This window comes from Cavia porcellus, unplaced genomic scaffold (genome assembly GCF_034190915.1).
Source record: "Cavia porcellus strain 051 isolate PalLab524CR breed Dunkin Hartley unplaced genomic scaffold, mCavPor4.1 scaffold_27, whole genome shotgun sequence".
Taxonomy (NCBI): domain Eukaryota; kingdom Metazoa; phylum Chordata; class Mammalia; order Rodentia; family Caviidae; genus Cavia; species Cavia porcellus.
The window spans coordinates 30,698,707-30,942,499 of NW_026947510.1; the positions used below are offsets into that span (position 1 = coordinate 30,698,707).

The window sequence follows — 243,793 nt, forward strand, 5'->3', positions numbered from 1 at the left end:
GGATAGGAAGTTGATGGAAGAATACTCTTTTACTGGAATGAAGGAGACACATTGGTCAGAAAATGAATGAGACTAAATACAGCCATGACAAGGGTTCAGTTGATCCCACAGTAAAATTTGTCCTGGGATGGTCTTTCATAGTCATCCCAAATGGAGGAAAGACAGGGCCTGTATACAGGTATCCTACAGAGCAATTTGCTAAGGACTGTCTCTAGGGAATAGAGAAACACTGAAACCTATAGCAGATGAGGAGAAGTGCTTTAATCATGAGAAGGTACACTTCAGCTCCCAGAAGAGCCAACTTATATACTGCTGCTTCACTTACTTCATACATTAAGCATGCAGTATGTAACTTGAGTTCTGGGAGCTTATTATTATTGAGTACTTGCATACTTCTTTTTCTGGGTAAACTTCAGAAGTTGGTCTAACAGGACAAACTACAAATCCTAGCACTGCAGTTGTTCTCAAGTCCAAAACTAGGAGTTACCATCTCCCCTCTCTACTGTATTTAAGATTTCCCCCATGTTCTCTGAAGGCCTCTGCTGGTGCTGATGAATTACTTGGTAGGGGAACTCAGATTCTTACACTAAGGAGTGTAAAACCTTGCTAAAAATGTACCTCTCAAGTTATTGGATTGTGTTGTGTATTTGTTATCAAAATGGGGAAACGGTGTCAAAAGATTCCTGGATAGATTACTGAGGTGTCAAATGTGTCTTCACCTGCACTCCTTACATGCCAGATCTCCTCCTGGGATTTATGACTGAATATCAATGTAACAATAATCTTTTCTTCCTTACAGGTAATTCATCAAAAGGATACTGAAATGATTAAGCCCCACCTGTGTTTAGTAAGACATTTAGTGCGCCTTCTGGTGAAAGTCTTTTTTTTTTATATATATATAACTTTAACCTCTAAGTTCACAAAAATTGATGATGGGGAAACAAAATTCCCCAAAGACAACTTTGAAATTGAGGTAGCACAGTTCTTCCTGATTTCATAGGTTCTCAGGACCTTTTGTTGCTACCAATACATTGTACTGTTATATAGCTTGGTTTCAATTTCTTTGGTAATTGAACAAGGTTACAACATATTATAATGTAAAACCTAGATCAACCACTAAAATGCATGTACAGAAAGAGATTTTTAAAACACTATTGGTAAAACAGATAAATTTCTAGAAAATATTCAAGTAATAGGGCAGCTATGAGAAACAGAAGAATAAAAAATAAACAGAAACAATAAAATGTCAGATAAAAGTTTTAATGTATCAATGATGGGACCAACTATAAATGATATACATGGATCAATTTAAAACCTAAATGGGTGGAGTGGATATTTTTCAATGGACTAAAACAATGTTCTGTTTACAAAAGGACATTTCAAATATATCACAGTTGGAAGAAAGTGAAATTATGGAGAAAGATTTAACAATGAAATACTAATCAAATGAAGCAGAAAAGAAGAAAACTCCCCAGATGTATTACATACAAAAAAAAAAAAAAAGAACACAAGATATACCGACCACAAATGTACAAGTCCCAAACAAAATACAAAAAGGAAAAACTCTGAGCTGAAAATATTACAAATAAGTGCTGGATACAGGCGATTTCAACATCGTCTTTTCACCATATAGGAATCAGCATATAGGAAATCATAGAGAGGAATTGAAAAATACCATCCACCAACATAACTGACCTCTACAAGATGCTTTGTCAAAAAGCAGAGTACACACTCCTTTCAAGAATACAAAAAATACTCAACAAATACACTGTATATTGAGTCATAAAACAAATCTGAACAAATTTAAAAGGCAGAAATGATATAGAATATGCTTTTTGACCATATTGGTGTCAAATTGTTTTTCATTTACAGAAAAATAACATAAATTTCCATGTACTTGAGAGTTTCATAAATCACTTTAAAATTATCTACAGTCAAAAAATCTAAAGGAAATAAAAACTATTCTGAAAAGTAAAAATAAGATGAAACATGAAATTTGATATACAGCTAAGAGTGCAGTGAAAAAAGTAAATCACTGTTAGGAATACTTATTAGAAGTCTCTAATAAGTATTCTTAGACTTCTCAAGAAATTAGAAACGGCAGAGAAAAATAAACCTAGATAAAACAGAAAATAGAAAAACATAATGGAAAGCTGGCAAGAGAAAAAGAGCAGAGAAGGGCAAGAAAATAAAATGCTGGTTCTTTTAAGAAAACATTCAAGTAATCAATAAAACTCTACCAAGGTCAGCAAAGAACAAAGGGAAAAGACACAATTTAAAATATCAGCAGTGAAACACAAATTATCAATATAGATTCTACAGATATTAAAAGAAAATCCACCAAGGAATCAATCGACTTTCTTAAATTTAACAAATAAAATGTAAAGATATTCCTCATTAAAAACTGCTTAAATTTATTATGGGCAGACCATATTAATAATCATATAAGTATTAAATAGAATTTATAAACAGAACCCTGTCAGGTTGAATGATTTCTTCCCAGACTGTTCTACAGGACAAACCTACTAATAACTTTTGTTTTTAAAAATTTATTTTTTTATTTAAAAGAAAAAGATACAGAAAAACAAAACAGCCAAAAAGACAAACAACAACAAATCCGATACAATAACAATATAGATTTACAAAACAAGATGATAGAAATTTGACAATGGTTGTAATAATGCATATTATTACCTTCAAAATGGTTGCTAGAATAACAGATATAGGCATGTAAAATTGATCTAGTCATATGAATATAAACGTTCTTTTCCAACAACTAATAAAATTAGTAGTATAGTCATCTTAGCTATCATATGTACATACATACAAATTTATTTATTTTGATTTTTCCCTTCCTTTTTTCTCCTTTCCCCTATTCAAATTACTTTTCCTCTTGGAGCAGCTGCTTACTTTTACACAGTATTTATTGTAGATTTTAGATCATATATACATTTTCAGATTTTTTACATTACAGAGAGACAATATGGTATTTACACATGTGAGTATGATTTATTTTATTTGTGAGTATGATCCAATTTCAAGTCCTGTCCTTTCACTTAAAAAGTCTCAATGCAATCTTTCTTTATATTTGAGTAGTACTCCATTGTATAAAAATGACACCTTTATTTTTATTTATTTATATTAAATTTTTAAAATTTTATTTTAAAGAGATTAAGACAAAAGAGGACAGAGCAAATCGAATCAGAACAGAACATTGCAAGCAACACAGCACTTCACCACAAGAAAACTGGATATTAACAATAGCTACCAAAATCTCTGACTTTTAAATAGTTGAGCATATTTTCACATACTATAGTATCAAACATAACAAAATAGTACAAAACCATTCAAGAGAATTAAAGTATTACCAAGCATTCAGAACCAAATAACAGAAAATAAACAATGACTATTATATTATCTCATTGTCCATAAAAATTTGTTTTTACTATCACATGTATTAAAATCCAATAAGGCACAACATGATAGAACCAGTGGAAATAGAAGAACAAAAGCATGGTTAGATTTCAAAGTAAGATGTTGTCTTGTTTTCTTCAAAATAGCTATTCATACCATCACAAATAATAAAATCAAACAAAACAGAATAAAACCATTCCAACCAATGAATGAATACATTATAAGTCTTCAAAGCAATGTAATGGGGAATCATGATTACCATAAAATCTTAGGTACACTTACCATTTCTTACACTAGAGAGAATATGCAGTATTTATACATGTGAGTCTTTTTATTTTCCCTTTATTTATTTTGCTTATGAGTATGGTCTCAAGTTGTGTTCATTTATTTATAAATATCTCAATGTGATCATTCTTTATAGCTGAGTAGCACTCCATTGTATGAAAATATCACAGCTTTTTTATCCATTCCTCAGTTGATGGGCTTAAGTTGTTTCCAAGATCTGTCTATTACCAATTGTGTTGCTATAAACATAGGTGCAATATATCAGAGTGGTATGATGTTTTCAGTCTTTCTGGGGATATGCCTAGAAGTGGAATAGCTGGGTCAAATGGGACTTCTAATCCCAGCTTTTTGAGGAATCTCCAGACTGACCTCCACAGTGGTTGCACCAGTGTACACTCCCACCAACAGTGCAGAAGTGTTCCTTTTCCCCCACAGCCTCTCCAGCATTTGTTGTTGATATTTTTCTTTATCCTGGCCATTCTTTCTGGAGTGAGATGTAATCTCAGCATTGTTTTAATCTGCATTTCGCCATGACTTGTGATGGTGCACATTTTATCACATATTTATTTTGCCATTTGTATTTTTTCATCTGAGAATTGTGTGTTCATCTCAGATGCCCATTTTTGGGTTGGGTCTTTGAATTTTGGAGGTGTGATTTTTACTTCTTTATATATTTTAGACAGAAGTCCTTTGTTTGAGGGACAGTGAATTAAGAATTTTTTCCCAGTTTGTGGGTTTTCTTTTCACAATGCTGGAGATTTCTTATGATGTGAGGAAACCAATAAGATGCGATCCCGTTATTGATTCTGGGAAATATTTCCCATGTGGTTTGATTCCTATTCATGAATTCTTTACCTACCCCTATGTCTTCAAGTTTTTTGTCTAATTTGTCTTCAAAAGATTTAGTGTTTCAGTTTTAATATTTAGATCTTTGATCCATGTAGATTTTATTTTAGTACGTGGTGACAGGTATGGGTCTAGTTTTAGTTTTGGCATATGGAGAGCCAGTTTTCCCAGCACCATTTATTAAAGAAATTATCATTCTAACAGTGAAAATGTTTGGTTCCTTTATCAAAGATAAGGTGATTCAGTGTGTTTATATTTGTGTTCATATCTTCTAATCTATTTCATTGATATTCAGGTCTGTTTTTATTCCAATACAATGCTTATTTTATTAGAGTAGCTTTGTAGTATAACTTCAAGTCAGATATTCTGATGCCGCCTGCCATGCCTTTGTTGTTTAAATTGCCTTTACTATTCTAGTCTCTTCAGGTTACAGATGAATTTTAGGAGTGATTTCTCTAGATCTAAGAGGTACGTTGATGATATTTTGATTGGCATTGCATTGAATCTATATAATAATTTTGGGAGAATGGCCATTTTCACAATACTTATTCTTCCTATCCATGAATTAGGGATACCTTTCCATATTCTGAGGTATTCTTTGAATTCTTTTTTCAGGGTGTTATATTTTCCCTTGTATAGATCTATTGCTTCTTTTGTGAGATTAATTCCTAAGTATTTCATTTTTTTTTTTTTTTTTGGATCTTAGTGTGAAGGGTCTGGCTTCTCTTATTTCTCTCTCAGTGATTTTTTTGTTAGTGTATGGGAATGCTATTGATTTTTGAGTATTGACTTTGTATCCAGCTATATTGCTGAATTTATTTATTATATCAGGAGTCTTTCAAAGGAGTTTTGGGGGTCTTCTATGTAGAGCATCATATTGTCTGCAAATAATGGCAATTTAACTTCCTCTTTTCCTATCTTTTAAAAAAATTAATTTTAATTTTTTAAAATTTTATTTAAAGAAAAACTAACAAAACAGAAAATAGGTAGAAATAATACATACGTTCAGAGAAAAAATAAACAGTAAGAAATCACTAGTTGATGTTTACATATTGTTGTTTTACAAATAGTTGTTCAACATACAAAAATGGAACATCTAAAGTGGGAATTCAAACAGTGAGACTGCAAACAGTTCTGTTCAACTGTCCAACAAAAAATTAGTAACATGGTTGTAAATCCTATACATTTAAACATGCATGCAGTTATCATTATCTTTATTTATGTTTAGCTTAAACAAACTAAAGCAGGCTAAAATCATTCTGTACAAAGAATAATTATATTGCTGGATTCCACATCATTACACTCCATGATCAGCACTAGGTACTGTAGTTATTTTTTTGAAATTTAATTTAGAGAAAGACAAAAAAAGAAAGAAAACCGGTAGAAATAATAAATACTTTCAAATAAAAAAATAAACAGTAAGAAATCACTAGTTGATGATTACAGATAGTCTTCTTACAAATAGATATTCAAGATACTAAGTGGAGTTCATAAAGTGGGGATTCAAACAGTAAGATTGCAACAAGTTCTGTTAAACTATCCCACAAAAACTTAGAAATATGGTTTTCAATCCTATACACTTAAACATATATGCAGTTATCCATATCTTCAATTATGTTGAGATTGAATAATCCCAAGCAAGCTAATATTCCTCTGAACAAAGTATAATACTATTGCTGGGTTTCACATTATGACACTCCAGGATCAGCACTGGGTATTTTAGTGTCTCTTTTTCTTCAAAGTATCTGTTCATTTCATCATGTGTCATATGATCAGTTCTCATAAACTGTTTATAGATTCTACACATGCATGAGTCTTAACATGTATTTCTATCCTGTCTTTAGTAGAGGGATAAACAAAACAAAGGAAGACAAAACAAAACATATTCTTATAAACACATGAAATGAAATAAACATATAAGATCATTGTACAAAGAGTTCTACCATGGTTCCTGTGTTGTCTCTTGTTATCTCCAATAGAATTGGCTATATCATCACACATATTATAATTGAATATGTCAGTACAAAACAGTATCAATAAAAATACAACTTTGTATATAGTATAGAACTTCAAAAACCAGCAGTTATCAACCCAGAATGTGTAATGTAGAGTCTTGTCATCTTCAGCGGAGTTGCCTATACTATCAGACTTGATACTATCAATCATCTCAGTTTTGAATAAAATCTTCTCTGCCTCATTTCTGTTATGCTATTTTTTGCCATCAGTTGTCTGCTTATCTTCATTCTGTTTTCTGCTCCATTCATTGAGGCTTTTCTGCCACTGTTCCTGGAATCCTAGTACTTTTCTCTCTCTCTAGAATGCCCTGCAGATTTCTCTGTAGAGTTGGATTGGTTGTTGCCAATTTCCCAAGTTCCTCTTTGTCTCAGAAGCATCTTGTTTCTCCATTAATTTCTACAGACAGTTTATCAGGATATATCCATCTAGGATGGAGGTTATTTTCTTTCAGGGCTGGGAATATTTCACTCCAAGCTCTTCTTGACTTGACGGTTTGTGTCGAGAAGACGGCTGATGGGCCTTCCTCTGTAGATTATCTGTTTCTTGTCTCTAACAGCTTTTAATATTCTGTTCTTATATTGAATTTCTGGGATCTTGATTATTATATGCCTGGATGTAGCTCTGATTTGGTTGTAGGTGGCTGGAGTTTTGTATGCCTCATATATCAGGATATTATTTTCTTTTCCTATGTTTGGGACATTTTCCTTAATTATTTCTGTGAATAACCTTTGTAGTTCCTTTGTTTGTATCCAAGCTTCTTCATTTACATTCTTTTTTTTTTCTCAAGTTATAGATCCTTTTGTCATCTTCTAGCCTTTGTATTTACTGCTTGTTTCCTTGTTATTTTTTTTAAAAAAGTTTTCCATTTCATACTTCCACAATGCAAAATTGTCCTTCAGTTTGGATAATCTATCCTTAGTTTTTTTTCAAGCTGATTTTCCATCTTTCCATAGAGTTTTTAATTTCCTGGTAATCTCTTTGAATCTACTTCATGTATTCTATTTTTTTTATATTCTTCAACAAATGGTTCTCTCCTTTGTTTGAGTTCCTCCCTTCTGTGTCTGCTTGAGGTGTGTTTAGTATCTCTTTTATTAATCTTCTTATATCTTGCTTTATTTGGCTAAACATTTTACTTTTGAACTTGTCTATGACGTCTCAAATACATATCTTTATGTCCACTGGTGCTGTGTCTGATATTGCATATTTGCTGTTCTTATTCTCCTTTGTATTTACCTGTCCTGGGTCAATGTTCTCAGGGTTGGGGCCTGGGGACTTTTTGTTGTTGCTTCTTCTTCCCATCTTTTTTGCTTCTTCCAGGAGGCCCTAGTTTCTTTCTTTGTTGGTTACAATTCTTCTGAAGTGTGCTGGCTAGATGATTCTTCACACTGCAGTGTGCTAGTGATTTGCAGAGAGGGAAAGCATATACTGGCCCCTTCCCTCTGGATCAGTAAAGCTGCTGTAGCCTGCACTGTATTACTTTGTGCCACCTCCTCTCTGGGTCAGTCAAGCCACTGTAGCCTGCAATGTAACACTTTGCCCAGCCTCCCCTCTGGGTCAGTCAAACTTCTGAGACTTCACTGGGTTAGTGTGTTTAATGTGCACCACCACTGTAGGGACTTGATTTCAGATAACCTTTTGGGTCTCAGCCATGACATATGACCCAGGCCTAACTCACTCTATCAATCCATTCAGGATGGGAACAACAGATTGAAGTGTTTGAATAAAATCTTCTCTGCCTTCTCTGCCTCAAAACACACTGAATCCCCTTGTACTTGCCAGTCCTGCCCAGTCCCAGAATGTCTTCCGCCAGAGCCCCGCACGAGAGAATTCATCTCCCTCTGTTTGCGGCTCCCCACTCTGTATTATGTAGAATTCTAAATTGACTATCTCAGGGAGTCTTTGTAGCCAGTTGTTATCTGTCTGCCATCCTTGCTCCTCCTCTCTTTTGCAGTTTCTTGTGTCATTAATTTATAATTTCTTGGCACTATGATCTGATAACACATACGGGATAATTTCAATTTTTTTACATTTACTTAAGCATGTTTTGTTGCTAGTATATGGTCTATTTTAGAGAATATCTCATCTGCTGCTGAGAAGAATGTATATTATGATGTTGTTTTGGGGAACACTCTGTATATGCATCTACTAAGTCCATTTGCTCACAGGTGTGATTCAGTTGTGCTATTTCTTTCATTTTTATTTACAAAAAGATTAAGAGAAAAGAGAACATAACAAAACAGGTGAGACATTGTGGATAACCATTGTTGATAACCTTGTACTCTGTTTTACATCATGTGCTATGTCTATCCTTGGTTTTGACTGACAGCTTTGTTTTGCCATATTTGACTTTATTCTCTCCCCCCAAAAAGTAATAAGAACTAAGGAGTAATGAAACCCGAAATGTGTAAATTTTGTTGTAAAAAGGAGGGGAAAAAAAGAGCTTTAAAGGATACAACAGCAAGTGTGTTTAGGGGTGTTAAATAGCTGACCATATTAATGTTTTTGTTTGGATCATTGAACACAACTGTTTTCAGTCTCACTGTTTGAATGTCCACTTTGTATGCTTTGATACTGTGATTTGAGCAACTATCTCTAAGATGACAATATGTAATCTATTAACTGGTGATTTCTTACTGTTTTTTTTTTTTTTTGTAATTCTGTATTACTTGTATCCTTACAATGCTTTGTTTTGTTTTGTTTTTTCTCTTTTTCCTTTTAAATAAATTTTTTTTAAAAAGGTGAGAACAGAACAATTTAAGCAACATAGTGTTTCACCACAAGACAATCCAACATAGCAGTAGCTTCCATAGTGTCTTTTTCCTTGAAATATTTGAGTATACCTTCATATACTATAGTATCAAACATAAGAAGACAGCATAAAACCATTCAACAGAGTGAAAGTATCACAGGGTACTCAGAATCAAATAAGAGAAAATGAACAATGGTTAAAATATTATCTCTTTATCCATAAAATTTTTGTTAATACTATCCTGTATAAAAAAATCCAATAAGATACAATATGATAAAACTGATGGATATAGAAGAACAAAAGCTTGGTAGGACTTCAAAACAAGATGATATTAAACCAGCAATAGCTACTATGATGTCTTGTTTTCTTCAAAATAGCTGTTCATACAATCTCAGGCAATAAAATCAAACAATCCAGAATAATATCATTCTAACTAATGAATGAAAACATTGTAAGGCTTCAAGGCAATATAATGGGGAATCATGATTACCACATAATTTTATGTATTGTTGTCATTTCTTATACTAGGGAGCTATTTGGTATTTATACATGTGACTTTGATTTATTTCACTTATGAATATGATCTCAAGCTGTGCCCATTTATTTATAAATATCTCAATGTGATCATTATTTATAGCTGAGTAGTACTCCTTTGTTTAAAAATAACACAACTTTTTTTTATCCATTTCTCCTTTTTATAAGTGTTGATGGACACTTATGTTGTTTCCAAGATCTGGCTATTACAAATTGTGCTGCTATAAACATGGATCCACGAATGTTACTGTGGTATAATACTTTCAGCTCTTCTGGAAATATGCCTAGAAGTGGAATAACTGGAACAAATGGGACTTCCAATCCCAGCTTTTTGAGAAATCTCCAGATTGACCTCCACAATGGTTGCACCAGTCTACACTCCCACTAACAGTGCAGGAGAATTCCTTTTTCCCCACAGCATCTCCAGCATTTGTTGTTGTTAGTTTTCTTGATCCTGGCCATTCTTTCAGGAGTGAAATGGAATTTCAGTGTGGTTTTAATTTTCATCTCTCTAATGTGTAATGACGAAGAAAAATTTTTACATGTATTTATTTGCCATTTGTATTTCTTCCTTTGAGAAGTGTGTATTCATCTCATATGCCCATTTTTGACTGGATCTTGAATTTTGGGGGTTTGATTTTTAAAAATTCTTTATATGTTTTAGACAGAAGTCCTTTTTCTGAGCAACAGTTCACCAAAATTTTTTCCCAGTTTGTGGGTTTTCTTTTAACTATGCTGGGGATTTCTTTTGACATGGAGAAACTTTTCAATAAAACATGATCCCAGTTATTTTTCTGGGAAGTATTTCCCATGCAGTTTGATTACTGTTCATGACATTTTTATCTACCCCTACGTCTTCAGGGTTTTTATCCAATTTGTCTTCCAATAGATTTGGTTTTTCTGTTTTAATATTCAGATCTTTGATCCATTTGGATTTTAATTTAGCACATGGTGATAGGCATGGGTTTAGTTTTAGTTTTTCACGTATGGAGACCCAGTTTTTCCAACACCATTTATTATAGAGACTGTGTTTCTTCCAGTGTACATGTTTGGCCTCTTTATCAAAGATAAGGTGGTTGAGTGTGTTTGTAGTTGAGGTTGTATCTTTTAATCTGTTCCATTGATGTTTGGCTCTGTTTTGATTCCAGTACCTTGTTGATTTTACTACAGTTGCTTTGCAGTAAAACTTCAAGTCAGGGATTGTGATGCCTCCTGCCTTGCCTTTCCTGCTTATAACTGTCTTTGCTATTCTAGGTCTCTTCTCACTCCAGATGAATTTTACGAGTGATTTCTCAAGATCTCTGAGCTACATTGATGGTATTTTTATTGGGATTGCATTGAATCTATATAACAGTTTTGCAAGAATGGCCATTTTCACAATATATATTCTTCCTATCCATGAGCAAGTGATGTCTTTCCATTTTCTGAGGACCTCCACAATTTCTTTTTTCAATGTATTATAACTTTCCCTGTATAAGTCTTTCACTTCTTTCATAAGAGTAATTCCTAAATATTTCATTTTTTTGGTTGCTAGTGTGTATGGTGTGGCTTCTCTTATTTCTCTGTCAGTGATTTTGTTATTAGCATATAGTAATGCTATTGATTTCTGAGTACTGATTTTTATCAAGCTTCATTGCTTAATTTATTTATGATAGCTAAGAGTCTTTCAATGGAATTTAGAGGTATTCTATGTAGAGTATGCTGTCATCTACAAATAATAATAATTTAACTTCTTCGTTTCCCTACCTTTACTCCTTTATTTCTCTCTCTTGTCTAATTGATCAGGCTAGTACTTCCAGTACTATATTAAATAGGAGTGGTGATTAGGCACATTCTTGTCTTGTGCCTGATTTTAAAGTAAAGGCCTTCAATTTTTGGCCATTTAGTGTGATACTGGCTATTCGTTTGTCAAAGATGGCCTTTATTATATTGAGGTTAAGACCATCTATTCCAATTTTCTGTAAGGTTCTTATCATAAATGAATGTTGGACCTTATCAAAAGTGTTTTGTGCATCTATAGAAATGATCATATGATTCTTAACTTTGGCTTTATTTATAAGGTGGATTACATTTATTGATTAACATATGTTGAACCATCCCTGCATGCCTGGTGTCAATCCTACTTGGTCATGGTGCATAATCTTCTTTATGATTTGCTGCATCCTATTTGACAATATTTTATTGAGGATTTTTGCATCTATGTTCATTAGGGAAATTGGTATGTAGTTCTCTTTTTAGTTGGATCTTTCTCAGGTTTTGGTACAAGTAATATTTGCTTCCAGGAATGAGTTAGGTAGGATTGCTTCCCTTTCGATTTCATTGAAGAGTTTAAGGAGTGTCAGCATATGTCTTCTTTGTACTTTTTTTAGAATTTTGCAGTGAATCCATCTGGGCCTGGGCTCTTCTTTGTAGGTAAGGACTTAATTACATTTTCAATTTCATTAATAGAAATTGGGTTATTCAGCAGTTTTACTTTGGTACTTCATATGTTTCTAGGAATCTGTCTATTTCTTCTGTGTTATCAAATCTGAGAGTAGAGGTTTTTGAAATAGTTGTTGATGATCTTCAGTATTTCTATATTGTTTGTAGTGATTTCACCTTTTTCATTCCTTATTGAATGAATTTGAGCTTTTTCTTCCCTTTTTAAAATAAGGTTGGCTAGGAGCTTATCAGTTTTATTTATTCTTTCAACTAAACAACTCTTTGATTCATTGATACTTTGGATTGTTTTCATAATATCTATTGTATTAATTTCTGCTCCCATTTTTATAATTTCCTATCTTCTTTTGGCTTTGGGCTTGACTTCCTCTTCTTTTTCTAGATGTTTGAGATGTAGCATCAGGTTATTTATCTGTATTAATTCTGTTTTCCTGATGTGGGAACTCAATGCAATATATTTTCCTTTGAGGACACCTTTCATTTCATCTCACAGGTTTTGGTAAGTTGTATTTGTATTTTTTGTTTGCTTGTAGGTATTGTTTTGTTTCTTCTTTAATTTTCTCTGTGACACACTGCATACTCAAGAGTGTGTTATTCAGTGTCCACGTGTTTGTGGGATTTTTCCAGTATCTTTTGTCATTAATTTCTAGTTTCATGGTTCTATGATCCAATCACACCCATGGGATAATTTCAGTTCTTTTGCATTTATTTGAATATGTTTTGTGAGCTAAGATATAGTTGTTTTAGAGAAAGACACACATACTGCTGAGAATAATGTGTTTTATGATATTGGATGGAACACTCGGTAAATGTCTATCAAGTCCATTTGTGCACATGTGTGAGATTCAGTTCTGTTATTTCTTTGCTGATATTCTGTCTTATTGATCTGTCTCTTGGTGTCAATGGGGTGTTAAGGTCTCCTGTTATAATTGTGTTCCTGCAAATTTGGTTTTTCATTTCTGTTAATACTTGTTTTATATAACTGGATGCTCTGGAATTTGGTGCATATATATTTATAATTGTTGTCTTTTCCTCTTGAAGTTTTCCCATAACCAGAATGTAATGACATTCTTTATCTCTTTTGATAATTATTATTTTGAAGTTCATATTGTCTGCAAACAGAATAGCTACCCCCACTGTTTTGGGGTACCTGTTGCATGAAGTATTGTTTTCCATGCTTTGACTTTTAGTCTTTGAGTATCCTATTCGGTTAGATGGGTTTCTTGTAGACAGCATGTGGTTGGATTTTTTTTTTTCTTGATCTATTCTGCCACTCTGTTTCTTTTAATTGGTGCATTGATACCATTTGTATTAATGGTTATCACTGTTATGTACTGGTTTATTATTCACATGTTATCTTTCTGCTGTTGCATCTTAATCCTCTTGTTCTGTTTAATTCTCTGCTTTGCTTAGTGGTTTTTTCCTAAGTGTATCTAAACTGTCTTTCAGTATTATTTCCAGGGTTGGCTTTGTGATTATGAAGTTCTTCAGTTGTTCTTTGTCATGGAAGTATCTTATTTCTCCTCCCATTTTGAAGGACAATTTTGCAAGGTACATCAATCTAGGTTGAAAATCATTTTCCTTTAGTATCTGAAGTATTTCACTCCATGCTCTTCTTGACTTCACTGTTTGGCCTCATAATTCTGTTGTGATTCTGATGGGCTTTCCATTATAGGTGATCTTTCCTCTCTTATATTTTTAGTATTCTATCCTCATGTTAGATTTCTGGGATGGTGATTATTATATGCCTGAGTGTAGCTTTACTTTGGTTATGGCTATTTGGAGTTCTATATATTTCACTAATCTTAATTTCCTTTCTTATGTTTGGGAAATTTTCAGCTATTACTTCTGTGAATAGCCTTTGTATGTCATTTGTGTGTTCCCTTCTTTTTCATTTATCCCTATCAATCTTATGTTGTTTTTCTTTGCATCATCTTGCAGCTGTTGAATTGTTATTTCCTGATTCTGTGTTATTTTTAAAAGATCTTTGCTTTCTGTTCACTAGCTGAAATCTTGTCTTCAAGGTCTGAAATTCTATGTTCGTTTTCATTGGGGAATTTTTGCCAGCTTAATATCATTTGTGTTGTCACCTTCCTTTTCATTTATACCTATCCATGTTATGTTGTTTTTCTTTGGATCATCTTGCTGGTGTTGAATTGTTACTTCTTGCTTCCTTGTTACTTTCAAAAGATCTTTTCTTTCTGTTCACTGGTTGCCATCTTGTCTTCGAGGTATGAAATTCTATCTTCACTTTCATTGATGTGGTTTTGCCAACTTTGAACGGAAGTTTTGATTTCCTGTATATCTCTGATTCTGCTCCATGTATTGTGTTTGTTTCTTATATTTTTCATGCAGAGTTTCCATTATTTTGCATTGTTCCTCTAATTTTTAAAATATGTCTTCAGACGTGTTCATCATTTCTTTCATTACATTTATCATTTGTTCTTTTATCTGGGAGAGTATTTCTGATTTGAGTTTTATTTTATAGCTTTCCAGAGTTTTTCTTTACTTCAGTTGCTATCATTTCAGGAATTTCAGGTGTATGGCTTATATTTTCTTCTGTGTCCATGTGTGCTATGCTTGCTTGGGTTGACCTGGAAGTTGAGATGGCATTTTGCTCTTTTGTTTTGTATTTTCTTATATTTCTGGGTTTCTAATAATGTTTTAATGCTTTCCCTGTGTGCTGGTAATCATCTGGCCCATTTTTGGCTCTCAGGGCAGACTGAAGGCAACTGCTACTGGCTTGGAGTTCACTGAGTGTGGCCTACTTAGGCCCTCAGGGACCTCTCTGTGTGTCTTCAGGTGATTTCAAATATGGAGTGCACTGTTACTGCCTGTGAGCAATGTTTCAAGGCTTCCCTGTGTGCTGAGATTCAGCCCATGCATATTCAGGGCCCAGGACTGAATTCTGTCCCCTTCTAGATGCTTGGAGCTTACTAGGCCTAGCCCAGTTAGACATTTGGCTCACTCTCGTTCATCCTTGGGTGACGTCAGATCCAGGGAATGGTCTTACCACCTGGAGTTGGATGATCCAAGGCTTCCTTTTGCACTGGGATTCAACCCTGTTCTGTTCAGGGCCTGGGCCTGAATTCCAGCCCCTGCTAACTGCTTGTGTTCCCTGGGCATGACTCAGGACTGTGGGGACCTCTCATGTGTCCTCAGGCATTTTCAGATTTGGAGCATGGTCTTACAACCTGGAGTTGGATGTTCCAAGGCTTCCCTTCGTGCTAAGATTCAACCCACATGAGTTCAGTTCCCAGTGCTGGGGCCTAAATTCTGGCCCTGCTAATTGGTTGGAGTTCACCTTGCATGGCCCAGTGAGGCCTCAGAGGATTTCTTGTGTGTTCTTGGGTGATTTCAGATGCAGGGCATGATCTTTCCACCTGGAAGCTTTGTTCCCAGCCTTCCCTCTGCACTGGGATTCAACTGGCACACATTCAGGGCCTGGATAGTAATATTTTCTTTAGATCTGTAAGGTATGTTAATAGCATGTTGATTAGAATTGCATTAAATCCGTAGAACATTTTTGGGAGTATGCCCATTTTTACAATGTTGGTTTTTTCTTAACCAAGAGAAAGGGGTATCCTTCCATTTTCTGACATCTCTTCAATATCTTTTTAAAAGAGTACTATAGATTTCAACATATAGGATTTTTACATCCTTTGTTATATTGATTCCTAAGTATTTCATTGTTTTGGATGCTACTGTGAAAGGTATCATTGCCATGATTTCTCTCTCAGTGTGTTGTTTGAGTAGAAGAATGCTATTGTTTTTGAGTACTGATTTTATATCCAGTTATACTTCTCATTTTTATTATCAACTCTAGTAGTCTTTTGATAGAGTATTTGGGATTTTCCATATAGAGTTTCATATCATCTGCAAATAGTGATAATTTAACTTCTTTCTTTCCTATCTTTATTTCTTTTATTTCTCTCTTTGGTCCAATTGCTCTGGCTAATGTTTCCTGAAATATATTGAATACAAGTGGGGATATTGGACATCCTTGTCTTGTTTCTGAATTTAGAGAGAAAGCTTTCAGTTATTGTTCATGTAATATATTATTGAATGTTTGTCATAGATGGCTTTTATGATTGAGGTAGATACCATCTATTCCAAGTTTCTGTAGACTGTAAATCTGTTCTGTAGATTGTAAAGTCCAACAAGTATTGGATTTTATCAACATATTTTTTATGTGTCTATTGAGATGATCATGTAATTTTTGTCTTTGGCTGTTGATATGATGTATTACATTTATCAATTTGCATATGTTAAAACATGCACACATTCCTGGGTAAATCCTACTTGGTCATGATGTATAATCTTTATGATGATTTGTTGTGTTTTATTTGCCAGTATTTTATTGAGAATTTTTGCATTGTCGTTCATTAGGGACATCGGACTATAGTTCTCCTTTTTGGTTTGATCTTTCTTTGGTTTAGGTATCAGAGTAATACTTGCCTCCAGAAATGAATTAGGAAGAATTGCTGCACTTTCAATTTCATGAAAAGTTTGAGGAGTATTAGTAGTAAATTTTCTCTAGATTTCTTATCAAATTCAGCCATGAATTGATAAGGACCTACTGGTAAGCTTTTACTCACATTTTCAATTTCAGTAGTTGATATCAGATTATTGAAAATTGTTATATCTTCTTGATTCATCTTTGGAAATTAATACCTTTCTAGAAATCTGTCCATTTCTTCTGTGTTTCCATCCTATGAGAGTAAAGATTTTTAAAATGGGGTATTCATGATCTTCTGAATATGCATGGGATCTGTCATAGCTTCTCCCTTTTTATTTCTTTTAGCATGAATTGGAGGTTTTTCTTTTTGTTGATAAGATTGGCTAGAGGTTTATCAATTGTGTTTATTCTCTCAATCAGCTCTTTAATTCATTAGTTCTTTGTATTGTTTATTAATGTGATTTGTGTTAATTTCTGCTCTGATCTTTGTAACTTCTTCTCTTCTATGAGGTTTGTGCTCGATTTGCCAAGGTGTAGCTTTAGACCACTTATTTGTGGTTATTCTGTTTTCCTGATGTGACAATTCATTACTAAAATAGGTGTATTTAATAGGAATTTTTTTGAAAAATAACTACAAAAAGTTAATGAATGTTATAAAGTTTTCATTAATGAATATTGTTGATAGCAGTACATATTTTAATTTTGAACAAAATATTTCAAAGGTGGTAAATATAACAAAATATTGCTTAAAATACTATACAGTTAGGATTGAAATGTGGAAACATTCATTGTGCTGGTATGTAAATGATTAAAATTAGTCATTAGTATTTTAGCCAAAAGAATTACAGTGTTTCACTTGACCCAGGGGAAATTTACAGTAAATATAGACACTTAGAGAGCTTTTACAATTGGGGAATTTAGAGTAATTGGACACCTAAACAAGTACCATAGGGGAAGGGTACAGAAATTAATACAAATGGAAAATAAAATACAAAGAATTAGATGAAAAATAGGAAATGTAATTGTATGGAGAATGAGGATATGTATAGTGACATATAGAGAACAGGAAGCAAGAAGTTTTTTAAAAAGCAAGAGGACAAGGAGATGGAAGGAGAAGGAGGAAAAGGGGAGAGAGGAAATAAAAATTAATTAGGATATATTATGTAATGTACTACTCTTCATGATGAAAGTAATCGTTATGTAATGTGAACATAGATTAATGAAAATAAAAAAAATAATAAAAAGAGAAAGTGAAGGCCATTGCGTAAAATAAATACTTAGATACAAGCAGACTTTAGATTTTATAAAATATGGGTAAAATTATAAGAGCAGTATTCATTCGCCTTCTAGTTAACCAACCCCATTCACTTTGACTTAGACTTCTAAAATATTCTACTTTTTCTTAAAAGATACCAATGTCTTCTTTAGTAAAAGATGAGTGGAATATTTTTGGAATAGTCAGTTTTGGAAATCAGTTTTTGAACATCCTTCTCAATGTAAGAACTGCATTCAGGATGACTTCATGTTTTATGATATTCAAACAAAGTATATTTCTGCACCTAAAAGAAAGTAAGAGTGTTGTTTGTGGGAGAAGATAACATGAATCTTGCAAATGAGACTTTACTCAGTGAAAGGAATGTGTATGATAACTGCATTTTCCAAAGTCATTGGGGATCAATGTACCTCATTCTTAAGAGAGCAACACTGATCAGAGAAGGTTTGAAAATTAATCATGAATAACATCCTTTCATAACATATATATGTGAAAACTTTATAATTACGAAGAAGATAGAACTCTCATTTATTTGAGAGGCAAATCAAAGAGGAGATATTTACAAAGTCGGTTGCTCCAAATAAGGCATTATATGGCATCCAGTTCAGTATCATCATACTCAGTTTCTTTTTGTGTCAGGGCCAGTGAAGATTCTTTTTCTTACATGAAAGACAGAGAGGCATCTTGAAAAGTGAAAGAGAATTATCTGAAATAGTAAAGGAGATTGCTGTTTTGATGAGAGAAAGATAATGTGTGGTGTTCTTGCAGAAAGATCAGTGTAAAAATGGCTGCAAGATATCTGTATAGAAACAGGGCTTGTCTGGAAGGCAAGATGGACCTGCCTCATACTGATCATTGCTTGAGGGGAGTGGTGAGACAGGTTCTTGCTATTAAGTTTAGACAGGCCTAGAACTCACTGTGTAGCTCAGGCTGGTCGCAAACCTGCAGCAATCCTCCTGTTTCTGCCTCCTGAAGACTGGAATTACAGATGTGAATACCACACCCAGGTTCATACTTCATACTGACTCTTTTCATATACAGCTTTGTTTTTATATACAGCTTTGTTTTCATATGAGTCTTAGGAAGCAGAAATGAGAGTAATGGCAAGGCATGATGAAGAGACATCAGTGCTTTTTTACACAACAGGTGGGTATGATTCCTTAAGGAATGGAGACAGGAGATGGTTTCTCATTCCTTAGTACCTCAATAATAGAACACATTTGACTTCAAGATATTCATGAGAACAATTTTAGATCTCATCAAATGCCAAAATGAGCAGTTTGACCTAATCTCCTGGTATCCTGTTCCCCATAGACTACGTGCTCACACATGAGCAGAGTGCCTAAGAACATCAACAGAAATAATGAAGAAATTTGTATCTTTCACCAAGTAAAGAAATTTTACAATCCTCAAATGAAAGCCATTGCACACACTGTATTGTCAACTTCAAAAATTTTGTAATATGATTTCTTGAAAGAAATACTTAGAGCTCATAGATGTAATTTAGTTTACCATTAAAAATTACACATACTGTGTCACAATTGAAAAAGCTACTATCAGTACTGTCATATCAGATATATTGGTTTTAGATGTGAAAAAAATGGGAGCAAAAACACAAAGTTTTTGCAACTCATACTGTCGCAGAAAATTGCCCCCAGCCAGTATACTTCAGTTACCCAGGTAAAAGATCCTGTTGCAGTTCCAGTTGCCTCTGTCTCTTAGAAATGGCTTGTCACTGTGATTTATATTGTAAGAACAATCAAAACCAGCCAAGTACTCTGCTTCTTCCCTGAAACCTCATAAAACCTTCCTCTCTTAGCCTTCAGGGATAATATGTTGGGGATGATCCTTATCAGTTCCTGTTCACATAAATAAATCTGCCTCCAAATCCTGGGTATTATTTCAGTGTTTCTGCTTGCCATTTCGTCTGGTTCATCTGGGAATATGGACTGTGCCTACCTTATTGGTCACCAATTGTGGCTCTCACAGATGGAACAAGGACCTCTCTAGTTCCTGATGAAAAGGTGTACCTTCAAGATTTCCTGAGTCTCCCCAGAGGTCTGGAGGAAAATTCCTGGCTCTCTACTGGAGTGGTTCACAATGGAGCCCAAAGGGAGGAGGATGCCGTCTGTCTTCTTGTCTTCTTGACTCCAGTAAGACTCTCAGGGGACACCCCCAGTTAGTCTCTCTGTCAGTCCTGCTCAGCTAAAGCAGAAAGGGAGCCTGACCAATTCTTGATCTTCAGGAACACCCTCAAGGGAAAGGTATTGGAATGTTTTAACTTCTGTGTGTTTGCTAAATGAATGTGTGGGTGGAACATACAGCTAGAAATTGCCTGTATTTAGCCACACAAGTTCTCCCTCTGTAGGTCAGATGGTATCATGTAGTGCCCACCCAAGATGACTGTCAGCAACTCCTTCTGAGTTCTGCATTTTAACTGAGGAAAAATTGGGCTGTCAGCCCTGATGAATGAGTTGCCATGGCTTTTCCCAAAGGTTATCCCACCTATAAATCTAAAAAGCAGTCAAGAACTTTTCAAAGACATCAAAGAGGGGATATAGAAAGCATATTGTTATGTCAAAAGTTATTACTCTTACTCAGAAACATAATATAAGGACAATGGACACTTAAAAATGCCCCCTCTGTCTGGGAGACACAAAGAAACCTGACTATTCAGGCCCACATCAACCTGAATCTTTCCTCATGCTGTCAGACCTGGGTGGATAGGACAGACTGAGTTCTATCAAACTGGACACCCAAGAGCCTGTGTTCATTGAAAAAGTCTGAGGCAAACTTGTGATTTTCCTGGTAGACAATGTAACAGCCTTCACTGCCTTCAAAAGTCCATTTTGTCAGTAAAGGTTGGGGCCACTGAGACCTTTGCTTTACATCCTTTCTGCAGGCAAAAACTTGCATTCCAAGAGGACATCACTCCATGCCACTTCCAGGAAGAGATTTCCTCTTCAAATTAGAGGCAATTGTCTCCTTTTACCAAGCCAGTCAGTCTCCCTCTCATTTAACCTTGCATTTTCAACTCTGTTTCCCAAGAGGATGATGTCACTTGTATCAGCCAGAGACAAATAACCAAATAATTCTGGAAATTATTCTCCCAGAGGTATGGGTCAAAGACTTGCCTTTGGGCCTGCAGCACCTATTACTGTCAGGCAACCTCCTATATCATGGAAATAATACTCCTTTCATCACAATAAACCATGCCATCAGCAATGCTGTATCACCTTAGACCCTGTGGTTTCCAACCCATACAATCTTCTTGGACTACTCCAGCCCACTTGGACTCAATTGGCACAAAGGTTTGGGAACTCTCCTAGTATTTTCAGGGATGATCTGGCAACAGATTTGGATACGCAACCAACACTTTTTCTCCAAGATAGCCTGTCTCTCTGTCCTGTCCAGGGACATTTCTCTGGGACAATCTGTCTTGCTATCCATCATGGTCCTCTGAGAAAAGAATACTGATTGTGAAACTCCATTCTGGGATATAATAGCTATAACAATGGACAGAGAGGAACTGATGTCCCCTAGATACACAAGTGTATCTCAATTGTTATAACAAAGGAATACATATGATTGATGGTTCTAAACATCTTTCCCATGAATATAATTGGAGCCTTAAGAAGGAGATGTTCAGACATCTGTCTAAAATACCTGAAATCATCTTTCTTCTGGAACAAAGGACTTTGCATTACTCCCAGGTAAAGAAAGAATTTCAGAAACAAGTAATTCTTCAACATCATCATAACCATTTCCTGTGACATCAACATGCTGTTCTGGAGGTTCTAAAAACAGGCAAAGATAAGGTGAAAGAGAAATTTATATATTGGACAAGGTTTTAAGTCTTATCTGATAAAGAGATGATAAGTTAGGCAACATATTCCAAGGTTGCCCCAAAGTTACACAGTTGATTACAATATTCTTAGAAATTCTTGTAAACAAAGTATTAAAATCAGTAATAATTACTAAAATTGACTATCATACTGTGAAACAACAAAAAGTCATTATGCTTTGAGTTCTGTGTGCTACTTTCAGGCACATAGCACATAGCTGAACACAGGATCAGGATGAATCACTGACTAAGGCAGACTGAACTGGGATCAAAAGAATTAAGACTACAATGTTGTCTCTGAGGAAGTGAGAGACACAGACCTGTGAGGCAATGAAAACTTGAGTTTGTGTTACTCACAGACATACAATCCTACCAACTCAGTCCTTGCACGTATGGATTTCGCCATTCCCTAGCACTGTATGGACCTTAGATCCCACATTCTGTCACCTTGGCCCTCCTAGTTACATTCCTTCTCCTAAGATCTGTCCATCTTTACTACTTGGATAATATTCCCAGAGTCTGATTTTTGTTATTAGCATCATGTTCAGACTGATTCTTCCATTCACTTGTGTTTCAAGGCAGTCAACTGTGAAAACACTTTTTAATCTCATTTGTTTCCTGTCGCTTAGGAAACACTACTTGTACTGCGGAAAGGAGAGAAATGCAAAACTTGTAGAATTTTACTTGATGTATGATGCAGCAAAAGCTCAAAATAGCAAAAACTTTCCTAAGATAAATGAACATTTAATATGTTGTTATTGAATCTTTTGTGAAGAGGTTTTAGTTATCACAGTTTAAGAAGCCCCCTAAAATAGATTTCAATTTTGGATTATCACAGTTTATTAGTCTAAGCAACTTCATAAAATATAAATTTTGTTGTTATCTCTAGAGTCCACAAACCATTACATGAATAGCAAGGATAATGATTATGGTTAATGACCAAGTGTGACTTTTTCTCAAATCTCTTCATAATTGTTTATTGTGCATCTCTTACAGTATTTAGTTCATATGCAGATAGCAAACTGCACACTCATTTTCTCTTCTTTAAGGTGACTATTTCTGGTGATTTCTAATTTTGTAGTTTTTGAATGCATGTTCCCAAGTCTCCAAACATTGTGGCATTGTTACATACATGCTCATTAGTTAGTAATTTAAAGTCACTCTGCTAAGAGACAATGTTTTGCATTAATTTAATTATTTGAATAGTTTTGAGCTGACATTATGCAGCAAAATACTATAGGTAAATATTCTACGATCTTTGCTGAGTAGAGTGTTCTAAGTCAGTTTTTTATTCAAATTTGTGGGCTTGATTGGTTTATGTCTATTATACAATATCTATTTGGATTACCTCTATTGAAACAGTAATGTTTAAACTCCATTATTTTGGCAAATTTGCTAATTTCTTGTTTTAATATTATAAAGTACTTTTCTATATTTCAAAATAAGGTTTGACATTTATCCTGGAATTTGGTATCTGCAATATTTTAAGGATTTATCTCATTATAATTCTGAAAATGATTCTTTAATTAATTGGCATTTTTTCCATAAAGTATAATTTTGTAGTATTTATGTGATTATATGGTTTTCCTGTGTTTAGTATTTATGAATATGTATTTCTTTCATCATTTTATTTTCTTTTGTCCTTAGTTATAAGGCAAATATTTTGAAGATGGCATATACAATCAGTTCTCTGATAAAATAGATTGTCCAAGGATTAATATTAAAAATATTAATAAAGTCCAAGGATGATTCTTTGAAAAAATTAATAAAATAGAAAAAATGTCAGGCCTTGCATATATTTTGCACATAAAGATGGCAGGATTTTTTGACAGTTTGTATATAAAAGTGAGAGAAAGAGTCTTGTAATGCCAAGGTTTTGATCTGATCTTATGTTGTTACAAGCAAGTATTTTATGATAGGGGAAAAAGAAACATGATTTCAGTTTTGAATGTGTTAATATGTGATATGTTTCAGGCATCCATGTGGACTAGTACACTGGACAGAGGTTATACAGATTCAGATATTTTGGGAGAGATATGGGCTAGAGATATAAACTTGTGAAGTGACAGCCTATCCAAGAGGTGATAGAAAAATATAGTGACAATTTACACTTAAAATATTTTTATTAAAATAAAATTCAGGTTTTCCCTGACTTTACATATATTTATCCCATTGATATTGCCACTTTCTGAAGCATCTGAGAGTGTTTGAAAGATGTGTGATTAAAAATACTGTGAATGCCATCTAAAGGAAAAGCAGGTTAGTAAAAGCATTATGGTGTGTCATGATCTATCTTATTAAGCAGATTTGGCACCTAGAGACTCCAGACTTTTTCTCCAAGGTCAAAGAGACCACCAAGGGAAAATATTTTCAATTAACTGAGGACATCAAGGCAGCACAACTAAGGAATCTCATAAAAGAGGACTTTTAGAACTGCTTCCTGAATGTAGCAAGAGCAATAGGATGAGTGTGTTCAAAGTGAGGAGGTGTACTTTAAAAGGCTATGTGTCTTACTGTAATAATTTAAAAAATTCAAACAGATTTTATGTTTTGCAAATGACTCATTAAGGAGGTTTAAAACCATGAGATTCCATGTGAATAATAAAGGTGTTGTGATGAAATTAAAGAAAGAAGTATCTGCACTTAGTACATAGGATGCCCCACATTAAGAGTTATAGAAAATTTTTTACCTAGACAACAATAGGATTTAGTGTTCTAGAAAGGTAAATCAAGAGTTTGGCTACTTAGAAATTAGTAAAAGTGGAAAGGAAAGGACTAATTGTGACAAATACTACTGATTCACAAGTTGGAGTGAGGAATAAATAGATTAAAGAAAAGTGTGAACACTGAATGGACAAACTTTTATAAGGTTTGCTGCAAAGGAGAGCAAAGAAAAGGGGGAGTAGATGTTGAGGTAATGACATTCAAGGGAAGTTTATTCATTTTCTCTAAGACTTGAGATAGAACATTTTTACATGCTGGTAAGAAGTAGAAAGTGAAACTTTGGTGATCCACGGGAGATACTGATATGAGAAATGGAGAAGAATTGCTAAAGGTGCGCTTTGCCTAAACATGATGGAGTGGAATTAATGTTGGCATGAATATATTGGCTTCCAAAAAGGGATTTTTAATAGTCCACTGTAGTGGAATGCTCTCAACTATTTTTTTTTTATCACGGCTTTAAAATTGAAAATCTAATTAAGTTAGGTAAGTTATGAATCAATAATAAAGTTAAATACTGATAATCATACAAATTGTATAGAACATATTTTAAGTGAAGGAAAAGTAATTCATTATATAGTTCATTTAAAAATAGATATAAGCAAATACTCAAGAACGTTATGACATGTCTCTGTCTCTGTCTCTGTCTCTGTCTCTGTCTCTCTCTCTCTCTCTGTCTCTGTCTCTCTCTCTCTCTCTGTCTCTCTCTCTCTCTCTCTCTCTCTCTGTGTGTGTGTGTGTGTGTGTGTGTGTGTGTGTGTGTGTGTGTGTGTGTATGGAATGAGATATGCCCACAGTCAAGCATGATTCTAGCTAGGCTCACAAGAAGCATACAGGGAGTAGGCTGATCTCAAGGAACCTTGCAACAAGCAGAAAACTCAGGAAATTTTGAAATCTCTTTGCAACCTTCTTATCAATATTAAAAGTTTGGAAGGTTGTAACAAAACTCAAGTTAATTTAACATAGAGATATGATTCTACAAAGTTATAGTCTATGAAAAAATTATGCTTATTAGAATCAAGTGTCATTTCTTTTTTTTTTTTTTTTTTATTTGGGTCCTGGGGCTCAAACTCATGACCTCACACTTGCCAGGCAGGCACTTATGCAGCTGAGCTAAACACCTGACACTCAAGTATGATTTCTTTTTAGCTTAATGTTAAATCATACGCTCCTGTCATTGTTTGTAAAATAAAAAAGGGCATTGGTATTATATTTTATTTTCATAAGACAGACTTCTCCTACGACTGGGAGCTGAAAACAGCAACTATCCTTGGCTTAGGCCAAAGTCCAAGGATCTGGATGTTTCAAACCATACAATGAATGAGGGAGGAGAATGCCTTTCTCTTGTTTCAAGAACTTCTTTCTTTTGTAGAATTTTCCAAAGAAGAGGGACAGAGACTTTTGGTTGGAGGGTTTAAGGTATAGAGGAAAATGAGGGAAGCAGCAGAGATACAAAGGCTGGTTAAAGCACCCAAGACCATACTATTTAAAATTGACGCTAAGGTTGCCTGATTAGATTATTCTCAGTTCAGGAGCTCAGACCTTAAGTATCTAGAACTCTGCTGAGAAACTGACACAGTGAAGACCAGATTTTATGTAGGATGTGCAGAAAATAAAAAGGAAGAAAACAACCTGAAGAAGTTTCAAAGTTCAGCATTCTTCCAAGCATCAAATCTTTCAGGATGTCACTAAACAAGATTAAGTAACTGAGGAAGAAGAAAATATTTTTTACCAAGAGAGTCCCTGTCCTGGATCCCTCTATCTGTCTTCAGGGCTAATATAAATTCATTTATGAGCGCCATATATCTGGCCTCAGCTTTCTTTGCTGTATATGATGGGCTTAGAGACTAGTCAGCATCTCCTGAGGACTAGCCATGTTGGAACTTAGGGTGCTGAGCAAGAAAGCAACATACCCCACTTACTGGTAAGTGGTCATGGTATACCCAGAAGAGAATCAGTGAGGTGAGAATCAGTGAACTTAAGGTGCTGATCTAGAAAGCAACATGCACCCCTTCAAGATAAGCAACTGTGGTGTGAGTGGCAGGCAAGCCAGGAGGAGAACCAGTCAACATCTCACATGAGCCTACCAGCAAATGGGCTGAGAATTAAACATCCTATCCCCACTCTGTTAGAAACTGAGAGCCAGAGGTCTGAGCATCTCTTGGGAGGTTGACCATATGCAGTATAGCAAAGATGGGAGATTTCTATCTTCTCTTTGAAGGCAAATAGTATTTTCATTGTTTTTCTTGGTTCTGATTAATTGTTTTGCTCTATTCACCATTATGTTTTGATAGGTTTAAGATATTCTGTTTTTGGTTTGATTTTGCTATATCTGATTGAATGAGCAACTATTATGAAGATAACGAGATATACTATTGTACTTATTACTGTTGGTATCCTGCTGTGAAATTCTGTACCAACTTCACTGCATTGTACCAATCGGCTTTGTTCTGTTGTATTTTATTACCTTCAAAATAAAAGTCTTAAAAAAAACCCAGAGATGGTATTGGAGGATAATTGGAGGGTCATGAGCTCAAGAATTAGGAATTAAAACACCACAGGAAACAAGAAACATTTTTTTCAAGTGCCCCAAATCAGGGGAAAGACTACTCAATGCAGAAAATGCCTAGGCAGTGTTTGTGGGGAGGAAAAATAAGCTTAAAACTAGGTTCAGGTACAGAGTTACCTGGCATATAATGCAGTTGGTGCTATGAGGGCTTTCTTTTTGAGCAGTGAGGTTTACTTATCTGCACTCATCATATGTATGCACATTTATACCACCACTAACTTCTGTACTTTCAAGCCAGCAGTTTGGTGTACAGTGATTTCTACTGTCTCCTATCTAAACATTGACTTCCACTAAGCAGGCTTTTTCTGTTCAAACAGTTAAGCATCATATATCTTCAAAATCTCCTCAACCAATTTTCTCTCTTACTCCATATTATTCCTTCTTTTTCAATTTCTTCCTCTCTCCCCTCTTTCTCTCCTCTCCTTCCTTTTCTGGCTCCTCCATCTTTCTATCTCTTCCATTCTCTGTTATGTGAACAAGCAAACAAAATTGCTCAGCAGATAAAACATCAGAAATACCACATTCTTGGGGAGCCATATTAAAGAGTATAATACTAGGTTAGAGAACCATGGTGCTTAGTCACTCAACCTTGAACTGTTATGAGAAAATTTGGAAGTGATAAACTTTCCCTAAGCTTTCAAGTTTTAATGAATAGACTGAAAGATTTTCAGGTCAATCTGAGCAAAAAAAAAGTAATCTTTGGAAAATATCACTGCTGAACCTGAAAAACAAGGACATATTTTTTTTATTTAAAGAAAAAAAAACAGAAAAAAAGGGTAGAAAAAATACAGAATTTCAGAAATCACCAGTCGATAAGTTACATACTATCATCTTAGAAATAGTTGCTCAAGTTAAAAAATTAAAGCATACAAAGTGATACCCAAATGACGCTGCAAACAGTTCTGCTCAACAATCCAACAAGAACTTAATAATATGGTTATCACTCCTACACACTTTTTTTTATCTTAAAGAGAGTAAGAGTAAACATATCAAAACAGACCAAAACAGTTTATAAAGAAACAATTTAAAGAAACAGATTTCAAAGCAAGTCCACTGGAAATCTTTACTGTCTATCTTATTTTCTCTAGTTTTATTCCAAATAGTTGTCCCCATCTTCACACACATTGAATATATATTGAACATTATAGAACTAGTGAAATAATTATAGGATGATGAAAGCTTTTTAGATCTTCTTGTGTTAACTGTGGGTGACCATTATAAAATAATATTATAGACTCCATGTCCTGATTCTAATTGTTCTCCTCATGACTCCTGATTACAACAGTGGGTTAAAACTCTGTAAATAAAACAAATTTTAACAGTTTCAGGGATGAAGTTTGTTTCAGGACCAATGATGTCTCATCAATTCATGAATATTAATACCTTCAAAATATGACTGACTAAAAATAATATCTTTTTAGAGACATAATTAGAATAGGAAGGCATTATAGTCAATAATAAAAAGAAAGTTTTAAATTCATAACTCTGACAGCCTCTCTGAGACTCAGAATTCAGACACTGGAGTACAACTGCGGGGGAAAAAGAAGGAAAGAGGTACATTCCCAGGATGCAGAAAGGTTATGAAGAGAGAATTGGAGCCCACAGGGAAAGTGAAAAGACAGACATAGAAAAAGGAGATGGAAAGTCACACTTTCTTCGAAAGTTGTGGCTCATGACACAAGAAAGGAGGATAGAAACTACAGACACAGTAAATGCATGGGATCCCAGATTTCCATGGAGTAATTCACCAGTGAATGCTGTGAACTAAAATGGTTGTTAACTGACTCCAGTCTAAGCATTTCCTGTATAGGTTGCTTGGTAAGATGACGTTTTAGGGAAAGGCCAGATGAATTTAGGACTCATCTGCCAAGGGTTAGCTTCCTCTCAACTGAACTCTCTGTGACTGGGTGAAGCACAAGCCCAGGAGATAACCAGAGCTAGGGAGCTGTAGTCAGGGTGGCAATAGACACAGACTGTTGGAGGTTGAAAAATTAGTCCCCGACCTTATAACCAGTGGCCAGGATCAGTCTGAATTTTTGTGAAGCTAAAAGCACCAGATTCTGAACCCTATTCCTACTACAGGGTTGCTGTAATCTTCCATCACGGATCTGGACTCTGTTTGGCTCTTTTGGCTGTCAGAGACAGTGAAGACATGCACTAAATTGGAAACTACCACAAAACTGTAGACCCCCGAATATAATCACAGGCTTGAAATACCAGAGAAATCTTTTATTATTATCATATCTAGTAACTTACTGAGGATTTTTACATCTATGTTCATTTGGGAGATTGACCTGTAGGTTTCTTTTTTGGCTGGGTTCTTCTCTGGTTTTGGAATCAGGGTAATACTTGCTTCCAGAAAGGATTTTGAAGTATTGCTTCCCTTTCATGTTCCTTAAAGATTTTCAGCATTAGTAGCATTAGTTCTTCCCTAAACCTCTCATAGAGTTGAACAGTGAATCTATCAGGGCCTGAGATTTTCTTTGTTGGTAAATTTTTAATTGCATTTTCAATTTCATTCTATTATTTAGAAATTTTATATCTTCTTGATTAAGTTTTGGCACTTTATATGTATCTAGGAACCTGTCCATTTGTTCTGTGTTTCCCATCTTCTTAGAGTACAGGTTCTGAAAGTAAGTATTTTTGATCTGGATTTATTTCCAAAAGATCTGTTGTGATTTCACATTTTTCAATTCTAAGTGCATGAATTTGAGTCTTCTCTGTCCTCTTTTCAGTAAGATTGAATAAGGGTTTGTATATTTTATTTGATCTTTCAAAGAACCAACTCACCAATTTGTTGATTCTTTGTATTGTTTTCTTGGTCTTCATTGTATTTATTTCTGCTCTTATCTTTATAATTTTCTCCCTCATTTGAATTTTAGATTTGATTTGTTCTCTTCTAGAATTTTGAGGTTCAGGATTAGGTAATTTATTTGAGCTCATCCTGTTTTCCTGATGTGAGAATTAATCACTATACATTTTCCTCTTAAGACTGCTTTTATTATGTTCTCTAAGTTCCAGTAAATGGTACTGATATTTTCATTTAATTGTAGATACTGTTCAATTTCATCCATGACCCATTAGTTGTTCAGGAAGGTGCTATTTAGTTTCCAAATGTTTATTTATTTAATTTTGGCTTTTTGTTCATTGATTTCCAATTTCTTTGTGGTATGGTCAGATAATATCGATTGATAACATAATTTCAGTCTTTATGTGTTTTAAGTATATTCTTTGTGTTAGTATATGGTCTACTTTGGAGATCTTCCCCTGTGCTGCTGAGAAGAATGAGTAGGCTAATGTTTGTGGGTGAAACACTCTGCATACATCTACTAAATCCATTTGTTCACTGATTTCATTTAGTTCTGATATTTCTTTGTTGATTTTTTTGTCTAGTTGATATATTTGTACCAGAGGGCTATTTAGGTTCCCTCACTGAGATGGTGTTAGTGCGTATTACATTTTTAATTTCTCTTAATATTTATTTTATGTAGTTATATGCAGTGATATTTGGTGCATATGTATTTATGATTGTTATTCCTTGTTCTTTTAGTTTTTCCTTAAGAAGCATGTAGTGCTCTTCTTCACTCTTGATCAACCTTGTCTTGAAATCTATTTTGTCTGCAGAGAATAGGTGTACATGCTTTTTTTTCTGGAATCCTGTCATATGGAGTACTGTTTTCTATCCATTGATTTTTAGTTTATGAATTTCTTTTTGAGTTGTGTGCTTCTTGCATGCATCATGTTGTTGGATTTTGCTTTTTTATTCATTTTGCCAGTCTGTTTCTTTTGATTGGTGAATTCAGAAAATATATGCCAATAGTTATAATAACTGATATATATATATATATATATATATATATATATATATATATATTGGTTTATCCTTGCCATGTTATTTTCCTGTTGTTACTATCATTTCTTTCTCCTCTGTTTAATTGCTTGCCCTTCCTAGACACATCTTTTTGTTGGTGTTCTTGGAATTGTGGTCTTCCTTAACTCTATATCCTTTAGAACATTTTGGAGACGTGGTGTGTTGGTCATCTCTTCTGTTGTTCTTTGTCATGAAAATATTTTACTTCTCCATTAATTCTGAAGATAACTTTGCAGGGGACATCAAGGATTAGAGGGTTTTGGTTTTTGATCTTGAAATACTTCATTCCAAGCTCTCCTTTATTTAAGATTGTGTTGAGATATCTGCTGTGATTCTAATGGGTTTTCCTTTATAGGTAATTTGTTTCTTTTATCAGCTTTTGACATATTCTCTTGTGCTGAATTTCTGGAATATTTATTACTGTATTCCTTGGTATGTATTTATTTTGATTATGGCTAACTGGAATTCTATTTGCCTCACTTGCTTGTGTGTCAAATTCTCTATTCATTTTTGGGAAATTTACCACCTTTACTTCTGTAAAGAGGTTTTTAAAATGACATTTGCAACATCTCCACCTTTCTCATTCACTCTGAAAAATCTTATGTTGTTCTGCTTTGCAGCATCTTGCAGCTATTGGATTAATTTTTCGTGATTATTTATGATTTTTAAGATATCTTTCCTTTTGTGATCATTAATCACAATGCTTTCTTCTCAATCTGGTATTTTACCTTACCTTCACTCAATTTGTTTTGTATATGTTCAATGGAATTTTTCATTTCCGTGGTATCTTTTTGAATTTGTTTGATGCTTTCCATTTCATTCCTATGGTGAGCATTCATGATTTCCATCATTTTCTTAAACTCAATCATTGCTTTTATCTCTGTCTATTCTAGATGCATTGGGCATGTTTCACTTTTCTTTCTTTAAAAACGTTTATTGATTTAGTTAAATGTTTATCATTTTGATCATTATATTTTTTTTACCTGATAGATTTTTTTCTATAGCCTCCACCATTTATTTATTTATTTTTAACTATGGCTGCTATCATTTCAGAAAGTTCCAGTGCTATCATTTCAAAAAGTTCTGACTTCAATCTCATTGTGCTCTGGGCTTGTCCTGAGTGGGTTGGAGATCTGGGACTGCATTTTTTCTCTTGTGTCTTTTCATTTTTAATTTTTTTCTCTTTTTATTTCATTTTTGTTTTCTCTGTTGGTGCTTGTAGATTTCTTATGGCAGATAGCTTTATTACTTGTGTTGTGGCTTCCCTAGGAAATGTCTGATCCTCGGAGATAACTTCTTATGTCTATGCTGAGAACCTACCTTCTCAACTTATTAAGGATGAGAGGTCGTTTCATATTGTCCTTTCATATTGGCTTATAGTGATGATTGTTATCCCAGGCTATCATAGTGTTGTCATTTGTGGGAAAGAAATCAATGACAACATATTTGACATATTTGCTAAAGTAGTATAGTATCAATAACAATAACATACATCACAGTCTAGCAATTGACTAACTGTATTAACTATTAATATTGTGTCTTCAACTATAGGAATTATATGTATGGATATATAATGAAATCTAATGTATACAAGGATTTAATTGTATCACTATAATGAAACTCATTGTATGTAATGAGTTTCCTCTTGGTAGGTCTTTTTTTACTTGCTGGTTCAACGGGTCCCACTGGTAAACAGTGTGCTTTCAATTCCAGGTCACTCCCACTGGTGACCATGGATGTTGCTGGGTCATTATGGGCCATGCTTAGCTAGAGAAGCTCCCACTGGAGCCTTGGGGTATGATGCACCACTCTGGATGGTACTGGGTTGAGGTGACTCCTGCATGTGCTCCAATTGATGCTGGTTCCCACTAGAACCCTTGGTGATGCCGTATCATGCTGGGCCACACTGAGCTTGAAAGTCTCTCACCAGTGCCTAGGTGATGCTATGATTTGTTTTAAAACTGTAAGTTTACACCAGTGGTTTTCAGTGGAAAATTAACAGCCCAGAGTTTGTAATTTTGTAGACTGTATGTGATTCTATTGTTATTACTGACTGTACTACTTTAGCCAATTTGGCACAGTTGTTTTGATCAGTTTTTTTTTTGTATAGAAATATTGAGATTGTCTGTGGTTCATAAGCAACACTGTAGCATAGCATCAAAGAACTGGGTGACAGGCCAAACAGGCAGCAAATTCTCCTTCTTAATAAATTGAAGAGACAAGATCTTGACACTGTCTCAAAAGCCAAAAACCAGCTACACTTAGAAGTCATCTATTAAAAATACGCATTCCTAAGAACTCAGGTGACTGAACCATCTCTTCATTGTAGGACCCAGCAATTGGACAAACATCAACCTTACAGTATGATCCTGATACACACCACCAACAGTTGACACTAGTGGGGTTGAAGGACTAAACATTAAACAAAATGGGAAAAATGACAAAATGGAAAAGCAAATTGCAGTCTCAAACTCCTACTCCATCAGGAGCAAGTACAGGAGACATTGAAATAGAGGAATTCAAAAGTAAAGCAGCATAAATCTCTGAAAAGATAGCAAGTGAAATAAAGGACAAATCCATGAGGCTATAGAGGAAATCAAATTAGAATTTATCTCTTATGGAAAGGCAGAAATAACAAGCTTAGTAAAGGAATTGCTCAGCACAGCTAGAGAAGAAATAGACAAGGAAGTACAGGAGCATTGGAGACAGACTGAAACATTAAATGAACAATATAGGAAACAAGCAGAATTCATAAAACAAGCTCAAAGAGACATCCAAGAAACAAAATTTCTACTGAAAGCTGGCAAAATATGTAAATGAAGCTGAGGATAGAGTTTTGGATATTGAGATCATGATTGCAATAATGATCATGAAAGGATAGAACTTTTAAAAATGACAAAGCAGCATGAAATGACAATCCAGCAGCTTTAAGATGATACTAAAAGAAATAATATAAGACAAGTAGGCATCAGTGAAGATCCAGGAGACAACGCAAATGACATAGGTAAACTGTTCACAGAAGTAACAGCAGAAAATTTCCCAAACATGGAGAAAAATGTTATATAAAAATAAGTGAGACATATAGAATGCCAAACATTACAGGCAAGATAAATCTACACACAGATATATAGTAATTAAGATCCCACACATGCAACATGATAACAGAATACAAAAACTGTTAGATAAAAGACACAACTCACCTATCAAGCAAAGCCCATTACAATCATGGCAGACTTTTCATCACAAACCTTCAAGTTAAGAAAAGCTTGGAGTGAGGTTTTCAAGCGCTTAAAGAAAACTTTCAACCAAGATTGATGTACCTAGGAAAGCTTTCATTCAAATTTCATGGAGAAACAAGATACTTTCATGACAAAGAACAACTGAAGAAATTCATGTCCATCAAACCAAATCTAGAAAGAGGATCAAAAGACATACTTGTTAGAGATAAAAATGACCATAATATTAAGAAGAACAACAGAAGAAACCACCAGGCAGGACAAGCAATTAAACAAGGGGAAAAAGCAGAAAGCAAACAACTGGGACACAATATGGCAAAGTTAAGCCAGTATATTTCAGTTATGTTCATAAATGTAAATGGCCTCAATTCACCTATCAAATGAAGTAGATTGACAGAGTGGTTCAAGAAACATGATACCACAATATTCTACATACAAGAAACACATCTGACCACAAAGGAAACTCAAAGATTAACAGTCAAAGGGTGGAAAACTGTGTTCCATGCAATAGGAACCCAGAAAAAATCAGGGGTAACTATTCTATTTGAAGACAATGTGAACTACAAATCAAGAATGATCCAGAGAGATAAAAAAGGCCACTACACATTCATTAATGGAAAAATTCAAGAGGAAGAACTAGAAATTTCAAACATATATGCACCAAATTCAGGAGCACCCAACTATATAAGACAAATACTAATGGAGGTCATGAAAAACCAAATACACAAGAACACAATTAAAACATGGGACCTTAATTCCTCATTGTTACATAGACATAGATCAACTAGACAAAAAGTCAGCAAAGAAATAAGAGAACTGAATTATACCAGAACAAATTGGATTAGTAGATATTTACAGAGTATCCCACCCAACCACTTCAGAATATACATTCTTCTCAGCTGTGCATGGGGCATTCTCTAAAATAGACCATTTATTATCTCACAAAGCATTCTTAAGTGAATGCAAAGATATTGAAATTATTCCATGCATAATATCTGACCATGCACAGTAAAACTGGAAATTAATGGCAAAGGAAATTGTAAAACATTCATAAACACATGGAACTTTAATAACAACCTTCTGAACATCCAGCGGGCTACAGATGAAATTAAAGAAGAGACAAAGCAATGCCTACAATTCAATGAAAATTCAGAAACAATATGCTGTAATTTGTGGGATGCAATAAAAGCAGTGAAATATATAGCAATAAATTGTCATATCAAGAAACCAGAATGAGCACTAATAAACAACCTAATGCTACATGTCAAGCTTCTAGACAAAGAAGAGCAAATTAAACCCAAAGCTCATAGAAGAGAGGAAATTGTAACAATCAGATCAGAAATTAATGCAATTGAAACTAAAAAAATACAAAGAATTAATGAATCAAGAAAGTATTTTTGGAGAAAATAAACAAAATTGATAAACCTCTAACTAACCTTATCAAGAAAAAGAAAAAAAAAACCCAAATTCATGCAATAAGGACTGAAAAGGGGGAAATTACTACAGATCTCATAGAAATTCAAAAGATCATGAATACCTACTTTGAAAATCTCTACTCACATAGATTGGGAAACACAGAGGAAATGGGCAGATTTCTAGAACAATAGAACAACCAAAGCTCAACCAAGAAGATATAGCAATTTTCAATAACCCAATATCAGCTAGTGAAATTGAAAATGTAATTAAAAACTTAATACGAAAGAGAAGCCCAGGTCCTGATGGATTCATGGCTGAATGTTACAAGTAATTTAGAGAAAATTTGATGCTAATACTCCTTAAACTCTTTAATGAAATTGAAAAGAAAGCAATGATCCCTAACTCATTCCTGCAGGTAAATATTACTCTGATACCAAAACCAATGAAAGACCCAACCAAAAAGGAGAACTATAGGCCAATCTCACTAATTAACATTAATGCAAAGATTCTCAATAAAATACTTGTAAATAGAATGTAGCAAATCATCAAGAACATTATGCATCACGACCAAGTGGGATTCATTCCAGGAATTCAGGGATTGTTTAGCATATGCAGATCAATAAATGTAATGCACCACATCAACAGAGCTAAAAACAAAAACCACATGGTCATCTCAATAGACACAGAAAATCTTTGATAAAGTCCAACACATGTTCATGATAAAAACACGTTAGAACCTCAGAATACACAATATCTACCTCAATCTCGTAAAGACCATCTATGACAAACCAAAAACCAACATTATACTAAGTGAACAAAAACTGAAAGGTTCCACTCTACAACCAGAAACAAGACAGGGATGTTCATTATCACCATTCCTACTCAATGTAGCCTTGGAAATACTAGGCAGGGCAGTCAGACAAGAGAGAGAAATAAAAGGAATAAAGGAATAAAGAGAGAGAAATAAAAGGAATAAAGATAGGAAAGGAAGAAGTTAAATTATCACTATTTACAGATGACGTGATACAGGTGACATTTACAGATGACGTGATATAAAAGACCCAAAAAACTCCATTAAAAGACTACCAGAGGTAGTAAACAAATTCAGCAGTGTAGTTGGATATAAAGTCAATGTTCAAAAATCAATAGCATTCCTGTACAAAAACTCCCTGAGAAAATTATGAAAATATTGTTCTTCAAGCTTCCTGCCATGCTCAGGTGGCTCTGAGGGGGGCGCACTTGCAGCTGCCTGAGCCCTCAGTTCTGGAAACTGGGTGACCAGAGGTCTTGGGCCTGCTTGCCCCAACCCCAGTGACCCTCTCTCAATCCTGGGAACTGGGTGACCAGAAGTGTGTCCACGCACCATCCACAGCCCTGGGAGGTTGGGATCATTGCACTGGTCAAGGAATTTCCCAGCTTCCTTCCACACTCGACCAGCTCTGCAGGTATTGGGCCTGCCTGTGCCAATTTCCCAGCTTCCTGCCATGCTTGGCTGGCTCAGGGATGGGGGACTTGCTCATGTCTCTGCCCTGGAAACTCAGCAGCTGGAGTGAGTGTCCCTGCACCATCCTGAGCCTGGAAGTTTAAGAATATCCCTTCCACTGGCCAAGGAACTCCCAAACTTCCTGTCACACTCAAACAGCTGGGTGGCCAGAGTCCCAGGATCTGAAAGCATGGAAGATGATTTCCAACAGGCCCAAGAGGAAGCCTTGGAATAACACTTGAAACATGGAAATACAGGAAAATGACAAAATCTAAGACCAAAATACAATCTCAAAACTCCAGATCATCTCAAACAACCTTAGGAGCTATGTATGTAGAACATATATACCATACACCTGAGATACCTGAAATAACAGCAATTGAAATAAAGAAGCAACTCTGAGAACCTTTAAAGGAATTAAAACTAGAAATAATCTAAGTAAAAGAAGAAATGATAAAAAGAAATTAAAGAGATACTGAACACATCTAAAGAAGACACAGTTAAAAAATTAGAGGCATAAAACAAAAAGATAGAATCCCTGGGTGAACAATATAAGAAACAAACAGAATACATAAAGCAGATTAAAAGATATATGCAGGAAATCAAAAACTCCATTGAAAGTTGTCAAAACCGCCTTAATGAAAGTGAGGATAGAATTTCAGACCTTGAAGACAAGATTGCAGATAGTGCCCAGGAAAGAAAACATCTTTTAAAAATAACAAATAATCAGGAAATAACAATTCAACAGCTGCAAGATGATGCAAAGAAAAACAAGATAAGATTGATAGGGATAAACGAAAAAGAAGGGGACAAAACAAAGGATGTCAAGAGGATCTTTAGAGAAGTAATAGCTGAAAATTTCCCCAAAATGAGAATTGAAACTGACATCAGGATTAGTGAAGCATATAGAACTCCAAATAGTCATAACGAAAATAAAACTATGCCCAGACCTAACATTATCACCATTCCAGAAATCTAAGATAAGAATATAACATTAAAAGCTGTCAGAGAGAAAAGACAGATTTCTTGTAAAGGAAACGCTATCAGAGTCACAGCAGACTTCTCAGCATAATTAATAAAGTCAAGAAGAGCATGGAGTGAAGTATTTCAGATTCTAAAAGAAAGGATTTCCAACCTAGACTGATGTACCCTGCAAAACTGTCCTTCAAAATTGGTGGAGAAATAAGACACTTCCATGACAAAGAACAACTGAAGAACTTCATAATCAGAAGGCAAAATTTGCAAAAAATAAATGAAAGACAGTTTAGATACACTTAAGAAAAAACCACTAAGCAAAGCAGACAATTAAACAGAATGGAGAGATAAAGATGTAACAGCAGAAGGATAATGTGTCAATAATAAACCAGTATATAACAGTGATAACCATTAATATAAATGGTCTCAATGAACCAATTGAAAGATACAGACTGGCAGAATGGATAAAGAAAAAGAAATCTAACCACATGCTGTCTACAAGAAACCCATCTAACCCAAAAGGATACTAACAGACTGAAAGTCAAAGCATGGAAAACAATACTTCATGTCACGCAACAGGGACCCCAAAAAGTGGGAGTAGCTATTCGGTTTGCAGACAATGTGAACTTCAAAACAATAATGATCAAAAGAGATAAAGAAGGTCATTACATATTGGTTAGGGGAAAACTTCAAGAGGAAGCGATAACAATTTTAAATATATATGCACCAAATTCCAGAGCACCCAGTTATGTAAAACAAGTATTAAAAGAAATGAAAAACCAAATTAGCAGGAACACAATTATAACAGGATATCTTAACACACCATTGACACCAAGGGACAGATCAACCAGACAGAAAACCAGCAAAGAAATTACAGAACTGAATCACACCTGTGAACAAATGCACTTGATAGACATATACAGAGTATTCCATCCAATAGCGTCAGAATACACATTCTTCTAAGCAGTACATGGGTCATTCTCTAAAATATACCATATATTAGCTCACAGAACATATTTATATAAATGCAAAAGTGTTTAAATGTTCCCTTGCATGTTATCGTATCATAGCACCATTAAATTAGAAATTAATGATAAAAGAAACTGGAAAAATCCCACAAACACATGAAAACTGAATAACACACTCTTGAGTAATCAGTGGGTGACAGAGGAAATTAAAGAAGAAATTAAACAATGCAACAAACAAACAAAAATACAAATACAATTTATTGGAATCTGTGGGATGCAATGAATGCCTTCCTCAGAGGAAAATTTATTGCACTGAGTTCTCACATCAGGAAAACAGAATTAATACAAATAAATAATGTGATGTTACACCTCAAACATCTAGAAGAAGAAGAGGAAGTCAAGACCAAAGACACAAGAAGGAAGGACATTATAAAAATCAGAGCAGAAATCAATGCAATAGACTAAGAAAACAATCCAAGGAATCAACGAATCAAAGAGCTCATTCTTTGAAAGAATAAGTAAAATTGATAAGCCCCTAGCCAACCTTATTAAAAGAAGGGAAGAAAAAGCTCAAATTCATGCATTAAGAAATGAAATAGGCAAAATCACTACAGATTCTGTAAAAATAAAGAAGATTAACAACACCTAATTCTAAAAACCTCTACTCTCATAGGTTTGGTAACACAAAAGAAATAGATTCCAAGAAACATATGAAGTACCAAAGCTAGCTCAAGAAGATGCAAAACTGCTGAATAACTCAATCTCTATTAATGCTACTGAAAATGTAATTAAGTCCTTATCTATGAAGAAGAGCCCAGGCACAGACAGATTCACTGCAGAATTCTACATGAAATACAAAAAAGGCTTAATGCCTACAGTCCTCAAATTCTTCAATGAAATCAAAAGATAATCAATCCTTCTTATTTCATTCCTGGAAGTAAATATTACTCTACTACCCACACCAGAGAAAGACCCAACTAAAAAAGAGAACTACAGACCAATCTCCCTAATGAACACAGATGCAAAAATCCTCAATAAAATATTGGCAAACAGGATGCAGCAAATCATCAAGATTATACACCAGGACCAAGTGGGATTCATCCCAGGCATGTAGGGATGTTTCAACATATGTAAATCAATCAGTGTAATCCAACATATCAATAAATGCAAAAGTAAGAATCACATGATCATTGCTATAGAAAAAGCTTTTGATAAGGTCTAACATTCATTCATGATAAGAACCTTACAGATAATTGGAACATAATATCATTACCTCAATATGATAAAGCCATCTATGACAAACCAACAGTCAGTACTACACTAAATGGCCAAAATCTGAAGGCCTTTATCTTTAAATCAGTCACAAGGCAAGGATGTCCCTTATCACCGCTCCTATTTAATATAGTACTGGAAATACTAGCAAGAGCAATTAGATAAGAAAGAATAAATCCTCTCTTGCTAAATAAATTCAGCAATGTAGCTGGATGCAAAATCAATACTCCAAAATCAATAGCATTACTTTACACTAACAACAAGATGACAGACAGAGAAATAAGGGAAGCCACATCCTTCACACTAGCAACCAAAAAAATGAAATATTTAGAAATTATTCTTATGAAAGAAGTGAATGATCTGTATAGGGAAAATTATATACACTGAAAAAAAGAAATTGAAGAAGATCTTACAAAATGGAAAGACATCACTTGCTCATGGATAGGAAGAACAAATATTGTGAAAATGGCTATTCTCTAAACATTTTAAGAAAACAACACATCATAAAAGCTAGTGCTGATTTAATATCATATTGTTTTGAAGTCCCATCAAGCTGGTGTACATCTGTTTCCACTAGTTTTAACATGTTGTATCTTACTATATTTTACTATATGCGATAGTATAAACAAATTTTTTATAGGCAAAGAGATAATATAGAAACCATTGTTCATTTTCTATTAGCTGGTTCTAAATGCCTGGTAATTTTTTCATTCTCTTGAATGGCTTCACACTGTCTTGATATGCTTGATGCTATTGCATACGAAGTTATACTCAAACAATTCAAGGAAAAAGACACTATGGTGACTACTATTGTTTTAGATTATCTGGTGGTGAAACCCAATGATGCTTAAATTGTTCGGTTCTGACCTGCGTTGTTCTGTTACAATGTCGTCTTTTATCTCAATCTGCCTCCTTTTTATATTAAACTATTTTTTCAATTAAGGGAAAACTAAATTAAAAATAGCGGGATATATTATAGTAACATTTTTGTTTTCCTATTAACCTGATTTGAACCCCAGTATTGCTCTCCCCATCTTGTTCTGTCTGATTATATTATATTCTACTGTTTGATAGTATCAAGTTTGTCAACCACTTTGAAGGCAATAAGATATATTATGATGCCCGTTATGGTTTGACTATTATCTTTGTTTGAGGTCCTGTAAGGTCTCCAGTGTAGGTTCTATTGGTCTTGTTCTGTACTGTTTTGATCAATTCTATTATACCTGACGATATAGGCAACTCAATTTAAAAATAGAAAGAGGCACAATGGTAACCATTTTTGATCATCTGGTGTTCTATTTTTGCCTCATGTACTCTGCCCATCCTTTTGTTCTAACTGACTCTGTTTTGCTTAGTCACGTATGGTTTTATTCTCTTCAAAAAAAAATTAATAAGCCCTTTGGGAGTAATGAAGCCCTAAAAGTGTAATTGTTATTGTAAAAAATAGAGGAAAGGAAGGTGGACTAAGGGATATAACCGCATGTATGTTTGAGTGTATAGGATGGAAAAACATATTACTGAGATTTTGTTGCATCATTGAATGTAACACTCTCCAATCTCACTTTATGCATGTTCACTATATACATTAATTTAGTAATTTTGACAACTCTTTTTGAGAAGACAATATGTAACCTATTAACTAGTGATTTCTTACTGTATTTATTTTTCTTGAAATTCTGTATTGTACCCGTTTACTGCTTTGTTTTTCATGTCCTTTCTTTTTCTCTTTAAATAAAAAAGCAAATGGCTATTCTCTCAAAACTGCTACACAGATTCAATGTAATCATAATAAAAATACCATCAGCATACCTCATAGATCTTGAATTCCTAAAATTTATCTGGAACCAGAAGAGACCTAGAATAGCAAGGACAATTCAAAGCAGCAAAGGCAAGGCAGGAGTCATACAATCCCTGAGTTGAAATTATACTACAAAGATACTGTAGTAAAATCAGCATAGTACTGGAATCCAAACAGAGTTGAAGATGAATGGAATAGGTTAGAAGATACAACCACAACTGCAAACATACTCAACCACCTTATCTTTGATAAAGAAGCCAAACATGTTCACTGGAAGAATTACATATTTTTAATAAATGATGCTGGAAAAACTGGCTCTCCATATGCCAAAAACTAAATCTAGACCCACGTCTGTCACCATGTACCAAATTAAAATCTAAATGGATCAAAGATCTGAATATTAAAACAGAAACACTAAATCTATGGAAGATAAATTGGGTAAAAACCTTGAAGACATAGGGTTAGGTAGGAAATTCATGAACAAGAATCAAACTGCACGGAAAATACTTGCCAGAATCAAAAACTGGGATGTTGTCTTATCAAAAAGTTTCTGTACATCAAAATAAATCTCCAGCACAGTGAAAAGAAAGCCCACAAACTGGGAAAAAATCTTAGTGAACTCTCCTTCAGACAGAGGCCCTCTCACTAAAACATATAAAGAATTTAAAGAAATTAGATTCCCCAAATTCAAAGATCCAATCCAAAAATGGGCATCTGAGATGAATACACAGTTTTCAGGTGAAGAAATACAAATGGCAAAGAAATACCTGAAAAAATGTTCATTATTGTTAGTCATTAGAGAAATGCAAATTAAAACCACACTGAGGTTCCATATCACTCCAAAAAGAGTGGCCAGGGTGAAGAAAACTATGAAGTATAAATGCTGAAGAGACGGTGGGGGAAAAGGAACTCTACTGCACTGTTTGTGGGAATGCAGACTGTTGCAACCACTGTGGAGTCAGTCTGGAAATATCTAAAAAGCTGGGATTGAAAGTCTTATTCAACCCAGCTATTATACTTCTTGGTGTATTCCCAGAAGAACTGAAACATTGTACCACAGTGATATTTGTGAATCCACGTTTATAGCAGCACAGTTTGTAATAGCCAGATCTTGGAAGCAACCTAAGTGTCCATCAACTGAGGAATGGATAAAAAGTTGTAGTGTTTTATATAATGGAGTACTAGTCATCTCTAAAGAATTATCCCATTGAGATATTTATTAAAAAATGGCACAGCTTGAGACCATACTCAAGTGATATAAATCAAAGTCACATGTATAAATAAAAAATAGTCTCCCTAGTGTAAGAAATGGTAAGAATACATAAAAGTCTGTTGTAATCATGATCCCCATTACATTTTTTGAAGCCTTATAATGTTTTCCTTCATTAGTTGGAATGCTTTTATTCTGGGTTGTTTGATTTTATTGTCTGAGATGGTATGAACAGGTATATTGAAGAAAAGAAGACATTATAATATCTTATGCTGATATAATATCTTCTTGTTTTGAAGTCCTACCAGAATTTTGTTTTTCTGTCTTCACGAGTTTTATCATGTTGCATCTTATTGGATTTTATTATATGTGATAGTATAAGAACTTTTTATGGACAGAGATAATACAGTAGCTATTGTTAATTTTCTGTTAGTTGGCTCTGAATACCCTTAAGTACTTTCATTCTCTTGAATGGTTTTATACTGTCTTGTTATGTTTGATACTACAGTGTGTGAAGGTATACTCAAATATTTCAAGGAAACAGACACTATCTTAGCTACTGTAAATTATGGGTTGTCTTGTGGTGAAACACTATGTTGCTTTAATTGTACTGTTTTGATCTGTTTTGTTGTGTCCCCTTTTATATTAATCTTTTTTTAAGTAAAAAAATTAAAAAAAGAAAATATTGTCCTTCATAATAGCTTATAAACAAATGAAATACTTAGGAATCAACCTAAGAATGGAAAAAGCCTATATGCTGAAAATTATACTATGCTAAGAAAGGAAATTAAAGAGGATATTAGAAAATGGAAGGATATTTCTTGATGTTGGCTAGGAAGAACCAACATTGTGAAAATGGCCATACTTCCAAAACTGTTATACAGATTCAATGCAATCCCAATCAAAATACCATTAAAATACTTCACATATCAGAGAAAATACTTCTAAAATTCATTTGGAAACAGCAGAAACCTAGAATAGCAAAGGTAATTCTGGGCAACAAAAACAAGACAGGAGGCATTTCAATCCCTGACTTGAAACCATACTACAAAGCCACAGTGATAATTTCAGCATGGTACTGGCAAAGAAATCGACCTCAGGATCAATGGAACAGATTAGAAGATGTAAAAACAACTACAAAGACACTCAGTACCCTGATATTTGACAAAGGGGCTAAGCGTGTTCACTGAAGATGGAAATAATATATGAAAAATTGTTTCTCCACATGCCAAAGACTGAATCTAGACTGATGCCTATCACCATGCACTAAAATAAAGTCAAAATGCATCAAAGATCTAAATACTTAAACAGAAACAATAAATCTACTCTAAGACAATGTAGGTAGAAGACTTGGTGACATAGAGGTAGGCAGAGAATTCATGAACTAATTGCACCCATATGGGAAACACTTCAAAGGGTCAACAACTGGGATCTCATATTATTAAATTTTTTTGCACTTCAAAATAAATAACCAACAAAATGAAAAGAAAACCCATAGAATGGGAAATAAATTTACCCAGCATACCATCAGGCAAAGGACTTACATACAGAACACATAAAGAATTGAAAAACTTCAAGCCCCCAAATTTAAAGACCCTCTCCAAAAATGGGCATCTGAGATGAACACACAATGCTTAAATGAAGTTATACAAATGGCAAATAAATACAGGAAGAAAGGCTCACCATCAGTCAACATTCAAGAAATGAAAATTAAAACAGCATTCAGATTTTATCCCCCTCCGGGAGGAGTAGCTCCCATCAAGAAAACAACTGATAACAAATGTCGGTGAGGCTTTGGGGGAAAAAGGAACACTTCTGCTCTGTTGGTTGAAGTATAAACTGGTGTAGCCACTATAGAAGTCAGTTTGGAAATTTCTCAGAAGTGTAGGATTGGAACGTCCATTCAATTAAGTTATTCCTCTCCTGGAAATTTTCCCAGAAAATCTCAAAAAGTCATGCCACAGTGAAATATTTGTGCCCATGTTCATAGCAGCACAATTTGTAATAGCTAAATATTGGAAACAGCCAAAATGCCCATCAATTGCAGGGTGGATGAAAAAGATGTGGTATCTTCATACAATGAAATATTGCTCATCTATAAAAAGGATGATATTGAGGCCTTCACAGTTAAAAGGAGACTATCCTTATAAGTGAAATAAATAAGAATCATCTTTATAAATATCACATTTAGTCTCTAGTGTAAAAAGTAATAAAAACTGTACAAGTAATAAATACCAAAACATGTGATCACTATTGTAAAAAAAGAGATGGAAAGAAAGTGCTCTAAAGGATATAACTGCATTTATGTTTAAGTGTAAGGTAGATAACTATATTACCAAGTTCTTGGAGGATCATTGAACAGAACTGTTTGCATTCTTATTGTTTGAATGTCTACATTTTACACTTTAATTTTGTAAGCTGAGCAACTATTTCTACGATGGCAGTATGTAATTTATCAACTAGTGATTTCTTAGTGTTTATTTTTTTTGAAATTCTAAATTTTTTCCATTTTGATTTTTTCTTTAAATAAAATTCAAAAATAAGATATTTTCATGATAGTGAACCACTGAAAGAATTCATGACCAAAAATTCAACCCTACAGGGATTGCTGAAAGATATTCTAGTGAAAGCTAAAAATGACCATCTTTCTAGGAAAAGCAGCAGAGGAGGATAATTAAACAGGGTAGGCAATTAAATGCAGGGGAAAGTGGAGGGCCAATAGTAGGAAGATAACATGTCAAAGATGAGCCAATGCATGCTGGTTGTAACCATTAATGCAGAATGTGTCAGTTCAACAATAAAAAGAAACACAGGGAAAGTGAATCAAGAAACAAGATCCATCAATATACTGTATACAAGAAACATTTAACTTGAAAGCAAATAGACTGAAAATTAAAGGAAAGAAAAAAATTATTTCACCTGATGGGAGACCAAAAAACCAATGATAGCTTGCTTTTCAACTGCAGAATAGAAAACAAAGACATGAAATTTTCATACAATGGAAAGCTACCCAGCTATAAAGTAGAATAATCTTAAGATCCTTGAAGTAAATGGATGTAACTGGATATCATGTTCATGGGTAAAATGGCTTCGACTCATAAGAGTGAGCATCAAGCTATCTCTATAGCATTAAAAAAACTGGAGTTAGTGGGTTAGAAAAAGTACAATAGATATTATGAAAGTGGTAGGGGAGGAAATATCTAAAAAGGGAAAATGATAACCATTGTTACTTTCCTATTATCTTGCATTGAATTTTGTATCATGTTCATAATTTTGTTAGGTTTGGCTTAATTCTGTCTTGTTTCACTAGATTGTACTATGTTTGATAGTATGGGCAGCTATTCTGAATATACCAGTATATATTATGGTAACCACTGTTGATTTCCTATTATCTTGTTTTGATATCCTTTAATGCTTTCATTATTTTATTTAGATTAATTTTATTCTGTTTTATTTTACTATGTGTGATAGTATGGACAGCTATTTTGAAGAAAACAAGAGACAATGTTGTATCCATTGTATATTTCCTATTATCTTGTTTTTAAGTCACATTATGCTTCCATTCTTTTGTTTTGATTAGTTTTATTCTGTTTTATTTTGTTCAATTTTATTATGTGTGAAGGTATGGACAGCTATTTTGAAGAAATTAAGAGATATTTTGTAGCCATTGTTGATTTCCTATCATCTTGTTTTGATGTCCTGTAATGTTTTCATTCTTTTGTTTTGATTGGTTCTGTTTTTTTATTTTATTGTGTGAGTGTATGGACAACTATTTTGAAGAAAATGAGAAACATTTTGGTAGCCATTGTTGATTTCCTATTGTATTGCATTGAAGTCCTATGTCAATCACATTGATCTGTTCTGATTTGCTTTATTCTGTTTATTTTTGTTTTATTCTCTTTAAAATAAAAAAAAAGTGAAGCTTAGGAAAATGGTGGAAACCATGAATGTCCACCAAAGGAAAGAAATGGAATCCATGAAATGATTTAAACAGTAAACAAGGATTAAAATTTATGTTGAAAGTAAACACAGCCAAATGAAACAATCTTTCAGTATAGCAGATCTACAAGACAGGTGTGCTATTAATGAATACATAAAGAAAAAAAATCTTAAAAATGGCAAGGGATCATTAACAGTCAATCCAACAGCTGGTAGATGTTGCAAAGAAGAATAACATAAGACTGATAGGAATAAATGAAATGGAAATATAGCCCAGAGCAAATGGCATGGAAAAGAATTTAAAAAAAAAAACCTAGGGAGGCATACAGAACTTCAATTAGCCATTATCAGAAAAAAATATATTATCTTACAGTAGTGAAGATTCCAGAAATTCCGCACAAGAACAAAATATTAAAAGCTGTTAGAGAAAAGAAACAGGTCACTTATGAAGAAATCACATCAGAATTACACCTGATATCTCAACACAATTCCCTCAGTGAAGAAGAGCTAAAAAGTGAAGTATTCCAAGCTCTAAAAGTAAACAACCTCCAACCCAGATTGATGCACCACTCAAAATTATTTTTCAAATTAAACAGATAAATAAAAGTACTTTGTGATAAGAACACTTGAAGAAATTCATGACCATAAAATCAGCACTCTGCAAATTTCTGAAGAATATTCCAGAAAAAGTTATTGTGCACAACAATTCCAACAAACTCTATAGAATGAATCCAACATAGAGATCAAGCAATTAAGCAGAGGAGAAAGAATGGGAACCAACAGGAGGAAATAATGCTACAAGAATAAGTGAAAAACATATCAGTTATAAACATTAATGCAAGTGGTTTCAGTTCACCAATCAAAAAGAAAAAGACTAATAGAACGAATCAGGAAACAAGATCCAACAATATGATACATACCAGAAACATATTTAACTCAGAAATCAGTACACAGACTGAGAGGAGAACAATATTCTATGCTCTAGGAACCTGTAAAGTAGCAAAGGTAACTATTCTGTTTGCAGACAAAATAGATTTCAAGCCCAGACTGATCAGAAGAGGTAAAGAAGGTCACTGCATAATTCTTAAGGAAAAAATTCAAGAGGAAGAAAAGATAATTATAAACATATATGCACCAAATACCAGCACATCCAACTATATAAAACAAACATTAAAGAAGATGAAAAATCAAATAAACATTAATACAATCATAATATGCATTCTTAATACCCCAGTATCACAAAGGGACAGATAGAATACATGAAAAGTTCAACAAGGAAATATCAGAGATGAAAAAAAACTTTAAACAAATAGACTTTTTGTATATATATATATATAATATTTCACAATACAACATAAAAATACATTCTTTTCATCCTCATATGGGATGTTCTCTGAAATACACTACATTAAAGTTCATAGAACGTTATTAAGTAAATGCAAATGAATTGAATTCATGCCATGTATATTCTCAGATCATAGTGCAATAAAATTGAAAATCAAGGGGAAAAGATATCACAAAACTTCATAAACACATGGAAATTAAATAAAATCCTTTTGTACAACCAATAAATTACAGATGAAATCAAAGTATAGACTAGAAAGATTTTACAAGTGAACAGTAAGGTCAATATAAAACACCAGAATTTATAGAATGAAATGAAAGCAGTTTTAAGCTGGAAACTTGTTTCAGGACATTCTTACATCAGAAAAACAGTGCAAACTCAAGTGCATAACACAATGTTGAACTTCAAAGTTTTAGAAAATTAAGGGCCAATTAAATTGAAATTATACACCAGGTAGGAAAATATAAAGGTCAGAGAGAAAAGTAATGCACTTGAGACTAAGAAAGCCATACAAAGACTCAACTAATCAAAGAAGTTGTTCTTTGAAAGATTAGGTAAAATAGACAAATTCCTAACCAACCTTATCAAAAAAGAAAAAATAATCAAAATCATGTAATTAGGACTGGAAAAACAAAATCACAAAGGAAACTGCAGATCCAGTATCAAGAACCTGTACTCCAGTAAAATTAAAAATTCTGAATAGACAGATTCCTTGATACATATGAATTACAAAAGCTGAGTTAAGAAGATATAAAAGTTATAAATACCCCAGTATCAGTCAATTAAATTGAAGAAATAAGTGTAATTCTACCAAAAAAAAAAAAAATACGGCCAGGTCCTGACAGATTCACTGCTCAGTTACACAGGAATTCAGAGAAGATGTAATGCCATTAGTCCTCTGAATCTTTGATGAAATTCAAGGGGTTACAATATTTCTAACACAATTCCTGGAAGCAATTTGGACCTGATACCAAAACCAGAGAAGTATCCAACCAAAAAGAGAACTGCAGGGCAACTTCCTTAATGATTCTGGCAAAAATAATGCAGCAATTCATCACTAAAATTATATACCATGACCAAGTAGGATTCATCCCAGAGATTCAGGGATTGGTCAGTATAAGTAAGTCAGTAAGTGTAATAAATCACAATAACAGAATCGAAGACAAAAACCACACAATTCTCTCTCAGTAGACAGGGAAAAACATTTGACAAGCCCAACACCCATTCATGATAAGATTTCTGCACAAATTGAAACAGTTCGCCTTTATCTCAATATAATAAAAGCTACTTGTGACAAACCTCAAGCTAACATCATAGTAAGAGGTCAAAAATGAAAGAAAATTAATCTAAAATCAGTAATAGAACAAGAGTATCCATCATCACCACTACTATCTAATATGATTCTGGAAGCACTTGGCAGAGGAATTAGACAAGAGACAGAAAAAAGTCATAAGGGGTAGGAATTGAAGAAGGTAAGATATCATCATTTGCATATTATATGATACTTTATACAGAACACCCTAAAAATTTCACCGGAAGTTTCCTAGATTTAATAACCAAATTGAGTAGTATAGCAAAATACATAAAGTCTATATTCAAAAAACAATGGAATTCTTATACACAAACTCACTGTAGGAGAAATTTAGTCTAAAATATCTTTCCTAGTTGCATAAAGAAAAAATGAAATACTTAAGAATTAATCTAATGAAAATTGTAAAATACCTTTACATTGAAGACTACAGTACTTTGAAAAAGGAGATTTATGTGGACACTAGAAAATGGAAAAGTATCCCTTATTCTTGGATAGTCAACATCAATATAGTGAAAACAGTCACGTGTTCAAATCTGTTATACAGATTTAATGCAATCCTGATCAAAACACCAATAGTGTACTATACATTACCCTGATCAGAAATTGACCCATCCATAAAAGGAGAACACTGAATAACCAAATCAGAAAATTTATCCCAAACCTGTATTTGTTCACCAAAATTTTAAGTTCATTGATACATAGACAGTGATCCTGAGTTATATTTTGAGGCATAACTGCCTAAATATGTTTCCATTTTTCATTTTTTTGAAATGTTAAGAAAAATTTATTGAAGATCTGAAAAACAATTCATAAAAGACAGATTTTTCCAGAAAACTGCAGCTACCCAATGCATTGCATCTATCAGGTTAAAATGTGTATTACACACAAATACAAAAACTATGAAACAATTCACCATTCTTCAACAATTTGAGCAAAGAAAATGCCCAAGGAATCACATGGATCACTTGCAAAGGATGGGCTCTTTAAGCACCATTAAAAACAAGAGCACAGATGGATGAGTGTATTCAGTTATATATACTGAATTGGACCTTTGGCACTAGGAATCAGAGCATTTTGCCATATACCATTTAACACACATTATAAAAGTGCATAGTGTCAAAGGAATAGAACCACCAACATTCAAAACCAACTTTGTTAACTAAGCAATAAAACACTCTACACCACCTCTCTGTTGTCCATCACTGAGTACATTGGTAGCAACTTTGAAATGAAAAAAAAAAAGAGAGAAAAGGAGCTGTAAACTCCTTTTATTTTCTCTGTTTAACAATTAAACAAAATGAACATCAACTCTGTCACACACTAACGTCTTCAAAGTATATTATTTATACAAGAGAAAGAGTAGGAACAGAACTGCATAGATAGATATCCAGTCGTGGATGTAAGTGCCTCACACTACGTTCTGATAGTACTGGGGGGGGGGCACTTCATAATAACTTGTGCTAAACAAGGTTGCCAAATTCTTCACCAGATACTTGAGGAAATCATGAAGATAATTCAGTAATAAAGCAAGGCTTTTCTCATCTAGAGGTGTATATACCAACATCGCTCCAATTCATACAAATAATCTCAGTAATTGTGGTGCTCCATATACCTGGGACTTGGGTACTTCAGGGTAATCAGCAAGGATCTCTGCATACTGTGGTCTCTCAAATTTGTAGAGGAGCTAAGTGCCCAGCATCACCTTGAAGTATTCTTTAATCCCAGCTACAACCTCATTAACTGCATACTCATTATTATCCGTGTTTCCACAAGATTTCTCATAAATTGCACAATCCTCTAGAATCGAATACACATTCTTGGCACGAAGATAAAACAGCTGCTTCTGTCTGGTAATGAGGTCCCAGTCATTAACAAGCCATGGTTTTAGATCTTCAGAAACCTGCTTTCACTTGCGTTCTGTTCATAAATGTTTCTTCATTTTCAATAGTAGGATTTACCCGGGCCCTCTTCTTCTGAGGAGTCTGAGGTGTCTCACTTGTACTGCCACCATCTCCATTACCAGGGGTTTTTAGTTTGTTCATTTTAGTTTTCATGTCAACATTTTTCTTTTGCAGATCGCTGTCTTCTTTCCTGGAGCAGTCCCTCTCATCTTTCCCTCTGCACATGCTCCTCATTGGCCTTTTGGAGTTCTCGCAGTTTCTGTAGGTTGGTGTCCACATACTTGAAGACTCTGCTTTCTGGAACCCACTTGTCCCAACTAGAAGTCAGAAGCAGGTGGTGCACTGAGGGAGCTCCTTCAGGAACGGGAAAAAGGGCTACAATATCCTCATGTGTCTTCAAAGTGTTTTCAGAGTGCCTGGGCCTCATAGTACTTTTTAAATTCCAACCACTGTAGTATTTAAAGTACTTTACTTGTTTGTCCTTTATGACAACCTTTACACACTTTGCTTCATAAAGAAGAGGCCCATGAAAGTACAGTACTCATTAACTCTCCTGAAACTTGGGCTCAGTTCCTGTTTGGGCACCATTTATAAGTGATTCACTGCCTCCTTCTCACACAATCCCAAACTACCTGCTCTCACTCTCTACTGCACCCAGGTTTGCATCCTAAATATGTTTTTAAAATATGTTCCCAGGTTTGAGTAGACCAATTATAGGGTGGGAAGGCATGCAAAATTGTATGACATTATAACAATATTTGTAGTCTTGTTGTAGACTTTCAATTAAATCTCAGATTCAAAGAACTGTGGTTGCTAGCATGCTTATTTTAAATTTTTATTTTAAAGAAAGTAAAATTAAGCACAACAAAGCAGACCAAAGCATATCAGAAGGAAACAATGTAAGAGACACGAAAGCAAGACAACAGGAGATCATCACTGTCTCTCATATTGTCTCTTGTTTTCTTCTGAATAGTTGTCCATATCTTCATATATGTTGAAATTAAACAATACAAAACAGACTAAAATCACTCTGAACAAAGAAAATTGTATTGCTGTATTTCACAGCACGACATTATGGAATCAGCACTGGGTACCGTAGTGTTTCTTTTTCCTTGTATTGGTTTTTCTTTATATCTTGTAGAATTTGAATTTCCATAAATTCATAAATGTATATTTGTAAAACTTTTCTTTCATAGTTCTTTTTTTCTCTTACAATTTTATTATTACATAACTATATTCTTATATTTTCTTCTATGATTTCTCTAGTTTTATTTTTCACATTTATCTATGGGATTTGCTTTTCTACATGGTATAAAGCCAGGACTTTTACTGGAGGTTTAGAACTAAAGCCCTAGCTCTGGGGAGCCCAACAGAACAGGGTTGGCCATCCATCCCAAAATGCCACTCAAGGAGTCAACAGTAGTAAAACACATGAAAGGAAAACTACTAATAAAGAGGTTTAAGATTTCTCTTCACAGTACTTACAAGAACATAAAGTTGTACAAAATAAAGGAGGAGTTAAAGTAAAAGATTGGGAATTCCCATGGTTGGGGTGTTTATGTTTAGGATAAACCTGGCAAAATATAGCCTGGTTGATTGTTATCTCAGGAGTAGCTCTTCCAGGTTGCTCCAGAGGAGGCAATCCTGTTTCCCTGTGATGAGTAATTGTGCTTGGAGAAAGATGACCTCATAATGAGTTGGGAATCAATATTTAAGGCATTGACTGGAAACTCCTAAGCATTTCTGTACAGCATCTGGAACACGACTTGTAAAAGTTGGCAATTGAGCATCTCTGTAAATTCTGAAAATGCCTTTAGTTACTCTTGGTGTCCTTAGTCTGAAAGGGGGATGAGATAGGCCAGGTAAATTTTAGGCTAATAAAATTTGTATGATTCAATTTTAGATAGATACTCCTTAAATGATTAAATGCCTACATGTAGAACTGAACAGGGATATGACTCAAACTTCTACAGTAACAAATGTGACAGATTTAAAATATTTTTTTTTATTATTGAGGAATCTCCAGACTGACTTCCACAGTGGTTACACAAGTCTACATTCCCACCAACAGTGTAGAAGTGTTTCTTCTGCCCTGCAGTCTGTCCAGCTTTGTTGTTGGTAGTTTTCTTGATCCTGGCCATTCTTTCTGGATTGAGATGGAAGCTTAGGGTTTTAATTTGCATTTCTCTAATGACTCACGATGGTGAACATTTTTTCATGGATTTATTTCCCATTTTTATTTCTTCATCTGAGAACTGTATATTCATCTCAGACACCCATTTTATGATTGAGTATTTGAATTTTGGGGGTCTGATTTTTAAAAATTCTTTATATGTCTTAGCTAGAAGTCCTTTGTTTGAGGGACAGTTCACTAAATTTTTTTCCCAGTTTGTGGGTTTTCTTTTCATTATCCAGAAGATTTCTTTTGACATGCAGAAACTCTTTAATAAGTCACAATCCCAGTTATTGATTCTGGGAAGTATTTCCCATGTGGTTTGATTCTTGTTCATGAATTCTCTAGGTACCCCTATGTCTTCAATATTTTTATCAACTTTGTCTTCCAACAAATTTAGTGTTTCTGGTTTAATATTTAGATCTTTGACCTATTTAGACTTTAATTTAGTACATGCTAATAGGCCTGGGTTTAATTTTTCAGCATAGGGATAGCCGATTTTTCCAGCACCATTTATTAAAGATACTATCTTTCTTCCAGTGGATGTGTTTGGGCCCTTTATCAAAGATAAGATGGCTGAGTGTGTTTGTAGTTGTAGTTGTATCTTTTAACCTATTGCATTGATCTTCATGTCTGTTTTTATTCCAATACCATGTTGATTTTATTACAGTACATTTGTAGCATAACTTCAAGTAAGGGATTGTGATGCCTCCTGCATTGCCTTTGTTTCTTAAAATTCCCTTTGCTATTCTAAGTCTCTTCTGGTTCCAGATTTTTAAGGTAAAGGTTTTCAGACTTTGTCTATTTAGTATGATGCTGGTTGTTGGTTTGTCATAGATTGCTTTTATCATACTGAGGTAAAGACCATCTGTTCCAATTTTATGTGAGGTTTTTATCATGAATGAGTGTTGGACCTTATCAAAAGCTTTTTCTGCATGTATAGAAATGATCTGTGTTTCGTATTTTTGTCTTTATTTATACAGGGATCACATTTATTGATTTACATATGTTGAACCATACCTGTATTCCTGAGATGAATCCTACTGGGTTGTGGTGTATAATCTTCTTGATGATTTGCTGCATTCTGTTGGTCAATATTTAATTGAGAATTTTTGCATATATGTTCATTAGGGAGATTGGCCTGTAGTTCTCTTTTTTAGTTGGATATTACTCAGACTTTGGTACTAGAGTAATTTTGCTTGCAAGAAATGAGTTAGGGAAAATTGCTTCCTTTTCAATTTCATTGAAGAGTTAGAGGAGTGTCAGCATTAAATCTCCTTTGTATTTCTTGTAGAATTCTGAAGTGAATCCATCTGGGCCAGGGCACTAGTTTGTTGATAAGGACTAAATTACATTTTAAATTTTATTAATAGAAATTGAGTTATTCAGCAGTTTTACATGTGCTTGACCCAGATTTGGTATTTCTTATGTTCTAGGAATCTGTGCACTTTTTTTGTGTTATCAAACCTATGAGAGTAGAAGTTTTGGAATACGTGTTGATGATCTTCTGTATTTCCGCAGTGCCTGTAGTGATTTCACTTTGTTCATTTCTTATTGCATGAAATTGAATATTTCTTTCCTTTTTAAAATAAGTTTAGCTATGGGCTTATCAATTTTATTTATTGTTTCAAGGACCAACTCTTTGATTCATTGATTCCTTGTATTGTTTTCTTAGTCTCTACTGCATTGATTTCTGCTTTGGGCTTTATAATTTCCACCCCTCTTTTGGCTTTGAGCTTTACTTGCTCTTCTTTTTCTAGATGTTTGAGGTGTAGCATCAGGTTGGTTATATGTGTTTGTTGTGTTTTCCTGATGTTGGAATTCACTGCAATAAATTGTCCTCTGAGGAGTGCTTTCATTGCATCACATAGATTCTGGTTGGTTGTATTTATATTTTTGTTTGTTTGTAGATATTGTTTAATTTCATCTTTAATTTTATCTGTGACCCATTGATTTCTAGAGTGTATTATTCAATTTCCAGTGTTTTGTGGTGTTTTTTGCGATTTCTTTTATCATTAATTTCTGGTTTCACGGTTCTATGATGTGATAACATGCATGGGATAATTTCAATTCTTTTGCATTTACATAAGCATTGTCTGTGGGATAGTATATGGTCTGTTTTAGAGAACATTCCATGTACTGCTGAGAAGAATGTTCATTCTGATATTGTTGGGTACAATACTGTGTATATGTACACCATGTTCATTTGTTCATACGTGTTCTGTTCTGTTATTTCTTTTTTTACAGGCATTTTGTTCTGTTATTTCTTTTCTGATTTTCTGCCTAGTTGATGTATCTCTTGTGTTAGTGGCATGTTAAGGTCTCTTGTTATAATTATGTTATTGTTTATTTAATTTTTCATCTCTGTTAATATTTGTTTTGTATAGCTGTGTGCTCCTGAATTTGGTGCGTATATATTTAAGATTGTTATCTTTTCCTCTTGAAGTTTTCCTCTAACTAGCATGTAATGACTTTCTTTATCCCTTCAGATCATTCTTGATTTGCAGTTCACATTATTTGTAAACAAAAAGCTATCCTTGCTTGTTTTTGCGATCCTTTTGCAGGGAGTATTTCCATCTTTTGACTTTCAGTCCATGAGTTTCCTTTTGGATTAGATGGATTTCTTGTAGTCAGCATATGGTTGGATGTTACTTATTGACCCATTCTGCCAGTCTTTTTCTTCTAATTGGTTAATTGAGACCATTTACATTAATGGTTATAACTGTTATATATTGGTTTACTTTAGATATGTGATCTTTTTGCTATTTACCTTTCCACTCTGTTTAATTGTCTGCCTTGCTTAGTGGTTTTTTTCCTGTGTGTATCTAGAATGTCTTTGAGGGTTGGTTTGGTGGTCATGAAGTTCTTCAGCTGTTCTTTGTTATGGAAGTATCTTATTTCTCCACCTATTCTGAAGGACAGTTTTTAGGGTACATTGGTCTGAGTTGGAAGATGTTTTTTTTTTTTTTTTTTTGGATCTGAAATATTTCATTCAATGCTCTTCTTGCCTTCATTGTTTGTGTTGAGAACTCTGCTGTGATTCTGATATGCTTTCCTTTATAGATGATTTGTCTCTTCTGTAACAGCTTTTAGTATTCTGTTCTGATGTTGAATTTCTGGGATATTATTGTCTTGGCATTGTTTTATTTTGTTTATGTTTATTTGGAATTGAATATTTTTCACTGATTTGTATGTTGGTTTCCATTCTCATATTTGGAAAGTTTTCAGCTATTATTCTGTAAGTAGCATCTTGATATCTTTATGCTTTCCCTTTCTTTTTTGTTCATACCTATCAATCTTTTGTTGTTTTTCTTTGCATCATTTTGGAGTGGTTGACCTGTTATTTCCTGATTCCTTGTTATTTAAAAAAGATCTTCCTTTCCTATTTACTAGATGCAATTTTGTCTTCAAGATCTGAAACTCAATTTTTTTAGGCGATTTTGCCAACTTTTGATGGAAATTTTGATTTCTTGTATATCTCTTTGAATCTTCTTCATGCATTCTGTTTGTTTCTTGTCTTGTTCATTTAGGTTTTTCATCTTTTTGCATTGTTCCTCTAATTTTTAAATGATGTCTTCTCTAGATGTTTTCAGCATTTTTCTTCATTACATATATCATTTCTTCTTTTACCCAGGAGATTATTTCTGATCTGAGTTACTTTATAGCTTCTCAGAGGTGTTCTTCACCTCAATTGTTATGATTTCAGAAATTTTATGTGTATGACTCATGTTGTCTTCTGTATCATGTGTCCTAGGCTTGCTTCAATTTGGCTGGAAGTTCAATTTTGAATTTTGCTGTTAACTTTGTTATATCTGTATATTTCTGGGTTTTGAGTGATATTCCAAAACTTCCCTTGTGAGATGGGAATCATCTGGTCCACTTTTGGTTCCCAAGGCTGAGTGTAGGTAATGGCTAGCCACTTGGAGGTCACCTGGTCTGTCCCATTTTGGTCCCTTTGGATGTCCTGTGCATCATCCAGTGACTTGGGATGCTGGGAACGGAATTACCAATTTAGAGCAAAATTAGAAATCTTCCCTGTATGCTGGGATTCAATTTGCACATGTTCAGCTCCCAAAAATGAATTCAGGCCCCTGCTAGCTGCTGAAGGTCACTGGGCTTATTTGTGTCTGTTGCTTGGTATATATCATGTGGTATATTTTCCAAGCCTCACAAGCTATTTTTGTTTAGTTATTCATAACGTGATCCATTTGAATAGAGTAAGCAAGCACAGCACAAGAGACCACCACACTTAGCTTAGCATAATGAAACAGATTATTCCATTAATAATCAGGCCAACCATTCTTGTACTTGTATGTACAGGATGATTAGGGAATGCAAAAGATGTAGCATTGCCATGTGAATCCAAAGCTCAGTTATGATAATTGCTATCCACACTCCTAGTATATATCCTGGGGAATTTAAACTTTTATCAATAGGATTTCCTGGTGGAGTGCAGCAATTTAAGGTACATTTTGTACACGTAAAGGACATTTTGTTCCAGAGTATAGCTCCATAGAGGAAAACATAAGGTTCTAAATGCATATTAAAGTTCTTTACCTACTACGGTGTTTGGCCATGTTATAGCAACAGTGTCCTTTGTGGTATGCATATTAAGAACCATCCATATTTTCCCCTCAAGAGAAGACAGGGAATGTTTCCAACCAATACTTATTGTAGGCCCAGGTTTGCCACTAATCAAAACTCAATTATTTGGAGTGATAAATTCTGCAGCCTTTCAGGTAAGTTTCTCTTAAGGAAAGATCTATGGTTGTCATGCTAACCTATTTCCAACATGACTCATGAAAATCAGAAACGTTTCTAACTTTTCCTTGTTTAGATCCTCAAGGACCCCAATCAACAAAATTATATTGGCCCAAAGATATTTTTTCCCTTTTGTCCATTTCAAAGAACTCAAGAAGGAGTGGCATCGTTTTTATAATTATTTTAATAAGTATGGCTTACACAGAGCGGACACTAAGCGCAAAAGAATCTGTTTTAACATCCATTAAAGGAGAATCTACAAGATAAATTCACACTTTTTTAAAAATTTTGAAGGTAGTGAAATACAACAGAACAAGACAGAAAATATCCAATTGAGCCAATACAGTGAAATTGGTACAGAACATCACAACAGGTTACCAGAATAACAGTAATAGATACCATAGTATATCTCACTATCTTCAAAGTAGTTGTTCTTTCAATCAGGTATAGAAAAATCAAACAAAATACAGAATATTATAGAACTTATCAAAAAAGAATATTGAATAGAGCAATACAATTAATCAGAACAAAGCAAAAGTTTATTGTGATAACAATATTTGTCTTCAAAGAGTTAGACAAAAATACCTTCTATTCGCTATATTTCAAGGTCTACCTCCCAAGAGATGCTCAGACCTCTGGTTCCCATTTGCTAATTGGTGGGGGGGATGAGAAGTTTGATTCTCAGCCCACATTCTGGTAGACTCACACCTGCTTACCAGGGAGGTAGGCTGGTTGCCTGGTTACAACATGGCATGGATCTTGGGAAATGCTGGGTGGTTTCCCCCCTGGAGCAGCCGCCACTTGCCCAAGCAATAGCTGCTTACCAGGGAGGCGGGTTGGTTGCTTTTCAAACTTTTTTTAAAATGTTACAAAATTGAACTGCATTTTCAGGGACATTGAAATTCTCCCTTTTTGTTTTATTAAGTATAATTTTAAGGTTAAATGAGATATTTAATAATTGCTTGACTCTGAGGATTGTAAGGAATTACATTTATGGTGAATTCCCCAATGCTGAAATAATTGTTAGGTCAATCTGCTAATATAAATAAATCCATTGACTTCCTCCTCCACTCCAGAGACCCTGGAGATCGCAGCCTCCAGCCTCCAGGATTGACAGCCTCTCCTTCACCACCCCAGAGAACTTTGCAGCTAGCAAGATTATTGGCAGTCCCTTTCTCTCCACTCTAGAGACTTCCATCTGGTGAGACCATAGACAGCCCTTCCTCCACCCCAGATATCTTGGGGGCAGTGGATTCATTGGTTGCCACCCCTCCTCCACTCTGGAGACATCTGATTGAAGGGAGCATTGGTCTCCACACCCTCTGCAGCGCACACACCATCAATGACCCAATCTGTCACCTTTAGAACCCTGGTTGACTAGTGGAAATTTCAGCTTCCCCTCACTCACAGAGGGCCTCAGCAGACCTGTGACACTGTGGTGAGTTTTACCCTGAAATATGGGAATTCAGTGGGTCAACAGGAGCAGCTATGAACACTCTACTTAAGTTTAGGACATTGGTGAGCCTGACAAGAGTGTGAGTGTGTCCTTCTCCCATACAGAGTACACTGGGTGGGTTGAGGAGAGTACTGACATGGCCTGGATCAATCTTCAGGAACTTGAAAGGGGCTAGGAGACCCCTGGTGAGACTTATGTCCTAGCTGAGGTGTAAAACATATCCAGGTAAATCTGGCAGTCTGGAACCGTCTAAATAGGAGCAAGAGTTGGCTTAAATCAATACTCCTAAGCTAGTCAATCTAATGAGAATGCTCTCACACAATAGGCCCTGCAAGAAGAATTCAGGTTACTGGCCCTCCCCTTCATTGTGGGACGCAGAAATTGGCAAATATCACCCATACAGTAGGATCCTAAGACACAAACAATGATCAATTGAGACTAATGGCATTGAAAACACCAAAATATTAATCCAAGATGTGAATGTGACAAAATTAAAAAGCAAAATGCAATCTCAAATGTCCAATACATCAGGAAAAAGTACACAAGACATTGAAACACAGGACATTAGAAGTTATACACCTGAAATTTCTGAAAAGATTGTGCATGGAAGTTTTAAAGGAATTCAAACTAGAAATAATCTCCCAGGTAAAAGAAGAAATGATAAAAGAAATGAAGATGCTGAACATATCTAAAGAAGATACAGATAAAAAATTGGAGGAACTAAACAAAAAGAATCACTGCATGAAAAATATAAGCAACAAACACCATACATAAGGCAGATGCAAAGAGATATACAGAAAATCAAAAATTCCATTGAAAGCTGTAAAAAACGTATAAATGAAAGCGAAGATAGAATTTAAGATCTCCTAGACAAGATTGCAGCTATTCTTGGAAACAGGAAAGAAAATATATTTTAAAAATAACAAGGAATCAGAAAATACCAATTCAACAACTGCAAGATGAAGAAAAGAAAAACATGAGATTGATAGGGATTAATGAAAAAGAAAGGGACAACATAAAGGATATCAAGAGGATATTTAGCGAAATAATAGTGGAAAATTTCTCAAACGTGAGATTGGAAACCGACATCAGGATCAGTGAAGCATACAGAACTCCAAATAGTTATAACCAAAATAAAACTACACCCAAACTTATAATTATCACCATCCCAGAATTCCAACATAAGAATAGGACATTAAATGCTGTCACAGAGAAAAGACAGATCACTTATAAAGGAAAACCTATCAGAATCTCAGCAGACTGCTCCGCACAAACAACAAAGTCAAGAAGAGCATGGGTTGAAGTATTTCAGATCCTATAGGAAAATGATTTCCAACCTAGACTGATGTATCCTGAAAAACTGCCCTTCAAAATTGATTGAGAAATAAGATACTTCCATGATAAAGAACAGCTGAAAAACTTTATGATCACCAAGCCAACCCTTCAAAGAATATTGAAAGACAGTTTAGATATACTTAGGAATAACCACTAAGCAAAACAGACAATTAAACAGAACAGAAAGATAAAGATGCAACAAAATAAAGATAGTATGTCAACAATAAGCCAACAGATAACAGTTATAACCATTAATGTAAATGGAATTAATGCACCAATTAAAAGAAACAGGCAGAATGGATCAAGAAACAAAATCCAACCATATGTGGTCTAAAAGAAACCCATCTTACCCAAAAGGATACTTACTGTCTGAAAGTCAAAGGATTGAAAACAATACATCATGCAACAAGAACCAAAAAAAAAAAAAAAATGGGAGTAGTTATTCTATTTGCAGACAATGTGAACATTAAACAAGTAATGATCAGAAAAGATAAAGAACATCACTACATACTGGTTAGGGGAAAATTCAAGAGGAAGAGATAACTATCTTAAATACATATGCACCAAATACCACAGCACCCAGTTATATAAAACAAGTATTAACAGAAATTAAAAACTAAATTAGCAGTAACACAATTATAACAGGAAACCTTAACTCACCATTGACACCAAGGGACAGATCAACCAGGCAGAAAATCACTAAAGAAATAACAGAACTGTATCACAGCTGTGAACAAATGGACTTGATAGACATATACAGATTGTTCCATCCAACAACATCAGAATACACATTCTTTTCAAGCAGTACATGGTTCATTCTCTAAAACAGACCATATGTTAGCTCACAGAACATATTTAAATAAATGCAAAAGAGTTGAAATGATTCCTTGCATGTTATCGGATCATAGCACTATGAAATTAGAAATTAATGATAAAAGATAGTGGAAAAATCCCAAAAATATGGAAATTGAATATCAGAGTCCGGAGTAACCAGTGGGTGACAAGGAAAATTAAAGAAAAAATAAACAATACCTACAAAAATACAAATACAACTTACCAGAATCAGTGGGATGCAATGAAAGCTGTCCTCAGAGAAAAATTTATTGAACTGTGTTCCCACATCAGGACAACAGAACGAATACAAATAAATAACCTGATGTTACACTCCAAACATCTAGAAAAAGAGGAACAATTCAAGCCCAAAGCCAAAAGGCGAGAAGAAATTATAAAAATAAGAGCAGAAATCAATGCAATAGACTAAGAAAACAATCCAAGGAATCAATGAATCAAAGAATTGCTTCTTTGAAGGATTAAAAAAATTGATAATCCCCTAGCCAATCTTATTAAAAATGGAATAAAAAGTTCAAATTCATGCAATAAGAAATGAAAAAGGTGAAATCATAACAGACTCTAGAGAAACACAGAAGATCATCAACACCTATTTCAAAACCCTCTACTGCTAAAGGTTTGATAACACAGAAGATATGGACAGATTCCTAGAAACATACGAGGTACCAAAGTTAGGTCAAGAAGATGTAAAACTGCTGAGTAACCCAATATCTATTAATGAAATCCAAAATGTAATTAAGTTCTTACATATAAAAGAGAGCCAAGACCCAGATGGATTCACTGCAGAATTCTACCAGAAATACAAAGAAGACTTAATGCCAACAGTCCTCAAACTCTTCAATGAAATTGAAAGGGAAGCAATCCTTTCTAAGTCATTCCTGTAAGCAAATATTACTCTAGTACCAAAACCTGAGAAAGACCCAACTAAGAAAGAGAACTACAGACCAGTCTCCCTAATTAACACAGATGCAAAAATCCTCAATAAAACATTGGCAAATACGATGCAGCAAATCATCAAGAAGATTATATACATGACCAAGTGGGATTCATCCTAGGCATGTAGGGATGATTCAACATACATAAATCTATAAATGTAATCCATTATATCAATAAATCCAAAAGTAAGAATCACATGATCATTTCTATAGATGCAGAAAAAGCCTTTGATAAGATCCAACACTCATCCAACACTCATTTATGATAAGAACTTTACAGAAAATAGGAATAAATGGTCTCTACCTCAATACAATAAAGGCCATGTATGACAAACCAAGAGCCATTATCATACTAAATGGCACAAAATTGAAGGCCTTTACTTTAAAATCGGGTACAAGACAAAGATGTCCCTTATCACCGTTTCTATTTAATATAGTACAGGAAATACCAGCTGGAACAATTAGACAAGAGAGAGAAATAAAACGGGTAAAGATAGGAAAAGAAAAAGTTAAATTATCACTGTTTGCAGAAGACATGATACTCTACATAGAAGATACCCAAAACTCCTTTGAAAGACTCTTAGATATAATAAATAAATTCAGTAATGTAGCTGGATACAAAATCAATACTTAAAAATCAATAGCATTTGTATACAGTAACAACCAAATCACTGACAGTGAAATAAGAGAAGGCACATCCTTTACCACTATTTTATTTTAAAGAGATTAAGACAAAAGAGGACATAACAAAGGAGATCAGAACAGAACAATGTAAGCAACACAGTATTTCACCACAAGACAACACGTAATTATCAGTAACTACCATAATGTCTCTTTCTTTGAAATAGTTGAGCATAACTTCAAATACAAGTATATCAAACATAACAAAATAGTATAAAATCATTTAAGAGAATGAAAGTATTACAGGGCATTCAGAACCAAATAACAGAAAATGAACAACGGCTACTATATTATCTCATTTTCCATAGAAAGTTTTATTGGTCTTGTTCTCTACTGTTTTGTTCAACTTTATAATATCTAATGAGATAGACAATTCTTTTTAAGAAAACAAGAGACATTGTTGATAACCATTGTTGGTAACCTTGTACTCTGTTTTACATCATGTGCTATGTCCATCCTTGGTTTTGACTGACAGCTTTGTTTTGCCATATTTGACTTTATTCTCTCCCCCCCGCAAAGTAATAAGAACTAAGGAGTAATAAAACCCAAAATGTGTAAATTTTGTTGTAAAAAAGAGAGGAAATAAAGAGCTCTAAAGGATACAACAGCAAGTGTGTTTAGGGGTGTTAAATAGCTGACCATATTAATGTTTTTGGTTGGATCATTGAACACAACTGTTTGCAGTTCACTGTTTGAATGTCCACTTTGTACGATTTGATACTGTGATTTGAGAAACTATCTCTAAGATGATAATATGTAATCTATTAACTGGTGATTCCTTACTATTTTTGTAGTTCTGTATTACTTGTACCCTTACACTACTTTGTTTTGTTTTGTGTTTTTCTCTTTTTCCTTTTAAATAAAATTTTTTTAAAAAAAGAAAATTTGTTTATACTATTACACATAATAAAATCCAACAAGATACAACATTATAAAACCAATGGAAACAGAAGAACAAAATATGGTAGAACTTCAAAGCATGATGATAGTAAATCAGCACTGGCTACTATAATGTCTTGTTTTCTTCAAAATAGCTGATCATACCATCACAGATGATAAAAGCAAGCAAACCAGGATAAAATCATTTTAACTAATGAATGCAAACACTATAAAGTTTCAAAGCAATGTAATGGGGAATCATGATTACCATAAAAACGTATGTACTATTACCATTTCTTACACTAGGGAGACTATACAGTATTTATACATGTGAGTCGATTTATTTTGTTTATGAATATGGTCTCAAGTTGTGCCCACTTATTTATAAATATCTCAGTGTTATCATTCTTTATAGCTGAGTGGTACTCCAGTGTAAAATACCCCAACTTTTTTCCAATCCTCCATTGTTGGACACTTAGGTTCTTTCCTAGACCTGGCTATTGCAAATTGTGATGCTATAAACACAGGTGAACATATATTATTGTGCCATGATGTTTTCAGTTCTTCTGGGAATATGCCGAGAAGTGGAATACCTGGCTCCAATGGGACTTTCAATCCCAGCTATTTTAGAAATCTCCAAACTGACCTCCACAATGGTTGAAACAGCCTACACTCCCACCAACAGTGCAGGATAGTCCTTTTTCCCCACATCCTCTCCAGCATTTGTTGTTGGTGCTTTTCTCATCCTGGTCAATCTTTCTGAAGTGAGATGAAATCTCACTGTTGTTTTAATTTGCATTTCTCTAAGGACTAGTGATGATGAACAATTTTTCATCTATTTATTTACCATTTGTATTTCTTCATTTGAGAACTGTGCATTCATCTCCGATGCCCATTTTTGAATTGGGTTATTGAATTTTAGGGGTCTGATTTTTTTTTTAAATTCTGTATATGTTTTATACAGAACTCCTTTGCCTGAGGGACAGTTCACTAAGATTTTTTTCCCAGGTTGTGGATTTTCTTTTCACTATGCTGAAGATTTAGTTTGACAAGCAGAATCTTTTTAATAAGTTGAGATTCCAGTTATTGGTTCTGGGAAGTATTTCCCATGTGGTTTTACTCTTGTTCATGAATTCTGTGACTACCCCTATATGTCTTCAAGATGTTTGCCTAATTTGTCTTCCAAAAGATTTAGTGTTTTTCTTTTTTATATTCAGATCTTTGATTCATTTAGATTTTAGTTTAATACATGGTGATAGGCATGGATCCAGTTTTAGTTTTTGGCATATGGAATGCTAGTTTTTCCAGCACCATTTATTAAAGATTCTTCCAGTAAGCATGTTGGCCCCTTCTCAAAGATGAGGTTGCTGAGTGTGTTTGTAGTTGGGTTGTATCTTCTAATCTATTCCATTGATCTTCAGATCTGTGTTTATACCAGTACCATGTTGATGTTATTACAGTAGCTTTGTAGTGTAACTTCAAGTCAGGGATTGTGATGCCCCTTGCCTTACATTTGGAACTTAGAATTGTCTTTGCTATTCTAGATCTCTTCTGGTTCCAGATGAATTTTAGGAGCGATTTCTCCAGATCTATGTGGTATATTGATGGTATTTTCATAGGGATTGCATTGAATCTGTATAACATGTTTTGGAGAATGGCCACTTTCACAATATTTATTTTTTCTATCCATGAGCAAGAGATGTCTTTCCATTTTATGAGATCCACTTTGATTTCTTTTTTCAGAGTATTATAACTTGCCTTGTATAGATCTTTTACTTCTTTTGTGAGATTAATTCTTAAGCATTTCATTTTTTGGGATGCTAATGTGAAGGATGTGGCTTCTCTTATTTCTGTCTCTGTGATTTTGTTGTTAGTGTATAGGAATGCTATTTATTTTTCAATATTGATTTTGTATCCAGCTACTTTACTGAATTTATTTATTGTATCTTGGAATCTGTCTTTCAATGGAGTTTTGGGTGTCTTCTATGTAGAGTATCATGTCATCTGCAAATAAAGATAGTATAACTTCATCTTCTCCTATCTTTACCCTTTTTATTTCTCCCACTTGTCTAATTGTTCTGGCTAGTATTTCCAGTACTCTGTTGAATAGGAGCAGTGATAAGGGACATCCTTGTCTTCTGCCTGATTTTAAGGTAAAGACTTTCAGTTTTTGTCCATTTAATATGATGATGTCTGATGGTTTGTCATAGATGGCCTTTATCATGTTGAGGTAAAGGCCATCTATTCTAATTTTCTGTAAGTTTCTTGTCATGAATGAGTGTTAGATTTTACCAAATCTTTTTCTGCATTTATAGAAATGTTCATGTGATTCTTAGTTTTTACTCTATTGATATGATTGATTATATTTATTGATTTACATATGTTGAGCCATCCCTGCATGTCTAGGATCAGTCCCAATTTTTCATGGTGTATAACCTTCTTGATGATTTGCTCCATCCTGTTTGCCAATATTTTATTGAGGATTTTTTCATCTGTGTTCATTAAGGAGATCGGCCTGTAGTTCTCTTTTTTAGTTGTGACTTTTTGAGGTTTTGTTACTAGCATAATATTTGCTTCCAGGAATGACTTAGGAAGAAAGTAAGACACAACTCATTTCTACCATGCCAACCCCAGAAAGAGTACAGAAATACATACTAGATAGAGATATAAATGACTACAAATTCCAGAACTACAACAGAAAAGAACCACCAGACAGGGCAAGTAATTTAACATGGCGGAAAAGCAGGAAACCAGTAACAGGAAACTAACATGACAAAGTCAAGCCAGTACATATCAAATACTCCTTTGATTTCATTGAAGAATTTGAGGAATGTCAGCATTAAGTCTTCTTGTATTTTTTTGTGGAATTCTGCAGTCTGGGCCTGGGCTCTTCTTTGTAGGTAAAACTTAATTACATTTTCAATTTCGTTAATAGAAATTGGGTTATTTAGCAGATTTACATCTTCTTTGGCAGCTTTGGCATATTACATGTTTCTAGGTATCTGTTCATTTCTTTTGTGTTGTCAAACCTATGAGAATAGAGGCTTTTGAAAGAAAGGAAAGAACTTTTAAAAATAACCAAACAGCATGAAGTGACAATTCAACAGCTTCAAGATGAAACAAAGAGAAAGAATATTAAACTGATAGGCATCAATGAAGATGAAGGAGTCAGTGCCAATGACATAAATAACTATCCTTGAAGTAACAGAGCAAAATTTTCAAAACATGAGGAAAGAATCAGATATACAGAGAAGTGGGACACACAGATCACCAAACTGTCACAAACGAAGAAATATACATCCAGACATAATATTTAATATCCCAGAAATACAGCATTTAAACAGAATACTAAAAGCTTTCAGAGAAAAGACACAACTCACTTCTCAAGAAAAGCCCATTAGAAACACAGCAGACATTTCTGCACAACATATTAAGTTACGATGAGCTTGGACTGAAGCATTTCAACCCAGATTCATGTAACTTTCAAAATTTATGGCGAAATAAGATACTTCAGTGACAAAGAACAGAAGACTTTCATTTCTACCATGCCAGCCCCAGAAAGAGTACTGAAAGACACACTAGATAGAGATATAAATGACTACAAATTCCAGAACTACAACAGAAAAGAACCACCAGACAGGGCAAGTAATTTACCATGGCGGAAAAGCAGGAAACCAATAACAGGAAAATAACGTGACAAAGTCAAGCCAGTACATATCAATTATATCTATCAATGTAAATTACCTTAATTCACTAATTAAAAGAAATAGGTTGATATAATGTATCATAAAACAGAGATCCAATGGTATGTTATACATAGGAAAAAAATCCTACTCAAAAGAAACTAAATCTAAAAGTCAAAAGATGAAAAAACAATATTTCATGCAACAGGAATGCCGAAAAAAGTAGGAGTAGTTATTCTATTTGTAGGCAATTTGAACCTGAAACCAAAAATGATCAAAATAGATAAAGAGGGTCACTATGTAATTTTTGGCAGAATAATTCATGAGGATGAGCAAAGAATCATAAATATATATGTGCCAAACACAGAGGTACTCAACCACACAAGAGAAATACAAATAGACATAAAAAAGAAATACACAATAACACAATTGTAACAGAAGATCTTAATACCCCATTGTCACTAAGAGATTGATCAATAGAAAAAAATCAGTAAAGAAACAACAGAACTGAATCAGACCTGTGAACAAATGGACTTAGTAGATGTTTAAAGAGTGTTCCACCCAAGAACATCAGAGCACACATTCTTTTCAGCTGCACATGGGATGTTCTCTAAAATAGACCATATATTAGCTCATAAAACACACTTAAATAAATACAATGATTGAAATTATTCTGTGCATCTTATTTGACCACAGTGCACTAAAACTGGAAATTAACAACAAAAGAAACTGCAAAGCCTACATAAACACATGGAAATTATAACAACGTCTTGAACAAAAAATGGGTCATAAAATGAAATTTAAGAATGAATTAAACAATACCTAAAGTTCAATGAAAATGCAGATACAATATACTGAAACTCGTGAGATGCAATGAAAGTCGTACTAAGAGGGAAATGAGTAGCAATGAATTGCTACATCAGAAAAACAGAATGAGCACAAATAATTTAATGCTACACCTCAAGCCTCTAGATAAAGAATAGCAAGTCAAGATGAAAGTTGGTAGAGAGGAATCATAAAGATCAGAGAAGGAATTAGTGCAACTGAGACTAAGAAAACAATGTAAAGAATTACTGAATCAAAGTGTTGGTTCTTTGAAAGAATAAATACAATCGAGAAACTCCTAGCAAATCTTATCAAAAAAGAGAAAATATCAAATTTGTGCAATAAGGAACTAAAAGGGTGAAATTACTACAGATCTCATGTAAATTAGAATATGTAAACGTACTTTGAAAATCTTTACTTACATGAGGTGAAAAACACAGAGAAAATGTATTTCTAGAACTCCCAAAGCTGAACCAGTAAAATATAACAAATTTGAATAATCCAATATCGGATTTTAAAATTGAAAACATGACTAAAAATCTAGCAACAAAGAAAATCCTAGGTCCTAGTGGATTTATATTTGAATTCTGTAAGAATTTTAGATAACATTTAATGCCAATACTCCTCAAATCCTTTAATTAAATTGAAAGGAAATACTTCTCCCTAACTCATTCCTGGAGGCAGGTATTACTCTGATAATAAAAACAGACAGAGACACATCCATAAAGAAGAATTGTAGCCCCATCTCCCTATTAAAGACAAATGCAAAAATTCTCAATAAAATACTGGTAAATAGAATGTAACAAATCATGAAGTAGATTATGCATCATGACCAAGTGGGATTTATTCTAGGAATGCAAGAATGGTTTTACCTATGTGATATACCACATCAACAGAGCCAAAGACAGAAACCACATGATCATCTAAATAGATGCAGAAAGAGCTTTTATGTGTATGATAAAAACCATATAGAAACTCAAAATAGATGGTATCGTCCTCAATCTGATAAAGACCATCTATGACAAACCAACAGCCAACATGAAACTAAATGGACAAAAACTCAAAAGTTTTCAATCTACAATCAGCAAGAAGAGAATTTATCCACTATCTTCACTCCTATTCAGTATATTTCTAGAAACATTAGCCAGAGCAATCAGACAAGAGAGAGAAATAAAATGAATAAGTATAGTAAAGGATGAAAATTTATCACTAATTACAAATGACATGATACTTTACATAGAATATCCTAAAAACTCTTATCAAAATACTACTTGAGTTAACAAGCAAATTCAGCAATGTAGCTGGATAGACAAGACAACACTCAAAAATCAATATCACTCCAGTACACAAACAAGAACCTCATGAGAGAGAAATTACAGAAATAACACTTTCCACTATAGCATCAAAAAAAAATGAAATAATTACTAATCAACCTAACAAAGGATGGAAAAGAGCTATACTCTGAGAAGGTCTTAGTCTAGATCTATAGTACTTTTTAAAAGGAGACTGAAGAGTATGTCATAAAATGGAATGATAACCCTTATTGTTGGGTAGAAAGAAACAACATTGTCAAAATGGCTATGATCCAAACACTGTTACACATATTTTTTATTTAAAGAAAAAAATGAAACAGAAAAAGGGAAGAAATAATACAGAACTTCAAAAAAATTGATGCTAAGAAATCACTAGTTGATAAATTACACATTGTCATCTTAGAAATCATTCCAGTCACAAAATTAAAGCATAGAAAGTGGATAATCAAATAATGAGAGTGCAAACCATTATGTTCAATGATCCAACAAAAACTTAGTAATATGCTTATCTATGTTATACACTTACACAAACATGCAATCCTATACTTTATTGTACTTTCCATTTCTTTCATACAATATCTATTACATATTTTGGATCTTAATATTCCTACAGTTTTGATTACTTTATATACCAGACAGAAAATGTCATATTTATAAATATAATTCTTAGTTATTTCACTTATGAGAATTATACAGGTAAATAGTTGCCACCACTTACCTGTAAAAGCCTCAAGATCATCCTTTTCAAAAGCTGAGTAATATTCCATTATATAAACATACCATATCTTTTTCATCCATTCTGCAGTTGATTGGCATTTTGGTTGTTTACAAGATTTACCTATTACAATTTGTGCTGCTATAAACATGGGTGCACATAAATCACTGTAGCAAGACCTTTTCAGGTTTTCTGGGAAAATACCCAGGAGTAGAATAGTTGGATTGAATGGAAATTCCAATCCTAGTCTTCTGAGAAATCTCCATAGTGATTTCCATAGTGGCTGCATCAGTTTACATTCACACCAACAATGGAGAAGTGTTCCTTTTCCCCCGACAGCCACTCCAACATTTGTTATCAGTTTTTCTTGATGACAACCATTGTTTCTGGAGTGAGATAAAATCTCAGTGCAGTTTTAATTTGTACTTCTCGAATGACCAGTGAGGATGAGCCTTTCTTCATGTATTTATTTGACATTTGTATATGTTCATCTGAGAACTGTGTGTTCACCTCAAATGCCCATTTTTGGAGAGGGTCTTGGCAGGCTTTATATTTTTCAATTCTTTATACATCCTGGATACAATTCCTTTGTCTGAGGAGGTTCTAGCTAAATTTTTTTCCCATTATGTGAGTTTTCTTTTCACTCTGTTGGTGGTTTCTTTTGAAGTGCAAAAAAATTTAATAATATGAGATCCCAGTTGTTGATACTTTGAAGTGTTTCTCGTGCAGTTTGCATTTTGTTCATGAATTATCTGCCTACCCCTATGTCTCCAATACTTCTGTCTACTTTGTCTTCCAGTCTATTTAGTGTTTCTGTTTTAATTGTTAGATCTTTGACCCATTTAGACTTTAGTTTTGAACATAGTGATAGGCATTCATCGAATTTCAGTCTTTGGCAGGTGGAGAACCAATTTTTTGAACACTATTTACTAAAGAGTCTATCCTTCTTCCAGTGAACATGATTAGCCCTTTTGTCAAATATCAGGTGGGTAAGTGTCTTTGTAGGTATGTCTTCTTCTTGTTCTAATTTGTTGCATTGATCCTCAGGTCTATTTCTTTACCAGTAGGTTGCTGATTTTATCACTGTGGTTTGTAGTATATTTTCAAGTCAGGAATTGGGATGCTTCTTGTCTTGCCTTTGTTGCCTAGAATTATCTTTGCTATTCTAGGTTTCTTCTGTTTCCAAATGACTTTTGGGAGTGCTTTCTCTAGATTTATGAGATATGCCAGTCATATTTTGATTGGGATTACACTGATTCTGTATATCAATTTTGAGAATCTTGTCATTTTCACAATGTTGGTTGATGCTTGACAAGAGCAAGAGATATCGTTCCATTTGTAATATTCTCTTCAATCCCCTTCTTTAGCATAGCATAATTTTAAGCATATATGTCTTTCACATTCTTAATTATGTTGATTCCTAAGTATTTTATTTTTTAAGATGTTGTTGTGAAAGGTGATGTTTCCAAAATTTCTCTCTCAGTGAGATATTTGTTTGTTTACAGGAATTCTATTGATTTTTTTAGCAGTGATTTTTTAATCCAGAAACGATGAATTTATTTGTTGCCTCTAGTAGTCTTTTAATGGAATTTTTTAGGTCTTCTATGACATGATACTCTAGAAGTCATGTCATCTGCAAAGTGATAGTTTAACTTCTCTCTATCCTATCTTTATTCCTTTTATTTCTCTCTCTCTTGTCTGATTGCCTTAACTACTGTTGTCAGAACGATATTGAATAGGAGTGGTGATAGGGGCATCCTTGTCTTGTTCCTGATTTTCAATTTCAGCTTTTTTTCCCCATGTAATATAATGTTGTCTGTTGCTTTCACATAGATAGCCTTTATGAGAGTTAGACAGATACTATGTATTCTGAGTATCTGAAGAGTCTTTTTTTTTTATTATGAACATGTGTTGGACTTTATCAAAATATTTTTCTGCATCTATGGAGATGATCGTATCATTTTGTTTTTGGCTCTGTTGATGTGGTGTGTTACATTTATTGATTTGCCTATGTTAAACCACCCCTGCATTCCTGGAATGAATCTGACTTGGTTGTGATGTATGATCTTCTTGATGATTTGTTGCATTCATTTTCCAGCATTTTGTTGAGAATCTTTGCATCAATGTTCAGTAATGAGATTCGCCTATAGTTCTTCTTTTTGGTTGGGTCTTTCTCTGGTTTTGGATCAAAGCAATACTTACCTGCAAGAATTATTTATGGAGCACTGCTTCCTTTTCAATTTCATTGAAGTGTTTAAGGAGTTTGACATCAAAACTTCTCTAAATTTCTTGAAGAATTCAGCCATGAACCATCAGGACTTGGGCTTTTCTTCATTGGTAAGTTTTTAATTACACTTTCAATTTCAAAAACTGATATTATGTTATTCAAAGTTGCTATATAAGCACTGGGGATTTAGCTCAATGGCATAAGTACATGTCTTGCAAGTTGTGGTCATGAGTTTGATCCAATCCCAACAAAAACTTTTTAAAAGCTGCTATGTCTAGAAACACATTTCATATGTTTCTAGAAATCTGTGCATTTTCTCTGTGTTTTCCACTCTATGTGAGTAGAGGTATTCAAAGTAAGTATTCATGATCTTTTGCATGCCTCTTGCTGTAGTTCCATTGTCCGGCCTTCTTTATGTCTTTTATTCATTTTAGCTTTGAAGTTCACATTGTTTACACACAGGATAGCTACTCCTGCTTTTTCTCAGTTCCTGTTGCATGGAATAATTTTTTCCATATTTTGACTTTTAACTTATGAGTTTCCTTTTGAGTCAGATACGTTTCTTGTATATAGCGTATTGTGAGTTCCAGTTTCTTGATCCATTCTTTCAACTGTTTCTTTTATCAGCAAATTGAGCCTATGTACATTTATGGATATAATGGATATGTAGTGGCTCGTTCTTTGCCATGTTATGTTCCAGTTGTTTGTTTTCTGACTTCCCCCTTTGTTTATTGGCTTGTCCTGCATTGTTGTTTCTTTCTATTGTGGTTTTGGAAACCACTGTCATTATTATGTCTATCTAATATGTCTTTCAATATACTTTCTAAGATTGGTTTGTTGAACATAAATTTCTTCTGTTGTTATTTGTCATGGAATTATGTTGTCCCTCCATTAAATTTGAATGAAAGGTTTTTCTAGGTACATCTGTCTGGGTTCAAATTTGTTTTCTTTCAGGGCTTGAAACACCTCACTCCAACTTCTTCTTTACTTGAGGGTTTGTGCCAAAAAGTCTTCTGTGATTCGAATGGGTTTTCCTCCATAGGTGAGTTGTGTCTTTTCTCTACAGCTTTTAGCATTCTATTATTATGCTACTTGTCTGGGTTCTTAATTATTATATGTCTGGGTGTAGATTTATGTTGGTTGTGATGTTTGGTGTTCTATGTGCCTCACTTATCTACATATCAGGATTCCCCCTCCTCATGTTTGGGAAATTTTCTGCTATTATTACTGTGAATAATTTATTTATTCCATTTGCATTGACCTCTGCATCTTTACTGATGCCTATTAGTCTTACATTTTTTCTCTTGGCACCATCTGGAAGCTGCTGAATTGTCATTTAATGATTCCTTGTTGTTTTAAAAGTTCTAGCCTTTCATGATTGCTAATTGTGATCCTGATATAAAGTTCTGAAATTCTATCCTCAGCTTCATTTAAATGGTTTTGCCAGCTTTCAATAAAAATTTTGCTTTGTTTGATAGATCTTTGACTTTGTTTCATGGATCCTGCTTGTTTTCTATTATTATTCTTTCAGTGTTTTGATCAGAATCCCATGCTCCTGTGCTTTTTTTTTTTTCTATTTCTTCTCTACCTGAACTGTACAACTCCTTTACTAAGATTTTTTTTATCTGTCTTTACATGGGAGATTACTTTTCATTTGATTTCCTCTATAGCCTCATGGATTTGTCTTTTTATTTCACTTTCTATCTTTTTAGAAATTTCTGGTGTATGGCTTTTAAAGTCCTATATTTCAATGTCTCACTTACTTGTTCTTGATGGATTAGATGCTTGAGATCACACTTTGCTTTTTCATTTTGTCATTTTCACCATTTTTGCTAATATTTGGTCTTTCCGTACCATTAGTGTCAACTGTTGGTAGTGTGTATCTTAGGGCCCTACTGTAAGGTTGATGTTAGTCTAGTTGTTGGGTCCCACAATGAAGAGGTGGGCCAGTCACCTGAACTCTCCATGCAGGGCTGTTGGGTGAGTCCTATAGTCTTCCTAGGTTGACAAACCTAAGAATATTTATATAAATTAACCATTAGTTCCTTCTGCTACTATATCCTCAATTTGTTCCACATCACCGTATCTCCCTGGCCATAGTGTTTGTCTCAGCTGGGGCCCTACTGTGTTACTGGGTGTCTCAGAATCTCTTTCAACTTTCTCCACGTTGGAGAAGGCCTTATTGGCACCTTCCTCAACCTATCTGATGCTGTCTGTGTGTAGGAAAGAGTCACCTACACTCTTGCCACGCTCACCAAAGCCCTACTTCTGGAGCGTGCTTTGCTATTGATCCTGTTTATCCACTGAAGGTGAAAAACCATATTCCTATTTTACAGGAACACTCATGTCTCTGATGGAAGCCTGATGAGGTCCTCTGTCTGGATGAAGGGTCACTGAGTCTCTCATTGACAGAGTATGGTGAATCCACTGTTGTCTAACGTTCCAAGTGGAGGTTTGGGAGTTGAAAATCGACAGAAATACTAGGCCCAGGAGGTGGGAGGGTCACAGAGTGGCAGTGGCAGGGCATCAGGAGTGTGCAAGAGACTGGCTCAGCCTGGCCCTGTGTGCTGCTGAAGTTCCTGTGTACTCTGGTGGATGACAGGATGGCAGCAATTGTTATACAAATTTAATGAAATTCTGATAAAATGCCAAAAATAAACCTTAAAGTTCTAAAGAAAACATTCATAAAACTCACTTGGAAACAGAAGAGACCTACTATAGAAACTTGGGAAACAAAGTCAAGGCCACAGTCATCATAAAGCTGCAGTGATTTGAAATTATACTACAAAGCTACAGTGATAAACTTAGCATGGTAATGGCAAAAATGACCTGATGATCAACAGAAGAGATTTGAAGATGCAAACACAGCTATAATGGCACTCAGTTACCTTATATTTGACAAAGTAGCTAAACATGTTCACTGGAATGGTGCTGGCAAAGTTGGCTTTCTGCATTTTGAAGACTGAAACTAGACACAAGTTTATCACTATATCCTAAACTAAAGTCAAAATGGATCAAAGATCTAAATATGAAAATAGAAATACTAAATCTACTGGAAGACAAGGTAGGTAGTAATCTTGGAGATATATGTGTGGACAAAGAGTTCATGAACAAAACACAACCCACACAGGAAATACTTCAATGAATCAACAATTGGAGGAGTCTGGAAGAACATAGTGCATAGATAGCAGCAGGCTTGGGGGCTCTCTGAGAAACTGCACTTGAAATCTAGGAGTGGTGCCGGGCAGGAAGTCCCAGGCAAGGGGGGATATTCTTTGCCGACCCAGGAACGAACTAAATTAAGAGAAACCATTTGGAAACGCAATCCTGGTGATACAGCAGGCACAGATAAGGTCTCAGCATGGAAACCAGACCCACGCCACTGGAAACTGTGATTTGAATTACCTGTAGCTGCTGTTGCATCCTGGTTGGCAGAGCAGGGAGAGAGACCAGAAAGCTCAGAGAGTGGGAAGCATTGAAAGGAGCTGGGAGTGGGACTGGCCGGGTGCCCTAAATCAACCAACCATGAGTGAGTGAATCAGGACCTTCCATAGAGAAGGAGGCTACAGCAGGTACAGAGGTACTCAGACCAGGCAGACTTCCTGGAATGAGAAGCTGCAGTGACTTCAGTCACATATCCCCCTCTCAAGCGGAATTGGTGGTGAATGCCTGGCCTGTGAGTCGCCACTGGCTGAGACCCAATAGGCTAGCCCAACTCAGGCCCCAGCGCCTGGAGGTGCACCCTAGTGGTGAAGCCTGTGGTAGGTTGACCTGGAGGGACAGGCGCAGCATAGGCTCCCCAGGTCTGTGTCTCCCTGGTGCCACTGCAGTGGGCGGGAACACCTTGCTGGCACAATTCAAACAGACTGTGGCCGACAGGGAAGGAAGCTGGGCCTCCTATACATACTCAAATATAAGGAACAAAGAACATGGGAATAGGGATCCCCTCTAGGATCTCCATGGACATACCCGCAGGCCAGGACAAAAATATATATTATTTCTATCCTTTTTTCTGTTATGATTTTTAAAATAAAAATACATTATACGTATTTATGGTCTTAGGAATGCCTCGTATTTAAAGATAAACAATGTTGTTTTATATGATTGTTCTTTTAGTCTTTTGTAACTCAAGAAACAATATTACAGTGGAAGTAGTGAGTTCAATTATTACAATTTTATATGTTTATCAACAATAAATCTAAAACTAGAAGCTTTTAAGAAAAAGTCTATTGTGGTTCTTTTGGTAACTGAATGTGTGTTGAATGTTGACAGATAAGAGTTGTAGTACATAGAGAATACTTTAAATCAAGGGCCATGAATAATATTTTAACATGACCATCATGATGATAGTATTTTTCTTACACCCTCACATCTCCATTGTGGATACCATTTTTAGTCAATGACTTCTATCTAGTACATAAGAGGATCTCACCTAAATTGTGATTTTTTAGTGGGATGTCATTGAAAAAATTGTGGTATTGTTTGGGCTGTTTAATGCCTATGTATCTCTAGGTGTAATAATACAAATATAACAAAAATATCGCAAGAGCCTTTATAAAAAACATTTTTTGCCAAGTAGTCTCATGTTGGTTTAACATATACCTCTTAATACATGTACAAGAGAGACAGGACAAGAAAGACAGATGATCTGAATCTAAAAGAAAAAGCTTTTCAGTATAAAAAAATACCGATTTTAAATTTTAGAATACCTGGAGAGCATGAATACATTTATTTATTTATTTTAATTATTTTGTTTTGTTTTCATATTTTTGTCTTTCAGACATGGTGTCACTAAACAGTTCAGGCTGGCCTTGACCTCACATTGCAGCCCAAGCTGGTCTTGAACTTACAACAATCTGGCTTCTGCTTCCTGATTGTTTTTTATTTAAAAGAAAAAAAACACATAGAAAAGAACAACAAAAAATGAGAGACAAACAAATAATAGCCACAGGAACAACAAATAACCCAAAAGTGAAACAATATACACTTTCAAAATGAGATGATAGGAGTTTACCAGTGGCTGTAATATTGTACACTATTATATTCAAAAGAGTTGCTTGGAAAGGAAAAAGATACAATTTTGTATATATATATATATATATATATATATATATATACACATACATATGTGCACACACCATAGCTAAGATGATTATACTACTAATTCTATTAGTTCTTGGAAAATAACAGTTAATACTCATATGATTAGATCAAGTTGCATGTCTGTATCTGGTAATCTAAGCCTGAATGAATTTACTACATCATGAGAATAGCAATAATGTGTTGTCATGGTCATATGAAAGCCCTTGTTTCTTAATTTACTTTTGTATTGGGAGAATCTTTTAATGATAAAACTTATTTTTTATTTATAGAAAACTTAACATTTGAGGATGGCCAATGCAAATACATCAGAACAACAGTTTTAACAATGTTTATTGGGGTGTCTCCCATAAGACTATGGGATATCTGGGGCTCCCTTAATGAGCAAAGGCTGGAATAAGATCTTTCTAAGCAGCTGCTCCATTATTAACCAAGAAGAGTCTTTTTCAACAAACAGCTCACCCACCCTAAAGAATCTCTATTTAAGTACATTTAACAATTTTTCAATCACCTATGAGACCCATGTCATAACAACTGACACATTTTGTTCAGTTAAAATTCTTAAGTCATCATACACAGACATCAATAATCTTTATATATATATATATATATATATATATATATATATATATATAATCAGTTTAACATCATTTTGACCAGCTGGCAACATGGATAGAAGCAAGCCTTTAATTTTGATGAGATTTATATGTAAGTTGCTTGAAATAAGACAAATGTTTCAAAAATGCAAAAAAGTAGAAAAATGTTTGAGCTCAACTAAAGCAGTTGTTTACAGATCAGACAAAGACATATAAGATGATTTGCTTATAAAGCCAAAGTGTACTCAAATATTTGACCGATTTGAATTTTAATAACTTTTACAGTTTTTAAGTTTGTATCAAATAGATCTCTGAGACATTTTGGATTTTCCATCCAGTCAACTAGGTAAATTTCTTTTATAGAAGTGCTAGCTAGGTTTTATTTAAATCTAATCTGAAAATGTGTATTCCTGGTTATCTGGAATACATGAAGAAAGTCACCAATTAAAGTCTGTACTCATTTCTCATTATAAGTTAATGTTTGATTTAAACATAATATTACATGTCTCTAACCTAGTTTATAGGGGTACATTCTCTGTAGACAAGTATGCTATCATGATCACCTGGAATCTTTCCTGGATCTTTACTTCTTGTAATGGCTATTGTCCTGAGGACATTGAATAAAATCATCTAAGAGACTTTGAATAAAATCTCTGGAGGTTTTAATTATGGTTTTTCTATAAGCTTCATTTTCAGGACCTTCAGGCAAGTAGGGGAAGCCTCAGCTTCAGTAATAGTGGACACTTTAAAGGTCAGAGGCATCTGATTATCCTGTTGTTTACATTTGCATTTGAATACAAATAAGGAATATTTCTTTAGTATAAAAACAATCTGAGCACAAGGAAATTTTGACCAGGTTCCCTCTTTCTTATGGTACAATTTTAGTTGTAAAAGACCACCATAATCATTATCCCCTTTGCATTAATAGTCCTTTTAAAGAAGGAAGAGTTGTTTAACATTAAACCCTTGCTTTCTAGTTCATTGAAACAAGGATTAAATCCATTTGTTATTTATTTTGACATCAATGATTTTAATATTTGTAATTTTTCCTTATTTAGAGGCCATAGATTAACCTATACTGGTTCAGTAACTTCTGTTGGATTTATTTTTGTTTGTTATCCCCTGATATCTCTTACAAGCACTGCAAAACTGAAACTAGGCTTCCAAAATTGTGTTTAAAATTTTTTTGCAATGCATTATATTTGTCAACATTTATTTTTCTCAAGTATTTTGACACTAAATTGTCCGGATAATGCTGGAATTTCACTTGCCAAAATTAAAACTAGATCCATATATTTACTATGCACTAAACTAAAACTGGATCAGATATCTAAATGTTAAACAGAGACACTATATCTGCTGAAAGAGGGAATCAGCAAAACACTGCAAGACGTAGTTGTAGGCAAATATTTCATGAATGAAATTCCAACTGGATGGGAAATAGAATAAAGAATCAATGATTAGTATTTCGTCTTATTTAAAAACTTTTTTTCATAACAAAAGAAATTACCAAGAGAGTGCAACGACAACTTAAGGAGTAGAAAAAAAAAAAAATTAACCACTTGTTCTTTAGACAAAAGATTAGTACCCAAAACACATAAGGAACCAAAAAAATTGTACTTCCAAATTTAAACAACAATTCTAAAAGTGATCATGTGCAACGAATCAATATGTCTCAGAAGAACAAGTGGCAGATAAAAGTATGAAACATGTTTGACAACACTGATCATTGAAAGATGCTGAATAAAACAACACTAAGATTCTATCTCACTCCAGAAAGAATAGTTAAAATCATCAAATTGACTAATAACAAATGCCAATGGGGCTCTGTAGACAAAAGGAATCTTTCTTAACTGTTGGTGGGAGTGTACATTGAGGCAACCACTGTTGAAATAAGTATGGAGATCCCTCAAAGAACTTGAATTAGGAGTTTCATTTGATCCAGTTATTACACTTCTTGATATTTTCTGAAGAGAATTAAAAGCATCACACCACAGCAATATATGGATACCTAAGTTTATAAAAGCACAGCTTGAAATACTAAATCTTAGAAAGAACCCAAATGCCTATCAACCCAGGAATGGATAAAAATACATTTTTATACAGTGGAATAGTACTCCATCATAAAGAAAGATAAACTTGAGACATTTATAGCTAAATGGATCAACTTGGGACCATAACCTTAAGTGAAATATATTTGGCACATATGTGTAAATGTCAAATTATCTCTTTGGTATGAGAAGCTGCAAATGTAAACAGTAAACAAAATGTATAATAGATATTGTGAAATAGAAAGTAATTGTTCAAAAGGGAAGGGAAGAGAGAGTGGAAGGGAAAAGAAAAATATGAGAATAAAAAGGGATAAAATGAGCACAAAGTTGAAAAAAGCAGGAACGAAGTTTTGCAATAGTGAGAGGAAGAGAGGTTGAAGAGAAAGGGAGGGGAATGGGGAAAATAGGAAGCAAGACATGTAAACGTACAAACTCCCTATGATGCATGTGATCATTTTGCATATCTAAATTGTACTAATTAATGTAATTTAAAAATGAGGACTGTAAGAACTGCAAGATAATTGTAAAACAGTAGAACTTCAAATGTGCTGTGTCCATTTGGATGAAATACCAAGTCTAAACTTTCTAGTAAGATGAATTAAGCTGCCAACAGTGTATTTTCAACACATTAAAGTTTATTTGCTCACTGAGGGATAAGATTAAATTTGAATGTGAATACTGTTAATTAACACTTAAGATAATTATGCTTCAACAAAATCAGTTTCTATAGGTTTGTTATAAGCACTGCTCTGTGGTTTCCAAAGGCACAGGTTGTTGATCTGAAGCAAAGCTAGTTTTGTGGTGTAACCTATGAAGCAAATCTCCATGAAGCAAACTGAGTCTTACCAATATGTTTTAAAATACATGTAAGTCCGTTTTGCACCTTTTTTATCTTACCATGTACTAAACTAAAATCAAAGTGGATTAAAGATCTAATTGTTTTTTGTTTGTTTGTTTGTTTTGTTTTGTTTTTTTCCTTTTTATCGGTACCAGGGATCAAACTCACAACCGCCTGCTTGCAAGCCAGGTGCTTTTGTCTCTGAGCTAAAGATCTAATTGTTTAAGCAGAAATACTAAATCTATTGGGAGATAAAATAGGCAGAACTCTTGAAGATAGGTATATGCAAGGACTTTCTGAACAGAACACATATAACACAAAAAATAATTCTGAGAATCAACAAATGGGATAAAATCAATTTAAAAAGCTACCAAACCAAGGAAAACATGAACAGAGTGAAGAGACAACCTATAGAATGAGAAAAAAGTTTTGCAGCTATTCCTGACACAGTGGTCTAACAGTGAAAATATAAAGAACTAAAAATCAGATAAAACACTCAATCAAAAAATGGGCACCTGAAATGAGTAGACATGTTTTAGAAGTACATCAAAGAAATGCCAATGAAAACTGCACTGAGATACTATCATAATCCAGAAAAAAATGTTTATTATCAAAAAGTACCAATGAAGATGTGGGGAAAAGGAACATTTTTATATTGTTTAAGGGAAATGTAAACTAGTACAACCAATATGGACATCAGTGTGCCGATTCCTCAAAAAAAATAAAAGCAAAGTTGTGTTTGACCCAAATATCTCCCTCCTAGGCATCTTTCCAAAAGAGTAAAAAATCATATACCACAGTGATTGATATATACTCATGTTTATTGTAACACATTTTATAATATCTACTCTAGATCTTGTCCATCAACAGATAAATGAATAAGGAAAATGTGATATTTATAGACAATGCAGAAATATTCTGCCATAAAGAAAGATAAACTTGAGGTGCCAAGTTTATAGGTATCACTTGTAGGTAAGTGATAACACAATATTAAGTGAAATAATTCAGATAAAGAAGTTGGAAAAGCTCATTATTTCTCTTATTTGAGGGACATAGAAGACAACATAGAAGACAGATTAAATGGATAATAGGGAAAATTTGAAGTACTTCCCCAAAAGCAAATATCATTTAAATGTTTGAATCTATATACTAATTGATTTTATTTATACATGTAGCTTATCTCAGTATCTTGAAAAGACAGATTTGTGTTTCCTGTTTCTTTTTTGTAAGAATGGTTGGTTTATATTTTGTACTCTGTGTAACTACTTTAAATATGATGGCACATTGTAGTAACCTTTTTATTCTCTCATTATTTAAGAAATTTAAAAAAATTTCATAAGATAAAAAAGGTGCAAAACGGACTTACTTGTATTTTAAAACATTGCAAAGCAATGAAATATGTTCTCCAGAAAGACAAACATAATCATTTTTAAATCATGTATTTTAAGGATTACAAAACAAGTAATATGTAAATGTTTACTAGTAGGATTCTTCCTGATGGTTTGATACATACAATTACCATTTAATCTATTGAATTGATATCTGATGTATATAGGAAAAAATTACTACTCAAATTGGGGAAGATAAGTCAGAAAATTATAAGGAGGGGAGGTCGTAGAGTGCCATTCCATAAGGGTGAAAATGTGTATAAATCACAAGGTTTCAGAAGAGTTTGATGTGTTCAGCCAAACAGAACCAATTGTTATTGCTTATTCCAGTGACCAAAGAACATAGCTAAAGAGGTTGAAAGAAGAAAGTATAGATCCAAACATGGAAACTTCATCAATTAAGGTGAGGCCTTCTAGCTTTCTAATAGAGATTAATACTCTTGAGATTTTTCAGTTAAGGTTTACTTGCAAAGTTTCAAGAAATAACTAAAAATTCTTTTTATGAATTTTTAAAACTTTATCATTATACATGGATAATTTTGGCAGAGATATACATTATATTTTACATGAAATGTTTAAGTTAAAAGGAGAAAATATATAAACATCTTAGCTAAACATACAGTTAGATTGCAGACATGGAAAAGTTCACTATAGGGGCATAAAATAATTCAATTTTGTTGTTACTGCCATAGATAACTAGAACCAGGAATGCCTTTTAGGCAGCAGAATTAGAGTGCTGGTCTTGCCAAATCACAATCTCAGTAATCACATGAATATGGATTTGGATGGAAACAATTCAAAATAATTACAGTCATTTGAAAACTTTTGTTCAGATGAACTTAGAATTGTTGGGTGCCTAAAATACAGAGAGAGGGATGGAGAAGATATACTAGTGGAAAATGATATGAACCATAAAATTTGGTGAGCGATGCAAAGTACAATGCTGTAGAAAGGAAGGAGATTTAGAATTTCCAGGCAGAACAAGAAAAGAGAATAAGTGATTTAGTAACATATAACTGTAGGCAGCGGCAGATTTTAGCTAGTGATGTTATATACAACTTTGACTAAATTAGGGGAGGTGTTATTATTCCTTTTCTACTTTACATACCCCATTCACTTTGAGTAAAGAATGAATAAAGTATTTTAGAATATTCAGTTAGGGGTTTCTGAGTTCCTCCTCCAAAGAGGAACTATTGAGTTTGGGAAAGGTCTTTTAACTGAGAGCCACATAAGGAGAAGAAAATGTTTGAAGATTGTATATTCTAGAGTCAGCAGGCTCAATGTACCTATATTCTTTAAGAAAAAAAAAATTTCCACTGGTTAATAATCACAGAATTTTTTATTATGATATTTCTTTTTCATTATAGACACATATATAAACTTTACAGTTATAAAAATGATAGATACTGATTTATTTGGGAACAGTATTATGGAGGAGTTTTTCACATACTTGGTTGCTCTGAATATGGTTCTACATTGCATTGAGTTCAACATCATCATACCCAGGGTCTTCTTGCCTCAGGAACAGGGAAAATTCCTTCTCTTCTATTCTGTAATTGGCAGCTTCTTTTAGGGCCTGAGGGGGGATGCTTGCAACAGTAAGGAGAGACCTTATTTCTGTGATAGAAAAGAATCAATAGTACTTTTTAAGAAGACTTGAACACAGTGATTACAAAATATTCACAAAGACACAAAGCTTCTCTGAAAGGTGAGATAGGGTTGCCTCATGTGTTTAAAGTCGTGTGTTGTTAACAATGAGAAATGAGATGGTTTCATAATGCAAAAGAGAGAGAAGAAAAAAGGAACTCCCTTTCAGAAACAGCTTAAAAATGAAGGCATCAGCTGACAACTAGATTTTCTGTATATCTTTGTGACAGACCAAACATGACCACCAAGTGCTCATATATTCTCTTTGTCAAAAAAGACAGCAGATCAAATCGCACAAGCTTTTGATATCCATGGGCCACATGTTCATAACAAAGCCTAGTCCTTGGAAATAATGTCATTGTCACTGAAACAAGGAGAAGAAATTTTCTTTTCCTTTTTCAGTGCTAAAAATTCATCGTTCTCTAAGGCCTCTGCATGTTCTGCAGTACGAGTGGGTAATGTCAGCTTCAAACATTTGATTATGTGTTTCCCACAATTTTTTTGGCTCACAGATTTAATTTGTCTTACTATTAAAAATGTTTACAGATTTATTTATATAGTCAGATCACATATGTTGGTATGCATGTGAGGAGGTGGAAACACAAGTACAAAGTATACAACTTATAAGGCATGTTTGTATCCAATGGCAGTGGGTATAGATTAGGAAAACAATATTTTTTTTCTCTCAGAAGAGTTCAGATCATTATAATAAACTTTTAATAGGTAAGAGTTGATATCATCAAGTATATCAGGCTATCTATCTCCTTATAGTACAGAAAAAAATGACAAGTGATAGGTTTACTATCATATTTCCCATAACAACAAGTAATGTGATGGGAGACAGAGCAGCCACGCACCTGATTGAGAATTCCTGGTACCATCTCTATCTTCTGAGGGAAAGTGCATCTCGCTCATCTCAGGGGAAGAAGGAACTTTAGGAGCAGGTAACTCCTCAACATCATCATAGCCATTTCCTGCGACATCAACATGCTGTGCTAGAGGTTCTGGAAACAGACAATGAATAAATTGGAGAGCAAAATATGGGTTGGAGAAGGATAAGTCTCTTCAAATGCAGAGATTCTAAGAATTGAATATAGGCACAATATTCCAAGGTTGCCCAGAGGCAGGTAGATAATATTATTGTAGAAACCATTCCAATACTTTTGTATATTTAATATATTCCAATACTTTTAGGTAAATGGTATTTCATTAAAATGGTCCCTAATACCAAAATACATGAACAAATTTATGTTCTGAGTACCAGGTTCTATATTATGGTTAAAATGCAGATTGTAATATGGAATAGGTACATATGAGTGACTGAAGGAGATGAATCTGGAACAAAAGAATTTAGGCTGTCCAAAGTACGTTCTGCAGCAGTAGGGTATATAGAGTTCCGAGGAGCAGGGGAGCCTTAGTTTCTGTAATACATAGATAGGAGATTAAACCAATACAAATGAGGAGATCTTGGTTTCAACTCCTACTTAGTACTGTCATGACTTTTGGGTTTCATCTCCATAGAGCCCTTCTTGATGAAACTCATCCCAAGAGTTGTCCATTGTCGTCGCTTGGGAAAAGTTCAAGGTATACAAGGCACCACTATGGTCCTTTGTGGAGAAGAGCTCTCGGTGGATGCTAAGTGTGAGTTTCATGGCCTCCATGTAGTTTAATACTTAAGTTACCTGTTTAACAATTTCACATTATTAATATAAACCACAAATGACCGCTATATCTCAGGATAAAAAATATGCTGCTTAATTTTTTTCTCATGATGAATTTTTTAATGTTTTAAATGTGATTATTAAAAAGCTTTTGAATTTATTGTAATAGATTTGCTGTGTATCTGTGACCCAACAGTAGCAGCTGTGGATGTCAAGAAAAGTAAGCATGAATCTTTCCTTTGAGGTCAGTGAGTAGACAGAAAATCATATTCATACAGGGGAGACATGGCGATCCCCATCTGAATCACAGGACAATATTCCCCTCAGATGAGATTTCTTACATCATCTATAAAATGAAGACTTGTCTGTACTACCTGGGGCAGATTTTCCATTCTCCTCATTGTTGTCTGTGTAATAGGGCAGCTTGCTCCCTGAGTCATCTGAAAGATTTTCTGATAGGGAGAAAAACAGACAGGAGAAAGCCCAGTGTTACAGTTCAGTGAAATTTGAGGTTGCAGACTTGTAGAAAGAGGGCTTGAATTGTTATCTTAGGAAGAGGAAGAAGAAGAGGACTATATAATGTTTGATTACTATTTCTATCTGTAGTTGCTAAAGACACCCAAACAATACACCTACATGAACAGAAAGGAAGGTATGGTACACACCTGGGTTGTCAAATAGGACTTCCTTTTGTGGTTTTATGATGTAATTTATCTCCTCATATAAGGCCTCATCCAGAGGGTCTTCAAAAGTGGGTAAGGCTGGAGAAAGCAGAGGGAATTCAGAGAGTGATCCTGGAGGCCTTTATTGACAATGGACAAAAATCAGTTTTTCAGTGCTTATCTTTTGCACGCCCATATGGGATACCATAATTGTGCTCTTTTGAGGCAGAAGCATGTTTCCTGACACTACTTGCATTGTACACTCAGCCAAACTCAAATTATTTATGTCATCACAAATAATTTTTAGAGCCTTCACAATTAATTCATGATCAAGGTTTCAATCTTGAAGGGAACATAGAGAAATATTTTTTGAGATAATGAGATGAAGACTAAAGCATGATCTCTGCCTAAAAATCACAGCTGTCATGATGCCCTCTTTTTTGTGGTTTACATCCAAAATGTCATCTAAAAGTCTGACTTTCTGAGTTGGGGTTTGGTCAGAGGGGTGGTTTACTGAGAATGTGACTTGATATGTGTATGCTTGTCCTCATTGCCTCACTTTCTCTTTTATATCTGGCTGCCACATGGTGAAAAGCTCTCTCATGCCATTTTCCATATGCTTTTTGCCTGGGAGCTAACAAACCATGAACTAAATCCATTGAAACTATGAGCCAAACTAAACCACTGCTCTTTAAGTTGGAGGTCTTTTTATTCCTGGAATGAAAAAGTGTCAGATAATTGGTACAAGCAGTAAGAACATTTCTGTAATTGTACTTGACTGTGTGTTTGAGTAGTTATTGCAAATAGTTTGCTGGAGTAGTTTGTAAGGTTTGGAGATATGAGCTATGGAAATCTTGGAATGCTGTAAGCAGAGTAGTCAGAAATTGATTGGAGATTCTGCTCAGAGTTCAGATCAGAATGCTGCTAGTAATGTGTACAGAAGGCAAGCTCAGAAGATTTCAGTTGGGAATAAGGACACCATTGAAGTGATACTAGAGGTCACATGTGTACAACCATGACAGAAAATTTGTCCTGGTTCTTCCCCATGTCCTGATACTTTGAAGGAGTCTAAGATTATAGGTCATGGACTAATTAATCTGGTAGAGGATGTTTTAAGGGAGTCCAGTATTCCTGCTGTGAGGTAGGCACTCTGGTTCATTTTGCCCAATTTACCATGAGAATCAGGATTTAGAAAAAAGGAAACCTAAGGATTTGAAACATTCACAACTTGGCCTGAAAGATAGCACCTATACAATTAATATCAAGGAGAAGGTATGGTTGCTAAAAATAATAGCATTAAAAGAAATAAATAATTTGCATCAAGATGATAGGCAAATTACTTGAATGCAACAGTAATCAGTAAGACCTCACCTAGCTCAGGCCAAACAATGTGAAGTTTTAAATTTGAGATATAGAGTTCCTGCAGTTTAGAGTTCCTTACACAGAACTGATTCTCTAGAATTTATTTCTCTTTCCTTAGCCATGCAAGCATTTAGTGAAAAGTATATCCATTATTTAGGGGTATAGAGCTAGTGCTCTGGTAATAGTAGATCTTGAAATTATCCACATTTTGCTAGTTTTTTGTGCATGTAGTGTTAGAGTTCTGGGGTCACTGAGACTTCTGCCCGGATTTCAAAGGAAGATCTGCAATATGAATCAAGTTACCATTGGAAAGGCAATGCATAAAGCTGTGAGTGTCAAGCTTAAGGTTCTTTGGAGATCAGAGAAAGCTGAAGATGGCAGGAATGTGAAATATGTGTCAGGGAAAGCCACAAGAAATTAATGTAGCCAACCCAGGAGAGAATGAGAATGAGCTACTGATATCATAGGGGCTAAACAAGCCCTTTGTCGTTCACATCTTACTACAACATGCCCCAGTTGCCATTCACAGTACTACAAGATTTAGTATTTTCCCCGTTTAGTTGTATTCTTGCTTTAGTTTCATTCTTTTATGTACCCCTCTTTCACATTGTAAGAATGAGAATATTTAACCTGTGCCAGTGTATGCTGGATATATGTAATTTTCTTTTTTGGTTTTCACTGAGATTCACAGTTAAAAGTTCTCTTGATTTTCACAGGAGAATTTGGACTTTGACTTATTAACAGTACTGGAAGTCTGGAAGACTTTGGTGACTCTTAGACGAGAACTAAATGAATATTGTGTAAAGAGTTGGACATGAGGCTTCAGATGAAAGAGGGATTGAATGTTCTGGTTTATATCTAAAATGTTTCCCTTAAATTTTATGGGTTTGGATCATGGGGGCACTGTACTCATGAGTGGATTAATCTAACAGAGTTCATAGCTGAATGTGCTGTTTGGAGGTGGAACCTGTTTGGAAGAGTGAAGTCACTGGGACATGGTTTTGGAGGAAATATCTGCTTTCCTAGCTCCTGCCTTCATCTCTGCTTCCTGGCTGCCATTCAGTGAACAACTATCTCTTGTCATGCCACTCTTCCATATTGTCTCTACCCTGGGGGAAAGGGCAACAGCCATGGATTAAAACAACTAAAGGTATGAGCCAAAATCATCGACCCCTTTAAATTATGGGTGACTAAACTCACTCTCCCCACATACTTCTAGGTTGCTTGAAAAATGAAGTTATACCTTGGAGTTCAGCTCTCCATCTGTGCAGCTGAGTCCCCAGGATGACGAGGACCAAGAAGAGGAGGGCTCCCAGGATGATGCAGATGATCACAGGTAAGGAGAAGACACCAGGAGCTGAGACTGAACTGGCATCTAAGGAGGAAAAGAAGCCTTCAATCTTTAGCCTGTCTTGTGGTATAGGCACGAGAGGATTTATGAAACATGAATACCCGTGGGCTTCCTAAAGCTGCTACAAATTAAAATATGGTTGTTTCTAAAACCAGATCACCTGGCATAATATAATAGTGCCAAAAATAAGTAGATTTCATAGTGCAAATCAATGAAAATCTGAGCATCTCCTCTATGACCCATCTAAAAGTAGAACAATCACTTACTTCTACTAGTTGGGGAAACTGTTGTCATTTCACCTGGAAAGAAAAGAAAAACAGGGTTTGTGCACTGTGTTACCTGGACAGTCACATGGTAATATCTACAACTCTGTACCTGGTTCTGTTTTAGGTTCCAGGAGCTGAGTGCATCCTCTGCAAAACCACAGCCCAGGGCAGAAGGCAGCCACACACACACACACACACACACACACACACACACACACACACGCATATGCACATGCACATGCACACACACATACACACACAGTCTTGCAGCCCCAGCCCTTGGCCTTGCCCTGCCCTGTTACTCACCTAAGCACTTCACACCCGCGTCCTCCTCATGCTTGCAGTCACTCTGTCCCCATGGAGCCCTGGCACAGGCCCACAGGGAGGACTCCCTGCCCCTGCATTGCACCTCATCCAGCCAGATGCTTCCATTTCCAGGGCCGAATGCAGCCTTTCCCAGTGCTTCCAGGGCAGGGCCACAGCCCAGCTGCTGACACACCACCTCAGCCTCTGCCAAGTCCCAGGAATCATCACACACAGTGCCCCAGGAGCCTTCGTGCCACACCTCGACGCGCCCTGAGCACTCGCTGTTTCCTCCCACGAGCCGCAGCTTCTGTTTTTCTGCAAAGACAACAACCCCTCTTCTTACTACCCTAGTGGAGGCAAAAACCCCTGGCAGCCATGGGGGAGTGGGGAGTGGCTGAAGTACCTGTGCAAGGCGCAGTAGTTGGACAGCTCTTGAATCTTTGCTCTGCGGAAGGAGACAGTGGGGAAGTGGAAGGTCAGTGGTAACTGGTACTGATCTTGCCCCAAGACAAGGTCCTAAATTCACTCCAAATGACAGAGGTAGAAAGTCACATTCAGGATTAATCTAGGTTGTTTGCTAAAGCATCACTGGCCCATATGCCTTATCACCAGGTGAAATTAATTTTTAATTTCAATTATATAACACTTTACACATTCCCACACCAAACACAAACACAAATGTGTGCAGAGAACCGTCTATATATATAATGAATAAGGGCTTGAAAAGAGTTTATTGAGTGAATGACTACATAAGTTAATTCTGCTAAATTTAATTCATTTTAGTTCTAGAAAATCAGTTAAATAAAAAGGACAATAAAAATTAATGGCATTGATATATAGTAACAACAATTGAGCATTAAAATATAACTGTGCATAATCATGAAATTGATTTTTATTCAAAATTCCATTTAAACTGTAACGAAGTTATGAAACAGTTATAAAGATTAGAAAATATTTAATTCTAAAGTAGAATAGAACCAAGGGTACTAAGAGTAAAACAGGGGCCAGGGATTTAGCTTGATGGTTCAAGCCCTTGCTTGGTAAGTGCAAGGTCATGAGTTCGATCCCCAGTTCAAAAAACAAACAACAAAAAAAGAGTAAAATAGCTAAGTGGACAATAACTAACAGATAAGACAAAAATGTCTCCACAGAACTCGAACTCACTGAGTTAAACTAATACATGGGAGGGTATAGAGATGCAGAACCAAAAAAGTACATATAACAATTGAATCAATAAGAAATTGACATAAATTGAAAAAATATAGTAATTCAGGTATAAACACAACACTTGTCCTGAGTCATCAGAATTGTTCATACTTTCCATATTATTCTATCAAATCTCCTTTCTAGTTAAGGGTACATCTCTGAAAGTGATGATTGGACTTCTACTCAGTGTTGCTTAGTTTCAATACCGAAGTCTTTACTATCACTGGTCCACAAATTTTGAGGAAAATATCAACAACACATGATCTTATAATTTAATAACCTTCAGCTTCCTCAGGAAAAAGAAGTAATGGAGAATTGAAACATTTCCCTTTGACAAATTTATCATTTATTCTGCCCGACTGTGGCCTTCAGGCAACTCCTAGCACATTACTCAAATAAAATGAATGAGGGGCGTTGTGTGTGTGTGTGTGTGTGTGTGTGTGTGTGTGTGTGTGTGTGTGTGTGTGTGACAGAGAGAGAGATGGGGAGTGAGGAATGGAGGGATGAAGTGAGAGAGAGAGAGAGAGAGAGAGAGAGAGAGAGAGAGAGAGAGAGAAGAGGAGAGGAGGAAAAGAAGGAGGAAGAGGAGGAAGAGAAGAACAAGAAGAACAAGAAGAAGAAGAAAACTGAAGAAAGGGAGAGGGCTCTGAAAAAGCCAAACAAGATGAGACAGAAAGAACGAAGAATTGCAATATACTGGACGTTTTTCATTTCAGTTCACTAGATCACTTAATAAATTGTAACACAGCAGCAGTACAGCCTGTTAACTTTTTTTAAACTTCAAATATCTTAGGATGGGATTTGTGGTCTTCATCATTGTGTTGTCTTTTGATATCCTGTATATGCACTTGCTTTGATCTAATAGACATAATGTAAGGAAAAACTCAATGTTTTCTATCTCTATATAAATATGCTTTCTATCTCTATATAAATATGGAAATACTTGCCTTTAAATTGTTAAATAAGAAAAAGATTGTTTAACAGTATTATGTATGATATAATCTCAATATTGTGAAAATAAAAGAATCCATCAAGATAACCTTTTTCTGGATATATGAGTTTAGATATGTCTCTGTAAGGATATCAATGTATATAATCAAGATACTGCCAATGGACAATGATGTGATATGATGAATCCACATTTTTATATATTTCTTGCTTGTAGTGAGTAAATAATATTTTTGAAGTTTAAGTGAATGGAAAATATGATTTCTCTCTAAATCTTAACTAGTGTGATCCCCTAGTACGCCATATATACAAATCCAGCAAAAACAAACGTAGCCAATTCTGTGACGAGAGAGAAAGGCAGGTGCGCAAGGGAAGGGGGGCTGACCATCCCCACCGCAGCACTCATTTACCAGGCAGACAACATTGTTCACTCACTGGGGACCTCACATGGATAGAAGCACTACAGTGCACCCAACCGGTTGTCTATTATCCCCACTCATCAGTGAGCTCCCTATCATCTAGAGGATCTTACAGAGCATCACCCTCCTCTTCTCTAGTAAAATCCTTCAAAGGCTGAGGACAACTTGGCTCGATAGGACCTAGAGCTTCTGCCAAATAAGTTAATAATGGACTCTTCATGACATAGGGTTTATTTTAATATCTGAGAAACACAATGACAGCATCAACTCTGAAGGCAGCTTAACCTACTACATATCTACATATTAATCAACTTGGTAATTGAAATAGATAAAATAGAATGAACACTGAAGAGAAGATCATTGAAGACTGTTGAAATAACTCAAGAACTATAGAGATGGTGAGATTGAAAGAGTAGGAGATTTAAGGAGATATTTGTATATAGAGATGACAGAAATTTTCATTATATTGAAATTGGGAGAAAAGAAAAATGAAGAAATAAAAGTGAATTGGGCCTCACTCAATGGGCATTAATAATATAACTGAAATGAGGAGTTATGTTTGGTAGAAAAAGAGCCCATGTTTGAGTAGGTGAAGTAAAGTATTCTACTTTTCCAATGAAATTCTAGACACTCATGGAGTATTTACATGAGTATACAAATCAGCCATAAAACATGAATTTGTAGCTCAGGGGAGAGATCAAGAGTGAAGGTTTGTATTTGGGAGCTGTCAATGTGATGCCAGCATCTAAGTCGATGGATATCATTTAGAGTAGGAGCACAACTAAGGAAGAATAGAGATTTTTGAAGATAACTGTGAGTGTGTCTAAATTTAGTGCAGAGAAGTTGCAACCCAGTAACACAAAATAAAAAGAGTGATCTATCAGGCAAAAGGGTCATAAGAAAAATATATATAGACATGTATAACTCCTATGAAGATAATAGTACACAATGTATTAATTATTGTCACTCTCCCAGTATACTCATTTGAAAATGTTTTATTTTATTTCTATTTTCTTCTTCTTCCTCTTTAAAGGAAAAAAATGTAAAGGAGAAAAGAAAGTCAATGTAAAGGGGTTTTAAGTTAATGTAAAGGGGAAAAGAAAGTCAATGTGGTGAAGACTGCTGAAAAGTCAAACATAATTAAACGATAGATGATTACTATGTTTTTTCTTTATTTTGAGTAGTGGTAGAATATAAGACATGATTGGAATGGTATTAGGATAATTAGAGACACAAAAATTAGAGACAGTGACAATTCCTTTGGAGTTTTTGGCTGGGATGAAAAGAGAAAAGGTGGAGTAGTAAGTAAATAGGAAAGTAATGTGGAAGAAGAATGTGTATTCATAGATTAAAGAGAAAATTTAATTTATGTGCATATGGGTGTGCTAGAACCAAGAGAGAAAGAAACTGATTGTGAAAAGTAAGATTAGACAACTGAAGAAATGAAATCTGAAATAGTGGATGTGACTAAGATCTATGGTCCAAGGAGAGCTGACCTGAGAGGAAGGCTGAAGTCATTATTCCAGGATGTTCAGCATTGCCACCCTGGTTGGACTTACATTACCACTGTCATTCCTCTTTGATTTTTTCTTTGTGAACCCTGCTAGGGTTTGAGACTAGCATCTTGATTGTGTTAGATGAGTGCTTTCCAGTGAGCAAAGCTGCAGCCCAGTTGTGAAAAGTTGCACCTCAATGCAGACATGTCCAAGCTTTACTTGAGTGTAGATATGATATATGTTTTCATTGCTGGTGTTTTAGTTGTAGTTTTCCTTGTGTTTAATGATGCTGACAACATCAGGAATGAAACAAAGGTGCATCTGGTGAACTTAGTACTGTAGGGTTCTCCAGACCAGTAGGAATGAGCAAGTGGCTAATGACATCAGCAGAAGTAACATGAAGTACCACCACAGGGGTGAATTTCAACTAGATGAACACAGAAAAAAAGGGAAACTATTGGAAATGATAATGGGCAGCAACAGTATATTTAGAGATGCCACAGAGAAAAGTACATTGACAGGGAAATACAGAGTTTCCAAGTCAGAGGATTAACAGTGTTTCCAGAAGTCATTCAGGTTTCTTTCTTTCTTTTTTTTTTAAATCAGAGCACAGAAATGATGGAAACATTAGGGGCATAAAGAAAGCAGAAGATTATGGGTTCTATTTCTGGAAGGCACTATTGAATATTTTAGGTGCTCAGAGGAGGGGATATACTAGTTTTCAGTAATAAAAGGATAAATGTTCAGAGAATGAAGTATTAACCAAGAAGACTCAGATTCTGAAAAGAAGTAAATTCAATCAAGATTATATAAAAGGGTAAGTACTCAGCAAATGAAGTATTAAACAAGAATAATGGGTTTCTTAAAAGAGGTAAATTCATTTAAGATTATACCCTAGGTATGCAATTCTGACAATGTGGGAGCAAAAAAAAGGCCAACGTGGGTGATTTTCAAAGAAGATTTGAGGCTATCTGCTTAAGAAAAGCTTCTTTCTCTGGCTACCACTTCAGGAAATCATTTTTCACTCTCTCTCTCTCTCACCCTCCTGTTTTGGTGAGAATAGCATTTTCTCATCACAACAAGTCCTTTTGGATTTTTTCTACCTCTGTTTTTATACTGACCATGTTCTTTCTCATCTTTCTTCTCTCATTGAAGCCTACTTATCCTTTACATCTAAGATAAGTGTTATTTGTCTTTTTTTCATGTGCACACTTCCACAGCATCTTCTGTCTCTTCAGGACACTCAAACTGCTACACAATGAATGTTGTCAGTACTAGATTATAAACTCCATGAGGGAAATGATGTTTGCTTTATTTTTTGTTCTATGGCTTAAAATTAAGCATTAAGTATGCTTCTACCCACAAGGCAATCAGTTGCTTTGGTCCAAACACTGACTGATGTTGTCTACTTAGTCTTGCTGCATTTAATACCAAAGGGCTGGAAACCTAAGCGATAGACCTATAAAACTGGATCCCTCAAGTTTCCTCACTTCCTGCAAGGTCTTGGGCATTTGAGATCATTACTGCTAGACTTATTTTTGTTGTATGACTTAAATGATAATCACAATTTGTTTCACCAGTTTGTGATAAAGGTTAAGCTTCACTACCTGTAAATACCCACAGAATTTCAGGAAATAGATGTCTTATCATATTCATGGTCTTAGTTTTCATTTTGCTAAGAAATTGTAATTTAACATAATGTAACACTTAGCTGGGCAATTGCTTAGTGAGTTTACAGCAGGGCTTGTTCATGCTTCTGCATACTCAGTTCCCCATTCACCTAGTATTTTTTCACATAAATTTGTGTATGCACAGAATTTCTTATTTCTGTTATTGAAATAAGATAGGGAGATGAATACTAAATAATCTAAAACTCAAAGTTCATCCTGTAGACATATTATAGCCCAGCACTTCAGTATGACAGTTTCCTAACAGCAACCTATAGGAAATTGACAGACATGTAGCAATAGACAGTAGATCACCTGCACATGTGATATAAGCTTCATCTCTTGGAAGACAAGACCTGTGTTTCCAAGCATTAGAAGGACACTGCCAGAGAGAAGTATCTGTCTTTCTACACTTGATCCCATCCACCCATTGAAGTCTGGAGCCTTCCCTGGGAGAAATAAAATAGTTGAGAGTCCCACTGTCCCCACAGCCAAGTTGTGAGCAGATTATAGATAACGTGGTGGCTTCCATGGGACTGCGGCAGATGCTACCCCAGGTCCCATTGTAGAAAACTTCTAACCACCCAGCGCACTCTTGGTCCTTGCTTATCAACCGGAGGGCCAGGAACTCTGAAATACAAGGAGAAAAATAGGACAAAATGAGGAGTCAACTCTTAATGTTCTATTTTTTTTTTATTTATAAGAAGTTAAAACTTACTGCTGACTGTACTCAATACAGGTCTCCCAAGCAGAAAGACTGAGTATTTTTTGCTATTTCTGTTTTATTTTTTTTTTTCAAACCTGAATACTTTTTTTTTTACTGTTTAGCATAATGATACGGAGGAGAGCAGAAGGAAATGCCAGGATGCCTGACGTAGGTGCTCTTCAGCAAGGAAAATCTGAACCATTTTTCCTTACTGAACATCTGAAAGACCATGTGAACAATGGTGGGCAGGGTGAATGGGGAAGCCCTTAATATGTTCATGATCTTTGGCATCTGTGAACATGTTGCCTCATTTAGCAAGGGGTTTTGGCAGATAAGATTCAATAAGGACTATTTCTTGATAAGATTTTTCTGGCTTGTCCTGAGTTAACTAGGTGAACCCAATCTAAATATATCCTTACACCTATATCCTAACTAACAGACAACATTTTATGTGACTTGTTACAGGAAGACATGACTGTGAAGAAAATGAAAAGAAGCCAAGAAGTTCAAAGGCATCTTCTAAAAGCAGGGAAAGAGAAGGATATGAGTCATCCCAAATGTAGGCTGTGGACGCTGTTTTTTCAGCCCAGGCAGACATAGAATGGACTTTTGCCTGCAAAAGTGTAAGATAGTTCATGTATGAAGTTTCTTGTTCTGTGGTCATTTGTTACAGTGGCAATAAGATGATAATACAGTGGACCAAAGCATCTTGAACCCACAGAGAACTAAAGAATAAACCCTGATTTTAGGTATACACTGTAGAAAATCATTGTATCTGGTTACAGAGGTGAGAAGCACCAGAAATGGAGATAATGCAAAAAAATGTGAGCACTTATTATATTGTCTCCTAGAAAGACAGGTAATGGAAAAGGCACCTCTTTCCTTCTGGCCCATTGAGCTATGTGAGAAACTACTCAGACTGCTTCAAAGATCAGGAGCATCTAAGGATACTTGAGGATGCAACCTCACTCATCTAGTGCAGACACATATTGGAATACAGTTATATAACCATGACTTAACACAGGCAAACATTTGTGCATTGGTTGTAGCACTATGTAGGGATGTAAACATGAGTTAACAACCTGTATAAGAATTCATAGTAAATATGCAGGCAGTTCTCTTGCACTTCTGCTCTGCTCTGCTCTATGAAGCCTGCTATTGTTGCTACTGTCTTGCACATATGCATTCTCTAATATTGGGACCTAATCTGTAAAAATATTCCCTGGGCCCCAAAGTGCGCTGAAATGCTACTCTCTTTACTCTAACACTATGGTCAGAAGACAGTCAAGAGAGCCTCACTCCTCCTCCCGGACTGTGGACAGTGAGCACATACCTGAGCAGATGACTCCCACATCTTCCTTGTGCCTGCAGTCATGCTGTCCCCAGCCCTGGGAAGGGCAGTTCCACAAGTGGGATTCATCTCCTGTGCAGTTCAATTCATCTAACCAGATGGGCCCTGATCCCTGCCCAAAGTGAGCAGAGACAGTGGCGTTGAGGGCCACTCCACAGCCGAGCTGTCTGCACACCACATGGGCATCTCTCAGGTCCCAACTGTCATCACAGACGGTGCCCCAGGAGCCATCATGTTGGACCTCCACCCTGCCTGCACAGCGACCACCACCATCCACCAGGCGCAGCTGTCCATTGTCTGAGGAGAGACACAGAGTGAGGCAGTGGTGCTTACATGTATGGGAAGGAGCAGAGATGTCCTGGGGATGTCCTCACCTGAGAAGCTGGAAGCTAGATCCTTTGAAACTGTGGAGCCTGGGTCAGAGAGGAAGTCATTTCCTTGTGGAAGCAGCTGCGTTTGGTTTCCTGCAGAGAAGGTGAGAGAGCAAAAACCCGACTTACACTAATGATAGTCTATTCTATCCTTCAAAGATGGACTCCTTATGAAAGTGCTACATTTGCTACATGCTTAAGAAATCCCGATTGACATTATCTCCTTCACAGAAACAAAGACTAAGACCCTGATTGGTCCAAACTACATCAATCAATGCAACAGTTATTTTTAGAAACAAGCTTACCTCTATTAGTATGAAACTCATGAGGCATTCAAAGTGGGATGCCCTCTATAACATAGTTCACTTTGCTGTTAAGATACGTTTTCCTCTCTCTTGTTGTTTGTGTACAGGTATGCTATTGATTTTTAAGTGTTAACTTTGTATCCAGGTATGCTACTGATTTTGTTTATTAATTCTAGAAAACTATTGGTGGGATTTTGGGGGTCTTATATGTAGAGTATCATGTCATCTGTGAATAAAGATAGTTTAACTGCTTCCTTTTTTATTTTTATTCCTTTTATTTCTCTTTCTTGTTTGATTTCCCTGGCTAATGTTTCCAGAACTGCATTGAAAGGGATTGGAAATAGTGGACATCCTTGTCTTGCTCTTGATTGTAGAGTGAAAGCTTTCAGTTTATGTTCATTTAGTTGTTGGTTGTTGGTTTGTCAGAGACTGCTTTTATCAGATTGTGGTAAATATCATCTAAGGCTATGGGGACAAAGGAACACTTTTCCAATGTTGTTGGCAGTGTAGACTGATGTAACCATTGTGGAAATCAGTATGAAGATTCCTTAATGACCTAGGATTAGAGGTCCCATTTGAACCAGTTATTCCCCTTCTATGCATTTTCTGAGATGAACTGAAAGCTTCATACCATAGCGATATACTCGCACCCATGTTTATTACAGCACAATTTGTAATAGCTAAATCTTGGAAAAAACCCAACTTCTCATCAACCAAGGAGTGGATTAAAAAGATGTAATACTTTTATATAAGGTAATATTATTCAGCTACAAAGAAGGAAAAACTTGTGGAGGTTTTTATAGGTAAATAGATGCAACTAGAGTTGATATTGAGTGAAATAAACCAGACTCATATGTGTAAATATTACACTGTGAAATTAAAAATTAAGTAAGACCCAAAATATACAATAGATATTGTGTGAAAGACACAGCTCGCACCTAAAGAAAAACTAAGATAGGTGAAAAGACAAAAGAAGGAAAGAAAAAGGAAAAAATATATACATATAAAACAGGTAAGATAATGATAGTTCATTGAAGAGAGTGGTTTGTGTTTATATTGTTTGAATAATTATACATGCCAATATCTCATAATCTGAGCAATTAATTTGAAGATAACAATATGCAATATATTAACTATTGTCATTTTCCTATTATATTGTTTTTGAAATTTTGTATCTTTGTTTTTAAACAACGTTTTGTATCTTTTGTATTTTTTTTCTCTTTGAAAGAAAATTAAAAACTAGATTTTCTTCTGCTTTTTCTGTATTGGCTACCCTTTAAATTCACTTTTGCCTCAGCCTTGACTCCCTCATTTTCTGCTAAGAGCCCCAGCTTCTTCATTCTTTACCAAAATGAGGGCAAGGACATGAAGAGTGGTGTAGAGTCATTACAGGGGATCCTTTCCCACTTCCTCTTCAGTGATCACCTTCTGGCTGTGACAAGGGCAACTGAAATTCTGTATCCATGCTCTCATATTGATGTAAAAGGGCCAGGTGAATCTCCTTCTTAAGACGTTATTCATTCAAGAGTATCTACATTCAGTAGAGCATTTTCCAAATTGGCGTTGCTACGGGAATACAAGTATAATTCAAGATTGACAAGAGAGGTACCCCTGTTAATAAGAAAGGGTTAATTAAAGGTGGGCTATTCTTCATAAGCATAAGTGTCCAATTTCTAATCATTTAAATTCTTTTTGTGTAAGATGATTTACTGTTAAATTCATTTCCTGGAAGAAGAAAAGTTACCCCTTTTCTGAATAATTCTATGATTTGTCTTCTAAAATATCTGCCAGTCAAAAAGCTCATGTTAGAAATATTAACTTGAAAGCCAAGAAGAAAAAAAAATTCACCATAAAATAAATTTTCAAATAGTATTCAACTAGTAGAGTAACCATCGAGGGAATTTAAATAACTGCAATAAAATATTCAGGGAATTAAATAATAAGTATATTTTGGAAGTGAAATTATTACAGAAATTCAACCAAACCTAGAGAGTGAGACCATATCTATAATTTAGTCCATATCTAAAATTAAAGTCCATAAATACAATATCTGTGTTTAACAACACAACAGTAGATAACAACAATGTAGAAACATATAGTAAAATGGTGGAATACAAAAAATAGTGTTAGGCACAGGAAGATGAAATAAGAGAAAACCTTAAACACAGTAAGAGAGAGTGAGATGATATAATATTACTATATATTATTTAGGCACTAGTTGTATCTTGCCAAAATTATAGTAGTAAAAGTAGAAATTAGAAGTATACAAGTGGAATATTTAATGTGCTTGAGATTTTGTGAGATTTTTTCCATTAAAATTTGTGATAATGCATTCTTTTTTAATTTTGTTTTACTTTAAAGAGAATAAGACAAAAGAGGAATGAACAAAACAAATCAGAACAGAACAATGTAAGCAACACAGCACTTCACAACAAGACAATCAGATATTAACAATAGCTACCATAATGTCTCTTTCCTTGAAATAGTTGAGCATACTTTCATACACAATAGTATCAAACATAACAAAATAGTATAAAACAATTCAAGAGAATGAAAGTATTACAGGGTATTTAGAATAAAGTAACAGAAAATTAACAATGAGTGCTAAAATATCTCAATTTCCATAAAAATTTTCTTTATACTATCATGTATATTAAAAAACAATAAGACACATCATGATAGAACCAATGGAAATAGAAGACCAAAAGCATGGTAGGACTTCAAAGAAAGATGATATTAAATCAGCAATGGCTGGCATAATGTCCTGTTTCCTTCAAAGTAGCTGTTAATACCATCACATATAATAACATCAAACAAAACAGAGTAACACTATTCCAATGAAAGAATTAAAACATTATAAGGCTTCAAAGCAATGTAATGGGGAACCAAGATTACCATAAAATCTTCTGTACTCTTACCATTTCTTACACTAGGGAGATTGTACAGTATTTATACATGTGAGTTTGATTTATTTCACTTATGAGTATGGTCTCATGTTGCATCAATTTATTTATAGATATCTCAATGTGGTCATTCTTTACAGCTGAGTATTACTACATTGTATAAAAAACTACAACTTTTTAATCCATTCCTCAGTTGATGAACACTTAGTTTGTTCCCAATATCTGGCTATTACAAATTGGGCTGCTATAAACATGGGTGCAAATATATCATAGTGGTATGATGATTTCAGTTCTGGGAATATGCCCAGAAGTGGAATAGATGGGTCAAAAGGGACTTCCAATCCTATTTTTGAGGAATCTCCAGACTGACCTGCACAGTGGTTGCACCAGACTACACTCCCACTAACAGTGCAGAAGAGGTCCTTTTGCCCCACAGCTTCTCCAGCATTTGTTGTTGGTAGTTTTCTTGATCCTGGGTATTGTTTCAGGTGTGAGATGGAATCTCAATGTGATTTTAATTTGCATTTCTCTAATGAGTAATGATGATGAACATTTTTTCATGTATGTATTTGCCATTTGTATTTCTCCATCTGAGAACTGTGCATTCAATGCAGATGCTCATTTTTGGATTTTGTCCTTGAATTTTGGGGGTCTGATTTTAAAAATTCTTTGTTTGTTTTATACAGAAGACCTTTGTCCGAGGGACAGTTTACTAAGATTTTATCCCAATTTTGGGTTTTCTTTTCACTATTCTGGAGATTTCTTTCGACATGCAGAAACTCTGTAATACGATATGATGCAATTATTAACTCTGGGAAGCATTTCCCATGTGATATGATTCTTGTTCATGAATTCTCTACCTACGCCAATGTCTTCAAAGTTTCTACCCAATTTGTCTTCCAATAGATTTAGTGTTTCTATTTTAATATTCAGATTTTTGATCCATTTAGACTTTAGTTTAGTACATGGTGATAGGCACGGGTCTAGTTTTAGTTTTTGGCATATGGAGAGCCAGTTTTTCCAGCACAATTTATTAAAGAGACTTTATTATCATTCTTCCAGTGAACATGTTTGGCCCCTTTATCAAAGATAAGGTGATTGAGTGCTGGTAGATGTGGTTGTATTTTCTAATTTATTCCATTGATCTTCAGATCTGCTTTTATTCCAGTACCATGTTGATCTTATTACAGTAGCTGTGTAGTATAACTTCAAGTCAGGGATTGTGATGCCTCTTGCCTTGTCTTTGCTGCTTAGAATTGCCTTTGCTATTCTAGGTCTCTTTTAGCTCCGGATGAATTTTAGGAGTGGTTTCTCTAGATCTGTGAGGCATGTTAGTGGCATTTTGGTTGGGATTGCATTGAATCTGTATGTCAATTTTGGGAGAATGACCATTTTCACTATATTTATTCTTTTTATCCTTGAGCAAGGTATGTCTTTCCATTTACTGAGGTTCTCTTTGATTTATTTTTTCAGGATATTGTAATTTTCCCAAAATAGATACTTTATTTCTTTTATTAGGTTAATTTTTAAATATTTCATCAACATATTTGGCCCCTTTATCAAAGATAAGTTGATTGAGTGTTTGTAGATATATTGGTAGTGTTGGTAGAAGTATTTCATTTTTTTGGATGTAGTATGAAGGGTGTGGCTTCATTTTATTTCTCTCTCAGTGATTTTGTTGTTAGTGTATAGGAATGCTATTGACTTTTGAGTATTGAATTTGTATCCAGCTACATTGCTGAATTTATTTATTATATCTAGGATTTTTTCAATGGATTTTTGGGGGCTTCTGTATAGATTATCATGTCATCTGTAAATAATGATAATTTAACTTCCTCTTTTCCTATCTTTATTATTTTCATTTCTTTGTCTTGTATAATTGCTCTGGCTAGTATTCTTAGCCAGATAAGAGACATCTTTGTGTTGTGTCTGATTTTAAGATAAATGCCTTCAGTTCTTGGCCATTTAATATGATGCAGGCTGTTGGTTTGTCATAGATGGCCTTTACCATATTGAGGTAAAGACCATCTTCCAATTTTCTGGAAGGTTCTTATCATGTATGAGTGTTGGACCTTATCAAAAGCTTTTTCTGCATCTATAGAAATGATCATGTGAATCTTAACTTTTGGCTTTATTGATATGTGGATTACATTTATTGATTTACATATTTTTAATCTTGTCTGAATGCCTGGGATGAATCTCACTTGGTCATGGTGCATAATCTTGATGATTTGCTGCAACCTTTTAGCAAATATTTTATTGAGGATTTTTGCATCTGTGTTCATTAGGGAGATTGGCCTATAGTTTTCTTTTTTAGTTGGGTCTTTCTCAGGTTTTGGTACTAGAATAATATTTGCTTCCAGGAATGACTTAGGAAGAATTGCTCCCCTTTCAATTTCACTGAAAAGTTTGAGTAGTGTTGGCATTAAGTCTTCTTTGTATTTCTTGTAGAATTCCACAGTGAATCTGTCTGGGTGTAGGCTCTTCTTTATAGGTAAGGGTTTAATTACATTTTCAATTTCATTAATAGAAATTGGGTTATTTAGCAGTTTTACATCTTCTTGACCCAGCTTGGTATTTCATATGCTTCTAGGAATCTGTCCATGTCTTCTGTGTTATCAAACTTATGAGAGTAGAGATTTTCAAAATAGGTGTTGGTGATCCTCTGTGTTTCCACAGTCTGTAGTGATTTCACCTTTTTCATTCCTTATTGCATGAATTTGAGCTTTTCCTTTCCTTTTAAAATAAGGTTGGCGAGAGGCTTTTGTATTTTATTTATTCTTTCTTTCTGATGTTGTTGGATTGAACACTCTGTAATTGTCTATCAAATTCATTTGTTCAGAGATGTGATTCAGTCCTGTTATTTCTTTTGTTGATTTTCTGTCTGGTCAATCAATGTTGTGTTAATTGTGTTTTTGCTTATTTGATTTTCCATTTCTGTTAGTACTTGTTTTGCATAGCTGAGTGCTCTGGAATTTGGTGCATATATATTTAAGACTTATCTATTCTTGAAATTTTCCCCTAAGCAGTGTGTGGTGACCTTGTTTATCTCTTTGGATTATTCTTTGTTTGAAGTTCACATTGTCTGCAAACAGAATATCTACACCACAGTTTTTTTTTTTTTTTTTTTTTTTTTTTTTTTTTTTTTTTGGTTCCTGTTGCATGAAGTATTGTTTTCCTCCTTTGACTTTCAGTCTATGAGTTTCTTTTTGGGTTTGATGTGTTTATTGTAGTCAGTATGTGGTTCAATATCATTTCTTGTTCCATTCTTCCAGTCTGTTTCTTTTAAATGGTGAATTAAACCCATTTACATTAATGATTATAACTGTTCTATTCTTGTTTACTTTTGACATGTTATGTTTCTGCTGTTGTATCTTTATTTTTTCCATCTTGTGCAATTGTCTGCCTTGCTTAGTGTTTTTTTTTCCTATCTAGAATGTCTTTCTGTATTCTTTGCAGGGTTGATTTGATGATCATGTAGTTCTTCAGCTGTCCTTTGTCATGGAAGTATCTTATTTTTCCATCCATTTTTGAAGGGAAGTTTTGTAGGGTACATCAGTGTGGGTTGGAATTGATTTTCCTTTAGGATCTGAAATAGTTCACTCCATTGTCTTCTTGACTTCATTGTTTGTGTTAGAAGTCTGCTGTTATTCTGATAGGTTATCCTTTATAGGTGTCTATCTTTTCTAACAGCTTTTAATATTTTGTTCTTATGTTGAATTTCTGGGATGGTGATTATTGTATGTCTGGTTGTAGTTTTATTTTGGTTATGGCTATTTGGAGTTCTATATGCTTCACTATTCCTAATGTCAGTTTTCATTCTCATGTTTGGGAAATTTTCATTTACTACTTCTGTAAAAACTCTCTTGATATAATTTGTGTTGTCCTCTTCTTTTTCATTTATCTCTATCAATAATATATTGTTTTTCTTTTCGTAATCATACAACTGTTGAGTTTTTATATCCTGATTCCTTGTTATTTAAAAAAAAAGATCTTTCCTTTCCTGTTCACTAGCTGCAGTCTTGTCCTCAAGGTCTGAAATTCTCTCTTGAATCTGGTTACGGTGGTTTTGTCAACTTTGGGTGGAATTTTGGATTTCCTGCATATCTCTTTGAATGTCCTTCCTGCCTTCTGTTTGTTTCTTATACTGTTTATTCAGGGATTCCATCTTTTGGTTATGTTCTTCTAATTTTTTATTGTGTCTCCTTTAGGTGTGCTCAGCCTATCTTTCATTTCTTTTATCATTTCTTCTTTTACCTGGGAGATTATTTCTGATCTGAGTTCTTTTATAGCTTCCAGGAGTTGCTTCTTTATTTCAGTTGCTATCATTTCAGGCATTTCAATGTATGGCTTATACTTTTTCTATATTCATGGCTCCTAGGCTTTCTTGGGATGGCTGGAGGTTTGAGATTGACTTTTGGTGTTTCGTCTTTCCATTTTCCTTTATTTTTGTGTTTTGACCAGTGTTCCAAAGCTTCTCCCAGACATGTTGTAAATCATCTCCTGTACCCTCAGTTCTTAGGACTGAATGGAGATTGCTGAGTGTGGCTCTGTCTGGCCTGCAGGACCTCCTCTGCCACTCTTGGTGTTACAGGAAGCTGGGCTGGCTCATAACCATTCTGGGTGATGGTCCAAAGCTCTCCACTAACTAGTCTTGGTGCCCTGAAATTTACCTCATACAGCTTCAGTTCTCCATATTGAAAGAAGTTCAGTGGGTTTGGTGTCCAGTCAGGCCCATGAAGCCTACCAAGTCTAGTCCAGTATTTCAGGAAGCTGGGTGGGCACATAATCACTGGGATTGCTGATCTTAAACTCTCCCCATGTCAGTTCCAGTGTGCTGTAACTCCCCTCAAGTGGCCTCAGCTCCCTGATTGAAAGCGATACTGCATTCTTTGACAGTTGGGCTCTGATGTTTCTCCTTGACCTTCTGATGACCTTGCTAAGTTGTTTGTAACAGAATATGGTGAAGTCAACATCACTTAGTAGCCCAGCTCAAAATAGTCATGCTTCCTTTTATTGATTCACGAGGAGGTACACTTTAAGGAATGTCTAGTCTTTTGAGACTGTATTATGTGAAAGGCATTTGCAGGTGGTTTAGGTAGCATCCCCAGATGAATTTGCAGTTGTTACCATGGTGCCTGAGCTCTCTTAAATTCCCATCTACAAGACTTCAAGTGACCTGATATCTAAGTGCACCTTCATAGGATACCCAAAATGATAACTGCTACATTTAGTTATCTTAAGTTCCTGGGGTTAGGCAATCATGAGCAAAACAGTATATATTCATTTTCTGATTTTTTTCTTGAGTAAATTTATAATTCAATAATAGTAACTGGGACATTTATGCATCCCATCAGACCCAGAAATACTACACTGTCATGTTTATTGTAGCACTATTCCCAGTAGCCAAGATCCAGAATTTACCTAGATTCTCATCGACAGTTGAATACAAATAAGATTTGGTATATAGACAAAATGGAATATTATACAGCAATGCCTGATAATGAGATATTGTCATTTGCAGCCAGATGGATTGACATTATGATAAATAAAATAAATGAAAACAGAAAAAAAATATTGGCTGTTTCAAAAACTATGTGGAAACTAAAAAATTTGACCCGAATGCATCTGCTTCTAATTACTATAGGCAGTTGGTAGTACTTTATAGATTTAGCTATGTCCACTCTGATATTGACAATTTATGTTGTGAAACAAGATAATGAGACTGGCGTTCCATAATTAGTTTTGCTAATGTTTCTTCTGAATTGCTATTTAGATAGGAGTCAAAATTAATTTACTTTTATGAAGGTCATTCTTAAACATCAATGTACAATGTTCTCAAAGCTTGAAATATGACAGAAAAATAACATATGGGTTTAGATTTGATAAAAATATAGTGAAATACACAGTAATATCATTGTCTCTCAAAATGCATTCCTTTTTTTTCCAGGTCTGGAATTCTTTTTTAGTGATTGTCTAGTTCAACTGTGAGGTTGACTTAAAGTCCTGAATTGATTTAAAAACTTTACCTTAAATAAGAATGATGTTTATAAATATCACATTGTGTCTTTAGCATAAAAAGTAATAACAACTTTAGGAGAAATAAAACCCAAAATGTGTAATTGCTATTGTAAAAAAAAGAGGAAAAGTAAGTGTTCTAAAGGATATAATAGCATGTATGTTTAAATATGCAAGATAGATGAATATATTACTAAATTTTTGTTAGATAACTGAGCAGAACTGTTTGCAGTCTCACTGTTTGAATGCCCACTTTGTGTGCTTTAATTTTTTTTTATTTTAAAGAGATTAAGATAAAGAGAACATAACAAAAGAGATCAGAACAATTTAAGCAACACAGTACACAAGACAACCTGCTATAACAGTAGCTACCATAATGTCTCTTTCCTTGAAATAGTTGAGCATACTTTCATACACAATAGTATCAAACATAACAAAATAGTATAAAATCATTCAAGAGAATGAAAGTATTGCAGGGCATGCAGAATCAAATAACAGAAAATGAACAATAGTTACTATATTATCTCATTGTCCATAAAAATTTGTTTATACTACCACACATTATAAAGTCTAATAAGATACTACATGATAGAACCCATGGAAACAGAAGAACAAAGGTATGGTAGGACTTCAAAACAAGATGACATTAAATCAGCACTGGCCATTATAATGTCTTGTTTTCTTCAAATTAGCTGTTCATATCATCACAGATAATAAAAGCAAACAAGCCAGGATAAAACCATTCCAACTAATGAGTGGAAACATTATAAGGCTTCAAAGCAATTTAATGGGGAATCATAATTACCATAAACTTTTATGTACTCTTTCCGTTTCTTACACTAGGGAGACTATACGGTATTTATAAAAGTGAGTTTGATTTATTTCAACCATGAGTATGGTTTCAAGTTGCATCGATTTATTTATAAATATCTCAGTGTGGTCATTCTTTATAGCTGAGTATTACTACACTGTATAAAAACACCACAAACTTTTTAAATCTGTTCCTCAGTTGATGGACTCTTAGGTTGCTTCCAAGATCTGGCTATTACAAATTGTGCTGCTATAAACATGGGCGTACATGTATCACTATAGTATGATGTTTTCAGTTCTGGGAATATGCCTAGATAATTTTGTAACTTGAACAACTATTTCTAGGATGACAGTATGTAATTTGCCAACTAGTGACTTCTTTGTGCTTATTTTTAAAAATTCTGAATTATTACTATGCTTTTGCTGTTTTGCTTTTTTCCCCTTTAAATAAAATTAAAAAAAAAAAAAAACTTTTACCTTTCATGATCATTTTGACATTGAGAAGGAGTCAGAGTTTGCATGGTACCAGATTCAGTGAATAAGTTGAATGAGTAAACACTGTAATATTTGAGGATTCTGACTTTCTGTTAGTTGTCATTTGACAAAGCATTTGTTGTAGTTTTAATCACACTTCATGAAGATTTTCCACAACTGTCCCAAAAAGTAGTAAGAATGATAAGTGTGCTCAAAATCAATGAAAGTATTTTGAGCAGAATTAAAGCAATTAGTATTTTAGTGTAACTTTTTCAAAGTTCAAATACTGTGTAATTTGGCCTCTGCTGACATCACCATACTTAAAACTGAGAATACTCAACACAATTGGATGTATTTTCAAAAGTATCAGAGTCTTTAAATTCGAAGAAAACTTGTATATTTTCCACATATATTAAAGAAAACTAAACACACATGACAGTAGAATGCAATGCAGTATCTCAAATCTTTTACTAGCAGTTACATATTTGAGAAATTTGGTAAGATAGGGGTGAGCCATAATATAAATAATTGCATTGGAACAAGGTTACAATGTGTCATTTGACAATTGCACTGTGATTAAGGAAATTCTTTAAAGTATTTTAGGGATAAGCCATAATGCACAGACAATTGGGATTGGTCATGAGCTGAAGCACACATGAATCCTCACTGAACCACATGTATATGGGAACTAGGCACCAACATCTCTGCTTGGTTAACTGCTTCCTTAAGAAGCTCGGCCATGTGCTCATCCCCAGACAGAAGGCCGCTGGAGAGCTAAAATGGAAGATGCCATAGTGGATCAAAAAGAGAAGAAATCCAAAGTACAGAAAATACCAAAATACAGACAATAAAAAGAAATGCTGAGGCAGAATTCGAAATTTTGGCAACGAGCCAATGCAGATAAAAGCAAAAACAGTAATACACAACTTTGTTAAAGAACAAGAAAATTATAGTCTGGAATGGAGAGTTGATATTGTTGCATTCCAACCTTCTGTTGGAAGAGATGTAAGTCCAAATCATAATGTTACAGAAGATCAGCCAATGATAAACGGGGCTAAAATCTGAGAGGATGATTTAAATGAGAGCAAAAAAAATGGGCAGATTTACCTCCAATTAAGAGAAAAAACATTTATGTACAGTTGGCAACAACAAAGGGCAATGTCATAAGTGCAAGTAGACAACTGGAGAAGGAAAACATTAATATAACATATGAAAACTTAAAATTTGGCGATGTGTCCTAGTCCCAACCCACCATGTAAATTTGAAGGTGTCTTTGAGTGTTACCCTGAATTGATGGAAAACATTGAAAGGGAAAGTTTTCAAAAGCCAACACCAATTCAGTCACAAACAAGTATGGCCAATATTTCTGCAAGGGATAGATCTTACTGGAGTAACATGAACTGGAACAGGGAAGATGTCGTCCTATTTAATGCCTGGATTTATTCATCTAAATTGTCAACCAGTAGCTAAAGAAAAAAATGAGTGGACAAGGCATGTTAGTCCTTATACCTACTCAGGAATTGGCTTTTGGAGTAGAAGCTGAATGTTCTGAAAATTTATATAAATTTCTAAGAAGTGTCTGTATGCATAGTGATGGAGATAGAAATGGAACAAGACAAGATGTTTCAAGAGGTGTGGACGTCATCATTGCAACTCCTGGAAGACAGAATGACCTGCAAATGAATAACTTTGACTGCTTGAAAAGTGTAACATACTTGGTTTTAGATGAAGCAGATAAGATGTTGGACATCTTCGGGATTTGTCTCAGATAACATAGATTTTGTTAGATGTGCTCCCAGATAGATAGACTATTATGTCATGTGGTACTTGGCCATGGGCTATCTGTTGATTTGCACAATCTTATGGAAAGGCTCAATGATTGTGCATGTTGGTACTTTGGAGCTAGTTACTGTACAGTGAAGTGAGATATCATGATCACCACAGAAGAAGAGAAATGAACTTATATCCAAAACTTCTAGAATATATATCACCTAAAGACAAAGTCAGTATCTTTGTGAGCAGAAAAGCAGTTGCTGATCATTTATCTAATGATCTGATTTTTCGACAGATATCAGTAGAGTCTTTGCATGGCAATAAAGAACAAAGCTATTGAGAAAAAGCATTAGAGAACTTTAAAAAAGGTAAAGGGAAAACTGGCATCTCGAGGTCTAGATGCCCACAGCATTACCATGTTTATAATTATGATTTTTCCCAGAATATTTAAGAATATGTACACAGAGTAGGGCACACTGGAATAGCAGGAATGACTGGTATGACAATTGCGCTTATCACAAGAAATGATTGGAAAATTGGCATTGAATTGATTAACATTCTGGAAAGAGCAAATCAAAATGTTCCAGAGGAGCTTGTCTCAATAGCTGAAAGATACAGAGAAAATAAACTGAATAGTGGAAAAACATAGGGAGACTTCAAAGAAAGCCACAGAAGTTTTATTAGTATTTCATGATGAAAAAGTTATTAGCCAACTAGAGAACTCAAGGATTTTTAGAAGTACATGCTACTCAGGATGGAAGTATTGAAACATACTGATGATATGGGGAGACTTGAACAATAGTGTTTTAAAATGTAGAATTCAATATTTTATACTACTTAAAAGTATTTCAACTTGAGTTGAAATTTTTGGTGGATTTTTAGCACATAGCAGAAGAGCTTCTTTTACTTAAAAGTGTTTTTAATTAAACAAAACCATATCTTTAAAACTGTGGCACAGGCCTGCAGCTCCAGCACTCAAGAGACCGAGGCAGGAGGATCATGAGTTTGAGCCCAGCCTGGACTACATAGGCAGACAAGGCTCAAAAACCAAATAAATGAGAACTCTTCTAAAAAAATCTCCTAGAATATTGTAGTAAAGAGTCTTTAAAAGAATTTAACACTTGTTCAGATGTCATTGCAGCAATAAAAGAGAACTATTAAAAATAAATGTCAACTTCTACAATAAAATACCAGTTGAAAAAAATAGGCATTATGTTAGTCATATAGATTTAGTCATTCCAAAAGGTCTTATATATTCAGGGAGAAAATAGGCTGAAGGTGAGAATAAAGCAGAATACTAATGTTGGAGAATATGCATGAAGATTATCAGGCAATTTTCATACTATTCTCATAGTTTTTATGATAGTGTTGAAATTATGCCTAAGAAATTTCAAAAACTGACAAAGGGGGTTGGGGATTTAGTTCAGTGGCACAAGCACTAGCCTGGTAAGTGCAAGGTCATGAGTTCGATCCCCAGTACCAAAAACAAAAACAAAAACAAACCACAAAGAATGAAGTTGGAACTAAGACAGAGAATACATTCCTAGAATATTTCACTGAAAGAAATATGAATAACATCAAAATCATTAAACATCTAGAAGATAACTCAGTTAAGGATGTCTAAAATTCTGCCAAAAATTAAACAGCTACTATTGAGGACTGTAATGTCTAAATTAATTTGTAGACTCAATGTCGGCGGTATATTATTTCCAGATATTTGTATTCGATAAATGTAATCTCAATCAAAATACCATTAGGCTTTTTGTATTAAATATGAGAACTTGACTCTAAATTTTATATGGATCAAGAATGAACAACACATTTGACAAGAAAAGCAAGAAAATTAAATGTTATTTTAAAATCGCTCCTTTAAGTTATATGAGCATATGTACTATAAAGATTTATTAACTAAAGAGATATGTTATTCATGCAAGGATAGACACATGGATGCACAGCAGAAGAGAGTATAGGAGCAGACTCTGATATTTTACACAGTGTTCAAGAGTCAGGTGGTGATGCAGTTGGCAAGACAGCTCTCTGGGAAGGGGTTTTGAGACTTTGCTCTATGGAATTCACAAACCAATATGAAGATTTCTCTCATATCACAAACAAATATCAATTCCAGAAAGATTAGAAAATATATGCAAAGGAAAAGAATTAAGCTTCTATATTTTTGAAAATCTTTTTATGATCTTAGCATAAGCAACATTCTTTTAGAAACCACACAGGAGACTGTTCTGGGGACAGTTGCATGACTGGAGAGAGGAGTTTGAATTTCACTTTTCCCTTTTTCTGTTGACTCCAGATGCTGCAGCTGGTAAGACAAGTTTGAGATCTGCCCTTCCCTCCCTTTAATGGTGAGACTCAGGGACACCAAACCTGTGGGAAAGCCGGTGGTTAAGGTGCATACAATGGACAGGAAGAACTAAAGCCATGGTAATGTCTCATGCAGTGGTAACAATTCTAGTGAAAAGGTAGCAAGTTAGGAGAATGAGTGCAGTGCTTGAGGACAAAGACACAAGGAATAGAAGTGGATGGGTAGGGCCTCTCCCTTGTCTTTTCCTGTATTTTCTCTCCTTTTCTTTTTTGTTTTTCTTTTTTAAATCACTGGTGATAACTCCAGCCACAGAGATCTAATCCCTTTCCCCAAACCCAGCACGTCTACCTGCAATCTTGGTTACAGTACATGTTTCTGGGATCCGATTTGGACCTACCACAGAACCATTGACACTAGAGGAATTTCACTACTTTCATTTTTCTCTGTCTGATTGGTTTCCCTCTTGGTATTCAGCTGGAATAATATTTTGTTTTGTTTTGCATTTTGTTTGTTTGTTTTTGTTTTCTTTTCTCATTTTCTCTCCTGTTCTGTTCAATTTAGATCTCTAACCTTTATTTTTGTTTTATCCTGCAATCCTTTTATTCTCTTTAGTCTATTTCACTTAATAATACTGTCATGTGAGTAAACATTGCCTCTTTCTGGTTCACTTCAAAATTCCTAGGCCTTACTTCCAGTTCTTCATCCCGTGTTCTACAATTACCTCAAACCTGAGTGATCATCTTGTTTCCTCTAACTTGTTCCCACTGTATTTAACCTCAGTCATCTCTATATCCTACCTTCTATCTTCTTGAGTTCCTCTAATAAGGTAACAAAGGTCTACTAAGTGGAAAATCATTGCATACAAGTTCCTGGTATAAGTCGAATTCTTTTATATTTATGTAAAACTTATTTCTCTGGTAATAGATATCAGGCTAATTGTTATTGGTTTCTCAGTAGCCAAACTGTATTGACTCTATTGTTATTGCCAACTGAACTACTTTAACATGGATGTAATACATGCTATAACCATTCCAATTCTCCTGTATGACAATATTTTGACTCTGGGAATCATAAACATCATAGTAAAATGGTACCAAAGGAATGGGACCTTCATCAAATAGACATCAACTCTTCAGTCTTAACATATTGGGAACATAGGTTCATGGAATAGACATACAGACCAAGAAACATCTACATCTAAAAGACATCCAGAGGAACAGACCTCTCCTAGAAAAGCCTAACCACAAAGATAAAGTTAACTAACATAAGAAATCTACAAGCATCAACACAGAAAACAAGACAAAGCATCAAAATGCAATCCCAAATGCGCAGCCTACCTAGGACAAGTCCAGAGCACAAAGAAATAGAAGAAATCAGAAGGCAATGAATGGAACTCTGAAATAATAGCAGAAACAAAAATCAAAAGAGAAAATGGAAGCGGTATAGAAAAAAAAATTTCTCAGTAGCAAAAAGAAATTACTATCAAAATAAAAGACATGAAAGCAGACAAAGATAAACAAATAGAGGAGCTCAGAAAAATGATGGAAACCATGAATGCCAAATACATACAAGAGATGAATCAATGAAACAGATGCAAACAGATAAGCAGGAGACTATAATATTCACTGAAAGTATATGCAGCAGATTGAATGAAGGTGAGGTTAGACTATCACATCTAGAGGACAGGAATGTGACTGGCAACCAGGAAAGGAAAGATATCTTTTTAAAAAATTATTTAAAAGAAAAAAAACAAGACAAAACAGTGTAAGGGTACAAGTAATACAGGACTAAAAAAAAAAAAAAAAAAAAAAAAAAAAAAAAAAAAAAAAAAAACAGTAAGAAATCACCAGTTAATAGATTAATAGTTGCTCAAGTCATTGGATCAAAGCATACAAAGTGGTCATTCAAACAGTGAGAATGCAAACAGTTGTGTTAAATGATCCAACAAAAACTCCGTAATATGTTCATCTATCCTAACACACTTAAACACACTTGCAGTTGTATCCTTTAGAGCACTTCTATTCCTCTCTTTTTTTTTACAACAAAATTTACACATTTTGGGCTTTATTACTTCCGTAGTTCTTAGTAATTTTGGGGGGGAAGAAAATAAAACCAAATATGACAAAACAAAGCTGTCAGTCAAAATGAAGGATAGACATAGTACATGATGTAAAAACAGAGTTCAAGGTTATCAACAATGATTACCATATTGCCTCTTGCTTCCTTAAAAAGAATTTCCTATACCATTAGCTATAATTAAGTTGAACAAAACAGTTCAGAACAAGGCCAATAAAACCTAAACATTGTAAACATTACAGGATTCAAAAGAAGATAATAGTCAAGCCAGAATGGGCATCATAGTGAATCTTATCAACTTCAAAGTAGTTGCCTATGGCTTCAAACTTGATACTATCAAATAGAGGGGAACAGAGTCTAATCAGTCAAAACTGGGAGTAATACTGGATTTCAAATCCAGTTAATAGGAAATCAAAAAGTTGCTACAATATATCCTGCTAATTTTTTGATTTTCCCCCTTAATTAAAAATGATAAAAAATTAAAAATAAATAAATAAATATTTTTTAATGAATAAGGGGGAGATTGAGATAAAAGAGGACATAGCAACATAACAACACAGATCAAAACATGACAATTTCAGCCACCGAGGGCTTCACCACCAAATAACCCGACTTAATAGTAGTTACCATAGTGTCTTTTTCCTTGAAGTATCTGAATATAACTTCACATACTATAGCATCAGACATATCAAGACAGCTGAAATCATTCAAGTGGATGAAAGTATTACAGTGTATTTAGAACCAGCTAGCAGAAAATGAACAATGGTTTTTGTATTATCTATTTGCCTAAAAAATTTTGTTTATACTATCACATATAATAAAATTCAGTAACATACAACATGATAAAAACCAATGGAGACAGAAGAGCAACAGTTTGGAAGGGCTTCAAAACAAGATAATATTAAATCAGCACTAGCTATTATGGTGTCTTGTTTTCTTCAAAATAGCTCTTCATTTAATCACAGGCAATAATATCAAGCATCCCAGAATAAAGCCATTCCAATTAATTAGTGAAACCTTATCAAGTCTCAAGGCCACATAATGGAGAATCATGATTACCACATACTTTTATATATTTCAATTATTTTTTACACTAGGGAAACTATTCGCTATTCACATATGTGGGTTTGATTTATTTCATTTATTAGTATGGTCTCAAGCTGTTCCCATTTATTTATAAATATCAAAATGTGTTCCTTCTTTATAGCTGAATAGTACTCCATTCTATAAAAGTGCCACAATTTTTTATCCATTCCTCAGTTGAAGGACACTTAGGTTGTTTCCAAGATCTGGGGATTACAAATTGTGCTGCTATAAACATAGATGCACATTTATCACTGGGCTATGATGCTTTTAGTTCTTCTGGGAATATGCCTAGAAGTGGAATAGCTGGAACAAATGGGACTTCCAATCCCAGCTTTGTGAGAAATCTCCAGACAGACCTCCACAAAGGCTGTACCAGTCTACACTCCCACAAAGAGTGCAGGAGAGTTCCTTTCCCCCTACAGCCTCTCCAGCATTTGTTGTTGGTTTTCTTGATCTTGGCTATTCTTTCAGGAGTGAGATGGAATCTAAGTGTGGTTTTAATTTGCATTTCTCTAATGACTATTGATGATGAACCTTTTTTCATGTATTTATTTGCCATTTGTATTTCTTCATCTGAGAAGTGCGTATTCATCTCAGATGCCCATGTTTTTACTGGATCTTTGAATTTAGGTGGCCTGAGTTTTTTTAATTCTTTATATGTTTTAGAAAAAAGTCCCTTGTCTGAGGGTGAGTTCACTAAGATCTTTACCCAGTTTGTGGGTTTTTGATTCACTATGATGGAGATTGTTTTTAAAATGCAGAAACTTTTTAATAAGAGGTTGTCCCAGTTACTGATTCTGGGAAATATTTCCCGTGCGGTTTGAGTCCTGTTCATGAATTCTCTACCTACCCTAATGTCTTCAATGTTTCTACCCAATTTGTCTTCCAATAGATTTAGTGTTTCTGTTTTAATATTCAGATCTTTGATCCATTTAGATTTTAATTTAGTACATGGTGGTAGGCTTGGGTCTAGTTTTATTTTTCAGCATATGGAGAGCCAGTTTTTCCAACACCATTTATTAAAGAGACTGTCGTTCTTCCAGTGAACCTGTTTGGCTCCTTTATGAATGATAAGGTGATTAAGTGTGTTTATAGTTGTGGTTGTATCTTCTAATGTATTCTATTGATCCTCAGCTCTGTTTTGATTCCAGTACCGTGTTGATTTTACTACTGTTGCTTTGTAGTATAACTTCAAGTCAGGGATTGTGATGCTTACTGCCTTGCCTTTGCTGCTTAGAATGGCCTTTGCTATTCTAGGTCTCTTCTGGTTCAGATTAATTTTAGGAGTGATTTCTCAAAATCTGTGAGGTATGTTGATGGTATTTTTATTGGGATTGCATTGAATCTGTATGAGAGTTTTGGGAGAATGGCCATTTTCACAATGTTTATTCTTCCTATCCATGAACAAGGGAAGTCTTTCCATTTTCTGAGATCATCTTTAATTTCTTTTTTCAGTGTATATACATTTCCCTGTATAGGTCTTGCACTTCTTCCACAAGAAATTTCTTTTTTTTTTGGGGGGGGGAGGTGCTAGTGTGAAGTGTGGCTTCCCTTATTTCTTTCTGTGTTCTTCTGTTGTTAGTGTATAAGGATGTTATTGATTTCTGAGTATTGATTTTGTAACCAGCTACATTACTGAATTTATTTATTGTATCTAAGAGTCTTTCACTGGAGTTTAGGGGGTCTTCTATGTAGAGTATTGTGTCATCTGCAAACAATGATAATTTAACTTCTTATTTTCCTACCTTTACCCCTTTTATTTCTCTCTCTTGTCTAGTTGCTCTGGCTAGTATTTCCAGTACTATATTAAATAGAAGTGGTGATAAAGGAAATCCTTGTCTTCTGCCTGATTTTAAAGCAAAGGTCTTCAATTTTTGGCAATTTAGTATGATGTTGACTGTTGGTTTGTCGTAGATGGTCTTTATTATATTGAGATGAAGAACGTCTATTTTAATTTTCTGTAACATTCTTATCATGAATGAATGTTGGGCCTTATCAAAAGCTTCTTCTGCATCTATAGAAATGATCATGTGGTTCGTATTTTTGGCTTTCTTGATATGATGGATTACATTTATTGATTTACATATGTTGAACCATCCCTGCATGCCTGGGATGAATCCCACTTGGTTGTGGTGTATAATCTTCTTGATAATTTGCTGCATACTATTTGCCAATATTTTATTGAGAATTTTTGCATCTGTGTTCATTAGGGAGATTGGTCTGTAGTTCTCTTTTTTAGTTGGGTCTGTCTCAGGTTTTGGTACTAGAGTAATATTTGCTTCCAGGAATGATTTAGGAAGGATTACTTCCGCTTCAGTTTCATTGAACAGTTTGAGGTGTGTTGGCATTAGGTTTTCTTTGTATTTCTTGTAGAATTCTGCAGTGAATCCATCTGGGCCTTGGCTCTTCTTTGTAGGTAAGGACTTAATTACATTTTCAATTTCATTAATAGAGATTGGGTTATTCAGCAGTTTTACATCCTCTTGATCTAGCTTTGGTACTTCATATGTTTCTAGGAAACTGTCTTTTCTCCATGTTATCAAACCTTTGAGAGTAGAGGTTTGCAAAATAGGTGTTGATGATCTTCTGTATTTCTATAGAGTCTGTAGTGTTTTCAACTTTTTCATGTCTTATTACATGAATTTGAACTTTTTCTTCCCTTTTTATAAATAAGGTTGGCTAGGGGCTTCTCAATTTTATTTATTCTTTCAAAGAACCAACTCTTTGATTCCTTAATTCTTTGGATTGTTTTCTTCGTCTCTATTGCATTGATTTCTGCTCTGATTTTTATAATTTCCTCTCTTCTTTTGGATTTGGGCTTGACTTGCTCATCTTTTTGTAGCTGTTTGAGGTGTAGCATCAGGTTATTTATTTGTATTCGTTCTGTTTTACTTATGTGGGAGCTCAGTGCAATAAATTTTCCTCTGAGGATGACTTTCATTTCATCCCACCAATTCTGGTAAGTTGTGTCTGTATTTTCGTTTTCTTATAGGTATTGTTTAATGTCTTCTTTAATTTTCTCTGTGACCCATTGATTACTCAAGAGTGTGTTATTCAGTTTCCATGTGCTTGTGGGATTTTTGCAGTATCTTTTATCATTAATTTCTAATTTCAAAGCACTATGACATGAAAACATTCAAAGGATGATTTCAACTCTTTTGCACTTATTTAAATACATTCTGTGAACTAGTATGTGTCCTATTTTAGAGAATGACTCATGTACTGCTGTGAAGAATGTGTATTCTGATGTTGTTGGGTGGAACACTCTGTATAGTCTATCAAGTGCATTTATTCAGAGGTGTGATTGAGTTCTGTTATTCTTTTGCTGGTTTTCTGTCTGGTGATATGTCCCTTGGTGTCAATGGTGTGTTAAGGTCTCCTGTTTCAATTGTGTTACTGCTAGTTTGATTTTTCATTTCTGTTAGTACTTGTTTTATATAACTGCGTGCTCTGGAATTTGGTGCATATATGTTTAAGATAGTTTTCTCTTCCTCTTGGAGTTTTCCTCTAATGAGTATGTAGTGACCTTCTTTGTGTTTTCTGATCATTGTTGGTTTAAAGTTCACATTGTCTGCAAACAGAATGGTTACTCCTTTTTTTTTTTTTTTTTTTTTTTGGATTCGGGTTGCATGAACTATTGTGTTCCAGCTTTGACTTTGAGTCCGTGAGTATCCTTGTGTGTTAGATGGGTTTCCTGTAAACAGCATATGCTTGGATTTTGTGTCTTTTTTTTTTTTTTTTATCAGTAGTGATCAAACTCACTACTGCCTGATTGCAAGGCAGGCGCTTATGCCGCTGAGCCAAACCCCTAGCCCCTGGATTTTGTTTCTTGATCCATTCTGCCAGTCTGTTTCTTTTAACTGGTGCATTGAGACCATTTACATTAATGGTTATAACTGTTATATGTTAGTTTATTGTTGCCATGTTATCTTTCTGCTGTTGCATTTTTATCTTTCTGTTCTGTTTAATTATCTGCTTTGCTTAGTGGTTTTTTCCTTTGTGTATCTAAACTGTCTTTCAATATTTTTTGCATGGTTGGCTTGGTGGTCATGAAGTTCTTCAGCTGTTCTTTGTCATGGAAGTATCTTATTTCCCCATCGGATTTGAATGATAATTTTGGAGGGAACATCAAGTCTAGGTTTGAAATCATTTTCCTTTAATATCTGGAATACTTCACTCCATGCTCTTCTTGACTTTATTGTTTGTGCTGAGGAGTCTGCTCTGATTCTGATAGGTTTTCCTTTATAAGTGATCTGTCTTTTCTCTCTGACAGGTTTTAATAATGTATTCTTGTGTTGGATTTCTGGGATAGTGAATATTATATGTCTGGGTGTAGTTTTATTTTGGTTATGACTGCTTGGAGTTCTATATGCTTCACTGAACCCTGATCTCATGCTTGGAAAATTTTTAGCTATTACTTCTCTAAATATCCTCTTGACGTCCTTTATGTTGTCCCCTTCTTTTTCATTAATTCTTATCAATTTTATGTTGTTTCTCTTTGCATCACCTTGTAGCTGTTGAATTGTTATTTCCTGATTCTTTGTTATTTTTAAAAGATCTTTCCTTTCCTGTTCACTAGTGCAATCTTGTCTTCAAGGTCTGAAATTCTGTCTTCACTTTCATTGAGGCAGGTTTATAGCTTTCAGTGGAGTTTTTGATTTCCTGTGTATTTCTTTGCATCTGCTTTATGTATTCTGTTTGTTTCTTGTATTGCTCATCTAGGGATTCTATCTTTTTGTTTAGTTCCTCCAATTTTTAAACTGTGTTTTCTTTAGATATGTTCAGCATTCCTTTCATTTCTTTTATCATTTCTTCTTTTACCTGGGAGATTATTTCGAGTTTGAATTCTTTTAAAGCTTCCCAGAGTTGCTTATTTAGTTCAGTAGCTATTTTGCCCAATATTTGAAGTGTATGGCATATATTTTCTTCTACATACATTGCTCCAAGGATTTCTTGAGATGGGCTGGACGTATGAGGTTGTAATTTGGTCTTTTGTTTTGTCATTTTCCTATATTTCTGTGTTTGAAGTGTTATTCGAAAGCTTCTTCAGGATCTGTTGGAAATTCACTTCTATGTTTGCAGCTCCTGGGACTCTGGCACCCAATTCCCCCGGCCGCTGTGTCTCTGGATCCCAAGGAGCTCGCCTGCTTGCTTTGAACTCTGCAGTCCCAAACAAGCTGGGCTCTGGGGACAGTGCATGCCCGCTTGTTTGCTTGTTTGCTTAGAACTCCACAGTTCTCCAAACACAGCCCGAATGGGGAGGTGGATGTAGGCACCTCCAATCTGCCTAGCTCTATCACTGCACCTGGGAGGTTCAAGGTTCCCGAACAAGCTGGGCTCAAGGAGAATGCGTGGGGCACTTACCCCTGGACTCCAGGCCTCTGGAACTGGTGATGCCCGCCTGCCCGCTCAGAAATCCACAGTCCTCCAGACACATGGGGAGGCAGATGCAAGCGCCGCAGACCTGCCCAGATGTTCCACTGCACCCAGATGTTGTGAGGGTTCCAAACAGGCTGGGCTCCTGGGACAATGTATGCCCCCTGCTTGCTTGGAACTCCACCATTTTCCAAGCACAGCCAGAATAGGGAGGCATATGTAGGTGTCTCTGAACCGCCTAGCTCCATCACTGCATCTGGAAGGCTCGAGGGTCCCGAATAAGATGGGCTTGGGGGAGAGTGCACAGGGCACTTATCCTGGGATGCAGGGCCTCTGGAACTGGTGATCCACCTGCACGCTCAGAAATCCAGTCCTCCTGACACACGGGGAGGCAGATGCAGGCGCTCCAGATCCACCCAGCTGATCCACTGCACCCAGATGGTGTGAGAGTTCCAAACAGGCTGGGCTCTGGGGACAGTGTCAGAAAGATGTCTTTTATTTATTCATTTATTTATTTTTTTTTCTGCCCTCAGAACCAGGAATTGAACTCAAGACCTCACACTTGCTTATGTACTGCTGGGCTATAACCCTGCTTCAAGAAAGATATCTTAAAAATAGTAAGAGAGCACAAAAAATCAAATCAACAACTATAGAATGAAGCAAAGAAGAATGACATAAGATTGATGGACTCAGTTAGAAAGCTGGAGACAACATAAAAGCCATTAAAGATGTCTTCACAGAAATAATGACAGAAAACTTCCCAAATGTGGATAAAGAGTTTGATGTACAAATAGATGAAGCACATAGAGTTCTAATTATCCAGGACTAAATCTACATTAAATCGTATAATAATCAAGATTTGTGAAATTTAGTACAAGAACAAAATACTAAAAATAGCTATAGAAAAGAAAATTATCACCTATGAAGTGAAGCCCTTCAGAATCACAGAAGACTTTTCAGCATGACCCTCAAATCAAGGACAGCTTGTAGTAAGGTACAACAACCTTCAACACACATTGATGTGCACTACAAAACTATCTTTCAAAATTAATGGAGATACAAGACACTTTTATGACAAAAAACAACTGAAGAAATTTATAGCCACCAAGCCAGTGCTACGGAATGTTCTTAAGAACATATTAGAAAGAGACCACAAAGACAACAAACACATGAACACCAATAAAAAGAAGTCAGTAGGTGAGGCAAAGAAACAGAGAAGGAAGACAAGGAACAAACATCAGGAAACTGCATAAAAAAGAAAAGCCATTACATATCAGTTGTGACCATCAATATGAATGATCTCAACCAGTCAAAATAAATAGACTGGATTGAGAAGCAAGATCTAACAATATATTGCATTAAAGAAACCAAAAAGATATTCACAGGCTAAAGTGTCAAAGAATGAAAAACAATTGTGCAGGCCACAGGAACCCAGAAAAAAAAAAAAATCAAGGATAGTTATTCTGGTTTCATAAAATGAAAATTTTAAGCCAAAACTCATCAAAAGAGATGAAAAAAGTCACTACATACTTATTAAGGAGAAATTCCAAGAAGAACAGATAACAATCATATATATTTATGTGCCAAACACAAGTTCATCAAATTATATACAACAAATATTAGCAGATATAAAAAACCAAATAGGCACTAACACAATTTAGTGGGAAACCTTAATAGCCCACTCTCATAAATAGGTCAATTAGACAAAAATCAACAAAGAAATACTAGAATTAACCAAGCCTATGAACTGAATGGACTTGACAGATGTTTACAAAGTGTTCCACTTCAAAGCAGCAGAATATGCATTCTTTTCAATTACATATAGGATGTTTCTCAAAATAGGCCATATATTAACTGACAAACATATTTAAGTAAATGTAGAGGAACTGAAATTATTACATGCATATTGTCTGACTATAGCACAATGAAACTGGAAACCAATGACAAAGAAAATCACAAAAACTGCTTAACACATGGAGATTAAACAACACCCTTATGAACTACCAATGGATCACAGAGGAAATTAAAGATGAAATTACATAGCATTTTAATTAAAAGATAATGATAATTCAACATACTGAAACTTATGGAATGCATTGAAAATAGTCTTAGAAGAAAGTTTATAGAGATGAACTCACAAATCAGAAAAACAAAAAGAGCTCAAATAAAAAATTAATGTTGTATCTCAAACTTCTAGAAAACGAATAAACCAAACCCAAATCTTGAATGAAAGAGGAAATTATAAAGAACAGAAATTCATGCAATAAGGAGTAAGAAAGCAATACTAAGAATCAAAGAATTAAAAAGCTGATTTTTTGAAAGAGTGAAGAAAATTGAAAAAAGATTAGCCAACCTCATCAAATAGAAGAAAAAATATAAATTCAGCAATTGGAAAGGAAAAGGGGGAAACTAAACTAGATTCCACAGAAATCCAGGAGATTATTGATACATACTATGAGAAACTATATTCTAACAAGATGGAAAACAGAGAGAAATGGACACATTCCGACAAATAATCCTGTTGCCAAAACTAAATAAAAAAGATATAAAAATTCTAAATAACTCAGTATCAACCAATGAAATTGAAAATGTGATTACAAATTTACCATCAAAAAAAATTCCATACATTGATAGATTCACTGTTGCATTTTATAAGAAATTTAAACAAAAATCAATGCCACTAATATTGAAAGGGAAGCAATACTTCCAAAATATTGTCTAGAAGCAAGCATTACTTTGATTCTAAAACCGGTGGCAAACACAACAGAAAGGAAAATTATGGGCCAATCTCTCTAAGAAACACAGATGCAAAAATCCTTAATCAGATACAGAGTGCAGCAAGTCACCAAGAAGATTGTACATCAGGACCAAGAAGTGTCCATCCCAGCGATGCAGGGATAGTTCAACATATGCAAATCAATAAATATAATACACCATATTAACAGTCAGTGGCAAAAATAACATGATCATCTCAATAGATACAGAAAAAAACATTTGACAAAGTCCAACTGCTATTCATGATACAAAATCCTGCAGAAAATTAGAATAGATGGTCTTTATCTAAATATGATGAAAGGTATCTAAAAGAATCTAACAGGTAATATCATATTAAATATTCATAAACTGAAAGCTTTTACTCTAAGAACAGTAACAAAACAAGGATGTCCATTATCATTAAACCTATTCAAAGAATTCTGGAATAAATAGCCAGGACAATTAATTAGACAAGAGAAAAAAGAAACAAGGCAGGAAAAGAAGTAGTCAAATCATCATTATTTGTAAATGGCATGATGTTCTACATAGAAGACCCCAAGAACTCCACCAAAACACATGAAGATTTAACATTCAAATTCAGCAATATAGTTGGATATAAAGTCAACACTCAAAATCAATAAAATTCCTGCATACAGGCAGTAAACTCACAGTGAGAGAAATTAGGGAAAGTACATCCTTCCCAATAGCATCTACAACAATGAGATTCTTAGGGACCAATTTAATAAAGAATGTAAAAGATCTGCACAGTGAAAGTTATAGTATCCTAAAAAAGGAGATCATAGAAGATACCAGAAAATGGAAAGATACTTTGCTCTTGGTAGGCAGAACCAACAGTGAAAAAGGCCATACTTCAAAAATTGCTATACAGATTTAATGCAATCCCAACCAAAATATCATTAGCATACCTTGTAGATCTAGAGAAAACATTCCTAAAATTCATTCGGAACCAGAAGAGACATAGAATAGCAAAAGCAATTCTCTGTAACAAAGGCATGGCAGGAGGCCTCACACTTCCAGACTTGAAATTATACTACAAAGTTGATGTAGCAAAATCAGCACAGAATTGAAAAAACAAAACAAAACAAAACAAAACAACAACAACAACAAAAAACAGGCTTCAGTGAAACAAAATAAAGCAGGTAGTTGCAACCTTAAAAACACTCAATTACCTTGTCTTTGACAAAGGAGCCAGGCACATGTTCTTTGGAAGAAAAATAGTCTCTAACAAATGGTGCTGGGAAGTGTCTTTCCGTATGCCAAAGACTAAAACTAGATCCATGTCTATCACCATGCCATAAAATAAAGTCAAAACGGATGAAAGACCAAATTATTAAAATAGAAATACTAAATTTACTGATGGAGAAACTGGAGAGACTTCATAAGCAAAACTCAGACTTCAAGGGAAATTCTATAAAGAATCAACAAACTGGATCTTACCTTATTAAAAGTTTTTTCACAAAAAATCATCAACGGAGGTAAAAGACAACTTACAGAATGGAAAAAATTATAGCCAGTTGTCCCTCAGACAAAGGACTTGTATCTGGAGCATATAAAGAACTGAAAAAAAGTAGAGCCCTCCAATTAAAAAAAATAATTAAAAAGTGAGCATCTGAGATGAACATATGTTTCTCAGATGAAGAAATACAAATAAAAAATAAATACATGAAAAATGTTTAACATCATTAGTCATTTAAGAGATGCAAATTAAAACAACACAGGTTCCCTCTCACTTCAGAAAAATGGCTCTCATCAAAAAATCAACGGATAATAAATGCTAGTAGAGCTGTGGGGAAAAAGGAATCTTTCTCCACTGTTGGAGGGAAGGTAGACTGGTGCAACCACTGTTGAAATCAGTGTGGAGATTCTTCAAAAGACTAGGATTAGAGGTCCCATTCTGTCCAGTTATTCTTCTTATGGGTTTCTTTCCAAAAGAATTAAGAATATCACACCACGGCAATATAAACACTTATGTTTATAGCAGCACAATGTGTAATTGTTAAATCTTGGAAATGATCTGAATGCCATCAGTTGAATAATGTGTAAAAAAGCTGTGGATTTTTTAATATAATGAGATACTACACAGCCATAAATTAGGAAAAAATTGAGACTTTTATAGATAAATGGATGCAGCTCAAGATTATATCACAAGTGAAATAAATCAGAGCCATATGTGTAAACATGGCATTATCTCACCAGTGTGAGAAACTGAATGAGTAAATAAAGTCCAATTTATACAATAGATAATGTGAATTGGGAGAAACTCTTCATAAGAAAAGACAAATTGTAATGGCGAAAATGGGAAAAGAAGGAAAGGAAAAAGAAAAAAAAAATATTTATACACAAGATAGTTAAGACAGTTACACAGCTAGTTTCCTTATTCATTGAAAAGTTTGTGCTAATGTTGTTGGATAAGATATCATGCCTATATCTTGTACTCTGAATAACCACTATGAAGACAATGCCAAAGTTTAATTATTGTAATTTTCCTACTATTGTTTTGCTTTTTATTTGTTCTCTTTCAAAAATTTTGAAGTGTTCCTCTTTAAAGTTTAAATAAATAAAAACTTTACAAGAACACTAAGTATACCGGAAAATATTGATAATTTATACTTCAAAAAGAATAAGAACCTCAGTTCGCAAAAAGCACCATACCATTGAGACAGTTAAAGAGTGGCGGTTAAAAATTCAAAATCAGTAAATACATATGGAACCAACAACCAATATTGTGGTAATTTGTAGCATCGTTATTTGCAATCATCAAGAACTGGAAGCTATTTGCCATGTTTTTTTTTTTTTTTTTTTTTTTTTTTTCATTAGACTGATGCATGTTCCTGTAACCATTTAGCAGAACATTCTATTGCAGGGATCCCAAACCCTCATCCCCAGACCAATACTGATCCATAGTCTGTTATTAACTGGTTCATATAAGAAGAGGTGAGAAGCCGGTGAGAAATGAAACCTTACCTATATTTACAGACTTCCTATCACTTGCATTGCTGCTTACACAGTCTTCTGTGAGATCAGTGGCAGCAAAGTACTACTATTGCAACCTACCTATTCAAGATGTTCCTGGTGAACCTTCCTTTGAATCACCCTGGAACCATTCACTGTGCTACACAGACCACGGGAAAATTGTTTTCCATGAAGGTTAAGCACCCAGAAACTATTATTTGGCGGTAGAAGTTAGGAAGAGGAATGAGCACAAGAAGGGTGAAATATGAAAGTCACATCTGTGAGCTGTTCACATTCTTCTCACTGATACAGTTTTAAGTATGATAGAGCTATACACGTATTGTTATACTGCTTCCTGAGAATTGGAATGAAATGATAACATTTATTTTTGAACATTATTCCTTAATATTCTTTGTTCTGATCTGAAAGATGAATGATCTGTAAAAAAATCCCACTTTCCTATGGAATTTTTACTTTTAAAATAAGTTCTCCACACTACTTTCGAGATACGGCACTCCAGAAGGATTCTGAGCACCAGTCATCCTGACTGCTCTCCTACCTGAGCAGACCACTGAAGCTGTGTTCCCATGGGCACAGGCAGGAACACCCAGCGTAGTCACAGGGCACCTCCACAAGAAGGACTCATCCCCTGAGCAGTGGAATCTGTCTTTCCAAATCTCATTCCCTCCTTCCACAAAATATGCTCCTCCTTTTGGGACAGCGATGGCATTTCCACAGCCCAGCTGGCGGCACACGACTTTGGCATTGGCCATACTCCAGTGGGAAGCACAGAGCGCTTTCCAGCCTTCAGAACTGTTCATCTCCACCTGACCTTCACAGTGAGAGGTTCTATTTTTCGTCAGCCGAACTTCAGTGTACTCTGGGAGGACAAGACAAAGTTTCAGCAACATCTTACATTTTGCTTAACTCATCAGACTGTATAGGGAAGTTAAAGTCCTGCTCTGAGTCTCACCTGAACAGACCACTTCCACAGTTACTCCATATTGGCAACTGCCTCCAGGACAAGGTGCTCTGGAGCAGAACCAGAGGTTAGTTTCGTGCCCCTCACACTGGAACTCTTCACCCCACAGCTGGATATTGGCCTTCTTAGACACATTCCCCAAGACAGACACAGGCTTGCCACACCCCAGCTCTGCACAGATGACCTGGGCAGTGGGAAATATGAAATTCACACCAGACACTGGAGTCCACTTTCCTCCAGGATTCACTTCTACTCGTCCTGAGCATTGTCCAAATCCTCCAGCAAGTCGCACAAATCCTAAAGGAGGAAAAAATGAACTCAGTGACTGATCCTTGTAGTGAGTTAGAATTTGAAAGTTACAGGCAATTGTATGGTGTTCTTTTCTTTTTGTAGAGGTGGTGTATCTAGGAAGAGATTAGTGGACAGTTGGTGTGAGAATGGAAATTATATGAGAAAGTATATGAAGACAATTTCAGAATCAAATTTTAGGGCACTTCTCAATAGCTGAATCCAAACAGTATACATCCCATATAGATTTGTGTCTCCTTTCCACATTAACTCAGTGTAGAAAAAGAACTTGCTTTTTACTATCATTTCTTTGTGCTCAGAAACTTTAATATCCATACAATAATGCCCAGTTAATATTTACCTATAATAACTAGTCATTATTTGCAATGAATTAAAACATTTGAGTTTTCATCTAATCTTCTGTGTTTACTTTCAGTTAGACATAAGAAAATGTTTTGTTAAGTAGATACTGAGATAAACATTATGTTATTGTGAATAAAATATTTAAGATTCTGTACCTCATGATTCCTAGTAAAGAAGAAAAATTAGGAATTTAATCAGAATAGATCAAGACACTCAAAGAAACAGTGAGTTGCCTAGTGATGATGACGACAAAGCAGTTTCAAGTATGAGTCGAAAGATGTGGAGGTCTATGATTGGAGATCTGAACTTGCTGTGGAACCATCAATCTGTGTACTAGGGAATTGTAATTGTAAGAAACGGTTGCCTCCTCAGCTACAAAAATAACAATGGAACATTTGATTTGTAAAGTTAGCCATCACAATGGGAGGAATAAAAAGCATATTGATTTAGTTTCATAAAGTAGTGATTTAGTAGACTAAATTACTATAGTCAATTAACTTGTTAACTTCTCTCTGAATCTGATGCATTAAAGTGAAGTTGGATTTCTGTGCTATGAATCTAAAATCACTTGAACATATATCATAGTTTGAAGGAAATGATAATGTTTCTTACATGGAGAGTCAGAATGCAAACAAAGAGTTACAAACTAAAATGTCTAAATGTATTGAGTTTTACATATGTAAAGAGTATGAGACCTTCAAGTTATCATAAAAATCAAGATTTATATTGATGGGTAGGGACTGGTACAATAGGGATAATCCTCCCCAAGCCCAGGCAAAACAGAAACACTGAATGACTGTGAACTCTGTCTGTGTATGCAGTTATATTCCTTTTTCTCAATGTTTTGGTCTCTACTCAGGTCCAGCTTCACATTAGAAGTCACTACAGCACTACCACTGAGAATAACTATTTGTGTCAAACTGAACCAGAGCCATGGGTTAGTTAGCCCTTTGCACTGGTATTTAGTTTATTTTCCTTTTTAGTAGTCTATTTCTAGTTTACAAGAAGTAGGTGAAATGGCTCAATTACTAAGTTTTATCTGGGAGGAATTTAGTGTATCAAATTTTGGTTCCTTTTAATTGCATAGAAATTATGTTATCTGAGTCTTAGACAATGATTTCCTGTACAATATAGAACTCTTGCAATGAGTTTTTTTAATTACCATTGGAAAATTGGAAACATTTCTGAGAAATAAATCACTCAGTGTACCTCACCTGTTTCACAGTTCATAGATCAATGAACTCAATACTTCTCCATCCTAAAGAGTCCAATGCAGGAGTAAAATTTTTAAACTCAATCTTAAGGTTTCAGCTGATTATAAGGCATTATGTTGAACATAAATTTTGAAATGCCTTGAGAAATAGTATTTCTATCACTTGTGCATTTCTTTTAATATTTTTAAAGTATTGAATAATTATTAAGTTCTGGCAATATACAATTCTAGCGTGAGGCAAAACCTACCTCCTGTTCTCAGGAAGTGAGAAATTTTATTGAAAATTGTCGTGCACAGAGTGCACAGTGTAGATGTCATTTAAGTTCAGGTGACCATGGTTCTACAAACCCAGATTACCTGATTCAAAAATATGAGCATTACTATGGTCTGCTGAGACCTTCAATTAAATTGTCCTTTATACTGTAGTGATTTAAAATCCTTCATGATTAATAACCGGAAAATTATAATATTTTTGGAACATGTTAGCAGGAAGTAGCAATCTAGAAAAATAAACAACTCTCTATCTTCTGCATTATCATCTGGCCAAGGTAAATAAAGTCACCAATTAAATATATTTCTTCCTCTGTACTTGTCTTTGCTTATTTAAGAACCCAGAAATTAGGCATCATAGTCTCAATAATTTTCTATATGACAAAGATTTCATATGGTGATTTCCATAGTAGGTTCTCTACAATATTGATAATAACATGCCAAATTATTTGGTCAGAGGAGTCTTCCTACTTACATTCTGGGACCTGGAGTATTCCAAGGATTGAATATGACATAAAAGGAGTGAATTGGTCAGCATTTACCTGACATGACCTTTTTGTAGAGTCTGAAACAATTGGCATGTGTCTTCTTCATGAATTGCAAATATTTAAGTAGCAAATCATTTTTTTGACGATTGAAAAATATTACAAATGACTTATCTGGGCTGGGGATTTAGCTCAGTAGCATAAGTGCCTCCTTGGCAAGTGTGAGGTAGTGAGTTCAATCCCTAGTACCAGGAAACAAAAAACAAAACAAAGTAAAACAAAACAAAACATAAATATCTGAAAGTTTTTGTGAAAAATATAACATTGAATATAAAATTCTGGGTCTTTTAGTGTGAATTCTCATAACAAATGATAGAAACTCAACTCCAATAAGTTTGACATGCAAGGGTAGCAGAGCTCACAGAAAGGGTGGACTTCTAATAAAAATTAAAAACTGTGAAAATAGAGATTAACTGCTAAGAAGGCAGCATGAAGAATGGGGACTAGTTCCAGAGTATTTTGTGTATATACTCTTCATGTACATACTCTTTTCAGGTGTATTTATAAAGACCATTACACATGCCTTTTTTACAGCTGTTACACTGTCATTCCTATGAGAAGGTAAATTCTTGGCAGTTTCCCATTGACTCACCTGTGTTGTGGGCTATCCCTTGATCAAGGTGAATGAAATATTAAGAATGACCATAACATCTGGTTACAGTACATGTCATGGAGATTGATTCCTTTAGGAAATAGACATTTAGTAGAAAGTCAAGATGAAAAAAACATTTGTGATCACAGGCAAGTAAGTATTCTATGAAAGTTTTAAAAATTGTTACATTCTTTATAATCTTAAAGGAAAATTTTTAACTCTAACAAAAGTAGTATTTAATAAAACAAAAGTTAATATCTCTTTTGTTATTATTCCATTTTATTTCCACTGGAATTTTAATGTTCACAAAATGGAAGTGTAAAATTTGGAAAGAAATTTATAAAATGAAAACATGACATAATGTGATAAGCTATATGTAAGATATTAACATAGTTTAAAAAATCATGCTATATATAATAGGATGAGAGTGAACTGGCCAGAAATCTAGACTGTAAGAAACATACTTGTGGAATGTTGTATTTATAAGTTTTCATATACATATGTAGAAGGTTATATTTAAAATAGTAATAACACATCATTGGAAAATATAGAGCTATATTATTAGAAACTCAGGGAAAGATTTAAAATAAATAAAATTATACCCTTATATTTCCCTCCATTACATAAATTTTAAAGTGGTGAAATAAAATTGTATCATTGTGAATCGAAATATCTATTATTTGAAAAACTTCAGGTTTGATTGTAACGAAGATCCATTCTAGAACTATTAACATGAACTCTATGGAATGCCCTCTAACATGGCCATGATTTTTCATACTGATTAGTCTTTCACTTCTGTGGTGTAACAGAAATCTTGTCATTGTTCTATGATTGGGTCAACATTCTCCCCCCTTAAACTAGCTGAATTTCATTATGTCAGATTTCTAAAGGATAAAAATTGGAACTAAAAGTATTAGCAGAGTTTCTTCCTCCTGAAGAGTCCAAGGAAGAATTCTTTTTTGCTTCTCTGGCTTCTGTTCTTTACTAATTATCCTTGTGGTGTCCCTTAGTGTAGATTCATCACTTTACTCTGCCTCTGTGTTCATATAGCCTCCTTCCCTGTACCTATCCTGTATCTCTTTCTCCTCTTCTAAAAACAGTCATACTGGATTAAGTCATACTGGAAAAAGTGAGAGACTTTAAGTAATTATTGAGCAATTAAATGTAGACAGTAGGATAAAATGAACACCATCTCAGTTCTCTGCATTAACTAATTTTTTTAAAACTTCAATGGCAGTTACTGCATCTGATCCATCTCATTAAGAAACCAGAGCCATCTTACAGTCTGATCAACTTTTCCAGGGCAAGGAATTTTATTAGTGGGACATCCTGCTTGTCTTAAAGGATAAAGAAGTGGTTAATAACAGCAAGAAAAAATTTTTTTCCATATTTGTGAATACAAATTGTTTCAATCATGTCAACCAATGGTGACTAGATAACACATGATAAATAATTCTAATACCTGCATAAGACAAGTCCTTTTAGTGAGGAGTGAAGTATTAATAATCTAAACATTGCATAGATGGTGTCATGTGAGATAAACTAGCATTTTGGCTCACTAGAATCAACTGTAGTTTCATTTGAAATATTATATACATTTCTATATGTTTGATATCATTTATTTATTTTTGAGGGTTGATTCAAGTGCCTTAACGCTGACCTACATCATCACTCTCTTTTTATATTTTTTTTCTTTTCAGAGTATTATTAAGTCCATAGATTGCTTAAACTGCCTTCAAACTTTTCATCCTACTATTTTGGTCTCTTAGAACACTAGGATTATAAGAGTATGTTGCATTATCCACTTATATTTACTTTAAGTACTGTTCCTCCACATATGTGAGCTCTACATGGTCATAACTGATGTGGAACCCCTCACTAAACTTATCACTGACACATCAAATGAGAGCAGATGAACTTTCTGTGTGAAGACTGGACTCACAGTAAATGTTACTTTATAGCTGCTCATTGCATTAATGGGTTTAACTTTAAAAATGTCAGGACATGGCATTAGTCAAAGTAAATAGAAGAGCAAAAGCGATTTTACTAGTGACCAATGGAATAAAAATGAATACTTTTAACTTAATTCTTGGAAACTCCAAAAGACCAATACAGAAAAAAATTAGCTTAAAACATCCTAATAGTGGAATTGATGTTTTGAACTTTACTGGACTAGACACATCATCACAGAGATACATCGTTTCTTCAACCAAGAAATTCAAAGGTATCCAGGTCCAAATCAAGTGGACTATGACTATCCTTATTATTTCAGTCACAAGTCACCTATTGGGCTTGGTGATTTGGGACTAAAAATGACTGAAGATCCCTGGTATGTTTGACATATGACAGCAGAAGTCCTCTTTTGTGCCTACTGTTGCATGTGTATAATGATGCACAATTGCTAGGGAAGGCATAAGGAGAAGATTGATTTTATTCTAAGTAAAGATGATACTGTATATATTTGGTATTATTTATCATAAATCTACTGTCAATATTTCTTTTACCTCCTATAACTCTCTCCTAGAGACTCACATTCTAAACATTCTAAGTACAGTCTGTCCATTGTCTCTTGCAGAGATTAGAAGCTGTACATAACACTGGAGGTTGAGTAAGCATGGTGTCCTTATTTTATGACATAAAAATAGACACTGGTGCGGATCATGAGATTGTTTCAGGTTACAGAGTTAGAGAATGCAATTGGCCTCCAGATTTGTCTTCTGTAGTCCCAGCTGCAATTCCACATCTCAGTGACTGCACATGTCCTCTTCCTTTAGGATCAGTGTTAATGCCATATTCACTGTCTTTCATTTTTTTTTCAGTTGTCCCTGATCTTTGTCTCCTATGTAGCCTCCATTTTCAAAACATAGCCCAGGTGGAAGACTGACAGCAGCCTAAGTCCCAGGAGAATTTCATGATATCACACTTTTAAGAAGATACTCCTCCCATAGCTGCTCCAGAGGCTGAGAGATCATCATTTCTCCACATCTCAGTTTCTGCATAGAGATCTTTTAACCAATGAAAATAGCTTTTTAACCTCCTTTTACTATTAGAAATGAAGAACTCAACATTCTAGAGACACAGTTCAGGTGTCATGATCAGGTCTCCATTCAAATCACAACTTCATTTCTTTCCCTCTGATGGGATTCCATCCACTTTTCTGCTCTACCTGTGAGTTATCTTCCTCTAATCAGTCTCACTTTTCATTCTGCCTCCTCATTCTTTTTTTTTTTTTTTTTTTTTTTTTTTTTTGTCTTTTTCGTTTTTATCGGTACCAGGGATCGAACTCACGACTGCCTGCTTGCAAGGCAGGCACTTATGCCGCTGAGCTAAATCCCCAGCCCCACTGCCTCCTCATTCTTAACGCTGGACTTCTGCTATTCATGTGCAACAGTACAGTGTGTTGTTGCAGATGCTGGCAATGTCTCCATACGGTAAAGGTATTTGATAATTCAGGGTTTACAAAGATCAAAGTATTTTTCCTGAAGACCTAGTTTGCCCTTTTACCCTTCTTCCTCTTCATTTTTGAAACCCAGAAATGATCATCATGACTGCTAGAGTTTGGATCTAAAATGTCCTCTGAAGGCCCACATGTAAGTTGGTCCTTAGCCCATGTTGATATCAGGAGGTGGTGGAACCTTTATGAGGCTTATTGAGTGATGTTATGTTATTGGGAAATATATGTGAAGGAGAAATGGACTGTCTCATCATTTCTTCTCTTTCTTTCTCTTTTTTCATTCACAATACACTCTTACCATGATGATCCAAAAGAAATACAGCCCGTGGACCATTTAAACAAAGCTACAAATTATTAGGCAACATAAGATTTCCCTCTTAAAATGCTATCTCAGGTACTTTATTACAGTGATGAAAGTCTGCCTGATAAAACAGTTTTTTTTTTTTTTTTTTTTTTTTTTTTTTTTTTTTTGTTAGTTGCAGCACGGGGAGAGGGATTGGCTGACTGTAGGACTAGGTAGAGCTGAGATGGCCTCTAATTTGTGTATACATAAAGTGGGGGCGCTGAATAGGAGATATCCATAGTCTCTCTGCATATGTCTGAGATTTGTTAGTGCTGTGCCTTAGATAAATGTCCCTCAAATCGACATGTAAAATTATAGTCTCCAGGGTGCCAGTGTTGAGAAGTGCTGTGGGCTTTTTGGAGGGATGCCTAGTGGAAGGTCCTTAAGTCATTTCAAGCTGTGCCTTCAGTGTGGATTGTGGGTCTTGGTCTCTTTCTCCATATCTCTTTCTGCTTCCAGGTGTATGATATGATCTCTTGCTCTATGATATTCTCTTTATATGATATGCCTCATTAGCCAGAGTTTCAAGCCAATCAGACTTCAGAACCAGTAGCAAAAACAAGCTTGTCTTTACTTTAGCCTATGTAAGGAGTTTCCTTTTACAACATACAAAGATGTCTAATACTGGTAGAGAAGATATGTTTGAAAGCAATGTTGAGTTCACGTTCATGCTATTTCATTCACAATTCAGATGTCTTTTCAGATGCCACGTTTCAGGAAATTTGATAAGTGCTCAAATAGAAATCATGAAAGAACAGAGAGCTTGTTCTTTGGAGGCTTTATTTCCAGGAAAAACAGGTAAAGATTTTAAGATATATGAAGAGTTCATGAAAGCTTGCTGGATAAAGAAAGAAACACTGTTCCTGCAGATTACACACTACTATGAATTTATTGTTCTGCAGACAAAATGAAAAACATGCAGCCATATAGGCTTCTGTCAATCATTTATCATACAGACAAATTTATTAAGAAAATTTTGTCACTGAGCCCATTTCTTTCACCATTATGACCCACAAAGAACCTCTACCCTGAGCCTATGAATCCATTCTTCTCCCCTATAACTATCCATACAGAACTCATAAATATATATACACAATATTATTCACCCTATACTAGAGAGTCAGTATTTTTTGAGAATCGGAATGTGCACTTAGCTCTTTTTGCCAACCTCAGCTATTATAATTTTCTTCTACACACTATAAGAATTCCACCTGTCTCTATGCTGTAAATTTCACTAAATGAATCCCACAATGCATCTCTTTTATGCCTATGAAGACTTCAAGTAGAATGTCATCTTTTACCACAACGTGAACACCTTGGGAGTTAATTGTAGCTATCATTGCTGACCTGCTACCACGTGATTAAGTGTTCCTACAAACTTTGAGTGTATTCCAATGAAAGAAAAATGTTGAGAGAAATTATTGTTATTATCATTATAACGATGACAGAGAAATCTAGGATCAAGAGCATTTCATTCACAGTTGTCTTGTCTTTCTCACCAAAGGGCTACGAATACTTACGTTTGAGTCTGGAAAGGAGACTTTCAAATTTTCAGTAATTCAAAGATTACCCAGTGAATTTTTAATCTATCTGCTGTGTCTATAGAGCTATGAAATAGTGTAAAGCATGTGTCATGCTATACATCTAGCAACACTCAGTACTATCACAGAAAGTAGAGCTTCATTCTTGTCCTTCTTTCTGCAAGAAATAATCTATTATCATAGAGATGCTGTGTTAATTCACATATTTTAAATCATAAGCAAATTATAAAAATGAAATAATGAATCTTTACCTATGACATTAGGATAAAAATAAAGTTTACAAATAAGACCACTGGTGAGACAAAGTTCAGTTGAGACTTATAAGAACTAATTAAATGAAATCCATCATCATCTGCTAATTTGATAAGTCAGGTCTATGGGTTGCCCTCTGAGTCTTTTGTTTTTAATCCTCAGTTTTCTCCAGAACCTTTCTATTCTCCTACCTAATAGAAAGTATGCTGACCTACCTGAACAGATGACTCCTGCATCATGCCGATGGCCACAATACTGTACTATATCGGCAAAGTGTCCGCACTTCATCAGCTGGGACTCATCTCCTGTGCATTGGAGGCCACTTCGCCAGATAGGGCCTGATCCCTCACCAAAGAAAGCAGAGTTCTTGGCTTCAACAGCCACTCCACAGCTCAGCTCTCTGCATACCACATGGGCATCTTTTAGGTCCCAGAGGAAATGGCAGATGGTCCCCCAGGATCTCTGCTGCAGGATCTCCACTCTCCCTTCACAGCGATTGTTTCCATTCATCAGGCGTATTTGAGGACTGCCTGAGGTGAGACAAAGGGTGTGTACTTGCATTATATTTTAAACATTTGAAGTTATAAAAGCAGGGGTAGAATGGTGGTTACCAGCAGTAGGGGATGATAAGAGGGATGGGAAAGAGAGGTGTAGTTCAAAGGATACAAAATATCAGTTGAAAAGCTCAGATAAAACAGACTTCAAGTGAAAAAAACTATAGAGTCATATTATATTATATGATAAAACAGTCATGCAGCAGGACATTGTAAAAAAAAAAATATATATATATATATGCACTCGACTTTAAAGAAGCTAAATCAGCAAAGCATAAATTAGGAGACTTAAAGGCACAGACTACAATATTTTAATAGTATTGTCTTTAACACTCACTTTTAGCAACAGATTATTCAGACTGAAAATTAATGAAGAAACATCATATTGAAACTTCAGTTTAGACAAATGAACTAACAATATTTATGCAATTTTCATCCAATAACTGCAGAATGCATAGATTTTCAAGAGCAGATGTAACAGTGAGATAAGCCACAAATCAAGTTTTAAGAAATTAAAAGTACCATGATCATGTCAAGTACCTTTTCTAGTCCAATGGAGTAAGACGAGAAATCAACAAAATTAGGAAACTGCATAAATACCTGGAGTTTAAAAACATACTCCTGTACAACAAATAAGTTAAGAAAGAAATTTAAAGTAAATATGTTTTTTACTTTAAATCTTTATTTGGGAAGCAAGAGAATTTATGTTGAAAAATTGAAATGTAAAAGGGGCTCACCATTGACCACTGTTAAGTCTTCCCATTAAGAAAGAAAAAGAAATGGGGAAGGGATTTCAGCTATAGAAATTGAAGTGTATACAGTTCTAAAGGAAAGATTCAGATTCACCCTTAATTTTTTTTTTTTTTTTAAGATTCTAGAGTCAAGTGAAAATGGAGACATGGTCTAAGAAATCTCATTGGAGTACAACAAAAAGAGCTCTATGATAAACATTATAGCAATAAACACCTTAAATAAATAATGTCACAAGGAATCTCAAGAAATAAACAACAAAGATTTAAAACTAAATAATTAATAAGAATGAACTAAACCTAAAGTTAGTAAAGGAAAGAAGTAATAAAGTTTGAAGCTGAAATAAATGAAATGGAGGGTAAAAGCACAATATAAAAATCAGGGAATCAAGATATGCTTTTGGAAAAGATAAAATTAACAAATCTCTAGCTTAACTAATAAAATTAAAAGGGATCTAGAGAAATAAAATCAGAGATATAAAAGGAAACATTACAACACAGAGATAAAAGCAATCATAAGGGGCTATTAAGAAAAAGTATAACCAGCAATTTGGAAAATATAGAAGGAAAGATTACTTCTGCAAACAAATTGACAAAGGTGAGTTATGTCAGAGATGCAAGGGAGATTCAACCTGGGCAAAGCAAGGAATGTGATACGTCTCATGAACAGAATCAAGAACAAAATCTCTGTAATAATTTCAATAAATTAATGAGAACTATTTGATAAAATTCAACACATATGATAAAAAAACTTTAAATTAATTATCTATGGAAGGAATGAATTTCAGCACAATAAAGATCATATAATGTGTGTTCAAAAAATATGGTGAATGTTGCTACTTCATGCCAGCCAACAGAATGGATTCAAATAAAGAGAAATAAAGCATTGAACCTTAGTAACACTGTGTGACAAGACTCCAGTCAGTCATCTGTGAGCTATGGCTGAAAGTATGTTTTCAAACATGCCTCAATTATGGACCATAAACAATAAATTATATTGGATTTATGCAATATGTCATTCTAGATTGCAGCATTTAAGGAATAGCCTCATGGGAGATAAAACTGGGTCTGTTGTTATAATTCTGAGACTACAGCTCAGAATGTTCAAAGGAAATCACTCAGTTCTCACTGTGCAACATAAGTTTATCAATCAAAATCCAACATCAGTGTGACATTGACTTTGTTTTTGAAATTGATGGAATTTTTCAAGCTGACATTTTTTCCAGGAACATTATAATGAGTTATGCCTATTACTAAGCCTTCCTAGAGCACTTAATAGCCATGTGCATGTTTTCATTTTCAATTATGGTGATTCTTTGAGTAACATAACTTCTGGTATATTAATTTCTGAAAAATCAATTGTACATGTTCTTATCTACATTATTCACATAATTAAGCACCATGTAACATCTGATTTCTCTCCAGAATATAAAAGAAGTTGAAATTTAAACATTTTGAAATGATTTGGGACAGCAAGGGAGTGCAACAAAAAGTGCAATTAAGACCCAAAGGAGGACTTCAAGAATTGCTTCAGAAAGGAGCAAGGAAGATGGGATGAGTAGGCTTGAAGTAAGAGTCAGTATTATGAGGAGGATTAATGACAAATTTATTCTACTGTAATAATTTTAGGTCAAACATACATCTAACATAGTGATGACGACATAACAGAATGCTTTGAAAGATCTAGAACAATATAAGGATGTTCATTTTTAATACTTTTATTCAACACAGCTCTAGAACTTCCTGCCAGAAAAATGAGGCAAGAGAACATAAGAGGCATCTAGATTGTAAGGGGAAAATCAGTCTGTTCCTGCTAGCATGTGATGTACTCAGAGAGATGAAAACTCTGTAAAAAAAAATTAAATGAATAACCAAACTCAGTACTGTTGCTGCATACAAATTCAAGATTCTATAAGATTCTAGAGCTCTGTTGTATAATAATATAAATAATCTGAAAAAGAAATCTAGAAAATCATACATTTTATGTCTCAAAATAAAAATCCTAAGATTAAATTTAATCATGGCAATAAAGTCACTTTACAAGGAAAACTATGTAAAACTCATGGAATAAGTTGAGGAAAAAATAAATTGTTTTCATGGGTCGTAAAATTTAATACAGCTGGAAGCAACAGACAGAACTGCCCTTGCACACACACCAGCAGCTATTGGGGATACTTCCTTCCGGATCCACCCCTGTTAGGGAGAAACAGCAGCCAACTCCACCCTCATACCCATACTGGCTGCCATCAGGGAGCTTCCTGTAGGTAGCCAGCGTGGGCTGGGAAAAGCAGCAGCCAGCCCTGCCCTAGTGAACCCAATGGCCAAATTTGGATATCCATAAACAGCACCAGTCAGAAGAACCAGCCAGTCACACTTTAAAGAAGTTATATCAGTACATGAGGTGTCTAGGATCCCATTATCTACTAATTCAGAAGAACCCAGGAAAATATCAAGATAAAAAAGCAATAGGCAGTCTCTGGCCTCCATCCCATACAGAGCAAGTCCAGAAGATATAAACATGAAAGAGACTGGGAGTTACACACCTGAAGCTTCTGAAGTTAGGGAAACTGAAATAAACAATTTCTTGGGGATATAAAAGAAATTAGAACAGAAATACTATCTCAGGTAAAAGAAGAAATAAAAAAACATGATAAAAGAGTTGCTGAGTATTTCTACAGAAGACATAGATTGAAAGAATGGAGGAGCATAGGAAAATTAAGTGCACTATAAATGAACAATATAAGAAAGATTTAGAATGCATGAAGCAGAATCAAAGAAATATCCAAGAAATTAAGAGTTCCTCTGAAATTTGGCAAAGCTTCTTGAAAGAAGCTAAAGATAAACTTTCTGACTTTGAAGATAGACTCACACCTGGCTATTACAAAAGGAAAGATCTGTTGAAAACAACAAGGAATCAGGAAATAACAATTCATTGGCTTCAGGTTAACACAAAGAAACATAATTTAAGAGTGATAGGTGTCAGTGAAAAAGCAGGAGTCAACACATATGACATAAAAAGTCTATTTATAGAAGTAATAATAGAAAACTTTCCAAGCATGGGAAAAGGAACTGACATATTGAGATCACCTACAAAAGAGAAGTCATCAGAATCATGACAAACTTCTCAACACAAACCATCAAGCAAGAAGAGGTTGGTGTGATACATTTCAAGTCCTGAAAAAAAAACAAACAAAAAAAAAACAAAAACAAAATCAAAAACTTCCAATCCAGACTGTTGTACCCTGAAAACTGTCTTTTTAAAATTAACGAAGAAACAAGATACTTCCATGACAAAGAACAACTGAAAGAATTCATGACCACCAAATGAACCCTACAAATAATATTGAAAGACATTATAGAGATAGATGGACATGAACAGGGATCTAGGAATATTGGCAGAAGGGGATCACCAAGGAAGACAAGCAATAAACATATTAAATATAACTAAAAAAGTATTAGGAAAAATATACACAAAATGGAGGGGAAAAGTAGGCAGCTAATGGCAGGAAAACAGCAAGGAGGAGGCAGGGCAGTGCATGTTGGTCACAGTCATCAATTTAGATGGCCTCAATTCACCAATAGAAAGAAACATAGACAGAGTGGTTCGGGAGACAGGATCCATCTGTGTGCTTTATACAAGAAACACATTTAACTCAAAATAAAATTCATGGACTGAAAGTCAAAGGAGAGAAAACAATGCTCTATGTGACAGGAAACCAGAAAAAAATAAGAGTATTTTGCCCAACAACTGCAGAATGCATAAGAAAGTTAAGACATTTTATACAATGGAAAGCTGCTCATCTATAAAGATAGATAAATATACTAAATAAAACTACAAAAGTATTAGGAAAAATATACACATAATGCTACGTAACATTGTCTCAGCCTGGTATTTTTAGGTCAGACATCAAAATTACAGGCAACCAAAATGATGATAGACAAATGTATTACATCAAACTAAAATATTCCACACAGCAAAAGAAACAATAGAATTAGGAAACAGTTTAAAGAATGGGGTGAAATACTTGCAAATTGCACATAGGACAAGAGGAAACTGTACAGAATTTCTGAAGAACTCAAACAACTGAAAAAATAGCATCAAATAAAACCCAAAAAATTAATTAAAATGGATTAAAGAATTAAATGAATATCTTTCAAAGGAAGACATAAAAATACCAAAATACATATGAAAATGTGCTTTAAGTCACTAAACTTCAGACAAATGCAAATTAAAATCATGATGAAATATTTTCTACTGGAGTTAGAATGGTTATTATCAAAAGATAATAAATAAATGATGGCAAAGATATGGAGAAAAGAGAACATTTAGATACGGTGGATAGACACGTACATTAGTATAACGCTTGTGGAACATTATGGAGATTCCTGAAAAAAAAAATCAAAAATAGAACCACAATATGATTTAACAATCACACTACTGAGTAAATATGCAAAAGAAACAAAATCAACATGTCAAAGAGACACTTGAGCTCCCACGTCTTTTTAAAACACAATTCAAATTGGCAAGAAAAGGAATCAACCTAAATATCCATCCATAAAAGAACAAATACAGAAAATGTTACACAAGAACAATGGAGTCTTTCAGATATTAGAATGAACACCCGAGTGCTGATGTTTGCAGCAGTGTGTATGGACCTAATGGTCATACAATTAATATGATCACAAAATATATAAGGACAGGATCAGTACTTCATGAACTCATTGATATGTGGAATCTAAAAAGAATCTGAATTCATAGAAACAGAAAGTAGAATAATAGTTTCCACATGGCAGGGACTATAGAGAGGATTAAAAAGATTGGTAAACAGGTACAAAGTCACAGCCAGATAGAAGAGATATGTTCTGGTATTCTATCACATACAAGGACATACAAGGGTGGCACAGCAAACAGTACTATTATATGATTAAAAATACTTTTTTTGTGGTACTGGGCATCAAACTCACAGTCTCACACTTAATAAGCAGGCACTTATGCCACTGAGCTAAATCCCCAGCCTCAACTTTTGAAAGAGGACTTTACTTGTTTTCATCACCAAATTTGAAAAGTGTTTCAGATGATTCCTATCTAGAGTTGATCATTACAAAATATACAATTTCACTGAAACAATACACTGTACCACATAGCAATGTACAATTACTATCTATCAATATAAAAATACATTGCATGTTTTTCAAGACTTACAATAAGATATTAATGTTTCCACCTTAAACCACAAAACAGAAAAATGTGTTTTGTTAGGTGCATATGGAATATTCAATAAGATAAATTATTTCCTGTATTATGAAATGAATCTAAATTTAAGAGAATTGAAATTGTATGGAACTTGTCTATATAAATTTAAATTAAATTTAAAAATAAAGTATTTAATGTTTTACATTTTACACTAAAAGCATACAAGTATTTGTTGACCATTATAATTAGAATTTAATAGGCATTAGGTAAATGTCATCACAATCTGTCTACAATGATTCAAACTCAACAGAAGTTCATTCTTGTTCAATGATGAGTCAGGGAAAAATTCCCTTTGATTCACAGTAAACTCCTTAGCTCAGTTCCTGTAAGTAGGAACGGGGTAGTTACACTACCTTTCTGATCACTATTGTGCTACAGTTTAGTAGGATGATTTTATGAATAAGAATAAGATGATTATAATGTCACAGTACATTGTTTGGGACTTTAACAAAAACATCAACACAATAGAAGCCTACCTACTACTACTAAATTAAAAATTCTCTTTTAGTCTGTGAACCAAGTAAAAATCACATGGGAAACTAGAAAATTTGCAACTGAATAATAAAGATGCAGCAATTTACAAATTTCTTAAATGCAGCCAAAACTCTTGCTTAGAGGAACATTTATTCTCATATATTCACATTAAGATAAAAATTGCTAGTATACTCTTACATATTAAATACTTGGAATATTCAAAGACCTAATATGTAACAAGTAAAAGGTAAACATTATAGTAAATAATCAATGAAATAGAAGCAAACAATGGAACGAAGTCATGAAATTAAAATCTGGTTCACTAAGAACCAAGGAGATATGAATGAAACTGACAAGTACCTAGCTAGATATGAACAGGAAAAAATATAAAATGGAGACACAAATTACACTATCAGGGAAGATTTCATTTTTGTTTCATAAAAATAATTAGGAGATTGATAAAAATATTACATTCATCTTCATGCCAATCTTCAAACTGCTAATTTGAAATGGATAACAGCTTTGAGAAAGAAAATTCATCAAAGATGATACAAAAAGTAATTTTAAAACCACACTAATACTACATTTGAAACTGAGTTTACTTTTCATGCTGGCACATGCCTGTAATTCCAACACTTCAGAGGCAGAGGCAGGAGGATAACTGCAAGTTTGAGACTAGCCTGGCCTACAAGGGAGTTTAATTACAGCCCAAACTGCATGGCAAAGTCCTGTCTCAAGAATACAAAATAAATAAATAGATTTCATATTTTAAATTTTTCAAACAAGAAATATCCTGCCTCAGATGTGTTCAGTGACAAATTATGTCACATATTTAAGAAATTTAGCCAATTTCAGACATTTCCTTTAGCAAACAAGACAATAAAAAGCATTTTAAAATTTGTCTTGTAAGGTCAGTATCTTTTAAATCTCAAAGTCAATATATTAAAATAAAATTTAAAAAAAAACACAAGTGAGTATTCTCAAGATTACAAACATCAAATCCGCAAGAAAACATAAGTAAATTATATTCCATACCAGATTTGGGATGTGGCTTATCTCTAGAATGCAATGTTATCATTGAAAAAAATATGAATATTTACTATATTAATTCAGTACTGTTTGTTTTTTTAGATACATGAACGTCTCAGTAGATTGCAGATATGAAAGCTGTCAGGTTCAAAATGAAGATGCATCTGTGTCTAACCATGATAAATGGAAATAGACCATGAAGGATGGGCTGTCATACATGATTATGCTAACAGCAGGAGCTATCAGTTCAAGGATAGCCAGAAGTTCTAGGACAGCTCATATCTTATAAAATAATGGTTGTTAACTCAATGTCCTCATACCAAATCCAATGAAGCAGCTTACTGTGACTATAAGAAGAGTTTTATCTGCTAACTGCAGCCTCTTGCCAAACAGCCCTCGCTGACCTCACCTGATCCCACCAGTGCCAAAAGAGTTTTCTTTGAAAAAATTTACATAGTTTTACTCTTTCCCTAATAAAATCCTAACCTTTGCTTTGTCTTTAGGTATGCTGTAGACTACCACAGCCTCTTCACTGTATCGGTTGTAATCCTATTGTTTGCTTCTTCCTAAATAAAATATCCTTCTTTGGAGTTTTGTTCATAATTTTCGTTTGATTTTGCCACAGACAAAGGATTTCACAAAATTCAATGTCATGATAAAGATCCTAAGGAAACTAGGTATAGAAAAGAAAGTCCTTAACCCACAGTTATACACATTCTTAATTTTTTTTTATCACTTCACTGGAAAACCTAGATAAAGGAAGTAAAAAGTAAGTAAAAGGCACAAAGTTTGTAAAATAAAAGTAAAACTGCTCATAGTTACAACATATATGTCTAAAGATAAGAACATGTAAAATCAATATGAAAAAAGTTACCTTCATATTGTAGCCATAAGTAATTAAGATCTATAAGGGCACATAAAATACTACATTACGGTACTTTTGCTACCTTATTTTAAGGCATCATAAATATGTAGTAGTCAATACAGTACAATATTGGCCTAAGAATAGATATATAGCTTTCTGGGACAGAATGGGGAATCAACAACAGACCTGTATGTTATGCCCAATTTCCCAAATGAACTATCAGTGCACAAAATGATCCTCAATATTGAATACTGTTTGTCATTAGGTTAATGCAAATTAAATTAATGATGAGCTGAACCTGCAGAGGAGAATTGGCAAAATAACAAATTTTAATGTTTCAAGAGTATACACGGTAGCTGAAATTTTCACCTGTTGTTGATGGAGTGCAAAACTGATACTATAACTCAAGCAATGTATTAAAGAATATAAGACATGTGTAAACAATATAATCCAGTTCTGGGAGTTTAGTTCAGTGGCTCAAGCACTTGGTTGGTAAGCACAAGATTGTGAGTTCAATCCCTGGTTCAAAGAAAAAAATATATACTCCCCAAATGCTGGTAATGTTAAGAATCATTGCAAATACATCTCTGAAGAATTTATTGATGAATAGTTTTAGCAAATTTTTCATAAGGCAAGTTAAAGAGACCATATATATACTCTAACACTGCATAGATGAACATAGAGAGGATGTATCCATAGAGAGGAATTTTGTAGTAATAATGAATTATTGATACATGAAATGACATAGGTAAATCTATAAAACATGCCTACAAACTAAATGCAAAAGGTACAAATTGTATACTCACCTCAGCAGCACATATGTTAAAAATACAAACTGTATTATTTCATTGATATGAAATTCTAGAAAGGTAAAATCATTCTGAAGGACAGAAATTGAATCAGAGATGTGTTGGAGCTGACTGCTAATCAAATTAACTTGAAAATATCATGAAGAAAATATTATGGGAGAAATATTAGCTTAAATTTTAGTTTCATCAGTCATGTGCATAAATATTGGTTAAATTGAAACTGTAAATGAGTGTATTTTATTGTTTGTGAATTACTTAAATAAAATAAATTTTAAGTTACAACATTCTTGCACATAAGATGCTACCACTTAAAAATAGCACAAAAATACTCAAATACAGTTTCTTCACTTCATTTATCAATGCTTTCACTTTCTTTTGTTTCAGATATTTATCAACTGCAAGAGAGACAGGAAGAGAGACCATTTATATAATACATATTAATGTAATTTGTTATACTTTTTCTATTATATTATTTGCTATTTTAGTTAATCTTTTACCATGTTTTGTTTATAAGTTAAACCTTATTATAGACAAGCATGTATAAGAATAAACCTAAAATATAGAGTTTAGAACTATCCATTGCTTGACACACTGCACAGTGAATATACATTATGCAAACATGGGATACTATTTTATTTTGGAAAATATCCAAGAAAATAGTGTAAGATTACAAATGATACTGTGAGAAAGGAGAGAAGGTTCTGAAAAAACAGGGGGTGTATATCCATGGATTGAAGATATATCATTATCAAATTATCCCTGTGGTACATTTAAGATAGAATCAATAAAAATCACAGAAAATTTGGGTAAATTATTTGGCTTAGTGTAAAATTCAAATGCAAAGCCAGAAATATTGAAACAATCTTAAAGAATAAGAAAAAAGTTGAATGATATATTTTAAAGGCCAATATTTATTATAAAATCAGAAAGATCAAGGTAGTAGGGTTTGATTCACAAAGAGAGATAATATAATCACATAGAACAGAGAACCTTTGAACAGACTCACAAATATATATACGACTATCTACTTTTGTTTTAATGAAGTTCACTGTGGGAAGAAACAGTCTTTCAAATTAATGGTTCTAGCTTAATTGTAATTCATGTGGAAAAAATTTACCACATGTAGCTCAAATCATAAACAGCAATGAGTGACTACCAATACAAAACATAGCTGGGAGAAAAATTCATAATTCACATTATCCAGCAGCATAAAAATTCCTATAAGTCTATAAGGGAAAGAAAACAAGAGAAAATGGACAAAAGGGATTAAGCACTTCATACAACAGAATCCAAAATATCAATTTACATATTAATAATACAAAAACATTAAAATTAATTCAGGGAAATATTTTAAAATATTTCAGAAAACAGATTTGGTGTAAATAAGTAAATGAATATGCAAATAATGATGTACAGAAAATATAAAAATTGATACAACAGAAAATGTTAGAATACTAATGAAAGAATTTTTTAAAAAATTCATTGCCATGTATAAATTAAATTCCAAAGCAAGGTTTCAATTAGAAACCCAGGAAATTGAAAAAGTATTTAAAAGTTTTGGACATAAGACTGAGAAATGTGAGGACAGAATTTCAGAACTAGAAGACCATTATGACTTCAAAGACCAACTACTCAAAGACAACATAAAAAAAGAAGAAAAAATTGATCTGACAACTGCTAGATGATGCAAAAAGAATAAGAATAATCGCAATATGTAAAAAATCAGGAAAGAACACAACTGGAGTAAAAGATTCGTTGTACATAAACAGTGGCAGAAAACTTCCTAAATGTAGAGAAAAAAATAAGCACATTTATAAATAGAGAACATAGACCATTAAATAGCCATGACCAAAAAAGAACCTTGCCTCACCTCATTATACCCAAAATTTCAGGAGTCTATAACAGGAATAGTATATTAAAAGCTATTAGAGAATGGCAACAAACTATATACAAAGTTAAACCTATTAAAATTACAGTAGACTGGGACACACAAAGCTTAAAGACAAATCATAAAGACTCACGACTGAGTGTTTGAAGTGAAATGTTTTAAAACCAAAAGGATAATACCTTCCAACCCTGCTATGCATCCTATAAAACTTTCCATTTAATGATAAATAAGATATTTCCATGGCAAAGAGCCAAACAAGTCATGACCATCAAACCAACATTTCAAAAAGTTATCAAGAAAATCCTAAAAAAAAAGACAATAAAGCCAACAATGACAATACATCTAATATATCTGACAGGATGAATAAATAAGCAAAAGGGAGAAAAATGAGGAAGTCACCAAAAAATGATGCAACAACAGAAATAAATCAATACCTCTCTGTAATAGTTTTAATGTGAATAGTCTCAGTTTACCATCAGAAGACACAGACTGGCAGAATGGATCAAGAAAAAAAGTCTCACAGTATGAATTATATAAAAAACTCCACAGTTAATTCAAAAAGTTACTTGCAGATTAAAAATCAAAAGATGGAAAACAATATTCTATACAGCAGGAGTCCAGAAAGAAGCAGGACTTGGTATCCTAATGTCAGATAAAGTTGACAATCTAAGACTTATTAGAAGAGACAAAGATGGTCACTATATGTTGGTTAAGGGAACAATCCCATAAGAAGAACTAATTGTAAACATATACCCACTGTATTGGTGCTTATCTGATTTTCATGTCCGTTAATATTTGTTTTATGAAGTTGGGCTCACCATCAAATGTGGATAGGTCAACCAGACAAAAAAATCAATCAAAAAATATCAGAGTTGAAGCAAACCTTGAAACAAATGGACTTAATAGAGACTTAGAGAGATTTCCATCCAACAACAATATACATTCTTCTCAGCAGTACATGTCCACTTTTGTCAAAATAAACCACATTCTATTCAATAAGACAAGCTAAGGAAATGTGTGTATATATATATATATATATATATATATATATATATAGTATAACTATCTATATTGTATCTTGTATGTAGGTATCTATACTACTAATTTCTCTTAGCTCATCAGAAAGAACAGTTTGTTTCAGTGTTTGTTTGATCAGTTTTTCATGCCTATATTTTGTAATCCAAATAAGTACTTTGAAGATAACAATATGTAATATATTAACCAGTGTCAATCTAAAAAAAATCCTTAAGGCAGTAGAAATAGGTGTCTTCCTCAATTTGAAAAAATAGAATGCCACTATATATTGAAAACAGAACAGTTTTCTGCAAGATTATGAAATTAACACTCAAATAATATTATTGAGAATTAAAGTTGTTTAAAAGCATTCTAATGGACAATAAGACAATGTGTATAAGAAATGAGTACAAAATTATAATGGATTTGAAATTAGGCCAATGTAGAAGATCTTAAAAACTTTCTTCATCACAATATTGTAACTGAGTCCGGGAGAACATAGCAGATATATAACAGGAGCTACAGAGGCTCTCTGAGTTAGCCAGCTAAGAATCCAAGAATGGTGCAATGTGAGGAGTCCTAAACAAGGGGAGATATACCCTGCTGACCCAGGAATGAACTAAGCTGAGAAAAACCAACTAGAAATGCAATCCTAGTGCTATAACCAGAAAAGATAAAATCTCAGCGTGGAAGCTTGAAGCCGCAATTTGAATTTCCTGCCACCGCTGCTGAGTCTGAATCGGTACAGGAGGGAGAGAGATGCAGGAAAGCTCTGAGAGCAGGAATTGGCAAATGGAGTTGAAAGTGGGACTGGTGGGGGGGGTGCCCTGCATTGACCTGTGGTGAGTGAAAGAACGGGGATCCTTCCATAGACTAGGAGGTTCCAACAGAGGACATTCTGGGCAGACTAACTGGAACAGGACACTGCAGTGACTTTATTTGCATATTCCCCCTCTCAAGCAGGATTGGTGGGGAGAGCCTGACCTGAGTGACGCCACAGACTAAGACCCAGTAGGCTAGGCCAAAACAGGTCCCAGCACCTGGCAGTGCACCCTAGCAGTGAAGCCTTCAGTAGGTTGATCTGGAGGGGTGGTCCCAGTGGAGGCTGCCCAGGTCTGTGTCTCCCTAGTACACTGCAGTGGGCAGGAACACCTAGCTGGTGGATTCAAACAAACAGTAACTGACAAAGAAAAAAACTGGGTCTCCTATATACACTTGTATGGAAGGAACAATAAGTATGGGAAGAGGGAGCAACAAGAAAGTGTTCTCAGTCCCAATCCTGAGAACACTGATCCAGAAAAGGTAAATGCCAAGAAGGACAGAAAACATGCAATATCAGACACGGCACCAATAGACATAAAGCGATATCTCTGGATCCTCATAGGTGAGTTCAAAATGAATTATTTAATGAAGTAAAGCAAGATATAAGTAGAATAGTTAGAGAAAAGCTAAGCACCACCCAAGGGAAAAAAAAAACAGATGGTGGAATGGAAGAACAGAAAAAAAGGGGAGAAATGTTTGATGGAGAAAATAGAGAAAACATAGAATATGTGAAGCACATGCCAAGAGATTATCAGGAAACAAAAACTCTGTTGAAAGCTGGCATAATAGCTTGAAAGAAACTAAGGATAGATTATCTGAGCTGGAGGACAGATTTGTAATGTGGGTGAATGAAATGAAAAACTTCTTAATAAAATCAAGGAAACAAACAGAAATAATACAAAAGCTAGAAGATGATAAGAGGGTCTATAACTTAAGAATTAAGAACTTAAAAGAAAAAGTAGGGACACAAACAAATGAACTACAAAAGCTTATTCACAGAATAAAGATTATTCACAGAATAAAAATTCAATATTCAAAAGATTATTCACAGAAATAATCCAGGAGAATTTCCCTAATTTAGCAAAAATAAAGATACTCAGATGTATGAGGCATACAAGACCCTAGGCACGTATAACCCAAACAGAGCTACACCAAGGCATATAATAATCAAATTTCCAGAAATACAATATAGGAACAGAATATTAAAAGCCATCAGAGACAAGAAACAGATCACTTACAAGGGAACACCACCAGAATTACAGCAGACTTCTTGGCACAAAACATCAAATCACGAAGAGCATGAGGGAAAATAATTCAAGCTTTGAAAGATAATAACCTTCAGTCAAGATTGATATATCCTTCACAGCTGTCCCTAGAAATTGATGGAAAAACAAGGTGCTTGCAAGATAAAGAGGAGCTAGGAGATTTTGCAACCACAAATTCAATTCTACAGAGACCACTGCAGGATATTCTAAAAAAGAAAAATACCAAGATTCCAGAAATAGTGGCAGAGAGGCCACAATGAATGGAGCAGAAAGCGAAATGAAGAAGACAAACTGACAACTAATGACAGAAAAAGAGCTCAACAGAAATGAGGCAGAGAAGGTTGAAGGTAGGAATAGCTATTTTGAAGAAAACAAGACATCATAATAGCTAGTGCTTATTGAATATAATCTTGTTTTGAAGTCCCATCAAGCTTTTGTTATTCTGTCTCCATCAGTCTTAACATGTTGTATCTTATTGGATTTAATTATATGTGATAATATAAACAAAAACTTTTATAGACAAGGAGATTATACAGAAACCATTGTTCATTTTTTGTTAATTGATTCCAAGTACCCTGTAATACTGTCATTTTCTTGAACAGTTTTACATTGTCTTGATATGTTTGATGCTACAGTATATGATTCTATACTCAAAGATTTCAAGGAAAGAGACACTATGCTAACTACATTTATGTCCTGATATCTTGTGATGAAACACTATTTTGCTTAAATAGTTAGTTTTGACATGCGCTGTTTTGTTGTTATGCCCTCTTTTATCTCAATCTCCTTTTTCATTATTTACTTTTCCATTTTTATCCTTTTAATTAAGGGAAAAAAATAGCAGGATATATTATAGTAACCCACTTTGATTTCCTATTAACTTCATTTGAAACAATGCATTGCTCTCACTATCTTGTTTTGACTGATTTTCCTCAATTCTCTTTTGCTTAATAGCACCAAGTTTGAAGGTTTAGGCAACAACTGTTAAGACAATAAGATTCATTATGACCTCCATTCTGGTTGACTATTATATTCTTTTGAAGTCCTGTAATGTCTCCAATGTTTTGGTTTTATTGGTTTTGTTCTTTACTGTTTTGTTCAATTTTATTGTAACTGATGATATAGGCAATTCTTTTTAAGATAGCAAGAGGCATTATGGTAACCATTGTTGATCACCTTGTATTTTGTTTTTACATTATGTATTATGTCCATCTTTTTGATATGACTGACTCTGTTCTGTTCTGTCACATTGGTTTTATTCTTTTCAAAAAAAGTAATAAGAACTGTGGGAGTAATAAAACCCAAAATACTCTTCCTTATTCATTAAAAATTATTTAGTTTTTTTATGATATTTTTAATTAAGGGGAAAAATAAAAAAAATTAGCAGGATATTAACTTGATTTGAAGTCCTGTAATACTCCCACTATCTTGTTTTGACTGATTAGACTCTATTCCGTTCTGTATGATAGTATCAATTTTGAAGGTATAGGCAACTACTTTGAAGGCAATAAGATTCACTATGATGCCCATTCTGGTATGACTATTGTCTTCTTTTTTTTTTGTTTTTTTTTTTTTGTCTTTTTCATTTTTATCGGTACCAAGGATTGAACTCATGACCACCTGCTTGCAAGGCAGGTGCTTATGCCGCTGAGCTAAATCCCCAGCCCCGACTATTGTCTTCTTTGAAAGTCCTGTAGTGTTTACAAGGTTTAGGTTTTATTGGACTTGTTCTGTACTGTTTTGTTCAACTTTATAATACTTAATGAGATAGACAATTCTTTTTAAGGAAGCAAGAGGCATTATGGTAACCATTGCTGATAACCTTGTACTCTGTTTTTACATCACGTGCTATGTCTATCCTTGGTTTTGACTGACAGCTTTGTTTTGCCATATTTGACTTTATTCTCTTCCAAAAAAAAGTAATAAGAACTAAGGGATAATAAAACCCAAAATGTATAAATTTTGTTGTAAAAAAGAGAGGAAAAAAAAAAGTGCTCTAAAGTATACAACTGCAATTGTGTTTAGGGGTGTTAAATAGATGCCCATATTAATGTTTTTGGTTGGATCATTGAGCACAACTGTTTGCAGTCTCACTGTTTAAATGTCCACTTTGTATGCTTTGATACTGTGACTTGAGCAACTGTTTCTAGGATGATAAATGTAATGTATTAACTGGTGATTTCTTACTTTTTTTTGTAGTTCTGTATTAATTGTACCCTTACATTGCTTTGTTTTGTTTTGTTTTTTCTCTTTTTCCTTTTAAATAAAATAAAATAAAACCCAAAATATGTAATTGTTATGTACAAAAGAGAGGAAAGAAAGTGCTCTAAAGGATATAACTGTATGTATATTTAAGTGTATAAGATAGATAACCATATTACTGAGTTTTGTTGGATCATTGAGCAGAACTGTTTGCAGTCTCATTGTTTGAATGTCAATTTTATATGCTTTAATTTTATAACTTTAACAACTATTTCTAAGATGACAATATGAAATCTATTAAGTAGTGATTTCTCACTGTTTATTTTTTCTGAAATTGTGCATAACTTGTACTTTTTTGTTTTCCTTTTTCTCCTTAAATAAAATTTAAAAAACAAACAATATTGTAACTGAAAATCTAAATACACAACAAATGGGTTATATAAAATAAGTTAGGATTCAACAATATAATGAAGTATGACCACCATGTAATTGATATAGAAAATATTTAATGGTATAAAAAATTAAAAGAATATGGTTGATTTTAAATGGATATAAAGTAATATTTAAGAATTTCATGACTCAATGTTCTGTATTTGTGTGTTTTTGTGTATATGGAATGGGCATATGCATCACTAAGTAGATATTTGTGCTGGAAGACCCCAGAAATTCTTAGGACATTTAACAAGCACAGGAAATTTTTAATTTGTATAATCATCTTACAAAAATTGAAATTTTACATGCACAAGGGGAAATCTCATTATGAATTGAATGCTTTAATATATAAACATATACTTCAATAATGCAATCCTGCAAAACTATACCTTGAGAAAAATTATGCTTTTGCAGGAGAGTTGTAATTTATTTTCTATATTAATAGTAAAATCACTTACTGCTATCTTTGCTGAAAGCCCAAAACAGCATCCGAACATGAAACATATATTCTGTTTTAAGAGTTTAATTTACTTTAAAGAGCTGTCATAGTCTGGAAAACAATAATCCTTGGCATGTGTTCAAAACTCAAGGAACTGGAAGGCCTAAAACATATAAGGAGAGAATTGAGGGGTATATCTTATTCTTGTTATGAGAATAGAATTTTCCAAAGAGAATGATGGAGATTTCTATTGAGAGAATTTTAGTCAGGAAGGAAAACAAGATAGAGACAGAGGAGGAAAGTCCCATTGAAGCATCCAGGAAAAAGCCTGCTCTGAGAACAGCTGATCTCCAGGCATGTGGTTAGGCTGCTCTTATTTCAGGCTCAAAAGATCACTACTCTGCTGAGCCACAGCTTCCATGGATCCAAACTTCAGTAGGGTGTGAGAACTGTATAGGAGCAAACGCAACATGAAGAAGTTCACAAGTGTTTGTCTGGTAGCAAGCCCTTTAGGATGGCAGAGAACAAGGTAAAATAACCCAGGAGAAAGTGAACTTTGACAAGAAGCACACCCTGAATACTAACAGGATTTGTGCTCTGCCTTCAGTGCTAATATGAGTTCATTTAAGATCACCTATCTCTGGCCTAAGTTTTGTCTGCTGCATAATGGGATTGGAGGACCATTCACAGATGATGGAAAAGCAAAACACAGGTTGTAAGAAAAAGTTGTTTTTTAAGATCGCAGAACAGGGAGAAGACTGTAGTAAATGAGAAATTGCCTAAGCAGTGGCTTTGTGAGGAAAAAGATATTAAAAATGTAGCTCAAAGTCCACATTCAAGGTTATCAGTGATGTAATTATAGTTTAGGTTGGGAGAGATTTTGTTATGGCAGCCACCTTAATATGCTTACCCTTATCACAGCATGTACAAATACATGTATTGTCACAACCACTATGGCCTTCACCATCAAGAAGCTTGTCTTATTGTGATTTCTATGGTCTCGGAATTAAAAAATTGATTTCTATTGGGTAGACACACACATTACTGCTCTCATATTTAGCCTTCCATACACTTCAAAATCCCCTTAACCCATTTATTTTGCTTTTCTTTTTGTCTCATCTACATTTTTCTTCCCCTTTATACTTCTTTTACTACTTATTTTTCTCCTCTTTCCTTCTGTTCCTCTCTCCCTCTTTCTCTCTCCATATGTTTCTCTCATTCTTACACACACACACACACACACACACACACACACACACACACACACACGTTTGTTGCCTTTTTGTTGAACAAAAAGGCAAAAATACCAACATTGATGAAGGAGACACATTATAAAGTACAGGAATAATAGATTAGAGACAGCCTGATGTTCCTAGACAGTAAGTGTAGTGGGAAACTTGAGAGGTGTTCAGAAATTGCTAAGTTTTAAGTTTTATCAAAGAGGCCAAAACACAATTTCTGGTGAGTGTAAGAAAAAAGTTTTCATATCTTTGCGATTCTTATTGCTAAGCTTGAAAACCTACAGCTTATAGGAAAAATGTGAGCATTCAGTAACTACGATTTTCATTTGTTCAAATACAAATGATCACGACTGGGTGTTTAAGATTTCAGTCACTGTTCCCCAGAGATATGTAAATAATCTAGTGTGTCTGCAGGTTTTAATGAGTGAGGCTCTGCTTACCTTGAGCACCATGAGATAGTGAAGAGGAGAGAAACAAGTCCTCAGAGAAAGCAGTGCCCAGGCATGGTCGGTTGCTCTGATCCTATGTGTGCAAATCACAGCCTCAGTTTCCTCACATGACATAGGGATCCCTCCCAGCCCTTCATGGAGCTCCTACAGCAGGAAGGGGGTTACATAGTTCTCTCCCTTCACATCATCATGTTCCTGGAGCCAATCGAAATTTTCTTTAACCTCTTCTCTCATCTTTTGCTATCATCAGAGACTATATGAAAAGGAAATTCTCTGAACTTTTGACATGAAATAGAAGCTGCATCTTACATATCTCCTTACATGAGATACTAAGATTTCTGATATCATGTGTTTCTTCCCAAAAGTCTTACAGAGAATACTTAAAAAATATGTGGCTTCCTTTTCATCATGCAGGAATCTGGATCAGGGACTGATTAAAATCATGCTGTGAGATCAAGTCACTATAGCAATGTTTTGGTGTCTCTTCTAGTTTTTGTTTCAAGAAAAATGGCTTTCCTCTACTATAATTAGACTTAGTACAGCAGTGTCAATATCCTGATTGCATGGCAGCAAAGAATCAAGAAATAACTAATGGTAAAGTAGAAAATGAGGTGAGTGGGGAATTACTATTAGAATGAAGAAAACAGTTCAGGTGAATGTAACAAAGTGGGTCAGGCATCAAGGGGCTATGAATATGGACTGTATACCCTTTACTACACTCTGTTCTGATTTTTGAGTGGTAAGTGAACCTCATAGAGATTTAGGGCTGTCTAAAAGTCAGTTTGAATTTATAAAGTCTGTATTCCTTCACTTTCTCACCTCTCAAGCAAAATTTTCTTGAAAGATTGTCATGACCAGTAAAGATAACTCATCTAAAAATCAATTATCCCGGAGACATGATTGGATCACAGACTACTAACTCTTTCTAAGATGATTCCTCATACTTTCGTGCAGCAATCTGCATCTTACACCCAGTGTTCAAGGACTAGAGAGATAAAGCTCACTTGTTCCTGGTCCTCCATTTCAGCATTTCTTTCAGTGTTTACTCTTTTTCTCTCCATTCCTCTTGAAGCAAGTTGGTGCACTTTCATATTTGTTTCCTGGTCTCTACTTAACTTCTAAGTATGATGCCTCTGAGCACAGTGGTCAGAAACACATCACTGGTCAGAAATATATCTGTGTTATTCTTGCTTCCAGTTAAGTTTTCTCTATTTTATCACTTTAAAATGTTAGTCCCTACTTGATGCAGGGAAACAAAGCTTTGGAGTTTCAAAAATCACCCTACATAGACTGTGAATATGAATTAAGAATGAAGTATGTAAGGACTATGCATCATGCTTGATACCTGAGAAGCATTTGATTAATTTTTTCTTATTTTTTTAATTTAGGGAAAGAAAGAAAATTTTAATAAAAGAGAAAAAAGTGAAAAAGTAGAATAATACAGAATTTAAAAAATAACAAAATCTCTAGTTGATACATATTGTCATCTTAAACAAAATCAAAGCATAAAAGTGGCTGGTCACTCAGACATTGATAGTGCAAATCCTTATGTTGTATGATCTAACAGAAATTTAGTAATATGTTCATCTATCTTACACACTATTTATACCATTATATCCTTTAGAGAACTTTCCTTCCCTTTCACTTTTATAATATCTATTATACTTTTTGGATCCCATTATTCTGTCAGTTCTTATTATTTTTTACACTAATGAGACAATGTGATATTTACTAATGTGAGTCTTGTTTATTTCACTAGTGAGGATATCCTCAACTTGCCTCCATTTACCTATAAAGGCCTCAAGAGCATCCTTTTTATACCTGAGTAGTATTCCATTGTATAAAAATACCACATTTTTTATCCAATCAATTAATGTTCATTATTGTATTCCACAAAATTTAAACCAATCTGTTATATATAACTGTTTTGAAAAAAATTTTAGAAACTGGACATAAAATGCTATTAGAAACTCTCTCGGTCCGGCAGCTTAAGTGTATAGACTAAAAGTGTAGTATATAGATAAATATTATATTTAGGTAAGCAAAGATGAAAGACGGGCCATGGAGGAAAGCACAGTGAGAGATAAGCTTTCATAATAAGAGGAAAACAATTCCATATGAAAGAAATGTGTGTGGCAGCAGAAAGAATAGTAGGATATGAGGAACACATTTCATTTGTTTAATCTGAGATTTTTAAGGGTTAGTGGGCACTGATCTCACAGTTTGGAATAGTAGAAAGCATTCTTCATAACACTAGGACACATGGAAACAATCTGAGGGAAGAAAGAGTATTATTTTCATAGGGTTTATTAGAAGTCCAGGGACCTTTGAATAAAGTTTAAAGAGCAAGGTTTTATGTAGCACATAATTTACATGTAAATATGAAGAGAACCTTGCCAGCCATGTTTAACAATGAGAATTACTTTGAAAGAAAGATACTTTATATATAAAGAGACAATTGCATTTGAGTACATTATGCTTGCCCTGTCTATCCAGTGTGTGAAGCAGTGAGACTCAGAATACATTTATGATGTATCTATTTGATTGTAGGAGACACAATGGAAAGTTAGTGCTGTAACTTTCTAGGAGTCTGTCTATCTAGTCTGGCTTTGATCCAGTCCACAAGACTGAATGTCCATTTGCAAAGGAAGTTTTCATTTTTATCTGATGTAGTTTTTTCTTTATAAATTGCAATCATGTCAAGATAGTAGTGTTGTGGATATCTGTAGATCAAGTGACATACTGTTCACTTTGTTAATCAATTGCTAAAATAAGCATATCAATATATCTTATCAAAGATTATTGTTTGGTTTATTCCTCCTCCTAAAAGTGGCTTCAAGATTTATGTTCTATCATTATTTGTGTATTGACAGTTTTGCGATTTCCTTAAAATTATCTCCCTTACCATTATGTAATGTCTGCCTTTATTTTCCTGTCCTTCATCTTGTGATCAACTTTTTGTCAGTAATGTAGTTTCACCAATTTTCTTAAGGTTAATCTTGTATGTTGTAGCATATTTCATTTTTTTTATTTTAAAGAGATTAAGACAAAAGAGGACAAAATAAGGCAGATCAGAACAGATGTAAGCAACATAGTACTTCCAACAGGACAACTGGATATTAACAGTAACTACCATAAAGTTTCATTCTGTGAAATAGCTGAGCATACCAACACATACAATAATATCAAACATAATAAAATAGTATAAAACCATTAAAGAGAATGAAAGTGTTACAGGAGTTTAAGAACCAAATAACAGAAAATAAACAATGACTACTATATTATCTCATTTTTCATAGAAAATTTGTTTATACTTATACACATATTAAAACCCAATAAGACACAACATGATATTACCAATGCAAACAGAAGAACAAAAGCATAGTAGGACTTCAAAGCAAGATGATGTTAACTCATTAATGGCTGCCGTAATGTAATGTTTTCTTTAAAAAGGCTGTTCATAACAACACATAGTATAAAATCAAACAAAATAGAAAAAAAAAAAACATCCGACAAATGAATGAAAACATTATAAGGCTTCAAAGCAATGTAATGGGGAATTGTGATTACCATAAAATATTACATACTCTTACCATTACTTACACTAAGGAGACTGTATGGTATTCATACATGTGAGTTTGATTTATTTCACTTATGAGTATAGTTTCAAGTTGCATCCATTTATTTATAAATATCTCAATGTGATCATTCTTTATAGCTGAGTAGTACTCCATTGCGTAAAAACACCACAACTTTTCTATCCATTCCTCAGTTGATGGAACTGAGATTGTTTCCAAGATCTGGCTATTACAAATTCTGCTGCTATAAACATGCATGCACATATATCAATGTGGTATGATGTTTTCAGTTCTGGGAATATGCCTACAGGTGGAATAGCTGGGTCAAATGGGACTCCCAAACCTAGATTTTTGAGGAATCTTCAGGTTGACCTCAACAGAGGTCTAAACACCCACCAACAGTGCAGGAGAGTTCCTTTTTCCCCACAGCCTATCCAGCACTTGTTGTTGGTAGTTTTCTCAATCCTGGACATTCTTTCTGGAGTAAGATGGAATCTCAGTGTGGTTTTAATTAGCATTTCTCTAATGACTACTGGTGCTGAACATTTTTTTTCATATATTTATTTGCCACTTGGATTTATTTATCTGAGAACTGTGTATTCATCTTGGATGCCCATTTTTGTATTGGGTCTTTGAATTTTGGGGGTCTGATTTTTTAAATTCTTTATATGTTTTGGACAGAAGTCCTTTGTCTGAGGGACAGTTCACTAAGATTTATTTCCTGTTTGTAGGTTTTCTTTCCACTACACTGGACATTTCTTTTGACATGCAGAAAGTGTTTAATAATATGTGATCCTAGTTATTGATTCTGGGAAGTATTTACCATGTGGTTTGATTCCTGTTCATGAATTCTCTACCTACCCCTATGTCTTAAAGATTTTTATCTACTTTTTCTTCCAACATATTTAGGGTTTGTGCTTTAATATTTAAATCTTTGATCCATTTAGAGTTTAGTTTAGTACACGGTGATAAGCATGAGTCTAGTTTAGGTTTTGGCATGTGGCGAGCTAGTTTTACCAGCACCATTTATTAAAAAGACTATTATTCTTCTAGTAAACATGTTTGGCCCCTTTATAAAACATAAGGTGGTTGAGTACGTTGGTAGTTATGATTGTATGTTCTAATCTATTCCATTGATCTTCAGAACTGTTTTTATTCCAGTACCATGTTGATTTTATTACAGTAGCTTTTTAGTATAACTTCAAGTCAGGGATTGTGATGCCTTCTGCCTTGCTTTGCTGTTTATAATTGCCTTTGCTATTCTTGGTCTTTTCTCGTTCCAGGTGAACTTTAGGAGTGATTTCTCTAGATCTATGAAGTATGTTAGTGATGTTTTCTTTGGGATTGCATTAAATCTGTATAACAGTTTTTGGAGAATGGCCATTTTATTCTTCCTATCCATAAACAAAGGATGTCTTTCAATTTCCTGAGATCCTCTTTGATTTATTTTTTCAGAGTATTATAATTTTATCAAAATAGTATTTTACTTCTTTCATTAGTTATTTCTTAAGTATTTCATTTTTCTGGATTCTTGTATCAAGGGTGTGTATTCTTTTATTTCTTGCTCAGTGATTTTGTTGTTAGTTTGTAAGAATGCTATTGATTTTTGAGTGTTGACTTTATATCCTGCTACATTACTGAATTTATTCATTATATCTAGCAGTTTTTCAATGGGGTTTTGGGGAATATTCTATGTAGAGTATCATGTTGTCTGCAAATAATGACAAGTTAACTTCCTCTTTTCCAGTCTTTACTCCTTTATTTCTCTCTCTTGTCTAATTGCTCTGGATGGTATTTCCGGTACTATGTTGAATATTCGTGGTGATGAGTGACATCCTTGTCTTGTGCCTGATTTTAAGGTAAAGACTTACAGTTTTTGTCAGTTTAACATGATGCTGGATGTTGGTTTTCTGAGATGGCATTTAACAGATTGAGTTAAAGACCATCTATTCCAATTTTCTGTAAGTTTTTTTTTATCATAAATGAATGTTGGACCTTATCAAAAGATTTTTCTGCATCAATAGAAATGATCATGTGATTCTTACTTTTGGGTCTAATGACATAGTGGATTACATTTTGTGATTTACGTATGTTAAACTGTTCCTGAACACCAGGGATGAATCCCACTTGTTCATGGTGTATAATCTTCTTGATGACTTGCTACATCCTGTTTTCCAATATTTTATTGAGAATTTTTGCATCTATGTTCATTAGGCTGATTGGCCCGTAGTTCTTATTTTTAGCTGGGTCTTTCTCAGGTTTTGGTACTACAGTAATATTTGCTTCCAGAAATGACTTAGGAAGAATTGCTTCTCTTTCTGTTTCACTGAAGAGCTTGAGGAGTGTTGACATTAAGTCTTTGTATTTCTTGTAGTATTCTTCAGTGAATCCATCTGGGCCAGGGCTCTTCTTTGTAAGTAAGGACTTAATTACATTTTCAATTACATTTATAGATATTGGGTTATTCAGCAATTTTACATCTTCTTGACCCAGCTTTGGTAGTTCATAAGTTTCTAGGAATCTGTCCATTTCTTCTGTGCTATTGAACCGATGAGAGTAGAGGTTTTTGACATAGGTGTTTTTGATCTTCTGTATTTCCTAGAGTCTGTAGTGATTTCACCTGTTTCATTTCTTATTGCATGAATTTGAGTTTTTTCTTTCCTTTTTAAAATAGGGTTGGGTAGAGGCTTATCAATTTTATTCATCTTTTTAAAGAATCTACTCTTTATTCATTGAGTCTTTGGATTGTTTTCTTAGTCTCTATTGCATTAATTTCTGTTCTGACTTTTATAATTTCCCCCCGCCTTTTGGTTTTGGGCTTGACTTGGTCTTCTTGTTTCAAGATGTTTGAGGTGTAGCATCATATTGTTTTTTTGTATTCATTTTGTTTTCCTCATGTGTGAACTCAGTGCAATAAATTTTCCTCTGAGGACCACTTTCATTGCATCCCATTTATTCCAGTAAGTTTTATTTCTATTTACATTTGCCTGTAGGTATTTTAAAATCTCTTTTCAAATATCCTTTTGTAACCCACTGATTGCTCATGTGTATTATTCAATTTCCATGTGTTTGTGGGATTTTTGCAGTTTCTTGGTTTCTAGTTTCATGGTTGTATGATCTGATAACATGCATGGGGTAATTTCAATTCTTTTGCATTTATTTAAGCATGTTCTGTGAGCTAGCATATGGTCTATTTTAGAGAATGTCAAATGTACTGCTGAGAGGAATGTATATTCTGATGTTGTTGGATGGAACACTCTGTATAAATCTATGAAGTACATTTGTTCACAGGTGTGATTTAGTTATGTTAATTTTTGCTGATTTTCTGTCTTGTTGATCTGTCCCTTGTGTCAATGGTGTGTTCAGTTCTCTTGTGATAATTGTGCTATTGCCTATGTGATTTTTTCATTTCTGTTAACACTTGCTTTGTATAGCTTAGTTCTGGAATTTGGTGCATATATATTTAAGATTGTTATCTCATTCTGTTAAAGTTTTCCCCTAACTAGTATGTAGTGACCTTCTTTAACTTTTTGAATCATTCTTGGCTTGAAGTTTATATTGTCTGCAAACAGAACAGCTACCTCCTCTTTTTACTGAGTTCCTGTTGCATGAAGTATTGTTTTCCATCCTTTGACTTTAAGTCTATGAGTTTCCTTTTGGGTTAGATGGATTTCTTGTAGACAGCATATAGTTGGATGTTGTTTCTTGATCCATTCTGCCAGTCTTTTTCTTTTAATTGGCAAACTGAAACGATTTACATTGTTATATGTCTGTGTATTTTTGACATGTCATCTTTCTGCTGTTGAATCTTTATCTTTCCATCCTGTTTAACTGTCTGTCTGGCTTAGTGGTTTTTTGCTACATGTGTCTAGAATGTCTTTCAGTATTCTTTGAGGGTTGGTTTGATGGTCATGAAGTTCTTCAGCTGTTCTTTGTTATGGAAGTATCTTCTTTCTCTATCCATTTTGAAGAACAATTTTCCAGGTTATATCAGTGTGTGTCAGAAGTCATTTTCCTTTAGGATCTGAAATACTTCACTCTCTGTTCTTCTCAACTTCATTGTTTGTGTTGAGAAGTCTGCTATGATTATTATAGATTTTCCTTTATAGGTGATCTGTCTTTTCTCTCTAATAGCTTTTAATATTCTGTTCTTATGTTGAGTTTCTGGGATGTCAATTATTATACGTCTTGGTGTAGTTAATTTTTGTTATGGTTCTTTGAAGTTCAGTATGTTTCACCAATCCATATGTCAGTTTCCATTCTCATGTTTGGGAATTTTTCAGCTATTACTTGTGTCCCAGAGTTGCTTCTTTATTTCAGTTGCTGTCATTTCAGACATTTCAGCTGTACGGCTTATATTTTCTTAATGTACATGGCTCCTAGGCTTTCTTGGTATGGGCTGCAGATTTGAGATTGCATTTTGGTCTTTCATATTGTCATTTTCCTACATTTTTGTGTTTTGAGTGATGTTCCAAAGCTTTCCTTGGGCATGTTGGAAATCACCTACTATGCCCTCAGCTCCTGGGATTGAATGGAGGTTGCTGAGGATGACCCAGTCAGGCCTCCAGGATGTCCCATGCCATGTCCAGTGTACCAGGAACATGGATGGGTTCCTAACCACTGTGGGTGATGGTCCAATGCTCTCCTTGGGATAGTGCTAATGCACTGTAACTCGCCTTGTGATGCCCTCAGCTCCCTGGATTGAACAAAGGTTGCTGATTGTGGTTTATTCTGGCCAGCAAAACCTCCACAGCCTAGTCCAGAGTTTCAGGAGGCTGGTGGCCACTTAACTACTGTGAGTGATGATCTTAAATTCTTCCTGGGCCAGTGCTGGTGCACTGGAACACACCTAATGAAGCCTCGGCTCCCTGGGTTTAAAGAAGGTTGCTGGATGTGGTCCAGCAAGGCCCACAAAATCTCCTGAGCCTAGTCCAGTGTGGCTGGAAGCTGGGCAGGTTCTTAACTGCTAGGAGGGATGATCTTAGATTCTCCCGAGGCCTGCCCCAATGTGCTGGAACTCATCTAGTGTGGCCTGGGTTGAAAGAATGTCACTGGTGATGGTCCAGTTGTTCAAATATTATAAAATTTAAGTGGAATAGAAAGAGGAAATTTAAAAGTGTTTTGTGCATATGATGATTATGTTTTGAATGATATGGAGTTGAGAATTGTCCATAGAGTAGATATAGATATTCTCATAAAAAGTTTAAGGATATAAGGGAAAGTTAGTATTAATTATCTCAATGTGTGTGTGTATCCCAAAGTAAATTATTTTACATCCAAATTTAAAAATAATTAATTAACTTGAAAATAAATACATAAAAGGTGTAAATAAGAAGGAAACTCTGCAATGTGCAAAAACTTGAATGAACTTGTGGAAAGATATTTGAAATAAGCCAGTCTAAGAGGGCCAAATTGTTCATAATTACATTTACACCTTGTGTCTAATGTAGTGAATCTCATGCATATCAAACAAGAGAGTATCAAACAGGAGCTAGGAGGAGAACAAAACGAGGAATTGTTAATAAGTGGCTATCAATTTTCAGGAATGTAAGCTGAATAATTTCTAAACATGCATTAGGTAAAGTTTGCAGCTAAAAAGCAATATTACATTGTGTACTTAAAAAAGTTCTTACCACAGCAGTTTTTTATGTACCTAAAGTCCATTGAATTTTGCACATTCAATGGTTAATTTTACTTTTTATCTTGATCAAAGTGTTACCAAAAAGTTCTCTATGAATTCAATTCTCCCTGTTCTCATTCCTGGCACAAGTAAGTTGAATTTCCTTATGTTTCTGATTGATTGCACTTGAAATGTAACAATGTTATCAACATTTTGAACTAACAGAAGTTGGAGCTTTTTTTCTCTCTTATAGTTTGTCTTCCTTTTAGTTTTTGTTCTATTTTTTATTTTAATTTATTATCACATTCAGGTTTTATGTGCTCTTCTATTTTATTAAATGCACTAATTCAATTTTACAATTTCATCTTTTTATTCTAACACATGGATTGTGGTTATCAATTTGTATAGGCATGGTTTTATAAAATTAGAGAAATTTAATTTCATCACAACATTATTGTTATTTCCCAATGTTTACATTTTTATTCATTTATCTCCATATATTTGAATGAAAGTTACTTAATTTCTCCATATTTGGACACTACTGGATTGATTCTTATGATTTACTGATTTAAATTAACTGTGGTGAGTGAAAATATTCTTCATGAATTCAGTCATGTGAAGGGTTTACTATTATTATATGACAAAAAGTCATGGACAGATATTCCATGTGAATTTACATGAATATGAATTCTTTCACTATTTAGTTCAATACAATAATACAGATATTCAGTTAAATTCAGTTTGAATTGGTCCATGTCTATTACATACTTTCCATAGTTTGCCTGCTTTTGAAGAGCAATGTCATAATTTTACCACTCTGATACTGTGTTCGCTTAATGTCATGCAAATGTTTTACTTTGTGAGATATTATTCTGTATTTCACATTATGTTTTGTCATTTTTAATAATTTGATGTATATTACAAATCATAATTATTTATCTTGCTATATTGCTGAAAAATCCTGTCAAAATTTGTTAGTACATCATGTAAAACCTAATTTTTGTGATATTTATATGATTAAACCATTTTTTCTACATTTACCATTTGAAGTGAATATTTATTTCATAATTTAATTTTTCCCTTCATCTTCTGTATAAGGTGATTATCTTACACATGACTTAGAGAATTTTGAACTTGACCAACTGAAGCTTGAAAATACAAAAAATTTTCTCTCTTTTGTTAGCAAATGGTAGAAGGGGAAAATTCAGACTTCAACTCCCCACAGAAAAATTAACTAGACACTATTGAAAACATCTTGGTGAAAACTCAAAAATATGGGAACAATGATGTGTTCTGTGAATCTGAGTATAAATTCACATTTAAAGTATAAGTGACTGAATCATCTCACTTGGATCACAATTCTCTTTTACTTCACTGAGTTGCCACCAGAAAACAAACAGAAAATCTTAGGTCTAAGGGCTCCCAAAAGGAAAGGAGACCAGAATGACAGAAATAAGCCAGGAAATAGAATTCATACAGGCTGACCTATCAATTTTAGTAAAATTAATGATACTTGCTAGCAATTGCAGATGTTCAGAGATATCCTGTGATAGCACAACCTACCCACAAAGCTAAACTGGTTGTTCCTAGAAGAGGGAGGTGCATTACCTAACACAAATTTCTAGATAGCTAACCTCTAGTCACAACCTCAGTTATATACCCTAAATCCCATTCAGGGAGAGAGAGTATGTCCAGAACTGAAACAAAATTCAAGCATTAATTGTGCCACTTGAAAGATTAAACAGTGACCTGTGCTTTCAAATCAATTTTGCATCTTGCCAAGAGAAGGGTAAAAACAACAGTAGAAACCAGTCCTGGAAGCCTAAACTGTAATTTTCAGCCACAAAGCCCAAAAAAGATACAACTTCCACAGCAAGGGATGACAAAAACAGGTGTGTAATACTTATTGAATATAATCAATATTTGGTTAATACTGAAAACTCACCTGCAGAACCTCCTTAAGGAAGAAAGCCCATCTCAATCACACACATCTCCTAAGCACAGATAAAATGTATTTATCCTTACTGATTGGCATGACTGTGGGATTAATCTTTCAACACTCTCTTACTGTTGAAATCAAATTGTGGAACAAATACTTTCTATGAACAAGAAAGTTTGATGATTATTGCAATATCTACACACAAAAAAATGCCTAATTGCAGAGCTCAACAAATGGTCCTCCTGGGTAGAATGAGCTGACCAATATTTCCACCTGAATAAATGAAACATGTGCTCAGCTCTCTCATCCAGAATAATATTGAGGATAAACAGTGAACTTCTACTTCTACTAAAGAACACATGTAAAGGCTGAAATGGATGGATATCCTTACAAAGACTTAAAAATCAATGCAATGGCAGGGCCCACCCTTCGACCATGAACACCTGGCCCACCCTTGCAGACCTGGGTCACCTAGGACTGCCACTGCTGGGCCTGCCCCTTGGCTCTGAACACCTGGGATGCCCTGGCAAGACCTATGGGCCTTGGATTGTCTTCCCTGGGCCCTCCCCTCTATAGGAACACCTGGGACAATGGGGGCATGAGTAAGCCACCTGAGACTGCTGCCATGGCCCATCCCTTGGGAAACTCACCCACCTCCTGGACCTAGTGCTGCAGTTGATCTTTGGATCCAACCCCTTCTCCCACAATTTTGGACTACAGTGAATTACCATTCTGGATAGACGGGCGACTCAGAAACCCCTCACCCAAACACAAGACCTCAGCACGATCCAGTCAGTGTGGTGAGTTTGCCCCTAAAATAGAGGTCTTCATAGAGTAAATAGAAGTGAAAGTGAAGCTCCCTGCAACTGAAATAACTGACAAGAGAGTGGGTGATCCTTCCCTCCAAACAGAGAACATCAGATATGTTGAGGAGTGTGCCAATAAAACCTTGGCCAACTTAGAGAAAATTAAAAGAGATTTTGAGACCCCTAGTGACACAGTAAGGCCTCAGCTGACACAAACACTACAGACAGAGAAATCTAGTGAGCTGCAACAATCTGAAGACATAGCAACAGCATCAACTAAGAGTAGACCTACATCAATACTTCTAGGCTAGTTATCCCAGAAAGAATATAGGACTTACCCAACGGTCCCTGTAGGAGAAATTCAGGTGACTGGCTCTCCTCTACATTGTGGTACCCAGCAATTGGACATCAACCACACAGTAGGATCCTAAAATTCACACTACAGCCAGTTGAGACTGTTGGAATTGAAAGACCAAATATTTACTCAAAAGGTGAAAATGACAAAACAAAAAGGCAAAATGCCGTCTCAAACATCTAGTCCTGCAGGAGCAAGTACAGGCAATATTGAAAGAGAGGACTTTAAAAGTCATATACCAGGAATCCATGAAAATATAGAACATGCAGTAAAGGAAAAAAAATCCTTGAGGCTACAGAGAAAATCAAGTTAGTAATAATGTCTTATGTAAAGACAGAAATAACAACCTTAGTAAATAAGTTGTTCAACATAGCTAGAGAAGAAGTAGATAAAAAATTACAGGAGCGTAGGAAATTGATTGAAACTTTGAATGAACAATGCAGAAAACAAGAAGAATCCATGAAACAAATTCAGAGAGATAACATAAAACAAAAACTCAATTGAAGCTGGCAAAGCCATTTAAATGAAGCTGAGGATATAATTTCAGACTTTGAAGACGGGTTCGCAGATAGCATTCTTATAAGGATAGAACTTATAAAAATGACAAAGCAGCATGAGATGACAATCAAGAAAATGCCAAGAGAAACAATATAAGATTAATAGACATCAGTGAAGAGGCATGAGTAATGCAAATGATGTAACTAAACTATTCACAGAAGTAATAGCAGAAAATTTCCCACACACATCCAAAAAATTTGATATGGAAACAAGTGAGGCATACAGAGCACTAAATAGTCACAATCAACATAAATCTACACCCAGACATATAGCAATTAAGATCCCAGACATATAGCATAAAAACAGAATACTAAAATCTGTTAGAAAAAAGACACAGCTCACATATCAGGAAAGCCTATTAGAGTCACAGTAGACTTTTCAGCACAAACCCTTTAGTTAAGACAAGCTTGGAGTGAAATACGTCAAGTCCTAAAAGAATACAGCTTTCAACCTATACTGATGTTCCCAGAAAAACTTTCAAATTTAATGGAGTAACAAGATACTTCTATGATAGAAAACAACTAAAGGAATTTATGTTCACCAAACCAACCCTAGAAAGAGTATGAAAGACCTGGTGTATTGAGATAAAAATCACCACAATCTCCAGAACAACAACAGAAAGAAACCCCCAGGCTGGACAAGAAAATAAGCAAAGAAGAAAAGCAGGAAACCAACAACAGGAACAAAACATGGCAAAGTCAAGGCAGTGCATATCAGTGATATTCATAAATGTAAATGCATTCAATTTTCTAATCAAAAGAAACAAGCTGACAGAGTGGATCAAGATATGTGATCTCACAATTTGCTGTGTACAAGAAACACATATGACTCAAAAAGAAACTGATAGATTAAAAGTTAAATGGTGGAAAACAGTATTTCATGCAACAGGAACCCAGAAAATAGCAGGAGTAACTATTCTGTTTGCAGACAATGTGAACTTCAAACCCAAAAAGGACGAAAAGAGTTAAAGAAGGCCACTACCTACTTGTAAATGGAAAACTACAAGAGAATAAATTAACAATTATAAATATATATGTACCAAATACAGGAGCATCCCACTATATAAGACAAATACTAAAGGACATGAAAAACCCAATACAGAAGAACAAATTTGTAATAGGAGACCCACTGTCACAAAGAGATAGATCACTTAGAAAAACGTCAGCAAAGAAATAACAGAACTGAATCATACCTGTGAATAAATAGACTTAGTGGAGTGTTCCACCCAACCACATCAGAATATACATTATTCTCAGCTGCATATGGGACAGTCTCCAAAGTAGACCATATATTAACCCATAAAGCATTCTTAGCTAAATGCAAAGGGAGCAAGTTATCCCATGAATAGTATTTCATCATAGCACACTAAAATTAGAAATCAATGGCAAAACTCCCTGCAAAACATGCATAAATACATGGAAATTAAATAACAATCTTCTGAATAACCAGAGCATTACAGATGAATTTAAAGAAGAAATAAAACAATACCTATAATGCAATGAAAATGCACATACAACATACTGTAACCAATGGGATGCAGTGAAAGCAGTCCTAAGAGGCAAATATTTAGCAATAAATAGTCAGATAAAGAAAATGGAATGTGCACAAATAAATAACCTAATGCTACATCTCAAGCTTCAGGAAGAGCAAGTCAAATCCATTGCTCATGTGCAACATGAAAACATTTCATGTGTAACATGAAAACATTTCAAGAAATATATATGATACATAGATATACACACACACACAAGACAATCTAAGAAGTGTGCAAACAACCTCAGAATATTTTAATAGCATAATTTTTAAAGGTAATCGCATATCATAAGGAAGAAGATTCCAAGATAAAACACATAAAAATAATATATGCAATAATTTATTAAGGAATATTCAAAATAAAAATGACAAATGGTTAAATTAACATTACCAAAGTGTATATTACCCAAAAAATACTTACTTCATTTTTAAGGATAAATTGGGCCTGAAAGTGAATAAATGAAAAAAAAAAAGATATTCCATGTAAACAGAAACTTAAAAAAAAGAACAAGAGTAACCCATTTATTCTAAATAAAATAGATTTAATGTGAAAAATTATAAAGAGAGCCATACAACATGGTCATATAATCATAATAAGGTCACTACAGCAAGACAAACATTCATAAACCTAAAGGGATATATGAACTATTGTGCGATATAACAGGGATTTCAACATCCACTTTCAGTAATAGGCAGATCATCTGGGCAAAAAATCAGCAAAGGAAAAATAGATTTAACCTGTATGCTATGTAAACTGGACTTGACTCAGATACATAGAATCTTCCATACAAGAACAGAATACATAACTCAGTTGCATATGAGCATCCTTTAAGACAGATATATATTATGCCACAAACTAAGACTTAATGTATTCAAAAAATATCATAGTAATATCATGTATCTTTTCTGATCCAGTGATTAAAATCTAGAAATAAACAAATGAAAGAAATTTGGAAATAGCATAAATATACAGAGACTGAACAATGTGCTTCTACTTGATGTAGCAGACATATCCCACATCTGAGATGTGGAGGCAGGAAGATTGTACTGTTTAAGGTCAGCCTCGGTTCCATGGTGAATTCAGTGCCAGGCTAAATTACATTGTGAGATCTTATTTCAAAACAAGATGAGACAAAAGAAGGCAAAACAAAACAAAACAAAAGAAACAACCATAAAAATCTAAAATATTTTCCTATCCAATCTAATAGATCTGATAGAAAGTTAAGGGAAACAGGGTTGCATAGATGAAACCTTTGAAAAGAGAGCATTTTAGTTGGAGGACTTCTAGATGAAAAGAGCAGAACACTAACAAAGAATAAGAAAACCATGTTCAGAGGGAATAGGAGAAAACAGGAAAGGGGCTTCAAATGTAGGAACTCAAGGAGAAAATTATTCAATTCATTCAAAGACTTTTTTATTTTAAATTCTTGAAACACATTAAAGAGAAGCATAATTTAAAACTTACAGGATGTAGTATGTGTATTTCTGTAAGTGAAGTTTATAGGTTTAAGCATCTTCAGTTAAAAAAGAAATACCTTAAAATAAGCTACCAAAGCATTCCAAAACACAAACAGAACAACTAAAGGAACATCTAAAACAAGGACAAAGTGAACAGAAAATTATTAGTTTGCAAAAAATATAAAAGATCAGACTGCAAATGAATAAAATAAACAAATAAAAGAACAAAGAGGTGCCTTTTTGAAAGATAAAATCAGCAAAGTTTTAGCGGAGCTAAAAAAGTGTTTTCTCATTTGATAGTGACTACTTGACCCAGCCTGCGAGGAAGTCCACAGAGACCCTAGAGGGGGAGTGGGGATGAAAAGGAAACAAGAAACACAAAGAGCGGAGACAAGCTGAGGAAGTCCAATCAAGTCTCTCTTTATTCAAGGAATCAGTATCAAATATATATAGGGTATTAAGGAGGAGGGAGCTGGGTGCTGAGACATCAGCAGGTAATGTAGCAACCATTGCAAGGCGGAGGTTTTATAGGTCAGTTCAAATTTTCCGCAAAAGGGCTCAATATGAATAATCCATGAATAATGGGACAGGCTAAACAAGTTATGCAAGGTGCTGCTTAATTACCAAACTTAACTCCTAAAGGGAATTAAGGTGGTGCGGCCTGCAGATATAAGGTGGCAGCCAATTACAGGGCTCCCCACACGTCCCCTTGTACTTTAAAATATAAGAGGCATACCATAGGCTGCATCTTTGAGGAGACTGTGCCTGTCTTGGGTCAGGGCGCTTCCACAGCGGGGGGCAACCTAGTCTTACCGGTCATTGGAAGGCAGGGCAGAGAGAGGCCCTGGTCTTGCTTAGGTGGAGGTTGGCATCCCATGTGAGGCCCATTTGCCCATCTCTGGCTATCCAGTCTATCACACCAAGGCAAGAGAAATGGAGCTTGCAGCATGCTTTCACAAAGCATTATCATAATACAGTTTTGCAGGCTCCACATAATTTTCTCTATCAGCCATTCCAGGCCTGTGGTAATGGACCTGTATAGGTTGCATTTTTTGTAGCATCCACCAGTTGTTTCACAAAAGCCATCAACTTAGTCATCATAATTGCAAGAGACAGGATCCAGGCTGTTGGTTCCATCAACTGAAAAACAAAAGCTGCGAAAAAATTCTCTCTGGGGTCATTTTTCGTCCCTGGAGTCATCTGTAACATTATCCTCTATTTGTTGTATTTGATCTATTGGATTAACCAATTGTTCTGGCAGCCATCTTGCAGATTTCATCTCTTTACTGATCATTGTTCCCAGATAAGGACTGGGTCTTGACCATGCCATGAGTTAGGGAATCTGTCCATAGTACAGAAGCAAATTGCTTTTGTGTTTCAGTATGCCCAAAACACATGGCTGCTGACTGTCCAGCAGCATCCAAATTTAAAAAAAAATTAAGGATGAATAAGGCATGAGATAGAATATTTTTAGGTGTCCCCCTTGTGGGGCACCATTCCCCTTTTTTATTTTATCAACATTGAGTTTTAGGGAGAGATGTGCCCTTTCAACTATGCCTTGACCTTGAGGTGTATAAGGTATGCCTTTTATATGATGAATATTAAGATGTTGACAGAAATGAGCAAAGGCAGAACTAGCATAGCCTGGACCATTATCAGTCTTTAATTGTTGTGGGCATCCCAAAACTTGTAGTTAACATATGGCTAATAACATGTTTGATAGATTTGCCAGTCTGGAGAGAGACATAAATGAAACCACTAAAGTATCTACAGTAACATGAACATATTTAAGATCGCCAAACTCAGGCATATGGGTGACATCCATTTGCCATAGTGCATTGGGGATAAGTCCTCTAGGATTAACGCCAAAGTGTGGAACTGGGAGGTGCATGGCACAAGAAGGGCAATTTTACTATCTGTCTGGCTTGCTATCTAGTGATCTTGTGCATGACGGAGGGTTTGGGCATTGAGATGGTGTAATTGATGACTATTTGTGCTGAAGTAACATTGTCATCATGATCACTGGAGCTAACATTAGCAAAGGACAAAGGAGAGCTTGCCGTCAAGTGGCCAGGTCTGCTGTATGATTACCATTGTCCAGAGGTCCTGGTAACCCAGAGTGAGCACACAGATATCCAATAATAAAAGGGCAAGTTAATTTTATAATAAGCACCTGTATTTGCCTAAACATTTCTCCAGTGCTGGAGGCACTTTTGATTTGGCCAGCTGTTTCTAGCAGGGGCACAGAGTGTGCAATATAAGTACTGTCAGTTTATAAATTCATGGGCTTATTGGGAAATGCTGAAAGGGCTACAGTGACAGCATGCAACTCTGTGGTCTGGGCTGATGTACTGTTTGTTTGGAAAGATACAGTTTTACCAGGTGAATATCCACTGTTTAACATTTGAGCAGTGACAATGGTATTTGAGCTACCCATGAATAATCCCATTTGTGGCAGTAGATCTCTACCCCAAAGATTTATTGGTAATCCAGCGATGACATATGGCTGTATTGTGCCTTGATTGCCCTCTCTGTCCTTCCAGGTCAGAAGTTTTGAACTTGTTTCTGGGTTTTGGCTTTGACCTATGCCTTTTAAATGAGTCAAAGTAATTGACATTGGAATCTCTATCTCTGGAGTCTTTTTTGCAATTCTTTGCAAAATGACAAGTCTCTCCACAGGTAAAACACTTTTTTTTTTTTTTTTTTTAAATCAGTGCCAGGGATCAAACTCACAACTGCCTGCATGCAAGGCAGGCGTTTATGCTGCTGAGCTAAATCCCCAGCCCCTGCTTAATGCTCCTGAGAGAGGAACTCATATAGCCCATAAATTGCTTTTGGGCCTCTCTGTTGGCATAGGCATTCTCCCCTATTAACATATCAAGGTCCCACCCATTGCTGGCTTACATATTGTGCCTGGCAGTCTCCTTGCAATTTTTTATATATTCTGATTTTCACAAAAGATAATCCCCAACCAAAAAGTTGCTTGGGTCAATCCTTGCCAATCTATAGGTGTGAGCCAGCCATCAGCCAAAGAATCCAAGACAGCAAGAGTATACGTGGCTGTCTTTCTACTGTGTAATCACTGTTTTTAATTCTCTATTCAGTTTAAATTGAAACCAGAGTAGTCTCGAATAACTCCACCTTCTGTGTCCTTCATTTCTGTCACAAGGAAAGCCTCCATATCATCTAGCTTTAATATCGGATCAGGCCAGAGGGGTAAATTAAGAATTCATGCCTCTCAGTGGGGGTCGCTGAGCGGGAGAGGCTCTAGAGGAAATTTCAGGATTAGTTTCATTTTTCATTTTAAATTTAGCTGTTCTTAGTTTTTCTAATTGATCTATCAAATCCTGATGTTCTTTTTCTAGTTCAATCTGTTGTTTTAAATGTTCAATTTGGTTTCTTAATTCCTTCCTAGTATTGAAAGTTAAACACGCTAAAGCCGGAACTATATGGCCATTAGAGTATGGGGAACGGATGCTTGGCTACAGGGTTGCTTTGCTCCCGAGTTAAAGTTTAGCCCTAATGGACAATTGCTTAATTTTTTTTTCCCTCTTTACCCTTCCTGTCTTTAAAGCCTTTTTAAAACTTTTAACAAAAATCTCACGTTGACTCATTTCTTGTCCTAGTGGACACAACTGCTAATTTTTTTTTCCCTTACACTTTGTGTCTTTAAAGCTTTTCTATGCTTTCAAAAAAAGTCTCATGCTGGCTAATTTCTTGTCCCATAATCGCTGTTCACTTACTGAGGTTCAAAGGCAAGGCAGGCTCCCACGTCGGTCCTCTATTTTCTTTTTCTTTTTCTACTTTGGGCCCATGGACAGCGTCCCTCACTAAGTGCCCTGTTCTTGAGTCCCAAGTTGGGGCGCCACTTGACCCAGCCTGTGGGTAAGTCCACAGAGACCCTAGAGAGGGAGTGGAGATGAAAAGGAAACAAGAGACAAAAGAGCGGAGACAAGTTGAGGAAGTCCAATCAAGTCTCTCTTTATTCAAGGAATGCATATCAAATATATAGGGTATCGAGAAGGGAGTTGGGTGCTGAGATATCAGCAAGTAACATAGCAACAATGGCAAGGCTGAGGTTTTATAGGTCAGTTCAGATTTCCCGCAAAGTACTCAATATGCATAATCCATGAAAAATGAGACAGGCTAAACAAGTTATGCAAGGTGCTGCTTAATTAACAAACTTAACTCCTAAAGGGGATTAAGGTGGTGCACCCTGCAGTTACAAATTGGAAGCCAATTACAGGGCTTCCCACATATACTTGTTTTCATCTTATTGGCTGACCATAGTTTAGTCCGATCTCACAACCATCTATGATTTTCCACTGGAACAATATTTTCTAAACAACTTGAAGAACATCCCAAGGACAGAACACCTAAGGAATGGCCTGGGGAAATGGAGAGAAAAGAAGAGCAGACGTTCCAGCCCAGGGTGAAACAAGCAAGCTAACTTAACAAATGGGCATTGTATTACATATGTACAATAAACTCAAATTGACGTTGATAGTTTCTGCCTCCCATCCAGAGGAAGGGTTAAACCTGAACTCAGCTTTCTGTCTTTATCTTTATATTCTTCATCCTCCTATCCTCCCCATTTGCTGATCTGGAACCTTAGTTCTCATGAATGTAACACTAAGACAAATACAAAATTTCACAATAAGAATAATGAAAATCAAAAAGTGTAAGAGAAAACTGGGAAATATAAAGTTGTCTTAAGCAATATTAGTCATTTTAGACAGTAATCAGGAAACAGAGGAGGAGGAGAAAACAGAGCAATGGACAAGGAAAAGAAGGATGAAAGGGGGAATATGGGAAGAACTGGTCAAAATCAAGAAGAAGAGTATGATGAAAAAGAAGAGAAAAGAGAGGAAGAAGAAGAGGAAGAAGAGGAAGAGAAACAAGAAAAAGATGAAGATGAAGACAAGAAGAGCAAGAAAAAGAAGAAGAAGATAAAATACGCTAGATATGACATTTGAATACTATGCAGAGTGGCTAAAGTTCTGCTGTCCATGAGTCTCACCTGCACAGATAACTTCAACACCTCCACCATGGTGGCAGCTGCTTCCAGGACAGGGCACTCTAGGGCACAACCAGACCTCAGGCTCCTGGCCCTCACACTGGAACTCTTCACTCCACACCTGTTCACTGGCATTTCTGGACAAGTTTCCAAGAACAGACAAAGCCTTGCCACACCCCAGCTCTGCACAGATGACCTGGGAAGTGGGGAATGTGAAGTTCACATCAGACACCAGAATCCAGCCTCTTCCAGAGTTCACTTCCACTCTTCCAGAGCAGAGTCCAAAACTTCCACCCAGACGCACAAATCCTGAGGAAGATAAAAACATAAGTGTTCTTGATCCAGGCTTAGAAAATGTGAATGATATGTTGGCAGTTCTATTGTTAAAGCTTTTCTTTTCATACGATTGGTTTATATAGGAAGTGGATGGAACCTTGATGTTAAAATTAGAGCCACAAGAGAAAGTGTTTCATCATAAATTCAAGAATTTTCAGCCAGTTTCATGATTTTCCATCCTGTAAGAGGAACATCAGAATTCTAATCTTGATACCAATGCTTCTATTGATCTACCATTCATCTATGCACCTATCTATAAATTATTTTCTTTTTTTCTAAGATCTACATTCATCCATTGAATTTGACTTCATGCAACAACAACAACAACAAAAAGATTAGGCTTGGTTTTCATTATTCCATCATTAGGATATATCTGTCCCTGCCTAATATTGTCCACAATGAACAGTTGACAAAGAATGAAATCTTTTCAGCATTTATTTAAACCTCACAATTTATGTTATTTTACCTATTAAAAATGAGAGTGAGGCCTACAATTTAGAGAGCAAATGAAGCAGAAACCACGTTTTGACACTAATATATCCAAATGGTGCGCATTAAATTTCTCATCCAGAACACAGAAAGAATTTTGAGAAACTGCATCAGAAATGAATAATCCCTTGTGCCTTCATCTTTTTTGTGGTTGATAGTTTAGTGTAAGTAAATTGTAACTCATAAGTCAAATTAAAAAAAAAAATCAGGAAACACTTAGGGAAGTTGCTTAGGAAGAAATTTTAAGATTGACTTCAGGATCCAAGGGGATATTTGACTACAAACATGAAATTTTAAGTAACAAACATTATTAATAATTAAAAGCAATATTATCTTTCTCAAGTGCAAATTATTCAATAATGTTTTGTTCTCCAATAAGTAATTTGAAAAGAAAAGTAAAAGTGTTGGTGTATTTTATTAATATACAGCATTCTAACTGAATATTTCTTATTTCTGGTGGTTGCACAAGAAAACAAAAGTCCAGATTCTAAAGTAACTCTATAAGGTCATTTAAATGATATTATAGGAAACTTTGCATTGACTTTTGACCAAGGTGGTGGCTTCAATATTATATTATAATAAACACTATTTAAACAGTGTATCATAATATGAATAGAATGTTGTTAAAATACATTCTTGGTAGGGGTTGGGGATTTAGCTCAGCGGCATAAGTGCCTGCCTTGCAAGCAGGCAGTCCTGAGTTCAATCCCTGGTACCGATAAAAACAAAAAAAGCCAAAAAAAATACATTCTTGGACATAAAAATACAACTACACAATGTACACAAGTTTTTACAGTCTTATAGACTTGAAAATCATGAGACCTGCACTGTGGGTTGAAACTTCACTACTGACATTGTTTGACAGGGACAAGTGTACTAATGAGTAAAATGCCCACTACCAGGCAGAGAAGAATTCTGAATGGAAGTCAGCTTTGCCTGTGAATGCTACCATAGCTTCCCTGGCTGCTCTGATTTCTACCCAGGTGCAGGTGCACATTAGGGGTCCCTATTTTGTCACGATCCAAGATCACCAACCATGCAGGACCTGACTTCAGTCTAACCATTTCTATTTCATATTTTCATTGCACGTGGTTTTCTAGCTTACAAAATGAGTGATAGATTGAATAAATTCAGATAGAATGCCATTTTATTTTTCTTTGTTTTCATGTTGTTTTTCTTCATCTTTTTTCTTTCATATTGGTAATTGAATCAGAGCCTTCCTATTGAGTAACATTCCTGGCTCTATAGTTTTGGTTATTTACCTAGAGACTGCATATTGCTATGTTACCCAGGTTAAACTCAAATTTGAGAATGTACTGGGACTTCCAGTCACTGGCAATATTTTTAAAATTTCTTTATTAACACAGATTTAGAGGCTGTTTTTTCACTCACTCTTCACTTGAGTTCTCAGATCTCCAGTGGATGACTAAAACAGAAACCTTCACATCTTTGCTTTATTTGTATCTGTCTCTTTTTCTACCTTAATCTTGAGGCTGATTCCTGGTTAACCCTATCAGAATTCCAACAGATGGTCCTAGGAGTCTACTGTCCTGCTGTAAACATGAATGAATTCAAACAATCTTGCCCTTCGAATTGTAATTTTCTGAGTCATTCTCCCATATTTTATCCTTGTTTCAGAAATAACAAATGTAAACCATATACACATCTTGTGAGAAGGGTCAAAACTAACACAATGGGTCCAACAGTTATAAACCTGTTGTCAAAGCTCTGCATGATAGATCCTTGACTTTGATCAATTAGACAATAACTGACGATGAATTTCCCATTCATTGGGCTTTGTTTCTCTGCTTTTGTTGTTTCCTGTACAATCATAAAATTCTTGTTATCTCCCTGATCTAAGGTTAAAGATGCTCGCACTTGAGTCTTTTTCACAGTATAACCATTGTGAAGAAATTGTTTCCTGAATTCGCTGACACTTTTTATCCTAATTTTCAGGTCAAAATGAACTCACACTGATGGCTTCCAGCTAGTTCCTTGCTCTTTCAAAAGCAATCAGTCTTCCTAATCTAATATGAAATTTCTCTCTCTCTCTCTCTCTCTCTCTCTCTCTCTCTCTCTCTCTCTCTCTTTCTGCCATATATATAATTTTAGGAACAACTACTGATTATAGAATAGCATGACTACATTTAATCAAATTCCACAGGTACTCCAATGGATTCATATAGCAAAAGTTAAATGTGAAACACAAAATTCTAAATATTGAAATCTCTGAGAAATAAAGTGATATCTTTACATGATGACTGACCTCAGTGTTACTTCAGACAAGGAGGAAAAGCATGTCCACAGACCCAGAACATCAGGGAAACGTCTTTGATCTGTTGGCCTAAGGATCTTGGTTCTTGTAATTAAAACCTGTAGGTGTCTCATGTGAGTTTGGCACATATGAACAGAAGCCTTCTATGCTATGTACCCTTAAAGTCACAGAAATGCACATGGATTCCAGGAAATGTGTAAAAGGAGTATTTCTTTTTAAAAACATGATTTACACTGCCTTTAACTTTGTGAAAAACCAATATGTGTTTTCCCTTCTCTTCCTAGAACTCTTTGTTACTGTATTTCTTTTGTACTCTTGTCAATGTCTTTTATGGTGTCTTTCAGGCATAACATATAAGATCCACGTGTGTTCCTAAGGATCAAAGTTACGTATACTCTTGTGCTTCTGTCACTTTTGAAAGCTCAGTGGACATAGTGTCCTTCTCAATAAGGCACAGCAAGAAGAAAACAGGATGGTTGCTGAAGGCTCAGAGATTGTTGAAGATAATGGCAGATTTGGAAGTGATGAAGTGTGGGCCAGAGAGGGCTTCACAGAAGGCAGATCTGAGCTTTTTGAACAGAGTTTATATTTGTTTAGGAGACAGGTGTGTGAAGACCATATTGAAAACCATTTCCATAGTATATTTTCAAAATATGAGCATTATTTCAAGTTTTATAACACCCCAGAAACTTCCATAGGTGCTGCGTAACCAGGTAAAAACACTGATAATTTTTCAGTGGGAAATTTTAAGTCTTGTAGGAGAAAAGCATAGATCTTCTTAAGACATAAGCTCCCAAATGCATTTCTCTTATTACGGTGAAGCCATTAGAAATAAGCTATACTTGATTTTAGGCAAAATGTAAAGAAGTGGTATTATCAAAGATAATATTTTATCTCTCTGCTTATATAGGTACTGAGAATTCCATTGTATCCAGCGTTGCTTTGTTTGGCAGCAGGTACTAAGTTTCTTTACAACTCAGACTTTACTCATTCTTTTAGAAGAAAAATGTACAGCGAAACATTTCTCATGTTGATTCAGGAAGAATTTATGATTCAGGCCTTTCATTCACAGATCTTTACCATTGTAACTAATGTCTCAATCCAAGAAAAAGAGACTTAGAAATACACAATAATTTAAAAATTTTCCTGTGCTTGTCTAACCCTGCTACTATCATTCAGCACCTTGTTAGTTTTAAACATTGTTTCCTTCTATAATACAGAAACATGCAATGCAAATGGGTCATGTACAGGCTTCTCATCAGACCTTCCTTTAACAATTTGATCATATACATGTTAATTTACTGACGTTAGGAATTGTAGGTAAATTACAGAAACAAAATTATGAAGGTTGATTCTAATCAGCAAGACACCAAAATGAACTATCTTGCTAGATAAATCCACCTAAGTGGGAAATAACATTCAAGCCTTAATGACAGTGAAGCCAGTGAGGCCCATCACCTTCAGCTACGTAAGTATTCATGCTTTATGGATGGACCTCTCAGTCCTAAAATCACCACACATTTTCTATTACAAGATCAGACATGTACATTCCTGGCACTCTCCATCTCTCCTCCCCTTGGATTAAATACAGACCATACCTGAGCAGATGACTCCTACAGCTGGCCATCGCGTACAGCTGTGCTGATCCCAGCTCCAGGAGGGGCAATGCCACAAATGGGTCTCATCTCCTGTGCAGCCTGGGGCATTCAGATGGATAGAGTCTGGTCTCGACCCAAAGTAATCATTGAGTGTGGCAGAGGTAGCTACTCCACAGCCAATCTGTCTGCACACCACGTGGGTTTCACTCGTGCTCCAGCTGTCATCGCAGATGGTGGCCCATGAGCCTTGGTGAAGAATCTCCACTCTTCCTACACAGCGATGGGCCCCCTCTGCCAGATGAAGCTGTGGGATCCCTAAGGAGAGAGCATCATGACAATGGTCACATTTGTAAAGAAAATTAGGTTGCCTTGTTGTTTATTGGAGGTCACTCAACCAAGCAATGGATACACTACACATTCATTCTGTGGAGGCTGCTGGGTAAGATAAAGAGCCTCTGATCCAGGCCATCAGATGGTCTGGATTCCCACAGAAATAAAAGTGACCATAGAGGATTTGCGTCATTGAAAATTAAGAAATCAAACTAAACTGAATATAATCTGGTGAATAGCCTCAAGGAAAAGTTCTGAACAGAGTTAAACTTTCACTTAAAGAATTCTGTAGACGATGTGAGAAAAATACCGGGAAAATGTCAGAATCCCTGTCTTGAGCAGAATGTCATTCAATAAAAGAGGTCTTAGACACATTTGAATAGGTCAGCACCTGAAATGATTTCTTAAAAAACACACACACTCTAATGCCACTGACCCAAATGTTAGGAGAGAAATAAAGTTTAGAAACTTAGGAGAGATAATCAGAGGCTTACCAGAGCAATTCAGAATTAGTCTTGTTTGTACATTCATACAAAGCTGAAAAACTATTTGATGTGAGATAGCCCATGACTTACCCACAAACATTATACCTAGTAGTCTAGCTTTCAATTTCCACTTATGGATACCTACTTTCAATGTATATTTCCCTTCTTGGAGCAGATCCAGCAATCACAGATAAGAGACAAATGTTAAATGTTATTGAGACTGGCCATATTTCATGAAAAATCATAGGAAGTTGATTGTTTCCTTAAACACATCTACTGATTCCTTGGGCTTTCGGTCAGGACTTGTTATTGCTCAAGGATTGGAGTTCCTTATTCTTCGTTGCTAAGTTATGTGTTTTAAATTCTATATCAGAATAGATATGTGTTAGGTTTCCAATATGAGCACACATAAGATTTGAATATAACCATTTTAACATTAGTCTGTTTTCCATGGATGGCTGTCTCTTGGTGACATAATCAAGCTCCTTTACACTGAACTACATTCTTAGTGATTTTTACTTTATTTTGAAACAGTGTCTCACTAAATTGCTAAATTTAACATTCTAAATCCCAATTTGAGATCCTTATGCCTTAGGTTTTCAAATGGCTGGGATGATAGGTGTGCACCATTTTCCTATGAATAGTCTTTTGTTTTCATACATGAACAAAGCCACTGAAGGAAAGTTTAAATAATGCCAATCTGCATGATTCAAACAAATGGTAAAGGCAGAGCATAAAACATAGATCTCTGTTACGATGGAAAATGAAGGAGTTTAAAGCAGTTCACAATGCTTTCACTGAGTACAACTAAAGACACTGTAAACGTAAAACTATTAAAGGTATTAAGTTTTGTAGACGATGTGAGAAAAATACACATATATGCTAAAATTTCAAAGAATGGGATCATTTTCAGTTATTAGCCAAGGCTTTTCATGTTATTTTTCTCTAAGAGAAATCCTTGATTCAACTCATGGATTAATGGCTCTCAATCTGGTTTGTCAAGCTAAGGACTGCTTTTGGGACATGACAGCCAGCTTCATTATGTTTAGTTGCACTAAAGTAAGGTTAAATTTGAGTGTAGAAAGATTTTCTCTGTTCACAGCAGTGCTTCAATACCTCGTTCTATGGTGTAATTGTCAGGATGTCTGCCTGAGAATCTTAATATGAGCAGAACTCTTTCTAAGTCTGACCACTCTCAAGGATATTCCCTCTCTGAAATGCTTATCTAAATGCAACAGATGTCTGCAGCTTTCAGGTACTGGACAGCTCCAAAAAGCTTCAAATTCTCGATTGCTGGTTATATTATTTGAATTTCTATACAGCCTAAAATTTCATTCTTTTGGGTATAGACATACAATCTTATCAGCTTCATCTGTTGAAGGGATATCGTCATTTCACTCATGTGAGTCATTCACCCCAATGTTCATACATGTTTTGGTTGTTTCACTGCTAGTTACAGCATGACCCCAGAAGTCCCTGAGATTATGCAGGTATTTGTGCTTGTGGATGTCCAGTCTTCATGCCTAAGTGGCTGTGTTCATCATCTGCACCACGACTTCACACAGCTGAGTATGGAGCAAGATTATTTGTTGGTTATTAAGCACATAAATTGGTCTTGGAACTATGTGCTATACTGGATAAATATAATTCTGCACAGTTCTTCATGTTGCTTAGTGCAGTTTATATGGATTAACCTTATGGAAAAGAGCTGGTGTAAGGTAGAGACGCATCTCCCTAGTGCATTGGAATTTTATTCTAACTTACATCACCTGTAGCTTCTTTGCAACAAGTTTGCACCATGAATTTGCTCAGTAGAATCATGTATTAACAATGGAGACCCTATTACACTACCAGTGCTCCACTGGCCTTTGTAAACTGCAGATTCCAGGTGCAACATAACATTACAGCATCAGTAGATACTGAACTGCCCATTCTATTCTTCTATTACTTTGGGGCTTCTCAACAGGGAAAGAATAATTATCTTCTTGGAGAGGAAAAGGAAAGTAGACATCAATCTCTGGCAAGGAGCCTATGATTGGTCACTTTCAGTGACATTGCCCAGATCTAACAAATTTTTTCCCTGTGCCTGATCATACTGAGACTAAGGCAACCAGACCTACCTCACTCCAAGGAGAGGCTTGTGGGGATGGACTACTCTTTCTAGGTAATATTATTGTTCTTACTAAACAGCACAGCATCTGTGAATTTGGGTAGTTTATCCCTTGTATTGTCTTCTAGTAATTAAATTGTAGCAATACACTGATAATACTCTCAAAGTAAACTTAGACTTAAAGCACTGTCTAGTAGAAAAATAGAAGTGTCTGCAGGCTAAATGTAAATTCTCAATGCAATTACATGTGGGAAAGAAAGGAGCAAAAACCCAAGTAAGGTGGTGGATAAAAGTAGGATGATTGCAATTAATGTAAACTATGTATTTGTATGGAGTCATCATAAAAATAAATGTGATCAATGAATATTAATAACTTTTTAACCCAGAGTAGTATAACTTAAATAAATAACCACTCCTTTAAAGGCTGCTTGAAATCACATGTTCACAACCTTAACCATCTTCCAGAGAAAAACATACCTCACCTAATGGCCAACATTAATATCTGAAACTGACCAATAATGGCTATTATGAACACACTCTTGAACTGGGAATTTAAGATAGCTCTTGCAAGGAATCTTAATGAGTTTTAAGAACACAGAGACATGATTCGGTACCCTAATATTAAATATGTACAGAGAAATGGCAGAAGATAAAAACCTCACAAAACTCAAAAGCATAAATCTTTGAGGTGAAAGACACATTAAATGAAAATAAAAACAATTAGAGCTTTCTGGAAAAATGGTAGAGGGGTGAGCAATAACAAACCAAGATTTGAAATACAGGTATTGGGTAACAGTGCAGGAAATAAAAAGAGGGAGGTGGTTCTTCATAACTCTGGGATCAGAAAATTGGAGCCTACAGAGAAATTGAGTCATACAACACAGAAAGAAGAAAGGGCAATTGGTACTCTATCCCCAGCTCCTGATTCCTGAGAAAGTAAAACCATGTTGACAAAGAAAGTGAATGTAGAAGACTTCAGAAACATTCAAAGACAAACACAGCAGTGACATGGCCCAGTGGATGCTCTCTGCTACAGAAACTAGTGAGTGACTCCAGTACAAGCAGATGTCAGATCTCCCTAGAGAAAGTAGTTGGATGTCATTATAGGGAGGTGCTGACTGAACCTGAGACTCAGAGCAGTTTCAGTTTGGCTTCAAATTAATGCTACCACTGCTTCCACGGTGATTAGGTGAGGTACACCCATGAGAGATATCTGTCATCAGAGAGCCATGGGTAGGCTGATTAGAGACCCACAAGGGTTTAATTACATGACACAGACAGCACCCAAATGGTCACAAACCTGGCTCAGCCTGAATACCTGTTGATTTGAAAGTCTCATAATTGGTACCTTCACCCTAAGTATACTTCCTGCTTGCTGGTGACTGTATCCAACATGAATCTGGGTTCTGATTGACTTTTATTTTGCTACCACTGTGAGCAGGGACATTCTTGAATTGGACATTGTTCCCAAACTGTAGACCTTGGAAGAAAAATCACACATTTGAGAGAATTTTTTTTTTTTTTTCTTTTTGGTTTTGGTCGTTTGCTTGGTTCACTTTTCTTTGTTTATTTCTTTCTGTTTTACTTTTTCTGGTGAATATGAACACGGTTGTGTGGTGTACTTGTGTGTGTGTGTGTTTCCATATTTTTTTCTTTTTCTGTTTCTCTTCTTTCCCCACCCGTCTCTTTTCTAATCCTTTGAGATTTGGAAAATTTCCTTTGTCATTCTTACATGCTTTTTATCATCTTTTCCCTATTTTCCTTTTCTCATTGCAATATTTCCCTCTTTATATTTGCTTCTTTCTTTTTCTCACTCTCAATACAACTTCTTTTTCTCTTTTTCTTTTAGCTTCTATTTCTTACAAGTTTTTCTCTTACCTTTATCATGTTCTATATATCTATTGTTCTGCTCGTCAATTAGATCCTTTTCCAGTTCTCTATATTCCTCTTGTATCATAGAGTTAAAGTTTACAAAGATTTCATGCTTCACTACTCCCTTTAAAGCCCTGTATATTTAATAGTACCACTACAAAGCATTGCTAATCTTTTGATAGTTTTTTTAGCATTGTAAAATAATCACTGAGTTGTTTTCTAACATTATCAGGGTTATAGAAGTTGCATTTAGTATATATATTAGCTGTAAGTCAAAACCTGGGTTGTTAGTATTTACATAAGAACTGCCAATTTCTTCTGTAGAATTGAAAGTGATGTATATCAATTTAAGTAATATAATAAATTATGTATAATCAATTTAATATCTACTTTGTCTTGGATGACAATGCTGTAACCAATTTATTTGATATTAACAGGATTACATAATTGTTGCTGTTTCTCTTTCAGGCAAAATGCAGATTACATTTGTGACATTAAGAAAACTCCGGTACATTACAGAAGATCTCGGTTTCTGGGCAAACTACTTTGCAACTTCTGCTCTCATATTAATCAAAGTGATCAGTTCTTGGGGTTGTAGGAAATATTTTATTTAACCACACACAAATTATTTCACAGATAAGCACCTAAAGGCATCTCTATATTAGCAGTGATGTCCTTAGACTACAAGCACTGACAATCCTCCCTACAAGACCATACAAAAACAATAGAAACATGAGAAAAAAAGGGAACGAAATCTTTCAAAAGACTCAAGTACCTTTAATACAATCCAGGTGGCACCAAGGGGCAGAATAACACAAACCATCAAGCCAATTTACTTGAAAGAGTAGCAAAGGTTAGAAAATAGCTCAAATAATTGGAGCATTAAACCAAATGATTCAGAATGCTTTCATAGACATCAATAGTTGCTTTAGTGAAACGAAATAATACAAAACATGAATAAGAAGTTCAGCAAAGAATCAAAGTCTGTGAAAAAACTTTGAGTCTGTCAGAAATCCCAGATAATAAGAGTCATACTGAATGAATGAAAAGCGAAACCAATGTGAGGATAAATTTTAGCACTAGAAGACCACGATGCCTTGAAAGAACAACTAATCATAGATACTTAAAAAGATAAGAAGATATGAAAAATGAATCCATTTTTCTGCAAGATGATGCAAAGAAAAATAAACACAATAATTAGATAAAAAATTGGAATAATCAAAAAATCAGAAAACAAAAGAAACATTAATATTTTTACAAAATTAATGGTCACCTTTCAGGAGGGAGGGTTTGGCTGGCTGTGGCTGAGCCAGAGGCCAGAGGAGGATGCAGGAAAGAGGCTGGTCTTGCTGGAAGCACAAACACCCTTCTTCTCTCCCTGGGACCAGGCTTGCAGAGATGGCTGGGCTCCCAGACCTGTGCCCTGTGTGTTAGATCTCTCCCCGGGGACCCCTAATGCTGGCAGGGCTGGGGCTGCAGGTGGGCCTCCTGGGGACGAGGTACAGAGGAGCTGTCTTTGGAGGGGCAGGAGAGGTACACCCAACTCTTTTCTCTGGCTCTTAGTGGAGGCAGTTGTGGAGGTGCAGTGTGTACCCTTTTAAGAAGGAGCAGCTGGAACTGTGGCAGCTGAGATTTGAAGTTCTTCCTCCCTGTTTAGAAGTATGGACAGATTGAGGATGGTGATGCCTTGGCAATGCATTTCACCTTCTCTCAGAGCCAAGGGCTTTGTCCTAATTCACTGTTTCATTGAATATAATTCATGGATGCCTACTGTCACTACTCCTTTTCTGTTTCATAATGGAGGTCCACCAAGACTGTAAGGTTTGAGAGTGTTTTAGAAAGGCTTTATGGACCTAAGTTTACTGTCGTACAAGACACCTCAGTTTATTTGAAGGTTGTGCACCATAAGGCCTGACTTATTGATCTATAGGTGAATAACAATCATTCTGTACAGGTATACAATTAGTGATTGTATACTGTCTCTTTATTCTTTGCAGTCAACACCACAGAACAGCTATTATCTCAGGCCCAGTTCAGCACTGTTAAGATTGGATGTCAAGCCGAAAATTATCTAAATGCACTGCTTTCAAAAGAAAAATCGTCCTCAGAACTGTGATCCTAACATTTCCACTGTTGTTCAGGAATCAGTTTGCAATTTAGTACATCTCAAAAAGTGGTAAGATTCACGATAACAGAATTAGTTTCATTGGACCAAGTTTCGTATGTGAAAGGATTCAGATGATTCAAGAAGAAAACTACTTTTAGGAAGAGCAGAAATGCCCTTTAGATCTCACTGTGAATTGAATGGGAGAATGAAATACTTAGCAAGTGGATGGAATGTGAGATCTCTCTATGAAGAAAACCAGCATAAATATGAAGAGTCACCCATATGCGATTTTTCTGAAAAGGAATGACTGGGAGATCACACAGGAACAGAGAGGATTATGGGGAAAGAAGTCCTGAGTTTGCAGATGATTCACTCTCAGAAGCTTTGAAAGACGTTCAGACTGGAACACTGGACATAAACAAAGCAGGCGTACTCTATGGTACACCTCAAAAAATGTTACTTCTCCACTTGAAAACCTTACCAGCAGGGAAGCCTGTGTCTTTCAAAAACAAAACTCAAGATTTCAATGATAATTACAAATATAAAGATAGTAAAGAAAATTGTACAGTACTACAAAAAGTAGCATTGTGGGCAAGCGCTGGAGCAGAGAACATACACACACACACACACACACACACACACACACACACACACAAAAAAAAAAAAAAAAAAAAAAAAAAAAAAAAAAAACTCAATCAATTTGAAACTTCAAAATCAAAATTCCTGGCAGCTTCTTAATATCTCCATCAGTTGACTACACAGTAAATGGGTACTCAATTTAAAGAAAAAAAAAAAAAAAAAGAAAACCTTCATTATGAAACCTCAAATCCTGCTGAACAGTTAGAAATTCCTCAGCTATATTTCAAGTCTGTTTCAAATCACATTCTGATGGTTTTATTCTGCTGGATGCTATATATCAAGTTTACAAAACCTCTTCGGTCCTAGAATGATAAGCTCTCAATAACTGAAAAATATGCTTACTAAGATAAAATATTCTGAGCTTGTCACACTCTCAAGTGTTGACTCTTACTTTCTACATGAGAATATCTCTCTTTTGTGTCTTAATTATAAAAAAGGAACATTTGATGGAACCTCTGCAAACACTGAAGGTGGATTGGATCAAAAAGATAGTAGGCAATGTGGGAAAAAACTTTGCCGCTATTTGCAGTATGATTACAAAATAATAGAAGAAGCTATTGAAATGGCCTTTTCATGGGAAAAGAAGTGTTTCCACAGCACAGGGAATTTATGGGATATCTCACAGCACTTTAGAATACAAGATAAAAGAACTGAAACACTGAAGACTCCTCCAAAGAAGACACTCGATTACCAGACACTGGATTGTATAATATGTCAGATTTAGATTGTGTACATTACTTGTGAGGAAAATGTGTGTGTGTGTGTGTGTATGCATGTTTGTGTGTATGTGCACAAGTGTGTATTTGTGTATCTACAAACAGATGTGTGTAAATTACAGATGCTCACTGTGATAGGCGACATAAAATTTTGCATCTCAAAAACCACTTACATGCTTTTTGAAAAAAAAAATTAGGGTTTTCACTGTGGACAGATTCATATAGTTTGTTACTTAATTCTGGTCACTTGTATTAAACCTTGTATAAATTGTTGAAAAAAGATTCAAATTTTCTTTAGTTATCAATAGCACAAAGCCTGGGAAAACAAATAATTGTAATCTGAAACAGTTTTATTGATGAAAGAACATTCTAACTATTCAGCTGAACCATCTTATAATGGAAATATGATATTAAAATTTATAAACAATTTTACAGTACAAATCAAACTTTAATTATATAGTTATGCCTTTAAGAAAAAACAATATATACAGTGTTAATGCACTACACTACATTCTATGAAATGCAAAATACACTCAAGTGCATCCATCAGGAATAGAAAAGGAGACATTAAAGGTGCGTATAATAAAATTTAATATTTAATAGTTGATTTAGCAGGAAGTTGGAGTTTCTAAGGTTTATGCTTTAAAAAATAAACTGACACATAGTTAAATCCAGGATCTGCATAATCTTTCAATGTGAGATGTAATATTAACATCAAAATTAATTTAATTAGGAAAATAATTTAATTTTATTTTTCTTTTGAAAAAAGGTAATGTATAACGTTAGAAAAGAAAGCTGGAATGCAACTTAATAGCATGTTTAAAATGTGCACAGAAAAAGTTCGAGAATGATAATTTTGGTTTAAATGTGTTGGTTAGTTGATATTATGACTACGTTAAACTTTCAGGATTGTGACACATTCCTATTATCGAAAAACTTCAGTATAATTTCAAAATATTTTGCTGCTGTGACTTTTCAAATCTTTTGTTTATCAAAAATGAATTGCAGATTTCATTTTAGTGGGTGATACATTTTCATTTTGCTATAACCAAATTTGAGTCTGTTCAGTGTCTTCAATAGATTTGAAGATGTTTAACATTGAAGCTATTTTGAAGTTTGAGTAATGTAAAATCAACTACTTGGGTAGTCAGAATCTGGGCATTGCATTTTAACTTTTACCTGACTATGAGAGAGGCCAATAATTTTTAAGTAGTAGTTTTAAAATAGGGGCTAGAGTATTCATGTTGGTTAGGGAATATTCAGTTTTAGTGGTAAGATGTTATAAAGCACGTGCTCCCATATAAAGAATGGGGATTTGCTTATATAATCAGAATTCTCTAAGTGCTTTCTATTCTCTGTTAAAATTCAGATTCTTATCATTTTCCTAAACCAGTTTTTCTATGGGCAAAAAGGAATTCTTTAAGCTGAAATTAGAAAAATATTGCACCTTGTTAAATAACTATGTTTCTGTACTTGTGTTTCTATGTACTAATGATCATATTGTACACATGTAATAGTAAAAATATTTTCAGCTATTAAGCTTAAAAACTGCTTTCATGTAGTTAAAGAAATTAAGCATGAGAAAATACAGAACCACACTATTGTTTGATCTCTGAGATCTATACTGAAAACTTTTCTGCTATTGAAAGTTAATTTGCATACTATGGTATGAATCCTCTTGCTAACTCTATACTCCCGAGAAAATATGTGCATACAGATTATAGAACAGCATATGTCAATGTAACCTTTCTTTTTGAAGAATTAAGGCATATTTTGTGAGCACCAGAATTTAGGTTATTGCATACATATTGCATACTTTTCTCTCATTGAAAAACAAAGCTAATGTTTCAAAACAACTTTATACAAAATTTTACTTGCAAACTTTTAGGGATTTGAATACATTACATAATATTTATATTGAATAGAACTTTTTATTCCTCACACTTTATTTACATTAATAAATTGATTGTGAATTGTACAGCACAGAGAAACTTACACAATAGTTTTATATCATAGAAATAATGACTTGACCAAAAACTTTACAGGATTCTTAAGTCAGGGATTGCACTTCTATTTGACTTCACGGTGATTAGCAGTTTTATATGTACTATTGTAGTTAATTTCAAAAAAAAAAAAGAGAAAGTTTCTTGAGACTGAGGATTTAACTCAGTGGCATAAATGCCTGCCTTGCAAGCACATAGTCATCAGTTTGATCCTTGATACAAAAAAAAAAAAAATACTGTTCTTGTACTTGGTAATCTGTTAGAAATTGAGAAAGATTAGGCCACATAAAAACTTATACAATATAACCTCCAGAGCTATCAGCCACTATAGGGAGGCAGTATAGGTATCACTATAGGGAGTTCTTCAAATTGAAAGAAAGAGATCATAATTTACAAGAAGGAAATATTAGAATTTATAAAACTTATTGGAAACAGTGATTATATACTGATGAATTCTGAATTCTCTAACATTGTAAAAGTAATTCAAAATGTACTTTTGCTAAAACTAAAACTATTATTAAAATAATTATATAATAAACACAGGACTACTTACACAAAATAGAAATGTAAAAAGATTCATAAAAATCCAAAATACGGATGGTGAAACTTAGGGTGTTGGGAAACCAAGCAATCAGCTAACCAGCCGGATAAGCAGCTCTGTTGTGGCAGGCTGCTGCTGCCCCTAGGGGAGAACCACCAGTGTCTCCTGGGATCCGTGTCATGCTGGAACTTAGGGCACTGGGAAAACAAGCAACCAGCTCACCTCCCTGCTAAGTGGTAGTGAGTCTATGGACATATGGGCTGAGAATCAAGCATCCCATCTTCCCCGATCTCTTTAGCAAATGGGAGCCAGAGATCTGAGTGTCTCTTGGGAGTGTGACCATATGCAATATACCAAATAAGGGGGATTTCATTCTACCATCTCTTTGAAGCCAAATATTTTTACCAATGTTTTGCTTTATTCTGATTAATGGTATTGCTCTATTCAATATTCTGCTTTGGTAAGTTCTACAATATTCTGTATTTCATTTTATTTTGCTATAACTGATTGAAATAGCAACTATTTTGAAGACGATGAGATATATTGTTGTACCTATTAATGTTATCCCGATAATCTGTTGTGAAGTTCTGCACCAATTTCACTACACTGTTTAAACTGGCTTTGTTCTATCTTGTTCTGTTTTATTTTACTACCTTCAAAATTATAAAAAATTTTAAAAATCCAAAATATGGGGAAAATGGAGTACAAGTGCACAGTTTTTTTTATTACTATATCTTTCTATTACTTTGTTTCTATATATATATATATATATATATATATATATATATATATATGGTCATCTTAATTTTCTTTCCTTTAAAACTAGTTCGTTGTAATTAAGTGACAATATTTTAGGCCTCACAGTACTACAAGTGCAAATCTATATAGGGGAAAATATTAAGTGGGGAATTAAAACACATTAGTAGAGTAAATCAGTGGATCACAGTGAAAGTATATACAACAGGAAAAAAAGGGAAGTACAATAAAGGTAGAAAAATGTCAGAATGGCTGTAGAAAAGTATACTTGCAATGAAGGTAAACAGATGAAAATTTCTAATTCTAAAACATAATGTGATTAAAATGGAAAGTTAAAAAAGACACACTCATAGAATTCGTGCAAGGAACTTATTTCACTACTAAGAATACACAAAGAATAATAGCTAAGGGATGGAATATATTTTCCTTCTGAAAAAATTCAAAATAAGGAAAAAAACATTCAGACAAATAAAACAGAGGTATGTTAAAAAGCAGTTGAAAAGAGAAAGAATCATTATGTAATGATAAAGATTCAATTTAGTCAATTATATATAAAATACTATATTTATACATTGTATATAATTGTATATATTGTGTATATATATATATATATATATATATATATATATAAACACAAATAAATGCATACAGATATCTAAAGCAAATATTAACAGTCCTGAATAGAGAAGATTCCAATTTAATAACAGGGTTAAGAATTTTTAACAATCTACTTTTTCAAATGTTTTTTGCTAGATATGGTTGCAGTTGCCCACAGTGAATGTAATTATTAGTGGACAATTCAATTAGAAAGAAAAATAAAGTTATGACAGACTTAAAATTCATGCTAGACCTAATGGACCTAACAGACATCTAAGAATATTCTATCCACCAACTGTACGATACCTATTTTTCTCAACATCTCCCAGAGTATCTTCCTGGGTAGACTATATAACAACTAAAAAGAAGTAAAAGCTTAAAAGTTACAATTATACCACACATCTTTTATGATCATATGTAGTAGAATTAAAAATCAATAACAAGAAAAGTTTCAGAAAACATGTATTGGGAAATTAATTTATTTTTCAATGAACAATGATCAAATAAAAATTAAAGAAATAAAACCATTATTTGACACAAATTAAAGATACAACATATCCTAATCTATGGAATAATGTAAAAGCAATACCAAGAAGAAAATTTATAGCATTTAGTACCTCTATGACACTACAGATAATTTTCAGATATCCATGTAATCATGCATCTTAAGGAAACAGATAAACAAACTGTATTCATAGTTATACTTGAGAAATACGAAAAACCAGAGCTGAAATAAATGAAGTACTGATTAAAATTCAAACACAAATTATCAACAAAACAAAGAGCTGTTTTAGCAAAATGTAAGTAAATTTATCAAAGACAGACCAAAAAGGTAAAAACAGAGAAGACTAAAATAAATAGAGACACAGAGACACATTGCAATTCAACACAGAAATTCAAAGAAGCTTTTCAAAATTTTATAGGCAACAATCTGCTAAAGAATTTGATGATATAGAGGAAATAGACAAATCTGTTGACCCATACATCTTATCAACATGGAATCATGAAAATCTATAATACCTGAACAGACTGACAACTACTAACCAGTTGAATCAGTAGTAAATTGACTCCCATTAGAGTAAAGTGCAGGAATAGATGAGTTCAATGATGAATTCTACCAAACATTTAAAATACAACTAGTACTAATATTTGTAAGTTATTCCAGTGTATAAAACAGAAGGGAATACTTCCAAAATCATTTTCTTAGGCTAGCATCAAAATCAGAAAAGGACTCAACAAAAGAAGAAAGCTCCTGGCCCAGTATGCTTGATGAATGTAGAGGTAAAAGTTTTCAACAAATTTATAGCAAATTGAGAACATGTTAAAAAGATCCAACAAAAATCTATTAAAATTAGGTAAATACATTGTAAAAATTACAAAGTTAAAAATCAATATGTAAAAATTTGTAATTACTGAAATATCAAGAAAGCACTCATTTACACTGTCTACCAAAAAGACTACCTGTGAATAAATTTAATTTATACAATGAAATATTTCTATAATGAAAATAAATCCTTGATAAAGCAATTGGAGAAGACATATCCACTTAATTTATACCAAAGGTTAAACAATCTTTATACATGATAGGAAAATCCAATAATTTTACAATACTCTATCTACAGAAAGCTCCTTCCAAATTCAAAGCAATCTCTAAAAAATTAATGACATTATTCACAGAAGAAGAAAACAATTTAATCCTAGAATTCATCGGAGTTACAAAAATAACCCAAAATATTCAAATGTGGTACTTAATGACCTATGATCAAAATAACATGATTTTGAGCCAAAGAACAATGTACTATGGGACTGATTACATTACCTGATTTAAAAATGTACCACAATCAAAACTTTATAACAGAGGTGTGAATACAGCCACATAGAAAATGAAGCAGTATATAGAAGCTAGATAAAATCGACACATGTACAGTCAAATTCAAATCTTCAATAAAGGTGTTAACACACATGGTATAAAACATTGAGTCAGTAATAAATGTTTTTATGGATATTAGATATCTACATGCTAAACTGATACTCTGTTTTAATGCTAGAACTATAGTGCTCTCCAGTTGCAAAAATAAATGCCAAATGCATTAAAGAAAGAAACATAAAACCTGATACTGTGAAACCAGAAGGAAACAGGAAAAAAATGATTCAAAAATAGGCAGTGTTAGTTTGGACAAGACAGTAGAAAACACAAAACAAGCAAAATCAGACAAATGAAATCGCATCAAATTGAAAAGCTTCTGCATAACAATGGAAACAGCCAACAAAATTAAGATGCAATCTACAGAATGGAAGAAAGAGGTACTAGTGGACTGCACATCATGTAATAAGGTAATATTCATAATGTGCACCAAACTCCAAAACATCAAGGGAAAAAGAAACCTGATTTAAAAATAAGAAATAGATCCAAGTGGAGATTTTTTGAGAGAAAATAATACAGTCAATTGAAAAAATATTCCCAGTATTAGTTATTATTTTAGAAATGAAAAACAAAACACCATGTGGTATCATCACAATCAAGCAAGAATGCTAATTATCTATAACAAAAAAATCAGTGTTAGTGGGCATACAGAGAAAAGGGAAAGATGGTATATATGAACTATCATTAAAATATATCATGAATGTCTAAAATTTTTAAAAATTTAATACTGTAAAAGACACATTTTCAATAATTCCTCTCAAACACCCCCACTAAGAATATTCTTTACTCTTTCCATTTCCTCAAGCTGTTCTAGAAATCCACTTTCATGAGTATCTTTGCCAAGTGTCATAACAAACACAAAGAATGTAGATGGAAAGGGACATTCAACAGAAAGGCAGGTTGGTAACAATCTCACAAGTTGTCCTCATCAGCCTTATTTACAGTACCGGATCTAGCAATGTGTGATTTACGGTTCTTCTCCAAATTCAGAATGTCCATGAAAAGTAGATGTTTTGAATGTATTCAAGAATACCAAGGCAGGCAGGATAGGGAAACTAAAGGCACTCATGAAAGACAGTTTGCAAACTGCTCAGAAATTGGCAAGTATGATAGGATAACTATATTTAAAATTTTGAAGAATTATTTTGAGACAAATTTATGACAAAGTGCTCCTCACTGTAATTTTTATAAATCTTACCATTTGCTATGTTTTTAAAATCATATCACATATATGCAATGGAATACTTTTCACAAATACAAATTCTATGCAATCCTCACTTATGTAACAATGTGGATGTACCTATACATGGATGTTAATTGAAATAAATCAGCCACAAAAAGATAAGTGTTACAACTACTCATTCACAAGTGAGGCCTAAAAAAATTAATCATGGGAGTGCAAAGAATAGTGGTTAGCAGAAGCTGTGAATTATAGGGGGTAGAGAATGATGAGGAAAATTTTACTGGGTAGTATGCTATATCTATATAGAAATGTGAGCTCTGTTGTCTTACTGAACATTTGAGTGACGTGGATAATTGCAATGTATTATGTTCTTCCAAAATCTAGAGAAAAGAGTTTTGAAATCTCTCAACATAAAGGAATGATAAATATTTGACAAGAAAGTTGTATTTAAGTTGAATTAGTCATTACAAAATATATGTTCAATGAAACATCACATGACATCCCATAAATATGCACACATTTGATGTTTTAATGTATCTGTTAAAACAGTATCACAACATATGTTTTAAAAATGGAAAAATAAAATCAAAACTGAATTCATGATTTAAAATCACCTCAGTGGAAAATCAAAACTGTATTTAAGTAAAAAAAAATTCTGATTTTTTCAGATGAGAAAGAATGAGAACTTTAGAATTTATTTTGTTATGTCAACATGACGCTAGAGTCAAAATAAAGGCACTATAAAATAATAAAATAACTGCAAAACAGTATTTCTCTTAAATAGAAATATTTGACAACACAAAATACTGCATCCAACAAGGATTAAATAACACATCAGAAAAAATTATAGTTTATCTCAGCAAGCTAGATGTGATTGTTATTTTAAAACTAAGTGAATGTAATTCATGACATTAGTAGAACAAATTAGAGATCAGCAGAATTTGCTGCATAGATCCAGAATTTCCTTTTGTAAAAATTTAAAAGCTATTTATAATAATAGTGAATAAAAGTAAATAGAAAACTCCTTACCTTATAAAATACCCTTTTAAATAGTTGATTCAAGGCTGTTTAGACAAAATACAAGAAATACAAATGCAAGCCTGATAGCTTTTAAAATATGAACTAAAATAATTTTTGTTCTCAGTCAGGTGATTATGTCTTTGAGAACAAAATATGAACAAATACAAAAGAGTAATGAGACTGGAAAGCTGAAGGTCAGTATAAAAATAAAATTATCAATGTATTGTAGCAATAAACAGAAAGCTTTAAGAAAGAATGATGTTGGTGTACTGGTGTCATCTTATTTCAAAATAAAAAGAAAAACAAAGAACTAAAATATATTGTGTGCATGTTCAAACACCCCACGATAAATGTAATTATTAGGTACTACAGAAGTACAATCATCATTTTCTGGAAACATGTATTAATGAAATCATGAAAATGTTTCATCAAACCTTATTCTTGAGGTTTATCATTCTATGTTTCAAATTAGAAGAAGCTGTACATACATATCCATTTCAATTTATGGTATGAAAGTAATGTATTTTCCATATTATTATTAATTAACTGAGCACTATTAGTTTAAAATCTATGCTTCCTGTGAGTGAACTGTGGCAAAGCCACCATAATAATTCAGATGTTAGCAACCTGTGCCTCAGTATCTACTGATCCGCACCTTGTGCCATTACATTGTTTGCGTCTCCCTGTCTTAACACCGTTGTCTTCATCAGGGTAAGGTGCATTAATTACCTCGTAATGTAATCATTTAATTCTTCTCCTGCTTGTTTCAATTTTTGAATAATATTTACTTATTCAAATGCACTTTAGAACATGCCTGATATTCCCACCCAAGAATAAATATGATAGTCCTTCTAGCCTCTAAGACAAAACAAAAACAATAACAATAACAAACCAAAACAACCAGTGGTGATCTCTTTGGAAGCAGCTAAATGTTCCCCAGATCAGTTTGCGGACAATTATAGCTCTGGATATTCCATTTCATGAAGAAATTGCCTCATTTTTTTCAGTCTTTAATTTCTCCTAATTTTCATTATCTTATACATATTTTCTTCCCCTTTTCTAAGTATTTGAAGATTTTGATACTCTTGCAAGTTGTAATGCATTGAGTATATGTAATTTCATAATTTTATAACTGCATTGGGTAAAATTTATAAAGCAATTTACTTTATAATATATATTATCATTTATACCTGTGTTACAATCAAGATATAGAATATTTATATTGTATGAACAACTTTTCTCAACAGTTTTATGGTTAACTTCTCTCACTATAATCTGCAAGATGTCACTTATTCTGTTTTGGCCATTATGGAATGGCTGCACATCTTCTAGAATCCCATTTAAATAGAATGTCATGATATATATATATGGTTTGGTCCCTGGCTTCTACAAAAAATGTTTTATATCAGTCTATGTCACAGCATGCACCAGTAGTTTATTTTGTCCCTATTATTCTCACCAAAAATTTAAGCTCTTACCATTTGATATAATATGGATAATACAAAAGCCATTATATTAAGTGAAATATGCCTAATATGGAAAGATAAAATATTTCCTGATCTCTTTAAATATGGATCCTAAAAATACATAGATATACATGGATACACATTTGCAGATGGATGATACATAGTATACAAGTTAATAGTTATGAAGAACAGGGACCTGAGGGGGAAAATGGATAAACAAAGGTAAGAGAATATGAGTTGTAGATATGCAGTATGAACAAATTTGAAAGTCTAATATGCAGCATGAGGACAACAGGTAACAGAATAATATATTTGGGACTTGTACTGGAATTAGTTGAATGGATTTAGGATTTACTGCCATAAGAACAAATTACCAAAAATATAACTAAGTGAGCTGATGGGTATTTTGATTTACTTCACTGTGGTAAAATATATATACCCAATAGTATCTTGTTCACTAGGTGTGTACATTACTTATCTTTAACTAACTTTATTTATTTTATTGAAAAATACTTGCCACCTATTTGGCTATATCACCATTTTTGTTCATTTATTCACCCACTAAAAAACAGTTGAGCTGTTTCCAGGTTTTATTATTATAAATAGCCATTAAGAACATTTATGTCTGACTCTCTGAGCACACAATTTTAACCATTTCTGTGTAATACTGAAATTTATGTGTAATATTGGCAATACATGTTTTAATTTATTCAAGAAAAAACATTAAGTTTCCAAAATTAATAGCATGATCTTATACCATGACCACTGCTGAATAAATTTCAATTATTTTGCATGTTTTTCAACACATTTTAAGGAACAAAGAGCCAAATTTGAAAAAAAAGTATAAGTAGGACTCAATAAAAAATAACATAATTTTTAAAATAAACTTTTGTGGATTATTTATAAATCTGAATAGATGGCAATTAAAAAAAAAGAATAACCAAATCAGATTTGGCCATAACACTGTTGTAAATAAAAAACAGAGGAAAGATATATTAAGAATATAAGAAGGTAAGAAAAAAACATGGAAACAAAAAAAATGGATGAGTGATGAAGAAGAAGAGGAAAAGGAAACAGAAACAGAGAAATTTGGGAGAGGCTGTATTTGAAAGTACAATACTATAGTAACTGCTAAATATATCAGGAACATAGAAACATAAATAATTGAGTAAAACTTTCATAATTTTAGTATAAAAGTATAAAGATGGGTAACTATAAACTTGGGTAACAATACATAGCACAGAAATTGTGAAGAACAAATGCACTTTGTAAGAAAAATTTTAAATATTAAAACTACAAAATCAGTAAATAATGGAATAAATTTATCCAGCACAACAAACAAATAAATCCTAGTTGATTTATAACAATAGGAAACAAAACACATTTTAAAATTCAATTATTAAAAAGAAAAATAGCAATTCCTAAATATATAAATTCGTATGTAATAAAAAGATTTAAAAATGAATAAAAAAATAAAGCATCAACAAATCTTTGTAAAAAGGGAGAGGGGAAAGTTGAAGGGAGGAGAAGTGGTTGGGAAAAGAAAGAGGACCAAAATTATACCATGTATGGGTACAAATTCCTTATGATGAATTTGACTATTTTGGACATTGAAATATACAATCAAACTTAATTTAAAAAAATTAAATAAAAACATTCAAAATATACAATTCCGTGAATAAATCCAATGTTACCACATATATCTTAGAAACTGTTAGGTAAAGCCAATAAAAATAACAAAAGACTTTACCTGTATTTTAACATTATTGTTCCTGTACATAAATACAAATATTTCCATTTCTGTACAGAACATATTAAGCACTTATAAAATTTGACTAAGTAAATGCCACAGAACTCAAGATATATTGCACAGGATATTGGATTTATTATATCATACAAATTTTAAAAACAGATGAAATTACCCCATGATTTAAATTAGAAATTGAAAACTCATGTGCAGTGTTTTGAGAATCTAAGAGGAATTCGTGAAGAAAAACTTGTTCAAAATGGAAATTAATTTTTTAAAATGAAATGCTTATACAGGGGTAAATGAATATTTATGTGTATAGAATTTTACAAGAAAAAATGCTAAAAATACTTTCAGTAAAAGTCACTTTAATTCAGAAAAATAAGGAAATACTTCAAGCCAGAATACATGAAAAATAATAAAGAGAACAAAATGTATGATGGGAGAAATATAATAGAGAACAAAATCCAAAGTGATTCTTTGGGAAGAGTAATTTTAAGAACTGTAGAAGGTTTAAATTATTTTTCTGGTTAGAAGATGAGATGATATAGATAGTTTTGTTTAAAAAAAATATGACAGCAGTAAAATTGAGGAGACTGCAAGGTTTTGGTCTAAGCTGTGTTCAGAGGAAGGCCTGGGGTGGGAGGTGAAAGTAATAGGATAATAAATTCAAATTTTGAATGTGGTAAGTTGAGATGTGCATTTTTTTACGTGGAGTAGACAACTGGATGTTGCAAGACATGGAATAAAAGCGAGGAACAGAAGTTCTTGTTCTTCTTAGGAAGGGTGGAATTTCTCAGAGAGAGAGAGAGAGAGAGAGAGAGAGAGAGAGAGAGAGATATGTGCCAGAAGGGGTTTGAAATAGAGATAAAAAGTAGAGTGTAGATAGAGAAATGATGAGCATTATTGAAGCAACCAGGAGCAAGACCCTCAGTGAGAGCAGCTAGCACTTCAGATACGTGAGTAGGTTATTCGCACTTAAGGAACTTTAACACAAGGCCAAACGTGTCATCATTGTCACTAGGATCTTCACAATCAAATCCAGTACCGAGTTTTTGAGTCATTTTCATGACTGTCTGGCTAGGCCATTCTAATTTCTGCTCAATCATCTTTGCTCTCCATCTTAATTCCACTCTCCATCTCTCTCTGTCTCTGTTGGTCTGTCTGTCTGTCTTTCTCTTTCCTTCTCCCTCTTTCCCTGTCACCTTTCTTCTCTCTGCCTCTCTCTCTCTGTCTCACTCTCCCTTCTTTTCCTCCCTCCTTCTCTCTACGGAGAAATGGAATGGAGAGTACTGGAAGATTAGATTGAAGATCTAGTTTGAGTAAGCATTATAGGAAAGATGGGAAGTGATTAAATATTTCCTACGCTTTCAGTTATAATAGGGAAATATTAAAACACAATTCCCTGGAAATATGAGAAGCTATTTTGTATCTTTGCAACATCTCATTGCTGACCTTAAAAACCCAAGTCCTAGCAGAAAAAAATCAACATTAAATATCATTAAGAGTCATATCAAATTAAATAATCAACAGTGTGGCATTGTCTTTATAACCCTTGGTCCAACGCCCATATCTTTGGATCTAATTGAGTATCTCTGCAAGTTTTAAGGAATGAGGCAAGGCTTACCTTGAGAACTCACTAAAACACAGAGAAGGAGAGAAGCAAGTCCCTGGAGAAAGCAAAGTCCACGCATAGTCATGGATACTCTTGTTGTTATGCCTGCTGATTGCAGCTGCAGCTTCTTCAGACCATACAGAGAGCACGCTCGGGCGCTTAATGCAGCTGTTACAGTTAGGCAGGAGGGTACATAGCTCTATCTTCTGACATGGCCACCTCCTAGGAGCCAATAGAAACCCTGCTTAACGTCTTCCCTGCCGTCAGAGACCGTATCAAGAGGAAACATTTTATACTTCAAACAGCAATTGGCAGCTCAATCTTAAATATCTCCTTTTCTGAGATAAAAATTTCTAACGTCAGGCATCTTTCTGCTCCTTAGCCTGACTCAGACAGCAATATAAATGAATATGCGGCTTTTTGGGTCTTTCACAGGTGTCAGGCTCAATGGCTGGCTCAACCCAGCTGTAGAATTGGTTAGGGCTACTGCTGTGTACACCAATGAAACATTTTGTTTCCTTAAACTTTACTTAAACTTAAACTTTACTTTTGTTTAAGGAGTCCTAGGACTGCAAGGCGATAGATCCAGTATGTTGTGGTGCAAAGATTATAAAATGTACCTAATAATAAGTGCAAAACAGCCTGGTGAGTTATAAATTGAAAAGATAAGTGTGAAAACTCTAATGGTGAGTGTAAAAGGATGAGTAGGGCACCAAGCAATTGTGAGTATTGATGCCATAAGTGAGCTGCCTTCTGCTTGCTTTTCTGGCACATAAATAAAGACTTCTAGTGATTGACAGCTCTCCTGCAAAATGTCTGAATTTATAGTCTGTTTCTTCTCTCCTTCTCATACATATTTAGAGAAGCTTTTGCCCCTAAGGCTATCATGACCCAAAAAGATACTTTGTCGAGTCATTGATCATGCTCCCTAAAGACATGCAGGGAACACATATCACCCAGCACCTAAAAGCTGAGCCCCAGTATTATCACACACAGTCTGCCGTGACTCCCCTCCTCACAGGCTGAAGAGTGGGATCCACTTACCTTTTTTTTTTTAATTTTAAAGAGGGTAATACAAAGCATAACAAACAGAACAAACAGATCAGAATCCCATGCAAGTGACACAGGATTTCAAAGCAAGACAACAGGAGAGCAACAGTGACTACCATAATGTTTCTTATTTTCTTTGAAATGGTCATCTATATCTTCACACACAATAAATTCAAACAAAACAAAATAGTAAAAACTGATAAATACAGAAGAATGAAAGCATGACAGGTCTTCAAACCAGATAGTACGAAAATCAACAATGACTACCATAGTGTCTTTTGTTCTCTTTAAAATAGCTGTCTATACTTTCATATATATTGAAATTAATACGAAACAGACTAAAAGCACTGTTAAAAGAATAAAAACATTACTGGACTTCACACATGACTATAGGATATCAAAAATGGCTATCATAATGTCATTTTTAAAGAGTAGCTGTTCATATCATAACTAATAAAACAATCAATTCTCATAAACTGTTTAGAAGAAGTTCCAGACATGTATAAGCCTCTACATGTACATCTATCTTTTCTGTATTAGAAAGAAAAACAGAGCAAGGCAAAACAAATTACTAGAAATACAAGAAACAAAAGAGATAAATAAATATTTTGACTCATCCTTTTAAACCTTATTTTCTGTACCTCTTCTTTTTTCCTTCATTTCTACAGAAACCAGGCAGTAAATTTTTCCATTTTTCTGGGTTCTACTCATTATGTAAATAAGATGACTGTCGGCACAGTGCCTAGAAAGTCAGTCCATATCAACCACATATCTCACTGTCAACAAAGCAACAAAGCAGATATTCCAGAATTTTATCTCTTTAAATGTTTATTTGCTATTTGTTGTAAATGAACAAATCTTTAAGATTAATCCCAAGCCATAAGTTGTGAAGATGAACTAAGATAAAGTATATATCTTTGTACATTCATGTGAAATGATAGCTATATAATTAATTTTAGTTTCATATTAAACAAATATATAATATATTTTTCCTATAAATGACAGTTAGGTCTAGGTTGTTGACAGTGTTGAGGATATTCTCCCTACACATTGAAGTGCCGTTTACTGAAACAGGGAAGTTAAAACAACATCTACAACTGTGATTTTGTTTCTCCCTTTAATTTTATGAGTGTGATCTTAACAATTATGAGTCTCTACTATTATTGGCATAACTATAAATGTCTATATTTCAAATTTATATCTGAAGCAAAATCATACTGTTTAATTTTAATGATCACTTTATGCTACAATGATGTACAGCTAGCTGCAGAAATAGGAATGTCCCATGTGCCCTTCATCTAGCTTCACACAATGGTGACACCTTCCAAAACACTAGCACGCTATCACAAGCAGGAAATCGACTTCCTCTCCAGCAATAAATGAGAAGATCTTGCTATTTAGTTTATTTCTAGGAGTTGGCATTTTTGTCTTTACTGATGCCTCTCATAATGATGTTGCATTATGGTTGATTTTACTTTCATAATTTTCTTAACTATGATTTTGTGATACTTGTTGATTACCTTTAGCTAGGTTATATATATATATTACATCTGTTCAATTATATCCTTGATCACTTAATACCCTTTTTTCTAACTCATTCTAAGATCTCCTTTCCATTCATAGAGCTTATTTCCTGTTTCTGAGGACAGCTTTTAATTTTTCTTTTTAGGTTGTTTCTATTGTGAGAAATATTATATATACCATGTAATAATTAATATTTTCTAGTGGACTTCTTTCACTCAATATTACAGATTCAAATTCTACCCATTTTCCTGTAAATGGCATAAGTTTATCTTTCTTTATACTTAATAGTACACCATATTTTCCTTATCCATTTATCTGTTCATAGACATATAGGTAGCTTTCTAGATTTAGCTATTGTAAGTTGTGCTGTCATAATCATGGGAATAAGTGTATGTGGCAACATGACTTTAACTCTTCTGGGATGATACCCAAGAGAAGTATACTTGTGTATACGATTTCCATTTTAGTCTTGAGAAATCTTCATACTGCTTTTTAAACTAGTCAAGCACACCCCAGTGCAAAAGCTTTGTTTTTCTACACATCCTCACAAAAAATTGTTGTTTTTGAGTCCTTGATAATGGTTATTGTCAATATCATAAGTTAGAACCTCAATGTTGTTTTGGTTTACTTTTCTCTAGGACAAAGGCTGCTGAACATTTATGTGTTGATTAGTCATTTTATTTCTTCTGAAAATTGTCTGTTTTTACCAAATGTATATTTTTAGATTGAATCTTTTATTTTTGGATGTCTAGTTTCATTTTAGTTCTGTATGTGTTCTAGATATTTCTCTTTGTCTAAAAAATAGAGTGTGAAAATATTTACTATTTTCTAAGCAGCCTTGTCATTCTTTAAATTGTTTCTTTTGCTGTGCAGAAACTTTCTAATTTAACATAATTTTCTATATTGATTGTTGGTATTATTTATTGTGCTATTCACCTCCTGTTCAGGAAGTCTTTGCTTATGCTTATGTGTTCATTGCATTAGATTTACTAGTATTTACTAGTAGATAAAGTTTTTTCTCTCTCAATATCTACCTATATCTATATCTTTAGTAATACCTTATGTTGATATTTGTATGCCATTCATCCATCTCAATATGATCTGACGGCAGGGTGGCAGATGTGGGCGAAGACTCATCCTTCTCTATGTGGATAACCAATTTTCTTAGCACCATTTTTAAAAAGGCTAACTTTTATAAAATTTATAGTATTAGCCTCATTTATTAAAAATCAGATGACTAAAGGTGCGTGCTACTGTTTTTGGGTCCCCTATTCTATTTTGTTTTCGCTATTTTTTTTTTTTTTTTTTTTTTGTGTGTGTGTGATAGTACCATACTGTTTTTACTACAGTTGCTGTATACTGTAATTTGCATGCTGGGATGGTGTTGGCCTTGCTATTGTTTCCCAGTATTGCTTTGCCTGTTCTGGGTCACTGCTGTTTCCATACAAATTTAACAAAAAAAATGTTTTCCAAATTCTGTGAATAAAGCTCAAGGTGTTTTTTTTTGTTGTTGTTGTTTGTATTTTTTTTTCTTTCTTTCTTTTTATCAGTATCGGGGATCAAACTCATGACTACCTGCTTGCAAGGCAGGTGTTTATGCCACTGAGTTAAATCCCCAGTCCCCTGCTCAAGGTGTTTTGATTGGGATTCCATTAAATCTATGTATCTTTTTCAAGAATATGGCTATTTTGAAGATGATAATTCTGCCTATTCAAAAGCAAAAGATTTCTATTTTCCAATTTCCTCTTCAATCTTCATTTCAGAGCAATGTGCTTTTCACTCTAGAAATCAATCATTTCCTTGTTTACCATAATTTCACATATTTTTGTTTTTTGAGGATATGGCGAGGATTGTTTTCCCAATTTCTTTTCCAGTGAGTTCTTTCTCATAGAGTTCATTTTGGTATGCAGAAATAATACTAATATTTGTGTACTTATTTTGTATCTTATCATTTTGTGAATTTGATTATAGTTACAAAAATCTTCTGGTAGAATTCTTTGGATTTTGTATACGAATAATTATGTAATTTTCAACTCTGAATATATTGTCTCCTTCCTTTTGTATTCAAATCTATTTTGTTTTCTCTGGTTTAATTACTGTGTCTAAAGTTTACACAATACAATATTAAACAGGAGTGGTGACAGTAAAACAACTTTGTCTTGTTCTTGATTTTACTGGAAATACTTTCTGTTATTTTCCTTTTAATATGGTGTTGTCAGAGGTTTTGTAATAAATGACTTTTATGCCTTTAACGTATTGTCTTTCTATATCAATTTTATCAAGAATTTGATCATGAGTGGCTGTAGGACTTTGTGAACTTTTATTTGCTGCATCTATTGACATGACAATGTGATGGCTATTCTTACATCTGTTTTTGTGGGGTGCTACATTCATTGATGTGACTGTGTTGAACTATCATTGAAACCCTGGGATGAAACCAACTTGTTAATTGTGTCTGATATTTTTAGTGATTTGTATCTTCGTGACTTTTTTTTTTTTTTTTTTTTTTGTCTTTTTCCTTTTTATCGGTACCGGGGATCGAACTCACGACTGCCTGCTTTCAAGGCAGGCGCTTATGCCGCTGAGCTAAACCCCCAGCCCCTGTATCTTCGTGACTTTTGTGTTGCTGTGCATTCTAACCTAGATACAGGGTGTGTCTTTTTGGAAATCATTTCCTTTCACTTTTAATTACATTGATACAGGACTTTTTATGGTTGACTTTGGCTAAGATTATGTTAATCCATTTGAAGAACTGACTCTTAATAGCCTTTTTTGGTAATTTTTAGCCTAAGTTTCTTTTAATTTGGTCCTGATATTTAGGATCTCCTTCCCGTACCACATTTGGATTTGTATTTTTCTTGTTTTTTTATGAATTTGAGAAATATAAATGTTTTATAATTATTATGGATTCCTGTTTTTTTAATGTGCACATTTACACACACAAATTTCTCCTCAGGACTGTTTTTATTGCTTTCCATAAGATATGCTACGCTGCACAGTCATTATTAGTTAATGCTTGGAAAATTTTAATTACATTCATGATTTCTATCAAATCTCCAAGTATTTGCATAATTTCTGTAGTATATTTTCCTTTGGTTTCTAGCTTATTTTATTAGTTAGCTGTTAATGTGATTCTTCTGTATTTTTCAAAGTATGCTTTGTTGCCTAGTATGTGGTCCTTTTGGAGAAAGTTCCCTCTTCTGTCAAGAAAAATGTGTGTTTCTTCTTTGTTGATTGGAAACCTCTAGAGGTGTCTATTAGTATCCTTTGTTTAAATTTATGATTTAATTCTAATATTTCTGCAATGATTCTTTATTTAGTTGATCTGGGTACTTGTCATAAAGGAGTATTCAAGTCCTTAACTATGATATTTTTATGTTTACCTGATTTTAATGTCCTGCTGTGTTTATTTTATTAAGTGGTATAAAGTCATTTTCCTAGCTATTTTTCTTGTATTTTAGACAAAATTCCCAGCACCCCAAATTAAGAAAGAAAAGTTCATTTAGCTCACTAATTTTAGGAGTTTTGTTACGTAATCACCTGGCTCAAGGCAGAATGGCACAAGGTAGAGGGGTGAAGTTCATGGCTGCAGAAAACAACAAAAGCAACAGGAGAGAGGAGAAAAGCCTCCCTTATACTGTTACCAGTCTATTGGAATTAGGTCATTAAGACATTACACTATAATGTCATCAGTCTTTTATTCTGAATATTCAAATGAGATTTGGTAATCAAAAATTAGAGTGATAAATGGGCTAAGAGGATAACCCATATTTTGGCCCTAGGACTTCAAGGTCAATGCGGACCTAGGGCATCAGGGAACCTCTGTTGCATCATCCTATACTGAGTGAAAGTGAGTCCCTCATATTCTGATCAAGAAGATTGTGAGGCCATAGAGGAAAGTGATCATCAGTGTGTAATGTGCCTAAGTGCAGCCACCAGGAGGAAAAAGTCTCCCAATCTTTCACAGAAAGCAACCTGGTCAAGCAATGGCTCTGACTCATCCAGATTGCTGACACTGACAGGAGAGCTAAGAGGTGTTCCTGAGGAAACTTAACTGACCTTGATAGATAGCAAGAGACTGATTGAAATTAAAATTAAAACAGCTCTCAACTTAAATTGGTCTTGAATATACAACTGTAAGAGGTTAAACAATGCCATAGTAAATGTGAGCTATAAAAGAAATTCAAATCACTGACATCTTCTAAGAATTGCTGGCTATAGTGGAAACTAGCTATTAATAGACTGTACAGAGCTTCAATTTCTAAATGTGGGACTTAAAATATTTGGACTGGAAATCTTTAGCCTACATGAGAGTTCACTCAAAACAGAAAGGGTTCAAAAATAAAAGGATCTTCACCAGAGTTCTCCAAATACAGCTCCTCAGGCTTCAACTGACCACTGGTTACTTGTAAATACAAACAGGAAAGAGGGATTTGCAGGAAGCCACTGAAGCTGCCAGTGATCACACATGCAGGGCTGGGCGCTGTGGGTTGGAATAAAAGACATCCAGGGCAAACGACATGCACAAGCTGCTACAGCCCAGAAAACAAACTCCTATACAATCCAAGCAATGGGTTGCTAGGCAAAAGGGTGCCACATGATATTATCTTGCTAAATGTATAAACACCATTATGGTGGTTGTTCAGGTCTTTTCCTCCCATTCAGAGGGATGGCCTCACCTGATCCCAGGTTTCTGTGTCTCTTCTTTGTTTCTTCATCTTCTCACCACTCTTCACAGTCCTTCTCACCAAGGAATCTCAAGAGCCGTGTGGGTTGCAGCAGTTTCTCAAACACTACTTGCTGCCTTTCAGTTTCTTCAGTGTCCTGATCTGTAAATACCTTATCGGCTGTTATTTTTTACAGCGGTGAGAGTGAGAAAATGAGCCTATGCCATAGGCTTGGGTATCTTTAAGTTGCTTTCTGTCTTCCTCAGGCGTTAGTCCTTTTCTCAGGATGGCCATGCTCACTGCTTGTAGAGTGCAAAAGCTTATGCAGTCCAGGGGCAGTCCAGTTTCCTTTTCTAAACCTTTCTGACGCTGCATAAAATCTAGTGGGTTTCTCCTTCATCTGTCTTTTTGTATCTGGCTTTCTTTCTTCTCCTCATTTCCTAGTATCTGAGGGTTTCAGAGCACCTACTCATAGATTTTCTATTTTAAAGCTGCCTCTAGTCATACTTGATGGAAAACAAGTACCATAATTTTAAATTGTATTTAATGGTTAATTCTAATGAACACTGACTTACAAAATCAAACAGGTTCTAACTCAAGTTACTTTTAAGTCAAGACTATTTTTCCTGTAAGTAATAATGAAAGCAGTTACAATGTGTTCAAAATCTTCCAAAGCGCCCACAGTAATATTTTCATGATAAAAAGGTTTATAAAAGTCCAAAATTTACCAAAAACACCAATAACTTTCCTAATGTACTCACCAAAAAGTTATGAAATGTGCCTAGTTTACCAGGAACAACAATTTCATTCCATAATAACCATTCAAGTTGACATAATTGACTTTGAAAAAGGGAGACTGAAATGAAAGATGGTTGTTGTGTGAAAGGAGAGTCCATAGTCATAAGAACATTGGGAATCTGGGTCTTTAGAGTCACTTTTGTCTTTGGGAGAATCTGTGGTCCACTAGAACCTGCTTCTAATTTAGTAGTTCTGAAATTTCTCAGAATTAAAATGGTCTAAAGTTGCATGTTTATCTTTTATTTAACACTGTTCTTTTCAATTGCAATAGCTTTATGTACCTTTCCTTCCTTAGCTTCTTTTCTAGCTTTATTGGTAGCAATAATCACAGTTGTTATGTAAGGCATGGGCTGAGCAAGTTGAAATTTATGTATGCTTGCAAATGCTTTTCTGAATCATGAGTCTTTGTTTCCAAATATACAAGCAGTTGGCATTTGAATTGTAACTTAAGACTTCAGTCTTAAATTAAAACTAATATTCCAGTCATGAGTCAGATTATTTGCATGTGAAGATGGTGGTAAGTTGCCACCTGTCCACTCTGATGAGGTACCCCTTTCATGCCTTTTGATAATTTTCTGAATGGATTTTTTGTTGTTTTTGCTGAGAATTTTTGATAATTATATTATATTGTAGATATTGTTTCACAGCTACATTTTGCAGTGTTTTCTCACAGTCTGCAACTTATCTTTCCTTTGAAGAGCTATTAATCATGATATAGTGCAGTTCTTCTACTTTGCTTTTGTGGCTTGTGGTTTTGATTTCAGTTACAATTGTGTTCCTTTGTAAAGCTTATCCCCTTGGTTAGATTTTAAAATTTTTATGGTTTAACATTTTAATCAAACTCATAATCCATTTTGAGTTTATATTGTATAGGATTTAAGTTTAAAGATTGTTTCTATTTTTGCTTTGTAATTATACTTAAAATTTTATTTTATATTTAAAATGCTTATATGTGTAAACCCGGTAGATAAAACCACATATTTGGTTTGATTGTTTTGATAAAACCACATATCCTAACACCACTTGTAAACATTCTGTTTTCAAGCTTCACTCCCTTAATAGCACACACAGAAATGTCTTTCAATTATGGCAGTACAGTATTGTTTATCGCATACAAAGCACACTGTTTATCTATTTTCTAGTTTATGTGCATTTTTTTTATTTTAAAGAGGGTAAAACAAAATATAAAATAAAACAGAATAAATCAGACTGGAAGAAGATAATTTAAGTGACACAGAGAACAGGAGATCAACAGTGGCTATCATAATGTGTCTTCTTCTAACCAGTTGTCTATATCCTCTCACACAAATAATTCATGCAAAACAACATAGTAGAAAGCTGATCAAAACAGAATAATGAAGGCATTATGGACCTTCAAAACTGGAAAGTAGGAAAATAAAAAAATGGCTACCATAATATCTCTTGTTCTCTTCAAAACAGCTGTCCAACCTTCATGAATGTTGAAATTAAATAATACAAAACAGACTAAAACCACTCTAAATGAAGAATAAAACATTACTGGATTTTACAGCATGATGATAGGAAATCAGCAATGGCTACCATAATGTCTCTTTTTCTTCAAACTAGCTGTTCATTTCATCACACAAAATGCAATCAATTCTCACTAATAGTTTAGGAAAAGTTCTAGGAATGTATAAGCCTGTACATGTACATCTAACCTTTCTGCATTAGAGGGAAATACAAAAGAAACAAAGAAGGTCATATTACTAGAAAAACAAGACAGGAAACAGAAATATAAATAACAATAGCAAAACGCCCAAAATAATAATTACATAGGACTTCAAAACAATGTATTAGGAGCATAACAAAAGTTGTTATTTTACATAGTTATCTTCAAAAAAGTTCCTCATATCACTAGGCACAAGCATGCAAAATTATTCCATTCCTATGAATGTTAACTGTTTTTCCTAGAACTTACAGAATTCATAGCACAACCATCTTAGCTATCATGTGTTTATACAAATTTAGATATTTTTCTTTTCTCTTATTTTTTATCTTTCCTACTTTTCCATGAGATATTATTTTTTCCAGTTTGAGCATATTCTTACACTTTCACTGTATTTATTGAGCATTTTGTGTCTTATGTACTCTACAATTTCTTATACTAGGAAAACAATACAGTATTTACACAGGTGAATTTGATATGTTTCACTTATTAGTTTCAACTTACATCCATTTACTTATAAATATCTCAATGTGATCATTCCATATAGCTGAGTATACTTCATTTTATACAATGGAGTAGTACTTATTTTACCACATAATTTTTATTCATTTCTCACTTGATGAACATTTGGGTTCTTTCCAAGATCTGGTTATTATAAATTGTGCTACTATAAATATGGGTACATATATATCGCTGTATTATGATGTTTTCAAATTTTCTGGAAATATGCCCAAAAGTAGAATAGCTGGATCAAATGGGACTTCCAATCCCAGATTTTTGTGGAACCTCCAGATCGATCTCCACAGTAGTTGTACCAGTCCACACTCCCACCAGCAGTCCAGAAGTGTTCCTTTCCCCCCAAAACATCTCCAGCATTTGTTGCTGGTAGCTTCCTTTACCTTGGTCATTATTTGTAGAGTGAGGTGGAATCTCGCTATTTTAATTTGCATTTATCTAACGACTAATGATTATGAACATTTTTTTCATGCATTTATTTTCCATTTGTATTTCTTTATATGAGAACTGTGTATTCATCTCAGATGCCCATTTTTGGATTTTGTTTTTGAATTTCAGGGGTCTGGTTTTTCAAATTCGTTATATGTTCTAGACAGAAGTCATTGGTCTGAGGGAAAGTTGACTAAGATATTTTCAAAATTCATTGGTTTCCATTTTACTGTGTTGGAGATTACTTTCAACATGCAATGACTTCATAATAAGATGAGATCCTATTTATTCATTCTGGGAAGTATTTCCAGTATAGTTTGATTTTTCTTCATGACTTCTCTAACTATTCCTGTCTTCAAGATTTCTACCTACTTTGTCCTTCAGTAGATTTACTGTTTTTGTTTTAAGATTTAGATTTTTGATCCACTTTGACTTTAGTTTTGTATATGGTGATGAGCATGGAGCTAGTTTTAGTTTTTGGTGTACGGAGAGCTCTAATACCAAAACCTGCTTGGCCTATGCCTCTGTGTGCTTCCTGCATGACTCCCGCTGGCACTGAGGAATGCCAAACCAGCTTTGGATCTTGCTGCTCCATGCTTCCTGCACAGCCCCTGTCTCCCTGAGGAACTTGCGCAGCCTTCACACCATGGCTTGTGCCTCTGTAAACTTCCTGTGTGACACTCACTGGCCTGAAAGAAGGGCTGCACCAATCGCTGCTCCCCTTAGTGACTCTCCCCATCTCATAGACCAAGTACTCAATCTTTGGCCACCACTCCATCTGCCAGTACTTTAAATACAGTGGATGAACCATGCTGAGTTGAAGGGAGACTCAGTGACCTCTCACCCAAACAGAAGACATCAGCAGGCTCCAATCACTATGCTTCTGTGCTTCTCCTGGCATTTGCCCTACAACCTCAACAACCAGTTGAAGTTACAGCTTTGCTAAGTACAACAGGACCAAACAGGATGAAACAGAATGAATCCACTCAGAACAAGCCATGAAAGCAATATAGGATTTCAAAACAAGATAAAACCCCACAGATACCTGGACTGATGCCATTGCCTGCTCCTTGGCCCAGGTACAAATTTGCTATCATTCCGTGCTTCCTGAATACCCTTCAGACACCCAGACTGATGCCACTGGCCCACTCCTTGGCTCAGGACCATCTGTACTGCTGCATTGTGCTTACCACCTACCCAGTGGATACCCAGAACCAGGACACCTGCTGGCACTTTGGGAACACTGCCTAACTCCTGGACCTAATACTGCTGTTGATTTTCATCTCCCACATTTTCTGCAAGAATCTTGGACAACAAAAGATTAACTATGCTAGCTTGAAGGGAGATTCAGTAACTCCTTTACCCAAACAGAATATCTCAGTAGGCTTTAGTCAGTGTGGTGAGTATGCCTCTAAAATAGAGGCATACACTGGGTAAATAGGGCCAATAGTAAAGCTCCTTCCAACTAACTGTTAGATCTTGGTGAGTCTGGCAAGAGTGTGGGTGATTCTTTCCTGCACACAGAGAACAACCAGAAGAGTGAGGAGTGTGCCAATAAGGACTTTTCCAACCTGGAGAATATCAAAAGTGCTTATGAGACACACAGACACACAATAGGGACACAGTAGGGCCTCAGGTGGCACAAGCACTATAGACAGGGAGATTTGGTGACCAGGAATCATCTGAAGATAAAGAAACTGCAGGAACCAAAAGTTGAGCTATATCAACACTAATAGACTTCTCAGCCCAGGAAAAATATAGGACTCCCCCAACAGACCCTGTAGTGGGAAATCAGGTGACTGGCCCACCTCTTCATTGTGGAATCTAGCAAAAAATCAACCTTACACCAGGACCCCAAGATACACAATACCACATGAACACTAGAAAGAGTATTTAAAGACATAATAGATAGAGATAAAAATGTCCACAATCCCTCAAACAACAACAGAAAGAAAGCACCAGTTAGGGGAAGCACTTAAACAAGAGGGAAAAGTAAAAAGAAAACAACTGGAACATAATATGGCAAAGTCAAGTCAGGATATATAAGATATATCCAAAAATGTAAATGGCCTGAATTCACTAAGCAAAAGAAATAGATTGACAGAATGGATCAAGAAACATGATCCCACAATATGCTGTATATAAGAAACACATCTAACCAAAAGGAAACTCATAGATTAACAATCAAAGGACAGAAAAACGATTCCATACAACAAGAACACAGAAAACAGCAGGGTAACTATACTATTGGCAAACAATGTGAACTTAAAACCTAAAATAATTAAAGGAGATAAAGAAGATCAGTACATACTCACTAGTGGAAAAATTCAAGAGGAAGCACTAACAATTACAAATATATATGCACCAAATACAAGCGAACCCAACTTAAAGACAAATGTTTCCATCTTTTGACTTTTAATCTATGAGTTTCTTTTGAGTCAGCTGTGTTTCTTTTACATTGCATATTGTGGTATCTTGTTTCTTGATCCATTCTGTCAATGTACTTCTTTTAACAGGTGAATCGAGTCCATTTACATTGATGGATATATAGTGGCTGATATATAGTGGCTCAACTTTGTCATGTTATGTCCTTGTTGTTGATTTTCTGATTTTTCCCCCATGTTCAACTGATTGCCCTGCCTGACCGTTTGTTTCTTTTGTTGTTCTGGAAATTGTCGTCATTTTTGTCTCTGTCTAGTATGCCTTTTAGTACTCTATTTAGGGTTGGTTTTGTGGACATGAATTTCTTCATTTGTTTTTTTGTCATGGAAGGATCTTGCTTCTCCATTAAATTTGAATGAAAGTTTCTGGTTACATAAATCTCGGTTGAAAGCTATTTTCCTTCAGGGATTGAAGTATTTACTCCAAGTTTATCTTAACTTGAGGGCTTGTGCTGAAATGTCTGCCATGATTCTAATTGGCTTTCCTTGATAGGTGAGTTGTTAGAGCTAAAAGCTCTAACAGCTTTTAGCATTCTGTTTTAATGCTATATGTCCGGCATCTTAATTATTATATGTCCGGGTGTGGATTTATGTTGGTTGTCATTGGTTTTCTATACACCTCATTTATCTATGTATCAGATTTTTCCTCATGTTTGGGAAATTGTCTTCTATTATTTCTCTGAATAACTTACCTATGTTAATTTCATTGACTCCTTCATCTTCATTGATGCCTATTAGTATTATATATTTTCTGTTGCCATCATCTTGAAGATGCTGAATTGTCATTTTATGCTGCTCTGTTACTTTTAAAAGTTCTATCCTTTCATTATTGCTAAGTGTGATCCTATCCTCAAGGTCCAAAATTCTATCTTCATCTTTATTTAAATTATTTTGGGAGCTTTCAGTAGAATTTTTTGTTTCTTGTCTTTGAATCTGTTTGTCTTTGAATCTTGTCTTTAAATTTGTTTCAGGCATTCTGCTTGTTTTCTGTATTGTTCATCCAATGTTTCAATCAGTTTCCCATGCTCCTATATATTTTCTTTCATCTATTTCTTCTCTAGCTACATGAGCAACCCCTTTCCTAAGTTGTTATTTCTGTCTTTATGTGAGTAAATATTTTTAATTTGATTTCCTCTGTAGCCTAATGGATTTGTTTATTTCTTTTGTTGTTTTTTCAGAGATTTCTGGTGTATTACTTTTAAAGTCTTCTAGTTGAATGTCTCTTGCACATCCGCCAGTTGGATTGCATTTTGCTTTTCAATTTGGCATTTTCTTCTTTCAGGCTAATATTTTTTGGTTTCAATCCCACTCATCGGAACTCTCAGCAATGTGTATCTTAGGGTTCTACTGTGTGGTTTATGTTTGTCCAGTTTCTGTGTGCTACAATGCAGAACAGGGCTAGTCACCTGAATTCCATATACAGGACCTGTGGGATGACTCCTATATTGTTCCTAGGCAGACTATCCTAGGAGTATTGATGCAAGTCAACCCTTAATTCCTGATGTTCCTTCTTCAAGTTGTTCATGGTCACCAGATTTGTCTATAGTGTTTGTCTTAAGTGAGACTCTACTATGTCAATGAGTGTCTCATACGCCCTTTTAATTTTCTCCATGTTGAGGGAGGCCTTATTTGCTCACTCCTCAACCTACCTGATGTTATCTTTGTGGAGGAAGGACTCACCCACACTCTTGACAAGCTCATCAAGGTCCTACAGTTGAAGAGAATTTCACCACTGCTCCTGTTTGTTCACTGAAGACTTCTGTTTTAGGGGCAAACTCACCACACTGGCAAAAGCCTGCTGATATCTTCTTTTTGGATGATAGGTTACTGAGTCTCCCATCAATCCAGCACAATTAATCCACTTCAGTTCAAGGTTCTGGGAAAAGGAGTGGAAACTGAAGATTAACAGCAATGCTATGCCCAAGAGCTGGGACGAATGGTGGCCGTGTACAGGACAGTGGGATGCAGAGGCAGCCAAATTTTGCATGCCAGTGGGTGTCCAGAGGGGTCCAGGGAATATGGCAGGGAGGCTGGACATGTGATGAGATGTGTCTGGCCCCAGCTTTTTTTTGATTCCTGTGGCATGAAGGATTTTTTCCATCCTTTAACTTCCAGTGAGAGTTTCTTTTTGGGCTAGATGGGTTTCTTGTACATAGCATATGGTTGGATGTTGTTTGTGATCCATCTTCCTGGTTTGTTTCTTTTACTTGGTGAATTGAGGCTACTTACATTAATGGTTATAACTGATACATATTGGTTTATTTTTGATATGTTATCTTTCTGCTGTTGATCCTTTATCTTTCCCCTCTGTTTAATTGTTTGCCTTTCTTAGTGTTTTTTTGCTGTGTCTATCTAGAATGTTTGTAGTGTTCTTTGCAGTGTTGGTTTGGCAGTGATGAAATTGTTCAGCTGTTCTTTGTCATGAAAGTGTCTTGTTTCTCCATCCATTTTGAAGGACAATTTATCAGTATACTATACATCAATCTGGGTTAGAAGTTGTTTTCCTTTAAGATCTGAAATACTTGACTCCATGCTCTTTTTAACATTGTTTGTGATGAGAAGTCTCCTCTGATTCTCATAGGCTTTCTTTATAGATGATCTGTCTCTTCTCTCTGACAGCTTTTAATATTCTGTTCTTACGTTGGCTTTCTGGGATGTTGATTATTATATGTCTGGGTGTAGTTTTATTTTGGTTATGGCTATTTGGAGTTTTATATGCTTCACTTATCTTTATCTCATGTTTAGGAAATTTTCAGCTACTACATCTGTGAATAATCTCTTGATATAATTTGTGTTGACATCATTTTTGCTAATACTTATCAATCTTACATTTTTTCTTGCATCATCTTGTAGCTGTTAAACTGTTATTTCCTGATTCCTTGTTATTTTTAAAAGATCTTTCTTTTCCTCTTAACTAGCTGCAATCTTGTCTTCGAGGTCTGAAAGTCTATCTTCATTTTCATTGAGGCACTTTTGCCAACTTTGAGGGGGATTTTGACTTCCTGTATATCTCTTTGAATCTGTTTCATGTATTTATTTATTTCTTATATTGTTCATTCGAGGTTCCATCTTTTTGAATTGTTCCTCTAATTTTTAACTATGTATTTCTAAATGTGTTCCACATTTCTTTCATTATATTTACCTGGGAGATTATTTCTGACATCAGTTCTTTTATAGTTTCCCAGAGTTATTTCTTTACTTCAGTGACTATCATTTCAGGAGGTTCACGTGTATGCTTGCATTTTGTTCTATATCCAGGTTTCCTAGGCGTGTTAGGGATGGGCGGAGGTTTGAGATTGCATTTTGCTCTATTGCCTTGTCCTTTTCTTTTATTCCTTTAGGGAAGCTGAGGCAAGGTCTCAGTTGTTTCTGGGGTTGGGAACATCTCTCCTTACTCCAGGTAGTTTCCTCAAGTTATGTGGAAGTCCTTAGACAGATCTCACCACGTGGCTCCCAGCCACTTGGGGTCACTAGGTGGGGCACAAATAGTCTTGGAGCAGCAAGTGAAGTCTGTCTCACGGGATGGAAATTGCTGCATGTAATTTTGGCTCACAAAGTGGACTGCAGGCACCTTCAGGCATCTTGGGGATCATTTGGTGGGGCCAAATTGGTCCAGGGGAGAGCCTGTGGTGTGCTCCAGTGATGGAAGATGCTGGGCAAGGCCCTATCAGTCTCAGAGCAGTGTGCCAAAGCTTCCCTATGGACTAGAGGTTGCTGCACACACTTTGGCTCACAATGTGGAACACAGGTGTCTCTGGGCCATTTGGGGGGTTACTGAATGGAGCCTAAATAGGGCTGAGGGACTTTCCTGTGGGTCCTTTTGTGATGTGGGATGCGGGGTGGGGGCCTGCCAGTCTCAGAGTTGTATGCCAAGGCTTCCCTGTGGGCTGGAAATCATTGTGTGCACTTTCAGCTCACAAGGGGAAGCACAGGGAGCTGAGGGCCACTCTGATCTATTTACATTGAGTTCAGAGTTTTTATTTTTGCATTTTGTTTGGATCTCATGCATTTATGGTCAGTGTATTACATGATTTATCCTTTATTATGCCATGTCTATGAGACTTTTTCTTTTGCTTTTCTTTGATCTGCATGAAGTCAATTGATATATGCTTCTCAATTATTTCACTTTCTTGAAACTGTAATATTTTTAGACTTTTCTTGTAGAGACCAATATTTTTAGTTAATTTGGAAGGAATGCTTGTCATTGATTTCAGTTTTTAAATTGATGCAGTTAAGTCATGTAACAGCTGATTGAGTATGTCAACCAGAATTAAATTGGTTCAGCATATTTCTAGGTGTGGAAGATCCACTCTGGGGAGAATTATTCCCCAGAATGCTGTGAAAAGGGAAACTAAAAAGGAAAGACTTCTTTTGTTCCCTTTGAAGAAGCTTTACTTTTCATTTTTACCTTGGGCACTATCTCCTGGTTTCTTGTGTAGCCATTTTAGCCTCCATCATAGATCCTTCAGCCTTTGGTGCAGACCTTTTTGCTTCCTGATATGGATTTACATGCAACACTGTAATGAGCTGCAGGCCTTCGCCTGGATCCTCCACAACTGCAGTTTGCAGACATACTTTTCCCACTCTGTGTGAATAGTCACTGCAGGTTAATTTTGTAAATTCTTATATGTTTTATATCTTCTGGTCATTTCTCTAGTAAGGATAACTAATACAGGTCAAATACAGTCAATGTAATTGATACATGAAGGCTTCTGTCTGCCTTTTTGTTGTATTCTAAAAATTCTATTTTTCATTTTTGTGTTCCTCATGTTACAGCTGTCATGTTACTTAAACATATTTAGAAATCTATGTGCTCTATTTATTGTGTTTTAAAATATATTTCTTTGTACAGATGCAAACATTTTAGTGCCTGCTCTATGTTTTGAACTGTGAGTTACTGTAGTGTTTGGGCATTGAGTAAACTAAAACTAAGCCATCTGCCTTATTGCAAGGAATTTGAGTTGACATCTGCATACTTTTAAGTAAATATATAAACGTTTCCCTGAAGTCTCCCTCTGTCTCTGCATCTCTTTCTCTGTCTCTCTCTGTCTCTCTCTGTCTCTCTCTCTCTCTCTCATAATAGAGGTGTTGTAAAAACTTTTGTAGACTCTGAAATACAGAGTAGAATGTTATATCTTTTGTTCCAAACCAAACCTCATTTTGAAAGCTCACTTGGTGAAAGAAGGTCTATTTATTCTCTGATGTCACACTCATTCTGTTTCTCTTCCTTCTTTGCTGATGCTCTACATTTTCTTTTCCTTGAAAAACTACAATCAGCAACCTTTTTTTTTCTGATAGTCTGATAAATGCAAGTTAATTTTCTTCCCTTTGTCTGAGATTGTCTTTTTAACATTGTCATTCCAGAAATACAGTTTCTTTCAACATAGGATTCTTACTTGATAGTTTGTTAACACTCGGGAAATGTGTTATCTTTCTCAATTCTATGATTTCCATTGAACAATTAGTTGACATTGGAAGTACTGCTTCTGTATAATGACCTGTTTATTTTATTAATTCATGTCAATCATTTTTCTTTCACTTTCATTTGTAGTTTATTTGTTATATGGTTTTTGTATGTAGGTGATTTAATAAATTCTATGTGATGCTACTATTGATGTTTTGCCTCTTGACAAATTCAGAAAATTGGTAACTATTATTTTTGTGAGTGTTTGTCAAGCTCACCATGTTTTTTTTTCTCTATTACTATAGCTTCAATATTATGAAAGTCAAATTTTCACATGTATGAGAAATTTTATGTATTTATATAACTAAATGTGTATAGATAGATAGATAGATAGATAGATAGATAAATAGATAGATATAGTTATATTTGTCCTTTGGTTTTTCAGAATAACAAATTTTGATTGATATACCTTTAAATTCTTTGTTCCTTTCTTCTTATTTTTTTTTTGTATCAAAACCAACTGGTTTTTATTTAAATTTTGTATTTTTAGTTTTGAAGACATAGTCCAGTTCAGTTCCTTCTTGATGAAGCATTCTTCCTGTAATGTTTCATGTGATGACAAGTGACATTTTTCACTCAAGTCCTCTATATGAATTACTATCAGCTGTGGAAAATTTCCTGATATAAAGTCATTCCCTTTAGTACAAGTTCCTAACTAATGCCTAATCAAAGAATTAGTTTCAGGCATAGCATTGTTCCTTCAGTTTAGGACAGTTCTGAAGGGCCATTACAGACCTCAAGCTCCACGTTGTCAGGAAAAAGAAATAAGTTGATCAGAAAAAAGTATTGAAATCTTCATTTCACCACAGGTAGAGGATTCACCTTCATATATTCAGCACTTATTTTAGTGTACATTTCCCTCTATTGGCTGTAATATATGAGCCATCACCAATGTATTGATATCTGGAGGGGTCTTATAAAGCATTTGATCCATTCAAATGGAATCTTGATCCACATTGCTTCATACAAGGGGCTCCAGTTTATTGGAAAGTAAAATTGCAGGAATTATATGACCATGATATGAAAGTCTTCCCAATGTCTTCCACAGTATCAGATGTCAAAAGACAGTTGTAGAAGGTTTGGAAATAGCACCAACTTGTAAATGAATACCTACATTGATGGAGTCTGTACTCCAGAACTTGGTGAATGTCTTAGTTACTTTTCACTCTTCTCTGAGACAGAATAACTGATGCCCAAAGTTTGGAAAGAAATGGTTTATTTCATATGGTTTTCGGAGGTTTCAAACCATCTTAGGTTGGCTCCAAGGCAGGGTGTCATGGTGAGGCCACATTTCATGGCAGCTGAAAATAGCATTGCAGAAACTTCCAAGAGAGACATTCTTTCTTCCAGCCCTTACACTGTATGCTGTCTCTGCCTCTAGGCGAGTGTAGCACTGACACTGTCAATCGAAGTACTAGACAATGATCCAATCACAAATGCACAATACAAACTTGTGAGGCCGGGGGCCCAATGTAAACCATACATTTCACCCCTGATCCCCAAAGAATCATGTCCTTTCTTTATACAGATACATTTAGTCCAATTCCAAGAGTTTCCAAAGTTCTAACATTTGCAGCATTGCTGAGAAGTCCAAGTCCCAAGTCTCCAATATCTATGGCAAACTCTCAACTGTAATACCCTGTTCAAATGAAACAAGGTTAAACATTTCTGAAATGCAAAGGCACAAAGTAAACATTACCATTCCAAAAGTTACAAATAAGAATATAAGAGACAAAGCAAGCCCAACATCCAGCAGGGTGAAACAGAGTTCCATGCTTAGCATTTGAAGCAATTTATTTGCAAACTCCAAAACGGTTGGGTGATTCCACACCCCACATCACTTCCAGACAATTTCAGCTTCTACAACTTCTCTCTTAACCCTTTCTGCTCCCTTTTTGCAGCTTTTCCTGGATGATCCATGTTTCTGGCTTTTCCAAACTTTTGGGATCTCCATTACACCTTTGGCTTCACCTTTATGTCTTTACAAATTTCCCTCTCAGAGGCACACTGCTTGGCCTCCCAGGCCTTTTAGAATGGAGGAGGAAGCCATCTTACCCTCAGAACTTGTGCATTTTCCTTGCACCTAAAATCAGCACGATGTGGGTGCCACCAAGTTTTGCTGCCAGCTGGAGCAGTCGCCAGGCTTTTCTCTCTCTTGGCTGTAGGGGTCCAGTGCCTGGATCACTGGGCTCTATTTACCTGATTGTGATGAAAATTTTCTCTATCTTGCCACCATTCTGGAACCTCATGAGATCTCTGTCGCCTATTTGGAGCATGGTGCTCTGAAGTTTTCTCCTCTGAGCAAGTAACTTTACTTTTGCCCTTTTGAGCCTGCAAAGGATGGAGACCCACTACTTCCTAGGATGACCCCAGGCCATCTTCCTTACTTCTTTGTTCCCTCTAAGCAATCGAAGTCTCAGCTCTATCTGTATAGTCCAAAGATTTACTGAAGTTTTATTCTGGTCAAACTCACCATGTTTTAAATTATTCTGCTGGTATCTTTGCTCTTGATTTGCAACATATATCTGGCTAAAGTTCCCCAACAACAGCCATGCCACAACCTCAACATTCAACTGCTTTGAAATTTCCTTTACCAAAAATATAGGTCCATTGCCTTAATCTTAGTCTCAGGCAAAGTCTCTGGGTATGAAAAAATGCAGACAAATTTTCTTCCTAGCTGGAACACACATGGTTCAGAGTTCAACAACCAATGCAGTCCTTCATCCCAAGAGAAAGCTACTAAGCCTGGTCTTTAACATCAGGCTTTCTATTAGACTTCTGGTCACTTGAGCTCCTCTACAGAACAGCCTAAGCTCTTCCAGCTGTATACATCCAGGGAACATGTCCAAACCTTTCCAAACTGCCCGAAAGCCATTTCCAAAAACCTCTTGAAAAACATGTTCAGATATAGCCACAGCAACGACCACACTCTTGGTACCAAATTCTGTCTTAGTTACTTTTTTCTCATCACTGAGACAAAATACCTGATGCCCAAAGTTGGGAAAGGAAAGGTTTATTTCTCAAAGTTTTTAGAGGTTTCAGTCCATATTCAGTTGGCTTCAAGGAGTGTGGCATGGAGTCGCCACCATTCATGGTGGCTGCAAACGGCAAGACAGAAACTAGTGAGAGAAAAAGAGAGAGAGACACGTCTTATTCCAGTCATTACATTGCATGCTGGCTCCACACTTAGATGATTGTACCACTGACACCATCAATGCAAGCTCTAGACAATGAACCAATGACAAATGTGCAGTGCAAACGCATGAGGCCTGGGGGCCATCAACATAAACAATGACAGTGAATATGAGATAAATCAATAAAATGATGTGGTAATGCATTACCAACAGTAAAGAACATGTGGGGCTGGAATTCTGTTCAGAGCCTGGGTCTTCTTTATCATTATTCTGTCTTTCTCCTTTCATTAATTAATAAATAGATTAATTTATTTAAAGTTCCTCCAATGAAAAACACCCCTCTTCTGACTAATGTTATACCTAACCCCTGTCCTACATAGCCAACATTCAGACCAAATAAAGATTTATTCAAACTTTTTCTCAACCCCAGAAAGCAGTCCCTATTTAATGTGCAACAACCCTACCCCGAGTATTGACATTTCAAATTCTGTGTCATGTGTCCTCTGCCAGTTAATACAGCTTGTTTGCCATATTCTGGGCATCTGCTGATGAATCTTTGAATATGCTGCAATATTTGGAGGCAACAGTGATATCTTCATGAATGGATCCCTGCTGGGGAGATGGTGGCCTCCAAATCTGGAAACTATTTTTAGGGAAACAAAACTATCCTGACTGAGTTCAAGCAGTTGCCTGAGTCACAAGGAAAATGGAGAAGGACTCATGGTCCTGTAATAAGAGAAATAAGAGAGTTCTCACTAAGTTAGATAAGGTTTGATTTCATTTGGTTTCATCCAGGGATTTTTATTTCTCCAACTCTAAAACACCTAGACTTTGGGCTCTGATTCCTGAGTATGGGAATCAATTTTTCCAGTCAGAGACTGAAATGAGGAGACTGCAGTTCAATCTTCTGGGCTGGATTATACTACCTGGGTTTTGTGTGTCTTTATCTGTGACATCTCTGTGTTCCCCATGTACCCATAGTTTCATGTCTCAGTTGAGTGTATCATTTAGGCCTTTGTATTGTGAGCACTGGTCCCTTCGTTGACCTGCCTAAAATTCTTCATCTGTAGTTCTGGAGAACCTGAAAAGACAACTGGCTAAAGCCACTCAAGGTGCCCTGGCTCAGAGCTAGAGCCATGTGGAGATTTTGATATTCTTCAGCCTGTATTTTCAGGCTATTTAAAAAATAAAACAGTCTAAATCTTGTACCTCTAAATATCAGCAGGTTGTTGTTTCCCCCATGGTAGTTAGACATGATCTCAACTAATAGAAATTACCTTGTTCCTGAACATCGCTTGATTTAAACTTCTTAAAAATTAAAAAAAAAGTGCATTAAATAGTTGAACTCAGGCATCATTCACCATAGATTCACTTATGGTCCTGGTTCATATCTTCATGTCAATAGGAAATAGTGCTTCCTTTTTATAATCACTGTTAATATAAAGGAAAATGTTGATTATGATGCTACTTCACAACTGTAATTTTACTATAAAAATGGTCAAAATAGCCTTATGTTCAACCTTTCTTTGCAATAAAATAATGCTTACTTGTCTTTAAGTGTAACTGTGTGTTACACTTAAACAAAAACTTAAGTATTTTGGTGAGTGTGTGTGTGTGTGTGTGTGTGTGTGTGTGTGTGTATTTTTCTTCCCTTGGAATTTGTGCACCTGGTTGAAGGACAGGGACTCTGCTCAGGACGAGTGGAGGTGAATCTTGGAGGAGGTTGGACACCAATGTCTGCCATGAACTTTACATTCCCTAGTGCCCAAGTCATCTGTGCAGAGCTAGGTTGTGGCAACGCTGTGTCTATCCTGGGAGACGGGCCCTTCAGAGACTACACTGGACGAGTATGGGCAGAAGAGTTCCAATGTGAGGGTCAAGAGCCTGGGCTTTGATTCTGCCCCAGAGCAACCTGTCCTGGAAGCAACTGCCACGTCAGACCAACTGTTCAAATTGTCTGTTCAGGTGAGACTGAACAGGACTTCTACCACTGCATACAATATTGGTATAAGAACAATATGCTGAAACCCTGTCTTCTCACAGAGTTCACTGAAGTTCAGCTCATCAAAAATTGCACCTCGCACTGTGAGGGTCAGGTGGAAGTGAACACTTCCTCAGGCTGGAGAGCACTCTGCGCCTCCCACTGGAGCATGGCCAATGCCAATGTTGTGTGCAGCCAGCTCGGCTGTGGAATTGCAGTCTCCACCTCAAGAGGAGGAACATACTTTATGGAAGGAGGGGATGAGATCTGGAAAGACCAATTCCACTGTTTAGGGTCTGAGTCCTTCTTGTGGAGTTGCCCTGCAACCGCCCTGGTGTTCCTGCCTGTGCCCATGGGAACACAGCCTCAGTGGTCTGCTCAGGTGAGTGGTCAGGGTGACTGGTGCTTGGGATTCTCCTGGAGTGGTACATCTCTCATAGCAGACAGCAGGGACAACAGATTTCAGAATGAAAGGTCCTATAATGAAAGATGGTTCTGCTCACTCACCAATAAACTTTCAGACCAACTAAAAGGAAATGAAAAGGAATTTTCTGAAAATAAATATTGTTATTCAATTGTAATCCATAGAGAACAAAATCTAACAATATATGCATGTAGGTTCTTACACCCAGGTCATCAAATGTTATACATCATGCCAGTAGGTGTACCCTCTTCCACTCTAAGACTACGAAACTTGTGCTCAATCCTGCTGCAAAAAATTATTTTATGACTTTTGACCTTTATGTAATATCAGACATGATATTGTTTTCTGTTTCTAACTTATTTGACTCTACCTAATAACATACTTGAAACACACATGTCGTTAGGGCAGATTTATGCATTTTATTTACTGTCCAGTATCCCAAAGTATCCACATATCCATCCACTCGTATAATGGTGGAGAATGCAGATATTTTCTCTTCTTGAGTACTAAGGCAATGATTTATGTTACAGACAGATATACACATATTTATCTTGGGTTCTTAGCACATCAACTTTTGTTTTCACTTTTAATGTGCTTTTTTGAAGGGTTATAGTCCTGGTTTTAATGAGGCACAATTTAACTGTCCCTTTACACTCAGTGCTCTTATACTCTTTTAAAAAGAACTACATCTATCCTGAGATCACAAAAGAATGTTCTCAAAAAATCTTATATAAATTTAAATACTTTGTCATATAATAGTTTAATACCTCTGAGTTGATATTGTACATGATTTGCAATGTGAGAGAAAATAATTCATTCACTTCCTTGTTTGGATCCAGTTGACTCAGATTTCCTTCTTGAATGTTCTCTCCACTGACGTGACACCTGGGCCATAAATGGAGAAGAACTGTGTCTGAACTATCCTACACTCTGATCTGTTCTACATTAGTCTATACTTTTATCAAAAGCACCCGTCCTTCTTTGATATCTTTATTGAATCTATGTATGATTCTGCTTTACAGAAAATACATTCAAGTAACTCCTATAAATTTCTTGATTTTTTTTCAAAAATGTTGGCCATTGTACAAGTAAATTTTAGAATACATTCTTATATTTAATAAGAAATACTGATGATATTTTCATGAAAATTGAATTTAACCTACCTATGAATTTGTAGATAATGGTATTTCATTCCTCTCAGTCTTTCCACATTGTACATGGTTTTCTGCTAGTAGTTTTAGGATTTTTTATATTATTATTTCATTCAGGAAAACATTCTACAAAGGAATTTTCTCTGAATTGATTTCAAATTTGTTCTTTATTATGTGTTGTCTTCTTTCTTAAAATTATATGCAAATTACTGAAAACTTCTTTGAGCAGTGCAATAAATCATACGTAACTAATCTAAACACCTAAGATTAATATCTTAAAATATCCTCTTCCTCTTTATGCTTTATTCTTTCCTAAATATGCAAAGGCTATTATGAAATATATGTACCTTACATGATTTCCCTTTAAAATAAAAACATTTTAAACAATTTTCATAGCTAACCACAATGCAATTATTGCATTCTGTTTATTAACTTTCTTATAGTACCATTATCCTATCCATGAACTTTAGTATATCATCAAAGTAAAAGATTAAAGGATTTCTTGGATTTGCATATAATGTCTGCTTATCAAATGTGATATGGACTACTTGAATTCCTTTTGAAATTGAAAAGAAAACATTAAAAAATTGAACCACAAAACATCATGTTTCCATTATTTCTTGAAAAGCATTTATTATCATACCATATGGGACACATCTAGTGTTATGAGTACTTCCTACACTCTCCAGTAATCTCTACACTACATTTCAGACAATTTTTCTCAGCTTTCACATAATGAGATAGAAGGCGTGGTCTTGTCAATATTTGACTTATTTTGAATAACACAATGATATCTAAATCCTGTTATCGTGTTGTAAGTGACCTAATTTGATTCATCTTTAGGGTTAAAGAATTCTAAATTGTATATATATAAATATACTGCATTTGCTGTTTCCATGAGTCTATTGATGAGCTGTGGGGTGAACTGTCATATTAATCATTGAATAGTTCTGCTGCATGGGGGATTGTTCCTGCACAGAGATTACTCAGATATAGCGTGGTTCAAGCACCAAGAACTCAAATGGCTGCCTCCTGGGCATAGAAGAGCCAGGAAAACTGTGGTCATTTATTTGTAACTCAAGGACATGAGAATAAAAACATAAAAGAAAAGCATGTAGCAATATACTGTATCCAAGTTTTTGTCTGGGAGTAGGGCCAGAATAGGATAGTTGTTACATGACACAAGTCAAGTTAGTCTACTCAGGCTTTCTGGGTGAATCCACACACTGGCCAAAGAAAACCTCTCAAACAATAAATTTCTCTTAATTCTGTGGACTGTTATTGTGGAGATTATTCTCCAAAATTTACTCATGCATTCCATGAGCATGAGAACTATTGTTTCCTAATTTCTTTCCCTTAAGACATTCAGGTTCAACCGCTTCTTTCAGTTACATTTCCCCACCTACTTCAAGAGTAGTAACAGTTATCATGGCAACTCTGTGTCTCTGATTTATACTTTCCACACCCAAAAATACAACATTTCATTTTGCTCATGATTTCTTGCCTCAGGAATCTGGGAAGAGTTCAACATTACTGTGGCCTCAGTTCAGCAATAAATAGAAACACAGATAGAGTGGATCAAGAAATATGATCCATCAAATGTGGTATAAAAGAAACACAGTAATTAGAATGAAAATTCATAGATCGAAAGTCAAAGAAGAGAAAACAATGCTCTGTGTCACAAAGAACCAGAAAAAAAGGGGTAGCTTTCCCATTAAATGCAGAATGGTTAAGGAATTATAATATTTCTATACATGGAAAGCTACTCAACTAAAAAGAAGGATAATCGTGAGGCTCTTGTAGGTAAATGGATGCAATTTCTGATCATGCTCTTGGGGAAATAGTTTGGACTTACATACGTGAACCTCACACTGTCTCCCTAATATAAAAAAAACTGAAGGAGTTAGTGGGATCCAAAATGTAAAATAGACATTGTCAAAGTGAAAGCAGAAGAAATGTCTAAAAAGGTATGGTAGTAACCATTGTCAATTTCCCTATTATTTTGTTGTAAAGTCCTGCATTATTTCAGTTGTTTTGTTTTGACTGGTTTTATTCTGTTTTGTTTGGTTTAGTTTTACTATATCTGATGTCATGGGCAGCTTTTTTGAGAATAGCAAGACATATTACGGTAGCCACTGTTGATTTTCTATTATCTTGTTTTGAAGTTTTGCATTGATTTCACTGTTTTGTTTTGATAGATTTTATTTTATTTTGTTTTGTTTTGTTTGATTTTATTGTATATGATGGCATGGGCAGCTATTTTGAAGATAACAAGGAATATTATTGCAACCATTGTTGATTTCTTATTATCTTGTTTGAAGTCTTGCATTGCTTTCACTATTGTTTTTGATTGGTTTTATTCTGTTCCATTTTATTAATTCCATTGATGTTGTCATGTGATGTAAAATACAATATGAACTCATTAAAGCCATCAATATTTATATGAAAAATATCCCTTATATACTTATCTCTGCTTAGACCCATCTATATATTTATTAAAAAGATATAAACAAAATGGCTTTGCACACAAAGGCAGTGGCAGAGCCCATGCGACAAAGAGCTTCAGCTCCTTCTGTACTCACTCTGACAAACCCAGGGAGAATGTGTGCATTTTCAGGATGAAGACTGGGTTTACTGTGCTGCCTCTTGTCCAGCTCATCGTGCTTTAGATTTAACCAGTCTGCCTGACCTGACAGAGATGATGTCCACATATGTATTTATTCACAAGGAATAGCAGATAAAAAGTAATTTTGCTAAAACAGTGTACTTTTATATTTATTTTTTAGTTTCTCGTGTGTTTTTGAGATAAGTTTTTCCATGCAATTCAGGTTTGCCCTGAAATCACTTTGTAGCCAAGGCTGGCCTTCAACTTACAGCAACACTCCTGCCTCCACCTCCTGAGTTCTGGGAGTTCAGACATGTACTACCACAGCCAGACTCTTGGTATACATTTAATACACTGTACAGAAACACTAAAGGAGCATAGAAAAGTTAAAAGGAGCAAAAAACTCTATATCTTAAAACTCATGAAGCCTCTCAGATATCTGTCTAATAAATTGGAAGAGATTGAAATACTCCATTGCTTCAGTCAAGAAAGAGAAGACTTACAGGTCTAGACCAAAGTGATATGACTCTCTTCTAGGGTCTGAAAAGTTTGATGTATTGACATTGAGAGGACTGCATGTACATGGTGTTTGTTTAGCACATGACAGGGAAAAGCTTTCCATACCCACTCTTGCATTTGCTGAAAGATGGACAGGTAAAATAATTGGGGATGACTACTTTTAAAGCAAATAAGGCCCTGTGACTTTTTCTGTTTATCAGAAATATATTCTCAGTGTCATTTTCCTTTCCTAGAACTTTCCATATCTTTATTCTTCAATATTACAAATGTCATCAAGCAACAGTCTATTGCTAGGTAAGGGAAAAGGTCACCGTATGTTAGAAGCTAAAATAACATATGGGGTTCTCAAATTTTTTTCTTCTTTTTTGACAGAGAGACAAAACTGAGAAACTAAGCACTTATGGAGGTTACTGAGTGGGTAAACATAACTGACATCCAGACTGTCTCTGGTGTCTCTGTTTTATGTGTCACAGGGGCAGCTCTGCATTCCAGGTGATGTAAGGACTCTTCCTTCAGGCTTGGGTTTAGAGTGAATATATCACATAGCAGTATCCTGGGTGTAACCCCCTCCACGACTGATCTCCATTTTCCACTGTTCATGTGCAAGGAACACACCAAACTGGATCACGTGAGCATTTTACGGGCTGTACTTTCAGGAAGTTGCTCTTTTTGTACCTAGGACTGAGCCTGGAGATTCCCAGTCTTCAAATGTCAGTTTTCACATGAGGCTTTTTTGGTCAGAGCAAATGTTCTCTTTTAACTGGGCTAAGTACATGAGTTTTAATGTTTTGTTTTCCAAGTCAGTAAGAATAAGCAGATTGATTTTCATCATGTAACAAGACCTCAGTTCTTGCTCTTGAACTTTGAGCAAGATTGCCTTCTTTGCACTGCCTCTAGCTGTAACTTTCTTACTCATTCTCATAATTCTCATTTTCTCTGGTAATACTATTTGCTGTATATACCGGTTTTCTTGTCCACTACTTTGAAAATATACTATACTCTTTGAGACCTATTAGGGTGTTCATTGAATTTCTAGGAATTTTTCCATCTAGTGCGGTTCTAGAACACTCAGAATACCACAAAGATCCAAATACGTTTCTCAAAGAACAAACTTGCTCTGTGTTCACCTCAAAATCAAGTCATATTTGAAAGCTGAATGTTGGGCGCAGGCGCTCAACATACCATACCCCAGCCGGGACTAAGGACCACGCCAGCTTCCGCAATGCGCTACGTCCCTCTTTAAATTAGCCAACCCGTGCGCACCCCGTGCTCACTCCGTACTCTGTGGCAACTCCTGATTGGCCACAGCTGGATATAGTAGCCAGAGCCTGCATCCCATTCCCGCCCTGCTTCCTTGTGGCAGCCTGTGATTGGTCACGGCCAAATATATAAACCAGAGCCCGCGTAAATAAACTAGCAGTTAACTGTCGTCCACAAGAGCATCTCCTGTCTCCTGTTTCATTGGGGAGCTGCGCCGGTCAGCTGAAGAGACAGCAAGACACAGAAAAGTTCAAGAATGGCCACAGAAGGACAAAGATTGGGTAAAAAACAGAGAGGAGAGAAGGCTTCAAAGAAGATATAACTAAATTTTTGCACAAATTTGAAAAAGCCATTTAAAGACAATGCTAAAATTCCAATTCCATGTTGTTATACTCACTTCCCAAACATCTTTAAAAGTTTTTAAGATTTATCAATGCTGACAATATCCAGGAGTATAAATTATAAAGAAAAATGGTATGTTGCAGTGGGGGAATTACATCGCTGGGGAAAAATCAAGCATACTCTCTTCTAATTCATTTGCATCTTCACAAAAGACTTTAATGAACAAAAAATTTCCTTTGAAACCATCTGTTGATTTATATGACTCAATCTGACTTAAAGCAAAATGAAAATCACTGTCAGATTTATTGTTTCCTGGAAGTTTGTTATATAGACACCTGCAGTGTCTTTGAGTATCTTCATAAAATTTAACACAGATAATTTCTCCCAATATTCTGACCTGATCCATACCTCAATATTGAGTCACCCTTACAAGTCTTCCTCCTTTCTGAAAACTGTATGTGTAGAATTCACAGAAATGTGCATATAAAATTCTCCGTACTCCCTATAGGGTCTCAGTGCTGCTCACAGTATCCTTATATTTACTATGTTATTTCCTGTTGACATCCCAAGACCTTATACTGCCTTTTATAAAATTCTGCAAAAATTTGCTCAATTGTTCTTATTATCAAATAATTCTCAAAGTCAATGTATCATACATCACTGGTCTATATTAACAGTAGAATCTATGTTAACTGTTACAATGTTTGCATATTAAGGTGTCATTGCATTCCACATTGACTCACCAGCATATGGCTGTGTCCCTTTCATGTTAGAATGTGCATGTTTATAGATAGATGAAAAATGAAGAAATAACTTCTTTAGCATTGGTTGAAGAAATTTTGACTCAGAATACATGTATTTTTGATACTTTCACCAAAAAATTAGGGTCTCTAGGTAAAAAGAAACAGTTTTAAAATGAGGAATTTCTGGATCTTTAGAATGTTGCACTACTTTTTTGTGCCTATGCATCTGAAACTCTGGTCCACAATACCGTCTCACACTATACAAAGCACTCAACTCAGCTAAGTAAAGAAGCACTCAACTCAGCTAAGTAAAGAAGACTTGTTTTTTAGAGCCTCATTTTTGTCCCATACTTACAGACATAACAGTTATAAAGAGGGCATGAATGTATTTATTTATAGATGTCCAAGTTTATTGGGAATAAATTTTGAAAACATAATTACTAAGACTGACTTTAAATGATTTCAGTAGATTTAGCTATCTTGTCATATTACAATCATTGAATGAGGAAAGGAAAACAATTGACACTTAATACTATGGGAATAAAGGAATCCTACTATATGAGATATTTTGTGTAATCATGGTTTGTGAAAGGACTTCTCAGGCCTGTAGTGTTGGTACATTTCGAGAGAATAGACATCTGTATTTCTGAAACTTTATATTCACTCACATAGTGCATAATGCACTGACTGTACCTGAATAGATGACTCCTGCATTTTCCTGGTAATTGCGAAAGGACTTTACCCAGCCAAAGGAATAACATTTGTTCATATGGGTCTCCTCTCCTGTACAGGTCACCATCCTCATCACGTTGCACCCTGTTCCAGGCCCAAAGTGAGAACCCAGTGTAACATCTAGTACTTCTCCACAGCCTAGCTGTCTGCACACCACTTGACCAGCCTTCTTGTTCCATCCTTCTTCAGATATGGTGCCCCAGACACCCAGGTGAAGAATCTCCAATCTTCCTTCACAGCGATGGCGCCCATCCACCAGGCGGATCTGTGTGATCTCTGAAGAGAGAAAAGGATGTCAAAATTTGCAGTCATAAAGGGAATCAGGCTGGTTTTCTGGTCTGGTGGGAAACACTCACACAGGAACTGTGTACAATGAACATTCAGTCTGCAGAACCTGCTCCTTCAGACAAGGAGTCTTTGCACAAAGGTAGTGGATTGTGTGGATCCTTGCAAAATTAAACATTCAGAAAGTGTTAGTATGATTATACAATAAGAAATAAAATTAAAGTCACAGTTGTTTTTGGAAGTTATTAAGTGTTTAAAAATCAATGAAACATGATGGAGACTATGGTTCATACAACAACATTTTACTAATGGGTTGAAATGTCAAATTCTAGTTCTGGATTATTTTCAATTTTTTTCTGTTTCTGAATAGCTTGGGCAGTTTTTGATAAAGGAAAATATTAAATGGTAATAACTCTGGCCAGATTTCATGAGAACTAATAAAATGTAAACTGCTTCCACAAACACATCAACTGTCTGCCTTTGTTTCCACAATTGTTAGTACTCAAGATTGGAATTTCTTATTTTCTGGTGGGAAGTTGTTTCTAAAGTTAACTTAGATCAGAGCTAGGCTATATTATTCTTGCCGGAGCACTCGATAAATAAAAACATGTCAGTGTCCCTCTGTTATTTTCTTCTTTATATACGAAAGGAGAGGTCAAGTAATGCCCATCCACACTACACTTTAAGCAGATTATGGGATAGAAAATAAAACCAAGAATGTCCTTCAATGAAGGATGGATGAACTCACAGGACACCAGTGCTCCTACCTGTTATAGCTAAGATTTTAAATTGTAAAACAACTAAAAGTATTATTTCTGTGGACCCAATAGAGCCTGATTATGTTAAAATTCCATATAGTGCTGGGGATATTACTCTGACAGATCTTTGTCTAGTATGCATAATAATCTGGGTTCAACCCCTAACATATCAGTAACAAATCAAGGATAAAATTTTAAAGAGGAGGGATCATTTAAACTTAAACCAATGCTTTACAGATTAATTTTCTTGAAGATTAGCTCCATAGTTTAGTTCTCATACTAACAACTCAGAATCTAGGCTTCCAGAAATATGTCCTAAAGACATTCCTTGTGTTTAGAACGAAAGAAAATTTGGGACTATATGGAACTGACTGATAAAATTTGGGATCTGAAATCCTCTGTCTTATCTTAGTGCAGGTTTTCTCCTATAAGGCTTTCTTGACATAGAAGCTGGAGAAGCAACGAGGTCAAAACTAAAGTCCAACACATTAGAAAGAAGAGTAGATACTTTGTTATTCTCTTCAGTATTGGACAACAGCATCATCCAATAGCCACAAGGAAATTCCTGGAAACACAGCTCTTAGGAAGAGAGAGAAACCAGAAATCAACTTATTGCACTCAGAACTGTAACCCCAATTTGTCCCTGATCAGCTCTATTTTGGGTTTAAGTACACTGTCTACATTCTGCATAGGAGAATCAAAGATAAATCTTTACAAGTGTTAGGAAATATATCCACTTTTACTCAAATTTCATACAGAATTTTAGTATTCAATGAGAGAACAGGCATTATGTACAGATAGCATATTACATGACATACCAATAAAACAAAATAAAAAGATACAAGAAAATCAAACCATCCTTAACAATGAAGTTGAAGTTAGCAGAAAAGAAGTGTCTTAGTTTCTTTTCAGAGACAAAATACTTGAAACCAAAAACAAAAGAGGAAAATTTTGGGTGATAATTTTTAGAACTTTTATTGCACAGTCAGCTGTCTCTAAGGCAGGGTGGCCCATGGCAGAGGGGCAACAATTCTTGGGTAAAAAGGCAGCAAAGCACCAAGGAAAGGGAAGGCAGTCACTTTCTATTCCTTTTATTAAATGAGGGCTAGGGTGCACGTAGCACTCACAACCTTAGTCCTATCCAGAGCTAAACCAAGCCACTCAGTGGGTTTTAATACTAATCACTTACCATTAAAACCAGCACCACTCACTCTAATTCAGCCTCCTCTGTAAATTTCCTATCTAAGGTGACATGAGAAGACCGAGAAGATCAGTGGCACAGTACCTGTCTGATGAGAATAAGGTCATGAGTTCAAATCTATGTACCAAAAAGAAAAAAAATAGGATTGTATGAGGCTTTATGGGGAAACCTAGACACAAATCATAAAAAGAACTTTAAAGATGAACAATGAATTTGGAAAAAAAAATGATATGGGAAGAACAAATAGTTTAAAAGATGGAAAAAAACCACTTTAACACCAAATTGTTAAAATAAATACAAGAAATAGGATCCATTGGACAACAAAGTGTTTAGAAGCAAAAATTAAAAATAGATTTAAAAAGATATTAGACACAATTGAAGACAGAATTATTAATTCAAAACTAAAGTGAAAACAACATTTTACACAAAATACACTCAAACACAAAGATTTTTAGAAAGACATTTCAGCATAAGAAACAATTGGGATGTATAAAAACATTTAAAATATAAAATAGTGTATTTGAGAGCAGATGAAGGACAGAATATGAAATGCAGGGACAAGATAGGAGAAGGAGAATGCAAGGCTGAGTGTGGGAGGAAGTAGGAGAAGTGAGGAGGGAGAGAGGAGAAAAGGAGAGAAGAGGAGAGGAAATTTTAAGAATTGAAGACTGTGCAAGGAGGTGAAATTCCTGCTGTGAGTCTCACCTTCACAGACAACCTCAACAACCTCGCCATGCTGGCAGCTGCCTCCAGGACAGGGCCCTCTGGGACACAACCAGAGCTCAAGTTTCTGCCCCTCACACTGGAACTCCTCAGCCCACATCTGTTCACTGGCATTTCTGGACACATTCCCCAGAACAGATAGAGCCTTGTCACACCTCAGCTGTGCACAGATGACCTGGGCAGTGGGGAACGTGAAGTTCACATCAGACACTGGAAGCCAGCCTCTTCCAGAGTGCACTTCCACTCATCCTGAGCAAAGTCCTTGTCTTCCACCCAGACACACAAATCCTGAGGAAGGAAAAGCAAAACAGCACAGTGAGTTTTATGACTCAGGTTTAGAATCTGCAAGAGATTATGATAGAGTTGGTGTTGCTCTGGGCTGGGTCTTGGAAATTAGGAGAAGTGGATTCTTAAGGAGTGTTAACATTAACACGTCACTAACACATGAAGGAGGGCTTGACAATTAATTCTTCAGGAACTTGCAAGATCATTGCAAAATGAATGATTAGACTTGATTAGACTTGAGGCAAGAAGATCCTTGCAAGTTCAAGACCAGCCTGGGCTACAAAGTGAGCACTGAATTTGCTTCAATTAAGAAACAGATTAGGCTTATCATTTTCACTGTATCAGGTTCAAAATCTTTCAATGCCTAAGTTATAATGACAACTGTGTGGAAAGTTGTACATGCATGAAAATTTTCAATATTTTTGAACCTCATGAATGCAATAAGACACTAAGGTAGAAACCACATTATTGACAGTAATATAATCAAGATATTAAAAACACACTTCGCAATACAGAAGACAGAATAGTGAAGAAATGGATTGGAAGTAATTAAAATGTTTGGGACTTTGTCTTTCTTTGCTGTTTCTTTTTAATTTTTTACATTATTTAATTTTTAATTAAATTAATCAATTTAATTTTTAGAGTATTTTTTCCTACATAGTGTAATTTTAAGAAGCCCAGAGACTTCTAGGGATGATGATCTGGAGGGAATTTCAACAATGGTTTTAAAAATAATGGAGGAAATGTGTCTATAAGCATGAACTCTAGCAGGAACTGTTAAATAATAATGTGTAATTGTAATGAAGAACTATAGCAACATCTGTCTTAACTTTAATTTTTTTGTTTTATTTAATTTATTTTTCAATTTTTTTATTTTACAAACAAAACAAGAAAGATAGAACTGATGCAGAATTTCAAAAACAGTAGGAAATTAGCACTACATAATATGTTGGATATTGTTATCTTAGAAGTAGCTGTTCAGGTTTCAAGATTTTGACATGAAAAAATGATCTCTGAAAGTTTATCAAAAAGAAGAGTTTGCATTTTATTTTATTATTTTATTTTATTTGACACAGGGTCTCACTAAGCTGCCCAGGCTGGGCTTGAATTTCAGAACCTATTTATCTGATTACTGGACCTACATTTGAACTTCAATTTTAACACAGACATATAGTCTGCATTTGCAGACACTGTGAATTTTAACTTGGGTCTGCAGAATTCCAAGACAAAATAAAAGAGCATAAAGTATTCACACTTTTGCTTCATTTTCCATCTCTGTTCTTATCTAATGGTGCCTACTATTCTAGCTATTGCCTTAAACATTGCAATGAATGCAGACTTTTCTTTGGACTTGTTGTTTGTATGGTTCATCTTTCACTCTGTCAGCCCTGATTTCAGAAACAAGTCTAATCAATATATGCTTTATAAGTGTTAAACTAACCCAGTGCCAACAATTAAATTTTAATGCTAGCTAGGCTGTGTATTACATAACTCTGATTATGATCAACTAGAGGTAAGTTGAACACAGAATGAACTAGATATAAGTTGAAAAAGGCAATATTATTATTATTTGTCTTTTTGACACAGGGTCTTACTATGCAGTTCAGGATGGCCTTGGGCTCACTTTGTAGCCCAGGCTGGTCTTGAACTTGCAAGGATCTTCTTGCCTCAGCCTTTTGAGTGCTGGGATTACAGAAGTGCACCATGATGTCAGCAAGGGAGTATGCTGACATACATACTACTTTCCTTCTACTTTTGTTCACTTTATATACAACACAGAGCTCTTGTTAGCTCCTTGAATTCAGAGTTGAAGATGCTTTCACCTATACTTTCCTGGTATGGATATTGTGAATAAACTCATTTCTTGCTGTCTTAGTTGCTTTTCTCATTATTGAGACAAAAATACATGACACCCAAAGTTCACAGTGTAAATCAGAAATCAATTATCATTTTTTTTTTTGTGTGTGTGTGTGTAGGCTTATACGTTGTGAGAAAAAATCTAAGGTAGCCTTTTAAGCCATTTGGAAACTTCAAGAGAACTTTTGTTGGCCAGGAAAGAAATACTTCCTCTGCAGCTTCTGCAGATGGCTATTGATATACATGAATCAGTTACATCTAAGATAAAATGAAAAATGCAGCGAGAGGTATCTCTACATGGTCTAGATTGCAATGATGATCTTAGTCAAGTGTATCAAAAATGTCATCCCTTGAATCTTGTCTCAATCTTAAGTTGCTCTTATGATTCATTCTCCTTTACATGTAGATGTAGATTAAATTCACACAAATGTACATATTATATTTTTCCAAACTGCTCCTGTGAATTCACTGCAACCCAGAAATTCCTTACATGTTTTTTTTCTAGTCCCTTTCTACCTTAATCCAAGTATTTTAAGCTTCTCCATCTTCTTCAATAATTCCAATTGCCTCTCAATTTCATTTTTGTCAAAGAAACTCCTAAACTTCTCTTATTTTTCTGAAGCCATTATGGATTAACTATGTTGTATTTTCTCATAATAAACACATATGGGACTCCATTATGTTCCAGTATTGTGTGCAGTATATCACTAAGCTTTTGTCCCAAATTGGTATATTATTCAAATGATTTTGACAAGAAAATGAAGAGGAAATTGTTTTTGATACTGGTGGAGAAAGAATTTATGCCTTGGGGTCTTTTATTTATAGATCTTTGAGCATTCTAGCCAAAGAATGAATCCTACTTAAGACTCAATCTGAAAAAGAGACTTGTAAAATTGCAGTAATAGGTAAATTCCTCTGTGTCTGTTTAACTTTGTCCTACTTGTTGCACATCTATTTACTAATAAAATCTGTTGTGCTATGCACACAGAAGCTTGCATTTCCAGCAGGTAATGTTCAGTTTCATTCTTACACCCCTTCCTAAGAGTCTTACTGCTAATTAGGGAGTGTGTGATAATTTGCAGGTGTTTTGAATTATGTGTTAGTTATAGAATCCTGTACAAAATTATGCAAGTGGATTTTAATTGGAAAAATAATAGAATCAATAATTATGTCAGATTAAACCACTGAACTGGGAATGAGAGACATTTGAGAATTAATGCTAGAGAACCTGAAAGACTACCATTAGCTGCTATAAGTACTTGAGCTTTATGGATGGACCTCTCAGTCTCTACATCCCACCCATCTCCTATTACCATGATCAGATAACTACATTCTTGGCACTCTCTATCCTCTCCCACATTAAGTACAGACCATACCTGAGCAGATGACTCCTACATCTGGTACACCACTGCAGTTTTGTTGACCGCAGCTCCAGGAAGGGCAATGCCACAAATGGGTCTCGTCTCCCATACAGCCTGGTTCTTTCAGCAAAATGCATAGTGGTCCAGAACCAAAGAAAATACCGTAAGTATAGAATATGGCTGTTCCGCAGCCAAGCTGCATGAAAACCACATCAGCATCACTCATATTCCACTTTGCATCACAGATTGTGGCCCAGGAACCCTGGTAAAGAATCTCCACTCTTCCTAAATAACGATAGCCACCATCCATCAGGTGGAAATGCAGGCTTTCTGAGGAAATAGAGTCATATCGATGTGGAATTTATACAGGAAATCTAGTTGCCTTTCTGGTCTGTTGGGAAACACTGAACTAAGCAGTTGGTACACTCTGCATTCAGGGTTAAACATAACCTAAAGAAAAAGTCAACAAGCTAAATTTTCTGAAATGGTAGCAGTTAAAGTAGCAAAACAGATAAATAAGTCTCAAAACAACTCCACTAATAATTCCACAGGTGATTAAAGAGATAATGCCACAATGAAGGAAATAGTGCATCTGGAGTAGATACAGGTTTAAAAGTTATAGGGAAGCTTAGGAAAATATGCAACTCATAAAAACCAACAGATAAACAAACTGGAGTCCACAATACAGGTTCAAATAGAAGAGATTGAAGATTCTCTTTAAGGTATGTAAACAGAATCAACCAATGCAATGATAGAATATCAGATCTAGAAGACAGGATTCTGGTTGGTGTTTACAAAATGAGGACTTTTTAAAAATAATAAAGTGTCATGAAAGTCAATACAAGAACTGCCAGATGACAAAGACGAATAATATAAGACTCAATAAATTCAGCAAAGAATCAAAAGGTATCACAGAACACATGAAAAATTGTGCACATAATTAATAGCAGAAACTTTCTAAGCATGGAAAGTGCACAGATAAGTGAGTCATACAGAATCACACTTAGATCTGATCAGAAAAAAATGTACACCAAGTGTGATAGTCAGTGTGCAGAGAACAATTAGAATCAGGACATGGAATTATAATATTTTTATAATGGTCACTGGGAGTTAACACAAGAAAATAAAGGATATCTATCCGCAACACCTAAGACATAGCATATTTAGTCAAGGGCCTAAATGCACAGCAATGTTCCACATGAGTCCAGATGAAAACCCAGAGCTCATGACAATGCCTCTCAAGAGTCCAACTGGGAGTCCTGAGCCCACAAGAAGGACTCACAGGAGTCTGTTTTATGGATCTGTGCTGAGAAGGCCCAAAAATCAGTGGTGGAAGCCAGAAAGTCCATACCAGTGGGGTGAAGGAGCTGTGATGGTGGGATGAGGGTTCTACAGTGGAGCCGAGAAGTCACACTCACAACAAAGACCAGCACTGTCCTGAAAGGCACCACAGTCATCCTCAGCAACACAGAGTCCCCGAGCTCCTCTAACAACAAGCACAGTTAAGTACATGCCAGGAATCCAGCATGATTAGTTCATCCTGGTTAGCAAGTGGCACACATCTTCTCCTCCAGAGCAGAGTCAATGCTCAATGTGAGGACCAAAGCTTCTCCAGGAGAACCAAACTGCTCAAATAGCAACATGTAGGAGAACCCACAATGCCTTAATGCAACAATGCAACACAATAATGCATTAGCGCCTTCCTTCAGCTTTTCCACCTCTCCATTGATGCTGGCAACTTTTCTCAGGTGGGATATCTACACTCAGCACCATGCTGATGTAATCCAGCTGGCATTAAGTTGACCACTAGTTCTTAATCCATAACACCAAGGTACATAATAATCAAGATTCCAAAACAGCATGAGTAAAGAATCTTAGAGCTTGAATATT

General features: G+C 34.8%; 1 protein-coding gene and 1 pseudogene across 1 annotated transcript; both read right to left on the reverse strand.

Moving 5' to 3' along the window:
- Nucleotides 1–51,382: 51,382 nt before the first annotated feature.
- On the reverse strand, nucleotides 51,383–58,625 carry LOC100732103 (mortality factor 4-like protein 1; annotated as a pseudogene).
- Nucleotides 58,626–85,144: 26,519 nt separating this feature from the next.
- On the reverse strand, nucleotides 85,145–242,213 carry LOC100732380 (antigen WC1.1-like). Its single transcript, XM_063238276.1, is given in 21 exon segments — nucleotides 85,145–85,297; nucleotides 86,185–86,331; nucleotides 87,363–87,440; nucleotides 87,654–87,749; nucleotides 90,256–90,380; nucleotides 90,890–91,250; nucleotides 91,339–91,380; nucleotides 96,987–97,301; nucleotides 98,711–99,025; nucleotides 99,103–99,192; nucleotides 128,524–128,844; nucleotides 128,938–129,243; nucleotides 138,023–138,337; nucleotides 141,342–141,483; nucleotides 143,462–143,496; nucleotides 176,884–177,042; nucleotides 178,161–178,466; nucleotides 182,856–183,170; nucleotides 235,395–235,709; nucleotides 238,383–238,688; nucleotides 241,919–242,213. Coding segments are annotated over 21 exon segments (4,530 nt in total). The 3' UTR covers nucleotides 85,145–85,151.
- Between the last annotated feature and the right edge of the window lie 1,580 nt (nucleotides 242,214–243,793).